The 288,358-nt window shown below is 40.7% G+C and overlaps 7 protein-coding genes across 7 annotated transcripts in view; 3 read left to right on the forward strand and 4 right to left on the reverse strand.

Annotated features, from left to right (window-relative positions):
- Positions 1 to 2,657: 2,657 nt before the first annotated feature.
- znhit6 (zinc finger HIT-type containing 6) lies at positions 2,658 to 48,372 on the reverse strand. Its single transcript, XM_085376411.1, has 10 exons — positions 48,229 to 48,372; positions 47,740 to 47,805; positions 44,952 to 45,058; positions 44,757 to 44,842; positions 34,774 to 34,877; positions 19,623 to 19,691; positions 19,356 to 19,436; positions 15,069 to 15,149; positions 5,633 to 5,757; positions 2,658 to 3,126 (listed from the first exon to the last, which is right to left on the reverse strand). Exons 1-10 carry the CDS (start codon positions 48,309 to 48,311, stop codon positions 2,909 to 2,911), a joined length of 1,020 nt encoding a protein of 339 aa, XP_085232537.1. The 5' UTR covers positions 48,312 to 48,372; the 3' UTR covers positions 2,658 to 2,908.
- Positions 48,373 to 50,706: 2,334 nt separating this feature from the next.
- On the reverse strand, positions 50,707 to 141,422 carry col24a1 (collagen type XXIV alpha 1). Its single transcript, XM_085375375.1, has 60 exons — positions 140,943 to 141,422; positions 133,336 to 133,403; positions 126,756 to 128,134; positions 121,065 to 121,118; positions 118,806 to 118,859; positions 113,909 to 113,962; positions 112,029 to 112,082; positions 109,238 to 109,282; positions 108,655 to 108,708; positions 108,436 to 108,480; positions 107,029 to 107,082; positions 106,426 to 106,470; positions 105,543 to 105,596; positions 105,208 to 105,252; positions 97,664 to 97,717; positions 97,515 to 97,559; positions 97,112 to 97,165; positions 96,878 to 96,931; positions 95,762 to 95,815; positions 93,232 to 93,285; positions 93,093 to 93,146; positions 91,308 to 91,352; positions 89,465 to 89,518; positions 88,931 to 88,975; positions 85,761 to 85,814; positions 84,745 to 84,798; positions 83,349 to 83,402; positions 82,746 to 82,799; positions 80,794 to 80,847; positions 80,647 to 80,691; positions 79,881 to 79,925; positions 77,088 to 77,141; positions 76,353 to 76,406; positions 76,185 to 76,238; positions 75,967 to 76,020; positions 74,695 to 74,748; positions 74,209 to 74,316; positions 73,694 to 73,747; positions 73,402 to 73,509; positions 72,888 to 72,941; positions 72,308 to 72,361; positions 67,313 to 67,369; positions 66,519 to 66,572; positions 65,866 to 65,919; positions 65,243 to 65,296; positions 64,016 to 64,069; positions 63,214 to 63,321; positions 60,935 to 61,042; positions 60,706 to 60,813; positions 58,398 to 58,451; positions 58,225 to 58,287; positions 57,928 to 57,981; positions 57,702 to 57,737; positions 56,759 to 56,794; positions 54,983 to 55,009; positions 54,106 to 54,171; positions 53,831 to 53,999; positions 53,641 to 53,750; positions 52,446 to 52,676; positions 50,707 to 52,089 (listed from the first exon to the last, which is right to left on the reverse strand). Exons 1-60 carry the CDS (start codon positions 140,993 to 140,995, stop codon positions 51,943 to 51,945), a joined length of 5,169 nt encoding a protein of 1,722 aa, XP_085231501.1. The 5' UTR covers positions 140,996 to 141,422; the 3' UTR covers positions 50,707 to 51,942.
- A 30,734-nt stretch (positions 141,423 to 172,156) lies between these two features.
- Positions 172,157 to 177,887, forward strand: lg17h1orf52 (linkage group 17 C1orf52 homolog). The gene is made up of 3 exons (XM_085376225.1): positions 172,157 to 172,564; positions 175,906 to 176,116; positions 176,785 to 177,887. The coding sequence occupies exons 1-3, from the start codon at positions 172,268 to 172,270 to the stop codon at positions 176,937 to 176,939; spliced, it is 663 nt and encodes a 220-aa protein (XP_085232351.1). The 5' UTR covers positions 172,157 to 172,267; the 3' UTR covers positions 176,940 to 177,887.
- An 11,378-nt stretch (positions 177,888 to 189,265) lies between these two features.
- Positions 189,266 to 238,865, forward strand: syde2 (synapse defective 1, Rho GTPase, homolog 2 (C. elegans)). The gene is made up of 8 exons (XM_085376718.1): positions 189,266 to 191,309; positions 199,997 to 200,298; positions 200,654 to 201,050; positions 211,145 to 212,280; positions 218,150 to 218,276; positions 230,120 to 230,301; positions 230,953 to 231,184; positions 235,284 to 238,865. The coding sequence occupies exons 1-8, from the start codon at positions 189,266 to 189,268 to the stop codon at positions 235,994 to 235,996; spliced, it is 5,133 nt and encodes a 1,710-aa protein (XP_085232844.1). The 3' UTR covers positions 235,997 to 238,865.
- Positions 238,866 to 250,226: 11,361 nt separating this feature from the next.
- dnai3 (dynein axonemal intermediate chain 3) lies at positions 250,227 to 270,267 on the reverse strand. Its single transcript, XM_085376354.1, has 22 exons — positions 270,213 to 270,267; positions 269,536 to 269,574; positions 266,913 to 267,097; positions 266,446 to 266,550; positions 265,897 to 266,031; positions 265,607 to 265,803; positions 263,603 to 263,719; positions 263,103 to 263,299; positions 262,373 to 262,491; positions 261,789 to 261,878; positions 261,449 to 261,547; positions 260,091 to 260,210; positions 259,184 to 259,257; positions 257,416 to 257,569; positions 256,958 to 257,054; positions 253,983 to 254,098; positions 253,494 to 253,554; positions 253,077 to 253,207; positions 252,428 to 252,635; positions 252,249 to 252,340; positions 251,972 to 252,088; positions 250,227 to 250,337 (listed from the first exon to the last, which is right to left on the reverse strand). The coding sequence occupies exons 1-22, from the start codon at positions 270,265 to 270,267 to the stop codon at positions 250,227 to 250,229; spliced, it is 2,619 nt and encodes an 872-aa protein (XP_085232480.1).
- Positions 270,268 to 272,628: 2,361 nt separating this feature from the next.
- On the forward strand, positions 272,629 to 279,220 carry mcoln3b (mucolipin TRP cation channel 3b). Its single transcript, XM_085375426.1, has 13 exons — positions 272,629 to 272,868; positions 272,988 to 273,155; positions 273,490 to 273,643; positions 274,889 to 274,955; positions 275,063 to 275,159; positions 275,512 to 275,611; positions 275,711 to 275,823; positions 277,530 to 277,679; positions 277,792 to 277,893; positions 278,235 to 278,357; positions 278,482 to 278,688; positions 278,892 to 279,022; positions 279,175 to 279,220. The coding sequence occupies exons 1-13, from the start codon at positions 272,629 to 272,631 to the stop codon at positions 279,218 to 279,220; spliced, it is 1,698 nt and encodes a 565-aa protein (XP_085231552.1).
- Positions 279,221 to 280,317: 1,097 nt separating this feature from the next.
- Positions 280,318 to 288,358, reverse strand: part of LOC146614603 (G protein-signaling modulator 2-like) — a 14,332-nt gene continuing 6,291 nt past the window's right edge. The window contains exons 2-15 of the mRNA XM_085375634.1: positions 288,144 to 288,358; positions 287,636 to 287,771; positions 287,131 to 287,270; positions 286,167 to 286,290; positions 285,932 to 286,047; positions 285,305 to 285,460; positions 284,616 to 284,724; positions 284,278 to 284,443; positions 283,959 to 284,056; positions 283,421 to 283,606; positions 282,129 to 282,288; positions 281,416 to 281,601; positions 281,216 to 281,331; positions 280,318 to 280,567 (exon numbers count right to left, since the gene is read on the reverse strand). The exon at positions 288,144 to 288,358 is cut by the window's right edge and continues 7 nt beyond it. Coding sequence (XP_085231760.1) covers positions 280,400 to 280,567; positions 281,216 to 281,331; positions 281,416 to 281,601; positions 282,129 to 282,288; positions 283,421 to 283,606; positions 283,959 to 284,056; positions 284,278 to 284,443; positions 284,616 to 284,724; positions 285,305 to 285,460; positions 285,932 to 286,047; positions 286,167 to 286,290; positions 287,131 to 287,270; positions 287,636 to 287,771; positions 288,144 to 288,358 — 2,076 coding nt within the window. The 3' untranslated portion in view covers positions 280,318 to 280,399. The remainder of the gene's footprint in view (positions 280,568 to 281,215; positions 281,332 to 281,415; positions 281,602 to 282,128; positions 282,289 to 283,420; positions 283,607 to 283,958; positions 284,057 to 284,277; positions 284,444 to 284,615; positions 284,725 to 285,304; positions 285,461 to 285,931; positions 286,048 to 286,166; positions 286,291 to 287,130; positions 287,271 to 287,635; positions 287,772 to 288,143) is intronic.

Genomic DNA, 288,358 nt, shown 5'->3' on the forward strand with positions numbered 1-288,358 from the left:
ACTATTTTTTGGTTGAAGGACAAAACACCCCTACTGGTTGTGTAGGCTTTGTGCGCCAGTCAGTATAAAACACAATTAACAAATCATATCTATTAAACTCAGGCAACTGGTGGGAAAAAAAGACAATCCGACTGTTTCCGATACACGTAGGCAGATTTTTTAAAAAACTTTTAGACAGAGCCAAGAGAGCTGTTAAAAACAGTTTTTTTAGAAAGCATTTTCAGATCTGCAGCAGTAAAATTAAAAGCTGTAAGCCAAAACATTGAACAATGCTTTGGGCTGATAATGTTTACATGGAAAAGTGTTTCTAGATTTATCTGGATATGAGCGTGTGGTTCAAAACGTATGCCCAAATTGGAACACAGATGCTAAAGTTGCACTACTCATTTGAAGCGTTAAGGCACAATCACTTGTGAGATCACCGCCCTTAACTGCAAAAGGGTGGAAAATGCGTCATCACAAGGCAGACATCAAAGGGTAGCCGTCCATCAGGGTTAACATCCAAAAAAAGGTTAGCAAGGGGTCATAAAAATACATCCATAAACATGGGCCCCACCAATGGGCTGCACGGTTAGTTATTACTGGCACGCTGTTGTGTGGCAATAAACTAACATTAGGTAAGAATACAGAACATGGAGGCACCATATACGTAAGTACATTTACACAGGGAGACACCCTGAGGTGTCAGGAAAAACAAGCATGTCAACATGAATTTTTATTAGTTGATGGAAAAACGAGACTAATGATCTTAGTGAAGCTTGACAGAAAGGAGAGCTGCTGAACTTTAAAGGTGACTGAGGAACAATTTTCTGGTTTCCAGAAGTTTTCACTTAAATGAACAGAGGGAGACACTGCTCAACGAGAGTGAGACGGGCATGAGTTCTTTTCTGCATTTTTTGGTTATTGTTAGTTTAGCTATTAATTAGCTTTGGAGTTTACGATTATATCACATGATCTCTACAAGCACCGTTTCTTTTGTTCAGTAGTTGCGGTCCTTTTATGAGTCATGTTTTGACTGTATCCGAAACGTGACCAAGTGTTGCTAGACACCGGGCTTGATACTCACCTTAAAGAAAAGTTGAGTCACCCCCTATTTCTTTACGTTTTGCTAGGAAAATGGAAGGTGGGTGCACCAAATTATTGAAACATGTGCAAACATGCATGGAAATAAAGTACATAAGGCAACAACAGAGTTTGTACAATTCTACAATTCTAATAATTGTAAAAGTCAATAGTTTGTATGACCACGTTTATTCTTAAAGACAGCCTTAACTCTTTATCAGCTTGTCATTTTTTTAAGCAGTCTTCGGGAATAGTTGTCCAGGCTTCTTGAACGATATTCAAAGCTCCTCTTTGGATGTTGATTTTGTTCCATTTCCTATCAAAACGATTCCACACAGCTTCCCTGATGTTGGGTCCAGGCAGTGGGAGGCCTGTCCATGACTGATGGCATTTTATTGTATTTGTGATCCGAAGGAAAACTTTTTCTGGACTTGCAGTGTGTTTGTCTTGCTGAAAAATTAAGCTACTGCCAAACAGACTTTTTTCAGATGGACCTCCTTTTTTTTTCCTTTTCGTTTCGTAAGGACTTTCACATACTGCTAATCTAGTTTTTTTTTATTTTTTTTTTTATTTTTTTTTTTTACATCCCCCACTTCTCCAGTTTCCTGAATTTCTGAACGAGAGCATATAAAATTGGTTCTTTGTGATGTTATCAGTTATGTGGAGACAACATTGGAGAATCCCTTGAGATTTTGGACAAAGTCAGCATTAAGTGGCTCTCTGAGGATAATAAGATACAAGGACTAGACTGAAAATTAGTGAAAAAGCCCATAAAAGCCCAGTGAACTTAATACATTACAAATACATATTCAATACAAGTCATTTCTGGGCTTTTCCTGTTGTCCACCATATGGAAGCAAATTTACATGTTTCCACATATAGAAACTAAATAAATTGCATTGAGCTTTTGTATTTTTGAGTGTCAAGTGCCCCTAGAATTTGAAGATTTAACATTATGCAAATTATTATTATTATTTTTTTTTAAAAATCACAAACCCTCAAACAGCTGTCAAACAGCTACATCAGCAAACACAGTGATGGCCTCAGAGTTTTGTTTACAAGATTTTCTATGTTAATAAAAATATATTTTTATCTTTGCAGTATGAGAATTACACATAAAGGGGAAATAAGTATCATGAAAACCAACATTTCCAAACACTGATTTTATTTGACAAAGCAGAAATCCAGACAAATATAAAAACTGAATTTAAAAACACAAATCCTAGTACAGATGATGGTTTTTAAAATAAATTCATTTAATAACAAAACAACATTTTTAACAGAATAAGATGTTATTAACACATTTATTTTACTAACATATATATATATATTGCTTTGAAATTAAAGTAATATCAAAACCCTAAATATTATCAGTGATTCACTTATGAAATCAGTCAGTATAAAAATAAAAACTGAAATGATTCTAAGTGCAAATAATAATACATTTCATTAACAGTTATTCTCGCTACTGAAAATGACCTATATACAAATACTGAAAAAGGACTAAAGTAAACTGACAGAAGACTGATGACTTCCTGTGACGTGTGCAGCGTCACAGCCTCAGTATCTGGATACTGTCATTCCAATCCCCCGGCTGTCAGCAGCATTAGCTGACTCATTTTCATCTCCACAGGCAGGGATATGAGAATAGCCATCGGCTCTTTAAGAGCCCCCTCCTTAGTCATGCTGACCTCCGCTCTTTCTTCAGTAATCCCCTCATCATTCACTGATCCCTGCTGCTGTCACTGTGTTCATTAATAACAACACTGTCCACCACCGACTTCTACTGCACTTCATCTTTAGTCACTTTCGTGTCATTATTGGGATCTTTGGCATCGTCGCAGCTTTAATCACATGGGATATTTTTATCGTCTTCATCACTACTGTCTGTGATCTCTCCCTCCTCTTGCTCCTCATCTCCTCTCTTTGCCTTTTTCTGTGGTGGGGGTTCCATCTCTTGGGCAGTTCTGCTGATGTTGGTTTCTCCTGTTGTGGGAGATCTTTGTGGCGATGGCGAAACTTGGGTCGCAGTTTCCTTTTCTTGGCCAACCTTGTCATTCTTTGCTGCAAAAGGAGCACAAGCTGATGCAGGTTCAGCTGAAACAATATAATCCCATTTTTATAAGGTGACTGCACACAGTTATTTCCTATAGTAAAACTCTAACAGGTTAAAACATGTACATGAGAGTCATGAGAGAAAAAGAGAAGCATTGGGAACAACTTGTGTTATGTTGAAAGCGATATGCAACGGTAACTACACCCTGGCTAAGTTTCGTGAAACTGGTTCAGTGTTGGATTTGCCAAAATGTGGACGCAAGAAAACTGTCACTAATGAAGACATATCAGTGGCTGTCCTAGCTTCATTCAGCAAGAGCCCACAGCGTAGCACTCGCCGCATGTCACTGGAGAGTGGCATTAGTTGAACATCCCTTCAGTGGATATTAGCTACACACAAATGGCACCCTTACAAACTCCAGCTGCTGCAGCATCTCAACAAGCATGACCCAGATCGGCGCACAGAATTTGCAGAATGGGCAAAACAAAAATTGGAACAGGACCCTCAGTTCATGCAGAAGATTTTGTTTAGTGATGAGGCAAACTTTTATGTGAATGGTGAAGTTAACAAACAAAACCACCGCTATTGGTCTGACACTGACCCACATTGGATGGATCCCTCCAAGACTGTTGGAACAACAAAAGTGATGGTTTGGTGTGGTATATGGGGTACATCGATAGTGGGTCCATTCTTCATCAATGGAAACCTCAAGGCCACTGGATATTTGAAATTGCTACATGATGATGTGTTTCCCTCTTTATGCACTGAAGCTGGCACGTTCCCTGAGTTTTTCCAGCAAGATGGTGCACCGCCACATTATGGGTGCCAGGTCCAAGCATTCCTAGATGAACAGTTTCCTGGAAAGTGGATTGGTCGTCGTGGGCCAGTTGAATGGCCCCAAAGGTCTCCCGATCTGACCCCCTTAGACTTTTATCTTTGGGGTCATCTGAAGGCAATTGTCTATGGTGTGAAGATACAAGATGTGCAGCACCTGAAACTACAGATACTGGATGCCTGTGCTGGCATTTCTCCTGCGGTGTTGCCATCAGTGTGTGAAGAGTGGGATAAGAGGGTTGCATTGACAGTCCAACACAATGGGCAGCACATTGAACACATCTTATAAGTGGTCAGAAACTTGTAAATAACTCATGAAAGAATAAAGTTATGTTGAAACCAAGCACACCATTGTTTTTCTTGTGACATTACCAATAAGTTTGATGTGTCACATGGCCCTCTTCCTATTGAAAAAACAAACGTTTTATTCAAGATGGCCGACTTCTAAATGGCCACCATGGTCAACACACATCTTGAGGAGTTTGCCCCCTCACATATACTAATGTGCCACAAACAGGGCTTTAATATCACCAACCATTCCCATTTTATCACGGTGTATCCATATAAATGGCCCACCCTGTAGATCTGACACCCAAGAGTGGTATTGCAACATTTCCAGTGAAGTGACGAGTGAGCTCTGCGCGAAAGAAACCCAAAGATAACTGACTTTAACCTTTTGGCTACGTTGGGGCTGCAGACAGTACTTTCTAAGACTTCTGTCATATTTCAGGTCTGTTTATAGAACAAAATATAGAATTCAGTTTAAACTGTCTGGCTGCACGGTGCATGCTTGGAGCCTGCCAGACCCCCAACATTACTTCAGCAGATACAGTCGCTGCCACGCTGTCCAATTGCTTGTTATCATTTCCCGTCTAGCTTCACAGTCCATGGCATGTGTAATCATCAGTGTGTTTCTACAGCTAACCTTATAGGAAAACAGCGTGGTACCGAGGCCTTATCACTAAAAACACAGACACGCACACACTCAGACTAAAAATGATCTCATTCGCCATTCGGCTAGTCTGGCTCTGACAGTAACTGTGATACTGTGTTTGTGTGGTCTTTTGTGATCATACCGAAAGTACTGCGATAACCACAGCTGGACCGAACTGTACACATCTCACAGGAACCAAACGGATGAGCGTGCTTTTCGTGACACGCTGTCCTGTTTTGACGCGACTGATGGTTCTCGACACTGAAAACCCAGCAGTAGTGGAAAGTGACGCAGAGGTGAGAAGAAGCACGGACTCATCTCCTGTTTTCTCGTCTATTCTCACTTCACAGCTTATGAGGTCAATCTTCAGCAATAAGCCATGTTTGATCCTCTTTCTGGCCACAATTGCAGTTGAGGTTAAGGTGGTGTAAGTGATGTTGAACAGAGCACGCTCATTTCCTTTTGGGTAGCATGTTGCCATAGTGAAAAATAAGGGAACAAAGTCTTAAAGCCTCAGCTGGAGAAACCAGGACATGATACAATGCTGCTGGAATCGGGGGAGTGGAGAGAGATTGGCGTTTGGGGGCTACATAGTATTTGAACTCATTATATATTCATCCTGTTGTTTAGTTACTAAAAGTTGTTTGGAAATCAGCAGAAAAGCATGCATGCAGGGGAAAATAACAGAAAGTTAGATGAGATGAGAAAAAGGGCTGAGATTAGGGTGGGTGTGTTTGTTTTTTTACCTGGTCCTTTCAGTGGATAGTCCTCCCAGTGATCTTTGAGTACAACATGCAGCTCAGGATATTCAATCAGTGTTTTGTAGCTCAGGTTATCCCTCAGGCTCTTCTCAATGTCCAACTCATGATACCTATTTTAAATCAAATGAAAGCACAAAAGAGACCAAACGAGTGTTTATAACAAAGAGATGTCATGCAAAAATAAAGTCACATCACTACTGTTGGACCTCCTAAACCGGCAACTGCAGCTCTTTATTTCTCTTGTCGCCCGAGGCACAGTGACTGCTGACGCTCATTAAAGGATTGATAGAGATTTGAGTCATGGCTTGGCAGAAAAACGAGATCCTGCTCAGTGCCTGTCTCGTGGAATGGAAACTGACTTTAGTTGAGAGTCGACGACATCTCTCAAGCACAGCTTTCTTACCGCTCCTTTAACTATTTGCACTTGATGACATCAGCCTAGCTTTGTCTTAAAGTAGACCTGTGGCACATTAGAGATGGTCATAAATCACCGATCTGAATAGTTGACTGGATTCTTGGAGACATGAGCTAGCAACACAGAGCCAGCTTAGGTTGCTGTCACCAAAACACAAGACATCACATGTGTACTGTCGAACCGTAACTGACTTAAGCCATTGTTTGTTTTGGAAAAATCACATGAAAATTAGATCCACCCAGGTATCCACCCACTACGCGCACCGATCAAAACACTGCTATAATGTGACATTTACAGGTCATTAATGGAGATTACTACTACTACTACTACTACTACTACTACTACGCATTATTTTACATATTAACAGCCACAGCACATTTTTTCCTGAAGTAAAACAAAGTGACGTTTCAGATCAAAAGGAGAATCCAGTGTGAAAAGCCACAATATGCAAGAAAGTAGCATACTTACAATGACTGCATCCACTTTGATGTGCACACCAAATATCTACTGTTTCCATGTCATTCATTTTTATGTCTTACTGATAAAGAGATTACTCTTAACGGATGTTTTTTACATTTTTTCTCGGGGGGGGGGCTAAATTAAAACATACATGTTGGTAAACAACCATTTAAGAGGGGTAGCTGGCAAACAGAGAGAGTGGCTCCCTGCAGTGTTAAATCCTGGATATTTCTGAAGATCAAGACCGGGTGGCTCAGCCAAGAGCGTGCACACATCTGGTCTCTATATAATGTTCTTGTGAATGAACAGAGGACACACTGATGTTCTCTTCAGGGAGGTTCCCATTGTTTTCCTTCTGCTGCCGAGTCCCATCAGCAAAGAGACAGCTGTGTAAAATGGGAAGGACATAGAGAAACTGCAAATATGACCACTGAATACATACACCAATCAGCCACAACATTAAAACCAACAACAGATGAGTCAAGCAACATTGACCACTCCGTCACACCGCAAATCTCTAGCTGGAAACCTTCGGGCCTGGTATTCATGTGGATTTGAACTCTGGGAAACACACCGAACACCCAAAAGTTGTTGCCTTACCTGGCAGAACAACACAACAAAATAAACTGGAGAAAGTCTTTAGGAACATGACAAAGAGCTCGAGGCATTGCAAGATCACGTGCAAGATTGAGCTGTTTTGGGGATGGACGGCCATCGCAATATGAAACTGGAGGTTTTAAATGGGAACGATCTCTGTACTGTGATGTTGAAAACTATTAGATTAAGATATAAATCTATTGCAAACATACAATTACACAAGTCCAGTTGCACAAGCGTTCTACAGAATAACACTGCTGTTAATTGTTAAGACAATCTTATTGTTTGAACTGATATTGACTCACAGGGTGCGGCTGGCTGCAGAAGGTTTCCGGGATTCCTCCAAAAATTTTTGACCTCAGTTATTTTTCCTCACGCAATGACAATGTCCCCTTTCATTTTTGTTAACTGCTAAAAAGTAGGCACTCAGAAAAGAAAATGTGAATGCAAGTAAAAGTTGCAGCTGTTCCACCACATTGCTGATTTGACCTAAAAATAACCTAAGGAAATGGTATAAAATACAGAAGGCGTCATCAGATCAGACATGGAAACCAAACTATGTTGAAATCACACAACAGATCAGCACAAGCCGAACTCCATCAACTCCACCTCTGATGATAAATCTCTTATCTTAGAGATGAATGATTTTTTTCCCCCCAATGGTTTCCCGGAAATACACTGCTAAAAAAAATAGCTCAAAAATAGCACTCAGTAAAAAAAAAAAAAAAATACAGCAAGTACGTTGTATATTTTTAAGACACCTGGTCTCCATATTCCACTTCAAGTGCTCTACAATTTAAACAAATGGGATTCTGTAATTTTAAGGAAGCATTGAATTGACATCATTTAAACATAGACACAAAAATAAGCCTAGAAGTCAGTCACTTTCCAAAATTCAGAAGCACTACACGTTGCCAACAGCTCCACATTTTCTCCTGCACCAAAGGACTCAGCGTGCAGCACCTGTCCTTCCCGTCCTACTTCGGTTCACCTCATCATCATATTTTGTGTCACAATTTAATTGTTTAATTGTTTGTGTTTAACAAGGTTTGTGGCCTTGCCACATTTGTCACACACCGCATCTTGGCTGTTTGTGACTCTGCCTATGATCCTCAACTGAGTGAGTGCGCCCACTGATGCATTTATACAGCCATATTTTGTATATCACTATGACAGGCGGAAGAAGTAGTTCCTAACAATCATTCAGACAATTTCAATAATATAGTTACTTTCCATTGTGTTCCTGTTAATCATGAACTACAAGTTTACCTGAAATCACTAAAATATCGATATTTCAATATGACATTTGATTCTAGAACATACATTTCTGGCACTGCAAGAATCGATACTTCAGTAGCAATTTGCACAACACTACTCTACCTGCATATTCTCACAACATGAGATAGGGAAGTATCGTGCACCAGGAAGAACCCAGGACCCACCGCACCAGCACAGGGTCTGAAAATGGGTCCAAGGATTTCAAGGACAAAAGAGTGGAGACGAGTCCTGTGCTGGGAGACAGCAAATCTTCTGGCAAAGGCACATGTTAATGTGCCATCCTGGAGGATTTGGACTGCCTGTACAACCTCTGTAGGGCCTTGCCTCATGCTAACAATAGTGACATTGACTTTAGCCAAATGCAAAACTAGTGGGGTAAAAAAAAAAAAGAGAGAAAGAAGTGAAAAAAAAATGTTAGTGACCTCCATCTGTAAAACTAGGATGTGCAAATCAGGCTCTTTCTTTTTGGGCTATAACACCAAAACACAATTTTAAAAAGCTGTTTTAATGGCTTTTTTTGTAATGTTGCTTTGGCATAAAAAAAGACAAACATAATTCATATTTTGCCTACACATTCACATTCATAATTAGATCGTATTTTCAGAGTAATTCTTTGTCAGAACTGCATAAAGTCTTATGGCTGTTAACTCCGACTAATAGCTCTACCTTGATGTCCACATTCAGTACAGGTCAGCCAGTGTCCTAGGCAACCATCCATGTCCACACTTTATACACTTAATTGCACCTTTATTCCTTAATTTCAGGGTGTAACTCCTCTTAAGCCAGGTTTGGAAAAGTTTGCACTACAGAGGTTCAGTTTAAAAAGTAACACAAAACTGTTTCAGTGCAGACCTTCAAGCACCATGTGTCTGCCCATGTTCTCCCAAACAAAAATTACAGCAAATTTTACCAAAAGTGACAACTGAAGATAGTCAAACAGTGCTTTTTAACAAACACTATTTCACACTGTGTGTTTGTGTAAAAGCTGAAGTCACTTGAAAGAAGAAAAATGTCATTATTACCTAATGAATACCTTAGAAATGCCTTGCTGTTCAGCAACCAGCAGGAGACCTGAGGTAAGCATCTGCTGTGCAGAAACATACTTGAACGTAGCATTAGGGCAAGCCGAGGGAGAGCAGATAGAAAAGCTCCAGGGGACTAAGGAAAGCACTAGCCACAAATATGTGAGAAAAAGAACAGCTTCAACAGGACAGGAACATCACTGCCTTAAGGCAACAGCACAATACTGGTTAAAAAAACTAAACTAAAAAACCCAGAAAGCAGAAAAATACGGTTCGCTTTGTAAAAAGAGCAGCTCCATTTTAGACATCAAGGATGCATCCCTCTCCGTCTGGCAGACTGAGAGGAAAGGCAGTGGTAAGGGAAAAGAGGAGAGGGCATCCCCAGGATCACATGGGAGGAATGACTAAAAAAAAATAAACACGAAAAAAAAACAACAACCCCATAAACAAACATCAGAAATGTGTGAATGGTTCCCTTGATGCACATGCTCACCTTTCCAGTAAGAGGATGTGGGCTATACAAGCGCCACTTATTTTAGCACAAGAACTCCTTTATTGGAGGTGGTTGATATTCCAGTAGACAACAAAAAACACGCAGTCATACCTTTTGTGTTAGACGTGGCAAATGACCACTAAGAAGCCATGACTACTTCTATCCATGACTTCTTAACATTAATAACACTGTAAAATTAGGGGTTTTCCACCAAGTCTGCATTATTCAGAAAGTAGAGGCTTATTTGTGGTTGAAATAATCCGACCGGATTTGGAACCTCTTAAACAAGATACAAGCGCAGATAGGGCCTCTCTTCTCATTAAAGTAGAACCTGTTGACACAAGACTGAGATGCAGAACTGTACATAGTTAATAAGATTATTACCCTAAAAAATATAGAATTTTACCCTCTTCTATTCATTTGGATTCAAAACTAAAAATTGTACTCTGAATTAACAGACACTTAAAACACTGTTCTGGCAGATACTGAGGAGAGAATGTCAAATAGATTGATTTGTTCATGCTGCTCAGTTACTCATTACTAACGACTACTAAATGTGTATCAGGCCAAACGCTGTTAAAAGTCACGTATAAGACCTTTTGAAAGAAATGATCTTCTGCCAAAAATGACAAAAGTAGTGATTCATTTATGTAAAAACGAAATCTTAACAGGAAATTCCTGTGCTATTATTTCCACCTTGACATGATCACCTCATATGATGTGCCCCGCCCACCTAAACAGAACAGCCTTAGGGGGGAAAAAACAAAAAAATGACTTTTGATACAACGACACTGGATACATTTATGCAAATATGTAATAAAGTAATGTTAAATGGAACATTACAATGTGTTGATGCTGTAACATAACAAGTGCAATTTGAAGCATCATTGTAAAGAAAGAAAGGTTTTAAATGAACAAAGTTACGACGCACACATTAGTCACACTTCTAGAAAGCACAGCTCCATCTCTAATTTGTTCTCTAAAAACGTCCTTTTGAATTTACTTTTATGTTTATAACATCCACCTCAGCTTTAAAGTAAGAAACACGTCAACATGATTATTAAAGCTCTCGGCAAAACTCCACCATCATCTTCTGTGTCACTGCCTTTCATAAAAAGTGTATCAATATTTTATTAAAACTATGATGCTTTATGCTTTCAGATAAAACATACAGGGTGAATTTGATAATGTACCCCGCAACACTCCAGAAGTACTTCAGGAATGGTTTAAAGAATGCAAAAAAGGTTCCCAATTCCCAAGCTTCCACTTTAATAAAGCTCTTGAATCATGTGCTAGAAAACCATGTGCAATCCATACGGACCCTGACTATCGTCTTACAAGGCTTCAAGTATGAGCTGCTGATAAAGGATTCAGAGTCCATGCCTGAGCAAGTCAGAGCTCTGATGGCTGCAGAGCACTGACTTTCCCTTGTTGTTATTATAGATGCTTGTTGCTGTCCCTGCTCTCTGTATTAGGTTTAAATAACATTAAGGTAGGACACGAGTATGAATTTTAGCGTGGTTTATATTAGAGATGGCACGATACCACTTTTTTATGTCCGATACCGATACTGATATCATAAATTTGGATATCTGCCGATACCGATATGAATCTGATATAGTGTTTTTTAATCAACAAAACTGTTTTTTAAATATCTTGCTGCATTTTGTATAAGTTCATACTCAAGTTTAAAACAACAACTACACTAAAGCTATTCTGTTATACCTGTATGCAAAAAAAAAATTTCATAGTTCAGCAATACTGATCAATCTAATAAACTTACAGTTTTTTTTACAGACGCTAGGACACATTTCCCAATACTTAGGTCACTTTTGCAAAACTCTTCACACAATCCTCCTAACTGACCGTCAGCTTGGCAAAGCAGTTCATTTCACATTCAAAATGCACTACAACTACCAAAACACTTCATTCAGGTCTCAAATAAACTCATTCTTCCAGAACACTAGCAAAGGTTGACAGCCGACAAACACACTTTGTCACCCACAAAACAATGACCTAAAAAACACTAACAACATGTAGCATTACACAGTGTTTTCTTGTGTAAAACAAGGACACATCTCTGTTTATAATTTCAATATATGTTACTGGAATGAATCAGACATCATGCAGAATTCGTTAATATTTGTTTATGTATTTTTATTTTTTTGCACTAAGTAATCCCAAAATACAAGAATTTGTATACACACCATCCACTGATACACATACAATAGTAATGCTAATCTACTCGGTCTTCTCCATTTGGCCACATCACATCTTATGTCATCTAGGGCAATACACCTAGGAAAGAATCTTCTGGCATGCCAGAATTGAAGGAGTTGAAAAATTGAAGGAGTAACACCTGTGTAGATGTTCATCTACAATGAGAATAAGCTGTGGCTGGTTAAACTGCATTTTTAGATTTAAAATATGTTTCAATAAAATATTGCTGTTGGATTTTGCTGTCTTTTCAAGTTTTGCATTGTGTTATTGTTTTGGCCATAAGTTTAACAGTTTTGAAAACAGTATGTAAGCACATGCAAAATGTCCTGTACGTACAAAGATTTTTGGCAGTTGTTGTGTCTGAGTGAGAAGATGATTCATGAAATTTGAGAGATGTAGTCATTGAATGCATTTTGTGCCAAAACAATGATAACTGGTCCTCAGTTTAGCCCACATAGACTTCTGTTGTGCTCACTGTGTGAGGAGTTTTGCAAACGTGACCTAAGTATTGAGAAATGTGTCCTAGCGTCTGTAAAAAACTGTAAACCTGCACCATCCTCCCTATTCTGGTATTTTAAAGAGTACTTAGCGTAAATATTAAGCAACCTAACTAATAGGGTTCCAACTCCCAGCAACAAAAATAAATAAATAAAAAATGGGGAACCACCCCTCACACTCCACCTCATGATGCTTAATCGACGTAATCAACCTTAATTTGATGCAGTGTGAAAAAAAATGCACAGAAATCAATTATTTTTCAAGAAATATTAAATAGATTCAACATCTTTCTTCAACAAAATTGCAGACTGCACAGATGGTACCTTCCCAAAGGAAAATGTACTATAGCTTACTAGGGTATATATTAGACTTAATAGTTACTATATACAGTAATTGACTTCTATTCATTTTGCATCAAATTAAAACTTTGGGTGTCAGATAATTATTTATTAAAAGCTAGACATTTTAAATGAGAATAAGAAAGAAAAGTATGTCTTTGTGCCCCCTTTTCCCTGTTAACGCCCTATCGGCCCCCTTGGCTAAACTTTGCTAGATCCGCCCCTGCACAGTTACAGCCGTCAGCTACGTAGAAAAAGATCCTCGAGTAGAAAGTAATATTAAATACATTCTAACAACAGCTGATCAAGCTTAAACGTGCTGCTGTTGTTCAGCCGCTGGTTTCCTCTTTCTGGTGCGAAGTGGGCCAAAAGCAAACTAGAGACACGGACTCCCGACAGAAAAGCCGATCAGCTGATCGTTAAGCAGTTTCATGATTGAAGTAGCAGCAAGAAGAAGCAGTCGCTCCATATATCGCCTGTTAAGCTTAACGCAGGAATGCTTTACAAACATTCAGAGATGGACTTACACACTTGCTTTACTTCTCTCGGGATAACTTTGTCGGAGATGAAATGCCGGGTTGCTAGCGAAGCTCCAAATGCTATCCAGACCACAGGTCCCGCATGCCACAGCCGCTCTATCACGTGATGCATACTGCTCCGACGTGCTAACGTTCTGAGGTGAGTTACGGCGTGTGGCAAGTTTTGTGAGGTGCTTTCGTGATATTTAATGGATCGGATTACATTTTTTATTTTTCTCCGATATCCGATCCAGTAATTTAGGTCAGTATCGGATCGATACCGATACGTAATATCGGATCGGTCCATCTCTAGTTTATATGTATATAACAAAGTGACTAGTAGACTATACTATACTGTGCTACACTTTATAGAAATTTGTAATGGTTGGAAACTTACTGCCTTTATGAACTTATTGTAATACACTAGCTTGTACAAGGTTCATATTTGTGGCCTCAGAGATGAGAAGAATTTAAAACTATGCATTAAGGATAAAAAGGTAAGGGTCTTGGTAAATCTCTTATCCCTCTATATGCTTTTATAAAATTTAATTTATCTCCTGAGAAGAAGTGTGCAGCTGAACCTGCTGCTGCAAAGCAAAATGATGGTGTGTGTGTGTGAGACAAGAATGAAGGATGGGAAGTTTTATGATGTCTCATCTCAGCCAGGGGGCAAATATAATGAGCACCAAGGATCATCATTCACTTTGTCACTAAGTAGGAACGGAAGGCTGCCAAAGAGCATAAAAGTAGGCGAGGCAGATGGGTGCTACCATCACCTCTCCCTGACCCGTTCAAAAAATGAATGCACAATTTAAAAAAAAGAAAAAAAAGAAGGCGCATGCAAAACAAAAGGTATGCAAAGTGGAGAGAGCCCAAGTCTAAGAAGCAAATGTCAAATTTTTAAATAACTTAGCTAATTCACAGATGTAAAAAGAAAATTATCACCACATGCAAGCTGTGATCAAAAGATGCTGAGGACTTCTAAAATACTAACAACCACCAGTGCTATCCCATAGCCTTGTCCTACAGTAGTATATACACCTATGGTATCAATATGAAGCTCCTACGTCGTCTTGTTCTGGAGGTATCACTTTCACAAACTTAGCTGTGCGCGCCCGCTCGCTCACCTGGCAGGGTGACAACATTACACCATCAGCCTTTTACGGCTTAGGGGTAAAGATCAAAAACCCCTGACCAGATTTAAATTTGCCCAGTGTGACACTTTAGGTTGTTTTCTCATGGACTGTTTTCAGCATGCCTGCCGTGCCATCACTGTGTTGTTAACTCCCCTCGACATGAGTTTCTGTGATACCAGGTGAATTTCTCCCAGAGATTCTGTCTTGCTTCCCTCAAAAGCAAAGCAGAATACATCTGCATCAATGATATAGGAGGCATAGATGAAGATGCAGGAAAGAAAGATAGTAAAGATAGAAGAGTCTGAATATCTTAGATCAATCAATCAAAAACAACAGAGTGCGCAAGAGAGGTGACGAAGAAAGTAAAGGGCCACAGTGAAGAATCATGGATGTAGAGAGAGGAGATACAGAGGGGGATGCTAGGGATGGAGTGAAAGAGCATCTCACCTGACAGAGTTAGCCTTTCTTCCCTCCACTTTCATGAAGACTTTGACATGATCAAACCGAGCTTGCACATACATCTTCAACCTGAAAAACAAACTCACATTAACACCAAGAACTAAACATATGGCCACAGTGACTAGCTTTAAGGTAGTGACGAAAAGGGTCAAAACACAAAGAGCTCATTGACTGAGCGTGGCACAGCAGTGATCCAAATGTACACTGGTATACTGACTGACATATGTATAGGCTCCCACTGAGGTTCCTATGCAAATTAAATCACTGTATGTACTGTCAACCACAGCACCTGAGCCTGCTGCGAACAGCTAGCCAATGGAACATGCAGAGTTGAAACCTCACTGGCTTGAAACTAGAAAGAGCCTGTGTATAAAAGATTGGCAAAGACTATGTCACGTCTCTATTTAAAGAGCTGTACACCTCTACACAATGCTCTTGATGTGGATTTTGCAGTAAGGCACTGATCGCTGTTATCAGTATAAAGCTTAGGTCAGAGGAGTCAAATCACTGCTCTGTAAGAGGTTCAGATAAGAAATAGTGCAATCTAAGAAGCTGCCCTGTTCAAAGACTACTGTTCAGGATGGGAGAAACAAGAGCTTGGGAAATGGAAAAAAAGAGCAAATGTATGTCAACGTGCGGAGACCCCGACCACATCCTGTGTTACTGAACTGTACTGAGCTGATCGATAACAAAGAGCAGCACAGAAGATTACCTCTTGAAAAACAGCTTCTGTGTGCAGGGAGATAAATTCAACTTATTAAAAGCTGACAATCTATCCACTCTGAGAAACATGAGCATAGCTGTGACAAAGCACAGTAGCAGAAATCACCAGCGTTACAGGCAACCCATCTCATTCACATTCTACAGATAACTTTAATTAGATACAGTAATATTTATGAAACTTCCTGTGGAACGGTGAACTGTAGCTATCAAAATCTTTTATTGAACATGAGCCTCCCAAGGCTTTCAGTTTCATTAAGGTTATGAGGGTTGGTCTTCCTTGGTCTCTTGTGTTCTGGGGGCCTCTGGATGTCTGGAGTTTTGATCTCCTCCATACCTGCTTCATGCCCTGGAGGATGGGGCTGTGGCCCCCCCACACCCTCTAGCAGATCATTACATGAAGGAACCTTTTAAAAAACAAAAAACAAGCGCGTCCATGCTCACAGGTGTACACACGGGTGATCACACCCACAAACTACACCCTTTTTGGCTCCTACCTCAAAGCACACTGTGTTCTGTTGCTCTTATGTGCTGCACAATAATGTTTAATATTTACTGTCATATTCCCATATATCATTGTGATGTTGTTTATTCTATTACTCTTGTTCTCTTCTGCTTGTTTTCTTTTTTCTTTCTCAGCAGGTGACCCAGGTGACTGATATATGCATTTTTTTTTTCTTCTTCTTTTTCTTTTTCTGCTCATTCTGTTGGTTTTTGGTTTTTGCCCTTCTCCCCCGTCCCTCTTCTCAGCTGTTTCTCTTTCCCTCTTTCTTTCTCCCCTTCTTTCCCCCAGTAAAGTCTGTCCCATATTCAGTAAGTGAAAATAAAATAAACAATAAAAGGTGAATCAAATGGACCATTACGGCAAGGCTGGGATGGTCAATTTGGTAAAGTAAATCCGTTGGGCATCTTTCTTTGCCTTTAGACAACAATTCTGATGGCAAAAGAGCCAAACGGGACAGGAAAAAAAAAAAAAAAAAAAAAAAGGTTATGAGGGTTTACTACTAGAACTGAACCCTGACTACACAAAAACGTAAAGCTTATATTAACTTTATCATCAGCAGTTTAAATTTGCTATTTAAAACACACTGTGTCTAAGGTTTTCTAAAATTTGAAGAAAGTCATTTTACCACCAGGCTGTCACTGTTGTCAGATGGTTGGAATGGCCCCAATGTTGTTGAGGAGTAAAACATGAACCTCAATTGCACATCAAAATGAAGACAGCGAGAGAGGCACATTCTGCTGCAGTCAGTCTAAATTATCTGGATTGCTGAGCTGACTGAAGTAGCAGGCTCATGTACCTAGGTGATGTTGGTGGTGACCACCGGTTCCCTTTTCATAAGCAGTCTAAAAGGAAATCGATATTCACTCATTACCCAAAGATTTTTAGACTCCATGTGGGACAAAACCTGTAAGCACACCATTTGGTTTTAGTCATCCTCATTTTAGCTCATTGCTAGGATCATTTTTGAGCTCCTTTAGTCAACTTTTAGAAGCTGTCTATGTCCACCAAAACTACAGCCCAATTCTTGTCTTTTTTCTGATCATCAGGACATTTTTAAAAGACTAATATCATTTCCTTTGTTTTCTTTCACCTGGAAATCACAAACAAAAACAGTAATGTGTGTGTGTGTGTGTGTGGTTTTTTTTTAACAGTTAATATAATGGCCCAGAAATAGCAACTTTGTAATGATAGCTCTGCAGTGCAACCAGTTTACATCATCCACCCAGGGTCCATTGTACAAGAAAAGTAATGATAGTTTTTGTAGATCAAAATAGGTATTAAGTATTGTCAGAGTTCAAAAAATAATGAAAATAGTGAAAGCAGTTTTAAAAGCATGATTTATAGCAGGAGAGCTTTTACAGCGTATTAAGACCCACAGTCAAAACCATGGTTCTATTTGAACACAAGACTCTATTGTGCTGTTCTGCTGTAGCTGATTCAGACGCTTAATGTGACAGTTTACGAGACAATTTTGGGCAATGCAAAAATCTTGTATACAATGCATTACAATTTTGAAGCAGGTCAAATTGGATACTTGACATTAAACCATTAAGTATGAATGCCACCATCCACATTTCAACTATAATTACTGTGAATGATTCATTTGGCTTCCTTTTCTCCGCTCTCTTTCTCAACTATGAGAATCTACGAACAAAACACTACTTCAAACTCGCTGCCAACAATACAAAGTGCTCATTAAAACTTTTCAACAGAAAACAAAGGGCTGAGCACCAGTCATTATCCCCGAACTTAGAGGTCTTTCAAGCCATACATCAAAGAGGTGTTAACTTCTAGGTCTATTATCACATTGTTATGTTTTCTATTTTTATTCATGGGTTTAAAAAAAAAAACCTAAACAAATCGGTGTGAGCTGAATTTCTATTGCTGAATGAAACGGATTAGTTTATGATTTCCAGCTTTGCTGCAAGATAAAGCTGGAGTTTTAGCAGATTTATAAAAATCAGTAACGCTAAACACAAGGGATCACATACCTGAAATTACTCCCAAGATCACAGAAATAGTTTTCACTTTGACGGCAAGTCACTAGTACTATTCCCAAATGAATCAATGCACAGTTGCTGCTTGTCCACACTGCCACAAAGCAAGGACAAAGTTTTATCTAGGAGCACATTCCAAAGCAAGGAAAGGTACTAACAGCTCACGGGAACTAGATTACTCGAATAATTGTCTACTAGGCCGGGCCATTGTAATTCAGTACTGTCAAAGTTGTCCCTTGACAACTGACAGGGAGTACTGACAGGGTCCAGACAGAGAGAGCATATTTCTCCCACACTGGCTTCTCTTAATTGCTCCCCATTAAATCCAGAATGAAATTTAAAATCCTTCTCCTCACATACAAGGTCCTGAACTTGTGGGTATTTAAAAGTAGAACAGAAGAGGCACAGCCTGCAGCCTTCATGCACCTCTTCTGTGGAACCAGCTCCCAGTTTGGCTTTGGGAGATAGACACCCTCTCTACGTTATTCATCTCTGGCTCTCCTGCACAGCGTGTATTTGTCCTGTCTTTCTCCCCCATTATTCCAAACTGGTTGTGACAGATGGCTGCCCCCCCCTCCCCAAGCCTGGCTCTGCTAGACGTTTGTTCCTGTTAAAACAGTTTTTCCTTCCCACTGGCACCAAGTGCTTGCTCAAAGGGTCTGATTGCTGTGGATTTCTCTATATTATTGTAGGGTCTTTACCTTGTTGTAAGGTAAACAACCCTTGGCTGTAAGGTGTGATTGTTGTTGCTATATAAATAAAACTGAATTTAATTATCCTACAGTTTTAAATGTGTACACAATATGTACACATGAACATGTTGGTTTTCCTGTTCTAATGATGAAACTTTAATTACAGACACATTTCTGTGTGGCTCTGTTAGTGTCTCAACCTTCACTTAGAAGTGGTTTCCTTTTACAGACTCAGTTTCTTGAAGCAACGTTTAGAGCTTTTACATCATTTTTCAAATAAATATCTCAGCTTCTAAAAACAAACTGAACCAAAAAAAAACAACACATGTTCTGTTTTCAAATGTGAGGGGGGAAAGCTCACTTCTGACGTGTGACAGGGTCCGACTCTGTAGGGTGAATATAAGAAGTCAAGATCTGCTTCAAGGTTTGTTTGTCAGACACCCTGCAACAAAAATAGGCATCGTTAATAGAGAGGCAAATGCAAGAGAAAATAAAGGATCAATAATGGTCCCAACTTCAATTCAATATCAACACACTTTGGTTTCAGGGCACACTTAAACGCTAAAGATTTAGAAGAAACTTTTGTGATACACTATTGAAGAAATGTAATTATTACTTGATTACTCACCTCCTCTGAGTGAACTCTGAACTGCTCTGAGGAAATATGAGCTTCAGGTGCCACAGAAACAGTTTTTCTCTAGAAGAGACAGAAATGCACATTTTTATTTGCAGCTCATCAAAAACAGTGTTTTCATATAAGGTTATTGTTATTCTCACTGTACTCAATTCACAGTCAAACACAAATGCCCTTGTTTAATTTCAGAGCACAACATGGACACGGCTCTAATCTGTCCAAGACAATACATCTGGCTGCTTCCAAGATCCTGTCCATCTGTGTGACTGCGTGCAAATGAAAAAACCAAAAAGAAGAAGAAGAAAAAAAAACAGTCACCATGGAAACCGTGACATATACACTCAATACTAGGACACCAGCTGGCCAATATCGCATAATAATCACTTCTTCTGGGGTAATGCTTTGGGCAGTAACTGTGAAATGTGGTCGGGTTTTCTGGGTTGCTGGGTGTGCTCTACAACCAAACAATCATTCCCTAAGCAGCTGCAGTATTCTACTACTGCCGTCAGATAAAGCCAACAAAACCTAATACATCAAACCGTTTGGGAGATAAGAATAACATGATGTATGATGATCTATTCCTTAGTAATCTCTTACAGAATCTTTTGGTGGATTCACAACACTTAATATTCCACATAGCTATTTCGTCAAACTATAGCAGATCATACACCAAGTGATCATCATAAAATAAATATAATGCTGCAGAGGAAGAAAGGACTAGAATAAAACCTAATGGCACAAGCAGCAGCATGCTGTTCTCTCCAGAGTCATGCCACAGAATAGTGAGTGCTAAACCTAACTACAAGGACTTGTGTTAACCAAGACCACAGAGTTTGCCATGAGTAGGGTGGAGCTGAATCATCAAACACTTCTACAGCAAAGCAGAGGACTAAAGCCTTAACAGATCTTAAAAATGAAGATGAAACATTACCCTCAAAAAGTCCCAAAGCATAAATGTAAGGAGAGCAAAGGAGACCTTGTTATTAGGGCTTTGCTACTCACCAAGATTGACTTGGAGCACATCATGGAGGTTTGTTTTTGTTACGAGCACCATCAGTGCACCAGCACGTGCATCAACCTCCTATTGTCTGCCATTCTCATCAACCTGCTCTTTCCTCTGATGTATTCCTACCTGAGTGGCTGCAGAAGGCTCACTCGCAACCGCATAAAGCCAGTGAAGCTACAGCATGGAGGTTGGTAAGTGGTGTCTTGATCCCTCTTATTTACTCCCTCATCTCCATCACCAACAGCATCATCCCTCTGCTGGTTTTACAGTTTCTGTTTATTAATAACAAGTTGAGGTGGGAGTTACTAGCAGCCCTATACAAGTAACTCTAAGCTTAGGGGAGAAGCCAGAATCTGACGGTTTGTAGTCTTATTCCTGTTATTGTTTCTTTTTGCTGGGGCTCCCATCGCCCTTATTTGTATTGTTTGTTATTGTTATTTGTAACTAGCTATATTTTCAATATTGTAGGATTTTATATGTTAGGTTAATTTGAGCCATAGAGGTAGGCACATTAACAGTTTTAATCACCAAACTGCTGGGCTTAGGGGTTGCTCTTGGATGGCAGTGATGACAGGAGCTATTGACAGTGGTTTAAGAGAGGGTTATCTACAAAGCTTATCACTGCTCAGGGATAAATAAAAGCCATCTTACTGCATACTGTCATGTTATGACCTTTTGGCCAGATTGTCCACTCAATTTCAGAACAACGAAAGCTCAATTTTAAAGCCAAGCCAGAGAGATTAAACCATCTAGAAAAAAGCCAGCATAACAGTGTACTGTCAGTGTAGACGATGGAAGTCATCCAGAAAAACTTATGAAACATCTGCTGATATCTGGTTGAATTCATTGTGTACATCCACAAAAAGCAGTAAACCTCAGCAGCAGCCCAGATGATCACCAGCCTGTACACTAAGAAAATCGACTGAGCCATTACATTATTAATTAAAGAAGTTGATAGAGTACTTCAACTTTTACTGGAGTATTTTTTTTAACAGTAGTATCTGTACTTCTACTCAAGTACAGAATGTCTGTACTTTTGCCACCTTTGTACAAAATAGAATGAATAAGGCATCATCTGCACTCTACTGGGAACAAAGTGTCCAAATATGAGAGCTTGAGCTCACAATGGGTTCACAGCTGAAGACACATAGGTGAGTGACAGATAAAACAGGAGAATATTGTGATTGTGGACTAAACTCTCCATAGGTAAATGAAATTATGTCCTGTGAACAGGATAAATATTTAAATGAAAGTAAAGCGGAACTTTAGCTAGTCTGTCAGTTAAACCCAGAACACAGAATAAATCAGCAGTTTAAATTTGTATTTTCAGAGGTAGGAATGAGGAAAATACAAGTTCACTACATTTTATTTGACCATACTTAAATAGTAACAATGCAACTAGCCTAACAACAAAGTTCTGGTCAAATAAATAAATTAGTAGTAAATTAGTAAATACTTAAATAAACTGTATATTTGGATAAATGTCCAAACCACTGACACGTCCTGCTAACTAAAAATCCAGGCAGTGTTCTGTTGTCGGGTCCACATGGTAGCATTATACCATAGATGGCTTTTTTCTCCCCAATGCAAACAGAAACAGGATAAGGAAAAAAAAACAAAAAGATCAAATGTGTGTATTTATACACTGAACAAAAATATAAACGGAACACTTTTGTTTTTGCTCCCATTCCCCATGGGATGGACGTAGAGACCTAAAATTCATTCCAGATACACAATATAACCATCCCTCCCAAACAGTGGTCACAAATCAGTCCAAATGTGTGGTAGTGGGCACATCTGCTATATTGAGATAATCCATCCCACCTCACAGGTGTGCCACATCAGGATGCTGATCTGACATGAGTAGTGCACAGGTGTACCTCAGACTGTCCACAACAAAAGGCCACCCTGGAATGTGCAGTTTTTTGCGCTATTGGGGGTCTGGGGACCCAGAACCGGTCAGTATCTGGTGTGACCACCATTTGCCTCATGCAGTGCAACACACCGTCGCATGGAGTCAGATTGTCAATTGTGGCCTGTGGAATGTTGGTCCACTCCACTTCAATGGCTGTGCGAGGTTGTTGGATATTCGTGGGAACTGGTACACGCTGTCGTATACGCCGGTCAAGCACATCCCGAACATGCTCAATGGGTGACATGTCCGGTGAGTATGCTGGCCATGCAAGAACTGGGACATTCTCAGCTGCCATCTGCCCTGAACAATGTGAACCATGATTCATCCGTGAAGCGCACACCTCTCCAACGTGCCAGACGCCATCGAATGTGAGCATTTGCCCACACAAGTCTGTTACGGCGACGAGCTGGAGTCAGGTCAAGACCCCGATGAGGACGACGGGCATGCAGTTGAGCGTCCCTGAGATGGTTTCTGACAGTTTGTGCAGAAATTGTTTGGTTGTGCAAACCAATTGTTCCAGCAGCTGTCTGGGTGGCTGGTCTCAGACGATCTTGGAGGTGAACCTGCTGGATGTGGAGGTCCTGGGCTGGTGTGGTTACACGAGGTCTGCGGTTGTGAGGCCGGTTGGATGTGCTGCCATATTCTCTGAAACGCCTGTGGAGACGGCTTATGGTTGAGAAATGAACATTCAATGCACGGGCGACAGATCTGGTTGACATTCCTGCTGTCAGCATGCCAATTGCACGCTCCCTCATTGCTTGTGGCATCTGTGGCATTTTGCTGTGAGACAAAACTGCACATTCCAGGGTGGCCTTTTGTTGTGGGCAGTCTGAGGTACACCTGTGCACTACTCATGATGTCAGATCAGCATCCTGATGTGGCACACCTGTGAGGTGGGATGGATTATCTCAATATAGCAGATGTGCCCACTACCACACATTTGGACTGATTTGTGACCACTGTTTGGGAGGGATGGTTATATTGTGTATCTGGATTGAATTTTAGGTCTCTACGTCCATCCCATGGGGAATGGGAGCAGTAACAAAGGTGTTGCGTTTATATTTTTGTTCAGTGTATGTGCGCACAACACTGAGTAAAAGGTTGAATTTTCACTTGGTTGTAAGGTGTGGGGCAAAGTGAAGGCCCCAGCAGACAGGAAGACAATGGACTGGGCGGTGATTTCCTACTTTGGAAGGCATCTAAGAAATCCACCCAATTTTTCAAAGAAATTTATGTGTTTGCTTAGTTTGGGCCAAGTTTCTTGTTTAGTGCGCCAGACTGACTTGCACAAGTGTCTGTGTGTTTCCATGTGTAAGCAAATGAGGGTGGAGCACCAGGTGTGATGCCATTACTCTGTCATTATGGCAAATGGAAATCATGTCTTTCAATGGAAAAGAGGCTTGCCCAAATATGCAGGCAATTGGGTCAGGCCAGGCCAAAATGCATACCTGTGAAAGGTGCCATCATTATTAATCACACACACAAAAAACAAAAACTGGAAAGAGCTGCATATAAAAGTCAAAATCGATCACGCTACCTAGACCTTTAACAGTTTTTACTGATAGCACTGGAACAAGACTGAGTTTTAACAAGATCCAACAAAGCCTATGATCTAATCTGGGAGTAAAACAGCAAACTCACAATTCAGATTCAACTTACTTTATTCTCACTCTGAAAACTCACCGTCTTGGCAAAAAGTGTCTTTTAAAAAAAAAAAACCCTGATATGATATTCAACAGTCTGAGTAGCAAAGACGGATATTGCAGCACAATAGCAGATTTAGGCGAGCAAATAATTGGAGGATTTTTTTTCCTTTGCTCACATTAATATTTGTGAACAGACAGTCACTCCAACTAATCACCGAATTGAATCTTTGCCTTGAAGAATACCATAAATACATAATGTGTGTGGAAGGGCTGGGCGATATGGCCTAAAATCCATTTCGCGATATAATTTAAAGCATGTGCGGTAACGATATATATCGCGATATATTCTTTTCTTCTGTATAGCGTATTTTCCACACTATAAGGCACATCTAAAATCCTTTAATTTTCTCAAAAATTCAGAGTGTGCGTATGAATTCTGGTTGTGCTTACTGACCTCAAACTGATTTGGGCGTGCAGAAATCCGTTAAAAAAATGTTTTAGTACTACTTTGGTAAGCCGCACTGCTTGATGGATTGTCAGAGCATTACGGCTGCCATAGTGAGGAGCTTCGCAGAGTAATCTGGGTCCAAAACTCCATTTCAGGTCCCAAAGTCAAACGAACACAGAGTTAAAAACGGTCTAAATTCTTTCATCTTTAATAAAATTATCAGCGTTGCTGCTTTACCAGGTGTAACAATTAAGTTTAACATCCAGGCATCCATGAAAACAGAATTTATTAAATTTAACAGAGTTAGAAGTTAACAGGAAGTTAGCTCGCTAGTTTACACCTAAACATTTCATACCATGTTCTGACAGAGATTTTTGAAACTAATTAAAACGTACAGCTCTGCTACCACTTCCAACATAAATGAAGACAGAAAACTAAACAGCAGTGGCGTTTGCAGGGTTACTGAAGTTGGACTACCTGGTATATAATGTTGTGCTACGTGATTGCTAGCAACACAGCTATGTTAGCATAACATTAGCACAGTGAAGCTGAAGGATGAACGCCAACTTTTTTCCACTCGATAAAAGTTAACGTGAGGGATTCTGGTGGTCAGGGACAAATGCAATCGCATAGCAGGATGCTATGCACGGGCCAAACTTCAGTCAGGAGAACAACTGAGATTATTCATCCACAATACGAAGTTAGTTATTAATATACTGCAACAACATGGGAATAGAACAGCTGCGAGAGAATTCAACATTAATGAATCAATGTTACGGAAGAGGAGGAAGCGCAGTTTTTGGCTTTCCCCATATTTCAAAAGTGCTTCATCTCTTTGCTATGACTGTCGACCTCCATAATTTGCAGATGATAATGGTTGTAGCCGCTGCGATGCGCAGCTTGGTGACATCATCAACATGCACTATCGCGATAGAGCGGTATAGTCAAAATCTCCATCGTTGGCCAAATTTATATCGTTTCTATCGTATATCGTTTCTATCACCCACCCCTAGTGTGTGGGGTGTGTATATAATAATGTGTGGCCTTATAATCACTCTGGGGTTCGTTTGATCCTGTGTTTTTATCTTTCAATTTCTTTTTAAACTTGTTTTTATATGAAAACCCGCTAAGCAGCATAATGAACGAAACAGACAATCCAATAATCAGGTCCACTTTATGCATTAACTGGTGAGGTTTGAAAAGAAAGGTCCTGTTTCACATAACTATAATAGTCCCTATGACTGCAAGCTTACTTTTCAACAGTTTATGTTGTACAAACTAGTATGTTTTAAGCATACTGAACCTTTGCTATTTGAGGTTTGGCTACTGCTTTATACAGAGTCTGAGCAATTGTCCTGATGTGTGGAGGACACTACGAATGAAAGCATGATCGGGGGAGATGGATAAATTCATTAACCAGAGTACACACTGTTGGTTTAGTAAGTGATTGGTGTTGTGTGTGCTATCCACAGCAGTGAGCAGAAACCCTGACTGGTGGTCTGGCAGTCGCAGCAGAAATCCATCTGGCTGGATTAAGGACTGGACCGATCCAACAAAAATGTCACTACACGTGAAACCATGTGTGCTGTGTTTCTGATGGTCAGAGGCAGATGCCAGGATCTGAGTGGCAAGTGGGTGCTAGTAAAATTAGATGACAGGATTGTGGGGACTGTCTATTAAGATACAAAAACTAAAGTCAGAATTCAAAGCGATAGTTGTGTCCGCAACCTCAAAGGGTGGAGCGACAGAGCGGCTGATGGAAAGAAGGCAAAGAAAAGAAAGATTACATGCAGCCGCATCACAAGTGTTCTTATTCGAGTCTCTTACACTCTAGCTGTTTGACACCCTGCACAGGACTAACCTTCCCGAAAAGTCATGAACACAAATATGTTAACACGTACAGGCCAGACTTTGAGTGCGACTTTGGCTTATGTTAATCTTAAATCTGACACAAAGGACAAAATGTGAATCATGCTGTTAGTGTTGCAATAGGCTGCTAGTAAGAAATGCCCAATAAAACAATTTAAAGCTAAATCTTTATCCAGTTGTCTGTTATATATAGACAACGCTGGCTTATCTCTCGAGATAGGTGCCCTTTTTATTTATTTATTTTTGTTGTTTTTTAATGACGTCAGTGTTGCATGGTCTAACAAACAAACGTGCATTGCATGAAAATGGTCAGGTACAAGGATTGAACTGAAAAATGAAACATTTTTAAAGAACTTCAGACAGTCTGGTGACATATTGTTCAAGACTACAATTACAAGAAGGTCTTTGGAATCACAATATAACAAAATGGCAGGTGGCTCAAAACCTTACACAGTGTGTGTGCGTGTGTGTTTGATAATAGTTTCATTTATAAGCAGGAATCATCGCAATAATAACCGAGTTCTTCTGGCAAAGTACAAAACTATGTGAATAACGAGTGAACGCATGTAAAGCTTTTTACCCAATTCCAACATTTTACCCAAATGCAAGTTTTTCATGTCACCTGCATCTATAGCACAATCGAGTTTCTGGTCAATTTGCATTTTGGAATTTTGCCCCTAGTCAAGAGACTGATGTGTGGCCCTCGGATATGCGGCCAACTGTGATGACAGTGTTTGTAACAGTGATGCAGCTTGCCATTCTGATGTAAGGTTTGCCTCGGATGGCGGCAGGCACAGATTCTGCTCTGTATCAAGCCAAGCCAGCCAAAAAGCTGTCGTTTGGAGTCTAAAAAAAAAAACACAGACTAAAGCTGCTGCTGATTGTTTCACTTGAACTTGGAAAGCACAAGTGGTAATGCAAATGAGAGTGAAGTGATGAATAGTCGTCCCCTGCCATGAAATCCTGCTTTAATCCATTTGTGTACTCATTCATCACATGCAACGGCTCACACATCACTTTGGTTTCTGCTAACCTGCGATGAATATCACTGCCACATTACGGCATTTTCAAAATTGCATTAATTGGTCTAATAGAGTTACTAAAATTACAGCCCTTTTCCATACTCTCAGTGTGGAAAACTTCAGCTGCGACATGTTCTGCATGTGAATTTCCACTGCACCTTCACAGCAAGGGATCGAGATAAACGGCAAACAAATGCTTTATCCCGCTGAGAGCCAAGTCATCGACGGCATTACTAACCAGAGAGTAAATTTAACCCTAGGCAATCATAATATGTATATTTTGTTTTTTAGTGCTGGCAATCGGGAACAAAGAAAATTATTCTTCAAACTGGGACTTTTTTTTTTTCAAAAACACAAAAATAAAGAGACTGTTTTGCCATTCCCCAAGTATAGGGTTAGGGATACCACCAATTGTAAATTAGACCTCTGAGGGATAAAAAACTACCTCCACTATTCATAGTTTACACGTGATGTCACATCATTAGACGAACATCCACCCGCATAGCAAGAAAAAAAGTATTTTTGCTGCCTGACAGTTACAGTCAATGTAAAAAGAAAGTACAGTCACTTCAAGCTCGTTTTTTTTGTATCAGAATCTAGAAACAATGTCAGGTCTTAAATTACAGAAATACAACCTCAGATGAAATACAAATTGTGACATATAACACTATGTCATTAATTAATTTAAAAAGTCGAAATGCAGAAGTACTGCATGAAAAACTAAGTACACCCTTACTGCTTCCATAAGAATTAAGAGGATAACCAGCATCCAGGTGCATTTTAATCAAATGGACTTGAGTAACCGATCATCAGCAAGTGTGAGCACCTATATAAAAAGCAGTTTGCTGCTCGTGAGCATTCAGGTGTGTGTTCATACTAGGGCTGCCACGATTACGTCGACTAGTCACGATTACGTCGACTATCAAAATCGTCGACGACTAATTTAATAGTAGACGCGTCGTTTGAAGCTTTGTAAGATCCCAAAAGACGCAGGAATAAGTAGTAGGATTTAGTGTAATAACGGACTGAAACAGAAGATGGCAGCACTGCATGTACAAGGATACCAGCTGCCGTTAAACTCCGAAGAAGAAGAAGCTCAGTTTCCAACAATGGCGGTAGCTAGTTAGTTTTAATGTTACTCTTATTATTCTTTCTGGGTCACAAAATAAACGTTTAACATATTTTCAGATGAGAATGTAGCTGTGTAAACCTCAAAAATCTGCTCAGTTTATCAAGACACCACATATTTTCAAAAGCGCTCCGACGTTTTCGGAGACGTCTGTTACGTCGTTAGCTAACTGGGGTTACAGGCTCACTAGAGCCGGTGAGAACACCGGACTCCCGGCAGATCGTTTTCAAACCCACTGCTGTCTTTTGCTACTCAGGTTAAACATGATATATAAGTCACTTAGATAACTTAAAAATGTTATTGTTTGGCTTTTTTCAGTATTTTATTTGTTCCTGAGTAAATCGGTTTGGCTGAGATTAAAGTTATAGTTTTTACACAGCTGAATAAACGTCAGGCAGACAACTGATTATCAGAAGTGTGAGATGCTCGAGAATATACTCTGGTGTCCTGTTATATTTTAGATGGCAAGGAGCAGACGGCTGAGTTTATTAAACTTCACCGAAACAATCTGCAAACTTCATTAAAATTTAATAAACTATCATCTTGTCTTTATTTTTAGTTTGCACATACCTTAAACACTTCAAGCTGTAAGCCAATGATAGTTATATAAGAGCAGATGCTGCTGGTGCAATAAGCTGTACGTTTTACGTCCAATGGATGATGATCTGATTAGTCGACTAATCGCAAAAATAATCGGTGACTATTCGACTATCAAAATAATCGTTTGTGGCAGCCCTAGTTCATACAACGCCATCAATGATCTTAAAGAATAAATTGTTGCTGCCCATCAATCTGAGAGAGGTCATAAAGTCCACCGTTGTACAGTGAGAAGTATTACGTGTGAAACATTCATCACAGTAAATCCTACCAGGTGCAAATTCACCCCAAGGTCAGACTATACAATGCTCAGAGAAATTCCAGAACACCCAAGTGCTACATCAAAAACAATAAAAACAGGTATGGCTTGTTGGGAGAAAGCCTCTTCAATCTAAAGAGGACTAGATTTTTTTTTATGAACTATTATATATTTTATTTATAACAGGTTTAGTTTTTTCCATTTTAATTAAATAAAAATGCCAGGGAGTTTTTAAATACGATACACCATCGAGCCACCTGACTTAACTGATCACAAAGAGTATAGCACTGCAAACAAACCCTGGCATATCGGGCCAATCATTCTTTGTCCACAGTAACTCAGGTTATCATTGATAGGTCAGTTACACTGGACTTGGTTTATAATTAGATTTAAGTCATATAACCTTTCAAAGTATTGCTGTTCCAGACAACTGACTACCGTGACCCTCACCCTCATGTCCTTCACCTCCCAGACAGCAGCATAATTAACCCACCCAGAACAAAAACAGTCTGTACTTTGGTGCACTTTCATCTTACTAGCTCTGCAACAGCAGGGATGTTTCCCTTGGAAATGTTGGGTGGAGGAATACCAGAGCTGCTTAAAACTATCTTAACAATATCTAAAGTTAAGCTTATAACTCCTCAGGAGCCTGCACACTATTGTCACATAATAACAACATTTAAATTTTAAAATAAAATCTGTAATTTCCACTTCCTGTCATATGAAGTAAACCCAGCAAGTGCTCCAGCTCAGTCGAGCATTTCGTTTACGTTGCATAGCACGTCACCAGCTGCTCATATCTCCTTCTTGTGTGCCTTCATTTTCTGGTTGTCTTTTCTTTTTGCCATCAAATTACAGCTGTGGATCTGTCTATGGACCTTGTCAAATCATCAGTAGAATAACACTTAGTATTATGTTGTTGCTGTTTTACATTCCCAGAGATAACTTTATAACCATCAATTTAACTTCCAATCATGCTACAGCCACACTGAGGAAAACAGTGGTTGGAGACCATGGCATGACCAAAACTTAAGCAAGTGTGCAATGATGTAATTGCTGCAAGACAGTGACTTAACTGCAAAATAACATAGGCACTTGGCAACTTTTTATTTATATATGATTATAACCAGAATACAACCCATTCAGTTGAGTGACCTATTGCAAAGAGATGAGTCACAGACGAAGGAAAGACGAAGGACTGGTTGTACGAAAAGCAGTAACAGACAAGAAGCACCCAGAGTGCAAACCTCAGCCAAAACAGCTCACTTTCTGGGAATCATTTTCTTTTAAGAGAATAGCATTATTTTTTTTATACATTTGTTTTCTTTGTTCTTTTCATATAAACCATAACAAAAATTGTAATGCAATAAAAACAAGCACAAAGTGCAGGCTTTTATTTTGTAGGAGTAGTTCATAGAGAAGAGCGTGGATATTGATTACTATATAATCTATTAAAAAAAATAATAACCAGCCGGTTCCTTCGCTTTTTTCTCGACAACACTTTCTTTAAAAGGCATAACTAGGGCTGCTCAATTAATCGAATTTTAATCTAAATTACAATCTGGGCTTTCAACGATCATTAAAAATGACTGAGCCGATTATTAGCACCTCCCTCGTACTTTACTCTCGTGTTGCTCCGTGTGGCAAATCGAGCGCTCCTCTCCGCGTTTCGAACACTTGTTACAACAATTAAGAGGACCCGAGGGAAGCTCGGAAAGCTAAGCAGAAGTTATTTGGAGAGGAGAGTGACTGCCGTTGGTTGAAAAGAGAGGTAAAAAAAACTTCAGTGGTGTGGAAACATTATGGGTTCGCGGAGTCAGACGTGGATCAATAGTGTGTAAACTTTGCTACAGTGTCATAGCTGCACCACAGAGCAACACTGCAAAGTTCACTAAACATAGAGGTTTACATTTTTCATTTATTTCTTATATTGCAAAAATTTGCACTGTTATCAGTATTTGCACACTATTTTATATTATTTTTGACAATCTTTAAAGTCATTATTCAAAACATTGTTATTGTTAAATAAATAATAAAAATCTCAATTGCAGTGAAAATAATCGTGATTATCATTTTTGCCATAGTCGAGCAGCCCTAGGCATAACACATTTTGGGGTCAACTTGAAAGAAAAGGCAGACCCTAAATGTTAAAGTGAGATCAGAGAATATGACATTTAAGTTTGATGTTATTTGACCTTGAAGCAGTCATATTTGGATCCCCTCCATTCTCCACATGCCCCTATGTTGTCAGTACAAACAATGGCAGTCAGGAAGAGGAAGTTTTAAAGCTCTATATAGCACTGTTATCACTTTGACCTTCAGATCAATCTATGGACCTTGAAGGAGGAGGTCAGAGGTCAAATGTGACACAGAATTGAAATATTTATACTATACTTTCTATATGTTATTAGAATTCATTCTAAACTTTTCGAGCTATCGTGTTTACAGACACATGAGCTGCCAAAATCAACCTCCTTGGTGAAGATAAAAATGCTAAGTAATTTGAATGGACTTTCTTTAACGCAATTTAAAAAAATTAAACAACACAAGATATGCCAAGCATTCAAAATACCTTTATAGTACATTAACTGAGCCTACAGCACATATGGGATACCACTGCTTTCGTCTACAAAGCTATTATGTTATCTTCTACTGTCAATAAGAAACACTTCATTTTGGATTTCACTGTTCAACACCTGTCAATAACTGGGAGCAAATATAGGACCACTCTCACCCAGAAAGCTGGGTTAATTAAGGCTGATTCTCCCAACCCAATATATGGGAAAGTAATACACAGGGCATGAAAACTGCTGCAGCTCATATTACTAATCATCCCAAGTTATTATAGAAATATTTTCAGTTATTACATGCAATAACTGCTTCTGCAATGTGTTGTCCAGTCCACTCAAGTCATCTGTGAGGAAAATTCTCTGACCTGCCAGGCTGAGACTGTAGAACACATAATTCTATCCTAATACAACTACACCCAATGTTCTGCCAAATGCCAGCTACTATCCTCTAAGGACTGGAGTGAGAGGCAGCCTCAAGTTTTTTCTTTACTGTTCTTGCCTTGTTTTTTAAATTAGTCATTGGGTAAGAGGTGGAAAGAAAGTAGCTGCACAGCCATTATTTTGAATACAAACATGTAATCAAAAAGACACGTGCTCCCAAGCTCACCGCATATACATGTACACTCACACGTACACACACCACCACCAGGCATGAAAACCCTCCAGTCAGCTGTATGCCAGTAACGATCCTTCTCTGGCACTGTGAGTGCGTAGCATGAATATGTCGCTAACCAGCTGCACTCACACTGTTCACACATCTGCTTTTTATATTATGTACTTGGTACATTCTGAAACAAATTCTCTCTCAGCCCTTTGCCATTTATTTATTATATACCTTTACCCCAACCCTTGTGTCTATTTGGTAGCCTGTAAATGGTGCAGTGTTGCGGTTAGTTGAAAAATCTAGTGAGACAGTTGGCTGGTGATTCCTCTACTGATGCTAGGCTAACAGGACGATGAAAATATATCATATCTGTATCCTTCAGATAAAAATTTGTGCAAACAAAAAAAACCCTAAAACATCTGACAACTGTTGAACTGAACACACAGAGTATGAAGCTGGAGTCTGCCACAAGAACCTGACAAAGCTGATGTGCTCTGCTCACTTAAATCAGCACCTGCAGAACACCAGACACAGACATGACAGAGCAGTCGACTTTACAGATGGAAAAGAGGGTGGTGAAAGGGAAAGTAACAACATAAAACCAGCTGGAGGGAATGACAAAGGTTTCTTTTAGTGGCAATCCTGATTGGCACCTAATGTTGTCCCTGGGCATTTCAAGACTCGTAAAACTTTAATGTGCAGTTCAATAACAATTTCCCCCCCTCTTCCACTTCTTTATTCTTCCACTGTGGGATTAGAGAGCCAGGGCCAAACCTCAAAGAAATTGCAAAATGAGTGGCACAAGGTTGTCCAGGGAGTTAGAATAGCTGCCAAAAATGACAAGACAACCAGCGCATTTGAACAAATTTGACCAAAATAAAAAAAAACAAAAAACTAAATACACGCTATTTCTAAAGAAAACAATAAAACCTTCGTGTCTAAATAACTGCAAGTCTGCAATATTAAATAAGCTGAGACTTTTCTGAAAGTCTCCCTGCATGCCATTTGGTTTTGGTTTTCCACTGTGCAAAGCACATCGTACCTGGCAAAAGAGGTACTGCTTCAGTCGAGATTCTAAACCATGTAAGCCAGAACTAAAAGGCAACATGTAAACACTGCAGGCTGCTGACAGGCCAGAAAGAAGCGACATATGTGCAACATAGGATGTGCAACATGGGACATGAAATTACTCAAACCTTCCAGTTTTTTCCTTTTAGCAGTCTTTTTTTCCTCAGTTCCTTCAGCCTTTACAAGGATTTAAAACCATCCTACCATGCCCCTAAACAGGAATGGGTACTATGTAAATTACTGAGTCGAGTTGAGCCGTGTCATGCAATAGAAGCTGGGCAAGAATGGAAAAAATTAACTGCAAGGTGTCCACCAGCATGGACTATGATGCCACTGATTCTCTGCAACAAGCTGGCATATGTGTCTGGCAAGCTCTAACATCATGGTAATCATCTCAGCTCATGTCCCATTTAGTATATTATAAACTCCTTTATTAACGATTTAAAGACTCTCGTGGGGAATGAATCTTTCATACACATGGTTAGAGATTCAGGATTCATCACCATGCACAAGACTGCCATGAGATAAGCGTGTGAAAAGCCAAGTCTAGATAAAACACTTCACGAGAGTGCCATCCTGTGGTAAAGTAAAACAGCACTAATCAGAAGCTCATTTTGCAGCAGATTAAGCAGGGCTTTACCAGAAAACACTAAAGTGCTGTCTTAGACAGTATGTTCAACAGTGCCTGAATGTCTTTGTAAGGCTTTTCATGGTATTCCCCTGAAAGAACTCTAAACACTTATGTTACCTATTAATATCACATTTGTTTGTGTGTCAGCAAGTTTTATTTTCTCTGGACCCTGTATAGGATGTGTGTGGGAAAATCTTCATCCTGTACATCCTTTATTATGGTCAAGATAATGACAGGGCCTTACTTTACAAAATGAAGAAAGTTACTAACTTACCTTAGATATATTCCAAAATACACTGACATTTAACTCCATCCAACAGAATTCAAAATATAACATTAACAATAATGATATTTTCTGCATTTGAGCAGGTGTATGCTTACTTTGTAAGGAAGAAGGTGGAGTTTTCTCTGCTCTTAGAGAAGGTGATGGGGAGGAATCTCAGGGTGATGTTCATCTTCCTGGCATTAGAGGCCAGTTTCTTAGACTGAAGAACAGAAAAATAAAGATGATATAGTTTCATTGTAAAGTTAAATTAATCGTGTCAATCAGCAATAACTATATCATTAATTTATTGCCATTTTAAGCACAAGTAGCAAAAATTATATGTGGTCTTTTTCAATACATTTACAATTTAGAATACAAAATGTAAAGACAAAATAGTCTTTGCAGCCCCATCAGTAGAACAACCCTGTACAGCAGTGACTCCCAAGCAGGGGTACAAGTTCTCCCGTGGTACTTCTGCAGCCAGGATACATGAAGGATGGGAGATGGGAATATATGCCAAATCTATACCAACAGCTGAAACTGTCAACTAATAAGTGTGGGTAATGGTTGGCTAAATACAATAAATATACAATAGGTAAACATTTATGTTAAACTGGTACCGAAACATAATGTATAAACCATACAAAAGATTCACTACATGCCATGAAATGAATAGCTGTCAAAAAAGTATGAATGAATGGATGAACGACTGAAATGATAAGCTGTAGTTAAAATGGTTAAATTTCATTTCATTTTTATTTATTTCACACTTGGTACTACAAATCAAACAAAACAACCACATCTTCTGTCAACAAAACACAACAACCATGTGTGAAAAGGAGCAGGAAGAAGAAAATATTCTTATTAAACCCTGCCCCCTATCTACCATCGAACTTATATCACCGGTGGGCACCAAAAATCAGGAACAAACTAATATTGACATTTCTCTCCGGTCGAATCCCAAACCAACATCACATTCATTCGCATTCTTCATACTGAGTTATCGTTTTAAACATATAACACTTTTTAAAACATTGTAAATTTATACAATTCTTTAAATTATAATGAAGTGAATTCCACAGTCTTATACCCCTAACCGTTGTGCTCATTAATCTTTGTGTAGTCCTGGCTAACTGATGTTTAAAATAAAATTTCCTTCTATTCTCTTCTCCCCTTGAACACATCAAAAATACTCTTTGTAACTTAAAAGGCAAAATATTATTTTTAGCCTTAAACATAATTAATAATGTCCGTAATTTCACTAAATCTCCTAATTTTAATAATTTTGATTCTATAAATAATTTATTTGTATGTTCTCTATATTTAACATTATGAATTATTCGTATAACTTTCTTCTGTAATAGGTTTAAAGGTTTTATGGTATTCTCATATGTATTCCCCCAAACTTCAACACAATAGTTGATATATGAAAAAAACAAAGAAAAATATAAAATACGCATTGTTTTATAATTTAATAAATCTCTTATACTACCCAAAATATAAATACTTTTGACCATTTTCTTTCTAATATGTTCAATATGAGATTTCCATGTCAAATTCTCATCCACTATTACACCCAAAAAACGAAATTCAGTAACTCTTTCAATCAATTCTTCCTCTATAAACATAATGACTTTATCCTCCTTTACACGATTGCCAAATATCATATATTTCGTTTTTGTCAGATTCAAAGATAATTTATTTACATCAAACCATTTTTTTATTCTTAACATCTCAGAAGTCATAATTTCAACCAAGTCTTTCAAATTCTCTCCAGAGCAATAAAAATTTGTGTCATCTGCAAATAAAATCGAATTTAACCTTTTAGATACGTCACAAATATCATTAATATATAAATTAAAGAGTTTAGGTCCCAAAATAGAACCTTGAGGAACACCACATACAATCTTCAGTCTTTCAGAAGTATTGCCAAAATAATAAACATATTGCAACCTATTCTCTAAATAAATAACCAAAACCACACAGCTGAAAGAAGTCAAGATAAACAAACGAGTTCCAAAGCACACACCTGACCCTAACCTGTGAGTGACATCTGTATGAACAAGATTGGGAGCCAGTATTTTCTAGTATCCTGATAATTCCCATTAGTTCTACAGTACTGTGGAAAAGTGTTAAACCATTCCTCATTTCTTTATATTTTGGTTCCAAGAAGCTAGCCCTTTTTTTTTTCCCATTTAGTCATTTTGTTACTAGTGGTCTGCCACCTAATGATAAAACCTAATGATTTGTTCCCATTTTGCAGTGTAATTAAAAAAAATGCCAAAGAAAACACAGCAAAGCAGGAATAAAAATAATATTTTTGCACCAACAAGGTGATTCCCAAATAACACTTAGATGAAAACTTGGCACATCGTACACTGAGGAAAGTGGAAAACAAACGAAGTAGTGGCAGGACTAAAAAAAGCTATGATAAACTGTCCTGGAGAAATATGAAAAAAATCCAACAAGGGCCTGACAGAGGACCTGAAAGACACACCTGGTCCTTCAGTTGGTCCATCTACTCAGGTCTCATGGGGAGGATGAATCCAAATTTGACATTTTTGGTTCAAATTGTAATTATGTATAGAAGAGGGCAAAGGGAGGAGGGGTACAACAGTGAGAGTTACAGCCATCTGTAAACGGCAGATGCCCTGGCATGGTTTGAGTATCTTGTCTAAACTGATGGAATTATAAACATAGAAAAATATTTTTAACAACTATGCAATGCCATCTGGAGAGCATCCAATTGTCAATGGCTTCATTTTTTTTCTGCATGACAATGATCCCCAACACATTTGGCAATGCAGTAAAATCATACCTGGATAGAAAATCACAATCTGTCATGGACTGGCCTTCCCCAAGCCAAGACCTCAACAAATATTGAAGTGGCTCATCTTGAAAAGAGAACAGAGAACATCCAAAATGGCCTGTATTTGTATAGCGCTTTACTAGTCCCTAAGGACCCCAAAGCACGTTACACATCCAGTCATTCACCCATTCACACCCACATTCACACACTGGTGATGGCAAGCTACATTGTAGCCACAGCCACCCTGGGGCGCACTGACAGAGCTTTGTCCTTCAAAAAGCCTGGAGAACTAATCATGAAGAAACTATGAGAAAGCCTGTCTAAGAGAATTCAGACTATGTTGAATATTAAAGATTGTCATACGTCTGTGAAGGTTCTCAGTCATACAGGTCATCATAGTTTAAGGAGCTTGGAAAGAAAAGCATCTGGACTTTTTAAAGTTTTCTTGAAGACGTTTCATCCAAGAAGCTTCTTTAGTTCTAAGAGCAATTGGTGGACAGTTCCAGATTTTAAACCCTATGGGAGTGTCCCCAAGAGGGTCATGGACCTCCTATTGATCCTCTACCTAATCACATGACCCAAGGTGTGAAATGAGGTGTGGGTCACAATCAGCCAAGCTATCGGGTGAACCCACCTAGCCCCACCCTGCCACGTGATTTACGTACTGAGGTCATATAGCCCAGGATGTGAGTGGGCATTAAGGCCTCTGGGAAGGGATCTCAAAACTGGATTATAGATGGCAGACAGTTGGAGTCGTAAGCCACCGCCTCTGTTCAAAGATGGTCGTTCACAGTGGATTACGAACCTTCACAGACATGCTCGTTAAAGACTGTCATACCAAATACTGCTTATTAGAATCTCATCTCATATAGAGATCGAAAATGTGACGTCAAAACCGCAAAGGATTGTAGGTACGAGTGGCAAGTGGTACTAGCGCACGCAGGCTTTCACAAGAAAACAGTCACACAGCGATAAAAAGAAACACAAAGAATGGCAAGAAGCTGTTGTATTATTAACTGCAAAAGCTCGTCACATGATAGCCACGGGAAGCCGACGCGTAACGGTTTTTATCTGATTCTGTCGTGGAAGAGAAATTGTTCCAACCATGTTTCCGAAGTAACAAAGAACTGACGGATGGCCTGGATTGCAGTCATTCGAAGACCAAATATAACGTTCCAGCACACTCCAGCTCACATGTTAGTCCGCTCCAAGCATTTCCACAAATGTAAGTCTTCTGTTGTAGTCATTACATAATTTATCATAACATAATTGTTGATGTAGGTTACAAATAAGTCTTATATTGATTTGAATTCGTTGCGCTATGCTGCTTTGTTCACTGTGGCTTTGCGGGCTAATGTTTGTTGTGTTTTGTAGGAAAACCAGCCTACAAAATGCTGGAATGCGATTCAGACTGGGCACCCTCTATCAACCTGGGTCATACCGAGTTTAAAGCTGCTACCACAGCCAGATTTGATCGGTTAAGAGAGAGAGCGAGATCAAAACAGCCACGAAAAGTCCTGCATATATGTGCCCAAGTGTTGTATTGAAGCAATCAAGTGATGAATAACTGTTTTCCAGTATGTTGTTTTGATATGGGTTTTTTTTTTTTTTTGCACAGTTGACTTGTTTTTCACCAAAGCAGCTAATAAAGCACAATGGAATACAATTTTGCCTTTTTCTTGTAAGATTCTATAATAGAATAAAACAATAATGCCAGTTATAAATAAAGACAATAAATTGAATGAATTACGAAACACTTATTTTTATTTCTATTGGATCTGAAAATGTTGTGTAATACTACAACCTGAAAAGACAAATAAATTGCGTTGGCCTGTACAGGAGGTAAAGAAAAAAAAATTTAACAACAGCTGTAAAATGGAATAGTCCAAATCACCAAAGTAAACTGGACCTGAGCTTGTTGCAGGGATCTGAAGATACTAAACATTTTGTGAGTGTATGCACTCACACTTGGGACCATATAGTTATAAATATGTGCGTGATGAAAGCTGTGCAGCACGGTAACATCTTTAGTCCACTCTGTATGCTCGTATGGGTCTAACCCTAGGGCTGCTCGATTATGGCAAAAATGATAATCACGATTATTTTCACTGAAATTGAGATCTCGATTATTTGACGATATTTATTTAACAATAACAATGTATTGAATAATGGCTTTAAAGATTGTCATAAAATAGTGTGCAAATACTGATAACAGTGCAAATGTTTGCAATATAAAAAATAAATGAAAAATGTAAACATCTATGTTTAGTGAACTTTGCAGTGTTGCTCTGTGGTGCAGCTACGACACTGTAGCAGAGTTTACACACTATGTCTACTTGATCCACGTCTGACTCCGCGAACCCATAATGTTTCCACACCACTTAAGTTTTTTTTTTTTTTTTTTTTTTTTTTTAAAACCTCTTTTCAACCAGCGGCAGTCACTCTCCTCTCCAAATAACTTCTGCTTAGCTTTCCGAGCTTCCGCTTCCCTCGGGTCCCCTTAATCAGTGGTCCCCAACCCCCTGGGCCTCGGACCGGTACCGGTCCGCGAGTCGTTTGGTACCGGGCCGTGAGAGTTGAGGCTCAGGTGTGAAATGTATAGTTTTCAGGGTTTTTATCGGTTTTCAGCGTTATTTTGTTATCGTTTTTATCGTTTACTCGGTTTTCCTTGGTCTTTTCACGTGTGTTAGTAATAATGTTTTCGGTACCGGTACTAGTTTTATTTTGTCGTATTTATCTGCGGCACCTTAAAGGCCGGTCAATGAAAATATTGTCGGGCATAAACTGGTCCGTGGCGCAAAAAAGGTTGGGGACCGCTGCTCTTAATTGTTGTGACACGTGTTCGAAATGCAGAGAGGTGCGCTCGATTTGCCACACGGAGCAGCGCGAGAGTAAAGTACGAGGGAGGGGCTAATAATCGGCTCAGTCATTTTTAATGATCGTTGAAAGCCCAGATCGTAATCGTGATTAAAATTCGATTAATTGAGCAGCCCTATCTAACCCTTTCACTCCTTTGATTTTTACCTCGTACTTTTTTTGTCTTTCGTCAAGTCTGTCTTTGTACGGACCTGCCGTGTTCTCCTTCGTTTTGTACACAACCGTTTTTGGGGCAAATAAAATGTAAACATGGTGCTGGAAATGCTAGCGCTTGATGCAGTGTTTTGAATTTGCTGCCACTCGTACCTAAAATGCAACGCGTGAAAGTCACGTGGTCTGTCAATCTCTGTTTTCATAGAGAAATATAAAGCAATGAGGGGTCCCTCGAGGCATTATGAAGATCCCAAAGCAAGTAGAACCAAACAGCTAGTAGACTTTAAGAAATATCTCTGCAACATACATCTAACAAAACAGCTGTCAATGAAACAGGAAATGGTGTTGAAGACAGCCTCTATTCCTAGTAAATAACAGATACGTTGGATCCTAGGCTGACCTTCCAGTTCTGTGAAAAAGTCGTTGGGGCAAGGGGGTATTGTCACGGTACAAATACATCCAATTACCAAACATCTGTTTTACGCCAATAACTACAGCTGTGTGAGTTTCATTAGCAATCAAACCAAAGATGGCCTGAACTCCTACTGCCCTCATCTAAATTTGAAAAGACAAGCATTTCCTTTCTGGCTCCTTTATCACTTCAGATTGGCAGTAAGAGACAGTAAAAAAGATTTATTAAAAAGGTGCGGATATACAGGGCCAGTAACAGATTACCGCACTTGCAATGTTCTGGAGAAAAACCCAAATCCCAGAGCTCATCATGCGCCAAGCCTTTATCTTTCCCTGAGAATAAGCCTCATTATTTTGATTGATCTATAACAGCTGAAGCAGTGACTGCTTCCCATAAAAGAACACAAATTACTTCAAGCTATCAAATGCCACTTGAATTGGGCTGCAGTAAAAGAACAGGTAATAGCTGGTATGAAGTATTACACAAAAGAATGTCAGTGGTTTGAAGAAAAAAAAAATGTTTAAATTGCGGAACTGCAGCCACAAATTACACAAGCAAAGCAATAAAAGCACAAAGAGAAAAACACTTATGGGATATTGGATATGTCTGATGTGGATCTGACACTATTATTACTTTAAGATGTATATATCATATCGGTACATTCATCGACCATTTTCTTAGGTACACCTGTTGAACTGCGCATTGACCCAAATATATAATCAGTAAATCAAATCACAAGTACAAGGCAACGAAATGCAGTTTGCATCCATCCAGAAGTGCTCTAGCAATAATATAGATATATCACAGAATATGGGTCTATTATAGGTAGAGCTGGGCGATATGAGATTTTTTCATATCACGATATGTTCTTTTCATTTCAGGCGATAACGATATCTATCACGATATAAGCCAAATAACTATATTTGTAAGATTTAAATGTGCCGTTGCTCACAAGTAAAATGTGAAATAATCAGCAGCTTGTTTTGATTTAAATATTTATTTCCCATAATAAGTTCAACAGGGTAGATGTACTTAAGGAACATGAGACTTTTTCAGATAAATAAAGGCAAATATTGCAAACTACACAAAAGGCAGCCGCTAAAGCGTTTAAGTTTCAAAATAGAACAAACGAAACAGACTACTAAATTGTCAATTCCACTTAGAAACAAAATATTAATTCTAAAAATAAATCTTAGTTTGTTTTACAGAAGAACAGACAAAACTGACTAACTTTTGTCAATATCAAATAAACTGAGAACTAAAAGGAAATTCTCAATCTCTCCTTGTTGTATAGCTTAGCTTTTCAAACAGTTTTAACAGTTACTTTAGTCTGACAAAAGCCGAATGACGAATTAGCGCTTCCAGTCAGAGACTGAGGCTACATCCACACGTACACGGGTATTTTTGAAAACGGAGATTTTTTCCGTTTTCGTTTTAAAAAATAATCCCGTCCACACATAAAGGCAGAAATGAAGGAAAACGCTGCTATGAACATGCCAAAGCAGCAGGTGGCGCTAGATTCCTAACCGTGCAGAAATGTTGGCCAATCAGAAGTCTAGAAGCCTCGGTGGGAAAAAGTAAACAAAGCTGGGGCATAGAAGCAGAACCGAGTCGTAAGTGTGGAGGGACAGTAACTGTGTGTATATGTAAGCATTTAAACACTGCAGAGAGTAGAATTAACAGTAACAGTATTGTAGAAATTCATTTCACCGAAACAATAACGTGGCGCACAGTGTGACGCATGCACCAGTTTATTGTATTTCCAGACTTGCTTTCGGCACAATTTACAGTGCACGCTACTCTGTTTTTTGTCAGACTTGAAATAGCCGAAATACCTTCACACTACGGAATTTCTATGGCTCTTCCGTTCGACAATCTCTCCGGCATTGGAACCATTATCTGTTTTCTCTTCGGTCACGCTCGGTTGATTTTTCTAGTCGGCACACTCATTTCCTCCATTACGCGCTGGCTCCATTACGCGCTGGCTGCTTCCCAAACAAACACACGTGCGGCTTGGCACTTGTGCTGTATGTAACAAGTCACGCGACGTGACGCTGCGGCTGTGATTGGTTCGGCTCTGCGCTACTTAGTTTGGATTGGCTGACCTTTTTTTTTTTTACATTTTTTTTTATTTTTTTTATTTTAAGAGGACAAGAGCGGCGAGGTACATCGCGATAGCTTAATTTCTCTATCGAGTAAAAGTTATATCGTGATACATATCGTTATCGTTCTATCGCCCAGCTCTAATTATAGGTATGTTACAATGTACAATGGAGGTTATAAATATGGTTAAAAATATGAAAACTATACAGAAATGAAATATGAAAACTATACAGATTGTAGATATACAATTGCGAGTATTAATAAACAGTTGTAAAAACTATAATTATTGTATTGTACAGTATGATTGTCTATCCAGCATTTCATCTCAATGATCTCAGTTGAGATCATTGAGATGGATATGGATAAATTATGCAGTAGTTAGTTATATAAAGTGCAAGTGGTTGTAAGTTCAATGGTTCAGTGTTATTATTGTATGTATGAGGGTACAGTTGGCCATTTGTTTGTTTTGTCCAATGTGTGTGTGTTCTGTTATGGGCGATCGTGGCTCAAGAGTTGGCAGTTCGTTTTGTAATCGGAAGGTTGCCGGTTCGAGCCCCGGCTCCGACAGTCTCGGTCGTTGTGTCCTTGGGCAAGACACTTCACCTGTTGCCTACTGGTGGTGGTCAGAGGGCCCGGTGGCATCGGTGTCCGGCAGCCTCGCCTCTGCCAGTGCGCCCCAGGGTTCAGTCCCTGCGTTTAATGTGGGTGCGATGTCAGGAGGCATGGTGATGGTGAGGAATATCAAATGAGGATCTTTACATGTGTGTATTGCTGCTGACCATGTGAATTCCTTTTTGAGCCAAGTGTTCCCTGATGGCTTCTGATGGCTGCTTCCAGTAGCATAATGAGCCATGTCACAAAGCTCAAATTATCTCACGCCAATGTCATGATGATGAGTTCACTGTACTCAAATGACCTCCACAGGCACCAGGTCTCAAATCAATAGAACACCTTTGGGATGTGGTGGAACAGGAGATTCTCATCACAGATGTGCAGCAGCTGCCTAATGCTACAAATTATGAATCAGAGTTGGAGGAATGCTTCCATCACCTTGGTTCAATCTGGTACTAGCAAAGTGTATTTAATAGAGTGTCAACTAAGTGTATGTGCTCCACACTTTTAAAGGGTTTTGGCTTTTCTACAAGGTTTCACCAGGGGTCATAAACAGTTCTCCAACAAACTGTGCTTATCTGTTATTCTCCTCATCAGGTAGCTCCACATGTTTGATTTGGCAGATTTTTGACAACTGTCACACTTCCTTATGAAGGGATTTGGGTCTTCTCCCAGATTTAAAAAAGGGATTTTTTTTTTGCTTGTTAGGTAAATATGTAAACCACTACACTATTGAACCAGTCTATTAGGACAAGATGAATAAAGGTATATGGTTCTAGTAAGCACCATTATTTTAAATAGCACACGTCCTCACCAAAGCAACCCACCCTATTTTAATTTATTATACTAACATTTAAAACTCATATTTAAATCTTTTTTATGTTTGTAACATCATAAAACAAATAAAGGTATACATCTCCCCGAAATATTTTATTACTGGGCTTACTCTGAGGGGCAGAACGAGTTGAATTCAGTGGAAATCTAAGCTAGAATGGGCCACAATTATTAGTGTTTGTTACTAAAAACAATACAAGAATTTATCTGTACTCCATTCTGAATTCATGCTCACATATGCCCAAAAATTTAAAACAAAACAACATTCAACACACTAAATCTATCAACACAGGGCTTACTTTGACAGTGACACGAGGAGCCTGGACGAGGTTGTCTCTGGTGGCACCATCAGCAAATCGGCCAGTATCCTCCAGAAACCTGTAATCTACAGTTGAGACAAAGGGCCAATGGTAATTATGAAAATGAGAACATAGCACATTTCTATGATAACACACATTAATAGAATGACTTATACCAGCAAAGAGGCTGCTCACCACTGAGAAGTGCCATTTCATCAAATTGTGACAGTGTCACAAATGCTGTTTTATTTCTAACGCCACTGCATCCTGAAACTTCCTTGTGCTTCTTCACACACGGCAAGCTACAAAAGATAAACGGACAGTCATGGTAGGCAGTCATTTCCTTATTCAATTCAATTCAATAAAACTTTATTGATCCCAAAGGTTGACCCCGAAGGAAATTGAGTTTAGGTTGGAATGATTAAGCCAGTTCACAAAAAAGGGCACTGTGTGAAATGTAAATAAAAACAGAATGTAGAATTGTGCTAGTCAATGTAAACCATAAATCCTTGCCTGAAAGGGAGCCAAAGAAAAATGTTAAAAACAAACAAACTGTACTGTTTTTTTGTTTTTTAAAATAACCCAAAGGAACATTGGGTAATACTGCCTGACGCGGGATGTTTGACATTTTTAAATAATACAAGATTAAAGATGATTTTGGTAGTCAACTAACCTGTCAATTTCTCTTTGATCATTCAACGATTATTTCAGTATCTCACCTGCTCAACTCTGTGAATCACCCTGTTGTCTCATCCAACAGCAAATTAAAATAGTGACCCAGGGAACACATGAATTCAACTCAAAAGGACCGTCAGAATAAAAGTAAAATAAATACAAATATTAAGTCCAAAATAAGAAGTTTCCAAAGTTTACAGATAAATCAGTTCATGGATTCACAATTGCAGTGGACATGCTCTGGAGTGAGGCTTGCTCTTATCTTTGAGATGATGTTCCCAGCTGCAGCTGATAACCAGGCTAAACATGCTCTCTGTCATGACTTCAAGTGTTGTTTTTGAAAGATCTTAACCCTTTAAAGCTTGTACCATGAAATAATTGCCAGGAAAATCCTAATTTTTCAAAAGAAAAAAAAAAAAGGAGTATTTATTTAACCTTCTGACGTTAAAAAAATACAATTAAAAAAAAAATCTTAATTTGTATAAATTAGTTTCGATTTGTATCATATTTGCTACACGTTTGGCATTTGTTTAAAAATATATTGTGCAGTTTATTTGGGGTTTTTTGGGAATTGAACTGATGATGCAGAAGTCTTAAAAGCTCATGTATAAAAGGAGATCTACGAGGCGTTGGGGGGTTAAATATAAAAACTTACACTCCTTCACACCAAACACAAAAACCTTCACCTGAGCATGACTAGGCCAGTTTTCGCACTCTTGCTGAAAGACGGATATCTGGCCCAAGTCATACCAGAGACTGTATTCCTAGAAACTATGTAAAAGGAATGCTGAATGATGCCCAAAACAACAGGCAACAATACGAGAGTGGAAAGCACATTTGTTAGCCCCCGTCAGATAAATCTTAAAGAAATGTTTAGCAATATAATTTTTGTACTATTCAGTATTAGAAGGTGAAGTTGTAAATGCTTTAGCATCGACAGAATTCCAAGAATGGGCAACGGACCATTGAGATTTTGTGAGGCATGCTGTTCTGAGGTATGCTGATGCTGGACATGAATCAAAGGAAAGTTCAGAAAGTAAAAACAAAAACACGGCCATCTGTCAGTCATCGATAATATTTATCTGCACGTAAGGGTAGAAGATGTGGAAGATTGTAATTCTTAGGTTACCGGGTATTTTTTCCTCTGTTTTTTAAATAGCGATGGAAAACAAATGGAAGACAGAATTATGCTATCCCAGTGGAGCTTTAACACTACAAACACAAAATTGTCTGTGATGACATTGTAAATGTTATGTCTCTTTTTTTTCCTGCATGAAATCTTGGACCTAATAAATTAATAAAAAAAGATTGTGCGATGTGATTAAATGAACAGTTAACTTCAAAAATGTTGGAACCATTTTCCATCAGTGCAATGGCCAATCTAGAAGGTAGTCATTTCAGCTTTTTGCCAATGACAAAAAGCTGAAACTACCACAGCACTATTAATTGCTTGGCTGAAAAAATGGGAACCTCTGGTGTTATTGGCTATGGGTCAGACTCTGGCAACTAGTTTACAAAGGACTGCCATACACAACCCGCTAACTCTGTCATGAGTTTCTTTGGACAACTTGTCAAAATGTCTGCTTCTCAACTGCACTACCTTAAGGGAAAAGAGGTAATGACAAAGGTTTCAGAATTGGGGGTCCATTCACAGGTGCAATTTGAAATGAAATGATCACAGCCCAAATACAGTTTAGAGTGTCCACCACATACCTCATTAACCATTGAGGAATAAGTGCCATTTCTATATACAGTCAACAGAGTATGAGAGCTGGAGTTAAAATGTGATTGGACCTCACTTATGAATGCTGTCCAGTACACTCATGCATACAGAAGTACTGTTTATTCTATGACAGTATTTAAAACTTAATTGACATAGATGACTTAAGATGCCAAAATCTGTCCTTTTCCATGGATTATTATTATTCCACAGCACCACACTGTGCTCTCTGATAGGTGAAAGCAAACAATGCAACACCAGTGGGACACTTTACAAGGTGAAAATGTGTTGCAGTTTTAAATTACTTCACAATAAGGTCACTTTCTATTCCACTTAAAATATTTGTATATTAACAAATTTTTAAAAGAGTATCAATAAATCAATAACAGCCACATCCTGGAAGAAGGTCATGAAAGAATAAGAGAATAAACTTCTACATTTTGAATTTATAAAGGTCTAAAGAGGTGAAGTCACCCAGTGGTTTACAAAAGCACAATTAGTCCTAACCACATTATGGATAAGCAGCTTCGTTTTTGTGTGTATTTGCTGCTAAGGCTTTAGCACTTAATCAGAGGATATTCATCTCACCTGCAGGAATGAGTAAGGCAGGCTGGACACCTGTACTTGGCCTCCTCTGATCCGCAAACACCACAACTGCAGGACATACAACACGTCAAACTGTGAGTGTGTTTAACAAGTAACGGTGCTCAACACGCACACATAACCTGTAGTTGAGCCAGAAAATGTTTTGTGTGACAAACTTTAGGAGATATACTTAATATATACTAAAAGGTTAAAGTAAGTGTTAATAAACGAAGAAGAAACAGAGTGAAGAGTTTGGCTGTGGTGGTCTCACTTGAAGCTAACTAATAGCCTGCTAACTTCATAACTGCCTAGCATAAACATATTACGATAAGTAGCATCTGGTATGGGACAGCAGATGTATCTGCTACTCGGTTAACAAATATTAGGATTATGCCGACTCTGAGAAGTGAAGCTGAGCAAACAATCTTTACAGCAAACGCAAAATATTGTCCTAGTTTTGTGGCTGAGCTGCAGTCGGTTTAAATCGCTTACCTGGAAAGAGACATCTTTCTTTTCTTCCCTCTCTCCTCTTCTTCGGTGCTGCTATTTTCGACTTTGTTCTCCGCGGATGACATTATGTGTGCTGTTGGAAGAATTACTGCGGGAGAATTGTAGTTGCACGCGGACGAAACGACACGCCGGGATCAAAACAAATGCTCTTCCGCCCCGGTGCCAGCACGTGGATACAAGTTCCGGTTGGAAAATGTGCTCATTGGCGCCTCTCGGTGTCTGCGCGTCAGAAATGCATCCCATGATCAGCTCGCCAGCACTGTTTTTGTTGTTGTTGTTTGTTTGTTGTTATTTTTGGTCTCTGTGCCTGCCAGTGTATCCAAGCTTAAAATAGATTGAAAATAGACACGGATAATAGAATATGCAAGAAGTAAGAGCAATAATGGGTCGCTGGGCAGGATAGTAGCTACATCAGACCCTCTCACAAGCTCCAGCACTTATTTGAGTTTCTTTTCTCACGAGATTTCTATGTGTGTTTATATAGGCTGTGTTTATTAAAGGAGTGAGTGATATGAATTAAAGAAGATTTCTTTAAGCTGTGTGTGTGTGAACAAGAGGGTACATGCCCATGCACCATATTCAACATCCCTCAAAAAACTGATCAGCAGTTTAGAAAGAAAAGTGAATTCATCCATCCATCGATCTTCTTAATCACTTCTCTAATTGAGGATCGCAGAGAAGCTGGAGTCTATACTACCTGCACTCCCTGAACTGGTCGTCCTATTGTATGACCAAAACATAAAAACAACCATTCATGCTCACATTTGCTCCTTGATTTAGAATAACCACTTAATCTAACATGCATGTCTTTGGACTGTGGGAGGAAACCACAAGAGGCACAAGAGGAAAATGCAAACTCCACACAGAAGGGCCTCAGTAGGCCACTGCATTCGGACGCTATTACTGTGATTAACCGCTGCATCATTGTGAATTAATTGAATTAGTTTTATAAAATGACAGTGTCACTTTTTAAAGTTAAAGACTTTGAAAACTCATCAGATCTTAACTGGAAAAAAAATCGCGCTGGATATTTATACTGATGTGGACTGGGTAAACGAACGAAAGGATGCTATATCAACTGATACCCCAAAAGGTGAAAAAATGACACAGCAGACTAGTCCATTTTGGGGCGTGCTGAAAACATCAGAGCATGCTCCTAATGGCATGACAGATGGTACCCTGGAGGAGCTTCACTCAGATCTGTACATGACTGCGCTGCTGAACAGCGTGAGAAGCAAACTGACAGAACTTCCAGAGCCGTTCTATTGGATTCAGGTCAGGCAAGCGTGGGGGGGCAGGCAATGATGTTGATTCATTCGTCTTCCAGGAACTGCCTGCTTCCTCTCACCACATTGTTGTGCACCAGCAGGAAGCCAGGACTCACTGCACCAGTATAGGATCTGACAATGGCTCCAAGGATTTCATCCTAATATCTAATGGCAGATGTGTCGAGATGCCAGACGATGTTACAGGCAGCCTAACACTCTTTACAGTTTCTCCAGACCCTTTTACGTCTGGCAGATGTGTCCAGGGTAAACCTACTCTCAACTGTAAGAAACATGAGGTGCCAATTCTGGTTTTCTATGGCAAATGCAATTAGGGCTCTACAGTGTTGGGCAGGGAGCACAGAGCCCACGGCAAGATGTCAGGCCACACGCCACCCTCATGAAATCTGTTTCTGATAATTTGGTCAGACATTCACAGCAGTGGCCTGCTGGAGGTCATTTTGTAGCTCTGGCAGTGCTCATCCTATTCCTTCTTGCACAAAGGAGCAGATACAGGTCCTGCTATTGGGTTAAGGGCCTTCTACAACTATTTCATCTTTCTTAGAGAAACAGTCTGTCTCGTGGAATCTCCTCCTTATCTCTTAAGACTGCTGGGAGACACAAAACCTTCTGGCATTGGACATATCGATGTGCCATCCTGGAGTTGAACTACCTGTGCGAGCTCTGTAGGGTCCAGGTATCACCTCATGTAACCAGCAGTGACACAGACCTTGCCAAATGCAAAACTTGTGAAAAAACAAAAGAGACGACGAGGAAAAGAAAACACCTGTGGCCTCCACTTATAAAAACCATTCCTCTTGTGCAGCTCGTCTTATTGTTGCCCCGCTAGTGTGCCTGTTGTTAATTTCATTAACACCAAAGCAGCTGAAACCCCCTCTGCTACTTACCTGACCAGATTAATATCCCAGATTTGATGCTGATTAAAAAGTGTTCCTTTAATATTTTTTAGCAGTGTATTTTTATGGTTGTAACATTAGGGGGGAAATTTTTTACTTAAGTAACACTGGGTGCAGATCTCAACCTGTTATTGTGCACATCTGAAACTGATAATGAGGTATTACTCCACCACTCTTTATAACAAGTATGTCCTTCATTCAAAAAAAAGGTAACAAAACCACATGTGGATAAAATGTCCCATTTATTTGTTTTTAAAATTATTTTTTATTTACACATTTGCATCCAACTTTGTCCTCCACAAACTTTATATAATTACACTTAATTAATGGTAACATAACTTAAGAGTATGATGACTGTTTTCTGTGTTTTTTGATTTTGTCCTCCCGTAGCTGCATTTGACTTCTGAATTTATAAAGCAGTATGATGAACACACAGTCACAGGTGTGCATGCACACACACACACACACACACACACTTCAAACATAAATACTCCTCTAGACCGAGCTGTGGTTGACCAAGTAAGCAAGTTCTCTGAGAGTATAACTTTACTGTACCACAGTAATGTGACCAAAAAAATAATAATAAATCTAAAAACAAACCAAAAAAAAAAACCAGGTTATAAATAAACATTGAAGTATGCTGTCAATATATACACAGGAAACGTTGCAGCACCAATGATGGGTTTCCCCTGAGGAAACTACCACATAGTAGGAAAAGCTATGAAAATATGTTGTGTATCAAAAAATGGTTCATAAATTAGAAGTGACCAAATCAACATAAGCATTCAAACAACATAAATTCTGATGTAACCGGTACATACAAAACAAAAGGTAAAAATGACTAATTTGACTATTTTTGAAAGCAGGTAGAGGTAGAGTACCATCTGTCAAGATGTACAGGTCCGACTGGATGGGACCGAAGACAAAAACATAATGAAAAACAATATCAAATATAGCCTCTGATTGGACAATGAAATATTTAAAGCACACACATTTTCCATATGCTATTGCACCTTTAGTTAGACAGTGCCCTCTGCAGAGGCCTGGCATGATCCTTTGGATTCGACCCCTTCCAAGGATGGTGTGTTTGGGAGTTGAAGGGGTGGAACATGAGTGAATGGCAGGTTTGAGTTTTGGGTTTTGGACAGGCTGCTGCAATGTGAGGCCCTACCCCCGTCATCAGGAAGTAAAATGGGTCCATATGCAGTGGCCCAATGCACCTTTTGAGTGAAAACTAAACAAATACTTTACACATTGATTAGATAAATATCAGTATACACTGTCCTCTTTGGCATGGGTGTTCCACAGAGACTGATTTCTCCCAGGTAGAGCTGCCTGCCGTTCGATGTTGGGTTTTTGTTAGTCTCACAGTAAGTCCTGCTGAAGCTCTCCAGCAAATGCAACAAGCTCTCAGGGATACAGTCTGCCTTGCTGTGCCAGCATCTCTTTGGTAGGAAATTTTAAAAATCTGCGGATTTAAGTGGTTTATAAAAGTGGCTTCGATGATGTTGGTATCAGAGGAAGCAGACTGGACCGATTTCTACGTTTCGCTGACTGTTGATTTGTGAAGTGGGAAATTCCTCTATGTCTACAATTGGTAGCTGACCACTGTCCTGAGTATGGAAGAGGAATCGTGACTGGTGCCAGCTGCCATCTTGGATCTGGAACAGGACAAATGGGGGAGGGGAGCAGATTCTATTTATTTGTGGTAATGACTTTTAGTAAATACAAAAATATATATATCTTTAGGAAGTTCTTTAAAATTCTGCTGTCACCTATTTAATTACAACCAACAATTTATCACCAGCATAAAGAATATATCAGAGCATATCATCAGGATATCAGTTTACATTTTCAAATCAGTCCCAGCAAGTCATAATTTCACGAGACAGTCCTATTGATATGCAGAATTATGTGCGGGTTTCTGTAAGAATAACCACAGAAAATGCTCACGACTAAATCAAACTGCCCTAACGACGAAAACAAAGGCACTTTTTTTTTTTAAACACCACATTACCTTGCACTCATCTTGTAGCACATGTGGTTCAAGTAGTGCGTCTTTCTCAAACATCTGTTTGTTCCAGCCACGAAACCGAAGCCTGGTGTTCTCTTTGTGTCCACTGGAGCTGAAGCTGTCTGCGGTGCTGGAGGGTTGAGAACTCAGGCAGTGAAACGTGATGCTTTGGCTAGCCTCACTGCTCAGTAAATGGAGAAACTTCATCTGGACATTTCCTATGTCAAATACCATCTGTTGGAGAGAGAAAGTGCACAGACGGTGTAGATTGTGAACACTATAGCATCATGTCAAAAGGAAAACAAACCAGTTTAGACTTGGAAAAAGAACTGCTGATGCTCACAAAGCAAGAGATGGATATGCAAAGAGCTGGAGTGAGAAGTATCATCAAGAAACTTGGAGACAGCCACACAGTACAGAACAACCCTGTCAATGGAAGGAAGTGAACATTTTCAAAGAATCTGGAAAGAAAACCAGTGAGAGATGTGTCTAAAGACCCCAGAGCAACTGCCAAGACAGCAGTGAGTTACTTAGCCAAGTCAAGAAGTAGTATTTAAGACAGTAACTAGAACCCTGCACAGGAATGGACTAAGAGGTTGGAGACCAAGAAATACTGCACTTCTTCAGAAGAGACACCTTCAAGCTAGAATGAAGTATGCGAAAGACAACCTGGAGAAAGATTAAGCAGCCTAGAAAGGTGTTCTTTGCTCAGCTGACACAAAACTAGAACTCCTTGGCTAAAGAGAGTACAAGGAAGTACAACCCTCTGTCATAGTTTTATAATTTTGTGAATAATTTTGTTTCAGTGTGCAAAGTAAAATAATATAAGCATAATGCAGTATAGCAAAATAAAACTAACTCTAAATGAATCAAAATGAAACTTTTCTTGTACTGTCAGTGTTAAATACTATGGTCTGAATTAGGGGTTGGCAACTCCAGGCCTTGAGTGCTGGTGTCCTGCAGGTTTTAGATGTGTCCTTGATCCAACACAGCTGATTCAAATGTCTAAATTACCTCCTCAACATGTCCTGAAGTTCTCCAGAAGCCTGGTAATGAACGAATCATTTGATCGAGGTGTGTTGACCCAGGATGATATCTAAAACCTGCAGGATACCAGCACTCAAGGCCTGGAGTCGCCCACCCCTGGTCTAAAGTAAGAGTAAAAGTGTCCTTTTTTCCCCCACTCGTTCAGTGTTACCTTATCAGTTGACACTGGATGTAAACAAGTCTGTCCCCCTGCTGTAAAGTTGCAGAACACCTGGAAGGCATCAGACGTACAGCCCAGGTTTGGATCAACCCAGAACCAACCTGAAAAGAGAAGAATATTAATATTAAGACCTGCTACCTGTGCAAAATAGTGTCTTCCATGTATGGGTGAAGACACTCACCGTCTTTTAACTTGTGCTGGCAGTCCAGCAGGTCTTTACAGACACGAGCTGGGTTCTCCTTTGTCCCGAGAGGCTGTTTGATGCTCTCGATCACACTGCTCAAATACTGTAGAGTCTTAAGTACTTCCGTGTTCTGGTCTGGCATGCTCATCTCCATATTCTGGAAACTCTAGTTAAGTACGAGGATGATAACACTGTGAACTCTCAAGTTTTAACCTGACTTCACAAATCTACTAATCCATAACTTCTCTACCCATCCTTATAAAGTGCTTCACCTCAGTCCTCAGGGCATCATTGGAAGCGGATGGACTGTAGACTGCTAAGTCGTCATATAACACCCTCTGTGGATTAAGAATCACCATATTCAGTTCAATGAAAACAATTCAGTGCCTTCATTATTAAACTGAAAGATTTTAATCTGTCAGCTTGCTCATTGATTAAAGTAAATATGGCAGCAGAAAGACATGTCCAGTTTAGTGAGAAAACTTTAACAGCGTCAGTGTACACTTTAATACCACACAAGGGCAGAAAAATAAGTCTTGGATCAATAAACAGCCACATTCTTGATTTTGGCTGCGGGAAAATTAACAAATTCCCCTCAGTATAAACACCACAGCGATCACTGAATGTGTGTACACAAAAAAGGCAGCTGAGTTGTTTTAGGGGGGTTCTTGGAACTGTTTGAACAGGAAAAGGTCATGTAGAGAGCAGAAAGCTGCATGATATCCAGAATCTGGGACAAACAAGAGTAGCCACGCCAGAAAAGGCTTTGTCAGTGCTACTGAAAAAACAATCACAGGGATCTTAGTTATTATTGACATACACCATTTGTTGGCTCATCTAGAGTAAGACAGGAAACAGGTGCTTGTCCTGGTTCGTTCATACCCTGCCACTCAGAAAAAAATGGCTTGTATTACTTATTTTTTACTAAAACGTTTATTTAAGCTTGAAAAAGCACATATCTTAGGTTTCAGGAAAGAAGAAAGAGAGAGATGTAACTCATTTACCCCCCCAACCACAATGAGATATAAATACCTACAGGCTAGGTAATATATATTCAAGAACTGTACATCATTACAACATCTGAATTTTACATTAAAGCAAGACTCCTGCTGTCTAGGCAATCTTGTCTGCATTACACAAAATACTTACTGTTGGACCAGGAGCGCCAGGGGGTCCCTGGGGTGGTAGAAAGAAAAGGACAAAATGAGTAACACACACACAGAAATGATCTCATTGTGGTTGCCATCATTTCACTTTTTGGTTTGTCATGTATGTGCCAATGGACTCTGAAGAAAATGTACACTGCAGGAAAATGGTAGAGTGTACAACCACAGAACTGCCCTAACCCCAGCTCGCCATGTCATTCTCTGAAGTCTTGAGTCACTTCTCACTTCTTTACATTTTGCTTCCAAGGAGACAGATTTGGACTCCAGGCTTTCTGTAAATCTTTCAGAAGTTTTCTTTCGACACTGGCTGCTTGTTCACTTATTTTTAGTCTAGTTCTTGCGCTTGAACATTTTTGGAGGAATGTTTTGTTGACGTTGTTTTTTTGTCTGTTTGTTGAATCATTAAAGCATCAAAGAAGCATCTAGTGTTATGTATAGACCAATTTTAAATTGTTGCCGTCCCCAAAACACAATTTGTGGTGAAGGTGAAGAAGAAGAAGAAGAAGAAGGTGAAGAAGAAGAAGGTGAAGAAGAAGAATGAAATGAAAACAACGGAATTAGAATCAAAACAATGGAATTTGAATGAAAACAATGGAAGTTTAAACAAACAGTTAGAATGAAAACAACGGAATTAACATGAAAACGACGGAATTTGAATGAAAACAACAGAATTTGAATAAAAAGAGTAGAATTATAATGAAAACAAAAGCATTTGAATGAAAACAATGGAAGTTTAAAACAAACAACAGAATTAGAATGAATAGAACAGTTTGAATGAAAACAACGGAATTTCAATAAAAACAACGGAATTAACATGAAAACAACAGAATTTGAAGAAGAAGATTATTTGAAAGGGTTTCTCCAAGACTCAGGAGGTGAAAAAGAAGGAGTTGAAGAAGAAGGTGAAGAAGAAGGAAAAGTATGGTCAGCATAAAATGTTTCTGCACTTTTGCAACAACATAGTGAGCTATTAACTTAACATAGTATCTGAAACTTATGCCCTTAAGAAACAGGACAAAATCCAACAAAGACCTGACACAGTAAAACAATGGCAACACCAAATTTGAATCTAAATCATTATCAATATGTAGGGGGAGAAAGTCAGGAGAGAGGTACCACAGGGAGCGTCTACAGCAAACTGTAAAACATGGTGGAGGCAGAGATTTTGATCTACCATGCAGTACCGTTTGGAAAGCATCTGATTATCAAAAGCTTTTTGACCTTATTCAGCATGGAAATGATCCCAAACATGCTGCCAATGCGGTGTAATCATACCTGGATACACACAATGATGTCAATCACACATGGACTGGTCTCCCCAGAGACCTCAACATTATTGAGGCAGTGTTGGATCATCTCAACAGAGAACAGAAAGAAAGGCAGCCCAACATCCAAAGAAAAGCTTTGGATGTTCTTCAAGAAGCTTTATGAAGTTCAGAGTGTGCTGAAGAATAAAGGTGGTCATACCAAATATTGATTTTCAAACACATTAAAAGCCCACAAACTGAGTTTTTGCCTTTCATACTATATTTCCATGCATGTTTGCACATTTCCATAAATCCTCGCATCTATTTCTTATTTTCTAATAAAATATAAAGGAATGAGAGGTGACTCAAAACATTTGCACTTCTGTATATTTGACCTGTGAAAACTCTCATTCATAATTGTTCATAATCCAAAATAACAGTGAAGTATATACAGTAGTTCTGTGTATACAGTAGGAATCATTCTGTAAAGTGATAGTGTAGTTAGCACTTACTCTGGGTCCAGGGCTTCCCTGTGGTCCCTGAGGCCCCTGAAAGAGTCAGGCACATAGAAAATACGCATTAAAATGGCTAAAATGATTACGATACACATACACTTCTACATAAATAACACACACGACGAAAAATAAAATAGATTAAATAAGTGCAGCCTCACAGTGAACAGAATGGAAGAGATTCGTGATTCATCTTCCTTCGAGCGCCTTGAAGCGACTGTTGCTGTGATTTAGCGCTGTATAAATAAAATTGAATTGGACTGAATTGAATTGAACTGAATCCTTCTGAGATGCTCTGTAGAGCGACAGTAGTATCACACACATACTGCCCCCTCTGGTGGACTAGGGACAAAACATTGGTGCAGCTGAACTTCATGATGTCTGTAAGTGGGATCTCAAGTCCTTTATATCCATACCATATTGTGAGCACATTTTAACAGCATCTGAGTAAAGCCTAGGATTAGAGGCCCATTGAGTACAGTGTGTTTGCGTGTGGTAGGGTGAAATGCAGAGGGATTTGCAAAGAACTGACAAACTAACTACCACAACCGAGAAGTGACTGTGTGGATTACACTGCGGCTTTCCCTGCTAACATTTTGTCAAGGCACTTCCTCAGCATTGTTTACACAAGAGGGCCCCACACTGCGCTCCAGGAGAGCGTGCTCATTATGACTCAGCCATAGCCTTAGCCTAAAGTGTCATACAGCACCGACACTCTAAGAAAGCCGTATAAACAAAACTACCACTACACCCTAGCTCACATTCATGTAACTTTCATCATCTACAGCTCTGTTTTTACACGCACAAACGGCTTTGAGGTGGCCGCTAAGACAACCGAGTGTTTCTCAGTCAGGAATGTTTGACACTTTGGCAGAGTGCAATCATGACATAATAATACAGAAGACTTTCCAGGTTTTGATTAAAGGGTTTGATTTCATCTCACCATTTCACCACCGTTTCCTTTTGGACCCCTTGGCCCCTGCAAAAAAGGATAACATAGCATAAAGACACATACAGCACTGTATTCCAATCTGTATTATCAATTAACTGTCTTTATTGGAAATTAAACAATACATACAGTGAAAGTCTGAATGTCAGAGTGTAATAATTCCTTTTTCTTTGTACAAGTCTTACACACACACATACACAAAATGAGAAAAAAAACCTACAGGTTTTCCCATTGGACCCATTTTTCCTTCAGGGCCTAGAGGTCCAGTGAAGCCCTGGAACAAACAGTGACATTGCTGAAAAAGCAGTAAAAACATCTATAAAGACTTCAAGGTGTACTGCACATGTGTCTACATTCATGTTCTCTTCATAAACACTTTGACAACAGGGAACAAAACAGAAATGTATTTATATTTCTGAAAGTTCTTTCCTGAGTGGGATTTGATTTAAAGCAGTACTTCTGAAGAAAGCACCATTGTGTGCCTACCTGGTCCTATTTCAGTTTCTATTAAACTCACCAAAGTACCCATAGGACCTTTAGGACCAGGGAAACCTCTCAGTCCTAAATCACCAGTTGGCCCCTGTTTCAAGGAAAAAGATATTTGTTATTTCTTATTCTAACCTACTCTCCTGTTATTTTTTATCGTTTTTCTATATGCTCTTAATACATGTTGGCCACTCAGTTGTTTACCTTAGGTCCTGGTAAGCCCTGTAAACCAATCATGCCCAAATCTCCAGTTTCCCCCTATAAAAAACAAAAAACACAATATGCAGAAGATGGCTCTTTTAAAAAAAATTTCTCTTATGTGATGTAATCGGGGCTGACAGCAAATCTCTCAACAATATCCTCAGTAGAATTACGGAGATTTACTCATAAAGGTGGGTGCCTAAGACAAATAGGTCTTAAGACACATGCAAAACATAAAGCCAACACTTATTATTGGAGATAATGGACAATAGAAAATAAGTTGTTTATTTCTTTCTTCTCCAATGGAGAAGAAAGGAACTTGATATTTGTTATTTAGTATACTGAACATCCAATAGCAAATCTCTAGCCCAAATTCTGGGCCCCATAAGTCTGAAGGCATTTTTGAGGCACAAAATGTGGTTTTAGTGTCAGGGCTACAGTTAGGTTTAGGCTAAGGGTTAGGCATTTTTGATGGTTAGGGTAACGGTAAGTGGCTAGGGAAAGCATTATGTCAATTAGATGTCCTTACTAAGATATAAAAGGCAAGTGTGTGTGTGTGGAGGTGGGGTTGATTTACTTGATTTTTCACCCAGTTTTAATACCAGACACAACAGGGACACTAGGCAAGCCTTATAAAGACCCTTCTTTTCTATTTCAAAAGAACTGGGGCACACACAGAAGACTTTCTGTCAATCTGCGGCAGTCTCAGTGCACACACTCACATGACCTAGACACACTGTGAGGGGATGGATGTCTGCGTCCTATCCTGTGTCTAAGCACATGCCTTCCAGGGTGGCAGACAGTGTTTGTACAGCCAGTCTTCCACATTCTTTAGACAGCTCCACTTTGAAACCGGTGACTCTGGCCCAGAGACTCTATTGACTAAAATGTGTAAAGGGATCTGACCCAAGGGTCTGAGTCTCCTCTCAGTTTCAGGAGCATCAGTGGAGATAACTATAGGAGGGGAGAGCAAGGGATTAAATGCTGTTTCTTTTTTCTTCTTCGGGGAGTTACATAAGTAAAGCAGAGCACCTCTTTTTCAGGTCCCTGGAGTGTGAGGATCTTACATAACTTGGCCTCACCAAGTGGAATGTTTCCATTCCTAGTCTCGCCCAGATAATTTGTTACTCTACTCAGGTTGGAAAAGTGTCAGGCACACATTGAAACCTCACCAAAGATTGGCTTCATATGTCCCTGAAGCTATATTTAGAGAGGTATTAAAGAATGTATATAAGCTTATAAAGCCATATTTCAACAAGTGCATTCCAGTGGAAAGTAATGTATATACTCTACCGGGTACATGAAAAAAAAGACATGACAAGTATCTGTGAAAAACACACAGGCTGAAATAAAAACTGTACAAATGTGAAGATTAAAGAGTTACAAAAATGCGTCAGGCATAGAATTAAAAAAAAAAAAATCTATATTGTATCTTGATTTAATATTATGCGATGGAGCTAGTTAATTTGATTTTGTAGCACTGTCTCTAAATGTGAATTCAGCTACCAGCATCCTGGTCCTGGGCCCCAGCATTATGAGTTAGATGGAGCTTGAAGTTTTGGTTTGTTTAGGGGTTACAGTTCATTTATTTAGCGTATTTTGTTGTATTCCTTGTTCCTGGCTGTTTATTCCTCCCTCTGTGTTTGTCCTCTTGTGTCTAGTATTCTGCATTTAGTTAATTTATGTGTATGTGTTTCCCATCCGTTATCACACTTCTTGCCTCCCCTGTGCCTCGTTGTGAAGTCTTAGAATTTGATATTCTCGTCTTTTGATTACTTCCTGTCCTGCTTTGATAGTCCCTCGTCTCTTGGTCACTGTGTGTAGTTTTGTTTCCCTTGTCTTGCTTTCCCAAAGGAGTTTCAGCTGTGTTCCCCAGTGTTTCCAGTCTCCCTAATTACCTGCTGCGTGTCTATATATTCTCTGAGCCTCCCTAATGCCTCTCTTATTGTTTGTTTTACCCATGAAACACCAGCAATAAACACTGTTTTAAGTTTAAGTCCTGTCCTGCATCAGAGTCATAATCCTGTCTTCTAAACACTGTCCATGATGAACAGAACTGATCCTCAAACATACAGTTAGAGCCAAATGTTTTGCACACTGAGACTGTTTCTGTGCACCACCGCAGTGGATTTTAAATCAAAAAGTTTTTAAATTAACTGTTAAGGAATTACAGCTGTTTTTATATATAGGCCTAATTGTATGTCAAAACTTTGATAATAAATCACAGAACTACCACACAGTTTAAAACAAACGTTCTCAAGTACTATTAAAGATTGACTTCCATTTTAGGACTTTGCTTGCATGTACTCACAGACAGCCCTTTGGGTCCTGGGTCTCCTTTCTTTCCCTGGTCACCTGCAGCTCCCTTCATGCCTTTGATTCCAGGGCCCCCCCTGTCTCCTGGTAGGCCAGGTTCTCCCTGATCCAATAAAAGGTCAATTAAACAGTTTAGGTGCATGTCACAGTAGCATTTTATCTCACCGGAGATGACTTTCTTTTTCACAAAGAAAATGGGTCTTTATAATGATTAACATTTCCACCTTGTGACCTGGCGGTCCCCTTTCTCCAGAATGTCCAGGAAGTCCAAGTTCTCCCATTGGACCTGGCCGTCCAGCAGGCCCTTCCAGTCCCACTGAGCCCCTCTGACCCTACATACACACAAGAGATGATTGAACAAATCTTTGCCAAGGTTAAAAAGGTACTAAAGTTAGTGTGCTTCCTCAAAAGGCACAACACAAAATCCACAAAACATTATGCCACTGTTTAAAACACTACTCTACAATAGTAAATGACATATATAGTGACACATTTGAGGTCTATCTTATGGGTGCCTCTTCTGTTTAAATGTTGCTATTAAACAAATGACACTCAAACTTCTGACAAAGCAGACAAAACCACAAGCATAGTCCTCTGCAAAAGCTAAACACAAGTGTATAAATGCATGTTGGAAAAATCATTTGGAACTTGAGTGTTAGTGGAGAGGGTTATTTACTGATGGTAAATATTGACATCTACTACAATTAGCTGCTATAGAGTACAATGAACACTATTTCCAGTGTTTCATTATATAAACAAAATTCTAAAATTGTTGTGTTGAAGCAATTTTAGAACACGGGTCCTCGACAGCGTATGTCTAAAGGCTGTCCAGAAAACCTGTTAGTGAGTTGTTTTTTACTTTGTAGACCACAGTGGTTTCCTGCTCCATCAGCAGTGTAGGTGAGGCAGCAGGGAGCCTGAGATTTTAGAATAACACACTCAGTGAGTTGTTGCCTCCCATGTGGCTGACAGTGAAGAGACAGGATACTTTAGGAATTTCGGTGGAATTACACCACCAGTGGTTTACTGGATGAAACCCACAGTATGCAGGTGTTGGCAAACCCTTAGATAAACCAAGGTCTGAACAATTTACCCTTCACCTTTCCCCACATACAGGAATGCGGGTAAAAGGGGCTATGTGCCATTTAGAAATCATTTTAACTTCTAATCAAAAGAAAATGACTTGGAAGGTAAACATAAATTTGTTGAATTTGAGCCCGAAAGAGACGGATTTTAACTTTTCAACTAATTTGCACACAAGAGGGTCTGTAAATGTCACGAATGGCAGACCAGATTAAACCTAGATAACAACATCCATGGACATCTGGTACTTGGCATGTGATGCATAATCGGTTCATCATTTTATCATATTAGAAATTAATGTTGTGATTCTTTTTAACATGAGCATGAATTGTTAAGTTATTTCCAAAAATTTCATTTATGATGTCACAGTGAATTCTGTGCCAACTTAGGCACAAAGGGCAAAGACGATAACGACAAAAGGATTTATGAAACCTGACAGTTTTTTCTTGGCAGCTTGAGTGAAAAACTAAAACTGATTCACAGAAAAGCTGAAAATTATTTGAAAGGGTTTCTCCAAGACTCAGAATCAGCCGCTTTTAAGCAGCAGTTTGATTTAAAGACTTGAAGTTAAGGAGTGAAGAATGTCCTTTATCAAGTAAAACAACAACGGCCCTCTACTACAGCAGACCTGAAAATTTGCCTTCTTGTGGAGCTGAAAGTAAAAAGTGATGCAATGTCAAATCATTGCATTACTTTTTACACAGCAATGTAAGACATGTTACTATATTTAAATTAGACAGATATAATTTTAAGGGATTATTCACGTTCTTTCAACACCAGTGCAGTTGGGGATGTTACCAATGGGAAACTGTATAGTTTTAGTTAATCTGAAAAGCATCAATGGCTAAAATTAGCCTCACTAGACTTTCATACAACATTATCTAAATAAAAGCCAGACCAGTAGGACTTGGCTTTCCAACTTGGCTAAAAGGCCTTTTGCACGCATGTAATCCCAGTCCACTTTGGCTGCATATATATTTGGAGAGGCCCAAAATGAAGAGGCCAATCAAATCAAACAAGACATTTAATGATCAGTCCAAGTCTCCAGTCCCACTCATACAATAACAGATGGAAGGAGCTGGAGTAAATCTTTGGTCACTTGCAATTCCATGAGTCCCATTTGTTGATTTTTGTGGTGCTACAGAAAGCACGCCGCAAGTCTCCAGTAAAGGAACTCCCCTGTTGACAGTTTAGCTGTGCAACTACGTCTTTCGACTCCTTCTGCGACCAACATTAACAGTGCTCATGGTGAAAAACATTCAACTGAACTCTGCTTTTTAAATATATTTCATTAATGTGAGACTATTGAATTGCCTAAAATAGTAAGCTAATCAATTACTTAAGGCTACCGTAGTTAGCGTTTGCTATAATGTTAATCCCAACACCAAGGAAACGCTGCTGTCTATATGTCACCGATTACCTGTCGACCTTGGTTTCCTGGGAGTCCTGCTAAGCCAGTTGGTCCCGGGGGGCCATCAGGGCCTGGATAACCCTTCATTCCTGTGAGCCCAGGTAAACCAGTCGGCCCCTGTTAAATGACAGTGTCAGTTTCAGCCAGAGGGGCATTTAAAAATACCATCAATCTTTTCGTAAAACATCACTTTCCGTCAATAATCTCGTGACTATATTTACACCTGTGATTCTTCCTCTGATGCTTAGCCTGAAGCACTGAAGTCCACCATCTGGATCGTTAGAAATTACAGTAAAATATTTATCCTGGTCTTCTCTGTCTTCATATTTGTCAGTTACTTTGTCTTTCAGTTACTTCGTTTTATTTTGAAGGTTGGTTTTCTTGTGTGTCTTGCTCTGGGTTTTGTCTCCTGTCTTTGTTCCTTTCCTGCCTGTTTATTTCCAACTGTGTCTCATTGTCAGTCATCCCTAAGCCTGTATGTCTAGTCTTGTCTTTCTCTTTGTGTAATCATCTGCTCCCAGATGTCCTACTTTTGTCTTTAGTGCCTTCCTCATAGTTTGATTTAGTTTAGTTTTTGCATTTTTATTGCAATCATGTTGGGTTTTGGCTTATCAAGTTTTTTAAATTAAAGCTCACATCTGTTTATTTTCTCAATGATCACTGTTGATCTTGTGATTTTTTTTCTTTTAAAGGAATGAGAACCGTGTAGACATATGCAATAATTTGATGATGCAGAAGGTTCTCAGCTAATGTAAAGAGGCGGCTGCTTCTCTTTAGGCCATTCACTTAACTGAGCTAATATGATGCTTACTTCAATGCCGGGAGCTCCAACCAGACCTCTTGCACCTTTCTTTCCAGCCAAACCCTAGAAAAACATAAACATGAAAAATAACATGTGCATTAAAAAGAAAACACAAATGTTTTAGTATATCACTCTCTACACAGTAAAAATGTGATTTTTACTATACTTCACAGAGAAATGTTTCAGATTTTAGTGAAAATCACTGAATACTGTTGCAAGAAATGTCCAGTTCAAAACCTTTATGGATACTTTAAAACCATAACAGCTAAAAACATCAACCCAGTGACAGTGATTTATTCATAGTCCCAGAGAGATATTGTTTAAGAAATGCTTTATCAAAGCTGTTAATCTAAAACAGGCATACAGAAGATCCTCAAAGTTTCCAGTGTTTCCTGGCAGGCTGCTAAGTTCTCAGTGCTTCTAAGCATATGGAAATACAAGTTCCATGTTAAGGTATTGCACAAACGTAATTTGAACTCGAGTTTGGCGAAATCCACTGAAATGGTTGGATAGTATGTGAACTGCTTATATAATCACTCTTCTATACAAGCTGTTTCGCATGTGGTGGCGAGTCAGTCATGTCTGTACACCTGTGACACTTCAAGATTACAAAAGGCCGTATGGAACCTGATCAAGGAGCGTCAAAGCTGTTGCACAGGGAAATCATAGTTATGCATAGTTATGCAATTAGAAAGCCTGTGAAGACTGAGGGCTCTAAAGAACATGAGACTAAGCAAGCAAACCTGTTAGTTCAAGGTAGCACATGTTAGTGAAACGTATCTGCATTTTAAGTATCAAAGAACAAAAAGCAATGAGCCATTAATAAACATCAGATTAAATATTTGAGAAGTTTAATGGTGCATTCAGGGTGTAAGGAAAAGCTGCAGTTCCCTGGTTGCTGTCCAAACTTCATTGCTCCAAGCATCTTTTTTTTCTTCAACCGCCTGCTTTCTATCTCGATGAAGTAAGCAGAATTCTACCACAGCTGAGCTAAAATTATCTAGCGTGACAAGCAGCTTAAACATCTGTAGCAGCATGCTCCTGTGGTGACAGCTAAAAAAATGACAAATTGGGGATTTTGGTTAAATCTGTTTGCATCTGGTTTTGTACATTTTCTACTGTCAGGTGTAAATCAATCATTCCACACAGAGAAGAGACCAAATTTAGTGATTTCCTAAACTATTCACATTATTGAAAAGCTGTATTATGCTGTATGTGAATGGTGTCAAGTCTCACCGGAGCTCCTTTTTCTCCTTTTGGGCCTGGTTCTCCGGGGGAGCCTGGAGATCCCTGTGCGAAGGAAGAATACACTATAAAGTAAGTAGAATATAAACACGCAAAATATTATCAAGCTGTGTAGATCTATATAAAAATGATATGCAATATTATGATTATAAGGAATATCCTTGTTTACCCTACTTCTTAATCGAGTCACTTTTAACACTCCACAGCATATACAGTATATCCCACAGTATAGATCCTAATCTAATAGGCATTTTCCTGTTAGGAGAACAATCACACTCTCAAACTGAATAAAAAGTTTTGATTTAAAGACGTACTTATCTGTCACCCTTTGAAAGAACACATTTAGATATTTCATATATTTATCATCACCACAATATGGCCAGCACACAGTAGAGATATTTAACTGTGGGTAAATGTAAAAAAACAACAGATTAAATAGTGTTGCTACGGCTGTGTGGGTTCTCTGCCATTAGGTCATGGTAGTCTTAAGCTTGAAAATAAAAAGGCAACCAGACTTCTTTAAGTCTTCTTTAGCTCTCATCCACGAGCCTTCTTCAGTCTAAAACTTCGGTTTAGTTCTTTGTAAATTTTTAGGCAGCTGTTTACTGACTTACCGGTGGGCCTTGTGGTCCAGAAGCCCCACGAGGTCCAGGGGTACCGATATAGCCCTGAAACATAATTTTCAGATTTGATAAGTAACTTTTTATTTGTGAATAATACATACACATCATTCTCATGTTCTTTACTAAAGAGGGAGCCCAAAAGCATAATTAATGTCTATACCCAAATGCCTCTTTTCCACCTGCAGTAAAAACTCAGAGGCTCCATAGTATCAAAACTAGGATTTTTTTATATTATCTATAACTGCACCGAATTAAGCTATTTCATCCATTTACTTAACTAACCAGTCTGTCTTTTGTCCTGTCTAAGGAAACTACAGAATAATACAACAAAAACAAATGCATCTAAAAACCAAAATGTTTTATATGTTAACGACAATGAAGATTTTTGAATTTGGAGACGAGTTCACAGACTAGCACAGACCCCCCCAGTTAATACGTTGCCATCACCGTGAACTTGTGCTCAAGTGTGTGTACTTCTTGGGAAAAAGCAACAGATTTTCTCAGCCTTATTGCTCGGATTTTGGTAATCCTCTCCAACATGTGTGGTCTGCTCTTCATGCGAAAGGGGCAGCGTGGAGTATAAACAACAATCAAGCAGACTGAGCGGAGTGCCGTGTGTCTGACGTTTAATGGTTCGTTCCTACCTGATAGCCTTCATCCCCCGACTCTCCACGCTCTCCTCGTTCCCCTGGAGGCCCCTGCGTAGACAATGAATGCACACACATGAATGTGCATACTGCATATACATACATGACTGTCTTTTACCTGCACAGCTTCAGGTGAGCTGGGCACCTACTCAGACTCACTCCCCACATATCAAACACATGAATCTCTCTGAACGTGATTACAGGGTACAATAAAGCAGAGGCTGGCATTGTATTGCTTATACTATACACTGCAATTCTGTGCCAACTTGAAAATTCAATACTACTGACGTGCAGACAGCCAATACCTCCAACTGTTCATGCAGTGTAGCCTCTGTCAGTAGTCATCATGACTATTGCAGGGGAAATGCATCTTAGAGAACACAACTGTTGTATGACTGCATGACTCCGGGGTTTCTAAAGCCGCTTTATGCTGATCCTCCTTTGATATTAGTTTAAGAATGAGTCACTGTGAAATATGCTGAATCCTTGTGGTGACTTAGGTATTAGGAAGAAAACTTTAGCTGTGCCCTGTGTGTGAGGTAGCCGTTTTGTCTCTAACTTCTCAGTCAGTAATTAAGACACAGAAGGTTGATAATCGCTTCATGCACATGACAGATTTAGGATAAGAAACTTTAACATTCATTTTTTATCAATGAGTGCATTTGGTGCTAAAATCAGGAGCTGATCAGGATTAACTTTTACATCCAGTCTCAATCTGGTATTTAAATTGCTTTGGATAAGCAGAGCAAGGAGAGTTCAGAATGGAGAGTTTAAAGGAAAGCAAGACCTACTGGTTCACCTAAGGGCCCTGGCAGTCCTGGGGTCCTGTTGTCCTCGCCTGGGTAACCCTGGGATGTAGCAAACGCAAACATACAATCATAGATGAGTGGATGTAGATTGCAGGCAGATAATTTAGTACTTTAAAGAACTCTGAATAACCTAAGTGTAATAGAGTGAATTGTTGCCCCCCAGTGGTAAAATACAGAAGTGCCTGTTACAGGGCTAGTTCTTGGTTGACCAATATATAACAACAAAAAAGGGTAGTTTTCTGCACCGCTAAGAAACAACAAGTTAGTGTGTGATGTCCTGCTGTTCAATAAAGGCACCTATCCACGTCCTTCTGTCCTGATCCTTTTAAGAGCCTAATCCAGAATATCACAACTGGCGACGAGGATTCTAAAGATTTCCACAGCGTGACAGAGGCTGTAGGAGGGTTGTGTTCACATGTAAAGAAAAAGACAAATCAAGACGTTTTCTTCACGGCTGCAGCGGAACAGCTTTTGGTGAGCTAACATGGCGATGCATGTGGGTCGTGTTGAAGAGTATAATGAATCGAAGGAAGATTTTGAGTCATATTTGGAGCGGTTGGAGCAATGGATGTTGGCAAATGATGTTTCAGATGAGAAGAAAGTGTGCACGTTTCTCTCTGTGATCGGAGCAGATACATACAGGCTGCTAAAGAATCTTGTGTCTCCGAGGGTACCGAGTACCATGGGATATGCAGCGCTGACTGGGGCGTTAAGTGCGCATTATAAGCCGACTCCAGTGGTGATAGCTGAGCGTTTTCGTTTTCAGAAACGTAACCAGAAAGAAGGGGAGGCAGTTTCTGACTATGTTGTCGCCCTGAGGCAGTTGTCAGCCACATGTGATTTTGGACAATATTTGGATGAGGCCCTGAGGGATCGTTTTGTTAGTGGGCTGCGTTCTGATGCTGTGCAGCGCAAGCTACTATCGGAAAAGGATCTTACATTTCCACGTGCATGTGAGATTGCCGTATCCATGGAACTCGCTTCGAAAAATACGATGGAGTTCTCAGGACGCCAGGACCCTCACCACGTAAATGCCTTGACAAATGCTCCAAATTTTTTCAACAAAGGATGGAAAGGACAGAACAGGCAAGAGGGCAATAACAAGCCAAAGAACTGGAAGGGACCTAAAAAGACACAGGAATGAAGCAACCATGTTATCGTTGTGGTGGAAAGCATTCAGCACGTGAGTGCAAATTTAAGAGCGAAAAGTGTCATGTTTGTGCAAAAATAGGACACATTGCACGTGCTTGCAGGAATAAAAAATTCAGTCAGCAAACTCAGTATTTGGAAACTGAGGATGAATGCTCAAGTAGGAATGATGAAGCTGAACTTTTTGGAGTTTATTCAATGTACTCCATCACCTCCAGTGAGAAGGGATACACAGTGGATGTTGCGCTTGGGAGCAAGAACACCACCATGCTGCTGGATACAGGATCAGCAGTGTCGGTAGTATCAGACGCATCTCACTCATTTCCCTATAAAACCAGCCAGTGGGCTAAAGCTCAAGTCCTACTCAGGCCAACACATTGCTGTGCGTGGATATATTATGTTACCAGTACAGTATGGGACTCAAAACATCACCCTACCACTGATCGTTGTTCAGGGAGACAGACCAGCTCTGATTGGACGAAACTGGTTAAAGAAACTACAGCTGAACTGGAAACAGATTTTCACAGTACACAAGGTACTGGTGCAGAAAGAAGCAAAGCCAGGAGTACTAGAAGTGATTCAGCGCCATCAGGCAGTGTTTTCGGATGACCAAGGCTGCATAAAGGGATTTAAAGCTAGAATCCACACTAAACCAAACACCACACCAATTTTCTGTAAAGCTCGCCCAGTTCCTTATGCACTAAAAGAAGCTGTGGAAAAGGAGCTGGACAGATTGAAATAACCTTCACCTTTTCCAAAGGTTGAGAAAAGTGAGTGGGCATCCCCTATTGTTACTGTGCCAAAGGCAGACAAAACAATTAGGATATGTGGTGACTACAAAGTCAGTGTCAACCAGTGTGTTGAAGAGGAAAGATATCCACTTCCAAATACTGAAGATTTGTTTGCCACTTTAGCTGGAGGAACATCCTTCAGTAAACTTGACCTTTCTCATGCCTATCAGCAGCTACAGTTAGATGAAGAATCAGAGAAGTATCTGGTCATCAACACACACAAAGGTCTCTATAAGTACAATCGCCTCAGCTATGGTGTTTCCAGTGCTCCGGCTCTTTTCCAGTCTGTGATGGATCAAATCCTTCAGGGGATGGAGCATGTCACCTGCTTTTTGGATGACATCCTCATCACTGCTTCATCTGAAAGGGATCATTTGAAGAGGTTGGAGGAAGTACTCACACGTCTGGAGAAGCATGGTGTCAGAGTGAAGCTTTCCAAGTGCCACTTTCTTCAGAGCAGTGTGGAGTACCTGGGACATCGTATTGACAGGGATGGTCTGCATCCTTTAGAGGAAAGGGTAGCAGCCATAGCAAATGCACCAGAACCAACAAACGTCACTGAACTGAAGTCCTTTCTTGGTCTTCTAAATTACTACAGTCGATTTTTGGAAAATCCATCCACCATTCTTCAGCCTTTGCATAACCTGTTGAGAAAAGATGCTAAATGGATTTGGACCATGGAATGTGCAAAAGCATTCAGGGATGCAAAAAGTCTACTGCTGCAGAACAAAGTGTTGGTGCACTACAGCACAAATCTGCCATTGAAGTTAGCCTGCGATGCATCACCTTATGGATTGGGCGCAGTCATCTCTCATGTCATGGAAAATGGAGAGGAAAGGCCTGTGGCTTTCGCATCAAGAACATTAACTGAAGCTGAGCGAAAGTATGCCCAGATAGAAAAAGAGGCCCTTGCCATAATTTTTGGAGTAAAGAAATTCCATAAATATCTGTATGGAAGGAAATTCACCCTCATAACAGATCATAAGCCACTGCTGGCTATACTAGGGCCAAAGTCAGCTGTCCCAACACTCGCTGCACTAAGAATGCAACGCTGGGCTCTTATTCTAATGGCATACAATTATGACATTGAATATAGAAGATCAGCTGAACATGCTAATGCAGATGCATTGTCACGTCTACCTCGGAATACGCCAGACAACATTGCCGCTGAGGGAAGTATCTTCTATTTCTCACATGTGGAAGAGCTACCAATAGTAGCTAAAGACATTGAGAGAGCAACCATGAAGGATCCAATCCTCAGCAAGGTCTGGAGCTACACCATGAATGGGTGGCCAAGTTATATGCAAGACGAATCACTTAAGCCTTACTTTACACGCAGACACGAGCTGTCAGCAGAACAAGGATGTGTTCTTTGGGGACAACGGGTCATCATTCCACCGGTTTACCAACAGAAAGTGCTGGAAGACCTGCATCATGAACATCCAGGTATCTGTCGTATGAAAGCACTCGCTCGCAGTTACCTGTGGTGGCCAGGCTGTGATGGTGATATACAAGAACTGGTTCAAAGCTGCTCAGTCTGTCAGGCTGTACAGAAGTCACCACCCGTTGCACCACTCCATCCGTGGAAGTGGCCTGAGAGAGTTTGGCAACGGATTCACATTGATTTCGCTGAAAAAGGCAAGCAGTACTTTTTAGTTGTCATTGACAGTCATTCAAAATGGTTGGAAGTGTTCCCTATGCCATCCATTACCTCACACAACACCATTGAGGTTTTGAGAGGGTTATTTGCTTCATATGGACTTCCAGAAGAGCTTGTTTCAGACAATGGACCTCAACTTGTGTCAAAGGAATTCAATCAGTTTCTGGAGTTAAATGGGATCAGACACACAGCTGTTCCTGCCTATCATCCTGCATCAAACGGGGCAGCAGAGAGGTCAGTACAAATCCTGAAACGATCCCTGATGAAAAATGTGCTGGAAGCAGATGGTAAGGCCACATTGCCACTCAGTCATCGTTTGGCAAACTTCCTTATCATGTATCGCAGTACACCGCACACTGTAACGGGTCGTACACCAGCAGAGTTGTTCCTGAAACGTCAGATCCGGACTCGCTTCAGCCTGCTGAAACCTGAACTAAGCAGACACATTGAACAGAAACAGTCTGAGCAGAAGCGACACCATGATTACAAAACCCAACCTGTTCGTGTTTTTTCGGAGGGAGACGCTGTGCGTATCCGAAACTTCAGGGGGGGGGGGGAAACAAAATGGACTCAGGGAACAGTTCTGAAGAAAATGGGAAGTGTTACTTACCTGATACAAGAGGGACAGAGAACACACACAATACATGTGGATCACCTGTTACCATGGAGACAGACTGTGGAGAAACCCCCAGTTACATTTTCACCGGTTTCAGAGGGACGGCCAGAAGTGATTATGGACAGTGTTGTTCCAGAGATACCACCAAGTCCACCTGGGATTTTAACATCACACTCCTTACCTCCTGAACCACCTAAACAGACAACCGATGAACCACCAGTATCCAACCCAGAAACCACCCAAAGCCCATCTGTGGAACGCAGATACCCAGAGAGACGCAGAGTTCCCCCAAAGAGACTGAATCTTTGAAAATGTAGAGTTATGTTTTAGTTATTTACTGCCAGTTATTTTAGAAGTGAAGAGTTAATAATGGAAGTAATGGCTACATTTGTTCATTGTTCGTAAGGGCCACAGAATATTTCTTTTTGGTGGGGGCAGTGAAATACATTCTTTAAAGGGTTGCTTACTTCAATTACAAATCTAAAAGGGGAGGAATGTAATAGAGTGAATTGTTGCCCCCCAGTGGTAAAATACAGAAGTGCCTGTTACAGGGCTAGTTCTTGGTTGACCAATATATAACAACAAAAAAGGGTAGTTTTCTGCACCGCTAAGAAACAACAAGTTAGTGTGTGATGTCCTGCTGTTCAATAAAGGCACCTATCCACGTCCTTCTGTCCTGATCCTTTTAAGAGCCTAATCCAGAATATCACACTAAGAAATCCAGTTAAGGACATAAGTCACAAATTCAGGTATCAAATTACCTTTTCACCTTTGGGTCCTGGCGGGCCAACGGGCCCAGGCTTTCCAAGGTGCCCCTAAAGAAAAAAAAGAAAACCTGATTATTGTACGTAATGGGGCTGCCACACTTATGCTAGCTTTTAATCAGAACTGTTCTTTAGGGATAAACAAAATTCCATATATTATGTCAGATTCAATCAAGTCTGAAGGACTCTAAAAGCACACATGCACACACAGATTCACAAAAAACATTAGCAACAAGCATTAGGCTCTATTTGTGTAGAATTTTTAAAGATATTTTCTGATATCTAGTGTTTTTGAGGATATCTCAGGCTACCGAGAAAAGCAAAGAAGGATGACTGATGTGTCAGTCATCCTTCTTTCTTCAATAACTGTGAGTAAAGTGTTCTGGCATGAAAATCTCAGGGCACTGTACTCATGGGGTTTTGTGCGTTTCTGAGCATGTGCACATATGGTTGTTAAGTTTTCGTGTGTGTGTGTGTGTGTTTATCCCACATGGTTATACAATACACATTCATGTATACACGAGTGAAGACAAAAAGACTGTTTTCATGAAACCAAGTTTAGAAAAGAAAAACTTACTGGGTATCCTGGAAGTCCTGGTTGCCCGTCTATCCCCATGACTCCAGGCTGACCCTGGAAGCAATGCAGAAAATGCGAAATAAGGCCTTGAATCAGTCATGGTGCTTCTGCTTTGCTTTTTAGGTCTTCTCCAGATAAATATATCTTTGGCAGGCTTATAAATCGTTGATCCACAGCTATATCAAAGTAGTCTCAGTGGTTCTACTGAAAGGGGAGCTGAAAAAATGTCTGGCATCCTCCTAGCTTGCCATCTCTTACATCTTCTTGCTTTGGTTTTAACAGTTTGCTTTGGTTTTAAAATTCTGAGTTCGATTGACTTCAGCAGTATAAAGAATTAATTATACACAAGATGTGTCTTTTTCCCCTCTCTAGCCCATTATAGCTAAAGGTTCAGCTGATACAATTCCACAGATTCAATTAACAAACATCATAGACTGCAGGCCACACCTTCAATATAAACTGTGGCTTGCAGTCTTCAACACCTACAGTAGTAGAAGAAGAAATGGGACCTTACAGATGTGCCTCGAGTTCCCCTGGCACCTTTCAGTCCTGGCTCGCCCGGCTGGCCGATGTCTCCCCGAGCGCCAATCTCCCCAGCAAGACCAGGAGGACCCCTCTCTCCCTGTAAAAGATTGTAAATATAATTAAAAGACATAAAAATTAGTATTATTAATAAATCTTGCTGTTTTCGTTTTATTGTAAGCAGGTTACTTTAAAAATAAACTATAAGACTAGATGCCTCAGTGGCTCTCTGTGTTAAATGTGCCCTTTGTGTTAAATGGAACTTGGCTGATCAGGATATTTACTTTCTTTCCGTGCCGTCCTCTGTTTCCTGGGGGACCCACTTTTCCTTCTGGACCCTGTAAAGTGATTGCCAGTAAATTATATTGCTTAAAATACGTTTTAAATTATCCCAGAACAGACTCTGTCATATTCTGGATTCTATCTCACTTTATTGCCCGATGTTCAGATTAAACACTAACCAGCAGATACTGATACACTAGATACACTCTGAATCTGCGTCCTTCCCTCCAGATAACAGTGACCTTCTTGCTCCTTGTCACCCATGGCTAGACTTGGATCTGTATCTCCAAACACCAAGAACCTAAGATCTGCAGCTCTCAGACCATGCTACACATCCAAAATCTCTGACAAGGTAAATTTATCAACCCAGTAGCAAAACGTTTTTATTGAAGAGTAGAGTGACCCCTACTGGGAATCAAAGGTATTATTTACAGAAATGTGTCTCTAGATTTCCCTCATTTACATGAAGTTTGCTGTATTATCTGAAAGTTAAACTTTGGGACCAATATTAACTTACACGGAAACCCTGTTTCCCAGGCTCTCCAGGTGGCCCCAGGGGTCCAGGATCCCCTTCTGTCCCTTTCTCCCCTGGCTCCCCAAAAGGCCCACGCTCTCCAGGTTCACCCTGGCAATTTGACGTAGAAAGAGGAAAACAGGCACACAAGAAAAGAGTAAAAGTAAAGACAATTCAGCAACAATAGAATAAGCTTTTATTATATTACCACTAGAAAGATGGAAGATTTGGGGCAAACTAACATTACTTTCACCCGCTTCCGTAGATTTTAATATCATACTCAAATCCAGTGTGAAATTAAGTGGATATACTAAGTAATGCAATGAGATTCAATGTACCACTGGGATGACCTATTTTGGAATCCTGAGCTAATCTGCGGATGTTCTAACATTTTGATTTACTATCATAGGGTCAGTCCTGCTAAAATAAATCTTTTGCCTCCCTGGTTCATTTGATCAGAAATAATCAAGAACACACAAGTCAACAAACCTTGGCGCCATCTTTTCCCTGAGGTCCGTCTTCACCAGGGGGACCGGGAGGACCCTTAAAACATAAAAACAGTTTTAAATACATCTGCTGTAAAAAGTTAGAAATCAGCAGTTCCTATTACATCTCAACTCAAGTGCCAAGAAAACTACAATGCATCTATGAATTTTTACTTCAGTTTTAATTGGAGCCGTTTATGAAATAGACATTGATTCTTAGTAACAGGCATGCTGCTTCTGGAAATCCTCGGCAAGTTTAAATAATACTCTGCACAACTTCACATCCCTTGGTAACACAAGATTGTTTAATAATTTGTGTAACCTGTGGTTACGTGTGATAAAAAAAAGCTCCCAGCCCGACCTAATCCAACCTACTGCATGCATGCATCCTCAAATATACTTGCACATCACTTCAATGTGATGAGAACTAGACTTTACTTTACTTACTCTTGTATTTATAATGTGTTTGTTTAAAACAAAAATACATTAAGGGATAATTATTTTTGCGTAACCAAAAGGCAAAAATCATGCAGCGCTCTCTAAAATGGAAATAGATTCATGAAAAATTCAAATTATGTTGAAATCCACAATATAATCATTTAAACTATAAAACCTAGACCTCATAGAACATCTGCACTGGTAAGATCTCCATGGAAACAACCATACTGCCACATGTCACATATGATCCAGGTTTTTGTTTTCCATCCAAGTATTTGATAGAAAAGGATTGCAGATTTAGCTCGCTTCCTCTCACACATTTTACATAATCAAAATAGTTTTAAGTACATATGAGGAACTTAAAATACATGAAATGATGAAAGGAAGATAGAGACTGGGGCATAAAGTGCGTGCATGTTTGACAGAAGCCGCTTGGCCCCTCTGCTGCTGACAGCTTATATCCAGTACTCATGGGCTGCATCGTGCCATTCTTTGCAATAAGCCTCGACTTAATGAAACACTTATCTAACACACAATGTTTTTGAATGGATCTTGCACAGTTAAGCCCTGTCATGTTAAAAAATCTGCCCACGGACAGCCAGCCATTCAAAGCTCTGCCTAATTCTGTGCACAACACGGGAAGATGAAACTAAAGCAGTCTGTTCCATCTACATATATATATAGTTTATACATCACACAAACACTCTTGTATTTCTACTTTCTTCTGGCAAGCGGATAAAACATCTCTGTCAGAATGAGGGGGGTGAGTAAATATACAACTGGGTTAGGGTTACCCGAACACAGGGAAGGAAGGGATTAGCAAACTGCAGTCACTCACTCTCATTCCCTCCTGCCCCTGCTCCCCTTCAGCTCCTGGAGGCCCAACATCACCCTACAGGGAGACAAACCACAACAAGAAGCTGGCTGGAGGTCAGAACACACTTACATATTTGCATCACCCGCTGTTTCACTTTCAATGAGCGTGCCCATTGATTTGCAAATTAGTGGAGCAGGAAGAAGGCAAAGGTTCAAGAATTATAACAAGACAGTACAAACCTTTTCCCCTGGCTCTCCAATGGCACCTGGTTCTCCCTCTAAGCCTGGTAAACCCTACAATGATGGGAAAGAGAACCATAGGCAATATTTCATTTGTATACATTTGGATAGGATTGTCAAATAATACTCATAATCAATAAAGCATCATGAGCATTTAATGTAAAGTACTTCAGGTCCTTGTTCTCCATCAGGTCCAGCCTCTCCAGCAGGTCCTCTGGGTCCCTGAAAGAAAAAGAACCACCATGGCTAAAGCACACAAACACAATGATTCAGGAATCTCATTAACTTCTACATCAGGAACTTAAAACAAAATAGAACAAAATAGATATAATAAAAAATTCTAGCATGTAATGCCCCAACTTTTAATTATATGTCTAGTCTAGAAAAAGAACTGAGAGATGAGATTGAATGAGTCTGAAATAAAAAGACTGAAGACCAGCCAAACACACAAGATGAGACCTATAACATAAACCGAGCATCTAGCATTACAGAAAGCTCTCACCCTTATAAATATCTGTATCTGACTGTTTGACATTCCTCCTGCCCCTGTGGGGACTGAAGGAGTTCCAGGCAAATTAAGAATTTGAAGACTAAGCCAAAAAGGGAGGCACAAGGTGGGGAGCATTCAGGTGTGGTGAAAGCAGAAGAGGGAAGAAAATAAAGAATATCAAATATATACTCCCTCCCCCGAAATGATTCTCTTTCTGCTAAGATCAGAGCTTCTCGTGTGATTTAAACTGTAACAGCTTCTCCCTCGCGAAACTCGTGCGAGCATCTACGGGCGAGCGCGTTCTCACCGCTGTCATTACATGTTCTGCTGAAGGTGTTTTTCACAGCATGCGGTTTGTTTGCAGTTTCCTGTAACAACCACATCAATGCAGCAGGAAAAAAGCGCATACTTACTGGTTCACCTTGGGCTCCCCTCTCCCCGGTGCTGCCTGGAATACCTGGTTTTCCCTGGAAACATAATCATGAGCTCAGTGGTGATTCACTCAAACATCCTGTGTAGTTAACAGAAGTCATGCACGGCTTCTCGTCATTACCAACACCACCATCATTATCACCACAATTTCCCGTGTGGCCACACACACGCGATGGCTGAGTTTAATATTTCAAGGTTGCCTGACAGCTACAGACACAACACAGAAACTCCAGGATGAGACTCTGTTTGTCGTAGTCCAAACATTGTATAGCCAAGACACTCCAATTATGTGACCAATGGCATTTGTTTTTATGCCTGTGAGCTAAATTTGCAACATCAGAAGTTTTGTGGCTCATGAAGCAGAGCAGGTCATCTGCTAATTTAAAGGTTGGTGGTTTAATCCCTGGCTACTCCAGTCTATGTGCCAAAGTATTCTTGGGCAAGATACTGAACCTTGAGTTACTTCTCGTGCACTTATCGAAGAAAGTATTTAGACACAAAAAAAAGTGCGTATGTGATGAGACATGAGGTATAAAGTGCTTTATACAAACAAGTCAATTTACTATTTAATTCAATAAGGTAAGTCCTTTGGATATTAATTTAGAGCAGCATAGCTGGTTAAAGTCCAATAGTCCCAGTCAAAAGGACATTCAACCGCTAAAAATCATTTACTGGCATTCCTGAATGGAAACATAACTGTAATTTGGCATCTTAATCCAGAAATAATAACATCATTTACCATTTACTATCATTTTGATTAAAGAGCTTGTGCACAATGGTGGTTTAACCACTACAGAAACATAAAAAATGATTTTGTTAATTCCCAGTGCTGTTAATTTAGGGCTTCTGTAGCATTGCTTCCGTCTACTGAAAAGGTTAGACACAAGGGAAAAATATGTTTTCAAACTGTACACGAGGTGAGTGAAATGAACTAAGGGGAGAAGTACAAAAAAGCACAAAAGCCAATGACAATTTTTAAAGTTCACTTACTGTTTAAAAACAAGAGCCAGTTAGAGTAATGGGCTAAAAAAAGAGCGTGGACCACAAAAAGATTTATGAGCAGCAGTCACAACCACTGTCAGCTGCTTTAACTTAACAGAACTGCCTTCGACTGTGAGCTTCATGGGACATGACATCACAGATAGCATCGTTTTCTCGCTATGACTCAATTGGTTCTTTTTTCTCTTTTTTTTTTTTGCACAGAGAAAATAGGAATTAGAATGAGTTACAAGTTTTGAGAGATATTTTATTGGGCACAAGATGGCGCTAAGACGTCAGAGTTGGAAAAATTGAAACAATGCTGCATCTTTGGCAGCAGCAAGGAAAGGTAGAGAAAGTTCCTTTAAAAGAGTGCAGTAGCAGCAACAGTGGGACAAAAGCTACTGTCAGCAGAAACTCCTCGCTGTGAGGTGAGGATGCAAGCTGTGTTTGGAAAGCACACAGGTTGAAACAAGTCCCAAGTTTGTGCTTGATGTCCCGTCCAAAGGATGGCACGAATGTACTGAACGAGTGGTTTCACTGTACCGATGGCTGACTGAGAGAGAGAACGCAGGCCCAGACGCGTCTTTGTAGGTGTTTGTCTGATAAGAATGATTACCAACAATCCCAAAGCGTCAAATGTTCAGCCAAGACATGATTTGTGGGCAAGTAAAGAAGCTCATTTGTCAGTGGTAAATGAAGACAAGCCAAACAACAGCACGAAAAGAAATGAAGGTGATAAACAGCATATATATCTATATCTATCTACATATACACACATACATACATATTAGAGAGAGAGAGTAGCGAGCTAGACAGATAGATATGACTGCTGTGAAGATCATCACTCCATAATTAACCAGCCCACATGGAGCCATTTTTGATTGTGCCACTGATCTCTGCTGTTTACATGCTTTTGCCATCTGTTGATCAGTTATTGCAGCCTTTCGCAATGCATCAAAACTGCAATTCATCATTTGATCAATAATTAATTGTAAAGACCAAAAAAGGGTTGGAAAAAACCCCAAAAAAAAACAACAACCTAGGGCTCCTAAAATCTGCCAAAAGTCTGACTGTGGCGTGACCTGCTGCATCTATTTGTTCAAATATCCCACTGAGTATTTACTGTGGTCACAGCTCTTTGATCAAAAACACTGAAGTATAATTGTTCCACTCTGCATGCTTAAAAGTATCCTTGGTGAGATACTGAAGCCTGAGTTGCCCTCCATGCTTTCACTGGAGTGTGAACGTGTGAATGTTAGATATAGCGAGCACTCAGACATAGAAAAAAGTGCTGAAATGAATGGGTGACTGAGCAATGTTATACAAAGCACTTTGAGTGATGAAACAGAGTAGAAAGGTGCATTCCATTTCTCTTAATAAACCCTTATCTAATCTGCAACCACGAACTGGATAAACAGTTAAGAAAATGGATGGCTGTGATTAAATGAAATGAAACAGGTCTGGATGAATGTCTTATTTGGACTTTGAACACTGTAAACGGGCTTAAAGTAGTGAAGATTTACTCCTTATTTCCTAAATATAAAAGAAGGAAATTGTGTTAGCAACTGAGACATAATAATTTTAGTACCGCGCAACGTGCGAAACCTTGAAGTCATGCCAGACGAGCAGCAAGGAGCGCATCATCACATGCTGATGAAGAGCGCAGAGTGTGTATTGTTAGTGCAAATAAAAAGATTCTTCATGATAGCTTTAAAGTACTATTCTACACTGTTGCTTCTCAAAAAAAAAAAAAAAAAAGCTTTAAGAGACAAAAGGAAAGAAATATTACTCACAGGCTTCCCAGGAGGGCCTCTCTCTCCTGGATTTCCAGCCTTGCCCTTCAAGAAGAAAAATATACATATGAATGATTAACGTGTATTGAAATACGTTAGGTTAACTCAAATCAAACCCATTACCATGTCTGATGGTGATGCAGTTCCAGCTACTACCGCACAGCAGAAAGACGGATGTTTGACATTGACCGCTCAAACATCGAGTTTTAGGGAATTTCTCCCATATGAAGACAAAAATGTGAGTGTTTTGCAGGAGGAATAAATAAATGTGTTGTTCATTTATCTTCAACTGCATGATGGCGCAAAACAGCCCAAATGTTTACTTTCATCCTGCTACTCTTCAGCTTATTGAGATCAGGTTTCTTTTACTACAGACCGCCAGCAGCACAGGCGAATTACATTTGCGTCTAATCCGCCACAGGGGCAACTAGACCAAAGCCTCCCTCTGAAGATAAAAACTGCTTAAAGTCTGATGGAGCTTGTGCACCGGGCAAGCCGTTGTTGTTCTTGATGCTGTTTGAAATCAGACGCACTCGTGACCTTTCCACGAAGTGAATATGCATCTTCAAGAAGGGGGGCGTGCTTGTTGGCTTGTCCGATGAAGCTGGATGACGCATATTTTATGACTTTTTTTATTATTCTTGGCTTCAGACAAATTAAGCTACGTAAATGTACTCAAAGGCCTTCAAGTATATGTAAAACACACAGCATTCCCTGTTTCTCTCTTATACAGATGTGAAAACACGTTGACCTAAAGACTACTTACTATTAAGCTTGGCTCTCCTTTAGGTCCGATCTCCCCCTTTTCACCCTGAAAAACATACCACCGTTTGGAACGAGATTTAGGATAAAGCCTCAGCTAACACACAGGAATTAGTGTCAATTTCCTACTATATCTATACCATGATGTTACCTTGATGCCCTCAGGACCCAGTTCTCCCGGTGGGCCATCTGGACCTCGGGGTCCCTGTGCAAAAACAAGACGAGCCACACCACTGAACATCACTCAACAAAGAAAGAACAGTACGTTGAGCATCTAAGCTCTCACATGCCAACTATGGGTAATGAAACAGCACCACCAGCAAAGTAATTAGTCTGTATTGTTTGTCTGTTTGGGGAGGTGTTCCAGCCTGATGTAGCAGCCTCCCACCCCCACAGAGATTCAGGGGTTTCACAGCATTGTAGCGCCACCATACAGAGACAACGATCTATAACACAGACACCCTCAGCCCCCCTCTTTTTTTTTTGCTCCTGTCCATGCTTTTAGACCTTTCAGCTTATCTCTCCATTGAGTCTTCCTTTTATATCTCTTCCTTTGAGGACAAATCTGCTGCTATTTTGCTTGAGCCTCTCGTGTCACTCTGCTCTTTTATCTTCCTTGTAGGATTTATCGTTATATTCTTTTTCCTTTTGTTCACCTCTCCAACCTCAGTCTTGATTTAAACACCATTGAGTCATTTACTTTTGCCTAATCTTTCATGTTATAATGGATGCTATGTTCCTTTATCTGTTTAATCTTGTAATAGTGTGGAAAAAACTTTTCTTAGTGGCACGGACACTAACTGAAGGCAGGTGACGTACATTCACCCCTGCAGTGTGGCACTGAGGTCATGGAGCAGTAAAATTATGACAACACTGAGTTGCCATAAGGTTTGCTGTCATTTTAAAGGTCAGCTTGGTCAGCTTGGCTGCCTGTCTCACAACTAACCAGATGTTGACTGAGATTCATATTTCTTCATGTTTTTTGGTGGGAAAATAGGCAAAGCAGTTATTTAGTTGTTTCAATAACAGCTGTTTTTTAATAATTCACTTTAGTCAGTTTTCTTTGGCCTACAATAAATCACATGCATTTACAATGACTGATGTATTTGACCTCAACAAAGACAGAACTGACACACGTGTGGATTATGTTAAACAACTCAAGTGGCAAGTGTCGTATGTCTTTCTGGGCAAAATATGCAGAAGGAAGAAAACATTCTGAGAATTAAAGAAGACGATCTCAGATGAGAACTAAAGTAATGTGGTAGTAACTTATTACAATTATTTTTTCTCCTAATAGGACACATTCAACTAGAAAGCTGCTGTTTGGTGCAGAAGCTACTGTAAGTGGATGTAAACTATCAATTTAAAGAGGCGATTTTTGCAAAAATAAAAGTTTGAAAAGTCCAAAATGAGCTTCTGCTTGCTTACGTTAGCCCAGTATTTTACAAGAAAGCACCAAACTTTTAACTACCTTGCTGGTAAAAGAAATTTGGAAAAGCTGCTTATGTGTTAACAATTAAACGATTCTTCGGGGACTTTTCTAAATGTCAAGATACAAAACAAAAGAGTTTGTTTCCAATCAAATAAAAAATCCAATCTTTTTTTTGAGGGCAAACAGATTTCTGTTAATACCACAGGACTGCAGTAATCTTATTAAAAGATAGCAGGACATGCCGTGGCATGTATATCTGCCAAGTTGGTTCAGGATTTAAATTTGCTTCCTCCTTAATTTCTGCTGCTGCAGAATTTAAATTCTTAGAAAATCACAAGCACAGAAACCAGAAACTGTTCTTTTGCCACCTGTAGGTGTTGTTCTTCTCTCTGCCACACGATGTCCCACCAGCATTAAATCACCTCACTGGTTTGACCTTACAATGATGTCTTGTAACACTAGATTCATGGTGCTCGTGAAACAGTTGTAATTGCACCTATAAAGAAGCTTGGGCCATGTGGAACGACATCCACATGTCTTTTAATTGCTTCAAGCTCTGGTTTATGGGAAAGAAGATGTGATGTGAAACAGACAAACCAAAGGTCTGATGAGGGAAGTTTTTTTTAAGGGACTGATGCAGCTTGTGCCCAAATGTTACAGTCTCCTCTTACCCTTCTACCCTTTGGCCCAGCAATGCCTGGACTACCCCTCGGTCCCGGTGGACCCTGTCAGAAAAAAAAAAACAGTGTGGATATAGAAGTGAAATTAGTGAGAACATAGACCAGGAAATTATAAGAAGAAGGGAAAAAATAAGAATAAAGTTTGAAGGTTTTCATAATATTTGGTGGAGTTATGGTTATAATATTTAGATAAAATAACTATGCATCTTCTAACCACATCATCACTAATGCTGTGAACCTACGGCATGCTGCACAAACAGCTCGGTGGAAATGATCTTCAGCCAGTTAGACGCACTGTTTACTGCTCCACGCTAAATTGTGAGAATGGGGGAAACTGATGTATCAAATAGCCCTCATAAACTTTGGGTGTTTACAAAGACGAGCGTGATCCTTCAGCACAGTTTAAGGGCCCAAGAAAATCTTGCAATTTAGGTATTTACAGACATCCAGCCGAGACACTTGGTACAGAAGATGAGATTCATTAATACACAGGGAGCAAAAAGTACTCAGCAAAGGAAATTGATGACAAAAAATACACATATAGGGAGGTATGCATGAGGTTAAAATCCTGCATGTTTTTGTTGCTCCACTTACAGGTGCACCTTGCATGCCGATGTCCCCTGGGCTCCCTGGCAACCCTGGATAACCCTGACACCAAAAAGAAAGGGGAAAACATGTCACTCTTTATTGATATCGCCTACAAAATCATTTTTAAAAAGTAAAAGCGGTAACACGACATAAAATATCCAGGCTTATCTGCACTATGCTTTGGGATCAGCAGCTAATCTGGGGCAGCGGTGAACAGAACTGTGTTTCATATTATGTTGTCTTAGAATGGGCTCCAGGCTGTTCGGTGTTGTGGTTCTCACCCACATTTTACAGTATTTTCCTATAATTATCTATGAGGGAATAACACCCAAAAGTCAAAGAAAGTCACTAAAGACTAGAACACGTTCCAGAAAATGCTAATCCTGCAAATTGTCTTTGAACAGAAACAGAATTTCTGGATAAGATCATTGTAATCTGTGATGATTACACAGCACAAGCCTCTAAACTCAACCTCCACTCCTCGTTAATGTGGCTACATTACACCACCAACTGGTTCACACAAATCACTGCAATCCCTCTCGCAGCTCACAAACATCTCTCTCCTTCTTAGCCAAATGTGCACGCTAGCCTTTTGACTGCCACCAGATTAGTTAGGTCAGGCCTGGGGCCCAAAGCCACAGACATGGAGTCAATCCAAGGCCCCTGGACAGTGTAGGATGTAGGCCAGCTTCTCTTGAAGATTCATGCAGCATTACAGCACATATAAGAAACACTGCTGCACTGGACACTGTTTTTACTCAGTCTCAGTAACCCACAATCAATGGGCACTATGTTTACTCAGTTTATACACAGCTAGGTTAGGTTTTGGCTCTCTTTAGTGTTACAATGAGGTACAAACTGTGAATGACTGTTAGTGGTCTGCTACACTGGTCAGATTCTCCATGCCTGTGGGTAGCTCTAACTAATCCTTCAGTACATTCGATAATATTACCTATCTAGAGATTAGATAGGTGTCTAAAAGAGCTAAAAGATTCTCGTAATCTCCAAGAATATAGTATCTGCACGTTTATTTGCAGCAATACTCTATATTGTGCTGCTGTCAGTATATTACTGCAAATTTACAGTGAAAGGTTTCACTATGCAAACACCTTCAATAACAACACTGTGGAAAGATCTATTTTGCAAACATTTGTACCTTCAGAAGTTGCAACACGGAGTAATCTGGAACTTGGGTCTCTAGAGGGTCTGCCTTCATTTCCAGGAACTAAAACATGTAACATCTGCCAAAGCTTACAGCCAGCATCGCTTAGTGGTTCGAATTTAACTCATCATCTTTAGCCATTAGTTTACTGTTTTAGTCTATTAACCCTTTTACCGTAGGTTTGTGAGCTGTCAGACAAGAAACGGAGAGCTGCAGAATATCCTGAGTGACTGCACTTACCCTGGGCCCCTTCTCTCCGGCTGGACCTGTTGGACCTGGTGGTCCCCGGTCACCCTGGAGGAAAAGGAAGAGTTGATCATTAAACCATGACCTAAAACCTCAACACGCATTCACATACATTTCTACTTAATAAAAGCCATGAAAGTGGAGAGGAGCTTCTTTAAGTGTAGAAGGTAAATGTGACAGTGGTGTACAAATAGCAGATACTAATATATATATTGTCTTTGGCCCTCTGCACAGTATAATAAAAGCCAAAAGTAAGCCCAGCTGATCAGTAAAGCTTCCAAGGGCTTTTTTTAACCTCTGTAACACTTGTTATTCCACCTTGTCTCACACAGGGATCAGACTATTCGTATGGAACTGTTTTGGAAATACTTAGAGCAGTATTAAACAAATATTATCCATATATCTAATGTGAAAAGAATTTTTAGGCTGTCAGGGTACAGCTGGTGATGACAGATTGAACCAGGAGGAGGATTTTTGTGTAAGAGGAGTAGGAGGACAAGCAAGAATCTGACAAGCAGATGGCTTCCCACCACAAGAACATGTTCTGACAAACGGGCCTTCTGGATAGGAAGGAAAAGGGGCTGCAGGTTGAGATAGAGGGAGGGAACAATTTACTGTACAGAGATTAAAAAGGTGTGTAATGCTGTGCACGTTTACTCGGCATAAGCTGAGGTGGAAAAATAACTTTTAAAAAAGCACTGTGTCAGAAACAATTATATTTTGGGAGTTTCTAACATCCGTAGACAAGCAAATTTGTCTAAAGAGTATAATGTTCACTTTCATTATAGCTTGACATTCGGCAGAGTGCAGGAGGGTTTAAAGGAAATAGTGGTGATGTGGATTTGACAATATTGTTATGGATGAGGATGTGAGAGTGTTGAGTGTTTATACAAGCACGTGTTCTGGGGCTCGTGGGCCTCAAGCCATGGCCTAATTATATAGGTCTGCCACTGACAGGCAGGCAGCTCATGCTGTCTGACAGCCTAATGACAGAGAAACACACACCTCACCTTTTCACCAGGAACTCCTATCACCCCAGCTATCCCAATCAGGCCTGCTGGACCCTGGAGAGGAGAGGGATAGCGTTAAACAGAAACACATCACGAGAAGTTATATCTGCGCAAAAACCCAATCTTCATTCATCTAAGGGTTACTTCCCGACTAGTCATGACACCTGGAATGTGAGAGGTCATAAATTACAATCTAATGCTTACATAAGCAAAAATGCAGGCGCTGCAAAGATGAAGAGAAACCTGAAGGGGTGAAGATCATTTTTACCATCTCGACTTTCACGAGTTTTTCCTAGAAATAGTGCTTAACTAAAAACACTGAGAGAAACAAAGGAAAAGTAAACACATCAATATGTGCCAGTAACCATGCTATAACAATATTAATTCCAAATCCACTTCACAACCCATGTGGTATTGATACTGGGCCGTTATTCAACAAAGCCAGAACAAATGGCTGCAACCTTGTTGTGACTGCTGAAACTAAACTGTTGTCTGGCAAAAAAGAAAAAGAAAAAAAAGTAACAAATAACACATTTTTTAATCGCACAATTGCAGTGGCACACGTACTACGTTCACACTGCACTCAGCGTCAAGAAAAGCTATTTTGCGAATGACTCCTTGTGGGGGAACCACCAGAAAATGTAAATATGGAAGTTATTAGAAGAGCTTAACCATTTCCAGTTTAGTCATGCTGGGACGGGAGAGTGGGGGGTGGGGGTGCTATAGTTTGAAGCGGTGCCAGCTGCTTCACTGGATAATCTGGAGTAAAATGGCAAAATGTCTCAGTGGCTGATTTGACAAAAAAAAAAAAAAAAGTTTGTCCTCGGGTTTCTAAATATGCGAGTATGTAAAGTGAGAATAAACAGGAAGGAACGATGTGAGATGTGCAATTATCACAAATCAGACTGAAGCCTCAGGATTAAGAGTGCATGCATTGCAACACCAGATTTCTGTGTAATAATTCAAACGATTGCCCGACAGCAGAACACGCCGGCCAACCACTAAAGCCATTGTGGTCAGTCTGCTGCTGTGGCTGTTGTGTGGTTCCCATGACTGACACAGTTAACACACTGACACAGACTCCTTGGGAGTGCTGTTCTTACTTTCACCGTACAGACACATATATGTATGCCTCTAAATGTAGAGGAAGGAGAGAGTCCGAGGCTTAGACCAAAGTGGCAGACAAGAAACAGACCATGATGACAGACACTTTTTTTAAAATGTTTTTTCTCCATTTGTCTGGGCCTAACAGGCTAACAGCCTGAAAGTTCGTATTATGACCTTGGGGTGGGGGCTGGGGGGGGTGGGGGGGGCTTTAAATTGACCTCAAATCTCTTAATTGGGATGTGAAGCAGGATATTGTGGTGCCCTGTATCACTTAACAGAAAGACATGGCTTCAAAAGTTTTTCCATGTGAGGCCTTGACAGGAGAGCTTTAACGGCAATGTTTTTAAGGCCATTTGGTCTCTGAGCCACAGCATTAATAAGACCTTACAGTCAAGGAGGAAATACAGCCAAAGTTAGATTTTAATAAGAAATTCTTTTTAAGAAGGATCTTTAAATGAATGTGAGTACACTGAGTCAGTGACACACACGCGCGCACACACACGCACAAAACATAGGTGAAGTTAGTTGTGAAGTGGAGACTGAGATGAAAACAGAACAATCAGCAGATAACCTCAAATCAGCCAAACTATGATCTTAAAAACTCAAAATTAAACTGAGAACAGTTTATGGGAGGCCTTAGAGCATAGATTTCAAACTCATTTTACATGATGGGCCGCATGCAGCCCAATTTAATGTTAGGCAGCCCAGACTCCTTTTTGACTGTGTAAAATAGTCTAACTGCACATGTAAAGTTACAGAAAAAGTTCTGGCAGCTTTTTTATTTAATTTATAGAAAATGTTCTATTTTATTGATTTATTTTACTTTGGATAGAAAGTAATAAAAAAATAAAATAAACCCCCGCATTTCTGCAGTAGATACTAAAAAAACAGGAACTGTAATTTTGTCTGTTACTTCATTACTGTACTATGAATGACTGTGGAGGAGTTCTTTATCAATAGGACAGGCTGTAAAATTTATGAAAATACATTTAAAAGCCTTCCTTCCCATTTTCCAAAGACATCCATCCAGTGGGCCGGATTGGAGTGTTTGCCAGGCCAATTCTGGCTCCCGGGCCTTATGTTTGACACCACTGCCTTAGGGTGATATAGATGCACTCAGTGAAGACAGTTTGACTGAAACCCCTTTGGATCGACTCAGGGCTTGGAAGTTTTCTTTTTTTTAAGCATCTTAGATATCTAATTTATCTGGAAAGTGATGTAATGGCATTCATTAGACCCTCCATATGTTTTAGAGGGTTTTTTTTCCACTCTGCAGAGCCCCATGGTTCCTGTTTGGCTTCAAAGGCCCTTCTACTCAGTAACTGCTCTCATATGTGCAGTGCTGCAACAAAGTCCAGCAGTCCCACTTGGTTGCCTCCACTATGCACAGAATGCAAATATTAGCATTAAGGGGCCTCCGGGAAAGACCAGCATACTTTGAATGGTCAGAACAGTTGCGTGCGTACGAGAATCTTACAATTATGTCCCGGCATTTCTCTACAGTATCTGTGTCAAGTATAAAACCCAAAGACAGACGCACGAAAGTGTGATTTTTGCAGTTAGTTGATTTCTTTACAACCAGTCCTGACACAGATGTTTTTGGGTAATCGATAAACAGTCCAACATTTCTGTGTTAACAATTTCTCTGTAAGTATGATTCATGCACAACAGCGTGTCAAAAAGGCTTTTACAGGCTTTGAGCCATAAAAAAAATGGACAACACAAATGAGATCACTTCCACAGAGGATATCTGTTCTACTGAGAAGTTCCATCAATTCTGATTTAAAAACAGTACGGTATTTGGATCGCAAGAAGAGAGATCCAAAATTTCTTAGCCTCAAAAGTAGGTCAGTAAAATAGTGATGCATGAGAATGTGTTCCTGTAACCACTTCCACAGTTGCCACAGAGAACAGTTAATTTACTGGAAGCACTTCATCAGTATAAATCTAATAAAAGCTATACCACAGCCCTGCACTCTCTATAAAGGGATCCAATGGAAAACTACTAATCCACAGTACACCATCTGTTAGCTAATGTCATTAGAGGTGTGAAAGAAACTTACTTGTGGTCCAACTTTTCCAATATTTCCCATGTCCCCTTTCTCTCCCTGCAAGCAGTAAACATCAGACAATGTGCTGGTTAGCTTCCTGTAGTTAAACAGATCACTGATTTGGTTCTCACAGGATATTACAAGTACAAAAAAGATCACACACATAGACCATGGGACTACATGTATGATTGCCATCATGTATGAAGATGTTTTTTTGGAGAAAAACAAACTCCAGAATAAACTGCAGCTCTCTCATAATTAAGGGCATGTTTACAGCATTATAAGTCTAGGCAATAAGCACCTCGCAAGGGGAGGAAAGCATGAGACCAATAAAATCTTGATGTACATAATACTAAATTTATTATACCACATTACAGCCAATAAAAAATAAAAGAGTAGGGAAAAAGTCTACAGTTGACTATATTACAATGTAACGCCATTTTTACAACACTTACGATTTTTCAGTGAGATGATGATGTCATGTGGCATTTGAAATTGCCACAAACATGCACTTACGTATACGGTGATTAAGTGATGGGATCTCACCTGTAAACCCTCGGAGCCAGGTTCACCGATATGGCCTTTCCTTCCAGGTCTCCCCTAAAGGTCGACAGACACATACACGTGAACGTAAGTATAAATGCTGATCGAATGATGGCAAAGCTTATTTTATTCCATCCAGTCGGAGGTGATTCATCCTTATGAACCACCTACAAAAGGCTTAGCATGAGTTACAGTGGAGCAAAAAAGTATTTAGTCAGCCACCGATTGTGCAAGTTCCCCCACATAAAATGATGACAGAGGTCAGTAATTTGCACCAGAGGTACACTTCAACTGTGAGAGACAGAATGTGAAAAAAAAAATCCATGAATCCACATGGTAGGATTTGTAAAGAATTTATTCGTAAATCAGGGTGGAAAATAAGTATTTGGTCAATAACAAAAATACAACTCAATACTTTGTAACATAACCTTTGTTGGCAATAACAGAGGTCAAACGTTTACTATAGGTCTTTACCAGGTTTGCACACACAGTAGCTGGTATTTTGGCCCATTCCTCCATGCAGATCTTCTCGAGAGCAGTGATGTTTGGGGGCTGTCGCCGAGCAACACGGACTTTCAACTCCCGCCACAGATTTTCTATGGGGTTGAGGTCTGGAGACTGGCTAGGCCACTCCAGGACTTTCAAATGCTTCTTACGGAGCCACTCCTTTGTTGCCCGGGCGGTGTGTTTTGGATCATTGTCATGTTGGAAGACCCAGCCTCGTTTCATCTTCAAAGTTCTCACTGATGGAAGGAGGTTTTGGCTCAAAATCTCACGATACATGGCCCCATTCATTCTGTCCTTAACACGGATCAGTCGTCCTGTCCCCTTGGCAGAAAAACAGCCCCATAGCATGATGTTTCCACCCCCATGCTTCACAGTAGGTATGGTGTTCTTGGGATGCAACTCAGTATTCTTCTTCCTCCAAACACGACGAGTTGAGTTTATACCAAAAAGTTCTACTTTGGTTTCATCTGACCACATGACATTCTCCCAATCCTCTGCTGTATCATCCATGTGCTCTCTGGCAAACTTCAGACGGGCCTGGACATGCACTGGCTTCAGCAGCGGAACACGTCTGGCACTGCGGGATTTGATTCCCTGCCGTTGTAGTGTGTTACTGATGGTGACCTTTGTTACTTTGGTCCCAGCTCTCTGCAGGTCATTCACCAGGTCCCCCCGTGTGGTTCTGGGATCTTTGCTCACCGTTCTCATGATCATTTTGACCCCACGGGATGAGATCTTGCGTGGAGCCCCAGATCGAGGGAGATTATCAGTGGTCTTGTATGTCTTCCATTTTCTGATGATTGCTCCCACAGTTGATTTTTTCACACCAAGCTGCTTGCCTATTGTAGATTCACTCTTCCCAGTCTGGTGCAGGTCTACAATACTTTTCCTGGTGTCCTTCGAAAGCTCTTTGGTCTTGGCCATGGCGGAGTTTGGAGTCTGACTGTTTGAGGCTGTGGACAGGTGTCTTTTATACAGATGATGAGTTCAAACAGGTGCCATTCATACAGGTAACGAGTGGGGGACAGAAAAGCTTCTTACAGAAGACGTTACAGGTCTGTGAGAGCCAGAGATCTTCCTTGTTTGAGGTGACCAAATACTTATTTTCCACCCTGATTTACGAATAAATTCTTTACAAATCCTACCATGTGGATTCATGGATTTTTTTTTCACATTCTGTCTCTCACAGTTGAAGTGTACCTCTGGTGCAAATTACTGACCTCTGTCATCATTTTAAGTGGGGGAACTTGCACAATCGGTGGCTGACTAAATACTTTTTTGCCCCACTGTACGTGTGCGGCTGAGTGCAAATTCAGTGTATGAATTTGGGAGTTCTTACAGTAGGGCCTGGCCCGCCGGGTGGGCCGAGTGGTCCTTCGTCGCCCTGCAGAAACAAAGTTTGTTCAATCAAAAGTTTCCAAAGGCATGTTTCTGAAAAGCTGTAAATAAAAACGTGTTACACTGATTTGAAAATTGTATAAAGCATTTATGTCTCTTCACAAACAGATGTTAGAACTTATATTTTTATTATATTACATAATACCAGGAAGTTTAGCACACTGATGTATCACTTCTTCTTTTAACAAAATTTAGAAAGCATGTGCAAGGATAACAATTGGAGAGTTTTTTTCCCCATTCTTAGTGGTAAATGATTTCAGCTCCATGATGGTTCAGGGCTTCTTTTTATTAATTATTAACATTATTATTATCATGATTAATGACTAATAGTCATTTTTTAAGCATAGGTTCAATCAAAAGTGAGCCATCAAACCTTTAAAAAGTGGAAAACCCTTATTAATGATCAAACGTCCCTGTGCAGTGATTTCCACTGTAGCATTGTGCCAGCAACTCTGGGGTCATCTTGTAGCACCGTGTTACTCCTACCCATGTTTTTTTGTTGCATGCAACATTTCCCCTCTGAGCATCCATTATCGCTAACAGATGAAGGCAATTCTGTCTGAATTGGTGATGTCGGCACATTCCCTTGTCTACAGTACAGGAACTCCACAGGGGGCTGTGCTTACTTAATTCCTGTTTACTCTGTACACCTCAGACTTTCAGCAAAACTCCCGGTCATACCACCTACAGAAAATCTGATGATTCTGCAGTTGTCTGATGTCAGCAGGAGAACCACCGCTCACTAGATTTCTTTTTTCTTTCTTACAAACCATAGTGTGTAAAATCCCAGCAGTTTCCGAAATACTTAGACCAGCTCATCTGGCCTTAACCCACTCTTCTCCCTCATTCTGATGCTCAGTTTGAGCTTCAGTGGTTTTTTGTTTTTACTGTGCCTACATTTCTAAAAGCATTGTGTGGCATGCTAATTAGATATTTACTTCAATGAGAGGCTGAACAGGTGTACCTAATAAAGTGTCCATCTTAGTTTCTTACAAGGTCTTGCAAACTGGATATGAAAAGGTTTAAATTTTACTCAAATAAAGAGAAAAAATGTATATATCTTGTTATTTCTCAACATCATTGTTTTGGGTAAAGGGCCTGCATTTGTATAGCGCTTTTCTAGTCCATAGGACCCCAAAGCGCTTTACACTACATTCAGTCATCCACCCATTCACACACACATTCACACACTGGCGATAGCAAGCTACATTGTAGCCACAGCTGCCCTGGGGCGCACTGACAGAGGCGAGGCTGCCGGACACAGGCGCCACCGGGCCCTCTGACCACCACCAGTAACAACCTTTGTCTGCGTACTCTGCCGTGTGTGACAGAAGAATACATTAGCCAACTCTACACCGTTGTGTATGGAGGCCAGATCAATATTCCAACATTAAGCACAATAGAAAACTGTGTGTTGCTCTACACTTTCCAGTGGATTCTGTTTCTATTTACAGGGCTGGAAAACATTTCAGCCTTGTTTTCATAAGCACCTGTTGGTGAATCATGACTTCACCTGGTGGAACATGCCCTGAGAGATATAGCAGGGGGAAAAAAACTGAGATCTGAGCTATACCTGTGAAATATGAATAGATGTTAAATGAGAGGGAGTGTGCTAATTCATCTTGCCTGATCAAATGGAAATTCCTCAGTGAGCTATAGTTTCCACTTCTCTTCTCTGAGTGAATTGAGAACCTGGAAAGATAAGTTAGGTGTCAAATTGTCTCACCTGTATTCCTTTAGGCCCTGGCGGACCCTGGGGTCCTCTCTCACCCTGCAAACCCTGAAACACAGGTGAATGTATGACTGGATGAAATTAATGAATGAGTGGATGGATCGAGAGAGTGGAAAAAGAGATGCCGTTGTACCTTTGGACCAGGTGGTCCGTTTGGGCCCGGCGCTCCAATGTCCCCAGGAAACCCCTTGCAAATTCAGGAGAGAACGAATATTGTTATAGAACATTATTATTAAGCCAAATGTTTTGATTCCTCTGCATTAACCTGTATAAGACAGAACTGTATAAAAATAATGATGGATTGCTGCTGAGCTAATGTTCTCCCTCAGGCAAGCCTGCCATGACACAATCACTCATCTCATAAAATGTGCTTGCGAGCTGCAGCCTTTGTGACCTTTGATGACGTAGCAATTCTGGGCAGCTTGACTTTGACATTGTCGATGTGTTTCACATACTGTGCAGTATTAACAAACACTTTAACAGAAGGTGAGATATTCTGCATAACACCTAAAGACAGAGTGCTGGCAGACCATGACAGAGCAGGAAAATTTTAAGGACATATTAACATTGTGGAAATGTAATAGTTTTGACTTAGAAACGCTTGTGGCTAGCAAGATAATGTGCTACATTCAGTTCAGTGCTATGTTGTTGCTAGTGGGAGAGCTAGCATAGCATAGAGAAGATTTTCCAAGTACGTATTCAGGAGTTTTTAATTTAACCACAAACTGTAGTCAGATGAGTTGATGCCTGCGAAAAGCTCCAACAACAATCCCACGCTGCTGCTCTTTCTCTCTAGTAAAACGCTTGTTTTTAAGCTTTTAATGGAACTACTACTAATACAGTTATCACGAAAAACCCCAACAACAACGTTTTAAGCAAAGCAAGTCGATTATTGACTTAAAAAATTAAAGAATGTAAAATAATTACTTGCCTCTTCCATGACAAAAAAACCAATTCAGTCTCTATTTGTCAGAGCATCTATAGCCAATTTTAATAATTCAAATCAACATCAAATTACAATTTTTAGCAATTACAGGGATTATGAATGACAAAGATAATGTTTTCTGAGTATGAATAAATAAACTCAGCCCAAAAAAGGAACAAAAGAATGACAAAACATGCAAATACATGTACCTAATATGAGCGACTTTGCCCACACAGACACACTCAGCAGTATAAGACTCTGTGAAGTCATCCGTTTCTGTTTTAAGATTTATATTAAGCTGTTCATTATCTTCTAAATTGGTAGATAATTTGGTGTGAAAGCAAACGGAATAACAACCATAACAATCCCTTCGAATCTAAGGTGAGCCAGCATTTGCAGTATATGCACCGTGAATGAAAATACTTATTTTACAGCCACATGGATTTAGCTTAAATCCTATATCTGCTACCTGCTACCTTATCCCCCTATGCTGTCTTTGTCTTTGCATTATCATAAGTTTGACTTGGAGCAGCCATAAAAGAAGCACTCTCTTGGCAACGTGTCCATTGCATTACACACTCTATTAGGAAAGTAGCTGTACCTCAATCTGTCTTTACTTTAGTCAGCATACTCAACTGAACCAAAATACAGCAAAAAAAAAGAAAAAAAGAAATGCTGTCAGATACTACAGTCAATATTTTAAGAAGACAAAAGCTGAAACATTTTACTCTGACCTTCTCATACTTTATACTGGACTGCTGAATACTGGCCTCAGTGAAGATCATGTTTTTAACAGTAGCTGCCTCTGACTCCCCTTTATTTCATGCAAGCGCAACAAATATTAATAATAATAATTTATTTGTACAATAATTTTCAAAACACAGAGTTACTAAGTGTGTCACAGTTTGAATAAAAGCTAACCATAAGTATACATGTTCCAACATACAGATACATAAATGGGAAAATATGAATGGAAAACTAACCTGTAAAAATAAGAAGTCAGTCGCTCTGATATAAGCAAGAGCCAGTCAATGTAGAGCTTTATATGTTAATAATTTGATGTTAAGGTGGATTCTGAATGTCACTTGGACCCAGCAAACGGAAGCAATAATAGCTGTGATTGGTGAGCGTCAGATAGCAGCAAGGCTGCTAACAAAAGCTATGTTCTGCACCATCTGGAGAGGAGCTATGGAGGACTGAGAGATGCAAGTGACTGACAGTAATAGGTGGGAGAAAATTAAAGTGTATATTAAAAGCTCCAGATAAAAGAATGAGTCTTTGATTTTTGCAACATTTCTTAAATGAAAGAAACATGACTGGATGAGATTTGAGATGCAAGATGCAAAACTCAGACGTCGTTCAAAGATGTGCAAAGATGCAGATTTCTAACGTTGCTGACTGATCTCCTTAGAGAAACTGTCAAGAACCTGTTTTACCAGGATTGAGATGAACGAAATTTGAATACATCCACTTAGAAATGGCAGAGAAGCATTCACTGAGACGGGAGATGCTGTTAAGGTTTTAGGGCTTAACAGAAATGTACAACTGTGTGCCATCTGTATAGCAATGGTAAGAGATTCCTTTGAAACTATTAAGAAACATGTATAAAGAAAACAAAATTGGTCCAAGATTAAGTGCTGGGGGACTCCACATATGAGGAAATATATTTGTTAATATGCATTGGTAAGTATCTGTCAGAAAATTGTGATGAAAAAATGCACAACCATGTATGCCTTACCTCTGGTCCTGGAGGCCCAGGTGATCCAGTCACACCCATTTCTCCAATTTTACCCTGACGAAAAGAGAAGAAAGACATGAACAATTTGCTCCTCTTGTGTTGTGCGGATATAATCCCGAAATAAGTCACTGACACCACTTTGATGATGTATTCAAATGTTAGATCACCAAGGGGATCCTACAGAGAGTCTAAAGCACTCAGATCATGATTCTGCTTGCTATAACTGTCAGACAGGACAGGGTATAAAAAAAGAAAGTAAAAAGTAAAAAATTAGCCAATAAAGACTAATAATGTTACTTCATATTTGCTAATCTGTGGTTGACAAAAGATTTTCCAAGCAGTTTCTGTCACTCCATTTTAAATGTTTGTTTCTTTGCTTTGATTCACTACAGATAGCCGTTTAACTTGTGCAACTTTCCTGCCATTATGTTAACACACTAATATTACAGACAGCTGGGCACCAGTCTGGGTTTGGTGTGGAATAATCGCTCTAAGCGCTTCAGTAACAGTTCTTAGTAAGTCAAAGATGCAGCAGTTTGCTGAAACCACAACTTATCTCTGATTGGCTGGCAAGAGACAAGAGCTGAAAAAACCCACCTGAAACCAAAGATTGAGCCAAAGGGATTACGTTTACACATGCTAACCTCTTTATTTAGCACTGGCTGTGTTTAATATAATTATCCAGCACTGTAACAGTATACATATGACAGGAAATAGCAAAAACCCTTTAATCATGTAGACTGCTAACTACATGTTAGCTTTTTGTCTTTTCTTTCCTCTTTACACTGGGCTAACAATGTCATTATTCTCATTACGTGACTTGTTTAGATATCATCCTGCAGGGAATTTGTAATGTTTTAACTTAAAAGAGATTAATTTGCTCTAATGGTTGCTTGTGCTGATAAGCAAACCCAGAGCTGTTTAAAGACATTAATTTCACATTTATCTCCTATCACTGAATCTCCCCTCCCAGAAAATCTAAGATAAAGGTAATGTTTTCTGAGTATGACTAAATAAACTGAATCCAAAAAGCATGGCAAAACATCCACGAACATGCAAATACATGTTCCAAGCATGAGTAACTTTGCCCACTCAGACACACTCACACAGACATACCGGTGGCCCTGGTTTCCCTCTGGGCCCAGGAAGACCAGGTGCACCAGCAGCACCCTGAAAGACAAACACACACCATTTTTGAGTTGATTTCACAAAGTCTGTGGTTGACTTTTCTTGTTTTTTAATCAATCTCTATGTACCGTAATGGAGCAAACACAGGTAGAACCTATTGGTAACAGCAGATACACACATTGCATGGTCACATGGCGTGCTATGCTTTGTAAGGATGCTTACCTTATCCCCCTGGTACCCCATCTCTCCTGGCTCGCCCCTTTGTCCGGTTTCACCCTAGATTTCATAGTATCAAACAGAGATATAACACAACACTGCACTGCCGCAATAATCTGAAGAAACCACAAACAAAAAAACGGCACACACTATACAGAGGCTGTTTAATGCACCAGCACTATCAAAATTTAGTTTGATAGGTTGAGTTCAATGTCGTGAAAGCAAATGAAGAGTCTGTAAAGAACCACTGGAGCAATATCAGCGTTTAACATGAAAAAATGATTAAACACTAATACATAGGACTGAGTTTGCTGGATGTGTTAGCAAAATGTCACAAGGATCTTATATAGTACGTCCAAGTCACACATTACACACAGATGCACTGCAATAATATAAATATTTAGATCACCTTATCACCTTTCAATCCAGGCAGGCCGGCTCGTCCTGTTGGGCCCTGTCGCAGAGGGAGCGGAACAAAGGGAAGGAAAAGTTTAACATTCAATCACTTAGGATTCTCCTAAGATGTAAAAAAATGGTAGAAGCAAATATCAGGCCCACCTGAGGTCCCACCATACCAGGCAGTCCTCGTGGTCCCTCGGGCCCTGGGTCTCCCTGCGAAGAGAAGGACACAGTGGAATTTATGTATCACAAATAGGGATGGGTACCGGTGTCCGGTTCTGACATAAACGGTAGTAACCAGACCGAAAAGCAGCGCACATTTCGGTGCTTTATTTCGGTGCTTTTTTTTCCTGAGCTGTGATACACTTTAGATTCTAGCCAATCATTTTACGTTTCCGAGGATAGTAGGCGGGGCCAGGTACGTACGTTCTGTTAGAGCAGAGCTACAGATTAAAAATGTCCAAGGCGAAGCGGTCAAAAGTCTGGCTGTACTTCATAGCAAAAGATGCAAACTCAGCAGCCTGCAACAAGTGCTTTAAGCTGATACTGTGATACTGTCAAAGGAGGTAACACCTCAAATCCGATGAAACACCTGGCGACGCATAGCGTTTTTTTTTTAAAAGCCCAGAAATGCGCCGTATTTGATAGCTTGCTGCGAGACCTCACACCGAGCACATCTACTGCGGGTGGGTTGCCTGTTATGCAACATCCCCCAAAAACACGAAGAGGAGAGTCCTGGCCCCTAGCCCTGCCAGTGTAGCAGAAATGATGACGGATGATGGTGGCAGCAGCCGTTCTTCTCTGCGTGAGTAGCTAATTTACGTTGAGTAGGCTAACCACGTTATTACATTAATGCATGTAAGGTGAACTAGCAAACATCATCATAGCTACATGCGGATGTCCTCTTGTTTGATGGCAGATACTCCCTTCACCCTGGCTAAAAAGGCTAAAATGACCAAAGAAAAAGTGGAAAACAGTTAAACATGAGAGGTTTAGGACAAAGTTTGTGTTTTTTTCCATTGTTTAAGCACTGCTTCCAGCCAAGAGTGATACCATATATGCCCCATAGCTGCAGAAAAGGCTAACATTGTTATATTTTTACAAAAAACAGCTGAACATGAGAGGTTTTTGGACCAATTTTGTGTTCTCCATTCTTTAAGCACCGGTTTGAGCACCGTTTGAGCACCGGCACCGTTTCAAAAGTACCGATTTGGCACCGGTATCGGATAAAACCTAAACGATACCCATCCCTAATCACAAATATGTATCACAAATACACACACGTAGTACTTGTAATATGAGTCCATTGTTGTTTGATAGTGAATGGCAGTTTTGCACAAAATATTTCTGATCCATTGTTGACATTGTATTGACATGCAGCACATTCCTGTTTGCCACAACCCTATGAGAAACATAAGCAGTGTTGGCAGAGTATCCAGTTGTTTTGCAGCGGTTTGGGTTGCCAGGCCCCAACAGTCAATCCACTCTAATTGACAGAGGTGAGGGGAGACTGGCCAGAAAGTGTGGCTGGACCAAACAGCAGACAGGCTGCTCAGGTAGCTTTCACCCTGTCTGCAGTAATAGTCAGAAGCACTGATGTGATGACAACAATTTGTATATGCACAAGTATGTGTGAGAGCATACGTGCTATACTATTCCCACAGACACAGCAGTTACAAGTTACTCTGGGTTTTTTCCCCCTCTATGCCTAAAGATAGTGGAAGCAATACCATATTTGCTCGGTAGCAGCAATGTCTGATGCAACCAACAAAAGCATAGTGAATACAGATGGATACAAAACCAAAATAAAATCCAGAATTTTGCACCACTCGTCTGCAGAAAAGGCCTGAGAGCAATAATGTTACTGAAAAACAAACCTAAAAGAATTAAAGAACCAACCACTAAAAACAATCAATGTGTCGGTCTGACCAATATGCACAAAATCAGTAATAAGTAGTACAGAATACTGTCTATGTTGCATCATCAAAGACATGTGGCTTAAACTATAAGTCCATCTGGACCCCTTAAGGTCAGTGTTTGATGCTGAGGCTCCGCTGTGGTATCGCAGGAGGACACACACAAATCACATGCCTTCCATCAAAAGAGGCTTTTAACAGTGGACACATGAAAAATGATGCACTGAAAGAAGGGGGAAAGCACAGATAGAAAATGTTCCCCCATTGCCCCCACCCAAAAACTCCAGAGTCCACTGGCCGAGCTGAAACAACAGGGTACATCAACATCCCACACAGAGCCTTTCCTCAAACTGCTGTCAAGATGAAGCCTGTCTGCCAGGTGGTTAAACGTCATCCAAACCGCTATCTGCTCGCCACGTGGGGAAGACAATTGGTTCGAGGCTCGATCAAATCCAGATTGCTGCATTCCTGTACATCATGTTTCAACACAACCGTTGTAGCCTCAGAAAATCCAATTAGACATAGAAATGTTTCTACACCCAGGACATCATAATCCCATTTAAGCGCGCCACTTCAAATGCCTCCAATTCAGACCCAGACAAGATTTAGTGCATTTTAATTTAGACTTGGCCACAAACAGCATGTACCTCTGTTAGCCACACACCAAATCTGATTGGCTACATACCAAAAAAAGGGTTGGGCCTCCTCTGGTAGCTTATGTGCTTATGCCGTTAAAGCGATTAAGTATCTCCTGTAGGTGTAACGTGTAGGTGTCCCTTTTTTCACCACGTAGTTTATGTGTAGACAGCTGTTATTCCTTGCTACTGCAATAAGACATATACCAATAGCTAATTTCACTCTAACTTCAAAGTAACTTCAGAAGAATAGATGAGAAGGTATAAATCTAGAAAGTTAATCTAGTTCCTGACACAGTCACAGTCCAGTATAGCTAAATGACTTTGGTGCAAACTACTGAACTGCAATGCCCATCATTTCCTGTCTGTCTTCAATATCATGATTGCTACCTTCATGGACACATTCACAAGTACTTTGAGTGTAAATAGAGCCATTCCTAAAAAAAAATGCAGGTAGTACAGTGGGGCAAAAAAGTATTTAGTCAGCCACCGATTGTGCAAGTTCCCCCACTTAAAATGATGACAGAGGTCAGTAATTTGCACCAGAGCTACACTTCAACTGTGAGAGACAGAATGGGAAAAAAAAATAATCCATGAATCCACATGGTAGGATTTGTAAAGAATTTATTCGTAAATTAGGGTGGAAAATAAGTATTTGGTCACCTCAAACAAGGAAAATCTCTGGCTCTCACAGACCTGTAACGTCTTCTGTAAGAAGCTTTTCTGTCCCCCACTCGTTACCTGTATGAATGGCACCTGTTTGAACTCATCATCTGTATAAAAGACACCTGTCCACAGCCTCAAACAGTCAGACTCCAAACTCCGCCATGGCCAAGACCAAAGAGCTTTCGAAGGACACCAGGAAAAGTATTGTAGACCTGCACCAGACTGGGAAGAGTGAATCTACAATAGGCAAGCAGCTTGGTGTGAAAAAATCAACTGTGGGAGCAATCATCAGAAAATGGAAGACATACAAGACCACTGATAATCTCCCTCGATCTGGGGCTCCACGCAAGATCTCATCCCGTGGGGTCAAAATGATCATGAGAACGGTGAGCAAAGATCCCAGAACCACACGGGGGGACCTGGTGAATGGTCCCAGCTCTCTGCAGGTCAAAGTAACAAAGGTCACCATCAGTAACACACTATAACGGCAGGGAATCACATCCCGCAGTGCCAGACGTGTTCCGCTGCTGAAGCCAGTGCATGTCCAGGCCCGTCTGAAGTTTGCCAGAGAGCACATGGATGATACAGCAGAGGATTGGGAGAATGTCATGTGGTCAGATGAAACCAAAGTAGAACTTTTTGGTATAAACTCAACTCGTCGTGTTTGGAGGGAGAAGAATACTGAGTTGCATCCCAAGAACACCATACCTACTGTGAAGCATGGGGGTGGAAACATCATGCTATGGGGCTGTTTTTCTGCCAAGGGGACAGGACGACTGATCCGTGTTAAGGACAGAATGAATGGGGCCATGTATCGTGAGATTTTGAGCCAAAACCTCCTTCCATCAGTGAGAACTTTGAAGATGAAACGAGCCTGGGTCTTCCAACATGACAATGATCCAAAACACACCGCCCGGGCAACAAAGGAGTGGCTCCGTAAGAAGCATTTGAAAGTCCTGGAGTGGCCTGGCCAGTCTCCAGACCTCAACCCCATAGAAAATCTGTGGCGGGAGTTGAAAGTCCGTGTTGCTCGGCGACAGCCCCAAAACATCACTGCTCTCGAGAAGATCTGCATGGAGGAATGGGCCAAAATACCAGCTACTGTGTGTGCAAACCTGGTAAAGACCTATAGTAAACGTTTGACCTCTGTTATTGCCAACAAAGGTTATGTTACAAAGTATTGAGTTGTATTTTTGTTATTGACCAAATACTTATTTTCCACCCTGATTTACGAATAAATTCTTTACAAATCCTACCATGTGGATTCATGGATTTTTTTTTCTTTCACATTCTGTCTCTCACAGTTGAAGTGTACCTCTGGTGCAAATTACTGACCTCTGTCATCATTTTAGGTGGGGGAACTTGCACAATCGGTGGCTGACTAAATACTTTTTTGCCCCACTGTATATAAAAACAACAACAAAAAACATGGTGGAAGAATTGTAAAGAGAAAAAACAAGGGTATTATTACAACTACTCTGGTCTCCATCTCGCCCTACTGTTTTTCTTTCAGGCTATGAAAAAGTGTCGGGCTGCATCACATTTTGCCGAGTCACACACTGGCAGAGACATCAAGTGCATACCAGAAGGAACACTTGCTGTTTATGTTCTCTCTGCGACTACTCGAGTAAAGGTTCTAACCACGTGCAATAGGCTTTTAAATAAATGAGTGAGCACAACGAGAGCCTCAACGGTGTGACTGACAGTGAGACGTGAAAATGAGTTTTAGATGTCAAATTAAAGTTCTTTGCGAGATTCATACAGCGTCAAAATCACCCAGCTGGAAAGTTGAGTGAATATGATTTATTACATCAAAGGCTGGATTAAAGAGGTGCGGGGATTTGGGCTCTCTAGTATGATTACTCAAAAGTACTTACTGGCCATAACTTGTCTGAGAACTGCATCAGCTTTAATTATTAATAAGTCAGTTACCTTCTCCTTTTTTGCATTTGAGTAAAAGTATATAAATTGCAAAAAACTATCTTATCACTGACTTCATTTGAGTAGTAGCGTTTGACATTGCTCCGGACAACACAACCTGAAAGTGTTAAAGCATTCACATCGGAGCTTATGATGAACATCACTGAACACAGTGAAGCGCAGTTCGTCAGATACAACTGTGAAGGAACAAAACGTGGTGGCACCTTGATTTCATTTGGTCAGAAATGTAATTTACTGTTTTTCTTTGGTAGGAATTCATGCAAACTTCAAAAGGTATTTCTTTGTTATTAAATACTGTTGAAAAGCCTGTTTATTTCCCTTATATCTTGCCAAGAAGCATTGTTGGCAACAAAGGAATAATCAACAAAACACAAATTTCCTTACTTTTTGAGCTAATTTTAAATAGGCACAGGGAAGGAAAGGAAAGGAAAGCCCATTCACACACATACAAGTGTGTAAATCAGTGTCACATCCTTTTCTTTTTACACCAAGTGGTCTGCAGTTTCTGAATGAGACCTGTCATCAGTTAAACACAGCAAGTGCCATGGCTAGCAGAACTGATATAATCAAAAGCAACTATTTATTTTTGCATAGCACATGTAAAATTCTGCATGATATTAGGTTTGGGTTTTTGTTTTTTTTTTAACCAAAACACTTGAAGATGGTGTGTGCATACTTCCTGTCTGGCTGTTTCAGTAGGATCAGTGACTTACAGCCAGTAGCTGAGGTGAATGCTGAGAAATCATTCCTCCAGCTGTGTCTAGCGCCACTCAGTGACCCCTCAAAAATCCCCAATAAATTCAAAGATACGAGGAACACAAACCAGTGTAAACGACACTTGAAAGCACGGGACAGGTGCTGTATACAGTTGGATCAGGGTGGCTGACGTGAACATCTGGAAGTAACTATAGACACACGATACTGCATTCTGCAGTAATGGAAAAAAAGCTTGTTCTCTTTTAGGCCTCTGATGGTCTTTCCTTAATTTAAATGTATTTTAACCTCTTTATTGTAACTCACTTTACCCTTTAACAGCAAACAACAAGCTCAGCTCCAGTACTCTACACTCAACCTGACATTAGACTAAAAAAAACCCCCAAAAAAACAAAACAAAGCAGGCAGCTATATATTCTCTTTATTCTCTACACCCTGTCTGCATGTGGCAAGTTTCGCTTTCACTAAGGTTTCCAATGTCTGGCTCTCTTTAACATGTAAGCCCATGTTGACTTGTGAATCTCATCACATTCACATCCTATTTATACGAGTCCCTTACTTATGGCCTTACCAGTGGTTAAAGCATGAACATGCATAAACAAAAAGAAACCCACTGACAGTCACCTGGCCTCTACTAAACACAACAAGAGGAGGACGAGACACCAAAGCTGAAAATTTCCTCCACATCAGGCATGAATTAACTTTCTGGATGTAGAAGAGCTCAGAAAAGTAAAACATCCTTCCAAAGATTCCTGGATCCAGATCCTTATCATCTCCAGAAGTTAATCACCTTTTGAATTGGGCCAAGCCCCACCTCTGGTGCACTTTGTATGCAAATATGTCAATACCTCTTTGAGGTAGCGGACAAACAAATAAATCAAACGAACCAATCAGATGACCTCCATAGTTGAGGTAGATTTACAGTGTCTCTGGGTTCTCTGGGTTTCTCTAGCTTTAAAGCTTCAGTCCTGGTTCTGTGAATAATCCTAGTTTGAAATTATTGAGTTCCTATTCCTGATTTCATTGTATTACAGTGGGCCTGTATTGTTGTAGTTTTGAATGGTGTTTTCTTGGGTTTCGGCCTCTGTTTTGAGTTTATCAGAGTGCCTTTATTCCCCTCAGTGGTTTTCTGCTCATTCCTCCCTAAGTCTCTTCTGCCTCTGATTTAGTTAGGGTGAAGTCTTCTTGCTTACATGTTTTTCCTATTTTACTTTGAAAGTCAGCCTTTATTCCCTTGTGTTGCTTTTATTTCCTGTCTTACCTTGTCTAGTTGTCACCTATTGGTAGATATCATCACCTGTGTCCACACCCATCTGTCTTCCCCGGGCACTTCTGAGAGTATTTGTAAACTTGCCTCAAGACGTCCGTTCATTTTCCTTGATGTGCATCTCCGATTTCTCTGTAGGTCCTTTATTTACTTTTTAAACTTTGGGACTTTTTATACCTGCCTAAATAAAGGCATGTTATCTTATTTCATTACATTGTTTTTGTGCCTTGCATTCAGGTCACCTCAGCTCCACATATCTTGACGTACAATGGAAGAGAACAACAGAAAAGACACTACTGCCATCAGGAAAACAAAACCCGTATTAAACGATACAGGGAATCTAACCAAGAATTAGCTTGCGACGTGAAAATTCCTAACTACTGTCAGTCGTGAGGCTCATGAGCCAATCCCAATCTAAGCACTAAGACAAGTGGAATAAGACACAATAGGCCTGAGATAAAACTGACAAAACTGAGCCTTGTGAGTCACAGGTCTAAGAACGGACTCACAAATCTAAATCAAACAAAACATGTTGCTGCTAAAAAAAAAAAAATACAGACTCACCCTTAGACCAGGAAAGCCACTTATGCCAGCCCCACCAACAGGGCCCTGTGGAGGAACATCATAAGTACGTTTGTCTCACTCTCAAAACAATACAGGAGTAACAAAGCATATTTATGTCATCTGATCATAAAAAACCCTAAAAAACTCTCAGTAAAGCTAGGATTATTCATACGCATATAACTGTACATTTTACAGCTGAGTATTATGAGACACTGTCCACCTGTGCTGCCTCTAATGAGACAGCACAAACAGAAGAAGCCAGAGTTCAAGGATGAAGACAGAAGACTGAAGTAAGTATTGGACATACTGAACAAAAAGCGGGCACAAGTTCTCACCTCATTTCCATCTGGACCAGGAGGCCCCCTCTCCCCAGCATCCCCCATGACACCCTACGGGGCAAATACATCCGCAATTAATTTAAGAAAGTCAGGACTACCATTTTTAACTTTACCCTCAATCTGCAGAGAGTAGCACCTCCACAGAGGTAAAAGAGTAGTTTTTTTCTTCTGCTTTCTCCATAACGGCTCTGTGCTTTCTGTCGTGCGTGGCATAGCAAACTTTTTTAAAAAATTGACTTTACATGTAGCATTTAACGTGCAATTTCCCAAAGTAATTATTCAAGATTAACTTCACATGGACATAATGTGCAAAAGCACATTTTTTAATGAGGCAAGATTAGCCGGCGTATTAGCCAGACATCACTGTTCCAAGAAAAAAAAAAATTGATAAAACAGTCACTGGGCTTTTTGCCCGCTTGGCAACTTCAATACAGAGAAGCGAAGGCTTGTTTTTAAAACATTAACTTTTCACAGTGTGCGGGCCCAACCTAGACATTCCATCTGTCTCTGAGTGTAACTTTATTCAAGGCCACCCTGGAACAAACTTGCAGACAATATGCCAAGATGCAAGTAATTTGCTATATCTTGAACACTGTATTGTATGTATGCATACATGTGTAATAGTCCTCTTTGTTCTTTTCTCTCGATGTCCTATCAAACCCGCCTCCTGCTGCTTTAGCACATTCACAGCAGCAGGATACAAATGTGCCTCTTTTGGATGCTTCTGGGGTCCGTGTGGATATGCAGTACTGCTTTATACTGGCATACTGTATACCTGATGAGCTGGATAGCAGCAGTTTTTACCATCAACGTGATGGGCAAAAGTATAGATTTAGGGAACTGTTAAGTATGGCAAAAACCAAAATGGATTCATTATTACATGTCTTCCTTTGGGGCCAGGTCTTCCAGCAGGTCCAGGTATGCCCTAGAAAAGAAAAACAAGCAGTTAGATTTCTCACGCAAGTTTAGGATTGAAATTGAAATGACTGGAAAGAGAATTAGAGAGGATATGAGCCTAAGCAACCACAGCTCTTCTAATCTCCTCCGCAATCCGTAAAACAAAATAAGCCCATAAAATAAGATGCTTAAATTATCCATTAAAGTCGCACAGGTTCTCAATACAGCCTACTTTAGGTGAGGATTTAACAATGCATTTCATCACGTTGAATAAAGTTCTCTTGGCATAAAACAAGCTGATGTGAAAAAGCCACAACAAAACTACAAACACCGGGATTTCTTAGATTTTGACCTCTCAAGAATGAAGCAATGTGTTCAGTAATTACTGACTGCCTAAATGGAAAATATTTTTTTCTGTAGCCTAATGATGGGGGGAAAAGTTTGAATAAACAGAAAATAAATGGAGGTGAAAGATAAGATATTTACAGATTTATTAGAGGTAAATAAAAAAATTGTGATGGGAAATGTGTCATGTTTATAGAGACTTTGACAAATTGCACACTGGAAATGAACAAACATCACTCACTTTCTCCCCTTCCAGCCCGGGTGGGCCAGCATCGCCCGGAGGCCCAATGAAACCCTGAAAATGAGAAAAACATCACAACAAAGTAAAAATTCTGTGCTGCATTAACACAGCACAATGCTTACATTAACTTGTCATTATGAAATAACGACAGCAGAAGAATAGTAGCTTGTCTGGTGCACTGTTCTTGAATGCCTTCAAATGCACTAATAATATTTCAGCAACAGAGCTGCGCATAGTCTTTTATTTTGGAAACTGACTAGATTTCCTTTTCCTGCATCTGACTTTTTGCACTCTGCATCAGATGTGGGTCATGTCCGCTCATCTTGGCTAACATGAATAACTTATTTTGTGCTGATGGCAGCACAGGAAAAACGATTTGCCACTGAAATCAGTTCATAACAATCAGGACGGTCGCAGCTTGAACATCTTTGTCTGGAGTACAGAGCCACCACATGAAAGTGCCTAATTGGGTAAAAATAGATGACACAGTCAGAGGATTTTTTTTATCCTTTTAAAAAAAGGATTTTAAAAGACATGTGTGGCCCTGATGCATCCTGTGGGAAACATGGGAGAAATAGCTGGTTTCACTGGCCAAACTCTTCTTTGTTCAAGGTAAATGTAGCTCAGGAACAGTCTGAGCACAGATTCCTCATCAGTGTTACAGGTAATTACAAGGAGTTTTCCAGTGAGTAAAAATGCAAACAGGATCAGTATCTGAGACCAATGATCGATTAAATTTTTGTACCAATAACAAAAAAAAACAAAAAACAAATAGGATCTTTAATCTGATTTTAAATCATGAACAGTGTTCTCATATCATAATTGGTCCTGCATTACAAGCTAACATACACCAAAAACAAATCTGTTGGAGCCATAAGAAATTAAAAAGTTGGTTTTAGCCTCATTTTTGCAACCAAACTGTCAAAATACGAGCAAAAAACCCTAAAGCTGCTCAGTATTTGTACTACAATTCAGACTGGCTGCATTCAGGTTTGTATGTCAGTTAGCATACAACCTAATCAGTATTTCCGAGTCATCCTTTTTTTTTTTTTGCATCCCTTTCCACCCTCTCTCATTGCTCAAACATCTTTCTTTTCAGCACATTGTCTGCCTCTGTGGCTCCTTCTCACCCTGCCAGCTTCGGTCCGACACTGTGATCCTAGCTATCCTGTTTCCTGGGACCGCAACGCTCCTCTTAAGTCCATTCTCTAGCTAGCTCATTTGGCCCCTTCTGATTTCATCTGTTCCTCTTCTACCTACTGTCTTTCTTCTGTTCTCCTATTTTGGGGCATTTCAGTCACTGTGGAGCCAGCCTGAAACTCTGGTCCTAATCCTTTCAGGAAATGAAAGAGTTCAATGTAGTAATACTAAAGGAAAAAAAAATAGCAGAAAACACCTTATACTTACACGAACACCTTTAGGGCCAGGGCTACCTTGTGGCCCGGCTGAGCCCTACAAAGAAAAACAGGGAGACTTTGTTGACTACAAAGCATCTGATGTGCATAGGTCAGCAGAAATTAGTGTACATTATTGTGGCTGTGTTCTCTTAGTAAAGTTCTCGATAGAGCAATAAAGGAATCTGCAAGGATTGATGGAGAAACAATTTTTGTGTGTTTTTCACTGCACCTGCCTGCCAGGGTAACCTGCAGCTCCAGCTTCCCCAGGAAGTCCTGGTATGCCCTAAAGTGACGAGAGAGGAAAAGGGAGAGAGAGAGAATGAACGGTGAATAGGGAGATTAGCGGACGGATAACGTGAAAGGGGAGAAACGCAGACTTCTAGTAGCAGTGCCAGCTAAGGAATAAAACAAGCACTGTTCATTCCCAACAGCTCCGTCTACTAACTGCACCTTTCAGCACCCCTCCAATACACCCCATCCCTCACTATCTCACTCTGGCTTTTACTTCAGCTCATTGTTCACTGTTATGTGACTCATTCTTGTTATTGTCGTTGTTTGAGAAAGTGAAGAGTTTTAAGAGGGATAAAAAGAGCCATAAAAAGAACCAGCTACTATAAGGGACAGCTGAAGGACTACCATAACTGGCTTGTCACACACTCATCTTTGCATTCGTTCATTTGCATGTGTGTACCAACCCAGTTCCTATTTGTATTTTTGTGACAAAGTACTAGCCGGAATCCAGCTACCTTGAATTTAACAATTTTAGTTTTGTTGGGCTGTAACACAAACCATGAACACAAATAACTACTTACTTGTTCTCCTGGTGGTCCAGGTGGACCCAGATAACCTTTAGGACCCTTAAAAAGTAAAATGAAACAAGTACTTTTAGTAAATTTCAACTGAAAAATTGGTAACTAAGAGTAATTAAGCTGCCCTGCTAGCAGCATTAAAAGGCATAAAAACTAAATGCTAAATTAAGAATATGTACGCCGAATGTGAACTATTAGAGAGCAGTCAGTCTAATCAAAATATCATGTTGAGTGTTGAAACAAAGCATGCGGATGAAGTCAGGGGATTACCAGCTTCAGTAGGATTCAACTACTTGGAAACCATGAATCTATGTGTCAGGTTCAAAGAGTTTAACCAACCACCCCACTGGACAGACCCCAAGCAGTGCACTAAACAAGAAGAGCCAACAGTAAAACTAGAAAAAAGAAGGGTAGTTAATCACTTTAATGAAGTAAAGAAAAAAACAGTGGGATGGATTTCCTGTGGGCAGTTTTTGTGTTACTACTTTAAAATTTCCCAAGTCATAGATAATGCTTTCAACTTGGGTCGGTAACCTTATGCACGTCCTGCATGTCCTGTGTAAACATGAGAAATTATGCAGTTTTGTATCAGTGAAAATAATGGTTTGAGCTTCATGTTTCTGTGGGAAAGTCTGTGGGCAGGCACACTTTTTGGGACTGGCCAAAGGACATGTGATGAAACAATATATAACAAATCTATTACATGTGACATCTCTGTTTGAGAAATTTGCTCTAAACAGTTTTCTTTCAGTTTGTGCCATCTAGTTTTAACAAGTCGGTGTCCCATTTTACATCAGGACAGTTTATAAAAACATCCACAGCACATTTCTGAGTTCTGTGTGGTTTTAAAACAAAGTGATTCAATTAAAACACAAAAAAAATGTTCATTCTGCAGAAAGTGATTTAAGTGGAAACAGTTTAGTGACTCTGGTCCAAAGCCAGCCCTGGGCTACAGCAAAATCCCACATTTAGTTAAGTAAGCACGTTTTCTTTGTAAGCTAAACAGGATTTATTGTTGAGTAAATCAGAGCTATTCTCCTCTTAAGCGCTTTATTTTTGCTTTTGATGTGATTATCAACAACAGATGTTTACAGCGACAAAACACAAGGTCAGGGCCAGGTCAGTGTCTTTTTCGGGGAAGAAAGAGGGCTTCTTGAACAGTATCAATGTCTCTGTCATGTACTTCCGAGGTTGTGACATATGACCTTCACGCCCAATAAAAGTTCCATGCAGGGCTAAAGAGCGTAGGCCAGTCATTTCCTCTTAAAATACCTGATGGGCCGCAGGGGGTGTGCTGGATGTATTAAGTTTAGCTACTGCAAACACTGATGTGGCCTCTTGGGATTCAAGGTTAAGGCCAACTATGTGGAAACCAGATTCAGAATTTCATCAAGAAGCTACCTGTAGATACAGCCATGTGAGGAGCAGGACCACCTACTATAACAGAATAAATCTATTGAGTTCATGGGGTCATGCCAAGAAAAACTCAAACACAACAGCAGCGATGTGTGGCTTTGAGTAAAACTATAAAGCCTAAAAAGAATTTAAGTCTGTCAGTTGATAATTATGTATCAATGCTTTTCATTTTACCCGTCACTGCATCTATGAAATTCTCTGTTTTAAAGCATGGCATGACAGTGGATGTCTGGTACCCAAGGCAGTACCATATCACCCCATTAGAACACTTCGCTCTCGCACTGCAGGCTTACTTGTTGTTCCTAGAATCCAGCTTCCAGTTTGGATTCGGCAGACAGACACTATCTCTACTTTTAAGATTAGGCTTCAAACTTTCCTTTTTGGTAAAGTATATAGTTAGGGCTGGATCAGGTGACCTTGAATCCTCCCTTAGTTATGCTGCAATAGGTGTAGACTGCTGGGGGATTCCCATGATGCACTGAGCATTTTCTTTTCTGTCATCTTTCTCACTCAACATGTGTTAACAGACCTCTCTGTATTGAATCATACTTGTTATTAATCTCTGTCTCTCTTCCACAGCTTGTCTTTTATCATGTCTTCCTTCTCTCACCCCAACCGGTCGCAGCAGATGGCTCCGCCCCTCCCTGAGCCTGGTTCTGCTGGAGGTTTCTTCCTGTTAAAAGGGAGTTTTTCCTTCCCACTGTCGCCAAAGTGCTTGCTCATAGGGGGTCATATCATTGTTGGGTTTTTTCTCTGAATGTATTATTGTAGGGTCTAACTTACAATATAAAGCACATTGAGGCGACTGTTGCTGTGATTTGGCGCTATATAAATACAACTGAATTGAATTGAAATGGAATGGAATATTGACTATGCTATTGATCCCACGGTCCAGGGAAAGGTCGTTTTCCTCTTTCAGATCACCTCTGACCTTAAACCTTAAAAGCCAGGTTTAGCTTTGAGCAAAGCAGCACTACGTCCTAACAGTCAGCTTCAAGCTCTGATTGAGACAGAGAGGAAGAAACAGGATCGACCTCACACGGTAAAGTAAAGATATAGGAGGGGAAAATGAGCAAGAAAAGATGGACTCATATTTCTTTCTGTTAGTTTATAATGAAAATATAAAGAAACACAGACTGTAGACGGAGAACTGTGGCAAGCAGCGATGACATGGGCCACACTGATTCACCTCAATACAAAGGATTGAAAGGAAACAGTAAATGGTAAAAGTAAGATAAGTTGTGCTCCCAGTGATTTTTTTTTAAAGAATTATAAAACAACAAAATGACATTATACAGTACATAAACATGTACTTTTTCACAGATTGAAAGTCTTTTATGCTCTCATCTCACAAGCAGTTTTATAGAATAAATGTTACCAGTAAGCCTGGAAATCCATTGGGTCCAGGACGACCTGGAGATCCTCTGTCACCCTAATAAAACAAAGGAAAAAGAAAGCAGTACAACACATGCACAGTCATTATTAAATGCCATAAATGAAATATTGTTTAACTCAATACTAAAGCTTCATAAAAGCATTACACCAATGAATATTTCATGAAAGTGATGCAATATTAGAAAAAGGAAATAGCTTTTCTGGTTAAAATGAGAAATGTGGGCGGCCAGAGCAAGCAAAATAGGCAGTGATTGACCAGTTAGATATAAAATTTGATTTTAAAAACCCAAAAAAAACTAAATAAAGGTAAGTTGAGCATGCATATGAGAAATTAACTTGGCTAACAGATTTTAACCAGCATTTTTTCTCATTAAAACACCCCGATTTTTTATAATCGCAGTGCATGGTAGTGCAGTGACCTTTCTGTGCGTAATTTGAATGTTTTCTTCTCTTCAGGTGCTTCAGTTTTTTCTCATGGTCCAAAGACATGCATGGGTTATGTTAACAGGCAATCCTACACTGACCGTAGGTGTGAATGTGAGTGTGAATGATTGTCTGTGTCTCTGTGTTAGCCTTGTGCTAGCATGGAGACGTCCCATGGTTTCCTCCTGGTCTCATCTAGTGAGAGCATGCAGACAGTTCCTGGCCTCATCTAACCTACATCCAACACAACATCTCTGGGACATTATGTTTTAGTCCATCCAAAGCCGCCATGTTCCACCTCAGACTGTCGGGAACTCAGTGATGCCCTGATGCAGATCAGGGAGGAGATCCCCAGGAAACTATCCATCATGTCATTAGGAGCATGAATACCAGCATCCAAGGCCATACAGACTAATGAGTATCATTATGAATTGATGCAATGAGGTTTCTGCAAAATGGACTAGCCTGTTGCAACATTTCTTCACTTTCATGTTCACCAAACTGTCAAGATGCCCATAGATGGATCTACCCCAGTTCTGCTAACCCTAAATTTGCATCTGGGCAACAAAAAGATTTCCTTGCTATTTCCAAAATGTTTCCTCAGTGTTTTAAATAACTCCCAGCATTCCTTTCTTTTGTTGGCTCAATTTTGAACAGTGTGAAACAACACTCGCAGCTGCACACATCTTTAAGTCTCATGGAGGTACAAGAGGGATAACAGCACTGCACTACGAATGAACTTGTAAGTAATACTGGACGAACCCTACTGAAACTTCACATTAATCTGTTTACCCCAGCGAGGATTTAAAGAGAGCTATGATACTTTGCTATGCGAAGCTCCTTAAACTTGAGGGAAGACGGATATGTTTGGATATTAATCACTTCAAAAAAATGTAGCAGTGCTTCTCAGGAATATCATTACTGTAATCATGTTTGAAGAAGAAAATGAGACAGAAGAGATGATAGACTAAGCAAAGGCCAGCCGTGATGATGTCAGACAAATCAGTGACAATAAAATGACTCAGAAATGCATAAAAAAGGCTTTAAAGTCAATGTAGAATGAATTCATTGGGATAAAGAAAACCATACCCTCAAAGTCATTGTTGCAGTATTTGAAAATGAATTTATGCTGAAAACGCCTCGTAAAATTAAATGAAAAATCTGTTTTTCATCATCATGAATGAAAACTGTTTAGTATTTTGTGACTTGTCACGGGCTTGCTGAATAATCTTTAGTACTCACTCTACTGTATGAACTGTGTCAACATTTTGGGATCATTCCACAACATTGAAAAGAAAAAAAAAAGAATCCCACATCATAAACCAAAAGCTGCCAGTAAGTGAAATGGTGGGGGTGACGACTCGTGAGGTCATGAGACAAACATAGCAAAGAGCAGAGGGACAGAGAGCCGGACACAGAGACCAGTGGCAGATTCCTCACCTTCTCTCCTGGTGGAGCCTGACCTGGAGACAGCCCAGGGTCTCCCTTTGAACCCTAGAACAGAAACAGGGTCACAAGGTCATAATGTCAGGCACTCAGTGCATTTATAATCTATTGCTGACACGCACATCCAGATATTGCCACACCTCAAAAATAGTATACATAAAGATTCTGATTTTGAGAGGTCCAAAAATAAGTATGCAGAAAAAAAGCATGCATAACATGCAGGCTACAGTGCTTGATTACCTGATTTACACTGTATGTGTATAAAAATGTATGTGAACCCTTAAGATAGCTGTCAGCAAAAGGCTAGGTGGTGGCAACCAGAAAAACAATATTGGGGGTAAAGGAGTGAGTCTGATGCCGAATTTGATGCTCATCTCACATAAAAGACATCTGCAAAGACTTATAACAAAGAATGACTCATTAGATACATTCTGGGAAATTTAGAAGTAATTTTAGATCCTAAAAACTGAAAATCAGCTGAAGGAAGGAAGGAAGGAAGGAAGGAAGGAAGGAAGGAAGGAGCTGATTACCGCCTTTTTTCATTGGTCTGCATGCAGCATTTTGTATGGTATGAAAAAGCAAAGCATACCAAATTCAAAGCCATCTGGTGTAGGATGACAGTCAGAGGCTTTAACCTTCAGCCGGGGTTCATAAGTAATTTGACATCTTGATTGTTTTATTTATAATCTGCTGTAGCAGTGTAAAGAGGCAATTTTCAAAAACTTACACACATATCTGTGTAATAGACAAGCATCACCTGTGAGTCTTTGATGGGTTTAATGAAGACGAAACATACTGTAGCTCTTAGTCTGTTTTACTTAGTTAGTTGGTTATTAAAGTGAAAGAAACAGTTGACTCCAAACAAGCAGCTGGAGCAAAGCAGGGATTTCCAGAACAGCAATATTGCTCTTTAACAGCCAGAGGTCTCATGCCTTTCCTCCCCAGTATGAAATAGATTTAGGTCAGAACATCTTTTCTGTTGTGATTCAACTAAAAGTAATATTCTCCAGACAGCAGACAGCCTTAAAGATGCAATGCCAGTAGACTGTCACATAATTTTAGCGCCAATACTTAATCTGACATTCCAACTTGCTGTTGTCAACACTAAAGTGTCCTGGTGAGGAATAGTTAGCCGTTCCTGCAAAGCAGGGGGAACAGCAATACAGCACAACATTTTGCACACTGTGAAAAATATTTGGGTTTGGATACTAAGAAAACGAGTGAGTCAAATATACTTTGTGACAGTTTAATAAATGTGTTTTACATGCATGATGAGCTGAACACGCATGACAGACCCTCTTTTTTAGAGACAAATGTACTGAAATGTGGAGGTGAACAGACAGGCACCAAAATGCTTTCAACTATACAAAGGGAATGTTGCTTCATTCTAACGTCACAATTTTCCATTCTTTGCATTATTTATTTTTATGTCATAGATCACATTGAGGAATGTTTCTACAACTGAACTATACCGGAGAGTAAGAGGAGGAACTAAATGTAAAGAAAACTGACTGAATTGAACCTGTTTGATTAGATTGTGTGATTATTCCAATGACTGGAAACCTACAAACATAAACAACCAGAAATCGGTGTCAGGAAGGCCATTCCAGAAACTAATTGGCGATATCTCTATAAAACTGCAGATTTTAAGATCAAACAATTGTACACAAGTAAAACTTCCCAGGGTAGCTCAAGCCCTGCCATGAACTGGAAACTCTTGGAACACCAGTGTCACTGTCCACAGTGAAGTGAGATTTACATCACAATAGACTGAAAGGCGACTGACATCTTCAAGCGTGACTGAAACTTGCTGCTGCCCACATGGAGAAGCTAGATATCTTCCAGAGAAATGTTTTAGGGTCAAATGACACAAACTTTGAGCGATTTGTCCACAGTTGAACGGCCTTCCTACAGCCCTGGTCTCAGCCTTATTAAACATTTGTAGACTGTGCTTAAAAGCAAGTCTGTGCCACAAAACCAACTACTGTAAACAAACTCTACCGAGCCAAGAAACATGGTCAAATATCCAGCCAGGATTATGCCACGAGCTTCTTAATGGCTACAAAAAGCATCTGGTTGATCTGCAACTTGCTAAGGCACATTTAATCCAATAATAATGGGGGTGCCTCTAAATACTTTTTACAGGAAATCCAAAATAAATTCAAACTTTAGCAGCAATTTCTTTTTCCAGACTTTCAAGATTTTGTAGTCATTCCACCCTGGACAAAGAACGGTTAAAAAAAATAACAAACAAACACTAAAAGCCCCAAATCACCACAACATTCATTCCCACGATCGTTTTATGTAAACTTTTTACCACAACTGCATAAGTACCTGCCTTTTCTAAATCAGTTTGTGAATTCCCTTCTGTACGCATGATATCTTTATTTTAGCCTTCTCTTTGCATAAGTAACCTGTTTAAATGTGACTGGTATTCATTGTTTGCTAATAATAGACTGATGAGTGCCACATAAATGATGGTTGTGCCACTCATCACAACTTGGTTCAGAAGGAAAAGAAGATCATTTAAACCAGGGGTAGGCAACTCCAGGCCTCGAGTGCCGGTGTCCTGCAGGTTTTAGATGTGTCCATGATCCATCACAGCTTATTTAAAGGGCTAAATGACTCCTCAGCATTTCTGAAGTTCTCCAGAGGCCTGGTAATGAACTAATCATTTGATTCAGGTGTGTTAACCCAGGGTGCGATCTAAAACCTGCAGGACAGCGGCACTCGAGGCCTGGAGTTGCCTACCCCTGATTTAAGCGTTTTGGTAAATCCCATTTTTTACATTTTTCTTATCCGTCTACACTCACTGCAAATAAAGATTACCTGCCTGTGTTTTTAAGCATCATATTTCCATAGTTTTGACTGACACCCAATGAGGCATACAAAGGCTAAGCGAGTGAGAGAAGAGAAATCCTGCCATATCATAAAACCAGTTCCTTCCTGTTTAAAAAACAGTCGGCTGAGCATAAAGTCGACAGCCTGACAGGCTCTTTCAGGTTAAGGGCTTATCTTTATAACATTTCAGATTAGGCTTCAAAAATGTAAGATTGGCTCAGAGTCAGTAACCATATTCCCAGTGTCCTAGAAACAAAACACATTTCAACAAGAGATGTTTTCCAAAACTGAGACAAAGAGGTTCTCAGTCGCTTCCCTGCCTCCGCAAAGGGTTTCAGGGCTGAGAATGACTCACTGACCGGTCACTATGGTATTAGATACTCTTTTATTTTTCCACATGAGTGTGGGAGTAAACGCTGATAGAACAGAAAGCCGGCAGGTGGCCTGCTGTTGCATAATAGCTGATCAGTGGAATTTAGCCAAATCTCAGCGTCTCAGCAAGGTCAGAGGTGATACAGAATAAATCCACCTCTCTGTGCTGTTTCAACAATCAAGGAAGAAAAACAACATTTGGTAGTCTCATAAATAGAATTCTTCTCTCCGTGTACTAACAAAGTGAAGAGGCATTCGCTTGTCGGAAAGTTTGGCAATCAGCAATGAAGAGGGATGGGTAGGACAACCACTCGTGCTTCGCTTGACTCCTGTAGCGGGAGTGTTTGTTGATTGATTGCTTGGTCTTGGCAGCCACTCTGTGGGTAGACAGTAAGGAATACAGCCACCACAAACATGTGCATGGCGCTGCCCACATTCTCGCTCAGCCTTACCGATGTTTCTGGTCCTAAGCTGGGGAAAAAGCTTAGCAGTGACGCTTTCTGTTGGATTTCTTCCCCCTTTTTATATGAAATCAGTGCTATGGTTAATGAGCCAGGACTGGCACAATTATGCCCTGTGGTTAAACCCAAGGTAATAACGATCTAAGCTAAGGGTATCATTTAAACAAACAACCGCCTTTGTCTCCTCCTGGTGCACGGTGTCAATATACAGGCCTGCTATTATCATGCTTGCCTACATCTGGCTGTGTTTAATTCCTCTTGGACACACTCTCTTCTCTTCAGGGAACAGCATGTCAGTCGCTATAATTGATGCCATTTGCTATATAGTAAAAACTTTAACTACAGAAGAGTAAATTTCCATGAGTTTGCAGGATTTCTCAGATAACTAAGCCACTTAGTGACATCACTGCTGATGTGCTTGATTGATTTAATGTTCAAGGACGCAAAGCGCAGACTCTAACAACTGTGTACAACTATCCTTTAAAAACAAACTCTTGACATGCCTCTAACTGAACTAGCCATTATGTCAAGAAACGCTGTGTGTGGCCTTGTCAGGAGAAGACAGCATGAAATCAGGACGCCACACTGATGAATAGCATGATTAGATCTACTGCCAATAAGAATTTAAAAAAAATAAAAATAAAAAATGGCAGGTTGAGTGTATTTATACAGTTTTTTGGTACAACTGTCTTCTCAACGTATTTTATACAATAACCCACATGCACTGATGGTGCATTAAAGCCAATTCCTCGTTTCAGTAGTTTCCTAAAGTACATTTTGAAAAGTCGGCTAAAACAGCAAAATCCGATCACTAAGCTTCCGATTAATTTACACCACACATTATTTCCTTATCCACAGCCACAGCCAATGGATTGAGCACCCCAACTACGAGAGCAGTGACGACATGGTTATCAAAACCCACTAATGTGACGAGTCCTTTTCAAACAAACCAGCACTTAGCCATGGGTTTTCCACTTCTTTACAAAACAAGGTGACTAAAAGCATATGGCTAGATCTTTTTAATGAAAGCGTGTGAAAGCAGAGTATAACTGAACAACATCCCTGGCCTGTGTGTTGGGTTCAGTGGTGCCCCTTGTGGCTGTGAGGAGACGTTCTCCACACCCATAGAGAGTGTACTAGCCAGAACTCTGTGTGGTACTCTTACAGAGTGCTGTTTATACATCCCACTCCTTCTCCTATTGGAGAATACTGCTCACCTTGGGTCCAGGTGGTCCAGGCTGTCCTGGTTTTCCATGTGGACCAGGGGGACCCTGGAACAGACACAGGAGAGAAACGTGAAATTGCTGTGCATTGCTGTCAACAGCTCAATTTGAGATGAGTTCAGAATAGTTACATGTTCCACAGCAATGTAAAATAAAAGTGATGAAACAAGAAAGTTGCACAAAGATATTGCAGTTTCTTCAGAAGTGCACACACCGTTAGATTTAAAATGAACAAATAAATCTATTCTATCACATTCGCCCTCAGTGCAAATCAGTATATCATGGAAGCAAACAGTTATGCAACCACATGTGCTTAAAGCTACTATTAAATCCAGTTCTTTGTACTGTTTAACGGCAAAGAAAGACACGGCTCAAAGTGGTCTAACTCAAAAAATGATCTTTAATTTTACATATTCCGGAATATGGAGACTGAGCAGAGAGACAACATCAACTTCAGTCTGAAAAAGGAGCCGCCAGTCTGATTATTTATATACTTCCTCTACACGTCACGCACACTTTAAGTTTCGATCAAACACTCTACTTAGTTTCACTTTCTGCCTGCAGCTCCTGTGCTCTGCAAAAGCATGCAGTTTCCTGTCAGTACTCTTGGCTCAGACTCTACTCAGAGATGGCCCTTTTAGACTATATTAAAAACAAGTAACAATAACCACAGCCACCCTGGGGCGCACTGACAGAGGCGAGGCTGCCGGACACTGGCGCCACCGGGCCCTCTGACCACCACCAGTAGGCAACAGGTGAAGTGTCTTGCCCAAGGACACAACGACCGAGACTGTCCGAGCCGGGGCTCGAACCGGCAACCTTCCGATTACAAGGCGAACTCCTAACTCTTGAGCCACGATCGCCCCATGCCTAATGTCTTCTGAATGAAAGTGCATACTGTCAACTAAGGTCCACCTTAAAGAAACGCAACTCAGCAAGACAAAAGCTGCTATGATAATCAGCGCCTCTTCCCCCCAGCACAGCTTTGTTATAGGATACAATATCATCTTTCTGCACAAACACATCTGAGCGCTAATATGACATTAGCACTCATATACACCAGAGCTGCCTCTTGCACTTGCAGGCATGATAGTTCACACTAGTTGACAGCACTGACAACAACATCAGCAATGTCTGTAATTCATTATCCCATGTTGTCATGTCAAGGAGTTCATCTGACGAGGGACGGTTCTGGACCACAAAGTCCATTATCCTGTGCAGAAACAGCAGAGACACAGTTAGAGTGCGCTGCCCTCAGCTTTCCAACACATAATGGTCCAAAGCCTCGTCCTGTTTGGACTTTCGGACTTAGCCTACAGGGTGATAAGTATGCTCTGTACCAGCCATGTGTTTTACAATCCTGTAATAGGAGACATGTTTAACTGAATGCCACCTCTTAGGGTCTACAAGCCTGTCTGTCTTTCTTTAAGGATGCTTTTCATGCTGTTAAAATGCAGACTTAAGTTAAAACCTTCCCTTCAAGTGGAATCAGTCATCTGGCGTAACAGCAATGCCAAAACTGAGGCTCAGGCAAAACAGCACCAAGTCCTATGACATAGTTGTGAACCTTGCTCATCTTTTGCTGCAACTAACATCATGCCATCTGACCTAATGCTTCAACATCTTGGGGAACTATAAACTCCTGTATGTGAGTGTTGCATGTTGCCTTTTTGTCACATCTGAAAAACTGTGGCTAATCTTAGAGAGGAAATCATGTACACATAGGCACATAAGTATATCCACAGAGGGCCACTCGCCTAAATAAACTAACATGGTTTTACCCCATTAATAATCAATGCATTGGCGCTGACACTCGGGAGTCATTGCTTGATGTGGTTAAGAAGCAGGTGCTGAAATCTACAAGTAATCAACTTAATTATGCTAAATGTTTTCTTTAAGTGCAGCTGGTATTTCCATTCCATCAGTTAAATTAGCCATGATGATGCGTCTCCGCATGGTCGAGCAAAGACGGGACTGAAGTTATTCTTATTTATGACTTATTTATACCTTCCGTCCGACACTAAAAATAAAACACGCCTTGTTCTGTTTAAAAGATGCCTCCAGGGCCTGTGGCGTGATTGCGGCGTTGCATCATCAGCCTTAGCAGATGTATACAAAGTAGTCTTGAGATCAGAGTGGATTTAATCACACAAACCACAATACTGTCTGTCAGCACTGCTTTCCCGACGGTCGCAGATGTGGTGGTGACTAGCGGAAAAGCACAAGAGGAGTGATTTTGCAGAGATTACTCACCCGAGAGCCTCTTTTTCCTGGAGGACCAGGTAAACCAGGGGGACCAGGAGGACCCTAAACCAGAAAGAAACCAGAAATGTGGAAAGGAAGGAGACATAGATAGAGACAGGGAAGAGGGGGGAAGACAGTGCATTAATGGCAAGCAATAGCATGTAGTTCACTGTTTAGGCATATTTGTGTAGAAGCTGCAAAGTTTAAAGAAAAGAGTCAAATGTTTGCATCTAAAAGCCCAATCAAGAAAGTCCTGATCAAGTAAAGCAAGTTACATTCTCATTATTAGACAGACACCGGTGTTCTCCGACTAGACTATTCCTAATCACCATCCAGTATATGCATAGAGTATACAGGGCTAAACAGCATTGAATTGGCCAAAATGGAAGCAGAACAACAAATCCTGCCTGTGCTTAGAAATCAAGAAGTTAAAGCAGTTAATAGGAAACATAAGCATGTGCATTCAGTTCTACTTTAAGTAACAAATGTAATTAAGGATATGATATTTTATCATTCAAGGTTTTGTTTTGTTTTGTTAGAAACTTAGTGAGCTCATACAGTCCAAATGTAGAGCCAGCTTTTTCTTTTATTTATTTATTTGTTTGTTCATTTATTTAAAAAATGTGCTCTTTCAAAATTCTCTTACATCCTGTTTATCAAATGCTTCACATTATAAGCCAAATGTGTGGAAAGGAGTTTTAGAAAATTTAAGTAGAAACCAGAAAATCCAACTTAGGCTGAGGTCTGGGCTTTGACTGGATCATTGAATCACCTTCATTCTTTTTTTCACTTTATGTTGTAGACTTGCTGCTGTGCTTGGCATCATTGTCCTGTTATGACCCAGTCTCAGGCTTTAGCTGTCAAACAGAGTTGACAGTTGACTAGAATACTTTGGCATACAGAGGCCTTCAAGGTCAAATCATTGACTGCAAGGTCCCCAGCATTCACCGTCTCCTCCACCGTGCTGACAGTCCAAAGACTGTCCAAAGGACTTTGTTCCAGGATTCTTCTGGTTTATTCAAACACACCTTTGAGAACCCCAGCTGTGCTGCCATGTTCGTTTTAGAAATAAGAGACTTTGTCTTAAACAAGCTGTACTTGTTCAGTCCTTTTCGATATATACTATAACCATGAGATTTAACATGCTAACTGGCACCTCTGGTGTCTGAGATGTAGCTCTTGGGTTTTTTGCAGTTTCTCTGAGCATTGCAAGGTCTGGCCATGAGGTGAATTTGCTGGAACATGGGGGAAATTGCGGTCTTGTGTAGTCTTGAAAGCTCTAGACCAGCAGACTGCCAAAACCTCTGCTTTTCTGCTAAAGATGCGCACACTTGCTGATAATCGATCAATCGAGCACATTTCATTATTAGCACCTAGCTGCTACCTTCCATCTATGGAAGGAATAGGGTGTACTTAGTTTTTAACAGGGCTGTGTGCCAGACATATGCACTAAATTCACTCTGTTTAGCTGTGTAGAAAGATTTAAAATGTTTTGGGAAAAGGTCAGAGTCACATGTAAGAAATACTTGTACACCATTTCCTTCTCTCCCCCAAAACAATGTTAATATTCCCAAAACTAGATGATAAGGCTGTTTACTGTTCAGTGTTTTTAGGGCACTCTGGAGCATCTCTTGTCAGAGAAGTAGATGGGCAGAGAGGGATACATAAATAAAGAAACAGCTGTTTGTTCCTCCAGACTCCCACATACAGAGACATGGAAAGTGTGAGCACACCACCGCCTTCACCACAACAACAGGGCCTAAAGAAACGGAGGCACTGATCGACTAAAATGACCGTATTCAAAGGCTTCATCTGTGCTGCCAAGATAGGGGTCAAATATTCAACAGTGTCCAGTGAAAAGGTCAATTTTCTTGAAAGTTGAAGGGCAAAATGAATCTTCTTTTGAAGAACTCTTTTTAACTGCTGCACTGCGATAAAGTTGAGTTGATTCACACAAACCAATGTACGTTGTTTACACACAGCAACTTACTTTCAAAGGGGAAGGAGGAAATAAATGAGTGAATTTCACTCCAGTCCTGTATTTTATTTTTTTAATTGGCTGTATTTCAGTGAAAACAATTTTTTATGTGTTTGTTATAGTTTATGCAAGTCTTTTGTTTATACTGCTGTTGGCCAGGACACTCTTTGAGAATCGGATTTTCTTTTATAAGAGTCATTTTTCCTGAATAAATAAAGTTATAATAAATTAATAAATAAAATAAATGAAGATTTGGTGAGATTCCTTTATTCCCGAGACTCGAGTTCTTGTTTTGGGATTGTTTTTTTTTTTAATTTCTAAGAGCTATTTGGGATAAGCTGGACCTGATAAATACAAAAACCAAGCATCAGCTTTGATTTCAACTTTCATATATTTCAATATTAACACATGGAATAGCTAAAAGCAAAAAAAAAAAAAAATGTATAAAGAGACATTGGACACAACCAGTGACCTGTTCAGGCCAATCAAACACATGAAAGCAGAACAGTACAACAGCATTTCAGTGTTTTACATTGCAATACCGTATAAGCATAAAGACACCAAATATCAATATCTTACACACGCAACAAATATAAAGTGTACATTTTATCAGACCACCAGATGGTGCTGTTGAGTGCTGTTTTTCTAGAAAGGTCAGCCGGTAATGATCAGCATGTGGGGCCAAGTTAGCAAACCAGAGATGTGGGCAGAAAGAAATTATAAAAGCACGTTGCCTTTTAAACATATACTGTAGGCGCACTGGATTATAAGGCGCATTACGCAAAACAAAACAGTCAGATAAGTCAAATTTTACTCAACTCATTCTTCTTGCTTCCTCCACATCCGCACCATTGTTTCATTAATGTTGAATTCTCTGGCAGCTGCTCTGTTCCCAAGTTGTTGCAGTATATTAATGACTAACCTTGTATTGTGGATGGATTATCCTAGTTGTTCTCCCGACTGAAGTTTGGTCCGTTTACAGCATCCTGCCATGCGATTGCATTTGTCTCTAACCATTGGGAACCTTCATGTTAATTTTTATCGAGTGGAAAAAAGTTAGCGTTCATCCTCCAGCTTCACTGTGTTTATGTTATGCCAACATAGCTGTGTCACTAGCGATCGCGTAGCTCATCATTATATACCAGCTAGTCCAACTTCAGTAACCCTACAAACGTCACTGTTGTTTCGTTTTCTGTCTTCATTTATGTCTGAAGTGACAGCAGAGCTGTACGTTAAATATTTTTCACAAATCTCTCAGTCAGAACATGCTATATCATGTTTAGGTGGAAACTAGGAGCTAACTTCCTGCTAACTTCTAACTCTGTTAAGTTTAATAAATTCTGTTTTCATTTCATGACAGAATTTAGACAGTTTTTAACTCTCAGTGATGCCGCAGTGTTCATTTGACTTTGGGACCTGAGTTTGACCCAGGTTACTCCACGAGGCTCCTGACTATGGTAGCCGTAATGCTCCAACAATCCATCAAGCTTCATAGCTTACCAAAGTCATACTAAAACATTTTTTGATAGATTTTTGAGCGCCATGTACCACATAAGACTGGTTTGGGGTCAGTAAGCATAACCAGAATTCATACATAAGGTGTACCGGATTATAAGGCACGCTGTCGATTTTTGAGAAAATTAAAGGATTTTAAGTGCGCCCTATAGTCCGAAGAATACAGTAAAGGTTTTTTGTTGATTTTTTGTTTTTTAGCAAAGCCCGGACCAAAGACGTTCGTATGGAAGTAAAATATTCTGGGAATACTAGAATAAAAAGGTTTATGTCATGCAACATCATCTTAAGGTCATAGGCAAAGGAGTAGCAAAACTGACAGTGATTTAGCTCAGCCAAAGTCCAGCCAACCCCGTGGCCCACTTAACTGAACAAAGCTACATCCTAATTCAGAACGAGCTACAAAAACAATGCAATCCATAGCCTACTCCATGCGCAACTACCCACATCCATACGTGTTGCAGAAAGCAGGGGCCTTTGTTACGTGCTCATGACACCCAACCTCTACAGAGAAGTGAAGTGTAAAGCTGATGAAAGTCCGAGTATAGTAGTCAAGACAACATTAACTTCCGACACATGCTGTGGAGTTCCATGTTACTATATTAGCTCACTGTCTCGAAGAGGACTGGCAATCACAGTCTCATTTTCAAATACCTCTAACAGCAAACTCCTAATATTCTCAAAGTGCTTTTATTGTCAGTGAAAAACTTGGTTTCCTTCTGAAACTTCAGAGAACGTTAAAAATGATAATCTCCCATCACTCCTCAGAGCTTGGGCATGACTTTTGCAGTGGGGTCAACCTACTCATAATGTTGTGTCATTAAATTGGGCCAATATTGAAGCAGTGAGTCATTTTAAATTGGGTTTTTTTTTGTCACTGTGAGTAAAAGAAATCATATACATCATATTATAGACAAAGGGGAAAGTAAGACACGCTTTCTTCTGCTGCTTCTTTGCTTGTTTTGAATTTTCTTAATGAAAAAAAGTGCAAAAATGCTAAAGCACAAATTAAAGGGAGTGCAGGAGGCCACCTGTACTCGTCCAGTTATGTGGCTGAAAAACTGTGAAATACTTCCCTTGAGGAAACAGGCCAGCTTGTCTTCAAGTTCAAACAAAGAGCTAGCCACTGACCTTCAGCTGACCCAGCATTCAAAACATGCCTGCATCTAAGCGGTCAGAGTAGCCAAGACACACAAACTGTCAAAGATAACAGCACCGAAGGACAAACATTGTGGCTAATTAAACATTTTTGCCAAAATACGATCCGCTGGAAAAAGCCCTGTGGCTTAAACTGTGTCATGTTCACAATGCTCGATTATGCCTCGAAAAATGATTTTCCCATAGAACTAAAGTCCATCTTTAATTTTAGTTTCTCTCCAAGAAAAGAGCCTGTCCATGACAGGACACTGGAAGCACATCTCAAGTCATGAGACAATGTTAACCATGTTAGAAGATTCTCCCTTGGGTACGAGAGTCATAACATTTGGTTAATGTTTGGTCTCCTGAAAGGAAACAAGGGTAGGAGAGCGCGAAGATGATATGGACAAAATGTGTTTCCCTCCAAACATTATTGAGAAAGAAGTATAGCAGCATGGGAGTGTGATTTTGACAAAATACCGCAGTATAGCTCAATTAGGCTCTGGGACATGTAGATAAATTGAAACAACGATGCTGGATAAGATGTGTCTCTCCCTACAGGTCTGCAGGCGCTGTAAGTACGGAAAGATGAATCCAGGCATTCTGCATCATTATACACTCACATGTTTATACCGAGCACCAAGAATGCCTAACACATCTCACACATGGAAACATAAGCCACACTCATGAACTACAAGTGTGTCCAGAGCCACTAGCTTACATCATGGCCTGGATCAAGTGCTTTTTTTTTCTTCTTCTTTTGTTTTTAAATCCAGGGGTATAGCTCCAGTCCTCCAAAGATTTATCCTCTGACATAAGAGCAAAAATACCTAGCAGTACTTAACAACTTGTAGATACAGGGAAAAAAGCACACTGCTTGGACATGCCATCACCTTTAAATCACTACATTTCACTGCCAAAACATTTTGCATGTCTCCTGAGTGTAATCAAGCCACATTGTGGCTCACTCAGAATTTGACTCTAAAATATACATAGCAGTGCACTGGTTTGCACATCAGTGCTCTCTATAAGCTCTAATTCTCTGCTTGTGATTCACAAATTCAGTCACTTACCGGAGGACCAGGCTCTCCTTTGGGGCCATGTAAACCATCTTGGTAGTCATAGAAGAACTCTGGCTCCTTGTATCCATAATCATACTCTCCCATGTCTACGTCATCATAGCTGCCATCCAAATCATGCTGCTCTGAGGTGTCCACCTGATTCTCCCTGTACAAAGTAGTGCTATTGGCTCTCAGATGAGTCTCTGGGAAATTTTGGCTTGTGGAGCCAGAGTCCCTAGAGCTTGTGATGGAGTTGTTCCTGAGTTCTTCCTTTAGTTGGCTCTGTCTGACCAGGGAAACAACACCTGTAGTGGCATCCGGACTTGGCTGTTTTCTGGAATTTCTCTCTTCTTCTGTGCTGTTTTCAGAGTGTGCAGTGTCCTCCTGGGGCGTAGTGTCTTTAGCCAACACATTTTTGGTAGTGGTGGTTGTTGTGCTATAGGCAAAACCCAGAGCTGCTTGACAACTTGGCGTAGTTACGGTGGGGCTATAAAGCTGGAGTGATGATGTGGCAGAGTGGGATAATGGTTTCAATGTGGAAATGTTTTCTTGGTCCCCCAGATGAGGTCGTATTGGTGGGCTCAGAGTTGAATGTTGCGTGACCAAACGATCTGGGGATAGTTTAATGGCTGCTGTAGATCCGATGGGTGTATTTTGAGTAGCTGCTACTCCAAGAAGAGACTTTGTCAAATGGCTAGAAGGGGGGTCATTCACCACAATATCCGAATCAGAATGTGGGAAATGTAATCGGTAAGTGTCGGCCAGCCGGCACTGTTTTTTAAGATATTTGCAGTAGTGCGCGGCAGCTTGGGCTGAGGGATAGATATCCAGTTGGCAGACTTGACCACTAAATGGTGCCGCCTTGGAGTTCATCCTTCCCAGAGTGAAGACACCCCCAGATTCCCCCAGTGTTTGAGATCTCCCCAGGGTTTGCTCCCACTGTTGCACCCCTCCACAATTCGCATAGAAGGACACTGAACGTGCACGAACCCCAACAGCAAAAGGGTGCAGCCGCCCATCCTGCCAGTTGTAGTTGAAGTAGATGGAGGCTTTCTCTGCAGTATAAACCACCACTCTGCGTGGCAGCAACTGAATGCCAAAACGCAACCGGTCCCTCCCGTCCTTGATACTAAAAAGAAATGCATTGTTTGCTCGCCAGGAGCTTAGGCTAACTATAACGGAGAACTCTTCGCCAAATTCTGAAGGGAATAGATTGGGCACTGGCGCCTCATAGAGGGAGTTTGAGTCGAGCAACACCCCATATCCAGAAAAGGGGCCATCGAAAGGTGAGGGAACATTTGCATAAGTGGGAGGCTGTGAGCTTGTCCTTTCGTAGGTATCGTCTGTGTGGCTTTGAGTTGTAAGCCCCAATCGATAAAGTATATCCACTCCTAAAGGACAGAGACAGAAATATTTATAAGATTAATATGCTGAGAATGAATTGCACAATTTTATGAAAATGTACAAATCGCAAAAATGTTTCAAAACAGTTTTAATACATTCAATTGCAGTTCAGTCAAAGCTGGCGGTCCAACACCAGGTTACATTGACATTTCAACTTAAATTCCTAATAAAAACCTTGTTTATTTCAAGAATTAAAACTGAAACCTGCTGAGAATATATCTCTGATACAAGAAGAGTGGGGAGTTAACTTATTCAGCAGGTACTAAAAGCCTGCATTTTTACTTGCATCGAACTATTTTATCGGTAGGACTTTTGCTGATCTATTGGCATCGGCATTTACAGAGCTTAAAAAAAATGTGTCATGTGACGCTAATAAAAAACTGAATTCACATTTTTATACTCAAATTTTAGCCAGCAGTCTGGACTTAATTGAGCATAACATTCAACCGCTAAAGTTAATTTTTCTGTTCTGGAATACAACTTAATAACTTTCACTTCGCATCCTGATGATTTGGTAACACTTTGCTTTAGTACTTTTTTCTGTTTTTTGTAAAACTGCAAATTTGGAAGTTCATGGATAACAACAATTATATTTTAGCATTAAAAACACATTTTCAAACTTGCAGTAGACAAACCATTACATAAAAAACATAAAGGAATTACCAAAACTTTTAATATAGGGCAGCTGTGGCATAACCCTTAAATTGGATGGCGGGCTAAAAGTAAAGAAAAAACAGGATGATGAGTCTTTAACCACGTTATCAGTGCTAATTTAGTGTAATCTGACCACCAGAGGGCACTCTGCAACGTCCCTGTTGGTAGCTGATCTGAGCAGAGTTAGGCAGAGAGTGCACGAATAAAAGTTAACTTAACAAATGTTAATAAAACCTTTTTATGCTTTGTGTGTCAGTACAAAAAGGGAAAAAATGCTATTGGCCAGTATATCGAAAAATCTATTATTATATCATCAAATATCGGTATCAGTTTTAAGTCCTATATCAGCCAGCCTCTTTTTTATATATTATTCCTTTCAAAACTATTTAAGAATGCAAACCTTGATAGTTCTCTCTTTTAATAATACTGAGAAAAATATTTGCATTCGCATTTACAGATTCACAAATAAAAATGAAATGATGAAAATCTTCTACAGATGCCTAAACATGTTGCTCATGGACAAAAGATTTTAATTCGATGGCATTAAATATGAAATAATTACAAAACTGTTATTTTTTTTGACCAAATAATCAGGCTAAAACACAAGGAGTGACATCAGGAGTGAAAAGAAGGGACTGGAGAAGAAGTGCTTATCACATCATTGGAAGTGTCCCAGCATCCAGAGCCTGCAGCAGCGGAACTAACAGATGCTTTTGGGGTCATTTGATCCAGCCCTAACTAGAGATACTGCCTGTACTGAACCCAAACTGGGACCGGACAAGAGTTATTTTCTTTTTGAAGTTAAATGACTAAGAAAAGTTAGTGAGCCATTAGGGCCATGTAACAATGTCAGCATGATGCCAATGATCCAATCCATGTTTTTCAAGCAACAGAAATGCAGCTGTAGCCCAGATGAGAAGCAGGGGCAAGATAAGCATGTAAGCAGAATACAGGAAACTCCTCCTCCTTTTTGAACTTGCATACAGAGCACATTCTGTCGAGCTTTGCATTCAAAAAACACAGCAAACTGGCGATGATACATGTCAGTACATGATTGTGATTAAAGGATGCTGCACACATAATTCAACTTTAAATATCAACTGAATTGCAAATGATGGCCTCACTTATTTGTGTACATGCAAGAGAAAGCATGGAGGTATCTGTTAGTGCACTGGCAGACGAAGACAGCAGTCACACAGAAGCGTTTGTTCAGTGTTTAGATCTCAGCAACAGTTTGACAAACTACGTTCCACTGAAGAAACGACTCCACCGTATTTGGGAATACCAGCTTGATAGACGGGCCAGTTAATGTAGAATTACTGTGAGTGGAAACAAAAAACAAACTAAACCAGTGTCCACATATTATAGTATTGTCTTTTTTTAGTCTGAAAAAGAGAACTGAAGAGTGGGGTCTGTGCTTGTTGCTACTCGGCATATAGAAAAGGCATCAGAATCAATTTCCTGAGAGAAAAAGTGGGATCAGTACACGCCTGGAGACACAGACATAAAGTGCATCCTTCAGAACATTCTGTATACCCTTAATAACTCCATGCTCTATACGCTTGCTATCGAAAAGACTTTGGTGAAGAGTTAGAAGAGTTAGAAAAATACGAAAATCCTAAACTGAGCATTTGACCTCTAGAGGTGTGAATATGTAGATGCAGGGAAATAATGATCTTTTTAATGTTTGAACTTTGCCCATAATGTTGTAGTCAGGTTAAAAAAAAGTGCACCCTCTTTCAACACTAAGGTTTAAGATATAATAAAAATTTGATAGTTCTTAGCAGGTATTGGAAAAGCAATAAAACATGATATATTACACCACGTTATTATTCATGTAACAAAAACTAAGCCAGCATGCTGAAGTAAGTACACTGCTTCCATAGGAACTGAGAGGGTTAATAGCAGCTAATCAGATGCAATTGATGATCTGAACAGCAACAAGTGTGAGTACCTCTGTGAAAAGCAGATGTTTTGGCACTTTGTAGGTCTTTAGCATTCAGGTGTGTTAACACATTGCCAAGGAGGAACGACATCAGAAATTATCTTAAATGAGCAATAGTCAGTGCACCAGTTTAGCTAAGAGCGTGAGCATCCACATGCTGCATGGCCAGAAAGCAGCAGGTTTGAGTCGGACCGTGGCCCTTTGCCGCATGTCTTCCCCTCTCTCTCTCTTCCTGAGTTCATCTGTATTTATTATCCAATAGAGGCAAATAGCCAAACATTTTAAAAATATATGTCAGTAATTGTTGCTGCGCATCATTCTGGGAAGGGTCTTGAGGTAATTTTCAAACAAATGTGTGGAATCCATCTTCCCAGGAGTGGATAAATACTCCTGGAGGTCAGTCTGTGCAATGCACAGAGAAACTATATAGACCTCGGTTAGTGTGTTAAATTTTACAGTTTATGACAATACAATTAGAAAAAGACTGAAGAAATATGGCTCGCTTGGAATGGTTTCAAGGAGAAAATGTCTTCCCGTTAAAAACCAAAGTTTCATCTGAACAAAACGCAAGACTTCTGGACCAATGATATGACATATTTTTATATTATTGCTTCAGTGCCTAATTCAACAAGACTTTACTCTTTCAAGAAAGTCAGACTCAGGGTGAGAGATGAGATTATAGTTAAAAGATCCCAAATCAATGTAGATCCACTGATAGAGCAGAGCCCAGCAAAAATAACAACTCTATCTATGATCACCTTCTAACTTCAGCTCTTCTCACCTCCAATTCTTCTCATCCTTGTTGCTCTGTTTAAAAATAAAGATGAATATCACTTCACCCCCAACACCTGACCAGGTGAGGCACAGCTGCCAAAACATGCCAAGCTAAGATTTCCTCTTCCCATTGTATGTGCATTTCTGCCATGTACTTTACATTATGGGTGTATTTAGTATTTTCATTGATGGACCATAGAGATGCGAGCACTGAGTCAGAAATGTAGCAGGAGGGGAAAAAACAGAGAGGGAGGAAACAAAGGTACAACGGTTATTTATGCCGCTTTTAAATGCATGCCATGGCCCTGAGAGCAAGAGCGGGCATGTTAAGGAAGAAGGTTAAAAGTGATCAGAAGAGCAGCTAAAGAGGAATTCCTGTGTGCACTTGCTGTTCCTATATGTACTGTATGTGCTCCAAGATAAAAGCAGAAATAGGGTGTGATGTGGTTGAGCTGTATTATGAACAAGGCATCGTAAACATTAGAGGAGTTCTGTAGGAACCGTTCTGAAGGATCCCAGTTAACGAGTTCTTTAGGATCCCTAAAGAGTTTGTGGCATCAGCTGATGTAATTACTGGAAGCATTACAAGAATGAGTAGTTTGATGTGCATTTAAGCCACTTCCAGTGGTTTTATTTCATCTTAGCTTCTAACTTTTCCAGGAAAGATATGCTTACAGTGTAAATGTAAAGATACGCTACTTAAAAACGCATGTAATCCTAGTCTATGTGTTCTGATAGTAACCGTGTTTCTTTTCATTTAAAAATATGTTAATAGGAGAAGAATGACGCCAAAGTTTGCATATGTGTATATCGGTTCTCATATATCGGTTTGTATATGGCTCATTTATTGACGATACTTACATTTTTCTGAGTAACAGTTCAATTCAAATTGATTTTATTTATATAGCACCAATTCATCACAACTGTCGCCTCAAGGCTATAGGAAGAAAAATCTTTTTTCTTAACAACTGTGTGTCAGTTTATATATTCTGTATTTATTTCCTGTTTCTGTCATTCTGTCTTGCCTCTGTTCTTTAGCATTTTGGTCCCATTTCTGCAGCTGCTGCTGGACTTCTTCTTTGACTATTATTGTGCAAGCCATAAAAAGATTCAACAACTCTTTATCCAGCTAGTTGCGATCAGGAACTGGGGCTGCTGCACTGAATGGGGGGATCCAGCAATGTCAATTGCTTAGCGAGTGCTAATCACTGCTGATTCTGTGTCTAGCCTACATTGAAATAAAAGTTTATATTTGAGTTGTTGTGTTTTGTTTTGTACTTAATGACTTTAAACTCACAATGCAATATGTAGCATGCTGTCTTGATTTAACATTTTAGTTTTAGGACCAAATATACCCGGCTACCTGCCATCACCAAGTACCAATATGATGTCAGTGTTCTCCCAAGAATTAAAATCTCCACACCATATAACATGGAATTTATTTGAAATCTCAGTCAGGAGGTTTTTATGTCAGGTAACAGGAGGCTAATGTTAAAACAGAGTCACTGACAAGCCATGAATGCAATAAATAGCAGACACCCCACTCACTTAATGTGAATAACCTGGCTCACACCTGATCGGCTTCAATAGGGCCCCTGCAAGTGTTACATAGCATCACTTTTCTGTTATTGATTTGAGTGGGGTACAGACAGGAGCTTTTATACAGTCTATATGACAAATGTCAGTGAGTCACATGTCCTAGTGACAAGGGGGGGGGGGGGGGGGGGGGGGGGGGGGGGCATCTAATAAAATGCTTTCATATAAAAAAAAAAAAAATGCTGACTTTTAGTCATGCATAAGTGTTCTGTTGCTTACCTTGAGCTGCGTAATCTTCTCCAGAGAGTGCTGCTGAGCATACTGACAGGAGCAGGAGAAAGTTCCACCTAGATGGACAAAACAAAGATCAGTTTCATGACGACTAGTTGGGTTTGTCTCTCTGACACTTTTTAAACATACAGTCACATCTTTATTTAATAAAGATACACTAACTGATGCTAACAGCGGAGCATGGCCATTTGTAATTAGCATGGCTGTGAATGCTTATAGTTAAGGTGATCAGGCGACCCTGAACTCTCCCTTAGATATGCTGCAATAGGCCGAGGCTACTGGGGACTTACCATCATACAGAGTGTTTCTTCTTAAGTCACCTCTCTGTGTTTATACAGCACTTTGCATTTAATCGCTAGTTATTATTAATCTCTGACTCTCTTCCACAGTGCGTCTTCTGCCTTGTCTTCATCCATTCACCCCCAACCGGTCACTGCAGATCGACACCTCTCCCTGAGTCTGGTTCTGTCAGAGGGTTCTTCCTGCTAAGAGGGAGTTTTTCCTTCCCGCTGTCACCAAGTGTTTGCTCATAGCGGGTCACCTAACTTCTGGGGTTTTCTCTGAAGCAAAATGAAGCACCTTAAAGTGAGTGTTGTTGTTGTATGGTACTATATAACTAAAACCGAATTAAACTGAATACTATTATGTTGCAATAGTCTTTAAATTTATAATAAAAGTACACAAAGCAGGACTTTACTGAAGCAATATAGTCAACGCTCAGCTTCCAAACCACCCCAGTATGTGAGCTGCCACAGTTTAAGAAACACTTTACATAATCTGATACTGCTTGGTGAGTTCAAATAATAATTAATGCTATGTAAATAATAAATAACATGCTTGTGATCTAATCATCACTTCAAAAAATGAGAGCTGAAGTTACATTATAATCATTTTGGTTCTGAAAATAGTGTCAGTTTTTTGAGAAAGAAGAGAAGAAGGAGAGAGCAACGAGACAGCAAAAGTGCTACTGGAGAGGTAACAGACAGCCAGATAAGGAGAATAAAATGAGTCCTTGTCAAGTAATTAGCTGATAAGGTCTGCTTTTACATGAATCCTTTCGTTTACACTAAACAATCAAGAGATTCATCAGATAAATGATTCATTCACAAGAAAACATATTCATCCTCTCCTGTGGTAGATGATACTGAGTAGATATCACTAGTCGAAACAAGTAAAAACGAAAGCTAGAGCCCCTTAAAAGACAATGTGACTGCTCCGTTTCAAAAGCCGTTCCACTTTGACATTTTTATGCCTGAAGACGTAGTGAAAAGCGATGAAAAGAATATTTGAGCATCGTGTTTTATCGTTTCCAGACAATGATGGATTTGATCTCCAAGGCACATGGTTAATAACAATTTGATGCTTTTTATGGCAAAGCAAGGACCATAAAGAGGCAAATGCCCCAGCCAACATTCACACAGGAGTTGCTCCTCCCTTTTCATCTTTTTCAAGTTGGATCTCCTCTACCAAAAACCTTAAATATCCTGAAAAGCTACCAATACTAAAATATGTTCCATTCTATAACAGGCTTATGAAACAGTAAGTTATATATTAATCATACTACATGTTGTCAATTTGCTGCACAAGAGTCACATAACTCCACTCTTGACCCTCACTGACCCCCACCTCTAGATGGCACTCCCCACCAGACAGCTACAGAGGAAGGACAGCAGACAACACAGAACAGCCGGTCCTCAGCATCACTGTAAAACCTTCCTACCCAAAATTGTGCAAAAATGTCGTGCAAATTAGGTAAATTTGTTCACGTTAACTTTAGCTTGTCCAGTAATATTGTCCACTTAAATGCAGATAGGGTGCATATACATTGATGTGTCTAGAAATGTCCAGAACTACAGATCAGGCAGTCGAACATGTGTTATAAAGTCTTAATCTAAGGTAAGGTAACATTTGCTAACACTGTCACCAGTAAAGCTGGGGGGAAAAAGTATAAAAAGTATAAGAAGAAGCAGCTTAAAAAGAAGACAGAAAAGAAGAAGCAGTAACTCCAGTTTTAGTGAAGGTTTGATTTAAAGGCAACGCAAACAAAATACTTCACAGGACATTATCATCAAGGTTTTCTGGAATACGCTCCTTCAGTCATCGATAAAAACAAGAATCCAACTTAAATAAAGCTCCAGCACAATATCACCGTTTGCTTATTTATCCCCTCATGAAGTCATATTCATTCAACATTTTTCACCTGGTCGTCCCGCCTGCATTGGCCCTGCTCCTCGCAGTTTCAGAACCACTGATCTACAGTAAAGCTGGACATTCAAACCAAATCACATCAGCAGCCCTGAAAACAGTAACAGCTGCTTATACAACTTGTTCTGGCAACTGGTGTCATATTTTTCTCTGACACTGACACAGTGTGGTGGCTGTACAAAGTACAAGAGACAGTAGTCCTGCTATTTTAATATGCAGGGCGCCATCAGTCAAAGGTTGCTGTCACACCTTAATCCTGCAGGGACTGACAGCCTCAAGCAGCATGACAGGCGCCTTACAAACAAGTCTTTTTGGTGGCCTGTGAGCATGAGATTAACCCAGTGTGAGTCACTTTCTGACAGAGAGCCCCCACCCCCCACCCCAACTCCCAGACGGGAAGCCATACTGAGTACTGAGTAATAAAATATAATCGAAAGCAGAAAAGAGGGGGAAGATTAAAAAGACAACAAGGGAAGAACAGAAAAGGAAAGGGCTGCCTTTAAGTAGAGACACCGTGAATGAGTGTGTCACCTGTTCCCCATTGAGAATGTGGTGCGACATTCCACAGCTGGTAACGCAGACGTATTCCCAAAGTCGGAAAAAGTTACAAAAAAACAAGTTGGGGGGGAGACATATGAATACAGTCATTCATCTACTGTGAGAGGATTACAGTGACATTTATAAGGGCAACGAGTAGCTGGTTCTGTTTAGACATTGGCAGCTTTTAAAAGTAGACCAAAGATAGAGGGGAAAAAACCAAATAAATCACTTAACGTTCCTTTTTAGAGTGTGTGGATCCATGTGACGCTGATTCAGACATTTTTTTTTGTCCTGCTGTCTGTCCCACAGTCTCTTGTTCGTGGCTATTTAAAGCATCTCTGAGGCTCTGTCACTGAGCACGTTCCGGCTATCGCTTCATCACATTTTTAGAAACAACTGGTGACCATTTCCCCACTTGCTGAACCTTGGTTTGGTGCTTTAACCTTTATTGTGACATGCAAACAGAATGGAAGGGATGTATCCGACTAATAAGAAAAACAGACTACATCCAATCTTTCATCAGAGGTGAATTCCCTTATATGTGACAGTACCGCTACGGCACGTTTCCCCGTCCTAGCAGTTAATGGAAAAGACCCCTGAAAGCAAGACAAAGCTCCCCAAACAGTGCTCTGTTGACGAAGGGAAATACCACTATGTGGGGAGTGGGTGTCATGTCAAGACTATAAATAATCACAACTTAAAGCTCCACTCTGCAATGAATCATTCCAGCAGTACCAGATCTTTCCTTTCTCCCCTTCAAAATTAGCTTGGATCCCTAACAATGGTTCATTCAACTGGGGAGAAGGCTGAGAGTCAAATGGAGAGGCAAAAAGCTCAATTACGCTTGGCAAATAGAAGCAAACCTATTACACTTCTGTTTATAGTCTCATAAGGAACTGGAATCTTTTTTTTTTCCTTTTTTTTAACATTCATCATTACTGTCAGTCAGGAGGTGAGCAGCGGCTTTCACGGTTCATTGTTTACACGTCTAATTTACCAAATCAGTAAGTAACAGCGAAGCATGCAAAGCTGTTAATCTACACACACAGCTCTGAAATGAAACTTCTAGAGGATCTCCAAGAAACTGGAAGCACTAAAACTGCTGTTGAGGTGCGTTGGTGTGAAAAATCCAAAAGCTGCTGTGTTTGACTTCGCTTTGGGCAAAAAAGGTGCTCTGAATAGGACAATCTAAACAAACCTGATGAGACTAACCCTGACTCACCCGTCCCACTTTTCATAACCCCTGAAGTTTGCTGAAGCTCTTTTGGCACTCCTTGGAGGAGTCATTATTCAGAAGATTGAGGTTTATAGAGCATGACCTTGTAGCGTTTACCTAACCTCTACTGTTGTGTGACTTAGCTGAGCCCAGTCTAAAAATGCCATGGATGTCATAGCAGATATAACACATAAAATGACGCAGTGCCCCGAGGATCTGTTAAGACCCAGCATCACCCAGCATGTTACAGTATAAACCAGTTGAAATGTTTCCAAATGAGTGCATCACTTTCTTGCAAATCAGGTGTTCTGTTCCTGCATGTTTTGCTTTTCAATCTCAACAAAAAACATTCCTGGACACCATGAAGTCACTGATCTACTGCCAAAGAGTGTTCCCGCTGGCTGGGTTACAGCTTCAGTACCTGTACCCTTATCATATTAACTTCACTCTGGTATAACTAAGCAGGCTTGTTGTCCTCTCTCCAAATAGCCATCAGCAAAAATGATTAACAAAGCAGCAGGTTTCCAGGATTGAACTGTCTAATAGTGGAGCGTTTGCAAAGGCTAGAAATGATAATGATTTCCTAACTGTTCCAAGCCACCAATGATTCCAAGCCATCATGAATCTAAGTGGACTCTTCTATAAGGAGCGTGCCATGTCTCTCCTCTAATGAGCATGGCTAACATTTGTCAGCTCACTCCAATGGTACTCGGAGTCAAGAGGTCACGGCAGACCAGTGTAAAGATTGACTGAGTTCACAAAACAGTGAGCAGACAAAGGCCCGTGAGTAAACTTCCACTGGCTTTTATTTATTTGCCCTTTCCCTGTTGCAGAGAAACCTTCAGATGTTAGGAGGGTTAAATACACTCACTCACACAGACAGGCCAAAATCCCTGCAGCCGGTGATTTGGGGAAGGTGAGTACACTCCAGCACGAAGGTGGAGAGGCTGTGATTGTAGCACAGAATAATTCAAAAAGGGTAACCTGAGCTGTGGGACGTGGAAGTCTTATTAAAGGCATTTATAGTGAGCTCTGCCGATTACCCAGATGAGCCAGGACATTGTTTTTGTAAAGGCTTTCCTGTCAATCTGTCCATTTTCCTAACTTCTTGTGCTTGGTTTGGGACTGGAGCACATCTAAGCTGACACTGGATGAGCGGCAGCATACACCCTGCACAGGTTGCCCGTCTATCACAGGCTGTTAAATTGTTGTGTCTATAAGGGTTCATAAATTATCTCAGATTTGAGCACCACAAATTCGAGTCTGCTTAGCTCCATTGCAGATAAACATAAGTAGCTGCTAAATACCATTAGATGGTGGGAACTTTGGTATTGTTGTTATCCAGTTATATTGAAAGCAAAGTTTGACATTTTCTTGCATAAATACTTATCCTATCATGCAGTCCACTACAACTTATACAGGAAGGCTTTTCTGTAGAAGCATTACCCTATAATGCTTCTACAGAATGTAACATGTACTAGGGTAGCCTCATAGGGAGCTACACAGTTTGTACTTTATGTAGTGACAGTAAAACTTAGTATCCCTCATGCACTCAGAGGCACAGTAGACATGTGGTACACTGAAAAACATAATAACTGGGTAAAACTACAGAACAATTAACGTTTTCAAATGAAAGCACTTCACTTCCTGTATGAATTCTTGCTGATGTTTTTCTGTATTTCTTAACAATGGACTGAAATTTGTACCATTTGCAAAAATGTTCATAAACTTCTGTAAAAAGACAAATAATGTGCTGGCAGAAAAACCCTTTATATTCTCTGCTTTTTTGTCCTTCTGCCTCATTGACCTGACAATAGCAAACTTCTGCTCACATTATCAACCACCTGGAGGTACCAACCTGTGCTGAGGAGTCAGCATGCACTCTCAGCCAGAGTGTATGTGAGTGGTTGTGTTTCTGCAGTGTTATAGTTCTAGCACTGGCAGCAATAGAACAGCAATGCCTGCAACAGTGGGTGATTGTCTGGAGCTCAGGAGCCAGTTAACCACTGATGCATACACACTAACTCTGTCTGTGAATTCAAGGGAGGCCACATTTATCCCCAGTCACCTCAGTTTTCCCCATAAGGCTCTCATATTCACTACCAAGGACAAAAAAAAGGATCTCTTATAGGGTTTCAACTCTACTTTGTTTTACATCAAGCAACCGCTATCAGCAGAGAATAACAGAATGTCTTGTGATCTCAGATTTTGTTTTTAGATCATATCTGGAAGAGATTCATAATAGAGTACAGGCAACTTGGACTCACTTCTGATAGAAGATAATGCTTTTCCTGTGAAGTACTCTTTCTTTCAAGAAGTGCACATTTCTGATGTTCCACAGACCCCAGCTGAATGTAGCAGGACAACAAGACCTGCATGCTAGATGTCAATAATGCACACTCCCATGAGGAATGTTTAGGGTTTAAGGGTGTTCATCTAAAGCCTTAACACGTTTACAGAGATGGACACATTTGCTCCTCTTGGGTCCTTCACATTTGCTTCTGTGCTTCTTCTAATTTATCACTTGCAGAATAAGCATTATTACTTACAAGACAGCCTCATTCATCCCCTTTCTCCATGGTTTACTGTTTATTCTTCAGCTTACTGGAGCTGTGTGAGTGGGTGCCAAATAAAAAGATGATATTGTAGCAGATCCTAGACTGCATGTTCACATGGTGGGATCAAAGCCAACTTCCAAAGCTGAAATGCATGGGTGTATGGAAAAGTACAGGTATCAGATGGGGATGGTAAAGCTTAACAGCAGCAGTCCGTGCACAGCTAGAGTGAAGCTAATATGCAGAACAAACAGGTCAAACGGATCGAGCTGAAGACATCCTAAAAAGAGAAAAACTACAGCAAAGCTCAGTCGTCTCGTGCTTAAACTTTCTAAAATTCTGAATAGTTTGTGCCACGTTTTGGTGCCACAATCGTGCAGCTCAGCTGCTGAAACTTGTTTGGTCAACTGGCGCCCTGTCAGGGAAACACGCCAAAGAACCTGAACAGAAATAAGTCTCCCAGTTGCCATATCAAGCGAAAACCTGTTCCGGTGTTGTGCCAAAAAGTGATTGCCTGCCAAAAAGTGATTTCCAATGTTTCCGTGTATTTTTTATGTGTAATATCTTTACGTATGTTGGTAAATAGACTTCGGTGAACAGCGTTTACAAAGGGGTTATATATAGAATTAAAAGATTATCTGTTTTTTCAAGTATCTTTATAACTCTGTGTTATTGTACTCACATTATAACCAATCCGGTCCTTTTCCCCCACTTACAATATTTTTACTGAACTATTGTAATATTTGCTGCCATTTCTGCTGTCTTACTCTTACAAAAGACATTTTTAATGTTAATGAGATTTTTTTTAACTGCATAACTAAAGGTTCTATAAAAGTCGCTGCCAAAAACTGATTGCGGCTTCTACCTTGTTACACGAATGTTGTTTGTGGCTCAATATGACTTTGTGTCATCCATGAGGGATGCATTTGACATATGTTTCACATATTATAGGCCATCAAGTTACTTATAGCAGTTTAAATACGAGCAATCAGTTTTTGGCAAATACCGGAAATCAGTTTTTGGCAGACAATCATAGATAGTCTGACATCTGCAGAGTACTTAACCAAATGACCACTTACGTTGCTGCCGCGGAAACGTGTCCACTCCTTGTCCGTTGAGCTCCTAAATGCATTTGTATGCATTTGTCCAGGCAGCAGAGATCTGGGTGAAAACAGAATCACACTCAAGGGGATACCTGCACATGGGCTAACCTTTGGTAAGAGCCAAAGGAAGCATAAAGCGGACGGAGATAACTGCCACCTCAGAGTTTCCTCATCGTAGCTGCTGCAGTCCTGAGGAGAGGTCTCTCCAAACTCTTTCAAAACCAAAGCCTCAGTTCCTTTGCGCTCTGCGGCGCGCAGTGATCAAGCTACTTCTATCCAAAGTGGAGACGCGCAACAGTTGCATAGGGGGGAGAGAAGGACTTGCAGTGCAGCGAGTCGGTATGCACCAATGTAAACTTGACTGCTCTCAGGGATTCACAGAATTAGCACTCGACTTCTTCTTGGTCTCCAACACAGCAGATTCAGTTCCATGCGTCTTTGCCTCCAGGCGGTGGCTTCTGCTATGTGCCTTGACTTGCACTGATGCGAGGGGAACCCGTACTCAGCCCATCACAACCCCATCCTACCAGCTGGTGGTGTTGGATTTCACCGGTTACTGACTCGTGACATCACGGACGGAGTTTTGGCTTGAGCCCTTCAGTCACTCTTTGAGTGGAGTTTGAGTGCTGCACTACCCTGCACGTTTTCAATATGTTTAGTTATAAAACGTTATAAAATGCACGTAAAAATTGTAAATCATAGACATACGCAAACCAACACAAAAAATAATGACGTAAAACAGAAAACATCAGATGGCATCAGTTCAAAATGTTATGCAATTACTTTACTTGACATATATGACACTGCGTGTAAGCTGAGTTTTAAAAAGAGCTTAATTTTGAAGCGGCTCTAATAGTATCACTAACACTTTACATGGCAGAATAAGTGAGCTTGAGTTAGTTGTAAGTGCACTTGATGCACATTCATAAGGAAATCGTCACAGAAAATGGGATTATTATGGTCGCCTGTTTCTGAACATACATCACACATCCAACATTCAAAGTAGAAAGCCAGTATCAATGAAATAATGATCACAATACTACTAAAACAAATAGCATGCAGTATCTTAAATCCACTAGTTCAATTTAAGTAAGTAACCTTTATCTTTTATACATTGACCATTAAACTGAAATTGGGCATTGGCTGGAAAAGTGAAAATATGCTGTAGCGTGCTCACAGTGTGCTGTATATATAAAGACTTGACTGCCTCCTGACTGTAGCACAGGATTAAACAAATGATGAAAAAAAGAATTTTGATGTAGTCAATAATGCACTCTCATAAAACAAAACAAAACGCTATGATTCAGCGAGAGAGTTAGACTGTTAGATGTGAATGTGGTTTATGAGCTTAGGTAGCATGCCATATAGTCTGAGGGCTTTTGATTTTGCGTCTGCTCCTTCTCCCGAGATTTACACAAGCACAGATTTATTAGGTGTATAAACTCCAGCAGTGTTTATAATGACACATTTGCTCCGGCACCAAAAATGCTCCTTTGTTTTGCGGTTTCCCTGTCCTAACGCTGCACAGAGTTCTCCTTGAAAATGACACCGTTTCCTCATCTCAACCATCGATTTTTCCAAACAAACAAGCTCCAACTCACTTCCACCATTTCCCACTCAGACTAACCCAATAACCTTGGACAAGAAGAGCTCTGTCACGACCCCCTCCCCGCCACATGCCATGGCATCCTCCTCTAGATGTCTGCATCCTCAGATCAGCCTGGACCGGGATTGAGTCCATATGGTTTGCAGTTTAGGGGCCTGGGAGACACGGAGCTTTTCCTGCCTCTAATTCCAGGTGGAGAACACAGGGTTTTTTAACCTGAAGACAGTTAAACAGCAGTGACAGTGAGCAGTTAGAATGCCCAAACACGGAGCAAGGTAAGAGAGGTCAAAGTGGCATGAAAATTCCAAGAGAGCCCATCAACCAGTGCAAACGACGACTTTCATAAGGATTTTGTGATTCCTGTAAACAAGGTGTCTGAGGCCCTTTGTGCTGCGGATGTGTGCCTGCAGCAGTGAGTCTACTCGCTGTCCCCCTTCTTCATCAAAGACAGTGTGAGGAGGAGGAAGCCCACACGGGATGGAGTCTCTCTCTGGCATTGCTATTACTCAGCATCTTCGGGTAGCGATGCTCTATCCAGATGTTTCACTTCCTCTCAACTTCCAGAGAAAGGTTCAGAGGTGCTGCTTTTCCAAGAAGGTTATGAATCAACGTGTTGAAGAAATAAACTTCATGATAATGTTGTAGCACAGGGCTGCTTGAGCTTGTTGACTGGCAGGAAAAGGTTCAAACTCTGTCACGGGTTGTTAATAAAACCTTGATAAAATCACAGATTTAGAGCCCGCCTTGCTGTGAGCGTCAGCGGTCCTTTAAAATCTTTTATTATAATACCAGAATTATTTACCATAAAATATCTTCACTTGCATGCAGAGCGCTTTGCAGCACACTTTTTAAGATGAATTTCATATTTTTTTCCCCTTTACATGTGCAGATGTGCAGTAATCAATCCACTGTGTGCTGAGCACCAAAGTGTTAGGCCCGAATGAGTGAGTCAGATTCACACTCGCTTGTCTTTCTCCTGAGGAACGGGCAGATGTAGACGAGCGTACATGGAGACCCCCTGCCCCCACCCTCAAAACAAGTGTTCCTCTCCTACAGTTTAATAACTTATCCAAGGAAATGACCAGTTAGTGTTTAGACCAGTGCTCTCAAACACTTTTCACTTTCTTGGAAGCGCACAAAAGGCCAGGCTGGATCGTCATCACAGCAGTGTGTGGTTACAGACGATGATCAAGTATTAATGCACAGATTGCACGTGTCAATTCAAATGAACTTATTAAAAAAATCACAGCTTTTCATGTTTTATTTAAAAAAATACATTTTGCATATGCTGGCAGCATGGTATTTGGAGTCTTTTGGACGCAGCACTGTTGCTGGCACCGCTCCCAGAAGCTGCATGGACTATCCCTACCTGCATGCTCATGTCTTGTCAATGATTTCATTTCCAGAACTTCCCCTTGGAAGGCCAGGATCCAAATCACATATTCTGCTGCTCTGAGAGCGTATTGTCTTTAAGGTTTGAACATTTTATAGTAACACACCAGCTTGGAAACGTGAGGAGCGTGAAAAACCTTCGGCCTCACGAATGATTCTAAGCCCAGAGTCAACCATGGGTGGTTAAAGAGGAAAAATAAGACGGCAAAATCTCTGTGGTTTGGTAGAGCGTAGAGCAAAAACGTAAGCAGCCATTAGGCTCAATAAAGATGTGCTTTTGAGAGGCCACTGTAAGCACATTCTTCTCAACATAATGATCCAGACACGGTTGGTTAAGTGTGCCTCATTAGGTAAAGGGCTCATCAGTTTGCCATGAATTTAACTGGGAGGAGGGCGACCAGTCTGACAGCAGACTCTACCTGCAGACTGACGAGATGCTAAACTGGCTTCTCTCTCTAATTAGCAGACACGGCCCTGTGTAATTTCTGTCCTGTGTGCGTGTCATCGGCTCGTAGAGCTGTTATTTTGCCGAGCAAGGAGAGTGTGGGCAACAGCTGGGGGAGTGCGTAACAGATGGTGAAATACAGAGCAGTTGATAGTGGAAACAATGTTCCATGTACGAGTGTGCATGTGTGTGTGTGTGAGAGAGAGAGATTGTATTCAGTGAGGTGGTTTGTAGTGCTTAAGAGATCACGGGAAAGCAGTGAGAAAGGGGCCAGGGGAGTCCAGGGTGAAGGGGGTGTTTGGGCAGGGAGGAAGTGTAAGAGTGTGCAGGGAAAGTGAAAGTTGGGTTGGGGTCGAGTGGGCTAAAGAAGGAACACACACACACACATATATACACACATACTGCGCAGGGAGGTGCAGCGTCATGTGCAGCTTTTAATTTAGTGGTAAGCTCATGTAGGGACTATAGGCAGATTTTAAGGTGCAAACTCTTGAAACAATGCCTGGCGACTTGATGGTTCGTCTGAACTCTATGTGAAGGGATCATTTTTAATTTACAAAACACTCACGAGGCCTTTAATCATTTATGGAGGGTGCACATACTTTATTCGTGTATTCAATGTAAAGAAAGCGCCAGAAAGTGGTCGTTTCTCATTTCTGATTGTGTGCCAGCATCATGGGTTTGCCTGCGTGCAATTAGTTTTGCAGACGCTGAGCAGAAGTCAACCAAGCCCACAAAAAACAAGCGTGTTTGTCAGCTTTTAAAAACCCCAGACATTTACATGCAACCATAATCATATATTGCAACGTCATAAATTACTCGAGTTTCAGACAGATGTGAAATAATTTATGGTTTTCCTAACATTGTCAATTAACAGCTCTTAGGAAACCACTGCACTGTCTATGCTTGAATTATGCTTTTATTGCTAAGGAAAAAAAAAATGTCTGAGAACAGGAAGGAAGAAACATGTAAGCTAAATACCTGATGCACTTTAGCGTTTAGCCGCTTTCCTCTGCAGCTCTCAAATCACCTGCTGACCAGTGTCAGCCAAAGGGAGTATGATGGTTTCCCCATCATTCTTGCTGAAGAGAAGAAAGGAGAAATGCATATGCTCCAAATTAAATGAATGTGATGTCTAGAGAAAATCTAAAGGGCCCACTGGATGGGTCCTTAAGCTTGGATTTACACTACGTTACAGCTCGTGTCTTCTTGGACGTCTTGAAGGGCTTTCCCAACTGGATCTTGGCAGTTTATTCCATTTATTATTTGTGGCAGATCTTCTCAATCTTTTTCAGATTGGATGCGAAGTGTCTTTGTGCTTCCATCTGATGATCTGCGGGGTTTAAATCTGGGTTTTCCCTGCTCCATTTAAGGATGATCAGACCAAAAGAGACCTACAAACTATCTTAGATTTGATAGGTAAACCTCGAAGCCCAGGTTTTCAAGATGCTGTCTGTGTTTGGTTCCATTCTTTCCCCATTTGATTCTGACTGGGCTCCCTCTAACTGCTGTGAAGAACCACACCTTTGCATCCTACCATCTCCATGTATTACTGGAGAGGCGGCCTTAGCCAGTCAATGAGCAGTACATGTACTTGTACGGTGTGTTTTCAGTGAGTGGTCTGCCACATGTGTAGACACCATTTCATATCCACACAAACACAGAGCAGTGCAAAACAAAGACAGATATGTTGAAGACAATGTTACTCCAGTTGAAGATCAATCTCAACAAATATAGTATACTGTGTGTACTTAAATGTCTTAGACAACCTGATCTGACTCTGCCCAGCACAGTTTCTCTCCCCTTTGACGACTATTGTTGTGATTTGGCGCTACATAAGTAAAATTGAATTTTTAAAATTGAATTTCATCACCTTTATTGCTCAGTTTCCAGAGCTCTGTGTGCTCTCAGTTTGGGAAGAGGAGAGGAGCCGCCTGAGACAAAGTCTGATTTAGAGGGGGGGCAAGAAAAAAAAGACACCTTGACCTCACTTTCATCTCTGGAGCTGATCCTCTCTCTGGCGTGAATTCTCCAAGGAGCTGGCTGTGGAACAGAGAGTGGCTTTATACTTGCTTACTGCAAAGTTCCTCATGTAAAATCCCATTTAAATTCTCAAGAGGGCTGAAAGGACGGCTTTGAGAGGCATGTTCACGCTTATCTCCAGTGATACTATTAGGCTGCCAGTAATTTAGTCCTGATCATATATATTTTCTGTGTGAAGTGAAGCCAGTGTTGATAATAATCTTTATGCAAGGATGATGTATTGAACAATCGTGGCTCAGAAAGTCAGAGAAATCTTGCTCAGCCTAATGGTTCACCAGTACTGTCATGTGTTATGTGTCCAAATCCTGTTTGGCATTTCATCTATCATCATAATTCATGTGTTTGACATTTAGGGAAATACCTCTATTTGCTTTAATGCCAAGATTTAGATGAAAAGATTAAGTAAAGTATGAAGTTGCTGTGAGCATCCAAACTACGCATAAAGAAGCAGCCCAGCAGGATTACGCACTAAGAGATGCAGTCTTGCGTCTTGAGTCACTCTTCATTACTTTATATTTTGCATCCAATGAGCCAGAATTTCTTTCATTTTTAAAGTGAGTGATAGTTCTCCAGGATTTTTCTTTGGACGATGTCTCATTTCCAGTTTTTTGGACACTGTACCAGACCATTTCCAGAGAAATTGTGTTTTTTTCTGTTCAATTTTTAAGCTAATTAACACTGACCTATGAATCACTGAAGCATAAAAAGCATTTAAATCAGGAGATGGACCGTGTTGTATCTACACATGACAGACAACTAAGCAAAGAACACATTTTAACACACTTTTTTCTATCTTTTGGCACTTTTTTTACTAAAAGCACATGATTTGTTTCCATTTAATTTGTCGAATCCGATAAAAATCCCAAAGAAAAGCACAGTTTGACAGGCATAAAATAGTATTTTTACACCAGCATTGTGATTCCCAAAGTATGTTTGAAGCCGAAAACCTGTCATATCGCTGCACGTGTGCAATGTCTCCTTAAAAAATTTGAGGAAACTGAATACGTGGAGAGTAAAGTAGAAGTGGCAGGCCTAAACAAAACTATAGCATAAAACTACAGCAGATGAACAATTTTTGAAAGCAATGTCTTTAAGAGAGAGGAAAAAAATCCACAGACCTGACACAGGACCTGAGTGATCCATCTGGCCCTCAGGTGGATCCACTGAAACCTCATCACAGCTGGCTGTTAAAAAGCTCTTCTCAATGAAGGCAAACAGGAAGAAAAGGATGAACTGAACTGAAAATCGCTGACAATTGGTTTTAACAATCAGATTAATCCACATTTGAGATCTTTGGTTAAAACTGGGATTTTGGCTTTGCATTTTTGCCAGTGGTGTTGGGGATCCTGTTTAAACTGACTGAATTATGAACACAGCACTGTGATTTTGGTCCACTTGCAATACCATCTAGAAAGCATCTGAGCTTCATTTCAACAGCTTAATTTTTCAGCATGATGATGATCCCAAACACACTGCCAGTGCAGTAAAAGCATACCTGGATGGAAAAATCAAAAACATAAAAATATTACTGAAGCTATGTGGGATCATCTTGACAAAGATCGGAACAAAAGAGACAGCCAGCATCAAAAGAAGAGCTTTGAATGTCCTTCAAGAAGCCTGGAGAACTATTCCTGAAGACTCCTCAAACTAATTATAAGAAAGCATGGCTAAGAGAGACCAGGCTGTGTTAAAGAATAAAGGTGGTCATACCAAATATTAACTTTCTAGCTCATTAGGATGTTTTCCAGTCTAAACAAAGTCCGCTGGCTTTTTGCTGCTGGAGCTTCCAATTTACTGAACAGATAAGAGTGCAGCGTGCATCTTCTCATCTCACTGTTAAAAGTTCATTTTTGTTTTCTCTCTTTTTTATTTTATTTTTTTTTAAACACACCACATGTACTGCTTTGGCTAAGAGAAAGAAAAAAATAAAACATATTCAATGGTTCTGGGAAAGCTCACTCAGCTGAGCAGCTTTAGAGTATTGTGAAGTATTTGAAGTCCACTTTACAGACATGGAAATAAATCTTACTGAGATACTTGAAGAGACAGACAGAAGGCGGAGATGCCGCATGTACTGTAGCAGGGATGTTAAACTCATTTTACACTCAAGTGGACGGGTCAGTGAAATCACATGATAAATGTGTAAACTTACAGAAAAACATCTTTTTACATCTATTAATTGGTGTATGGGGGGGGGGGGGGGGGCTTATTAATAGAAGAAGCTGTAAAACCTATAAAAATACAATTAAAAGTTCAATGTCAGTTCTATTCACTCCTTCACATTCTCCAAAGCGGTCCAGTCAGCCAGATTCAAGTCTCTGATGGGCTGGTTCTGGCCCCGGGGCCTTAGGTTTGACACAACTGTGTTAGAGTGAAAACGGGGGACAGCAGATGACCTTGGTGGTATTACCAGCCAGGTCAAGCAGTACATTCTCCTGTCTCACAGGCGGAAGTGTCCAACCCAGAAGAGACTTCACACCAGTTCGATGCTGCCTCTCCTGCACTTTAAGAGGTACTGAAATATTTCACATGTCTGCTACGACCACGGGCCTATTTTACCTTTCACGTTAACCCAGCCCTATGGTTTTTAGCAGAAGGTGCTTTGTGAGTCATAAAAATTCAAAATTCAAATTCAAATTTATTTTTTTTTATTTGTCACGTACACAGTCATACACAGTACGATATGTAGTGAAATGCTTGGACAACTGCTCGTGACCTAAAGAAAACAAAAAAGGAAAAGGCTATGAATAAGAAAGGAAATAAATATGAAAAATTAAAAAGGGTAAATTTAACTAGGAAGGAATAAAATATAAATTAAGGTTAAAAATGAAATAACTGTACAACACAAATTAGAATGAAGGGTAAATTTAACTGGGAAGAATAAGATAAAGATAAATATATAAATTAAAGTTGAAAATAAAATAACTGTACAACAAAATACACAATATAGAACTATATAAGAATGTATGAAGAAATCTAAATATAAATAAATATATACACAATAACAGCAGCTGTACAAGTATTAACCGGAAATGAAGAATATAGTGACCAGTGTTGTGCAAAACCAAAGTCCAGAAAGTCCAGTGTGTGTGTAAGAACCATATGTGTGGGTCAGTACTGTGTGGTGGTGTGATTGAGAGACCGTATCGCCTGCGGGAAGAAGCTCCTCCTCAGTCTCTCTGTGTTGGTCTTCAGGGAGCGGAATCGCTTTCCTGACCTCAACAGAGAGAACAGTCTGTTGTTGGGATGGCTGAGGTCCTTCACGATCTTCCTGGCCTTGGTCCAGCACCGCCTGCTGTAGATTGAGTGCAGGTCAGGGAGCTCGGAGCGGATGGTGCGCTCAGCTGACCGCACAACCCTCTGTAGAGCTCGTCTGTCCTGCATGGTGTCCTGCATGGTTCCCGAACCAGGTTAAGATGTTTCCCGCCAGGATGCTCTCTATGGTGCACGAGTAAAAGTTCCTGAGCACCTTGGAGGGCAGTTGGAAGTCTCTCAAGCGTCTGAGGTGGTAGAGACGCTGTCGGGCCTTTTTCACCACGGTGTTGATGTGACAGGACCATGACAGGTCCTGCGTGATGTGAACTCCGAGGTATTTGAAGCTGTCCACTCTCTCCACTGGGCACTCGTTGATGACGGGGGTCTGGTAGTTCCTCTCCTGCTTAGTGCTGAAGTCCACTATCAGCTCCTTTGTCTTACTGACGTTTAGAAGGAGGTTGTTCCTCTGGCACCAGTTCTCCAGATTCCTAATCTCCTTCAGGTAGGCCGTCTCGTTGTTATCAGAGATCAGGCCCACCACGACGGTGTCGTCAGCAAACTTGATGATGGTGGTGGAGCTGGTAGTGGCCACACAGTCATATGTGTACAAAGAGTACAGCAGGGGGCTCAGAACACACCCCTGGGGGGCTCCAGTGCTGAGAGTGGTGGAGGCTGAGACATGTCCGCCCATCCTTACTGCCTGTGGTCTGCCAGTTAGGAAGTTGGAGATCCACTGACACATAGATGAGCTGAGTCCCAGATGCTCCAGCTTGGTGGTGAGTGTGGAGGGAATTATGGTGTTAAATGCAGAGCTGTAGTCTATGAAGAGCATTTTAACATAATTCCCCCTTCTAGTGTCCAAGTGAGTGAGTGATGTGTGGAGGAGATGAGAGATGGCATCGTCTGTGGAACGATTTGGACGGTAAGCGAACTGTAGTGGGTCCAGTGTGTCTGGTAGTGAAGAAATGATGAAGTCTCTGACCAGGCGTTCAAAGCACTTCATCACTACTGAGGTGAGGGCTACAGGGCGATAGTCATTGAGAGAAGCAGGGTGGGGTTTCTTCGGGACAGGAACAATGATGGACTCTTTGAAGCATGTGGGGATCACCGACTGAGATAAAGAGATGTTGAATATCTCAGTGAACACAGGAGCTAGCTGGTATGCGCAGTCTCTTAGGATACGACCTGGGATGCCGTCTGGTCCTGCTGCTTTCCTGCTTTCATAACACTTGGCACAAAACTCGATTTGGCCAGAGTGGTTGTATAAAAATGAACAGGCCCTCCCTGGCTTTTTGAGTGCTTCCTCTATGACTTCGTAAATTTTCTTTGACTTTAAATTATCCATTCACAATGTGTGTACGAGTTGTTTTTAAGCAAAAACATTTTTCTGTGGAAATACAGTCAACATCTGGTCCCCCATATGGATTTAAATAAATACTGTGGTAAAATACTATCTGGCTCAGGTTTCAATGACAGATCACTCAGAGAAAGATACAAAACAAAACTAGGCAGTGACAGGCTTTATTGCTTTTACACGAGTGTCTTGGTGATTAATGTATCTGTTTCTGTAACTGAGGACCAGCCCGAGGAGAACTTTAGCTCATGCCCTCAGTTTTTGCTCCTTACCTGTGCCGGAAACTGCAGCTATGCAGATCCTCTGTGAGGCCCAAGCGCACTCACTCAAATATTCAAGTGAAAAACAATTAAAAACAGACACACTGTTCATTTCGTGGGAGAGTAAGCACACAAAAACAATGTGTTCTGCTAAAGATTAGAAACAACTGCACAGAAAATTGTTCCCAGTTACAGTGACGGGATGTGTGTGGGGGGGTTACAACATACATTTACTGCTGCAGGAGAAGAAGACCCACTGTGGTCCCTGGTTTCCACAATAACATCCCCAGGGAGGAGAAGAAGTAGACATGAACAAGGAGCAGACCGGAATCAACACTGGAGCCAAAAGTAGGGCAAGGTAGATTAAATATCATACTGTGGAAGTGCTGTTGTGAATATGAAAATGTTCAGATTCAATCTGTTATTTTGTTTTTAGAACAGATAGACACTATAATGGCACTCAGTCATCCAAATTATTGAATTCAGGTGTTGCAATCACGTCCATGGCCACAGGTGTATAAAATCAAGCACCTAGACATGCAGACTGCTACTACAAAGATTAGTGAAAGAATGGGTTGCTCTCAGGAACTTGGTGAATGAAATTTCCTTGCTACCAAATATCCCACAGTGAGCTGTTAGTGGTATTAAAACAAAGTGGAAGTGACTGGGAATGACAGCAAAGCAACCATAAAGTGGTAAGCCATGTGAATTCACAGAGGTGCATCATGCACAGAGGTCACCAACTTTCTCAGGAGTCGCTACAGACCTGCAAACTTCATGTGGCCTTCAGATTAGCTCAAGAACAGTGCGGAGAGCTTTGTGGAATGGGTTTCTGTGGCTGAGCAGCTGCATCCAAGTCAAGCTGCATCACCACCATTACAAGCATCATATGCAGTAGTGTACAGCAGTGGAGACGTGTTTTCTGAAGTGATGAATCACACTTCTCTGTCTGGCAATCTGATGGACAAGTCTGGGTTTGGTGGTTGCCAGGAGAATGGTACATGTCTGGCTGCATTGTGCCAAGAGTAAAATTTGGTAGAGGTGAGGTTGTTTTTTCAGGAGCTGGGCTTGGCACCTTAGCTCCAGTGAAAAGGAACTCTTAAGAGTAACATACCAAGACTTGTCCAGTCTTGGTATATTTCAGCATTTTGGACAATTTCACGCTCCCAACTTTGTGGAAAGAGTTTGGGGTTCCTTCCTGTTTTAACATGACTGTACACCAGCTTGGTGTGAAAGAACTTGACTGTTATCAACACTGGCTTCAGAGTCCTGACCTCAGACTGTTAGAACATCCTTTGGCATGAATTAGATTAGAGACTTAGAACCACGCTTTCTAGTACAACATTGGTGTCTGGCCTCACAAATCTGGAAGAATGGTCAAATATTCCCATAAACACACTCTTAAACCTTGTGGAAAGCAGTACAAGATGAAACTATAGCTGCAAAGGGCGGATGGACATCATATTAAACCCTATGAATTAAGAATGGGAACTCAAGTTCATATGTGTGAAGCAGACGAGCAAATACTTTTCACAATAGTGTATATTCTGCCCCAACTGTATGAAATAAAAGGGAAACCATAACCATAGACTGTACATAAAAGATGGAATGTCAGCATGAGGCGTATTAACTATGTAGGTGCTCTGCATAGTTAATGCAGGACAGTACAAATAGCCAGAAAACAAGCCATGTCATTCATCAAGATGAGTGCATTATAGCTTCAGTCATTTGCAAAGACACTAATAGGGAAGAGAGGGCTAGCTCAGAGACTTGAACTGGCTCAGGGAAGCCTAGGAACCATCCAATTTTTCCAGAAAGTAGTCACACCCCAAGCCATTTCTTCAGTAATAGTCAGCATTTTAACATCTTCAGGAGCCAATTAAATGTTGGTGCTTGCCTCAAGTAGCCATTTAAGGAGTTACAGTTCCAAGCACTTGGTGTTTGCTAAATTATTTTGCTATAAAGCTTGCCCCAGGGAATAATTGACATTGTTTGGCCATTGAGGGGTTTTGCCTTTTCACCAAAGTGAAGAAACACCAGTTTTTATGTGAAGCATCAAAAGTGTGCAATGTAGCTAAAAGGACGTCATCAGAGCAGTAAAGCTGAGGCAAAAACAGTAAGCATACGCTAACACACAACCCCTAAAATGTGATAAAACACATATCTCTCAGTAAATTTCCACTACATCCCAACAGCGCAGGTTGGATCACAAGGTTCCTTATATGTCCAGTCCTATAGCTCAGACATTTCTCCCTGTGTCAACGGTGTCTGTCACCAGTGCAAAAAATAGCTCGTACTTCCTACCCTGTGGGCTCAGTGTCCACTGAGGCAACGCTGTGCCACCTGTCAGCCAGTGTGCAGGTTAAAAAGCCAGGCTCCAGACACAGACGGACAATCAGCACTACCTCATGTGTTTTCTATCAGGGTTACAGCCAGGTTTGGTGTGGCTGCCTCGCAGCATACGACTTCGTGATCATTACCTCATATGTGCATGCTGTCCAGGCTGCCAGACACAGCATTACAAAGACATCAAAGTCTTAGGTCACTTCTTGGATTTAACAGGATGTGAGAATAAGAATTTCCTACAGTGTTAACTGGCTAGAAAGACTCAAATCAAATACTTTTTGAATGGCCATAAATCAGAGACACCAGGGGTTACCTGATCTAGAATGAGGTCTGTGCTTTTGCTGATGGACGAATGAGATAAATGGTTCAAATTCATCTTCTCAGCACTGGATTGATGTGAAGATTTTTGAGGACTTTAGAGAACCCTTGATATTAATCCATTTGTGAAAGACAAACGTGACCACACATATGAATCAGAATCAGAATGGGTTTATTGCCAGATGTTGAGGTTTACAACATTAGGAAATTGCTGCGGTGCTTCAGTGCAAACAATAAGAATTAAAGTGCTATGTAGAAAGAAAGATATGTGCATGAGATATACATGAGATATATACATGAGAATAAGAATTATGAGTGCTACGTAGAAAGATATATACATGAGTGCAGGTGGTGATCAGTGCCAGACATGAAATGATGCAGTGACACAGCGTAGGGTCATGTGTTAGTGGCGGGGACAGTCGTGGTTATTGTTCATGTGTCCAACAGCAGAGGGGAAGAAACTGTTCTTGTGGCGAGAGGTTCTGGTGCGAATGGACCGGAGCCTCCTGCCTGAGGGGAGCAGGTCAAACAGACTGTGTCCAGGGTGAGAAGGGTCAGCTGAGATCCGGGCTGCACGCCGCAGTGTCCTGGAGGTGTACAGGTCCTGCAGAGATGGGAGTCTGCAGCCAATCACCTTCTCAGCAGAGCGCACAACACGCTGCAGTCTCTGTTTGTCCCTGATAGTGGCTCCAGCGTACCACACGGTGATGGAGGAGGTGAGGATGGACTCGATGATTGCAGTGTAGAATTGCATCATCGTCCGTGTTGGCAGGTTGAATTTCTTCAGCTGCCTCAGGAAGTACATCCTCTGCTGGGCTTTCTTGATGACGGAGGTGATGGTGGGCTCCCACTTCAGGTCCTGGGTGATGGTGGTACCCAGGAAGCGGAATGAGTCCACAGAGGTGATGGGGGTGTCAGTCAGGATGATGGGGGGGAGTGGGGCTGTGTGCTTCCTGAAGTCCACAATAATCTCCACTGTCTTCTGGGCATTCAGCACCAGGTTGTTGTGGCTGCACCAGGACACCAGACGTTCAACCTCCCTCCTGTAGGCAGACTCATCCCCGTCAGAGATGAGCCCAATGACGGTGGTGTCATCTGCGAACTTGATTAGCTTGACAGACTGGTGGGTGGAGGTGCAGCAGTTGGTGTACAGGGAGAAGAGCAGAGGAGAAAGAACACAGCCCTGAGGGGAGCCGGTGCTGATGGTCCGGGAGTCCGAGACATTCTTCCCCAGCCTCACGTGCTGCTTCCTGTCCGTCAGGAAGTCAGTGATCCACCGGCAGATGGGATCAGGCACATTCATCTGGGAAAGCTTGCCTCGGAGATGGTCTGGAAGGATGGTGTTGAAGGCAGAGCTGAAGTCCACAAACAGGATCCTGGCGTAGGTTCCTGGGGAGTCCAGATGCTGCAGGATGAAGTGTAGGGCCATGTTGATGGCGTCGTCTACAGACCTGTTGGCTCTATATGCAAACTGCAGGGGGTCCAGGAGGGGGGCCGTGAGGGTCTTGAGATGGGAGAGAACTAGGCGCTCAAAAGACTTCATGACCACAGATGTCAGAGCCACGGGTCTGTAGTCATTTAGTCCAGTGATCCTAGGTTTCTTGGGGACAGGGATTATGGTAGAGGACTTGAAGCAGGCAGGCACATGACATGCCTGCAGTGAGGAGTTGAAGATGCCAGAAAACACTGGGGCCAGCTCGTTTGCACAGTGTCTGAGGGTGGCAGGAGACACGCCGTCTGGGCCGGGAGCTTTCCGAGCATTCAGGTTCTTAAACTGCTTCCTCACATCTGCTTCATGAATATGAAGAGTTGTGGTGGGAGGAGGTGGTGTGAAATCCTCTTTTGTGTGGGGTGAGGAGGGGGGTGTTGTAGGTGAACAGTTTGAAGGTGGTGATGGCTCTATGGAGGGGGGAGATGTGGGGGAGTGAGTGTCCAAAGTGCCTCTATTGTTGGGGTCGTTGGAGGTGTGAAGGCTGCCTGATGGCTCGTCAAAACGACAGTAGAAGTCGTTGAGGGTGTTGGCCAAGAGCAAGTCGTCAGTGGAGTGGGGGGTTTTAGGCTTGTAGTTTGTAATATTCCTAAAACCTTTCCACACAGAGGCCGAGTCATTCTCTGAGATCTGCTGCTGCATCTTCTCAGAGTGCTGATGTTTGGCAATGTCCACTTCCTTAGTGAACCTGTACTTGGCCTCTCTGTAGCAGTCCCTGTCTCCGCTTCTGAACGCCTTACTCTTTTCCAGCCACAGCTTTTTGAGTTTAGGGGTAAACCAGGGTTTGTCATTGTTATAACTCACCCTGGTGCGTGATGGCACAATGCTGTCCTCACAGAAGTGGATATAGGAGGTGACAGTGTCCGTAAACTCGTCCAAGCTGTTAGAAGCAGCCTTCATTGTGTCCCAGTCTGTGGTCTCCAAACACGTGCGAAGCTCCTCCACAGCCTCGTTGCTCCACAGTTTTTTGGTCCTCACGACAGGTTTGGAGAGCTTCAGCCTCGGTCTGTACGCGGGGATTAGGTGGATCATGACGTGATCAGAAAGTCTGAGTGAAGCGCGCGGCACCGCGCGATAGGCCCCGCTGATCGTGCTGTAGCAGTGGTCCAATGTCCTCTCCTCTCTGGTCGGGCATTTAATATACTGCTTGTATTTCGGAAGCTCATGGCTCAGATTGGCTTTGTTAAAGTCCCCAAGAGCAATGGTGAGAGAGTCCGGGTATGTCCGCTCCGTGTGGAGAATCTGCTCTGCGAGTGCGCACTGAGCTGCTTGCGCATCCGCGTCTGGCGGGATGTAAACAGCGGCCAGGATGAATGAAGCAAACTCCCGCGGAGAATAAAACGGTTTGCAGTGAATAAAAAGATATTCCAGAGAGGGAGAGCAGTGCTGAGCAATCACTGTTACATCTGTGCACCAGCCACTATTGATGTAGAAGCAGACACCTCCACCTTTGGTTTTACCGGAGAGAGCGGCCTGCCGGTCCGCGCGCAGCAGATGAAAGCCCTCCAGCTTGAGCGCGCAGTCCGGGATGTCCTCACTGAGCCACGACTCCGTAAAACATAAGACACAGGAGGAGGCAAAGTCTCTGTTCATGCTTCTCATCAGGGCCAGTTCGTCTATCTGAAGAGCAATAAATCCCCTGAAAGGACCAACCAATCAATACACTGATCGTGCCAACACACATCGTCTGCTTTGTTGAAAATCACCTCAGTTAGTTTCCAAAAGCTATTACAAAAGCGTCATTAAGCTCCATTGTTAAATTGTGAAATGATGTCATTAAAACACCAGCGCTATTGTTTAAGTCTCACATCCACTGGCCTGCTCCCATGCATGACATTTCACTGGCACACCACATGCTCAATAACACAATAGCACACAGCTAAAATGTTTTCCACTGTTACAGCAAATCATTGAGTCTTGAAATAAGCACGCAACATATATTCAGGACTCTTTTTTCAGCATTTATATGATTGGGAGGATAATGTGGACGTGGGGCCGCATGCCGCAGGCAGGGAAAGCACATCACATAACACTAAAAAATTGTTTGCGGCTATCTGAATTGACTGGAATGATGTTCTGAAATGTTCCCAAATGCCTGTTTCTGAGACTCTTCTGGAAAGCCTTTGAGGCTTAATTAGAGCTTGTAAATAACCATCATGACTTCCAGACTGTTTTGAACTGACTAGCTCTGTTGGACACTGGACAGCATGGAAACCCAAACACTAACCAGCCAAGCCAGTGGTTGTGTCAAATATGGGCACATTATGTAATCAGATCTATTAAGAGACACTATGAAGGTTTTCCCAAAACCGCTTTTATCCAGGTAGGTTTGGATAGCTTTTTTCCCTGAATGAATGAAATCATGATTTTAAAAACTGCATTTAGGATTTACTCAGGTTATCTTTGTCTAATATTACTAATACTGATGATCTGAAACGTTTAGATGTGACAAGTATGCACACAAACACAATCAGGGAGTCAGTAAATATGTTTTTACAGACAAACCTTTGGTATTTGGAAAAATTAGATTGTACACTGGTTTTGAGGATACAATGACATGAAGTCAGTAAGAAACTTTTTTTTTAAAAAGGGAAGATTTTAAAAAAGCTCTTTTGTTGACCAAGACAGCGAGATACGTTAAGATCTGTGAACCATTTCCCCTAATTGAACAGCCTGTGGCTGCCTCACTATCATCTGTGCCCTCTGTTTTATTGAGGGCCTGCTGCCCTCTTATCTGGAGAACACAGGAAATGAAGGCAGAACGCACTTATACAAAACAACAACGACTAAAAGTTGCAATATTTTTTATTTTGCATCAATTTCCTCTCCGTGTTGAATGCTGCTGAAGGTGTTAAAGATTAAATAACCCTGTTATTATTTTCAGGTACTCTGTCTGCTTGCTCTAAAAAGAGCCATGGACACTTGATCTGCCTCTTTCGCTTTGCTATATCTGTGCATGCCTGTTGTTTTGTTGTTTCCTCATCCTAAAATGGCATGAGTGCCCGGACATATAAGGCAAAGATTTGTGAACGGCATTAAAGCCAAGGCCAAGGAGTGGTTAAAAAAAAGGCAGGAAACTGTTAAGTGTGCCCACTAGGGGAAAAGTAATTAATCTTTTCAGCACCTCGGAGCACTTTTCAGGACTATTAGAGTAAGAAGGAGCGCTCAGCTGCTCAAGCTTTGTTTTTGAATAACAGCACCCCGCTGTACGGAAGCTTTAAGGATTTGTTTTGTGCAGTAACGTGAGTGCTGATCAATGTCTGTTCTTCATGAGAGCAGAGTCTCTGACAGGCTGCTCGTGTTCATCCTGCAAATGTCCAACAGAGGGACTCTGTATATTTCTGAAAGACTAATTTGGGACTGTTTTGGGATTAAAATGCATTGTTAAAAAGATTTGCTTTGGTATTTTGTTGCCTTTGCTTAGAGAGACACAGTGAGCTAATATGGGTCTGGCTGCCTGGAATTTAAAAGTAAACACTCACTGCTGAGTTGGTTTGCACTTATATGCCATGGACCATAATGTACAGAAGAGGATTAGGGGCATAAAAAAGTCAAAATTCTGACTTTACTCCTTCAAAGTTAGAACATTTTTAATAGAGAAGCAGAGCATCAAAGATTTAGCACTCCGTCAATCTTTCACTAAAAAGCTATCTCATGAGTTTCAAATATTTACTACCTTTAGACTTGAGAGGTGGGACTGAACAGTTTCCAGCTTCATTCTTTGTCGAGGAAAGAGTCAGCAGTTGCAATGGATTCCACAAAAACTAAAATATGTAAAGTGTAGTCCACTGTATGAAGAAGTTTTTAAAAATAAATTTGTTAAAAGCTGAACACTATGCTGATGCTGTTTTTATCGTTCTAAAGGGGAAACATTTTAAGGAATTAGCATTGTTGTCTCACAGGAAGAAGGTCCAGGTCTCTCACCCTGTGGTGGGGCGTGGCCGGCGGTGCCATGCAGGGAAGGCGGATGCACCTGCACAGCATCTGCAATCATGTCCTGCCGACTTATTGCACTGGGTCCTGTGATTGTTGTTGTTCGTATGTTGGGCTGGCAGCGGGAGAGCTGCAGCTCTGTGTGTCGTGAACAGCAACCGTGAAAGTCTTAATAAAGGATCCAAAGCATGAAAATGCCATCGGGTCTGCCGTGGTCATTCACACACCACATGACAGCTGGGACAGGGTCCAGACTCACCATGAACCTGAACTGGAAATGGACTGTACTTATAAAGCACTTTTTAATCAGTCCGTGTGCTCAAAACACGTTCTATGTGCTGTATTCACCCTTTTACCCATTCCCCTGTATTTATGGGGGGCAAATGAAGTGAATCATTTCTTTAACAGGTTTGATTCATCCAGGAGGCAGTCTTCAACATAGACTAACCCACCCCCACTGCTGCTGTTCCACCTCTGACACCTCAGTCATTTCACACCACCTCCACACACCCTGCTCGCTACTCCCCACCCCCAACCACTGCATCCTGCACAACCAACACACAGCTCCAGCCTGTCTCTCTCAACCATCCAGGTTAGGAGGGAACTGAGGAGCATCAGGGTCAGGAAGGCAGCGGGTTCAGATGGCATCAGCTCAAGGGTTGTCAAGTTCTGTGCAGATCAATTGTATAGCGCGATAGAGCACATCTTCAACCTGAGGCTGAGGAGAGTTCCAAAGACCCTGGAGCGGCTCGTCCTGGCTCAGCTTCAGCCCCTGATGAGCTCATCACTGGACCCACTTCAGTTTGCCTACCAGTGTGGCACTGGAGTGGATGATACTGTCATTCACCTCCTACATCATTCCCTTGCTCACCTGGAGACCGCTGGGAGCACTGTGAGAATGATGTTCTTTGATTTCTCCAGTGCCTTCAACATCATTCTGCCCACATTCCTGAAGGATACGCTGGAGAACTCAGGAGTGGACCATCATCTCACCACATGGATACTGGACTACCTCACTGACCGACCACAGTATGTGAGAACTCAGGGCTGTGTGTCGGACAGAGTCGTCTGCAGTACGGGGGCCCCACAGGCAACGGTTCTGGCTCTGTTCTCCTTCACCATCTACACTGCAGACTTCTCCCACAACTCCACCCAGTGCTTCCTGCAGAAGTTCTCTGATGACTCTGCAATAGTCGGCCTCATCACTGATGGGGACGACAAGGAGTACAGAGGACTGACTCAAGACTTTGTGGACTGGTGCCAGCTGAACTACCTCCAGATCAACACTAGTAAAACCAAGGTGGAAGACTTCTGCAGGCACAAACATCCTCCACTGCAACCACTAAACATCCAAGGTATGGACATTGAGGCTGGTGCCTTGGAGGTCATCAGAACAATAACCTGGACTGGTCTCAGAAGCCCTCTACAGAAAAGGGCAGGCTGTACCTGTTGTGGAGACTCAGGTCTTTTGGAGTGAAGGGCCCACTCCTGAAGACCTTCTATGACTCTGTGGTGGCCTTAACCAATCCTGTATGGTGTGGTCTGCTGGGGTGGTAGCATCTCTGCTGGGGAGTAGAGTATTTAAAAGTAGAATGGGAGGCAGAGCCTTCAGTTCTCAGGCCCCTCTTCTGTGGAACCAGCTTCCAGTTTGGATTCGGGAGACAATAATAATAATAACAAGACATTTGTTATTAATCTCTGGCTCTCTTCCACTGCATGTCCTTCATCCTGTCTTCTTTCTCTCAGCCCAACCAGTTGCAGCAGATGGCCTCTCTGATGTGCAATAGTGCCAAGTGCAATTTTTCCTACCACGACAAAGCATTTTATTCTATTTTATCTTGTCCTATTCTATTGTGTTTTTCTTAATTTTTACTGCTCTTAACTTGTACTTTCTGCAGTGACCAAAACATTTTCCCACATGTGGGACTAATAAAGGCTTATCTTATCTTATCTTATCTTATCTTATCTTATCTTATCAATCTGCCAGGCAACTGTCAGAGAGAAACTCACATGCTTATTTACATGAGTGTGCACTACAAAAACTGGGTGCAATTTTGGTACAACTTAAAACTGGTCTTAACAAAGTCTTTATCACTTTGGAACAATGCATCTTAAAAAATGAAGCTAATGGTAAAAACGTTCTTTCGGTCATATTTATCATATTCCCTCAAACAGTTCAGGTCAACAGGACAGCATCTCCACAGGAGCCCCAGGGTCATACAGACACCTGCTGCCAAAATGAGCAGCCGTGTAACTGACAGGCGTTAACACTCTGGTAACTACACTGCTGAACTGTGTTAAATACGCTGCACTGAATTAGGGTCTGGTGCTGCCCTACAACCCATACCCAACTGCATCAAGGATGATCTACATGACTTGATTAGCACTTCCATCGTCTACCCTCCTGGTCCTCCTTGTCCCCCTCCTCCTCATCTCATTTCACACTAAACAAAGTCGCAGCAGGGTCCGATGGCCAGAGCCCCCTTTCTCTTATTGCCTTGCAGTCAGAGCAACAGGTTGGGTTGATGAACTTGGTTGGAAGGAATCTGTATGCTCCTCCACTTGACTGAGCAGAGCTAATGAGTCAGAAAATCCCATCAGCAGCAAACAGGTTGCTCAAGCTGAGGAGTGTGGATGAGGAGTGTTAAATAGAGCTCACTTTGCAGACTGTCGAACTCTGCATGGGAGAGTTGAAAAGCTTACGAAGACTTAAAGGGGGAGAAGGTGCAAGAAGAGGAGGAGGAGCGTGTGACTGGATGAAGTGGGGATTACCGCTTTGATCTGTAAACTCTGTCTGTACCAGAGAGGCCGGGGGTTCCTCAGCTCTCAGCCAGGTGCACCCTGTTCATCAAGCTGTAGCCAACCCCCCACCGAGCTGCCCTGAAGGTGTGAAATTTGCTCCGATCCCTTTCTTACATGCCCCATCACACAGGAGACCTACAGCAGGACATCACACGCAAAACACAGTGCAGAAAGCCAGGTCAGTGCCTGACCATCACAAGAGCACAAGATCTGTTGGTTAACAAAACCATATTTTGATATTGATTTGCTTTCTTGCAGACTGTTAGATAACAAGATTGATACTGTCCAATTGACGGTTCAGGGAACCAGCCCGGTTTATCAGTTTCTTCATAGACATCAAACTTGCAGAGAGAGCAGAACATAAACTATTGTTTAAACTGACCTGACTGTCATGTGCAGGCTCATCGCTAGTGATGAGGGCTGGGTCTTCCAGCTATGACCCAGCAGTTCTCAGAGTTTCCAAGTCCAAAGATGGCAAATAACATCAACAGGTCATTTCTTTCCTACATGTATGAGGTTGGGCACCATCAGCCTCTCCCCCTGGGTGAGGTTTCCAAGAGCTTTGCTATAAATATCTTTGCTATATGTTAGCTTTCATTGAGAACATTTAGCAGAAATAAGCTGAACTGTGGCAGGTGCCATCTTGCGATTGTGTGCCAGCATACAGATCATTGAAACTGTGGAATTCTTTGAACTACTGACAAGTAAGATGCTCATGGTATGATTTGAAATTAGGTAAGATTAATATTTGTGGCAGCCAAGTTCATAAGATAAGGTACAACCTGGAGCCCAGCTCATATCAGATATATTGGCTATTATTAGCTATTTACTGATTTATATGTGTTGATATTTATGAAAGACAATAAATGAAAACAATAAAAGTAAAGAAAAGGTGGGAAAACACCCTTCAACCATGTTATGAGTGCTGATGTGGCACAGTTTGTCCACTAGAGGGCAATCTTTAGCTTCTCTTTCACTAAAATGTGTTTAAAACACAATTGCAACAACCAGCTAATCCGAGCAGAGTCATAAATGTATTTTTAAAAAAGGATTCTACAAGTTGTTGTAACAGCAAGACAAGATTATTTTTAAAATGTGCCGTTACCTTATTAAAGCAAGGACTTATAAATATCTACACAAAAAGAATGTTGGTAAAATCAGTTTGCGTGTAAAAAAAGAAAAAATAAAGTGACTAAAGACACAAAGCAAAAAGAAAAAGTAACTAGCCTGACGTATGTTATGTTAAACTTTATTAAAGTTGAGTCTTGCACTGAGAAGAGAGGCTTTAACAATGACAACAGCAAACTTTTAACTTAAATATAACTTAATACTGAATAGCTGGGAAATGCTAACTCTAACCCTTAAAATTTTTAAATTTTAATTTACATTTACATTAATTTACTTTTTTTTATGTACATATTATATATGTTTTTATTTAATTTATTATATGTACTGCATGCACATTATAATATGGTCCAAACTACTGAAGAACAGCAAAGAAATGCATACGTATGCAAATGTAATAATTGCTATTACACTGTAAATATATTTAATTTCTTCAGCTGAAAAGTTCTTTATTGACCATCAAAATGGATTTTGACTGTAAGCACTGTAGACATTTTCAGCAGCAGAACACAAAACTTTTCTTTGTGTTATGTGCTTACTCTTAGATGGGTTTGCTGTCAAAGACAAATACATTTTCATGAATCACATAGACTGGATCGTGTCACTTGGCTCATTGGAGCCAAGCTGGGATGGTTTATGGATTCCAGTTTGTTTCCACATGTACCAAAGTTATCCAGCAACTTCCAGAAGGTATTTATCAGGAGTTAAACTCTTTGCTTTACCTTTAGCTCTTAATGCTATAATTCTGAGAAGCTCTTTTGAAAAGCCTCCAAAATAATACAAAATTGAAGCATATTATGCATCTCCCATTTTGGCTTCTCTTCAGTAGCTCTCTGTAAAATCCCTCTCAGTGTACAGCAAGTCATTGACTATCAGGCTCCTCTGCTGTGGAAGCAGCTCCTGGTTTGGGTTTGGGGGGCTGACACCAGCTCTCTTTTTTTAAGGACAGGTTTAAAACTTTAACTTTGGATAAAGTTGTAATTGTGTCTATCTCAGGTGATTCATATCTGTCCTGTGATGCACTAAGCACACATTACAGTTGTGTGTCATCAACTTTGCATAGTCTGTTTCTTTGGCAGTGGAGCCACATGTTTCTGATCGATACCATTTCATTCAGTTCCACTGTATAGCACCAATTCACAAGAAGTCATAAAAAAAACTTACAAAATTAGAGAGAAACCTCAAACAAATCAGTGCATCAATAACGTTGGTCAATGAGCCGATGGTGGAAGGGAAAACTTTACTTTTAACAGGAAGACACCCCAGATAGAACCAGGCTCAGGGAGGAGCAGCCATCTTCCAAGACCATTTATGGGATTAGAGGAAAAAGAAGAAAAATGAGAGCACAGGGAGACAAAGACAAACACGAACTATACGGAAGAGAAGACACGAGTTAGTGTTGTGCAGTTGTCGCATATAAATGCAGAAAGAACTGAACGAAGGGAACCTGTTCAACACATGGTGGGAGCAGAGTGAGCTGACATCAGCCCGTGTCTGGATAATTCAGGAACACCTATTAGAGGCCTAACTATAAGATTTATGAAAAAGGAAAGTCTGGGGGCAAATCTTAAAAGTAGAGAGAAGACCTGTCTCCTAAATCTAAACTGGGAACTAGTTTCACTGCCTGAAAGCTGACGGCTCTCCAATTCTCCTTATAGAAACTTTCAGAACCACAAGCAGGCCAGCAGTCTGATAGCAAAGTGCCTTGTTGGGATAGTATGATACTATGAGGTGTTTGAGACATGTTATTGGTCCCAACGACACGTCCAGTGTTCATTATTTAACTGTTTCTCACTGCTCGACTGTTCTCTTTCCTCCTAATTCCATCCAGCTGAGGGAAACTTACACAAAAGTCAAAGCCTGTCTGAGGTTTGTTGTGTCTTTTTCCTGTCAAGTCTTTTCAGTGTCACTAAGCTCTCAAGGTGAGAGTATTGTTGCTTTTCTCTCTCTCTCTGTTTTAGTATGTAAAGTGCCCTGAGATGACACATGGTTTGATTTAGCTCTACATAATGCCTCTCGCAGGGGAGACTGCTGCAGTGTTTATGCGCTAGCTGAGTATTCTTGATACCCTGTCCTCTTCTCTCTTGTTTGCAGACAAGACTGGCAGACGGCGCTGAACGGAGCCATTCGAATTAAGCATTTGAAGAGTAAATGTTACTGGCGTCAGCTCAAAGCATTCTTCTGTGACATGTGCAGAACATACAGACAGGGTTAGGCGGGGGGGGGGGGGGGGGGGGGGGGGGGGCTTTTAATGCAGTGGTCAATGTGTTTTGCAGACAGCTTTGAATCTCCCCCACAAAATCATCCCCAAAGACAAAAATAAAAACTCTTGCATGTTTATTTTTGTTCCACCCTAGGCCTTTCCTGGCTGTTACGAGCAGAAAAACTAGGTTTTGACCAGTATTTGTTGACGTGCTAATATATCCATGTCAGTGAAAAATCCCAGGCTATCATTAAGCTTAGTTTTTTAGTAAAATATCTTAACTTAACATCTGGAAAAGGAAACGATTCACTGCAGGGTCATGTTTTCTGTAAAAAAAAAAAAAATTAATTAAATAAAAAAATTGAGGCCACACAACTGGACCAAAATATCCAAATGCGATGCACTGCAGCTTACATGCTGATCCTCTGTAAATGTAAAACTGGAATGAATTGCAAACAACTTTGGGGAACATTTCTCTTATAACAAGAATGCAGCTGAAATGTTGAGATCTACATTTTTCTTCATGGTTTGAAGCAGCTGAACACAGAAACAATGAAGCCCTGTAATCAAAAGCTGACAGTGCGGTTACCTCATAGGTAACATTTATCATTCTGACATCTAACCTAAGCTGTAAAGCAGTGGAAAAAAAACCCAGAACTCACTAATTGTCCCTCGTAAACTTGTGCTTTTGAAAACACCTCAGAGTACAGTAGAGAAAGTCTGTAGGTCCGCGCATCCCTCTGTGTGTAGGTGTGTGTCTGTGTGTGTGGGCATGTTCTGGAGGTTTTAGGGTTTTAGAGGCGGGAGAGCGGTGAAAATCAAACCATCAGGAAGGACATGAGGTCGAGTGTGCTGTGAGTGTTTAGCCCACAGCCATCCACGCTGCAGGACACTGTAGAACATGTGATGGGGATGATCGACCCCAGCGCCCACCCTCACACGCCTCCAAACTGTCCTTTTGACCCAGATCTCCCACACCTTCTCCCTACGATTTTCTCCCTTCCTTTCTCTTTTATTCCCTCACTTTCCTCCACTCTCTTCGCGTTTAGTTGGATCCTGTTCCGGACCCCATTTACGGGCCCCGCTGCTAACAGAGCTTCGAGTTTATGAAATGAGTAGGAGAATGCCACCTCTCAAGTTTGAAATCTCCACTGACTGTGCAAAGATGTAACCAGAGAAAACACATAATGGTGGAAGGTGTGAGTCGTTGTTTTTTGCTTGGTATGATAAAGAAAAGGCATAAAAGCACAGAGTGAGGCGAGCAGAGAATACACTCAGGATGTTCGAGAAGTAGTCTGTGCATGCAAACTCTTCCAGCGCAAGCACAATCAGAGTTTATAAATTTAGAAAAAACATGTTTTAACAAGAATGTTTGATCTAGACTTCCAACTAAAACAGATGCACCTCTTTTTCTTCTCCCAGGAAAAAATGAGAAAGGAAAAAAAGACCTGTCATGACCCCACATGTTATTTCCACGTCAGCTTTCTTGCAGTTAATTGTATCACAGCTGGATTCAAGTGGAAAGCCAGATTAAGAAGATAAGAGCAGGAGATGATGATAGATATATCTAGTTATGCTCAAAGATAAGGTGAGCATGAATATTTCATTTCTACAGGTCCCACTTTGTCAGATTTGTGCTTTTCCTTTTTGTTGTCTTGCTCTATAGAAGAAAGGTAGAGTTTAAGTTAAAATGCTGTGATTATTTCGTTTGTATTTCAACTGCTGTGTGGCATTTCTTGGAACATGTCAATCACTAGTTTTTTATTATTGCTGTAGAATCTGTTTTCATTAGAAAACACGTTACAGGATCCAAACCTGAGCTTTGCTATTCAGACTGTAATGAAAATAAATCCCAGCACTGTCGTGTACAAAAAAATGACAGGAGTCTAGCGATCTAGCTGCTTCCATAACATAAGTGAGAAGTGATGCTTTTATGTGATACAAAAATAAAACATCCAGGATGTTAAACTCACTTTTCACTGTGAGCCATGGACAGAGCACTTTGATCATGAATGAAATTCTCCTTCCTGTCAGTGTAACGAAGTTTAACTACACATTTAATCCCTGAGATTTTTAATAAAAGAAGTGTAGTTTCAACAGTATGTCTCATTTTTCACATTTTAAAAATGCTGAAATTGGAAGAAATCAATGTGTAAAATTACACAAACACTTCCACAGACGGTCCTATTATTATAACATGGAAACCTTTTGTTTTTCCTGGGAACCCACAGTAAAAAAATCACACATTTCTAAAGTTGATCAAAAAAAAAAAAAACAAGAACTTTCTGTTATTTAATTGTTTATTAATTGTTTACATTAGTGCTGTATCAGTTGTCTTCATCTCGACTCAACAAATCCTCCTTCCCCATCAGACTCTTCAACAGCTGACCTATTTTAACAGTAATAATCATTTTTGCACATCAGGTCATCTCTCGTATCAAAGCAGCATATTAAGCTCTTCTGCACATAAATCTGTTTAATACTTTTGTCTCCATTTAATTATTCATGCTATTTGTATTTTATCTAGTTGTACATATTAACCGGCATCTGTGTGTGGACAGCAGGGAAAGAATTTCATTGTACAGAGAAATGCTTTTCTTTGTACACATGACAATAAACGCTTCGAATCTTAAATCTTCATCAGTATGAAAAACCATAAAACTTGTGAGAATGGTAATATCACATCTAACGTTCGCCTTCAGGACATTACAAACTTTAATCTCATAGATTATGGAAAAGTGCATGAAAAGAACTACTCGCTGGTTCTCTGGTAACTTCCACACACACACTCACACAGGTACCATGTGTGCTGTAAACAGGCAGTCATCCTGGCGTGTCTGTTCTTTCCATTGGCCTTTTTAAGGTCACTCCTTCATCCCAGTACACGAACAGAGCTCACAGGTCACCAATGTGTTTAGCTGCACTGACAGTCTGATTAAAATCTTCAAGTTTGATATAAGACAATTTCAAAAGCAGAGCTGAAGGATGACGATGAAAATATTCAAGAGAGTTCCTTTATAATGCTCTACGACCAACTACAAATGAAGCTCTTCAGATGAAAGGAAGCATCTGGCTTTTATGGGCAGATCACCAAACTACTTATTTTTTTCTTCCTCCAGGTGTTGTTTGGTAACATCAACAAGGTGATTGTGGGTTAATTATCCAAAATGAGAACAGGATTTCTACAACTAAGATCCAAAGTATGCTCGCAATTATTAGGCATGCATTCGAGTAGACCAAAACACATGCAGCTGATGCAACAATTCAGAGTCCTGCATAAGAGCTATCTGTTGTGTGGTCAGCTAATGTGGATTAATGAAAGGGGAAAAGTATTAGCTAGCTCAAATTAGCAGGCATCCTGCTATCTGAAAAAAGGAGCAAGAGAGGACATCTGCTAGGTGCTGTCTGAGGAAACCACCTTGGCATAGAAGAGTCTTTGGATACAGTAAAGACGTGAGATATTATGAATGGCTAGATTAAACAGTACCTTGGAGAGGTGTGGCTTCTCACCTCCATGCGGAATTCCTCACAGCACAGTCAGGCACCCTGTGCAAAAACAAAAAGACGCAGAAGAGTAAGTTACAAAAGCCATAGGAGGGTATCCATCCTGCTGGATTATTCATCATCTCTCTTTCAGAATACCTGCATCCCCAAAGTGCATTCAGTTTTCATGGGAGACCAAAGAATGATGTCATAGGAGAGCAGTACTGGGGTTACTGTGAAAAAACTGTAAACATGTAAGAGGAAACCAGTAAGCATTCACTCGGCAAAAAAACTGACGATGGAAAAATTAATGACTTGTTTTTAAAAAAGTCAAATTCTTAATGTCTCACATCCTGTCTTGTTTAGACAGGATGTGAGACATTCATCTGGAAACAGCTGGATGATCTCTTTTCTTTTCTCTGTTTTGAAGAAAGAGAAACGCTTTTTATTCATGTATTGATTTAGGTTCTTACAGCGCCTCAGAGCAGAGAGACTTGAAAGGAAAAGGCAGTTTGTGGAAGTGTGAGTCCAAAAATATCATCCACAGCCTCACGGACCTGTTTAGGATTTTTAAAGAAGAGTGTGTGAGAAATCCAAGATTTCAGGTCAATCTAAAAGGACTCGGAGGTTCAAACTTTACACAATGTCCTCAGCTGCCAAGCTCTCTCACATTTCCCAAACATCTTTGTGACAGAAAACAAAGAGTTCTGATGTCTTCAAGATTAACGTCATGTATTGGGCAAAAATGGACAAAAAGCCTTATAACTTAGAAATATGACTGTTACAAGCACGGTGTGTATTGGCGACATATTGAAAGTACTATATAAAGATGTAAAATATGTCACATTTGACCTCTGACCTCTACTTCAAGGTCAGTGGATTAATCTGAAGGTCAAAGTGATAGAAATGCTATATAAAGCTGTGTTTCCTTGCACCAATATTTATTTTTACAGTCTAGGGATAGGGGTTGGTATATGGGAATTGTAACGCTACTTTTGACCTCTGACCTCTTCTCTGAGTTCAAATAAGGTCAAACTTTCATAAAATGTCTTCACCTCATTTCACATCTGCCTTTTTTTCAAGTTGACCCAAAATTTTCATGTTGAGCTGGTCCTGGCAGATGTTTGCTCCTTGCTGAGCCTGGTTCTGCCGGAGGTTTCTTTCTTCCCACTGTCACCAAACAGCTTTCTCTGTATTATTTTAAGGTGTTTGCCTTAAAGTATGATATTCATTGGGCTGACTGTTGTTTTTATTTGATGTTAAATTCAATTGAATTGAAATTAATAAGGTTAAGGGTTAAAAAGCTCAAGTTATTAGTGTCCAGTTATTTACTAATCAATAGCTATTATCCATTACCTACTCTATACAATACTGTTCCCAGTGATTGAGCCACCTTGGTGGAGGTTTGGCTTAATATATCTGCTAGATTTATGTTTCCTTGTCTATTTTATGCAGTGTGGCAGGTGTTTGACCTGTACAGAGAGGGGTCATGCCTGGCCCCTTTAAGTCTAGCTGACTTTAGAGCCTGCAAATGCTCTTAACACATCAGAAGAAAGGCCAAGAAGGTCTTAACCTTTTAGGTGGTTGAAGTGTGGGTCAGGAGGTTTGGCTTGATGTAGTGAGCTTGTTATTTATTTTTTTTACATATGTTATTTTTTTTACACACACACACACACACACACACACACACACACACACACACACACACACACACACACATATATATATATATTTAAGGCATAAATCTGATCTATCTGACAGCTATATATTGACTAGGAAAAGTCAGAATGCCATGATCAATCTTGTAGTATATATAGTTATTTTAATAGATATCTAGCATTAGAAGGCATGTAGTGGGGGGAAAACTTGGATGTGCACATTTAAGCACATCACACGTTTACTGCATAACTTAACAATGCACAGACGGGTCAGGACCTGACGGTAAATAATGTTTCATGTTCTACTGCAAACCGTGCAGGTCAGCTGTAACACAGATTTCAGGGTTTTTTTTTTTGAATGCTTGGCAATAAAGCTACCCTCCTCCCGATGGACCGTGTGCTCCACCTGAGCTGTCAGATATATCTATGACACGGACGTTTACTCTGTGAAAAGCGGCAGAATTTAATATTTCCCAGAGAATAAGTGAAGGAGAAAGGTGGAGATGAAATAGAGAGACACAGGGCAACTATCGTATAGGAAAGAATAATAGAGAGAGCAAAAGGACACATTTAGGTGCACGATATGTACTGTAAGAACTGATGAAGATGGTCAGATAGATGGACTTACATGTTCTTGAATTCAGTCTATTTAATCACTTTTGCTCAGTTATAGTTGAATATTGTATGTAAAATTGGTTGTATTTAAACCATTGTGAATGAGTTGTTGGCCTATAATTTATAACACATTTCAATAAAGAACACTGGGGTTAGAATCTGCAGTTTTGACAAATTGACTTTTGCATATCTTTTATATATGCAGGTAAAAACATTTTTACAGTGTCACCTACATTTGAAGTGTCTTTTTCAAGCAAGATGAGACGACAGAATATGCAAGACATTGACACAAGCATTGCATATTTTATAAAGATATCTTAAGTGTCCTAAAATGGACTGACCCTGTAACATAAAGTAGGTATAATAACGTAGAGTCAGAAAGATACTTGCAAAACAGGTAATTTTGTGTATATATCCCTTTGAATATCCTGTTCCTTTTTATATTAATTAAATAAATAAATAATAATAAATAAAGCCAAACAGAAACATCGACATTCACTATTTGGAACACGCTCACTTTCTGGCACTACACCTCAGCTGGAGACCTCCCTTTTTTAAGCGGTACGGAGGCTGCAGTTGTCAAATGTCTCCAGCAGATGGCAGAAATTCTCTGTCAAAAAGAGGAAAATGGAGCTTAAAAAACAGCCCATTAATTGTATTTAATTACATAATAACTGTGGCTGAGTATATTATACAGAAACAATTTTAACATTAAAATAAACTCCAAATACTGAAAGACTTTGACGGAAAGATTTATTTTCTTTTGGTCGAATTGCAAATTACCACCAGCCTGCTAGGAAATGGCTTCACGACAGGCTTTACGACACCATCTACTCGCTTTACAACTGTTTTGGAGGCTCATTCAAAATGGAGTAGATCTTGAAGAAGTTAGGGTCAGCGGATCTAGCTTCATTTTCGCGTGGGTTTTACAGCAGTATCTTGTTCCTCAATAGAGTATTTGTAGCCTCAGAAAAATGACAGAAGAAAAGAAGACGGGCTCTTTGGGGTTCTTCTCGAGCTACGACGATTTGAGCGACAGCAGCAACGACAGCGATTCGGATGACCAGGGGGGAAGCCGAAAGAAGAAAGCGGGGACCGAAGCCGAGGGGAGCGCTCGGTCCTCTCTACCGGGAACCAAGCGAGATGCCGGCGGAGCTCCGTTACCCAAACCCGACGAGCTGTTTCGCTCCGTGTCCAAACCCGCTTTCCTCTATAACCCGCTGAATAAGCAAATAGACTGGGACAGCCTGACGGTCAAAGCCCCGGAGGAGGTACAAATACACGTTGAACTGCGGTTAATATGACCACAACAAGCACGCTCTGGTGTGCTAGATGAGTGTAAACACTGTACGAGCCACAATTAGCAGATTATCGGCTTCACCTGTGCTAGCTCAGGCTTCCCAGTAGTGGTCGCTGTTTCTTTGCTTGCTGATGCACACAGTGTAGCTCTATCTGCAGTGGTTGGTTGGAGACGTTATCAGACTTTTGTAACGACATTCATATGTACAGGCTGTGCAGAAGTATTGAGCCATATTCATTTCCTCATAATTTACTTCCATAGAGCCTTTCTAAGTGGTCTTCAGCAATAGTTCTTCCAAACAAGGTGTGTCATAAGCAGTGTTGGGTAAGTTACTTTAAAATAGTAACTTAGTTACATTACTAGTTACTTCTCTCAAAAGTAACTCAGTTACTTCAAGTTACTCGTTACTTTCAAAGTAACTAGTTACTAGGGGAAGTAACTTTGGTTTTACTCAGAATTCTCTTGTTAATGTGTTGCTTCCATAACTTTGCCAGTCTTCTAGCTTGCTTACTTGCCACAAGTGCACTGTGCCACCTACCAATAGAAAGGAAAAGATAATGTGCATATTTCCATGAGAGAAATCCCACGCCTGGACCGTCATTGACTGCTGCCATGATTCTAGCCTACGTCACAGCATCATGCGCGCCTTTTACATCCAACACAAAAACTGCAGTCGTGGTGCTTTCGATTGTACTCAGAACTCGGAAATTCTGCCTTCTGAATAGGAAGATGTGGGTAACACCAGACTGCAGATGAGCTGCATACAGGGCTGGACTGGGACAGAAAATTGGCCCGGGCATTTTGACTAGAGACCGGCCCACCATTATAGGAAAAATCATAAAGCCTTTGAATGAAAATAAACACTGTTGTGACAGTGATGTTCACTGTTTTGATGGTATATATGCATCAATCTATCAATCGTTTGTTGTAAGATTCAGATAATTATTTTTTAAAAGCGAGACATTTTAAATGAGAATAAGAAAGAAAAGTATTTCTTTGTGCCCCCCTTTCCCTGTTAATGCCCTACATGCCCCCCTGGCCACACTTTGCTAGACCCGCCCCTGCACAGTTACCAGCTGTCAGCTACCTAAAAAAGGATCCTGGGGTTATTTGTCTCTCAGAAACAGTTCATAACTTCCCTTCAACTCATTCATGTCACCTAAAAGGTAAACCTGTTTCTCCATCACCTGTTCAGCTCTGATGATTCAGTAAGGACATCTCCTGGTTTCATCTTCATGTTTCCCTCTCACCAGATAACCAAACCATATCATGACCAGCAGCTTTACAGCTGTGGCTCCAACAAACGTCAGCTGATACTAGAAATTAATATTAAATAAATTCTAACAATAGCTGATCAAGCTTAAACGTGCTGATGTTGTATACCGCGACATCCGCTGGTTTCCTCTTTCGGCGCAAAGTGGGCGATAAACAAACAAGAGAGCCGATCAGCTGATCATTGATCAGTTTTCATGATTGAAGCAGAAACGGGAGAGGGAGGGGGGAGAATGAAAGAAGAAGAGGCAGCTGTGCAGCAAAGACACAGAATAACTCCAGCTTTGTGTCTTTTTCATTGTAGCTGAATTACGGGACAAACTGTTCCTTTTCACCTCAAGAAGAAACGCGTAATATTTTCTCTGAATACCAGGCGGGACGGTTGGCAACTCTAATAACTTATGAACAAAATAAAGTTCAACATCATTAACTTCATAGCACCCACCCAGCTGTATAGAAACTCCGTCATGCTAGCTAGTACGCAGTACAGAAAAAGTCAGAATAACAAAAATAAACTCCACCTAAACTTGGTTTATATCTGACCCAGAGAGACTGCAGGTCATAACTTCTTACCTGAGGTTCAGTTCACACTTGGACCGGCGGCCGCCTCGGGTCTCTTTTCCTTCTGCCTCCCTTTTCCTTCATCCACCTGCTGCCTCCACCACTTGCTAATGTTACTGAATCTGTGGAAGCTCCGCGATAGCCACCACACGAAGTAACGAGTAACGACCCTATCTAAATCCCAGTAACGAGTAACGCGTTCCTGATTTTGGCATAATAACTAGTTACCGTGCTCGTTACCACAATAATAACGTAGTTACTGTAACGCGTTACTTAATAACGCGTTAGTCCCAACACTGGTCATAAGCGGATGAACCAATCTTGTGTCTACAGTTGGCAAAGAACCGATTTTAAATAGAGTTTTTAGGCACTTTGTTACGATCAGCCTGTTGAAAAACCATATTATTTGTTAATTTCTTCGGATGACCCTATGAAAATGCCAAAGAGTGCACAGGTTGACAGTATAAAATAGTGTCTTTGCACCAATAAGGTGATTACCAAAGAGCTAAAAATGTGATGGCATGGTGTGCAGAGTGTTGTTAAAAACTCCGTGGAAGCTGAGGCCACTCAAATAAGTGGCAAGTCTAACAAAACAAAAAAGAAAGGCATTATCTACAGCTGATGAACTGTATCTGAAAATCGTGTTCTTAACAAGTAGGAAAACAAATCCAGCAAGGGCCTGACACAAGACCTGAGAGAGAAATCTGGCCCTGTAGTTGGTCCATCTACCGTTTGCCAAAGCCTCATCAGAAATGGTCTCGGTGGAAGGGTTGCTGTCCAGAAGCCATTCTTAATGAAGGAAAGGAGGAGAAAAGGTTGAGGTTTGCCAGATTACACAAGAACCGGACTGAAAAACAGGGAGGGATGAAAGACTTGAAAATCTTGGTTTAAATTGGAGGTGGTCAGGAGAGAGGTACAATGGTGACTGTCTACAGTCATTTACAGTCATAACCATTGTGTTTTGATGTGGACTTCAAGAAACTTTAGGCTGGACTTTAGGCTACTTAAAGAATTTAAAAGGAAGCTAAAGTTGTCTAATATTGATGCTTTTCAGCATCATTTTTGACTTGAATGCCGTATTTTCATTTGTGTTTACACATGTTCCAATAAATCGCTGTAAATATTTTGCAACATCTAAAGAATTGAGGTGTAGCTTGAGACTTTTCCACAGTCTTGCACATGTGTGATGTCATTCTGGTGCATGAAAGATGTTTTTCTGTCTTCTCTCTTTGCAAGTGAATGAGGCCAATAGAAACGATGTTAGGAAGACTTTTCATTATAACATAGTGCAGTACAGCAACACCACAAGCCATAATCTCAGTCTATAAAGTGATTGAGTGATTCACATATTATAATAGTTATATTTCTTGTTTATTTTAAAGAGAGTTTACTGTCTTTAATCTCTTATGGAGACTAGCTATGATCACCTTTGCTGTTTGACTTTCTCTAAACCAATTTTCCACTTTTTTTTCCTTGAAGGCTGCCAGAGAATTTAAGCCATGGAAGACAAATGCCGTGCCCCCGCCTGAAAGTTACACTGCAGAGCCAGAGAAGAAGAAAGGACCTCCCCCTGGAATGGACATGGCTATAAAGTGGTCCAATGTGTACGAGGACAACGGGGAAGACGCACCGCAAGCTTATACAGGCAAAGCTCGTTTTCTACCTGAAGAAGAGCAACCCTCAGACTCTGGTGAGTTTCAGTTTCATTCTCCTCATCACAGCTCTTTTATACCGTTGTGCAATACCCACAGGCTTTAAAATCCCAATAAATTTTGATGTGTATTTAATCCTATGTTATTTGATAATTTGGCAAATTAGCAAGAAAGTATGAACTTGTGATAAGCAAAAGAACTACATGGAAATGAAACAAGGGCAATACAGTAGATACCAGAGGTGAACATTGTGTTAACGTTTTCAATATGTTGAAAAAGTTGTGTGTGAGGATTTTTGGACTTCTTCAGAGAAGAGCTGGAAGTTGTTAACAAAGATTTATTTGATTTGCTGCCACAAAAATGTAAAATAAATGATACCAAAAACTAAATAAAAGTATCAGATTATAAATGTAAACATCTGTTTCAGGCCAGTCTTTGTGTGTTTAATCAATACCCAAAGATGCGAAGCATAATATCAGCTGCACCATTCCACCTACGTATTTCCATCCAACTATATGTAACAAATGAGTGCAATACAGTAGAATAATGAGGGCGTTTGCTCTGCTTTCTGCTTTTCACCTGCTTGGAAAATGTGGACTTGTTTATTTAAACAATGTGCTGTTGAGAAATAATAATAAAGATTATGTTTTACTTTCCGTTCCTCTACAAAATCCCAAATCCATCCAACTCGTCATCTGCTGATCAGATGAGGAGTCAGAGAAGCCAGGGCTGTCTGCCAAGAAACGGCGAGTGGAGACCTTCCAGCAGAAGGAGAAGAGGAAGAGGGACTTTGGACAAGCCACATCTGACAAGAACTTTGTTGAAGAAGAGAAAAGGATCCTCAGGCAAAAGATTGAGTGAGGACCAAACTTTCTGCACCCAGGAAATTGTCTGCAATGTAAATCTTTTCCATCAGCAGGGAGCATTCACTGCATTAGAGCATGCAATCATAGAGCGTTGTTTTATCTGTATGTACATGTTATAATTTGAAGCAGTAGTTTGTTTTTTCAAGACTGTGAGCACATAAGAATTTTTTAATTTGATTCAGTTTGCAACATTGTTAACAGTGCTTAAATTTATCAGACCAGCTGCCATAAGCACAAGAACATCTGTGAAAAACTTGTTTAAAGCTCAAACTTGTTGTAGTTTTTTAGGTAAATGACAAACTGAATTCACACTTTTATACCCAAGTCTGAGCCGGCACACTGAACTACAATAACAAGTCAGAAATGATCGATCCTGCTACTAGGCCCAAATTATAAACCACTAACACCATTGTTTCTGTTCAGGAGTGCAGGTAAATAACTTTGAGGTGGCATCTTAATCAAAAATAATAATTTACTGGGTTTTTTCTGCTTTTCAGTAAAACAGTTTGAAAATTGCTGGAAAAAATAGTTATGTATTTAACACTAAAAATATAATTCAGAATAAAGATGGATTATCTGTTACAGAAACATAAAATGATTTTGGTAATTCCAATATCTTTCATTTGGGGGAGCTGTGGTATAAGCCTTACTCTGGGTAGTGGTCTAATAAATCTTTTAAGCACTGTATATCATGTAATATCAAAAAACATCATTTGATGGCCCCATTGCAAAGGCTAAAGGCTAACAGCTGTGATTTTGGACTTAATAACAAGCTAAGGGGGTATTTTAAAGGCACAATGATAAAGGATATCACAGCTGTACAAAAGTGATCATTTCCAAACAATTAACGTTGTGAGATTGTGCTTGTTTGACTCTGCTGGACTTCAATTATTCACCAGGATTGTTTTTAGTCATAGCCATTAGGCCTGAAGGCCAAAACATGTTGACCTGTAAGTGTGTTTACTTCCTGTTTTATAAATTTAATTAAGTATAATAACAGTGATGTTTGGCTGTGGTGGTTTACTTGGTCTGTACTTTGTTTTGTGTTGTATACTCACTGCCCATTCACCACCAAAATATGATTGTGTGTTGTTCTTTGAAATCTGAAATTGCACCATTCCCCCGTTGTTCCTGCTTATGGCCACTAGATGTTGCCTTTAGGCTACACTGAAACTCCATCAATGTTTATGGTGAGGTCAGCTGTGTGACTGCATAAATGCTGGCTACTCAAGTTACAATCAGGAGCTGTGTATATATGTTGTGTCTGTCAAAAAGGGAGTGGCAATCTTTGATTTGGAAGTTTGTGTCGTCTCAGTTTTCTTGAGGTGCTTGTTCCATTCAAACTGTTGATTCAGTGTCATGTACCAGGGACTACAACAGGAAATAACCTCCTATATGTTTATTTAGACTACGTCGAGTATTGGAACACGTATTTCTTTGTGGATCTTTTATTTCTTCCAGCAATTCTTTGAATTCAGTGTTACGGTATATTTATAGCTTTCTGGGCAACATAAACCATTGAGGCAATAAAATTGTTTATTGAAAAGAGTCATTTACCTTTTAAGTTGCAAAGTCTGTGTATTTATTGAATAGCTTATTTGTTTATTTTTTAGCCATTAAGTTTTTTAGATTTGTGTTATCAAAGCAACAGACTGTAAAACTCACAATCCATTTTTTAGGTTCCTGTGGCCATTGGAGTAAATATAATGGTTTTCTGAGAATTGGGGAAAAAAGTTTCCACTTTGCAACAGTTTAGTGATCAGAGGAATTCCTGGTCTATCTGTCATCATGGGTTGACATGAAATAGTGGTGAATATGCTTCTGATAAAATTCCAGCCTCCAGGTATGTGCCTGGCCTTGTCTGAAATGTGTACCAGGGCCTGCAGAACAGCAGTGATGAACTGATTTTTATCAGCTGTATTTACGCACAAATAACCCCTCTCTGTACTGACTGAATGAGCAAAGACCAGCGAGGTCATATCCATCAGTGTTTAGGAATTATTCATCTCATTGTCAGTCTGGAAATTTCCCAGGAGATGGATGTTTTGCAATGCGTTGCCTTTAGAAATACAATTCCAGCTTAGTTTTTGTGAGGTTTTTTTGATGCTGTTGAATTGTTTCTGTCTTTGATATGATATCCACAGCATTCTTTGACTTGAGCCTCTTTGTCTTATAGAGATCATTTTACCACAGGAAAGCATTTTTCATCCCGCCAGCAGTCACACATGGCTAACCTTATCCTCTTATCTTTAATGAAAGAGAACATATTAGTGTTATGTTACACACTTTTAACAAAAACAGAATGAATGCAGCAAAACTTCACTTAACATTCTCAATATCTAAATCGCATTTTAAGAATATAACATTTTGTGGTCATTTGAAGGAATAAAACAGTACTAATGTAAAGTTAAATTGCAAGAGATTTCCAGTTACGGCTGTTCCCTGGATCACTCTGCTCATTGAGGAGTGTGTGTCACTCTAACCTTAGATCACTCTTGACACATTTACTGGAAGGTCAAGACCTCATCATGACCACCGAGTATTCAGGGGCCTTTACTAAGCTGGCTCCCAGCAGCTGCTGCTACCTGACTTATGACATTTTCACACTGTCAGCACAATGTAGCAGCTTGTATGTAAATGTAACCATGGCTGATGTCTGGTGCTGCTGGGAAATTGGGGCCAATGAGAGAAAGAATACACCTAACAGCAGCTAAATGCAACTTCACATGTACAATATATATACCAGGTTCATCATCTTATGATTGGCATGATAGCGCGGTGGTTGCTTTTTCTTTTTTCTTTTCTTTTTTTTTACACAGACACGCAATAAAAGACAACTCAGGCTAACTGATATTGTAGCTGCATGATCTAAAATATTTTATAATAGTTTATCCATAAGTTGTGACTGCTCGTGACAACAGAGGGAAAGTAAATTTCCTTTTAGGAGTTGTAAATGTCTAGAGAAATTTATCGCAATCCTTCCATTACTTGTTGAGATCTTTCACAGTTGACCAAAGCTGTGGACTGACTCACTTTTCCATCCACGGTGTCATGCTGCTATAGTGGCAGACTTTATGGTTTTATTTACACTCTCCACACCATGCTGGTCAACACACTCACCGACGTCCCTAAAAGCTCCACTCATCCCTGGATGTTTTCTAGAGGCAAACAGCTGCTTTTCACACCAACAATCTGGTGTGGCCAATTGTGTCAAACAGATGTTCAGCAGAAGAGAAAATCTCCTAAGACTTGGGAAACAAATACAATTTTCTGCCTTGATCTGAAGTAAAGTCCTGTGCAAAAACCGTGAGCCACCCCTCATTTCTTTATGGGCAAAAACCTGGCCATATCTTGCATGGTCTGCAGTATGTCTTTAAAAAATTAGGAAACTAAAGTGAAGTGAAGTGGAAGACAGAAGAAGAAGCGGTAGGCATTAAGAAAATATCTACAGCGCATGAATAGTTTGTCAAAGTCAAGTCCTTAAGAAAGGGGAAAAATCCACCAAACACCTGAGATAGAACCCAACAGATGCAGCAAGGCCCTCCTATTGATTCATCTACTGTTTGCCAAAGACTCTTCAGAATTGGACTCACTTACAGGGTGGCTGTCAACAAGCCATTCTTAGTGAAGGGGAGAAAAGGGCTGAGGTATGCCATCACAAAAGAACTAGAAATCATGGCAACAGGTCTTATGGAGTAATGAATCTTAAATTTTACATTTTGGTTCAAATCACCATCACTGTGTACAGGGGAGGTCAGGATTACTTCTATGAATCACCACCTTACCATAGTGGTGGCATTTGTGTAACAATGTGATCCCAGGTGCTATGTAATTGACTTTCCCCCCCTCGTAGTCTTCCAAGGAGAATTGGTCCTATGTAAGAGTCCAGGCTTTGCTCCACTCTGGCGTAAGGCCTGGGGAGGGAGCACAAGGCAGAGGACCTGATGAATAGTCCTTAGCCCATGGAGCTGGTTGGGCATAATCTGAAGAGGCAACGTGTTTGATCAGGATACATGACAGGCTCAGCATGTCAAAACATGTAGTCAGGGTGCACTGGGAACATCTAGCCTTGGCTCCAGTTCATGAGATTTTCAGCTTCTACCTCCAGCAGACCTTTCTAAGCATTCCAAAGGAGGTTTGGGACACCAAGTCTGAATGGGCCGTCTTCCACACCTTGATTGCTTAGGTGGCTGTGCACAGCTATGGTTAAAGGTTGGTTGGTGCCTGCCATGGTTGTAATCCCCAAACCAGATGATGGAAACTGGAGGTGGACGGAACCATCAAGCTGACAGGTACTACGTACAGCTCTGGCAGTAGCTGAAACAAAAACTCAGGTGTTTGAGGAGTTGGATGAGGCCTCGAAGTGATTCTGTCAAATGGTCAGGTGACTTGGAAGGTGAAAGCAGTGCTCTATTCACACTGTGTACAGTGGGAGTGGTCTCCTGTTGACTTCAGCTGAGGATACAGATGGACGATAGAAGGAATACTTCAAGGATCTTCTCAATCCCATTGATTACCTTCTGTAGAGAAAGCAACAGGAAAGAGGGAGATGACTTGCCCCATCACTGGGAGGGAGGTCACGAAAGCAGTTAAACAATTCCTTGGTGGCAGGGTCTCTGGAGTGGATGAGTGTGGCGGAGGTGTGGTCCCTGGCTCAGCTGTTAGGGAGGGGTGGTGTAGTGAGCTCAAGGGGCAGTGTCAGGGAGGTTGGAGGGACTGGTGCACAGAATTAACTAACGAGGTTTCTCCCTTATAATATAGCGAAGCTGGAGTCCAGAGAGAGGTGTGTGTGCTGGAGTCCAGCTAAAAAGCAGAAGGATTCAGGTGCTGAACCTGAAGAACCAAAAACAGTGTTGTGATCAAATAAAACTGACAAATAAACACAGGACGCTGTGTTGGATTGTGGTCCTTTCCACAATGAGATTCACCCTCAGTTCTTTCAGGCTTTTGTGGGTTTGTCACATGGAGATCTGGAATGGTGCCTCTGGTATGGTAGAATAGGGTGGTGGTTCTTTATATTAGGGAACTAGAGGGTGTCCTCCTCCAGGGAGGGAAGAGATCCAGCCCCAGATAAGCAGCAGATAAAAAAATGGATGGATGCTTGGTTGGTTGAATGAATCAGAGGTGTTGGGGATCAGATTTTGATCCACCATGGAATACCACCTGGAAAGGGTCTGATTGGCAACAGCTTCATTTGTAACCATGACATTGATCCCAAACCCACTGCTAGTGTAGAAAAAGCATACTTGGATAGAAAAACACACAGTGGAACACTATCAGCCATGGATTGGCATCCCCAGAGCTCAGATCAGTGCATTATTGAAGGAATGTGGGATCAGCCTGATAAAGAACAACTCAAAAAGGCGCCCGATATCCAAAGAAGAGATTTATAATGTCATTTAAAATAAAATAAAAAAAGGAAAACTATTCCTGAGGACTAACTAAATAAATTTCAATATTTTGTGGGACAGGTTGCGCTGAAGAATAAGGGTTGCCATACCAATTATTGACTCCTAAGTTTGTTAGAATTGTACAGATGATGTTTCGCCTTATTTCCATGGATGGTTGCCCATTTCCATGAATCCCTGCAACCATTCCTCATTTCCTACAAAAGTATAAAGAAAAGATGTGTGGCTGAAAACCTTTACACAGTAATGTACATTTGGATCACATTAATGATTAATATTAAATTGTTGAAAATATATACTTTTAGAGAAAACTATAAAAGAGCAAAATTACTGCTTTACTCTGATCAGGCTTTATCTGTTATAAACCACGGCGTCTTTTCTCATAGCCTGAGCACGGGGTGGTCAGACTGTAACATAATATTGCAGTTTACAGTAACATTGTGGTGCTGACCACTGATTGCAGCGGAATATTTCCAAAAGATGTTTGAAGCTTGAAAAAAAAAGTTCCATTCCTTTATACCACCAAGAACATCTGTGAAGGTTTTTAGAGAAGAGCAGTGTCATCAGAAAGACAAATAAAGGTTATAGCGGCAGAGTAAAGAAGGACAACAATCTGAAATCTGAAAAACTAAAAGACGTGGGATTCTTTTATGGGTTGAGACTCAAACAAATAAACTGCCACAATACACAAGCAAAGCTGTCATTTAAGTTTATAGACAGATTATTTTTCTGCTACACATTGGATTGACTAAAGAAACTGAAAATATATTTAGCTTTCAAGACACTGAGCACCATCTTAACTCAAGTGTAGAACCTTGGATGAGAGATAATACAGCTTGGATAATATACAGTGATTCTGTGCTGGATCTGACAGAGTGAGCATGACAAGACGGCCGTGAAGCTGTCAGGGACAGGAACGTACTTTCACACTTCTCCGGTGATAGAGAACAGTAGCAGAGATAAGAAGACTGAGCTCTTGTCATGATAAATGTCAGAAGTTGTCTCTTGATAACGACGCGGAGCAGACACCAAAGACAGCCCAGTCTCCCCAGTCTCTCTCTGTTTGTGCGTGTGTGTTTGGGGGGTGCTATCTATGGGTATCCTATCATTTTGGCCATTTGTCCTTAATTCATCCAATCAGACCAAAGACAGTTTTTTTTCTTCATTCATGATTGTGCTTTTTTTCTGTGTGAATATTGTGAAAGTATGTCTAAACACATGTATTAACCACAAAGCGCTGATCTGTTGTGACACTGTGTTCTACTTACATGACAGCAAAACTTTTTGTTTTTACATTCAGTTCAATTTCATTATGTTTATCGTATCTTTAAGGCAGCTTGTGTGTTCACTCTCCTCAATATGTATATATCCAATAGTATTTCAGTCAATATCTCAACTGTTTCAGTCAGGTTAATGTCTGATAAGAACTTATCTATGTTCCAGAGAAAGTATCAGGAGATACTAAAGGCTTATATTTACACCAACCAGTTCACAGATACTGTCCTTTTATTGTAGCGTAATTAATAGTTTATAGTTCATAATGATTGTCCCCAGCTTGATTGCACAGATGCATCACTTCTGTGGATGTTTTCATCATTTCAAGCTTAAAACCAGCTTAATGACTGTCTGGTAACAATGAAGCTCTTAGCTTAGCTTAGCTTAGCATAAAGACTCAGGAGAGAAGAGGGGACAGTCAACCTGGCTCAGCCCAAAGATTAAAGGGTCTTCTGTTTGATCGTTCTATAAACTAAAGTATATACCAAGCAGTTTAGCATTTCCCAAGTGCGCTTTTTCCCAGCCAAAGAAGTTGAATTATTTATTTGTTTCCACTGCAAAATGACCCTTTTAATTTACTCTTGATTATCTCATAAAAGAGCATCTAATTAGTGTATAAATGGATTTTCCACCCTGACAACAATTAACTTGCGCTTTATGGAACACAAGGTTTTGCTTATCGAACATGATTAAAGCTGCAATATGCCCACAACTTTGACAAGACTGTGCTGCGGATATAATGAAGCACCATAAGAGGTCCTCCTCAGCAGTAAAATAAACTGTAAAGGAATGCTTGTGACAATATTGTGATTCTTTGAAACGTAAAGCTGCAGCGTCTTGGCACTGCAACTCTGACAGGGAGCATCCAGCCTAATTTATACCCCGAGAAAGGCTTCTGTCCAAGGGCATAAATTTAGCTGCGGTGTGCACTGAAAAAAAAAAGAAGGGGGAAGGCCCATAAACAGGCTGGGACAGAGAGAGCGAGAGAGAGCCAGAGACACGGAGAGAGGAAACAATGGGCAGCCATCAGGAGGAGAGCCCCAACAGCTGCAAAGCTCCGAATCCCAACACACGCTCGCGTGCATGCGCAAATGTGCGTGCACGTACACACATATATGCACATTCAATCCTTTTATTTTCCTCACTGTGTCGCACACACACACACACACTTACACATTCACTTTTCTTCCTGGTACGCTCTCTGGCCAGGCCTCCTGAAAAGAGGCCAGCTAAGCAGATGTTCTGCTACTGCCTTCACAATAGGCACAAGTAACTGGTGGAGGCAGAACAGAAAAAGGTCAACAAACGTTCTCCATTCCTCCTGCACCGTCGAGTCAGCGCGCTGAGCAACCCATAACACGTGCTTTATTTTGGGTTCCTTTGAATCTGCTTTAATTCATTGTGTGAAGCAGTGTGGTGGGATAAGGCTCTACATATCTGCAGTGTCATCAAATTGAGTGAAGAAAAAAAAACAATAGTGTGCTTGTCTTTTTTCTGCCCTACTTTCTGGGAAGACTAAATGCTGTCATTTCCTTAACCAGTTGGATGCTGTAGATTTAGAAAATGCTACGGAAACAGCAGGTGCTGTTCATATTTAAGACAGATTTGGTGCTAGAGTAAGTATTTATAACTGTATGGTGGAAATGGCCTTAATTAAATGGCAGTGCCTATGTTTCTGATTATGTCAGAAAATGCAATGCAGTGTATGTTTTTTCACTGTTTGTGAAGACAGGCAGAGCGTTATAGCCCTGTTCATTCCAGACGGTCCCCTATGAGCAAGCACTTGGCAACAGTGGTAAGGAAAAACTCCCTTTTAACAGGAAGAAACCTCAGGAAAACAACACACTGTGGATGAGAGCCAGAGCTTAATAATAACTAATGGTTAAGTGGAGAGCGGGGTATAAACACAAGAAGACAGAGACAAGAAGACACGTATCATATCAGGCATCACTTATTATTATATGGTCATATTATTAGAGGGAGTGCATAGGGGTGGGCAGTGTGACATCCAGACCAGTAGGCAAACCGTTGAGATCCAGTATGATCTATTTATATAATGTTTTCTAGTTAAATCTTTTAAAAGGCTATATCTTCTTAGTCTAATTTGTAAGTTCACAAGTTTTATATTCAATGCACGGGTCACTAGAGGTGAAACAGTAACCAATATTATAGTAATTCATTACTAAATTGAAACAAATCTTTAAAAGTACTGCTAAAACTTTGATATTTCCATCCCTTTTTCTTCTCAGTAAAATCTACTTTTTAAACATTAGCTCATGCCAAATAATGCCGGCTACTTTTCACTATTTTCTGACTCAGTTCAGATCAAATGATGACCCAAATAATCATTAATTAAGTTACTGAGTAACAGATAACCATCTTCTGCATTCCAGTCTCACACTGCTGTGCCTACGGGCAGCCACTGCTGCTGGTACAAAGGAATCAAAAGCACATTTCGAAGAATGCGAGACATTTTAAATATGAAAATTGCACTAATTTGTCACAAAGAAGAGATAGCTCATGCCCTGAAGTGAGCCCACTGAATAACTCCTGCCCTTCTTTAAAGTTCAGAGGTCTGCATCCTTTGCTGTGCTTCTAGCTTCTTATCCCTAACCCCCCCTCATCTGTCTCCTGCTTTCTCTTTAGCTCTCTTTCAAACACAAACACACAATATGCAGCCTGCAGGTTTTGACCTGTAAATAACTGCCCAGACAGGGTCTAGTCAGTCAGTCGGGGAGGCAGGCCGAGGCGTCAGGGCCTACGCGGCTCCTGCAGGGCCATAACAGATGCTTATCATGTTTTAGTGAGGGTAGTGGAGGTGGGTGGAGGGGTGCGTGAAAGTGTGGACGCTGGGGCCCTGCTGATGAATGGCTCTGACAATAAATGCCCTCAATCATGGGTAGACTTTAGAAAACAGAGGTGCAGTGATGCCAAGAGGCTTACAATGGATTCAGATCCAGTCAGTGTGTGTGTGCAGGAGGGGGTATGTGCATGTCTTAAAGGGAGGGGTATATACAGAGCGCTTGTGCACTTATACACCCACTGCAGCTTTTCAGCAGCTCATCCTCTTGCACATTCCAAGTAGAGGCAACAGCAAACAAACGGCTTAAGGTTGAAGTCAAGTATGTTTCATTCCTTTCACTGCTGTTTCGGCTGCTTTTAAGACACGGGTTGTCCCGCGAGCAGGGACAGGGGTTAGATGCGAGGTCAAAGAGGAGAGGATTACAGAAGATACACTTCAGATAAAAGTGTCAGTCCAGTAATCGGCAGTGATTCATCATCAGGCAGGCCAGGCTATTTACGTTGGTATCATTTTGAGGATAAAAAAAGGGATTGTGTGTGTAAAAGTAAAGATAAAGCAATGAAAAGACAAATTCCCCATTACACACGCGATCCTGCTCATTTTTAAAGAGTAACACTGTGTAGCTACCTCATCGCCATCTTCTTAAGCTTAGTGTTTTTCTCTTTTCCCTCTCTCTTCGCAGAGTGTCAAGCACATTTTTCCCATGAGATGAAAGTTGTTGTTTTCCCTGCTGTTTGCTGAAATGCCTTCACAACTACCAGCGAAGGCAGTAATTTGAAGTCCTGGCTCACTGCTCTCCAACTGAATTTAATTCGCATTTTGGGGACAAATATGTGTTGAATTTTAGCAGAGAGGCAGGAGCTCCCGAGAGCTGCGCTTCACACCCCATCACCCGCGCCGTGGCTCTGCACGTAAAGCTTAAAACGCTACAATTATACGCATGTATCACCAAAACGGAGAAGTTCTGTGATGTGTGGAGCCATACTCGTGTTTAGATGCAAAGCACATTTGCAGCTTCATCCCAAGGAGTTTGTTTGTTTCACTACATTTAGTTTATGGCAACTCTGACCAAGATTTACAGTTTGTCTGGTTTTTTTAAATTATTGTACTGCATTTTTATCAATGAACATACAGGACTGCATCAGTAATATGTCAGTGGTATACATTTGTATAAAACCATTGTTTTTCCACATAAATGCATTTCCTCACAAGAAAACCTGTAACTGAAACACTGTAAAATCATTTACATGTCATTTAAATCTGTATATTTGTCTGAAAATAGCAAAGGTGAAATATCAAATGTAGATAAATTTCCTCATTCGGTAAAAATAAATGTGAACCACAAGAATGCAATGCCGCCTGAAGGCCCAAAGATCACCAGAGTCCAGTACTGATTTTCTGGCCTTGTCTGTTGCACACAGGATACAAACAATTATAATCTAAAGAACATTATTCTTTGTAGAAACAGTTTTTTGCAGATTGTTGAGCCTCCACTCATCTTTACTTCTGAGAAACTGCCTCTATGAGATGCTCTTTTTATACCCAGTCACTGAACTGTGGACTGTTAATCTAAATAGCTGCAATATGCTCCTCCATTTGTTTCTTTTTAACACCTCTTACTCTCCAGCCTTTGCTACCCCGTCCCAACTTCCCCGTTCGTTGCTGCCATTAACCCTCCTGTTATGTTGCTGGTCAGATTGACCCAGAACAGAAGAGATGTCACATGTCATCTGCATCACTACAGAAAACAAAACAAAAACAAAATCAAAATTATAAAAGAAAATTGTAAAATAATCAATGCCAGTGTTTCTGACACTTTTGGATGAGTAAATTTGCCCCGGGTCAAATTAACCCAGGAGCATAATTGGTGTCCCTGGAAACCAACATAACAGGAGGGTTAAATTGAAAATGACACAATTTTTTCTTAAAGTAGTCTCAGTGCAAATATCCAATGTGTTTTCTATGTTCTACTACTATGTTCTGGAATTTTGCCCAGACTGTCTTGCAATTTGAAAACATAAATCTTTTGTTAATCAAAAACAATTTTCTTTTCTTGCTAAATCCCTTCCCCCAATTTTCTAAAGTAGACGTTGAAAAGACAGGATTTCTTTCTGTTTTTCTATTACTTACTTAAACTCTGAGTTTGAATGTAAGCTCTAAAACTTAATAAAGTATAGTTAAAAGTCCAAAATGTATGCCCTGCTTCACATTATCCAAAGCCATGCAGTGGGACCGGATTGGAGTGTTTGCCGGTGTGGTTGCGAGTGTGTTTCAGAGATAACACAGACAGATAGATAGCTTCACACCTCTGGGCAATTTAGACTCACCAGTGAACCCCTCTTGTGTGTATTTGGATTGGATACTCCATCTGGATAAAACAAAAAACACGCACACACACAAAACCCCACAAAAAAGCATCCATATAACATTCTTCGGATAAATCACGTTCAAGGTAAGCCTCGTCTACTTGAACTTAAAGCTAAGAAAAATGCTTCAAATACTTGAGATGCAAACATGAGGAAAGGGTGAGGTGAGGCGCTAGAGAGAAAGGAAGAGCCAAAGCGTGTGCGTGCGTGTGTGCGTGTGGCAGCAAGCGAGGGGAGGGAGAGAGAGAGAGGTGGTGCAGTTGAGCGAAGTGAGCCTGGAGTGAGTGGGTCGACAGAGCCGAGGTGACAGTGGAGAATGGAGAGGAGCCCGTCCACCCGGCGAGCTTTGACCGCGGCGAGCAAAGGAGAACCCACTCGATCCTTTCCTTTTGGAGCAACTGCGCAAAAAGAAACCGGGAGGAATTAACTAGTGGGGGACGGGGGAGGGGTGGGGGGGCAAAGGAAAGGAATGGCTGATCCTCTGCGGAGGACTTTACTAGCGAAACTCCGGGGGAAGAAATCCAGGAAAGGAGCGACGGTCGGCGGTGGATACGGCTCTTCTGCTGCTGCCGCTGCGGTGAATGGGGGCCGAGAAGGTAAAGAAAAAGTTTTGCAAACGCAGCGAGACTCCGATGAGGCTCGCTCCATAGTCTTGTTCGCAGATCTGGATTGCATGCCAGAGAGAATGAGTACGTACGAGAATTATATTGACGGCGCTGTGGTGCAGACAGACGGGGATATAGCAGTAGCGCAGAGTCGCTCAGCGCAGTTGGCCGGCTCACGTCCCCGAGAGCGAAGCCGCGGGGGCAGGGTTCGGGTTAATGAGGAGCTCCTGGGGGTCCCACTTCAAAGAGACTTGCCGTTTGGGGGGGATGCTTTTTGGGAGGGTGATAGGAGAAAACCGGGGCACAGGTCCGCTGACAGAGTCACCGCGGGTGTTCCACTCCCTGAACCGCATGTGCAGAGAAAACACTGCATTTCGGTCGGAGATTCAATCGGGTTTGGGGACAGTTCAAATCCAGTTTTAAGCAGAACGCAGGTACAGGCGCATGTAGGGGATGGGAGACCATCAGAGGACCAGTTTAAAGGAGCTGATGGTGAGGTTAGAGAGCCCAAAGACAGAGAGTGCTCCCGGCACATGGTAGGGACTGTTTTGGCCGTGCGTGAAAGCAATGCCAACTGGAGTTTTGACAGCAGACCGACTTTGGAGACAAACGCACGAAATTACGCACGCGTGTGCCCAAACCGCATGTTAAAGAACACCGAAGAAAACTCTGTAATCAGAAATATTGAGAGCTACGATCCTGACTATGCCGGGGACGTTAAAGGTGGTCTACTGAGTCCCACTTTTTTCCCCACTGAGTTAGAAATATGCGACGTGAACATGGCATCCCTGTGCGCCACAGAGCCCTCACTCACATACCCTTTAGACAGCGAAGATGACGATTACTACGATAATGAAATTCTGCCCTTCTACGAAACAATCAGACCAATGACTGACGGTGAGAGAGCAGAGACTGTAGAGTTCACCCAGCCTGGTCAGGATAAAGGACAGGCTGGTGATAGTAACAGTGCCCAGGAAACAGACAGGCTTAGGAACCAGCTGAAAGAGGCTTATTACCTTCTTATCAATGCTATGAATGATATCAACATGGATGTCCAGCAGATCGGTGGTGTAACTGAGCAGCAGGCTACCTCATCGTGTAGCAGCCCGTCCAGGGACAGCCTGTGCTCCAGGTTGTCTTTGAAAAACAGGGACAGTGACTCCTGGTCGTCAGGAGAGGACCAAAGCCCTCAGCAGGTGTCAGACACCGACTCACTGCTGCTTTGTCTCACTGGGATTGTAGAGGTAGGACTTAAAGGCAGGCTGAAGAGTAAGAGCATGGCAAACTTGTCTTTCACCAAAAAACCTACTTTGTCACGCTCTACAAGTGATGGAGAGATTAGGTACCAGGACGCCTTCTCAGAGAGTGTTCAGGCTTGTGGAACGCAAAGTGCTGAAATCTGTGATGATCAAGAAGCTGAACCAGGTGAAGGAGGCACAGGAGCGGGTGAGCTGTCTGAATCTCGGGTTTTCTGCAGTGCCGTCAGCAATGAGGAGCTGCTGCAAGATGATGGCGTTGAAGAAGAACGGGACGGGAAGCTGAATGAGAGCAGTGGCTCCATCAACAGCATCACAAGTTCCTCAGACAGCAACACCGAGACGGCAACACATCAGGGTCACGACAACAAGCAGGAGCTGACTGAACTCCAGACACAGGTGGCCAACTCGGCCAACAAAGGTCATGGTGTCACTGTCAACAAGATGCAAGAGTGGATGCACAAAGGCCGCATGCTGTCTTCTGAAATGAAGCAGCGCATTGAAGGCTCATCTTTGCCCCGCGGTGGAGACAAGAGCCATGACCGGTCCTGTCCTCAGGTTAACCCAGGAGGCTGTAAACCGGGGACCCAGACATCCAGCCGAGCGGGTAAATCTGTCAAGGCCAAGTCACAACAGCAGCAGCAGCAGCCAGGTAGGACGGCTACACGGCATGGCCTCAACTCCCGTGGATCCTCTAAAACAGACAACTCTCACCTTCCTTCCTCCCTTCTGATAATTATCATCCTCCTCCACTCATAGTATACTCCTTCTGGTGGCAGTCCATCCCGCACTCCTCCTCTTCTGGATGCAAAGCAAAGGGACGAGACACCTCAGACCTCTTGCTTTCCTTTTTATTTTTTAAGACTCTAATCGGTGGCGGGCTTCTATCCTTCACACTAATTTAGGTGCATTTTAACACCAGATTAATAGCACATCAGGCCGTAGGTCGGATTACTCACAGCGTAGTTCAGTAACAACTAACTCACTCCTGGTAGAGCATTGTTAGTGGTGTTGGTGGTGGGATTTGTGCGTGTGTGTGTGTCTATTGACTGGAATGACATTTGATTATCTGATTATGAACATATCAAATGATTTTCTGATTGTGCTTAGATGACAGAGAAAACATCTGTATCATAAAACAACCGTTACCGAGTGACACGTGTTGTCATCATCCCTCATGCAATCAAATGCCAGATTAATCAGAAAGTGTCTGTGTGGTAAGCTTTTATTGGCATTTAGCAGCACAGGATGTGCTCTATGGATCAAAAACATGCCCATGCCTTTTAATTTCTCCTCTATTTTTTGCCTCCTGTGGTAGTTTCCTATGTTGCGGCGCATGTGTTCCAGCATGCCTGCCTGTGAAATGTGCGTGTGTGTGTCTCTGACAGTGTTTACCATAGTAAGACGATGATGTGCCATGTGTGCAGGGTGGTGTTGACTGTCAGTGTGCCGGACTGCTAGAAATAGTGTGTGATCCGTGAGGCCGCTCCTCTGTCGGCTTAGCATAGCTCCAACTTTACAGCTCTTTCCTCTCTGGTCTTTTAGTTAAAAAATAAAGTCAGAGCTCTTGTAGATGTTAGTTTCCATGCACCCGTTCACCCAAATCTCATATTTTCCCCATTTTGTTCAGCTTTCCCAACTGAACTTTTCCACAGCTGTGGCCAGAGAAATCCAAAAGCAGGAGAGAAGCCACTGCAGTTATTTTATGTGGTAGTGGTGTGTGTGTGTGTGTGTGTGTGTGTGTGTGTGTGTGTGTGTGTGTGTGTGTGTGTGTGTGTGTGTGTGTGTGTGTGTGTGTGTGTGTGTTTGTTTGTTTTAGAGTAAGGGGGGCTGGGCTGTCATCTTGCCTTCCTCCCCAGTCATTTGCTTTGGACAGCTCCATGGTAACTTGCATTTTAAAGAGACCTTGGATTGAATATTTAGAATGCCATTCCTGTTGTTTAACATGTTTGCATTGTGTCACTTAATTCACCACCATGAATGAACAAAATGAAGAGTGATTAAATATTTATTAAGGTCAGCCGTGAGCTTATCTTGCCCTTGTGGGCCTCCACACCATACAAAGACCCATTTAAAAAAACAAAAGAAAGAAAGAAAGAGATGCCAAAGCTGCAAAGTTCCTGTTAAATGCTTTTTTTGGCCTAAAGCTCTTAATTGAATTCATTGGTAATCCTTGGTTCGTGGAATTATTTATGTATTTCTGACTTTCTAAAAATAGACCAGTTCCTCCCCTGTGAGTATTATTTGGAAATTAAACCTCAGCCTAAAATCGTAGCACAAAAATACTGTCTGAATTACACTATAGCTAATTTATTTTTGTCCTGACTTGTCCTTTAATTACTCTTGTAAAAGAAAAGTGTCCATTATTGTGTGTCACTCCTTATGTGTGGGTGTGCGATATTGTGCACACAAGCATGCATTTGCACATCTATGCTGTGAGTGTGCATGTTTGTATTTGCAGTGTGAGGATTTATAGTTTCGTTGTGTTTAGTTGCAGTGGAGCAGCAGGTGTGCCGGCAGGCATTCAGTATCCAGGTGTCATGTTTTGGCCAGAACTGAGCTCAGGAGTGGTGTGTCAGTCAAAGCTGATATTGAGACTGAGCCATAGATAACACAAATAGAGAAGATTCACTCCTGGGAGGCAGACTGTTTATTTTTTTTTACTTCTTTTTAAGCCCTCTGTTCATTTGAGTCAAGTGTTTCTAAGTCCCCGGTCACACGTGTATGGAAACCAGTCCCCAACTATCTGGCAACCACTTGTTGCAAGGGAAAAATGTGAATTTCCTGACTGGTTTTGAAGGTTGATGGCAGTTTACTTTGAAGGTGACTGTTCTGTTTCCAGTTTGTGTTGTATTTTTTCAACTTTTACTGTAGTTCATAAAGTAAACTGCAAGTGTTGTCTCCCACATAAACTATGGGTGACCATGGCAATATGCTAGCAACCAAAGCAATCATGGTGCAGCAGCCTCTTATCCACCAATTTCTCCTGGATGCAGCCAGTAACCTCCAACACTCACCAACTTGTCATATTTTTCCGAAGCAGAAAAATATAACAAGTTCAAATATGAAGCTGCAATCAGCAGGTAGTTTGCTTAGCTTAGCTTAATGCATTTAGTGAAAACAGCTAGTCTGACTCTCATGTACAAAATCTGCCTACAAGCACCTGTAAATCCCAGTAATCAATGTTATGTAAGGTCTATAAGAGTAGGCTATGAAATATGCTAAGCGATATCTTGTTTTTCATCAGGTTTTCTGATGTGATAATTTAATAAATGCACAGTGTACAGAGTAAACAAATGAACAGATGTAATGTTTTAATCAGTGAGCTTAAGTGATGCTGGTAAGTGAACTGTGGATGGGCAGATTCATGCTAGCTGTTTTCCCTTTGTTCCTGTCCTAAGCTATGCTAACTGCAATGTCATTACCTTTAGCATTAACATGAGACTGTTCACAATAACATTTGAGACCAACATTTCCTTAACTCCAGAACTGTTCTTTAAAAGAATAACGTGTCAAGCATCACATTTAATATGCTGTGAATTAGGTATACTGTTTAGCATTGCTTAACCCGAATTCCTAGCTCCAAAGCTTAGATGGGAGTGCAGGTGTAATATAATATTACTCGACTGCTGTCAAGTCATGTCAGAACGATTTGGTTTCTGCATTATGCCAGAAACCTTGTTACAGAGCTGCTGGGTTTTTGGTTTTTCACAGTGATTTGTCTTGTCTGGTGTCTGTATGTGGACAGATTTATGGAAGATGGTAGCTCTAAAGACAGATCAGGTGATGAAGGAGAAACTTGAGGCATCTGGGTTCATTCCTGGATGATTTTATGAGTTGTGTGAGTCAGATGATGGTATCTGCTGCAGAGGTGGGGCAAACATTAAGATGAGGATGATCACAGCTAAACAATACTAACTACAGTGAAAATTAAAACTAATGACATTTGAAATAAATGCCATTGATCATACTGTTTCAATGCAATGGAAATCCTTGGTCCCTGGCATTCATGGGGAGGATTTTGAAATGTTATGTTAACCTGTACGTTGTTGGGCTACGTTAAAGTCTTTCTACCAGGCACGGTCAGTCCAACTGCAGGTTATCAGCGACATAACAATCTGTTGATTGCCTGTGAAGCACAACAGCAGTCAAACTGAGGTTCATTCAAGGCCAGATAACAGATGATACCATAATATTGACAGAGAATGACTACAGATCTCTGGTAAATGTTGTGGGTTGTTAACTTCTAGCCAGGTTTTCTTTGGGCTAGTAGAAACCTGAAATTAAGACTGAAAATCAATTTTTCTAGAGTGAGCTTGCCAAGAGAAGGGCAGACATTTAACGTGACACGATGTGTCTGAAGTATTTAGGTTGAAGAATGTTAAAGGCTTTTATGTAGAGCACCAACTGATATAGAAGTTTTAACCTGATTCATGATATTTGATGATATTTTCCGTGGTATTTTAAAAATAGGATGTACCAATATGTCAGCTGAGATTTTTTTTCAGAAACACAAACAACGAACAGATTTCCCTAACATCTGTCATGTGTTGTTTTTAATGGTTTACAATCTGCCTGCCTCTGCTTATATCAGAGAACAAGCAACCTCAACAGTCATAACAACGGTGTTTCTAGTGTCATTTCATTACTTTTTAAATATCTATTTATTGGTTGTTATAAATGGTAATAACAAGAGATATCGGCTTGCCAATAAATCAGGCTCTACTTTTATGTAGGGGCCTTTGAAAATGTTCTTCTGTACAAGGGCTTCCTGCTCCTGAAGGTTTGAGAAACCCCAGTTTAAGTGACAGAATGGGGGACCTACACAAAGAGGTAGGTGGTTTTAATGTTGTGGCTGATTGGTGTAGATTGTAATAATTAGGTGGCAGCTTAAGGGCTGAAGAGCTTTCCTGAAAGGCCTTTCGCTTACTTTTAGGGACTTGTCTTAGGATTGCAAGTGTTTCAAGCTTAATTGGGTAATTATCTTACAGCGTCCTTCCTCGGGGGCATTTGATCAGTTTTTCTTTTAAACAGAAGCAATAAGACAGGAAAACAAGCACTACATAGAAAAGATTTTGGATTTCAAGCCAGCATACCGAAGTGGAAGTGGCATTAGGAACAGGCTACGATGCCAGGACACCTCAGCAGGATACAAGTGTTGACATGTGATGCAACCCTGGATGATCTCAGCGCTGCCTGCCTGTAAAAAGAAAAATCTACACCAAGAATCATCATTAGCATATGAATGAAGGTCAGCAGTAATCTATGGCACACCGCAAAAGATTCCCTCTGAAGGAGGCTCTGAAACTGTATTCACAACAAAGTTTTGTCTGTACGGAGGTGAGAACTAGCTGGTGTGTTTTGCACATATCAAAAGAGGAGCCTCTATAAAGAAGGAATTTAGGGAATAAAAGAACAGCCTATGGGAAAGTGGCTCAAGCGCTTTGTCTTAGAGAAATGATTCAGCCACTCAGAAGATTTAGGCATGAATATAATTGGGTCTACTGTCAGGCTCATATGGCACAGGTCCACAGCAGCACATCAAGTAAATAAGATTTTTCTTTTTTTCTTAGGAAGGTGCATTCCTTGCAGCACCTCAGACAAACACGACACTCCTTTCAGTGCATGCACCACCTCTCCTTTTCTCTTAATTTCCACCCACAGACATGCACCCGTGTACCATCTGTCACTTTCAGGTCAGAGGTGTGATTTTTTTTTTTGCCTTACAATGAATACATTATCTACACACAATGATGGCAGAGGCAGACAGGCTGTGTTAGCTCTGGTATGGAAATATTTTGCAACTGGGTGCTACTAGAGGAAAAGAGCTGTTTTTCTGGAAGGCTGTCTTGCTTTATGTGGCAATGTAAGTGGGAATGAGTGAAAGGGGCTTATTCACTAATGCTAATTTTCACAAGACAAAAAATCTTTTCCTACCTTACTTTGAATAAACAGACTTTAAACTAAGAATTATTTTCCAGGTCTGTTAATTTGTACTCTGTAACAGAAGGCTGTAAAATGTTGGTGAAAGATGAAGCTGCTGTTTTGTTGTTTCATAATGCGTTATGTAGTAGTATGATGGTTATTTCAGTTGCTTCTAGCACGACTCAAAAAGCAGTTGGTAAGCCTGGCCAAGACTCCTCTAGCGATTAATAACCCATGGCCAGTGGTCACCTTCAGGGTGGTTGTCATAAGGTTTGGTAACATTCTTGCTTCAGGAGGAGAATAACGGCTAACGATGATAGTGTTTTTTTCATAGTTCAGTACAGAGATAAAGGACATTAAGCTCAAGACCCAGTCATCATGAGGAATGGCTTATTTATGGATGCAGTTAACAGTAATAGCCCATTTATCGAGCATGAACATTAAAACAAAAGTAATGGCAAACAAACAGCTAAAAATATAAAGCTTATTTTCTATATAGCAGTAGGTACAAAGTATAGAAACAGCTTAATGCTGCTAACCTTCTCTGTAATTTTGCAGGCAAATTTTGCAGACAAATCTGAGGATATTGTGGTAGAAATGCTAATTCCTAAAATTAGATGCATCCTTGCATCTCTTGTTCCATCAGAAAAACAAAACGCCCAACGTTTTCTGTTCATTTTGATATGTTTTTGACTCATTTGGCACCCTAAGTGTAATCGTGGTATGAAGATTGTCATTCAAGGAAGGCAGACCCACAAGTTCCTTTGTGTGTTTAATATCAAGACTGAATGTTCTGCAGTTCAAATACTGAAATGCTGGTGTAAAAAAGTTGCGAGGAAAAGGCAGGCAAGAGTGACAAGAGTGAAAATGGCTAAAGTCTCACTTATTAAGTCAACGCAGCAGGCTGCTGTTTGCCAGGGCGAGGTGTTACTCATGTGAAGGAGTGTGACAGTGCGAGGAGACAGCAGCCAGGCTGTAAATCTGGAGCTGTGGTCTGGAATGCTGTTCATGTCAGAACTCGCTTCCTCTTCCAGTTATGAAAGACCCCTTAAAGAAGATGGCATGCTGACAAAATCTTTGTGCACAACTGTCTCACCTCTCTGTAGTCTTACGGTACCAGGTTGAGCACACAGTGAGCTGTGCAGCTTTGGATTGGTCGTTATAATCGTTCCTCCATTCTGCCTAAATGTTCCTCCCATCTCATATCATGTCTTTTCCACACCAGTAATCCTTTTCTTGCTTTTCCTACAATCTATGTGTGTATTCCCATTTTTTGAAATTCATCTGGTCAATTTAGAGTTTTTCATGCAAACTAACAATTGTAGCCTTAAGAGGCTGAAGTTTTGAACATCTCGTGGTGCTAAAAAATCCTTTTTGAAGACCACGCCTTTGTAAACTATAGCTTACAGTCGGCGCCTTCATTGTAGTGTACTTTCTAAAAGGTTTCCCCTCATAAATTTCCAAATATAAGTAAAAAGACTTCTTGCAGGCTCAGTTGAAAGCTTAATAAGGAACTGCCATAACATCTGAATATAAACCATAGCAGATTAGTAGAGGCTGGCTGCTTAGGTCTACGCATTAACTCGTGGGGCTCAGTGCATCACCACTAGCTTAGTACACTTTTGTCTTTCTCCAGGCAGTCAGCACAGGCTAAAACTACTAAACTTCAGGCCCTTAAAGAGCCCAAACCAGGCTAACGCAAACACGTTGCTGTTCCAGACACAGTAATAAAAAAACTACAAAAATTTAAAATGTGCTTTACATCCTATAGCAGCGGTCCCCAATCCTTTTTGCACTACGGACCGTCTTTTGTCTGACAATATTTTCACAGACCTGCCTTTAAGGTGTCACGGATAAATACAACAAAATAAAACCAACCGGTACCAAAAAAAACAAAGATTTATTGATTTATACATAACACGGGAAAAAACCCAGGGAAATCGAGTTAATGATAAAAACGATTTAAAAAAATAAAAAATGTTATTTTTATTGTTATTAAAAATAATGTTTTTTTAATAAACCGGTGGCCCGAGAGAGGGCCTCCTCTCGTGGCCCGGTACCAAACGTTTTACGGACCAGTACCCGGGGGTTGGGGGCCACTTTTAATTGAAATGAAAGAGAAGAGAGAGCGATGTGATTGGTTTTCTCCAAGTAGTTATTTCTCCCACTTTTTTCTTGGTGAGAGGAACTACATAATTGATGTTTATGGGACAACAATTGCTTTATAATGGCGTAGATCACTGGAAAGGCGGGAGACACTGTTCAGAGATCCTGGTTGACTTCCAGGGAAAAGCAAATGCTGTGTCTTTGTCCTAATGTCAAGTTTGTTAACAATGATAATAATAATAATGAGCATGAAAAACTTTGTTTACTAAGTAGAAGTTATGGCATGTGATTTTAATGTCCTCTCTTAGATGATATTTATACTACAGTCAAGTGTGTATATACTGTTAAAGTCGATTTTGTAAAGTGAAAATGTTCTCAAGTCTATAATTTGCCGGATAGCCTGACATGCATGGAAATGTATTTCCTTGAGGAAAAGAGATGTTGTCATTATAGCATGCGGAGGGGCTCGTCTGCTAGCTGCTGAGGATCAAAACAGTCTTTTACACGAGTTTGCTGTACAAGTTCAAGCAAGACCCTGCCCTCAGCACCTCACTCTCCCTGTCACACACACATGCACACACACATGCGCACAAGTTGTTTTTCTCCGGCTGCATCTGCTAGCAACTTTTGTAAAAATAAAAGCGTGGCATTTGATTTACAGGCAAAGGTGTTTTTTGATTGCTTGGAGAAAACTTTCTTGCAGTAGCTCCTTTGTTCCTTTCTTTGGGCCATCGAGGCACTGAGTCATCTCTCTATTATTTGGCTTTTTTACACTGTGCACATATCACCATCAGCCTCTCCACACGTCCTGTCCTCTTTATTTTCACAGCTGTAACACCAGCAATTATCACATCTTTCCATCTCGTTTTTGAATTCAGAACCCACACGTTCTTGAAGCTCACATGAACTAGGATCCTAAAGATGAGGTTAAAAAAGCTGAGGTGCTGCAGGGGATTGTGGTGGTGTGATTGAAAGTTTGACTTTGGGTGTAAAAGCTATTTAACGATGGTCCGTCCAAAAGTCATAAAGCAGAGAAATCAAATGAGACAAATCAAAGATGTGGCTTCAAAACACAGACGAGAGAGAGAGACGAGATGAAATCTAAAAGCTTATAGTAAAATATCACATTTCCTCACCTGTGGTTTTTTGATACAGATGTTTTCTTCATCTTGTCATGACATGAATAGCCTGAGATCAGTTCCTGTAATTCAATGCAGTTAAGAAATTACTTAAATGATAGTGATCAGGATGAAAATTAGTTGTCTGCTGGCATGGGGCTGTAACTCTCTTCACTCTTGCTTCCCTCAGCTTTCATTGAGAATGTCCAGACCTCCTGTGCTAATAGCCGAGAGGCGGGCAGGACCAACGAGAGTTCATCATGGAGGCCACAGCTCACCACCATCACTGTCTCCAAGAAGCGCAACTGGTTGCAGCAGAGCTCACTTGGGAAGAATCAGTGCACTAAGGATGAGCTTCAGGGAATGCTGGGAGCCGACGAGGAGGGCAGCCAGGGTTTCCATCAGCCACTTCCTTCTCCTAGTCCCTCCCCAGACCATCTGAGGCCCTCAAGGGGAGCACCCCCTAGGCCGGTTCGCTTGCAGCTGCCGCAGGTTAGCCTCGAGGTCTCTCTTTTTAAAAAGATGAGCTATAGATCAAGCAAAAGTTGGCCAGTTAGCTTAGCTAAAAACACAGAAACTGGGGAATACAGCTAGCCTGGCTCTATCCGAATTCATTTAAGGCTACAAACAAAGAAATAGTCCCAAAGATAATGTGTCATCATAAACCCACAAATGATATAATAAGAGAATCTGAGAATCTGAAACTGTGTAGCTAGATGCTTCCAAATTTATTCTAAGTTGAGCTAACTAGATAAATAAGCCTAATTTCCCATTAAGTCTTATACTAATGCAGAAATGCAACCAGCAGTTTTCTGGCAAAGTTTAACAAGAAAATGTGTCGTTTTAGGTCAGCGTTAGTCCGGCAAAAGTGTCTCCTCACCCTCATAGCATGGACCCAGCTGAGGAAAACGATGCAGATGACGAAGGGGAAATTTGGTACAATCCCATACCTGAGGAAGATGAGCAAAACAATTCTGATCAACGCTCCCGAGGGCTGACCGCCCCTCCTCGAGCTGAACCCCAGAGGGGGTCCAGCAAAGGGACTGATTTGGTTCATGGTGGCAAGTCCCTAGATGGATCCGGCTGTGGTGGGCCAGAGGCCCTCGTGGAAAGCCTCGGTGGCGGTTCAGGAGATGCAAGTCAGGGGAATGCTGTGCATTCCACAGAGGTACTACATGCGCACAGGCAGATGCTCGCGTGCAAACCTCAGGAGGAGGGGGGGCCTTCCAGCAGCAGACCCACAGGTAAGGCAGAAAAAAAGACACCCACACCTTCCCACATTCTAACTTCACTTCCTGCTTTTCATCAGCTTCTTTACTCACTTGTTCCCTACCAATTTTCTGTGGTTGATGCTTGAAGGGCAATTACACTCTTTGTCGCTTTGCCAGTTTCTCTCGGCAGATTTTTGCAGTTGTGCACACCTTGAGCACTAATCAAAGTTAGTGTTGACAATGTTACCAGTCAACAGATAAACAGACTTTTTTAAGCTCAACATTTTTCCCAGCTCTGTAAAGGCTCTGCTTACAAATAGAAATTCTTATATCATCTATAAGTGCTGGAGTGTGTAATTTTAAAAAAAGGTGCACTAAGAGAGGCAATCTGAAATTCCTCTCAAACCATATTTAAGTTCATTTCATACCAACTGGTCAAGATCACAAATAGGTTAAAGTGATTAAATCATCCAAATTGGCAACTCAAGGTTTTAAAATCTCCAGTTTTCAATTAACATAAGTCAAAAGTTTGTAATAAGGAGCCAGACAAGGAGAGTTTCTTCTTCTTTCTCTTTTGATCGGCGCAGACAGGAGCCACGGCTGTCAAATCTCATCGCTGCACATCAGTGTTCCTCATAAATTAAACTTAGACAGACAGAGGAATTCATTCCTTCTGGCTAATTCATTCCTGAGAGGAAAGAATATCAATTTACTTGTTATTCCAGCTAATACACACACACACACACACACACACACAGTGAACTTTGTATATTATGGCTCATTGAAACACCTCTCCTACAGAAAACAAATTCAAGACCTAAAGATTTATTTGCAGATATAAATGAATCGTAGCCTTCTGTCTTTTTCACTTGCTGCGCTTTTTATTTACTCGTGTTTTTGAAAGTCATTGACAACTCTGCTCTACAGCGACGACATGATGATGACAGCCAGCACACGGCTCCCTGTCTCTTAATAAGCCCTGGTCTGTTTTTTCTAACTTCCGACTTTTTGTTCTCTGTGATGTGGCAACATGGTAGTTTGAACCAATTGGCACATCTTGAGCTGAGCCTATAATTACAACTTTTAACAACGCTTTTCTGTGGCACGCAACAGCCATTTTTTTCTAGCTGTGTGAGCACAAAGACAGGCTAGATGCTTTGGGTTTGGAAATCTAATGCTTCAGCTTTAGCGTTCTCAGCAACAGTTCCACAGCAGGGGTGAAGGTGTCTTAACAAGCTCAGCAGAAACTTTTCCCTCCACGGCTACGCCAGCTTTTTAAGAGTTAAAGTCATGATCACTGAGACGCTGAGCTCTCGGTGAGGGCTAACAAATGTGCTCTTGACAAGGACACAGGCTTTGATTGGCGTATGATAAACTCCTTCATCCTGGCTCTTGCTGACATCACATGTGGCTCAGCAAAACTCTCTGCCCTGAGAGACTTTCCTTGTAGGATTAGGATTAAATCAGAATGAGGCTCAGTGTACCAGCCCAGGAAAAGCACTAATCATGCTGCACTAATTAAATGTAAGCTTCTTTTTTTGGTGCACCTTTCGTTGTCAGACCCATTGTGCCATTTTGCAGCACAGAGGAAACTGGATAAGCAGACGAGTGGACATAAGTGGAGGCCGGACTGCATTGTTCAGTAGATTTTTTTCCAATGTTTGGCAACATGCTACTATTCAAAGACCTGTTCCTCATTTACATCCCGTAATGCAGTTTGGGAGCAGTCAGTAGAAGATGTGCGATACTGTTGGTTTACTCGTTGCCTGAAAACGAGACAAGAGAACAGCAGTGTTGTCCCCCCCCCCTCCCGCTCCGGAACTGCCTCCCTCTCTGCTGCCTGTTGACTTTGCAATTGATTCCTGTGGGTTCGTCGACGCCATCCCACACTCCGCCGCAAAAAAAAGAGCAACGTGCTCGAGTAAGTGTCATCAGAGAGGAAACACTCACTGGCTACTGGTTGATTATTCATTGTGGATGCAGTGGGACTTTTAGTTTAGCTTCACTGTCTTTCTTCATCTTTAGTTAGAAACCTCCTCTCCCTTCAGAAATTGCTATGTGCATTAGGGCTGCAGAATGACACCGCACTCCTCCACTTTAAACTGGTAGGCAGTGTTGGGGGATGGTGGGCAGCAAAAAGGGCAACAGCTCTCCTTCAATTCACCCACTGTTCCATTCCTCAAAATAAGCCTAGATAATGACCAAACATTGTTTCCTGGGTGAGTGATGTGCTTCATCACTGACCTCAAAACGCTAAGTGCATTAGTCTGTGTTATAGCACACAATTATCAGTAAGTATCTGCTGAATCTGGAAGAATATTGATTAACATATTACTTACTTTGGCATTTTATAGCTTTGAGGGAAACGCATCGGCACTTTTTTCATGTGGTTGCCGTCGATTGCTTGCAGCCGTTCCCCAATTTTGCAGAGTCGGAAGATTGATTGATTGATTACTCTCAAACCCTTCAGGTCAACTTAGCTGAAAGATTGTGAACAGGCAGAAATGTCTAGCTTTAGAAGTGTTGGTAAGCACATTTCTTTTCTGCTGAACGGAGCCAGTTGAAGTTGCTTTTTGTTACCTGTTTTCAGTGTTTATTATAGATTGTGTGTAAATGTTTGGCATCACCACCATCATGTTGAATATTGGTTTGTGGTCTAGAATTCTGAATCCCAATACTGACCGTTTTGTCTTGCTTATTTCTGGAGTTTACAGAGACTATATTTGGATAAGAGGGTTTACTGTAGCATCAGCTGTTGGTTTCTGAAGAGCGGTTTTGAAGCCTCAGCTTTACCATTGTGACCATTCCCATCACTCCCAGCGTTATTAAAAATGTGGTCTTGGACTCCACATTTTAAAGGGCTAAAACCTCCTCCAACCTAGTTGTAGCAATTTGTATGTTACTGTGGCTCTTTATAGGTAATAATATGTTTAACTAAACCTCAGCAAAGACACATGTTTGTTGGTAGTAACATCACTATAACCGCCACCATGAGCCATATCTTTTATCACATCTACTGTATTTGTGTTTAAGTTACCACGTAATGGGTTGGTTGGCCACATTTTCTAAATGTGCCCGTGCCACTTACGATATATTCTTTGATCTAGGATTTACAAAGGTTTTAACTACAAAAAAAAAAAAAAATTCAAGAAGAGTGCTGCCCCAGACTTCTTCAGTCCAGCCTCTCTGTCACTCTCAACTTTTTTCATCTTTTCTGTTTTCTGTTTCCAATTCATTGTGAAAATGAGACCGTACAGACACCACTTTATCTGCCGGTTTAGAAATTTGACAGTCCCTTCATTGATTGAGTGTGAATAGGGGCATCTGTTGAATTAATGAAGCCGTGCAGATGTAGATGACTCTTTGCGACCATGGTTTTCTTCTGTTCGGCTGGCTGGTTCTTTTCCCTCTCACCGGATACACTCCAGACTCCTCGTGTGCTGCCTATTGAGTGACTTTTTGTCCATTTCAATGCTCTATTTGTATGGAGAATAATGATTGATGGACTTTGGGGGTGGTGAGCTTGCTGTGTTCCCAATCTGCTGTTCCCTTTAGCGCCTGTTTGGGGAATCTGACTTGGCCAGCACTCAGAATGGGATCAGAGCTATTTCTGGGGGATGTTTTGGTCACACTGGCAGTTGAGTTTGAGAGTTGGCCCTGGTTGCAAGTTACAGAGAGCTCACGCCTCTGAGCTGAAACTGGGAACCTAATCTATGCTGACGATTGCATGGTTGGGTCTGGAGGACGTCAACAACTTTGTGAGGGCCGCACTTCAAAACCAGAACAGATTCCTTAGCCGGATGTTAGATGTGAAGTTCGGGTCACATAGTTTTCTCATAGCTCTCTCTTTCTGCTCTGTTCTTCATTTCAGCACCAGAGCAGCTGTGGAAAACTTTTCTGGTCTCTGTTTTTAGGGGAGAAAACATTAGTGAAAGCAGAATTTTTATATACTGTAACTAAATATACATAAATTGGAGGTCATAAGTCACACAAAGGTAGTTCATAAAGCTTTACGACTCTTTTCTAACTTGATTAGTTTTCTTCCAACTACAAAAATTCAAAACTTCAAAGATGTCCATCACAATTTTCCAGAGCCTATGTAATGTCTTAATCTTGATAGTTTTTTTCCAAGCACAAGTCTAAACCAAAGCTCATATATTATATTAAAAGTAAAAAATCCTCACAAGGAATAAATTCATTGTATTGCTTCATAATTAATTATCTGACTCCATGAACACAGTGCTGTCCAATAAAATAATTAGGCTCCTTAAACAGGATAGCTAGTTTGAGTGTAGCGTTTGACCTTCTCTCACACTTCAGCTCCTGTTTGTGACCGAATGGGTTGTTTGTGTCAGCAGACGGTGGACGGTAGCTGGTGGCTGTCTTAGGCTTCACCTATGTAAATTTGAGTCACTGTGCTATACCTCTTGACCATCATTTTAATTTTTAAAAACTAGCTGAGTGAAAACCAAGATGTATTATTGGTATAAATTAAGATTAAATCCAGGTACAATTAAAGTCAGCTTTTGAACCACTTACATTATAAAGTAAATAATTTTAAAGCATGTAGGACCTGAACTGCATCAAGTAGCAACTCGCATAACCAATACTGTTAGCAAAATTTAGCGCTTCTTTGTTATTTCAACATTTGTACTGGTGGATATTTGAGTGATATGAAATACAATACTTACTTTTTAAAAGAGAATTCCTAGACCACTTTGCTTGAACCATTGCTATTTTTTTTAAACATTAAAAAAAACCAACAGTTACCAATCTTGGGATCAAGCGGACCATGAAGGATCCACCCAGTGCATCCACCTGGGAAAATAAGGGCCTATTTGTGGGCCACATTCATTGCCTTGCTATGCTGTAAGCAGCTTCCAGATGTGAAGGATGTAGCGCCTGAATCGGGATGCACAGTGTATGACTCAACTATACAGGCTATGCTAACCAAGCTTGCTAGAAGAGGTGGGAGATATAGCATATCGTAATATTTCAAGGACATTTGTGATAATTATATTTATGACAATGTTGAAGAAAAAAACCCACTGAATAATGTTTTATCACTTACCGGAGCTATCGTAAAGCAGCAGTAGCATTAGGGCAAACAAAGTGAGAGCTGTTTTCCATTCTTTTTTATCCAATGAGCTACTATCACTGAAGACTCTGTGTTCTTCTGCTTCTGTCCCAAATGATAATAATTTGTTTGTTCTCTCACGCTTTGTTGGAGGTTATCATGGTGGCTCCCTTCGTAGGTACTAAATCATCATTGTATGCTGGCACGCTGCTTCCAGTCAGTGTGAACTCATTGTGTTCCCATATCATTGATAACCACGGCATTATTGTGGACAGTATGGTACAGCTCTAGTTGCTAGCTTTAGTTGATAACTTAGCATTCTGCCCTCTTTTCCAATAATGGTCACTTCTAGGCTTCCAAAATATGGTGGCTGCCAAAATGCTAACATTGAACTTTCAAAAAAAAAAACCTCCCACAAGTGAAATGGTGATTTCACGGTGGCTAAGTCCATGAATGAAATTTAATTCTGATGCTAGCAGCAGCATTTTCTCTCATTCTTGCTTTAGCTGTGTTATACGTTGCTATCAAATCACTTGGTCTCTGAGTAACGTTCTTCACTTACCCTATGTGATGAGCATTTGATATTTTTTTACTGCATTTATTATATCTGTGCAGTACATGGGTTTTTTTTATGTCTATTTTTAGATAAAAAAGGAGTTGCATGTCAACAGTTACCACATATCTTCTAGTATGTTTTTCACTCGAGGCAGTGTAGTGAGACCGATGTGGCTGCAGGCTGACTAGAATTAGCAGCCTCTCTGTCATTTGAGTTACAGCTGAGGAAGAAAAGGCCAGCAGCAGTAGGCGAGTGAGGCTACATGAGGAGTGCTTTGGCAGGGGGCCATGTTGTGCTAGCGAGGAGGACTGCATGCTTGGATATATTAGCAGAGGTTTTGTAACCATTGTAATGAAACGGCCCTGCTCCTGCAGCCGCTGAAAGGCCTTCCAACACCGAATGATTTGGAGCCAAGGGGGAGAGGAAGCGGCTTAAAGCTGAGCTTCGGTCACCGGGTAAAGAAACTACAGGACAAGTATGCCATTCACCAGTTTATTTACACTCCCCTTGTTTGTTAGCACAACCTGGTCCTTTTTGTTTCAACAGTTAATTAACACATGCACATTTGGCAGACGTGCTTGTACGGGCACATGCACTCAAGTGAATACCAGCAATTTTACAATCTTGAACTCCAGATTATTGTCTCCCTCCAAGGCTTATCAGAGTATATGCAGAGCAAATAGTCTCTCTCATGTTCACTGTCAGACACACACGGCTAATACACAGTCTCACATTCTTGCTGACCAGGTGCCTGATAATTGTTTAATTGCAAGACACTTCATATTGTCTCGCTATTATTTCCATCTTGGTTATCTTATGTCTGCTGTCAGGTGTATTTGGCAATGAACTGTTTTTCCCTCGCATGCACCCACACCCTACACTCCCTATTCTTACACCTGTCTGGTGCCAGTACTGTGATAAAGCATCGCCATAAATTCCTGAGCTTTGTTAAGAGGTGTCAGTGGCCGAGGGCAGCAGGATCAGGAAAGGCATGTGCTTATGCGTGTTTTTATGAAAGCACTCTTGCTTTGTGTTACAGTAATACGGTGGGTGCATGTCCATGATAAAATGTTGGAGGTTGACACAGTTAGCCAGCTCAGGTGTCCTCCAGAAGAATGCAGACCTTTTGCCCTTTGACCTAAGAACATGGCCCTGGAGGGCTGGGTGTCAAGTCATCGCCCCTGAACCTAAGCTTGTGAGGTGTCACGTTACCCTGCTGGCTGCTGCCACAAGGCCAGAGGCTACAGACACAGCTTTCATGTGTGTGTATGTGCCACAGTCACACAGTGCAAGTGTTATTACCTTTAGGATTAGTGTGTGTTGCCTCGGTCCATGTTGATTATCCAAAGAATGTGACAGCAGCAGAGAACTGATGATTCTCGCTCTAGAAGGTGAAGGCATTTGTTAGTGAGGTAAATGAGCTAATATAGGTCATAAAACGTGGGTGCTGTGTTTCTACTGTCCTGTGTTTTAATTCAGCAATGATGCAACAGCTGTCCTTACTGCACTGGCACATGTTCAATAATTACTGGGATGACAGTTTGATTAGAAACAAACGTTTTCATTCAAATTCAAAACTCAAGACGTGTGCACGGATGCCGCATAAAAGTGTAGCTAATATCAGCTATCTGTGTTAATAACACAATGCCAATATTTCACTTTTAAAAATCACTGATATTATAAACACTAATCATGATGCTCCTACACAATTATTAAAAATATCCTTGTTTATATAATCTTGCTCAGATATTTCTCATATTAATCTTTTGACGCTGGTGCATTTTGCCTTCAAGCTTAACTTGAACATGTTGAGGCTGCCCAAACTAAGAGATTAGCAGAATCTACAATATTATAATTAATGTAATACCATGTTTGGTTCTAGTAGTACAAGCATTGTCTCGACAGCAACGGTACAGTTACTTTCCTTAATCAGATATATGCTTAGTCTTATATAAAGTGTTGTAAAACAAATAGCCATATGCCTATTTTAGCAAGGATATTGCCTGACATGTGTTGTTTTCCTGTGGCTGTATTGTTACCACTTTAAACAAGAGACAGGATTGTTTTTACTGTAAATTAAGTGACAATTCTCAATGTTTATGTACAGCCTGTATTAAATGCATGTTTACCAAATACAAAAACCCGTGGGTTCAATCCAATACGGGTTCTAGTTGTACTCTATCTGATCCGCACTGTAAATCAGATTATAAGAGAACAAAATAGTTTTTTCACGAGGAATTTCACTTCTAAACTCCTCCCAAAAGCTCTCTGTATACTACCCCTGATGTTTGGTGTATTTGCACTACCAGTGGTCTCCACCCGTTTTTTCCCATCTTAGAGCACCTCTATGTCTATTATAGGCAGGAAGCTGTGACAAGGAAGGCTACTGAGCTGGGCTAAAAGGAGTGTAAACATGGTTTGATGAGGAATGTGAGAGAACAGCCGTGTTCATTTTGTACATTCACCAGTGGGCTTGCCAGCCTTCCAGTCGTCCATCTAGACCTCGGAGTGCCTGGACAAGGGGTGCCTTTGTCCCTCATCTGTCGGCTACACCCTGCCCTGCTCCTGCCCCCCATCTTACCCTTCTCTCCATCCTGTTGCACCTCCTCTGCCTCCCTCTTTTCACCCGTGGGCCCTCACCCCAGAATAGCACAGCGGGTTCCCTCAGAAAAATAGAACTGGTGAAGTTGGCAGGATCAGGCGCTCTTTGCTTCTTCCTCTGTTCACTTTGTCGCTCTCTCCATATTTGTTCTGTCTCTTACATCACTATTTGTTTCCAGAGTTTATTCAGAGAAAGTAATTAGCCAAAACTACATTAGTGGCTTAAACAAGGAGTCTCAACTCAATACAATATAGTGTGAATGGGTTGAATAGCTTCTCAGTGCCAACACTGAGGAGCTATTCACTCGTGTTGCTTAATATCTAGGCCAGATCTAAAAACACTCATCAAAAGACCTTCAAAAAGTAAATTCCTTCTCTGAATCATGTGTTTCAGCTTTAATCTTCCATGACCCATGCAGTGAGGTATCAGCTCTTTAGTTAAAAAAGGCAGGTAAGCCATGGAGGAAATCTTGTTAAAGGAGTGCTGAAAGCAGAAAATAGTTATGTAAGTCAGGTTCAAGCTTCCTGTAGGGCAGACTAGGCAGGATGCTCATAATTTGACATATTCCACTTTAATCACTCAAATCGTAGCTGACTCTGTGTCAGCTCGTTCTGTTTTTTTGCCAGGTAGATTTTTGGGGCTTGGAAGATTACAGTGTGTTTGGCTGTGGGGACCTGAATTCAAACCAATAGAAAGAATATACAAATGGGCTGTTGTCAGTACAAGAAAGTGTTCAAAATTCAAATGAACTATGAATCAGATTCCTGGATCTGAAATGGGTGGCTTGTGTTGTGAGTTCCTAATAGCAGAGCCTGCAGCTAATTCTTTTGGGGTTTTTGTCAGTCATTGGCATTGCTTTCAGATACAGTCAGCTATTTCAACCAAGAAGGCTCAGACAGACCCAGAGGACAGAAAGGAGACAGAGCGACTGATGTTAGTACCAATGACTGGTAGGGAATAACTGTTTAAGTTTATAGCAAGTAAAGAGACCAAAAATGGTAACTGGTAACACATTAGCCTTAACAGCTGTGTCCGTATTGAACTTAAATTCTACTGCAAATTCTCCAAAATAGACCAAAATATTTGAATTATTTGCCATACAAGAAAATCATGATGAAAGCTTAAGTCCTGTAGACTAAACAGTGGTTGTCAGACACTCTATAGACACAGAAATCTTCATGTTCATTTAGACATCAAGGTAGGCGAGAGCTGCCTACAAGGTCAACCCCAAATGGATATCTTCCAGCTTGAATAATGACTGAGTAATTCTACCTCAGCCCTGAAGCAGCTGGTGTCTCCGGAAAGACATTTCCCTGCTTTTCTTTCTTTTGGAAGCGTAATGAGATTCCACTAAAATTTCCATCGTGCTTAGTTGAATTAATACGATATATTGCAAAGAGACCTCAGAAAGATATTAAAATTTTTAATATTACATCCGTTTCAGCAACCCTTTTCATCATAACCGTTAATTATCTTGAACATAGCTTGGGTCTACATATATAGACTGTAGCTGTATTATAAAGTGCTGAAGTGTTTATATGAAGCGTTGCCTCCCATATGTGTCTGTCACTGGATTACTGGGTTTCATGTAAACCTAATCACTTGATGATGTGCTGTGAGGGTGTAGCACTTTCCTGTAAATTATGGTTCACGCCTTTGATTTTAAATATTTTTTTTCCTGTCTATATCTAAGTAAAATTATCCTGGGGAACCAGTAACCTAAAGAATTTGTGACTGATGGTTACCTGTCTATTTCTTTCAATACTACACAAACTCTGCACTCCCTATTCCTGCACCTGTGTGGTACCAATACAACCTTAATGACTAAATAAACATGAAAATACAAAGAAAGAATAATCACATTTTCTCTTGTCCTGTCATTTCCTTTGTAGATTGTCTTGACCTGCCCAACACCGCCAGCTTTTCACCTCCCTCCAGCCCAAACCCGGCCAAGAAGAGCAGCTCAATCAACTGGTCGTTCCCAGACAAGATCAAGTCCCCACGTACCGTCAGGAAGATCTCCATGAAGATGAAGAAACTCCCAGAGCTAAGCCGTAAGCTCAGCGTCAAGGGGACCCAAAACAACAGCAGCAGCAATGGAAGCAGTCAGCTAGAACCGAGGGCCCATTCTCCAAAAGCAAATGGCAGCGGGTCAGAGGTTGTCTTGCAGACTTCAGGGCCTCCTCGGTTAGCTTCATCTGGGGGTGGGCAGGCTAGCCGTAATGTGATCTCACGCTACCACCTGGATAGCAGTGTGTCCACACAGCACAGCTTTTATAAGAAGAAAAGCAGTGGTAGCTCAAAGTCTGCCAGTAAAGGTGGCTACCTCAGCGATGGTGACTCGCCAGAGCTGGTGGCCAAATCTGGCAAACATGGGTCTGGAGAGGGGAAGGGAGGAAAAGGCAAGGATACAGAAGGAGGAGGTGGAAACTCCAGAATCAACGGCACAGAGCTGGACATTGATGCTTTCCGTCATTACAGCTTCTCAGAGCAGCCCAAGTGCAGCCAGTACATCTCAGGACTGATGAGTCTGCATTTTTATGGAGCAGAGGACCTCAAACCCCCACGTATTGACTCTAGAGATGTCTACTGTGCCATCCAGGTGGACTCGGTTAACAAAGCACGAACCGCTCTCCTCACCTGCCGAACAACCTTTTTAGATATGGACCACACCTTCAACATTGAGCTGGAGAATGCCCAACATCTGAAGCTGGTAGTGTTCAGCTGGGAGCCCACACCCAGACGCAACCGTGTTTGCTGCCATGGCACAGTGGTACTGCCTGCTCTCTTCAGAGTGACACGTTCCCACCAGCTGGCGGTAAAGCTGGAGCCACGTGGAGTTATCTATGTCAAGCTGAGTCTGATGGAGCAGTGGCAGAACTCATTGAACGGTGGTCCAGATGGAGACAGGGAGCCACAGGTGTTTGGTGTGGAGGTGTGGCGAGTGGTGGAGAGGGAAAATTCAGGACTGATGGTACCACTTCTTATAAGCAAATGCATCAATGAAATCGAGAAGAGAGGCTGTCAGGTGAGTGTAATTCTGTTCTCGTTTTCCCCAAATAATTTTTGTCAAAAAAATAAGAATAAAAGTACAATATCTCTGTTTTGAAACATGCTTATATATATATAGTCTAATCCTCTTCTCTAATGAGTCAGATTCATTTTTAAATAAGGCTGGTAATGTCCAATTTTAGAAATAATTTTTAAAATAGGAGGGAAAGAATGGCTGGAGGAATAATTCCACATTCACAGCATCTTTTTAGCTCCATGAAATGAGCACACACCCTGCAGCCATCAGGAAGGCTCAATAACTGGCATGAACTGAATGGACAGAGGAGACGTAGCACACTTAATGATGTCACGGAGTTTCTGGCTTCCTGAGGCAACTGGCTCTTTTATTCAGAGAAAGAGGCTCAGAGTTAAGAGGTTGCTGTAGTCATAGCAGGAGTGACAGAGGAAATGAGAGTTCATGAGGCCTTTGACAGCCAGCATAGAGAGAGCACAAAGAGGAAGAAGTGTTTCTCCTAATTAGAACTGAGACAGCAGCAATAATAACGTCTGACCACTGTTTTTGGCTCATCACTCTAGAGGGGCATGCAAGGGCCAATGGTAGTGCCTTGCTTGCCCCTCTAGAGTGTTCTTGACTGATCTCTCTAGAGGGGCATGCAAGGTTCAATAGGCAAACTTTTGGTGCCTGTGCATTATATTAGACTCTGTCTTCTACCACCTACGGCAGTACAGCAGAAGTAGTAGCAGCAAACCTTCCAATTTATAATAAATTGGAGAAATTTATTCATTTGAGCTCCAGTAAACAGTTTTTTACTCTCCATCTCCAGTAAGCCTGTGGCTTAAAACTTAAGGTTGCATATTAGCAACACGTCTGAAAGCCTGACTGGTGGTTGAATTGCACTGACATTTAAACAGGAAGAGAAATACAGCTCTCAATCACCTACAGCTTCGTTTTAGTCTTCTTTTTTAACTTTTCACTTTCTGTGAGTCAGACAGTGTTAAAGTGCAGTGTTAAATTGGTTTAGGGATATTTGTGCGGTATACACAAATATAAGATGTGAGTCTGATGGTAAGCACTGCCTCATTCACTCTGTAATTCTGTGCTGTGATATCAGTCTCTGCTTCTCCTTCACTCAGTCTGACAGTGTTTGTCGTCTGTCCCTCGCAGCTGTTTTGCTGCCTTTGTTTCTTCACAAAGATGCAGAGCAGCCTTTGTACATGCTATCAGTCTGAGATCAAGTGTAAGGGCTCCTCCAGGCTGCAGGCAGATAGAGTTCACGATGAGGATGACACCAGATCCCAGAGGAATTTGCAGGTTGTGTCACCAAAGCACGTATGGCTAGATGTGTAGCATTGCGCCTTTTCAAATGGCTTCATGGAGACTTTCTCTCAAAGTCTCTTAGAATTGTGTGTCCTCTGGGCTTCTGCGAGATGCTGGTTGTTTGTGAGTGTTTTGAAAAGACTGCAACTCATGCTATGTATGGGAGCACTCAGAGTGCTTTAAAGACAGGGGGATGTGTTTTTAAAAAGAGCTTTTATACATGTCATATATGATGCACACAGATATTGGGACATGTTAGGAGCAGCTATTCAGATGCATGCCTTTATACAGAACAGAAGGGTTTTTTTAAACAGACTTTTCATTTAATCATTGTGACTTCATCTGTCCTTTAAAGGCAGTGCCTTGGAGCTTTCATACATAGATCTTGATTACGTAATTGTTCCATGAAGATTCTTTTCGAAAATGACAGTTTATGTCATCTAGCAGTGATGATATAAGCAACAATCTTACTTATGCTATCTTAACTGGTTATTCAGTTCTTAACTGCTTATTGATTCAGGGTTGTGGAGGCCGATCCCATGAGTGAGAGGCAGAGTGAGACAGATTTTCTGATGCTGTTGTCTGACTTCCATTCTCAATGAATGAATGAATCGACAAGCTCTTTTTTATACTTGACATGACAAGAAAAACCCTTCTACAACTTGAGATGTACCTTTTAAGAGCATTTTTTTTTTTTGCTTTAAGTGATTTTATTTTCTCAGTGGATGATGGTAAATTTACACAACAGTCTTTAACTGTGTGCTTCCTTAATACTTCCTTCAATCCACACTCAAGGCCCAGAAGCTGGAAATATTAAGACACTTTGTTTTGACACAAGTGTTGTAATTATTGTGGCTAAGAGACTCAATTATGAGAGCAGCATAAAGTTTACTACTTCATGTTCTCCCTATGCATGGATATTTCTTCTACGGGCATGCCGGCTTCCTCCCATAGCTCAAAGACATGCATGCTTGGAAAATTAATGTTTCTAAAATTTTTAGGTGTAAATGTGGGCGAGTGGTGGTTGTGTGTCTCTCTGTGTTAGCCATGTAACAGACTCGTAATCTGTCTAGGGTGTACACAACAATCTGTGATAGGTGAGACAGGCTCTATCCCTACCATGACCCCGAATTCAACAAGCTGTTGTGAAAGTTTCGATCTTTTTGTGCTTTAATTATTAGTATTACTTAGTATTGATTAATACTATGTCACACACATGAAATGTCAGTAGGTATTTTTCACAATTACGTTTATATTTTATAAACAAAAAAATATTACTGATTGCTGACTGCCTGATAAAATAATTAGCATATTAAGTTTTGCCCATGTCATCTCCCATCATGTGTGTGTCTTTGTATGCAGAGAATACGCCCACATAAATACCCTAAAGTCAATTAAATGCACTTTTCTTTCTGTCCTTTAACTCTTTGTTGTTTAAAATATTAAAGATATTCCTAAACCAAGAAAAAAAGCTTCTGACCCCTCCACATCACCAGACATCATCTTTCCTCTGGATCTCATTTCTACATATAGGGTTGGCTAGTGGTGCCTGTTGTGCTGCCCAGAGGCCACAGTTCTTAAGTCCTTTTTTTGCTAACAGCTGTTCCCCGCCTGCACTCAGCTCTGCCCCAAAGAGAGAGCCTTCGCTTTTTTGTTTTTTTTTTGTTTTTTTCTGAATGGACTTGTTGTTCATTGTGCCCAGTGACTTCTGTTTACTCGCATACAAAGCCAAATCCCTGCCTAATCTGTCCTCCTCACTCCCTCTCGTGTGAGGTTTAGAAAAACGCTGCTGGACTCGACGAGGAGAGTTCACAAATAGCTGCTCTGGAGGGATGGGGGAGACATTATAGCGCTCCTACGCTGGAGCCCGGAAAGGCCGGCGGTGTGTGTGCAAGTGTGTTTTGTGAGGAACCGGACCCAACCCGCCATTCACAGCCCACTGATTTAACACGTTTCCAGGGCAACCACACCAGTTGGTCTGCTATGCCACATACCAGACAGACACATGTAGGAGAAATTATGGTATGTCTGTAGCCGGGCCTAATCCCAGCATAACAAGGAGAGCGCTGGTGCCGAGTTACAAACATCAGATGTCTCAAGTTTCTTTAGGTCACAGTCTGGAGCCTTAGGTAAAGAAACATAAATGCTTTATAGCTTAGTCCTTTCATTTTTAATGCTGAGCTGTCACTTGGGTTTTAGAAGATCTCAGTGTTTATCCATTCATTCATGAGGATGTCAACTCTAAGATCATTTCACTTTGCCAGCTAATTTAGTGTCATGTATTACTGTTAGGTTTCATAAAGAGAAAATGGTCCAGGAAAATGGTCCTCAACATGTTGTCTCCAGAGTGGGAGGTAAATTTTGCTTTTACGATACTGTGTTTAAGTCTTTACTTTTGCAATTGTCAGTTTTGTGGAAATGATTTATTACAGCAGCAGAATATCATGAGAGACTCATCAGGCTCATGACTGTTGCAAATATGTTAGGATAATGTTATGTGGAGTGATGAGTATGCATAGCTCTGGGGTCCACAGGTGCACATATATAGTAGAAGTATAACTTGTGGTGGAATAAAACCTTTTTAAATCTTATTTTTGGTACAAAGTGACCTTTGTTGACTGATAACAATGATTCTGTACATGCAGTGTTTACGTCCTGGTGACCACTAAAGTAAAAGTTTATGAATAGCTTTGTGTTTTCTCAGATAGGGTTTTAGAAGTAACTACCTGGAGGTGTTGCCAAATGGCTCCAAAGAGGTGAGACTTGCATCTTAAAGTGTTTTTGACACAGTCCAGCTCAGGCAGACTGCCTGAACAGGCTTTTCTCCTTTTTCATTCCAGTCTATAAATGATCTAATTGTCTTATTACAGATGAAAAGTTAATAAGGGAGGAAATGCACATTTAGTCCCTTTATTCCACTAAGGGGTTTTGCAGTGACATCCCTCTTCCTCTGGTTTGACTGTCAATACATAGTGCTGGATTGAGCAGAGCTAAGACGCAGTAAGCAGAGGGCCAAACACTGGACAGTTGAATTGAAGCATGAGACATAATAGTGACTTATATTGAATCCTTTAAATTTGGCTAAATGTGGTAAAATAGGATATTGGCCTAAGTCTTCATTAAAAAAAAAAGAAAAAAAGAACAAAAACCAAGAAGACTTACTCTTTCATTGTTAGTTTAAGGCACTTTTGTTTCATTATTTACTCCAAACGTTGTGTGTGCATCAATGAATGGGCTGAATGGAAGGATTTCTAACAGCGATACAAATATTTGGTGATTTAAAAACGAAATATTCTGATATACCAAACAGAATCAAATCAGATCCCTAACTTTTGATATGTGTAGTTATTTATTTAGTCATTTATTTACTCAGATCAGTTTCCTGTGTGTTGCCAAAAATGAAGGTACTCAGAGCTCTCTCTCTCTCGTGAACAAACTATGAAACATTAACACTCCTAAAATTATTGAAGGGTGTTTCTCTTCTTTGCTGTTTAAATTCTTATTTGCTGATGTCGAGATGGCCACCTCTGAATTGATATTCTAGACTTGTAGTTTCTCTAAGTTTGTTTGCATACTCTCTCTATTACAGTTAGATGGTAAAGACCCATTGCTAAAGATTCATTAGCATAATGCTTTCTTTCATTGAGATTTAGGGGTTGTCGTGTTTTCCTCTTAGGATGCTGCAAGCTGGTTTGAGCCCTGGGGCTGTATTTTACCCATTTGTGGTATAGTGGCTAACCATAGCAAACTTTAAATAGATACTGCTGTTGACAACAGAGACTCAGTCTTCTGACTATAAAAGCTGAAACTACAAGCAATAAATGTGCTTTTGCGGTGTTCTGTAAATTCAAGCATTTGACGACTGGGCCTTATTAGCTCATGTTGGCTTTTGTTATCAAATTCTAGACTGATAAAGATAGACACAGAGACAGTTGGCTGACTTTTAAGGTGCTGTCTCCAACCATGTTTCAGAGAGTGCCAGTACTTTAGTGGTCATTCATTTCAGATTTATTTGTCTCGCCTACATTTCTCTCATGGCTTTACTGGATAGCAGCCTCTACACACAAACATGCAATATGTGTTCAGAATAACTGGAAAAGGAGTGAAAGAATTAAACTATGGATACAGTGGATCCAAAATCACAATAATAAAAAGTGCATAAAGATGCTAGTGTAAAGTAACTGAAAGTAGAGGGGAAAAGATAATATAGGGAACGTGTTAAGTTTAAGGTTTTCTGTTAGTCCAGCATTTCTTTGTTACATCAAGTCATCTTCCTGTGTCTTTAAAAAAGTGAGTGCTTATAGTGTTATTAGAAACATATACATTTTTGGTTTTTGGTCAGTTGTTAAATTGAGGCGCCCTTTTCTGGAGATAAAACAGACTGGTGTTTGTGACGTGTGAGTTTTCTGAGAAAGTACTTATGGCTGCCTTCCAGGACATTATCTGAGTGCAGACGTAGAACTTGATCGATGAGGCTGTAAAAATGTCTACGTCGCTGTCAACTGTTTGACTCTCGAGCCATGCGTGTTTATTTGACCTACTTGTGTGTGTGTGTTTATGTTACCAGGTGGTGGGTCTCTACCGTCTGTGTGGTTCGGCAGCAGTAAAGAAGGAGCTGCGTGAGGCGTTTGAGAGAGACAGCCACGCTGTGGAGCTGTGCGAAAACACGTATCCAGACATAAACGTCATTACAGGTAAAATGATCACCAGGAAACAGAGAAGATGCCAACAAGGCATAAGATTACTAAACACACTTAGTTTAATTACAAGGGTGTTATTCAAACCTGACAAAGTTTCCAGAGAGCACTGGTGTGTTTTGGTCTGTTTATCTGTAAATTACCTTCTTACTTGTACTTAGCAGGATAGTTACAAAATGAGCAATGTATGCAGTTTCTAATTTAAAAAGAGACTGAACAGGATTTTTGAAAACCAGTTCTTCAGTTTTCACTCACAAAACCCAAGTAAAAATCCACAAGTGACCATATTTGGACAGGAATTTGAAATGCTAAGCTATGAGCTAATGCTCGCTTGCTTAGTTAGCAAGCATTTTGTAGCATGAATATGTACATTACAAAGATAGTGCTACCTGCTAATAACCGCTAAATAAATGTTAGTCAAAAATGCAGTTTTACTCAACTTACATGAGTACATTTAGTCCCACAGCAATTATTTGATAGAAAATTACATCAAAAATGTTCCAGAAGGCAACAGATTACTTATAGTAGCTGAGGCAGCTATTAACTACACCTGCTGGTTCAATTCAAAACAGCCACGCCCTTAATAACAATGGCAAAAATACCTTAATACAATTTAAACAGGCAAATTATAGACAAATTCACAACCCTGCATATGTATGGCAAAGCTAAAAATTCACGATAGAGACCAAAACATTTTTTTTTAACAGGACAATGAAAATGTTTATTTCTGCTGTAAAGTTGGGCAATTTAACATTTAATAATTTTCTGTCTGCCTCAAGTGGCCAATAAAGGAATCTCAGTTTTGGCACTACCACAATTTCTTACTTTTCCAATCCCTTGGAAGCTTAATAACTAAATAAAATGCCCACTTTTCTATAACAAGTTGCAGTTAATATTGAGTAAAATAAGGGTGGAGAAATGACTAAGGACTAGGAACAACTAACAATGAAGTTAACAGACAGCTGTTAACTGCTTCTATAGCTGTCATTAAGTAAATACTAACCACAAACCTAAAACTGGCATCTCTAATAGGCATCTCATTTAATCATTTGACATGTACACATGACTCCCAGTAAAACAAGAAAAATACAATTCATGAGAGTTTTTACTCATGGAACAAAACTAACAAAAACAAATGGGGTGTTAATGTAATGGAGTCCAGCTTCAGTATTGATCCACTGCAATACATTTTCCTGAATGTAGCCATGGCGAATAGGTCAGCACCTGTGTATATCTTATAAGAATCTATGTGTGTGTGTATCAAATCCCTGCAACATAAAGATCAGTGTGAGAGGAAGGGCCACACACACACACACACACACACACACACACACACACACACACACACACACACACACAAAGTCAAACAAATCAGATCATTGCACGCATTCGGACTGTTCTTTCAGTTTTTGTGCTTTGGACCTTGTAAATCACGTCAAATGTGGGGATTTTTATCTTGTCAAATGCAAAAAAGTCCCCCTGAAGCTGTTTGACTGTCCAACAAGCAGAACTGCAAACCTTACATTTCTAATTTAAACTCCATTCAGATTCCTGTCAGCTGAATTTCTTTTCTGCTCTGTTGCTCCCTTGAAATGAAAAATGGAAACAGTGAGCACATCTCACAAAAAGAAACCCCAAAATCAGCTGTGGCATTGAATTGAGTATTACTTCTAAAAGTGTAGCAGATTTGGGGAGATGGGGAGGGGGCGGCAAAGTTGTAGAAAATGACTTGGTCATGATTTTTTTTTTCTTCCACAAAAGGAGGAAAGGACCATGGGCCTGGGCATTTTAGGGGCTGCTGTTGGTTTTGGGGAGAGGCCCTGTATAGGCGTCGTCCTATCATGCCTGCTTTGATCCACATGCGTTTGCATGGCAGGGCAAAGCACACAGTTAACAGTTGAGCGGGTTAGAAAAAAGGATTGTTGGTTTTTGCTCGCTGCCTAAATTTGCTCTGCCAGGCGAATTGCCATTGCAGATGGGTCTGAGTGAGTGGACGAGGACATAGAGAGAAAAAGAGCTGAAGATGAAGAGGTTTATGGTGTGTGCTTTAAAAAAAGCAGGGATTTCTGGGATATAGTGATCATAAGGTAAGAAAAAATAAAAGAAAGGATAAAAAGCACAGCAGAATAAAAAACACAATAACAGGAGTTTTAAAAGCTGATTGTAGCATTGTTATATTATACACCCTGTTTGATTTCAATAGCCAACATACACGGAATAAAAAAACATATATTTTGCTCTAATTTTAATTCATAGTGGAAGCCTTAAACTAACCTTGGAGTCTTTTGTTATGGAGTCAGACGAGAGGCTAATTAGCGAACAGCTAATGGAGCTAAGAGGGCTGGCGCGTCGCACAGCTAATTTAAAAATGGAGGTAGTGAAAGGGATTATCCAGGGGTCAGAGTTCAATCCTAAGCTTGCAAAACATGCTCCGCGCATGGCGCTCCATTGTTTCAAATCACAGTTCTTTGCTTCACAGTATGTTTCACAAAATGCTCACATTTCATTTCATTTAAAAACAGTGTACACTTTATTAGATACACCTTGCTGCTACTGTTAGTAGTAAAGATTCAACAAGGTGCCGAAAACATTCCTGATCCATATCGACACGATAGAGTCACACAGTTGCTGCACATCTGTGTTCTCATTCCACCACGTCCCAAAGGTGCCCAAAGTGAGAGAAAGAAACTATCCCCTACCCCATCACACCTAGGGCTGAACGATTATAGAAAATAATCTAATTGCGATTTTTTGCCCCAATATTGCGATTGCGATGCGATATGCGATTATTTTTTAAGGTATTTGTCTTCTGTATTATTAAACAAAGACAAGCAATACATCATATAGTATGGCCAATACTATATTACATTAATTTTAAACTGTTCTTTCCTGGAAGACAGACCTCTGTTATGATGACATGAGGTGATGCATGAATTGATGACTGACATTTTTATTTAACTTCTTCAATCACAACAGTATATTTGAACATACACAATAGTTTATTTTTAGCTTACAAACATCTGAGCATAAAGTGCTGACAAGGAACCCTGGTGTAAACATTAAAATGAAAGTCAGTACAATGTGCAGATTGCAGAAATATACATAAAAAAAATCAGTGGCTTTACCACACTCAGTTTTTCGACATCTGTGAACTACTAGACAGTCATTCAATTAAAAAATAATATTAAATAAATAAAACTAATAAATAAAAAATACACACATCTTACTGATCTCTGCAGTCAGTAACATTACACATAAAGTGCAAACATAATAGCAATTGTATAAACACACACACAAACACGCCTTTAAAGTTTAAAGGCGTGAAATTGGACGGTCTAGTTCTGATTAGCGTCACCGCTGTCTCGGTGGAGTTTAATAAACTCGGCCGTCTGCTTCTTGCTATCTAAAATATAACCAGACACTGGTGTAAATTCTCGACTGTCTCATACTTCTGTTTAATAAGTTTTCTGTTTGACGTTTAGTCAGCTGTGTGAAAACCAAGGAGGAACCCACCCGGGGGATTAATAAAGTTTTATTTTATCTAATCTAATAACTTTAATCTCAGCCAAACCGATTTACTCACGAACAAACAAAACACTGAAAAAAGCCCAACAATAACATTTTTAGGTTGTCTAAGTGACTTATATATTACGTTTAACCCGAGCAGCGAAACTCCGCGGTGATCTGAAAATGATGTGCCGGGAGTTGTGCCGTTCTCGGCCGCATCAGTAACCCTCGAGCTCCCGGCTAGCTGTCGAGCTGGTGGGTAGCAGACGCCTCTGAAAACGTCGAAGCACTTTTGCAAATATGGGATATCTTGATAAACCGAGCAGATATTTGATGTTTACACAACTACTTTCTCGCCTGAAAATATGTTAAAAGTTTATTTTGTGACCCAGAAAGATTAGTATGAGTAATTTTAAAACTTAGTAGCGGCTGCCATTGCTGGAAACTGGAGTTTGGCTGGGCCGCGCTATGAATTCTGGGATATGGTAGTAATTTGGACAGCCTTCGGCGCGTCGCTGTGACGTAATCGGTCTACAAATGCGGCCTCAGGAGGATGCAGCCCATGAATTGTATAATATAATCGCAGTATAATCGCAGCCTTTGCGGTTAGAAAATTGCACTTGATCATGTCGCGATATTATCGCAAATGCGATATATCGTTCAGCCCTAATCACACCACCACGACCCTGAACCACTAATACAATGCAGGACTGACAGACTGCTCCATGCTTTTGTGTTGTTTATGCCAAATCGTGGCCCTATGAAGCAAATGTTGTGGCAGAAATTGAGATTCATTGGAGCAGGCAACATTTTCCACTGTTCTGATATCTACTTTTACTGAGTCCATCTAAAGTGTCCTGTTCTTAGCTGACATGGGTAGCATCCTGTGTGGTCCTCTGCTGCTGTAGCCCATCTCTTCAAGGTTCAACGTGCCGTGCGTACAGAGGTGACCTTGGTTGTAACCAGTGGTTATTTAAATTACTCCTGCCTCCCTATCAGTCTGGAAGAAGTCTGGCTATCATCCTCTGGCCTCTGACATCAGCATCTATTTTCAGAACTGCTCCTCACTGGATATTTTCTGGACCGTTCTCTTTAAACTCTACAAAGGCCTCTGAGCACATCCTGATGACATTCTTCTTCTTTCTTCTTGGTATCCCTTTTGTTGAAGAATGAAGGCTTCAATCAGTGGTTTGACATGATAATGGGGGGATCGGTGCCCTCTATGGTAGGCCCATATGGTAGCTTTGCCTGAAGCCCCTGCGAGTGTGCGGTTGTGAGCACCTGAACATTTTTTGCCACACATGTGTTAAATTATGATTAAATCCATCTAATAGAAGATTTTGGTCTCAACGTGGAAACAAAGTCTTGAAAGTCACTTCTCCTCTACTAATGGAACTGGTGTGTCCTCTGCCCTTTTTCATTCGGAGCACTGGCATTGATTTTTAGTCTGTGGTCTTCAATTTCCCTTGCCTGAGTCGACTTTTCCATAGCCTGCTACTCTAAATTGCCCCCAAGCCCCCCAGCACCCCCAACCCTTGCCAGTACTCCAGTGAAGACATGGAAAGTCATTAACAAGTGCCCCCTTTGTTGCCGAACAAACACAGATGGTATTTGGCTCACGCACGGGGGATTAGCTGAACCCTGGGTCGGCCGGGGAGGCAGGCAACCACTTGGTGAAGAGTTTTAGAACGGTGGGGCTGTCAGAATATTTCTTAAACTGCAGGGTGGGATTGAAAACTGGAAGCAGGCGTATTTGTGATGAATCCACGTGTACCGTGTGAGCGCGTGGTTCTAGAGTTAGAGCTGGAGTCTGCTCAGTTTTGGAAAAGTGAAAAAGTTGAAGCAGCAACTGTACATTTTGTGTTACTACATAAGGCAGTACACAAACACAAATCTCCTCTGGCCCCCCTAGTGGCGTGGGGGCGTGCGGGATAGCAGAGAAGGGGGCAGGACGGAGAACAAACCCCCTGTTTGTTCTCCAGGCGAGGCACTGACTGCAGCACTGACAAGAGGAGTGACCTTCCGCTTTGTTTGAACAAGAGGTCAAAGGTAGAGCCATGCCCCAGTGCATTGTGTCCCTTGTAGTGTTTGGTGGCATATTTGGGACACTGAAATAGTCTGAAGTGAGCAAGGAAAAAAAAAATACTTGTATCAGATTACTTTGAGGTGCTTTCAGTTTTTGTTAATGTTTTTCTTTAAGTGTTTGTTTCTGCAGTCTTTATCAGCCAAACATGTAGGTGGAGGTGGGGAAAGTATATGTAGCGCAGTGCAGATAGTGCTGGTGCAGAGCCATACCAGTCCCCCCCACCCGACAGTTGAAATCTGAGTGAAAAAGACACGCAGCGTGCGCCTGCTGTCAGCTTGCTTGTTGTCAGCTTGCTTGTTGTCAGCTTGCTTGCGACCACAGTTCTCATGCATACGTGCATATGTGCATATATGTGAGAGCTGTGTGTGTCTGTTTGCGTGAAAAAGGGCATCAACAGGGGCTAACACACAGAAGTAAACAAAGCACCGAGTCAAAGCAGGCTAATGATTTACTTGAATGGCCCCATTCTCCTCACGTCAGACAAGCCCATGTGCACATGCACGTACACAGTTTTGGCCAGTTGGCTTTTGAACTGGAAAGAGCCTAAATGTGTGTGCTGCTTTCATGTGTTGCATATCAAGAAAAACACGAGTTGTTTCGCTTCATCGGGCAGCGCTAACGTGTAACAGTCCCGCTGTTGTCGGGTCTTCCTTGCAGTGCAGGGAAGGTCAGAGGGCTCTGCATGATTTTCTGTAATAATGGCAGCAAAAAGCAAGCCAGGCGGCGCCTCCCAGCACGTATTATTCGCAGATGCAGAAAAACACAAAACAAACAAATAAAAGCTTTATTTTAGCGAGATAAGGATAAAAATATATTGCTAATTTTTGCTTCCAGACGGTCTGTTTTCGTGTGATCAAACAAGCTGATTGTGGTTATCTTTGTAACATTTTCCATAACGATTGACGAAGGGGGGGGGGAATCTTCACACAGCATTTCCGGTTAATCTGCTGCTGAAATCGGCATGCCTAGGGAAGCGTTAAAGAGAGTGAATGTGTCTTTTGTTTATATACCCTGATCAAATTCAGCTCATACCAGATTTTATACTGAACCTATGCTAGCTCACAGGCACAGGGAGGGCGTTTAATTGCAGGGCAGTTTTATGAGGGTTTAAGAGCATGCTTCCCCAGAGCGCTGTTAAAGTCTAACCCTGCTGAGTAGTATCTGTCAATGTTTTGATCTACCTGAGATTGGAGGGCTGAGATAGTAAGTTATTATCCTTGTTTGGGTATGAGCTGTTTGCCTACTAAGCATCTGCTGGCTGTCTCATAAACAGAGTGTTTCCGTATTTCTAATGCCAGGAAGTGTTGAACATTACATGTTCAGAGAAAATACTTATGGCAAGGAACAAACTTAAAAAATGTCTCAGTTTATGTTAAGCTGTCAGAATCATATTTACTGTTTTATTTTTATATTCTATATTTATTATTTTTCTATGAAGAGACACACTGTACAGAATCATAATTAAGTAATAATAATTCCTTAATGTATCATATTCAATATTTTCGGTCAAAGCTAAGTTGCTTCTAGACTTGGCTCTATGAGGCATGTTTGCCACAAATAATTGCTAACATGCTAAAACATACTTCCTATGCATTTATGTATAATGCTAACATGCTAAAATTGTGCCACATTGCACGACACTGTATATAAAAGATAGACATAGCCACAATCACCTGTTGTCGTGGTAGGTTTTTTTATCCCTCATCTGAAACTTTTGAGGAACCAAGGACACTGCACACCAACATGGTAGCAACTCGGCTCTTACAAAGAATACTCTGTTATCAGCAATTTTACTCTAATAAGACTTAAATCTATGGGCTGAGGCCACGACCTCATTAGGAAAGTGTTTACTGAGGTCGTAACCGAAATAAGCCCACTTTGGTTTGTTTTCCCAGCTTGAACATTGGAGTTTAGCATTCGGCTAAGTAAGGGATGGAACTGATTGAGAAGCTGAAGACAGGATTTATTTTACTTTAAATATGCTCAGGCTTTATTTAAGATTAAAAACCTTCATTGTGAAAATACTTGAGTTAGAAATCAAGTTAGAAATAATTTTCTCATAGACCTTTATAAGTTCTGACTTACTTGTTTCAGCCAGAGGAGTGGCCATTAAAATGAAAGCAAGTTTATTAATACATTTTTTGAATACATTGCATGGTGACATGTGGATAAAAAAAAGTCAACAGTGACCATTAATGTCTTTATCAAAGTTTTGTTCAGTTGGGGGGTCTGGATCCTGTCCCAGCTGTCTCCAGTAATGGAGACAGACAGGCAACCATTCTCTCTCACGTTCACAACCCTATGTATGTTTTTATACTGTGGGAGGAAGCCATAGCATCTGGAGAAAACCCACACAGACACAGAAACATGTAAACACAGAAAGGCCCCAGAATGGATTCAAACCCTGGACCTTCTTGCTGTAAGGCACCACTGCTAACCACCACACCAAAATCCAGAGATTCTTCTGAAATTTTTAAGAAGTCACAAGTTTCATTATGGTAGCTCAGTCAGTCAGTTTTTTTATTTCTGTGGTAACATACAGAGATAAAAGGAAGCAGTTATTGTCAGCTGTTGGACAGATTTTTATTTATTTTTTTGCCTTTTTGATCACTGATTGGTTTTATTTGTGATGTAAAACAGACAATTTAAAATAGATCAGTGTTGTGTTTATGTTGGTGCTGAGTGCCACTGTGCAGATACTAATCACAATGCTAATCATAGACTTTGTACTGTAACACACTAAACTGACTTTAGATCCTCCCTCCACTCTCTAATCCAATTTATTTGTATATAACTGCAGCAAAGGAAAATAGAAAATGCACGTGTGACAGCACCTGAAACTCTGGTGCTGTTAGCTAATACTGAAACATTAGTTTGTCCACATTATTCTGATGTTCTGACGATGCTGTTTAGAAATAGACTGAAAAGTGGTAATCCTAATGCTCCCTTAAAGAGCAGATTTAGGACTTAGTGGGATTATAAAGTGAGCACGTTAAGTTGGGCCCTCTGTCCTTCTTACTGGCCCTAAGGAAGCTCATTGGATTTACTATGAATCGTACTGTAGTATGCTGTAAATAGAAGACAAGAGGCAAAAAACAAACAAGGTGGACAAGAAAAGCAGTGAAGTACGTGTTCCTTTTTATAGCACTTTAATCAGTTGTGTCACTGCTTTGGAAACAGGCTCGTGGTTGACATAGATACAGTGTCGTCTTATCTGTTGTTCTACCAAGAGCTGCTCCTCTTGCACGCTTTAGAGTCACGGCGTGTTCACTAATTGTGTCACACGTGATTTTTCCTGGATTTATTGTCCTATAATCACGCACATACAGCCACATGTTCAATAATGTGAACAACAACCCCAAGCAGTCAAACTGAACTGTTGCCACAGGGAAATGTTCCTAATGGATAAAATGTCCAAGACATGAACGCAACAGAAAAATCACAATTATTAAAGTTACTTCAGAATTTAAATGTTCCACAAATACCAACGGGTAACACTAAATGTTAAAAGACAGACTTCCACATTGTTATACACTGAGACTACCAAACTTGGAGAGGTCTTGTGAGATCCTGCGACTGGATGTTCTGGTGCTCAGTGTTCTGAAGTGCTGACCAGAGGGCAGCAGATCAAAGAGGTTGTGGCCTAGGTGTGAAAGGTCTGAAATGATTTTTGCAGCTTTTCCAGCCCTTTTTTCCTGCTCTAGAAGAGTACAGGTCCTCGAGGGTCGATCAGGGAGCACCAGTAATCCTCTCAGCAGCCCGGACTATTCTTTGTAGTCGTCTCATTTCTGATTAAGTGGCTAAGCCATATAAAACAGTTAACTGAAGGATGCAACACAGACCCAAATACAGCGCAGCAGAACTAGGACAGCAGCTCTGTTGGGAGGTTGAACTTCCTTAGGACTTTAAATACTGTGCTTCATGTCATACGTCTATGGAACCTGAAGAACCTAACCGTGGTATTTGTCTGAAATTTGAAGTTTGACTTGCATTTCTGATACATCAAACGGAAGCTTGCACAACCTCCTATCTTTATGCAGGCTTGCTTCAATCTTGGATACGTTTGAGCCCAGCAGTGTCATCCACAAACACCAGGAGCTTAACACAGGAATAAGAAGAAGTGCGTTTATTTGTCTAAATGTAGAAGAGGGGAACAAGACCTGTTGTGAAGGTGCTGGATGTGAATTTCTCTAGCTTAGCTAGCTACATCCTGTCTGTTAGAAGGTAAGAGATTCACTGACAGAGGGAGTTTGGAGGTGAGCCAGGAGAAGATGAAGCTATCCAGAAGCAGGAGCCTTGAAAAAGTCCTAAGTGGTCTCTCTTTTGGTCTTTTTGTCATGTCTCCCTCCACTGTCCCCCGACCAGTTTCAGCAACTGGCTGCCCCGCCCCGAGCTTCGTTCTGGTTTCTTCCTGTTAAAAGGGATATTTTCCTTACCACTGTCGCCAAGTGCTTCTCACCTGATTATTGTGGTTATCTCTCTATCATTGTAGGGTCTTTACCTTACAATATAAAGTGCCCGTTGTTTGTGATGTGGCACTACGTAAATAATATCAAATTTGAAAATTGAAAATTGGTTGAGGTGTTTCAGTCTGCACACACTTCCATCTTGACTGTATTTCCCACTTACATGTTTGCTGCTTGGCAAGTTAAAAAGAGTCCAGTAAGGGTTCAGCAATATGCTTGAACTGATTTCTTTGAACCCAATATGTGATGCTCAGCTGAATATGAGGTACGTGAAGAAAAAAGGTAATATATAAGGAAAATATGACCATGCGAAACAGACATGTTTCCACTGCTAATGCTAATTGTAGTAAGCCAACATAAAATAAAGAAAACAAGCAGCACCAAGCCCTTTCTGAGTTTGTCCCGAAACAACAACCAAAGAAAAAAACAGTCACTCTCAGACACTACAAGAACTACGCCCGTGATATCAATGCAAATGCACCTCATACAGTAAACAGAAGACAGCAGCATATGAGCAGACACTGACACACAGCCCACAAGCTGATAGGTTTTTGGCCTCAGCTGCATATAAGATTTTTGATAAACCTGAACGGAGCGAAGACGTTTCCCGATAAGCATGTTAGCACAAGAAGAGCAGGGATCACTGGCAATCGAAGTTGCCAACAACATGGGGAATGAGATCTCGTACTCTGGCTTCAAAAACATGTTGGAACCCAACAGCTGATAAGTCACTGAAAAACAAGGTCGCAGAGCACCAGCAGATGTAGCTGTACGAATATAAGGGTGCACAGCGTGACGGGAACAGCAGGAAACGTTTGCAGCAGTTTGTCAATGAGCAGTGTGGACTTTAGTGTGTATTCAGTGTGTTGCACATCAGAGTCATTGTATTTGTAGCCTCTTTTGCAGACATTTAATCCTGGTTTATAGACAAATGAATGCTTTTGTTGCATTAAAATAAAGGATCAGGAATTTATCAGGCTAAATTATTATTATTAGCAGCAAAGATCTTTAAGAAAATAAAAGTATTTGTCTTGGGCGCCAATATAGCTCACCTGTATTTATCTGGTTATCCTTCATCCTTTATTCCGTTTGCACTACTTGGGAAGATAACAAATATTGCTAATTGCACAATATACCCCCCCTTCACCCTCCTGGTCTTCCTTGAAAGCTGATCCAGCTTCATGCACACAACAGAGCAGACACTCACCACAAAGATCTGTCACACGGCCAGGATCCCTTTTTTTTGTTTTAATTCCCGTCTTTGCCCCTCCTCCGTTCTCTTTATTTCTGCCTTTGATGAAAAGACATGCCAGTGATATTTCAGGGGCTTAACACAGCTTAGGGGACAGACAGCGTGGGTTTCATGTTTTCCCCCAGCTTTTGTCTGAACTTTGAGAGGCTGAAGTCACAGGTGCGAATGCGCCGTCACAGATGCCAGAGCAGACCCCACAACCCCCCGACGCTGCCGAGTCACACCCGACTCAATCTGGCCTCTCGGTAGACGCCACGGGATCACCCCGGAAAACAACGGGACCTGAATCTGCAGCCAAGAGAATGTGGCAGGTTGAGTGCTTTTAAACGAGGAGGAGAAGAAAAGCTTTTTATTTCTCGGTGACAGCGCCTCATTAAGAGGTATCGTTAGCAATTTGTCAGGTATTAAAAGTCGCCTGCGTATTTAACGGCTAGTGTAAGAACATGAAACGGGCTTGTTTGCGTGGATGTTAAACTCACTATCCTGATGCAGTTGAGTTTCTCATGCCCTGCTTTCGCTCTCTCGTCAGGAGTGCTGAAGGACTATCTACGTGAGCTGCCCTACCCTCTGATCAACAAGCAGCTATATGAGGCAGTGTTGGAGTCTATGGCTGCGAGGCCTCTGCGGATGGGAGCGTCTGGGTGTGAGAATGACCAGGCCGACTCTGAACACACCGTCAGCCTGCTGGAAAACCTGCCAGAGGTGGAGAGGGTAAGGACAATTTTTAAAAAAGTGCACATTCTTCTGCACAGGAGTTAAAGGACTGTCACAGAGGTGGCTTTGAAAGGGCATATTGTGGGTAGATAATCATGGTAATAATCATAATGCTACAGATTACCACTGTTCGGCTGATAATTGTGATGTCGTGCAGCCTTGCACCTCAAGCACTGTCATCGTATCCACAGTAGAATGACATAAAAGTGAAAACGAATAGTTGCTGAAACTCTGTATCCGTACGCTATTGGTCCAAGTGAACAGAGTCACCAGATTCATTGAAAGAAGCATGTCAATGCTTTGTGAGAATACAACTACTCTCTTAGTTTTAAAAGTGTAGCATTTGCAGTATTCTGCACTCGGCTCCTTTGCCAACACGCCTTATATTACTGATAATAATATTCCTTCTGGTTTTTTTATAAAACCTTCAGGTTTTTTTAAGATAAACTTACTGCTGCAGATGTGTCTTAAAGCAGTTTTTGGCTTTGCATCTCTACTGCTGCTGCTAGTGGTACAACTGCAACTACTAATCATAATAATAACATGTTTTATTTGTCTGGCTTTTGTGTATCTGTGTGTGTGTGTGTGTGTGTGTGTGTGTGTGTGTGTGTGTGTGTGTGTGTGTGTGTGTGTGTGTGTCTGGATCAGATGATGCTGCGGAAGCTTCTTGACCACCTGAAGCTGGTGGCATCCTACCAAGAGATGAATAAGATGACGTGCCAGAACCTAGCGGTGTGTTTCGGCCCGGTGCTGCTGAGCCAGCGTCAGGAGGCGTCCTGCCACACCAACCGAGTCTTCATCGACTCTGAGGAGCTGGCCAGCGCGCTACACTTCAAAAAGCACATCGAAGTACTGCACTACCTGCTCCAGCTCTGGCCAGGTGATTGTGACCTTTGTTTGTTTGTTTTCGTCCCGCTTTCTCTAAAGACGTTTTGAGCACATGGCGTGACTTGAAAAAGCAGCACATCTACAGTCAGGTCGTGCGCACACTGGTCTCTCTTGCCTGAGGGTCTTGTACAAATCAGTGCCAGCCCTGCGGTTCAGCTCTACAAAGGGCTGTTAAAGGGACTGGGCTGCTTTGATCCTTGAGGTTTTTCCACCACTGGCACAAGTGCAGCTGATAGCCACAGGCCACCATCTGTCGGCTCCTCAGAGATGAAACCCTCCACAAGTGCTTCATCGTGATGGGTTGAGCCAATCGGAGCCAAGCCAGTAAAGCCTCAGTGTGAACCAAACATTTGGGGCGTGGTCCCCCCCCTCCCCCTCTGTTTTTAGATAAATTAACAATCAAGGACAGTCAGCAGCAGCTTCTCTCAGCACAGGTCATCTGTCTGCCTGCACAGCTGCTCTCTGCCAGCGGCAGCTGTCTGCTTGCGGTGAGATATGGCAAAGTCCATAGATGATCCAGGAGAGGATGGAGAATGATGAGACAAGTGTGTGTGGCGTGATATTTGCATTGGTTATGGGAACTAATCTGATTTTTTTAGCTCGTGGGCTTGATTTTATGAGTTCACCACATTTCTAATAATCAAGTGAGCCATGCAGGGGCTGCTGATGCATTTAAATTCTCGAAGACTCCAAAAAAATCAAAAAATGAGCCCCTGGGCCGGGCGGACAGCTTAGTTGTTTTGTTTTGTTTTGTGGGTTTTACATATGCATGACTAACAATCCGAAACTAATCCAACTCACTATATTTTAACATTTTTCTGAGTGCAGTGTTATTCTGTGCATTTCCATTGATACAGTTTTGAAAAAGCACATGTTCACCGTCTTTAAAAACCTTTTTCCCAATGGCTCCGACATCCTGTGAGACAGACTTTCCCTCCCGAATGATTATACAATCCTCGGAGCTCCTCCCAAGCAGCCTGCAGCTTTAACCAGATCTGCTGATGTGCGTCTGAAGACGAAGTGACTCTGCGTCTGGTTGAGCCTCTTAACTTTAACTGCATCCTCCACGTTGAACCCATTCTGTGTAAACCACTGAAGCTTAGCACCCTGCTTTACATCACCCAGAGAAGGAGCACAGAGAAAGAAATGTAAGCCAGCGGCTTAATTAGTCAGCATCTGTGAATCCTATGATTGCAGGTAGCAGAGGGGATTACATTTGGAATTTTAAAAATTAAAGCATAAAAACTGTGGTTTTTGTTGGGTTTTTTTGTTTCCCCGCAGTTGCCTTTAATGACTTATAAAGACACTGACAGAGCATTTTAGTCCAGGTTCAAGCCTTCATTTACACCCTCAGCAGTGTTTCCATTCCATCCGCTTCCCCAGTACAGAGTACAGGGCGCCTGGACTGTATAATTAAAGACATTCCTGGCTGAACCTTACCCCTCAGCCCCTGAAGCTTCACCCGTACATTTCGCAATCATTGTGGGATATTTTGAGCCGCCTCTTCACGCCTTTCATACACACATACCAAACCTTCCAAGGCATTGTCGCTCAGGCCTCCACAGCCTGACTGACACTACTTACAGGACGTGTGTGTGTGTGTGTGTGTGTGTACTGAAGAGGCTGAGGAGGTGATGAGTGTGCATGAAGAAGTTTTTCCAACTGTATGTGTGAGAAGATGTGAGCAGATGGTTAGACAGACAAAGTGACGGCAAGAGGATTCTTTCAGTGTTATCTTTAAAATCCAAAATTAGCTGCATGTTCATTTTCAGTTAATTTGCCCTGCTTCTTTTTTTAATTTATCATTAAAATCAGCTGTGGGTTTATTGTTTTATTTTGTCCATTTCGGTTTTTTATTGTGTTTAGATGTAAAAATACACTCATCCTAGCACAACTAAGTCTAATCTTAATATATTACAACAAGTAAACATTGTGAAGCTGTCCAAGAAAGGAAAAAAAAAATATGATCGTATTCTCGCCTGCTTTCCGTCTTCATTTTCTCTGCTGACAGCTAATAGCTTTAATCATGTCATCAGTGAATCATGTCTGGAATTAAATAACACAGCGCCTCTGAAAGGAAGATAATTTCTGTTTGTTTTAAGGTGATAATTGCTCAAGTCTTTAGCCTCGGGGGAGCTGCGAAGTGTGCAGCTACTCCACGTAAACACTATAGCAGCAACAGCCACTCTGATGAATGAACTGCAGTGAACTTAGTTAAGACAAGTGCAAAAAAATTCTGTTTATCGTCAGCTGGATGAAATAGGCGAACGCGCACAAAGGAAAACAAGTCATTTCAAGGTCATGTCTCAAAATAAAATTTAGCATTTCTTTTTAAATATATAATGTATCTATTGAACATGGACTTACAGCCCTAACTGTGTTTTTGTTCTTTTCCAATATAGTAAGCTAGCGGAGCCAGAAAATGTAGGTACTGAGATAAATGCAGAAAGGTAACCAGACTGTGGTTGTGTTTGGCTGCTCACTTTTCCTTCACCTAGTCCACTTAGAGGAGTCTTTCTTAAGGTTCAAGCTTTAGTTAATTTTTAAGTTTGGTTACTCGATAACAGCACAGGAAGCAACAAAAACACTGTGTGCAGTGGTGTGACTTCAGCATGTTCGTTCACCTAATGATGAACCGATTGTTCTCTATGTTGTCCTCACAGAGGGTCATTCCGCTAAAGTGGGAGTCTTTTAAATAGAAATCAGCTGCACCAAAACAAGGCTTGTGTTTTTTTGTTATGTATGTGTGTTGTTTGTTTGTTTTTAGTTCATTTCAATCACAGAAAATCACATTTTCTCATCCAGCCCTGTCTAGCCACGCTGATAGCATCACATTCCCGTACTGCGAAATCTGATGGATTTTAGTTTATGAAATGCGCACCATTGTATTTTTCCATAAACATGCTGATACTTTAAAAAAAATGCTGCATATACAGACTGTATATAAAAGATCAGCTTGTGCATCTTGGTGTGGTTTTTGGGGTGGGGGGGGGGGTTGTTGTTGTATTTTTAAGCCAGCAAAGTTAATCTGGTCGAGAAGTTCAGACTGTTATGATAGCACTTTGTCACTAACAAGTTGGCTGTGCCCTGAAGCACGCCCTTTATGATCAGTGCTCATGATCATTATGCTGAACTGAAGACTTAAAATAAGCAAAGAGATTACAGTTGATGTAAAAAAAATGCATTTATTTATTTGGAGAAATAAAATGAAAAGTAGAGTCATTTTCAGGAGCTGAAGTATGAATTGGTAGGTGTAGCAGTGCAGTGGGGAAATCATTTGTACTGTAAGCTCCAGTAGATTTGTTTCCAGGCCGTCATCAGCTGACCTGCGCTGTATCTCGCTCTGAGGTTTACTGCTTTTTTGGGGGGGGGGATTCAGTCAGCTGCATTCTACAATATATAAGTGAATAATACGTGAGCCATAAGCTGTGCTTTGCAGCTCTTATAAAGCTAATATACCACTAGAAGTATACAGTCTAAATCAGCGGTCCCCAACCTTTTTTGCACCACGGACCAGTTTAATGTCAGACAATGTTTTCACGGACCGGCCTTTAAGGTGTCGTGGATAAATACAACAAAATAAAATGATACAACCAAGACACAAATATATTGTAAATATAACAATGAACGCGAATTCACTGTGTAAGTGTGTAACTTTATTAGCAGTGTCCTCCTGAAATGTGCCAATAACATTGAGAGTAACATCCTCCTCGCTACCCCTTAATGCCGTCTTGGTCGCTATGGTAACTTGTAAATATTTCTTTCAAAATAAGACCCAGGGAAACCGAGTTAACGATGAAAATCCTGAGAACCATAAGTTGCACACCCGAGCCTCAACTCTCGTGGCCCAGTACCAAACGAATCACGGACTGGTACCAGTCCGTGGCTCGGGGGTTGGGGACCGCTGGTCTAAATAACGTAATTATTAAAGAAGAACAACAACCACTTTTCCCTCTGAGGAAAACAAAAGAATGAGAAAATATGACCTTTTCTTATTTTTGTGTTTTTGTAATTTTCATGATTGTTTAATAACCAGCTGGCTTATATTTAACCTTTTCTTTGTTTTTGTTTTTTGTTCTTTCTTCCTCTAGTTGTGGACCCACATGGCCAGTCCTCTTCTCAGCCCCCAGCACCCTCTCTGGTTCCAACTTCCTCTGACCTGCGGACAGCCCCCCCTCTGCGACGGAGAAAAGAGCGGCCTCAGGTGCTGAACCTCACTGGAGCAGAGATGGCGGGGGTTCTGCGACCCAAACCAGGGCGTCTGGACAGCCCCAGCAACCGCTATGCTGGTGACTGGAGTGGCTGTGGTGAGACGTACTTCCCTTCTGAAATGTTGTTACCTTCCAGCAAAGAAGAGGCAGACTATGACGACGTTCCCTCAGAAGACATCGAGGCAACTGAGGAGGTCCAGGAGAAGCAAGAGGAAGCAAAAGACGGCATACAGCTCAAGGTTGATTGTCCTGTGTCTGATACCGCAGATGAAGAGCAACCTCAGAGAAGGGAGGTGGTAAAGGAGGAGGAAACACGGGAGGCGGTGGAGGAGCAGGAGAAGCTAATAGAAAGTGACAGCTCAAACAGTGGACACCCATTAGAGGAGGAGGAGGAAGAACACAAGGTGTGTAACCACATCCTGCCACCTCGGCTACCCAAAGAGCACACTTACCAGGCCTACATGAAGATCCAGGATATCAGTCCTGTATTGAGCAACAGGGTGAACCTGAGGGACCTGCAAGAGAGCATCGACACTCTGATAGGAAACCTGGAGAGAGAGCTCAACAAAAACAAGCTCAACGTGGGATACTAACTCCTAGACACAGATACGCAGACATATCCACCCGCACCCCCATGAAGCTCGATAAGGTTTGTGACAGAATCTCTTTATCTCTGAAGGTGCTTTGGGATACAGCCATGGAGGTCTTGTGACGTCACCATGCCAGCATGGTGCACGGTACTGCTGCTGCAAAATCCTAGAAGATGAGATAAGAAATGTAACAGGGCACTTGTGGCGTTTGTACCATATCCACAAACATTCCGCAATATTCTCCTTTTATTTTGTTGGCTGATTAAACTTTATGTTGTGTGGTTTTGTTTTAGTCCAGTTCTGTGTTCCATGTTGTTATTGTTGCTTCTCTTCTTATTAGAAGAACCCAATTACCCCTCAGGGGTTTAAAAGGTGCCTTAATTGTGTGAAGGTGGTACGTCAAGAGGAAAATCTACCCTGAAATATAACACATCACCTCCGAGGATCTGGGCCTGTGTAGATAATGCTTGAGAATGGGTTTTCAAGAGCCTTTCTTACAAAAAGAAAAAAAAAAGCTATAGTGTATTTCAAATTCAGCAGGTACACATCCATTTTCTGAACTCTGGGGCTCTGTAGCAAAATTTGGCCCAGTCTGAATAGAGAACTTGCAAATTTAGTCACTTTCAGACCTACTTTAAACCTTGTATGGTGGTTAATTTAGTAAAACGAACCAAGATCGTTGGAGGAACGTGTACACTTTGTCTTAGGGTGGATTTCCTTTTTAAGGCAGTAAAGAGCTTTTTCTATTGAGGTATAAAACACTAAATGTTATACAACAACAATGCACTAAATAGGCAGGCAGTAGTGTAGATTATCATCATGCAGTAAAAAGTCTGTTCTGAACTAAGGGGAGAAACTGCTGCCACTTAAACCTCTTCTATGTTCAAAGTCACACCTATGCTTACGGCTAAACATACATTTTGAACAGATTTTGATTTTAAGCAGAATTGGTGTTTCATGTAGTGTTGCAGGTTTGGTAAATTCACCTTCTTGCCCAGGATTAGATGAAAAGATTGATACTACCCTCATGTCTGTAAATGAATATAAGCTAGAGTCAGAAAGCAGTTAGCTGCACTAAGCTAGCATAGCTAAGGTTAGTGTAGCTAAGATAGCTATGTTTTTGAGAAAATAGAGTAGCTTGGTTGTAAAAAACATGAATAAATTAAAAAAAAAAACATCCTAAAATGTTACAGGTCATAATTAACAAAAATATAGTTTAGCAAAGATGCGAACGTGGTATCAACTTTCTCATCTACCTTGATGCAAGAACATAAAGAAGCTTGTTATTTCTAAGCTGGTTATTTCTAAGTTGTTGGGGGTTTTTTTGTTAAAGAAAAAAAATGAAATAAAATAGTTAATTTAAAAAAACACATGGTCAAAAACAGTGAAATAAACAATGTGAAGCACATCATGTAGATCAGCAGCGGAAATAAAAATGGCGGGCTCATCCAGTTAGTTCAAAATAGCTAGCTGCTTAAAAAGACAAAGGACGTTTTCAGCAATCCAGGGATTCAGAATGATCAGTATTTAACCTATATGTATATGTATATAATTATATAAATGTATTCGGAATATATTATTTTTACAGCTTATATTTCAATGGCGTATTTAAATACTTCTTATGACCTTCTAGTGTTGCCGTGTAGCAATAGTTGCTTCTTTCCCTTAAAGCTACCTGTACACATCTTAATGTGCTGGACTAATGGTACAACTTTAGCTGTAAAATATATGGTACAATCGTGCTCTTGCAGAAAAAAGTGATATTGTTATTTTTGTGATATTGTGTATATATTTGACATTGTTTTATGTCTCTGGTGGACTAAGGCGTGCTAATGATTTTTTGGCGTTTTTTTTTTTTTTTTTAAGGTACTGAACGTTGCATGGTCAAAAGCTTTACTGACATAAGCAAGGCTCTGTCTCATCTGCCTTTGTATATCATATTTATGTGTAAAATAAGATTATTTTGTAACGTATGCGCATTTGTTTGACCCCCGTTCCTTTGTAAGACAGCATTGTCCAAGCTTTTTTCCAAAGGACTTAGAGGCAGGCAGTTTATGAAACGCAGAAACTGGTAACAATTTTTTTTTTCTTTTAAACTCCAGCAACAACTGTAAAATGCTTTTACTGATTGAAATGGTTTAATTGCACTGTTATTGTTATTAGTATATTTGCTAAATCACTTTTGGTTTAATTTTATTTTAGGAGGATTTCTAGCCTAAAATATACAGAATAAGAATAAGTAAAATAGTCTTCAAAATTGTTTCACTTATACATTGAGTTTGTTGTTTGCCCTCCTGCATGGTGTTTTTGCACAGTCCTGCTGCTGCACGGTGAAGCTGGGCTGCTGCTGAGCGGATCTGTTGAAACTGGGTTTCAGCAGGGTTCCTTTCAAACCATCTGTCTGTGCAGGCAACACACAAAGAACCAGGGCCTCATTTATAGAAGCCATTGTGTAGAATCAGCTAAGGATTTTTTTTTTAATGTAAAGATTGTCCTTTAAATCTGACGTGCATTCTTCCTTACAATGACCCAGTTTCCCTAATAGGATCTCAAATTATTACTCAAAGAGTACACAGAGAGCACACATGCTTTTATGGTTTCAACTCAACAATCAAATAGAATGAAAGTAAACTGGGACGCTAATGGCAGAACTCAAGTCTGTTTCAGAGCTAACATGGAGATGCAAGTGCAGCGACGGAGTCATTATCTGACCTCCTTCTCCTTCCACACAACAAACAAACAAAAATCATTTCTGTCTGATCCTCTTTGTCCTTTGGAGGAAAAAGTGCCACATTCAAAGCATCGCTAAACAAAAACAGAGAAGTGCTTTGTATTGATCCTGAGAAATGTATGGTCATAATAAAGTATGTTATTTTACGTTCACATGTGGCTGCTGTTGTCTTTTCCCTCCCTTTCTTCTTGGTGGCTCAAGACTTTTGCACAGTACTGTAGTTTTTAGTTTTTCAGAATAAAAATAATTTAAGAAACAGAAAAAAATACCATCACAAAAATAAACAATTACCTGTGGTTGGCATTGTCAGTGGCACAGAGAGCATCTTGCCTTTCTCACACACAAACGTGGAATTCATTCATAAAAACCTCACAAAACTTTTTTTTTTTTTTTTTGCTTTTTAGTGTAAATACATCTGGTAGTCGAGCATGTGGCCTAGCAATCACGTCACAGTTGTTGAAATAACTTGACATTGTGGCCATAATTCCCAAACTGTTTTAAACACTGCTATTGTTTTATAGAAACCCAACAGGAAAAGCTTAAACTTTAGGAAACATTTTTATGTTTTGCAAATTCACCTCTTTGCTGTGGGAGCAGGGTAACCCAGCCTCAGTAGAATACGGATAAATAAGCCGGGGAATTGCCCTTGTTGGCTTGTGGGAATCTCCCAGAAATACTCTGAGCTACAGGGACATTCCCGGGATGCAGCTGCATTTAGCCGTCCAGTAATATTCACTGCTAGTAGACTGCACTTTTACTGCGGCTCCGACACCCGGCATTTCCAGTGACATTCACGAGACGCCTACAAATAGCCTCAAGTTAGAGCGAGCAGTTTACTGAAATAGTTAAATGTCATTTTATTTTGAAATATTTTTCCAAAGCAGCTATAAATTCAAACAGAAAGGCGGAACGTCGCTGACGGGCAGCTCCAGCGTGAGAAGTCTCAGCAGCCGGAGGCCTTTTAGCATCAAATGGTTTTTCAGGCTTCTTTGATGTCACCACTGTAAATATGGTGGGTTTTTTATGGCTGCACTGAACAGGTATGAGAAAGCTTTAGGGTACAGAATGTACACATACCTGTTTGCACGCCCACATCTTCAGTGTCTGTTCTCACTGGGAGTTTTTGTGCAGATGGAGCCAAATATTTCACTGACAGTCTGAAAATGCAAATACTTTTTTACACACTGAAAATAACAATCCCATTGGCTTCAAGGTTTTTTTTGGGTGGGGGTGTTGTGTAGTTCACTCACAAAGCGTAAATGCGAAAGGATCTGCTTTTGTTGAATTCCACATTTTTACTTTACACATCTGGAAAAAAGGTTTTATATTTAGATTCAGGTGCTCGACTCTGATGGCACAAGCGTCTGTTGTAAAAGTACTTTGTCCACATTCAACTTGCTAATCTGTTCCCTCAGTCCCAATAAAAGCAGGAGTGAAATCCCATATGAAGTCAGAGGTAGACATAATAACAGCGAGCCTGTTTGGATAGTCAGGGTCGCCACTTGATATCAGGCAGTCGGAGTGAACTGAACTGAACTTTTGTTCATTTCTAATTCTGGAGAGAAGAGATACGAGTCTTGCTAGGTAAACATCCTTGACAGCCACCTGCATGTGAAACCAGACCTTTTCTCCTCTCCTCCTCATCTGCTCCCTTAATCTCTGCTGACCTTTGAGTCAACATTGTGGCCACAAGTCAACTAGCCGACCACATAACACACAGTCTTTGTTTCAAATTAGACTTTTTTCAGCGTTAGCTGTGGTTTTTGGCAAGATTGGACCTTTGAAATCATCCACGCAACCTTTTAAAGTTGTTTGTGATCAGCTGTGGGGGCAGGAGGGGGTGGACAATGACCCTTAATGAAAAAGAAAATAACTCCCAGGCCGCTCCGGCAATAAACTAACATCAGGCCCGTCTCAAGGGGGGTTCTTATTTACATACAATATATAAAAAGACATTCATAAAACCATTTTTAGATTCAAAACATGCTCGAGTTTAACCAGGTTTTCTTTTCATGCACTTGTGCTGAAACTTATAAGTGCATTGTCTGAATAATCATTCAGATAACCTTGAAGACACTTTGTTCAGATCTAATTTGTTGATCAGTTCTTTAAAAAGCAAACCAATAAAATTTCTGCGTCTGACCTTCTTCTACCTTTGTGGATTGTTTAACTGTTGAAAGGCGCTGCAGTGGGTTTAGGGGGCACTGCCCTTTTGATCATGTTTTTTTCTGCAAAACAACTCCTGCCTTTGGATATTTCTTTCCCAAAGTACATTTGTAAATCACCTTTGAAACCACAAGATCATTAGCTGGACCATTTCCAGCAATTTGTAAAGAAAATAAGTGTATTGATGACTACTAATATACAGACTGGCTGGTTCCATAAAAGATTCAATTCAATTCAATTTTATTTATATAGCGCCAAATCACAACAAAAGTCGCCTCAAGGCGCTTCATAGATACAGAGAAAAACCCAACAATCATATGACCCCCTATGAGCAAGCACTTTGGCGACAGTGGGAAGGAAAAACTCCCTTTTAACAGGAAGAAACCTCCGGCAGAACCAGGCTCAGGGAGGGGCGGGGCCATCTGCTGTGACCGGTTGGGGTGAGAGAAGGAAGACAGATGCCTCTGTCTTAGTTAGAATTTTTAGTTAGACTTTGTGCAACTTTTAGACAACTAAAATTATTGAGTGATTATGAATTTCCTACTAGTTTGGCCATCCACCACCTGAAATAAAGTCAACTCCATTGAAGTAAACTTTCTTCTGATTGGCTGCCACTTGCAAACAGAAGGGTTCAACTGCAGGTTGGTGAGCGTGCTGTGCCTGAGATGACCATATTAAGCACATCGCCTTGCAGATTTGCTAATGCTCATTATTTGAAATGCTGGCCGTGGCTAATTTATGCATCCTTGTACTTTATGTATAAGATAATAGGTCTACTTTAAGTATCAATTAAGCTATTATTTTGGTTCCCTGTCATTAAAAAGTGCCCTGGCCACATTTTCCCCCTTTTAGCTGAAAACATATGGCTTCTTGTATGAGTTTGGTTCCTCTGTTTTTGTCACTTTAAGATTATATTTGTTTCTCTCCTCTAAACCTGTTAAAGCGCTGAAAATGAACACAAATATGGTGTATGGCCTGGTCTTCTGATTCAACCACTGAGCTGCTCTCCACACAAGGATTACCACTGTGTACATGTCATTAGGCACCCTTTACAAAGTCACATGTATGTCCATGCCTTTTACATCTGACTCCTTATAAACAAGAGTGAGCTAAAGCTTGGGTAATTGCTGGGAACCTCTATGCAGTGACCCTGGGCACACATTCCATACATGGTGCCCTTCAATAGGAGGACTATTAAACACATTTTACCTCTATGTGTGTGTGTGTGTGTTTTTGGAGGTCTTTTGTTCTCCTGTACTTGGCAGTTCATCTGAGAGACTGAGGGCAGATCTCTTGACGCAGCGCTGACAGATCCGCCTGTTCTGGACCGCGGTTGATGATGAGAGAGAAGACGAGAGGAAAGGAGAGAGAAGATGAAGAGAGAAAGCGAGAGGTGAAAGTGAAGACTGGAGGGAAGGAGAACACAGAGGAAGCGGTGCTTCAGATCCTCCGGGGGCTGGGCCTCACACAACGCAGACCCTCTGCGCTCTCCTCCTTGCCTCTTTGCCTCCTGCACCTCCATAGCTCTGTCACTCAGGACTAGACGATTTCATTTTAATAAGGCTAATCCCTCCTAGAGGTAAGCTGCTCATCACCTCTCTCCCTCCCCGCTCCTCCAGGAGAGAGCGGTCTCCTTTGAGAGTGAGGACAGGATGAGAGTTTGCTCTGCTTGACAGATAGAGAGAAAAAAATGTGAAAGGTGAGACTGAAAAGAGGCCCTGACAGCAGCTGTGCTCGGACTCAGTAAGAAGATTTGGGCCTCACTGGTTTGATAAACTTGCAGGTGGCACACCTTTAATAGTGGTGCATGCTCCGAGCAGCCTTTAACATCACTCTGATATGAAGCAATAACTTTGATCCATGCAGAGGAAGTGGAGTGATACAGTTGGTACCTTCCTCCTGTCAGCAGAGCACTCTCCAGCTGTCAGCAGTAAAACTTAGTTCCCCTGCTGCTTGAGGTGATGTCTATAGGGAGGTTATAAGGTCTTTGATGTCTCCTTAATGCTGACCACCTGCCACTATGGCCCCTTGTTGTTGAAATAGTTAGGCATTTTGGGAAAATGCACCTTTTTTTTGCCACAGACATTTTTAAATAAGAAGCTACAGTCAGAAGTCCCTACAAATGTCTAACCTGGTTTGGTCCAGAGATAATAAATGTGAATCCATCATCTACAGGAAAAGTAATCATTATATATTTATGGCATGGGTTAGAAAAAAATCAGTAGTTCAGCTATAAGGGGCTAACTCTGAGCTTGGTTTATCATTTTGTCCTAAGCTAAGCTAACTAGTTGCATGTTGAGGTTTTGCAGACACGTGACCTCAAATCATGTGACATTAACTTGTCCACCATTTTGGACGTGAGACAATCGTGGCAACAGTCTAGGTCAATGCACAAATACAAGTTCAATTAATTTCTCATCTCACACTTGGCATGAATAGCATTGACATTATTTTACAATTAGCCTAGCTAAAAATCTCCCCAAAACACGTTAGCTTTAGCTCAAGATAGCAAAGTTTCTGCTAGGCTAAGTGCACGTTTGGTTTGCTTTGAGGTCATTAGTAATGACAACATGTCAAAAGAAGACTCAAAGTTTTCAGGCCTTCGTGGTGTTTATTATACATTGACAGACTGACAGTTCATGGAATCATGGAATTGCATCTTAGACAGGGTTATTGCCAAGTCAATGTTAAATGATGGTCTGAAATGACATTTCAGCATGAACAGAAATATTATCAATATTGCCTAACTAAAGTGGCTTTCTTTTAAGTGGTTGAGATGAACGTTTTTGCTGGCAGTCGCAGCAGGTTCAAGAAAAGAGTCAGAATCCCCTTTCAGAGGCTTCCACGGCAGAGCATGAGGAGTTCTTCACAAGAGGACACAAGTAAGGACACATTTAAAGGTCGAAACATTCACCACGACAAAATACAAGCCAAAATTAAACTGCATTTAACAAAATATATTTTAAAAAATGAAGGAATGTGAAAGTAGTTGTTAAAGGATGAGAGGCATTGTAGGTGCCGAAGAGGGCACTAGTCTATCGCAGAACAGTGAGGAGTGGATAACTCAATGACTAATTTTAAAGCATTTGTAAGTGATGTAGTAATCATCCCTGGATCACTTATGGCCCAGATGGTGCTGCAAGGCTTCTCGTCAGGTCCTGTAAAAGGTTCTATGTGACACAGATTATGTTCCGTTTACTCTGGGTTCAGTTCAATACTGACGCTTCAGTTTAAGATTCTGTTGATCACTTTCAGACCTCTTGACGATCAAATGCCTCCCTACATCCAGTAGCTGCAGTACTGAAGTCAGCCAATCAATGATTGTTGGTGATACCTAGGACATGGTTTTGGACAAAAGCAGTGCTTTTTAGTTAATTTTTATTTTTATCCTATTTTACTATTTTAAGTACTATATGTATAAACTCTACTTATATACAACCCATGATAGTATTATTTTCATTATTTTTGCTTAGGCTCTGGTATATAAGTGGATCTTTTTTAGCACTGTCAGAAAGCAAATGTTAGCTGCGTTAGTAGCCATAGTCATGCATAGTTAGCTAAAACACTTTCAGAGTCCACTGTAATACTACAGACAGTGAAAAGGCTTAGAGCTTGATTTATAGAAATACAGCTGCAACTGTCAGATACACTGCAAAACTTTCTACAATGGTAATGTTTCATGTTAACATGCTAAAATAGTACATCCACTGCTATATTGGGTTAATGTGACCTTTGAATTAAATGCTCCAGTTTCTAGTTTTGTAGCTCATTTAACCTGCTAAGATTAGCCAATCCCAACACAGTGCAGATTTTGGTTATTTCTCAGTATTTTAGTAGCAGACAAAAAGGGGATATCTTCACAAAACATAGTTTCAGTGGACAGACATGCTTATTTTCCCCTCTAGAGTGGTGGACTTAAATGCACTGTACCTTCACCGGCTGAACATTAGCAGGTTAACAGTGTCCTTGTGAATCTTCTGCCACTAGCTTCTCTGTTTAGCTTAAAGTAGAAACAGAACTTAAGACTTATAAGTTTACTGAAAGGTTTATTGGATGACCTACCATCTAATGATCCCATTGATGAAATTGTATTTAAAATATATCTCACACTGGTGTCCCGGATGCTATAATTGAGGCCAAAGACATTTCTCTAATTAGATAAAGCTACGAACAACAATCCTTTTAACAGCTGGAATCGAAAACTGGATTGAATAAATACAATTCTTTTTTTCTTGAGTGCGTACAGGACATTATAAAACCACACACACACACACACACACACACACACACACACACACACACACACACACACACTCTACATGTTGCTGTAGATAACAGAAGGCACTGGTAAAATGACTAGGATCCAAAGTGTTGAGAGCTTTGAAATTAGAAAATGAAAAGGAGTCAAGAGGGAGCATTCCACAGCACTGCCCTGGTCACCTGATCTCTTATGAGGTCAAGGGTCAACTAATGAAACCTACCACCAGCTTGGCAGAGGCTTTAAAGAGAAACAGCGGCATGGTTTACAGAAAGAAAGCCCAACAGTTTACCTGGGGATACTTTTAGCAATTGCACAGCTGCTTTGAGATTAAACAGAATTCTGATTTGCTTGTATCTCAAGTAGGAGAAATTTTGTTTCAGTCAATTAAATGTTTTCTTTATCTCACAGGCAAATGTGGCTTTCTCTCTCAACCGTCCTTTTCTCCAGCTCTCCCTCTTTTAATATCTTTTAACCCTTCTCGTTGTCCTGCATGATCCTCCTCTGCAGCTGGGGTCCGACTCGTATGACCGTGTGTGAAATCTGCAGGATGCCTCCCATGTTGGGAGATTTGTGGATGCAGGCCCTCACATGTCCCTCCCAACACCCCAATCTACCCAACACCCTCCGGAGCAAAAACAGATAGGAGGCCAAACAGAACAATGCCAAAGCAATGGCTTAATTCGCCTGGTCAGATTTACAGCCCCTCCTGCACAGCACCTGCGCTCATTGTATCCCAGGACTTGGCTTAAGAACTTTGATGAACTGGTAATAAAAACTGGACTACGGGCAATCCGCTCTGTATAGATCCCCCCCCCCCCCCCCAATACTCCCCCCTTTAGTTAAAGATCGCTTTTTATGTTTGGGAAATCTCTTGTTTGGGACTTAGATGAAGAAGTCAAGTGAGGAAAAGCTGACATCATGAATGCCCTTCATGCCACTTGGTTTATGGCCATGCTGCTGACTATTGTAGCGAATGCTCTAGAGGACAAACGCTGAGCAGTAGAGCTTACCCTGCAAACATCTCTATGTACGTCTGCAGAACCTCAAATGCCGCAAATGTTTACATAGCACATAAGCCTACTCAATTGCACAACATTCTTTGCATCAGCCATTACAATAATAACTAGCCAGCAAGTGTAAAGGCAATCCCCGAGCGAGTGCTGGTTTGCAGAAGGCACATTCCTCTGCTGCTTGCTGGGCTGGCAGAAAAGTGAGAGGCTCTGCAGAGGAAAGGGGGGACTGCGAAAGAGAATTCCCAGAGAGGTTTGAGGAGGACGCGACTTGAGAGCAGAGCCCCCTTTTGTCATGGGACCTTGTTGGTGCCTCAGGGGCCATATGGACGCCTGTCGCTGTGCACCCTCACATCAGCCCATTCTTCACCGTCCTCCACCCCCTTCGCTCCGTGACAGGACCGTCCATGTGAATGAGTCATGGCCAGGGTGAAGTCGACCCCGGTTCACTTCTGCTAAGGAGAATCGTGTCTGTTTTTCATCTTTCTCTCCTCTTTAACAGTCTCCTTCCCCCTCTCCCCCCTGAATTCAACCATTCGTGCTTGTGTTGTTCATTGATTCTCTCAACCCTCGCACTCTCTCTTTCCTTTTGAGGCATCTCGAACACAGTGTGAAAACTTGGCAATAGACAGCTGCCCCTATAGCCCCCTCCTTCTCCGTCCCTCCGGCCTCTTTTCTGGCAGAACACCGGCTGTCAATTTGGGACTATAGGTTTGCGGCGCTGCCCTGACCTGTGGTGGACCCAGCGCTCTGAGGCGTCCTTATTTTATCCCCATGAAGGAGTGAAACTAATGGAGTCCAGAAAGCTGAGAGGTACTCCTTGCAAGATACTGCAAAGGAAACGACATTCTCATAAATGTTGTGAACAATGGGGGAGGATTCGACGTTTAATTTAGCTTTTCTTGTGATTTCCATAGCCCTTGACCATTTTGGAATCAAACACAACTGGCAAAAGTTTCATAACCTAATACAAATTCATTGTAAAATTATTTTAACTGCTTATTTCCAATGCTTTTAACTAGGATTTGCCTTCCATCGTGTGTCTTTTTTTAATATTAAATTTCTTATACGAGATTCCTCAAGCTTTATCACTTTTAGTAAAAGACTATGTAAAAAACTGAGTTAGCATCTGGTTAAAAGTAAAGTAAAGTCAATGCCATCTTCTTCATCACTGCGTTCTGTCTTAATGACGAGCAGGGGGCGAGTCCTCTTGTTGCAGTATATTGCGCAGATATTTATGGGGAAAATCCCTTTACTGAGTCTTTGAACTCAGTAAACGCTTTGTTGATCAGTTTTTGGCCTTAGTTGCTATCTTTAAATGACTGAGTTGTGTTATGCTAAATATAACTTTATTCTTTAAGTCATGGTCCACATGTGTTTATTGCACACGGAGAAAAATCTGAATATCAGACTTTTTTTCCAGCATTTCAGAAACACCATGTATCCATATACATGGCACAGAGCACAGAGAACACAGTTTGTTTGTCGTTAGTGAAGTCGAATGGGCGGCCCTGTTTGTATGACAGATATTCAAGTATTCCACAGTCCCATTTGACTTTTGAACAGTTTGGTATACAGAGGAGTTCATGGTTGACTTAAAGACTGCAAACAAGTGTAAATCATAACACATCCATCACCGTGCTTGGTTGGTATGACGTGTTCATGCTGATATACTGTGTTTGGTTTTCTCCAGACATGGTGCTGTGCATTATGGCTAGAACTCTCCATTTTGGTCTCATCTGTCCAAAGGACATTGTTCCAGAAGTTTTGTACTTGCTGATAATCAGTTAATTAAGTGCCGTGTTATTAGCAGCACCTGGCTGACTTACCCTCTTAGATCCTATGGAAGCAGTAAGTGTGGACTTAATTTCTCACAAGTGTGCAGAATCCCAAGAAAACTTTCTTTTTTACGTGACAGTATATCCAACTTTCCCTCACTCACTTTGATCTAGAATCTCACGTTGTTACATGGTGAAGCAATTTTTAACGATTGCTGCAACAAAGACTAAAGTCGGTTGGGTTACAGATTACACTCATCAGTAATGACTACAATCCGAGTTCTGACACAATTCTAAGATGAAGTGAATTTAAAAAACAAACAAACTTTAAGATATTATAATGCATCACTGTGGCTCATCCATCCATCCATCCATTCGCTTCCGCTTATCCTTTTCAGGGTCGCGGGGGGCGCTGGAGCCTATCCCAGCTGTCATAGGGTGAGAGGCAGGGTACACCCTGGACAGGTCGCCAGTCTGTCGCAGGGCCAACACACAGGGACAGACAACCATTTGCACTCACATTCATTCACACCTAGTGACAATTTGGATTATCCAATTAACCTATCCCCACAAGCTGCATGTCTTTGGACGGTGGGAGGAAGCCGGAGTACCCAGAGGGAACCCGCACAAACACGGGGAGAACATGCAAACTCCACACAGAAAGACCCCGGCCTGATGTTGGAATTGAACTCAGGACCTTCTTGCTGTGCGGCAACAGTGCTAACCACCGTGCCTCATTTCAGTATTATGTTTTTGAGTCATGGCTGAATGAAGCTGTGAGGACTACAGTCTAAAGGATTTACAGTCTACAGTCTTGGATTTATTAAAGATATATTTAATTAGATTTAATCTATTTGATCTATTCCCCATATGGAAATGTTCCAAAGTTACTTATGAAAGGGAAACCAGCTGTTTCCATTTTGCAAACTTATACTGTAATGTTTGGTTTCCATGTGTGCTACATTTCAGTAGCCTACTTTCTAAAATAATACACAGTTAGTAAAATCTTCTAATTCTGGTAAAAGTGTGTTACTTAAAATATTGAACACATTCCAATTTTTAGCTGTAGAGGTGCTGTACAGTAACACACCACACTCGTGGTTCTGGTTACAACGTTTTAAGGCCATAGGTGCAGTTTCCTGCGCTCTCAAAACAGCCTTGGAAGTTCTTGGACAGCCGTTAACTAGCACATAACTACATGGCCTTTTGTGCACAAAAAAAACAAACTGACAAATGATTAGAATCTTTTCACTGGAAACAATGGATTCATTCAGCGGGACCATTAGGGAGACTGCTTTAGACATAATGCTAACATCTGGCCACTGTTTAGATCAAGACGTTATTGCTGCATTAGCTGATTACTTGTGCAATGAGGGCAAGCTATACACACATGATTAGCATACCATGATCTTATTACATTGTTAGCCATCCAATCCACTTGTCGGTAGACTAGTGTTATCATTTAATTGGAGTTATGACTCTCACCATCTGGCCAGATTATTTGGAAAATATGCTCTCCGCATATTCTTTAGGTAAATATTTATTGTTCCAGCTAGTTTCAGCTTACTGCTGTTTGGTGCTGTGCAGGCTGTGTACATGTATTCATAGATCAGCAAGAGTGCATCCTTTCATTTGACTCCTTTTATGCTGCCCTACTAAAATGTAGTCGGCCTTATAGCCACCAGTTCCAACTGGTTCACAGCCGTGTGAATTACTGACTTAGTAAAGACCCAGAGACACAATATTAAGCCATAATGATCACTTACAAGCAGGATTACTGACAAACAGCTTTTGCGATAGTGACCACAGTCATTGGCTTTTTATTCAAAATTGTCCACAAAACACCAGATTCTAAATTCATTTCTTACGGCACTTACTGAAATTAAACAGCCATATAATGACTTTCTGTCAAGGTCAGATCACTTTTGTATCCTTAGGGAGTGGTGGTAAGGAGGGCACTAATGGATGGCATTACCCAGTAACTCGATCTTAGATGAATGGATGAAAATAATCTGTTGACCCTGAAGCCTGAACCCAAGGACAATGTGAATGTATACTGTAAAATCGATGTAAGTTACAAGAAATACTGCAAAAATAGGCACAAACATACGAACACTGGCAATGTGTTGAACAGTTTGAACAGGTTTCCATATTGTAAAATGTTTTCTTATTTACATTAAACTTATACAAATTAATAAATATATGTAAGGAAAAAAGCTTTTAATTTATGTGCATGTGTGTATGAAGGGGTGTGATATTAGGTATCCTAGGCTTTTGGAGCATGTGGCTACAGGCCCGTATGCTCGAGGATGCTTTCCTCCAGTTTCAGGTAATCACTGTACTCCTTCAAGTCCGCCTCCTCGCTGTCTACCTGGAATGTGACTGGCTTGTCAGGCTCCTGCAGACAAAGCCAGAGAAACAAGCTTCATCATAAACAATAATTACGAAACAATAGAGCACCTAATCCAAGATCTCAGCGTTTCCCATCGTAGAGGCAGAAAATTACATTGCCTCTGAATTTTACTGAACTGAAATTTTATTGAAGGATGCAAATATTAAATAAGATGACACTTTTCTAGTAAAATCTGGACTGTGCCCTGCATCTGTGTATTGCATGCAGGGCACAGTCCTTTAAAGAAAAAAAAAGGAAAATTAGGATACTGTGTGGAAAATTCCTGATACTTTCCTCCCACAACAGTAAACCTGACAGTATTGTTCATATCATATTTAAGCTGTGCCTTGTCCTTATCATCCATCTAAATTCAAATTGCCGTAGATGTTTTAAAGCCAACAGCAGAAAGAAGCTGGAGGTGAACATGAAAATTCATTCCTGTTTAGAGGAATTAAGAGAAAGTATCCACTCCAAGTGACATTACTAAAGCAAAACAAAACTTTTTTGGTAGCTGCCATGCAGCCTAAGATAGAACCAGTTAGCCACTTAAGTTTGCTTCTATACTTAGCAGGCAGACTATCAGGCACTGCCTGTCAATAACTACCCTATCCCCAGTGCTTGGGATCAAATAACGATGTGAATGAATTAAACATAAGCGGATAGAAAATGAGAGAGAGACACAAAAAGAGATACACGAGTGCCTTCTTCATCTTTTCCAATGTCAACTTTATACGTCCACATATTTAGCTGGGTCAGTACTAAAACTTTTGTAAGTCTGCTGAAGATTCTGATCACCAATGCAGGGAAGCTTTGTGGGAAGTCACGGTTTAACTCAAGGACACTTTCACTGTAGACAAATGGCAAAGGACACAGGGAAAGAAAAGCTTTAGTGTTCTCCTATCCTTTCTCGTCCTTCATTTTCATTTCAAATCTAACCATTCGTTGTGCGTCACTATGGTCTGAACTGTCAGATCTAGGAAATTACAAACACTGGACACAGGACATCTTTCCTCCCTCTCAGCTGCTGTTGAGCCACCTTCCAGTCACACTGATGGAAACTGGCACCTTGAGACTTCTGGGAATTCAGTTTAGAATTAAAACCTACTGCTCACCACTTGTGAGCTGAGGGAGCTGAGTGTAAAAGCGAAGCTCTCAATTTACCGGTCGATCTACGTCCCTACCCTCACCTATGGCCACGAGCTGTGGGTAGTGACCGAAAGAACGAGATCGCGGATACAAGCGGCAGAAATGAGCTTCCTCCGAAGGGTGGCTGGCCTCTCCCTTAGAGATAGGGTGAGAAGTTCGGCCATCCGGGAGGGGCTCAGAGTAGAGCAGCTGCTGCTCCACATCGAAAGGAGCCAGCTGAGGTGGTTCGGGCATCTGACAAGGATGCCCCCTGGGCGCCTCCTGGGCGAGGTGTTCCAGGCAAGTCCCACCGGGAGGAGGCCCCGGGGCAGACCCAGGACACGCTGGAGAGATTATATCTCTCGGCTTGCCTGGGAACGCCTTGGTATTGCCCCGGATAAGCTGGAGGAGGTGGCTGGGGAGAGGGAGGTCTGGGCCTCTTTGCTTAGGCTGCTGCCCCCGCGACCCGGCCCCGGACAAAGCGGATGAAAATGGATGGATGGATGGATGCTCACCACTTGTTTCTTGGACTCGCCTTCCTCCTTTCTCGGTTTCGCCCACAGTTCTTCCCACTCCAAATAATCCTTCAGCCTGTCATTCTCTTGGTCAAAGAAGATCTGCATGTTTAAATCCTGCATACAAACAAAGCAAAACAAGACAAAGATACTAGTTAGCAGTCAATAATACTGTAGCAGCCATTAAATACCTTTAAGAAAAATAACACATTTTTACCGCAGTTTCTTAACATTACACAAGGGTCCAAGCAAAACAGACAGCTCACAGTCTTCTTACCTCATTCTTAACCGGGGAGCGGAGGGCCTTTGGCACATTGAAAACACGTAGCACTCCAAGGTTGTCAGCAACAGCCAGGTAGTGTTGTTTGGCTGTAAGTACAAAACAGTCCATTAAATGAGTTTTAAGGTTCAAAAATCGTATCTGTCCTGAGCACCTAATATAAGCCAAGAACTCACAGGCGGTGATACAGGGTTTGATGCAGGTAATTCTGGTACTGGCGACGTGTTCATGGACGTGTGTAGGTTCGCTGGTGTTTAGGAGCAGGTTCCACACCTCAATACTGCCATCATTTCTCCCAATGAAGAAAACCGCAGATCGGGAGAGGGACCAGCATGCCGCACTGTACTCTTGCTCAGAGCTTGGTCCCACGAAGATTGGGCCACCCTGGATGTTGTGGTTTACAAGAAGTATTTAAAAAATTTTGTGCGTTCTGAAGCATTTTAATTATTGAATTATGTGCTCCAATTTTGTCGATTGAACTTGTGGTATTTTACTTGTGTGTTACTTAGGACGAATTAGTCTGTGCATGGTTCCCATTTGGACGTGCTTCAAAAACCAAAATTGACAGTTTTATCCAAAAACCAAACAAACAAAAAAACGTGATTGCTAATGCTGAGGCTCCACAAACCATACATGGCTGCTACATCCATTTTTTATGTACAGTCTATGTCTGTGACCAACTGAATAAGTGTGAATAGTTTTGCTTAGTTTTGCAGTTTAAATGATCAAAACAGCAACCAAGAAATTACGTAATTTGAATTGTCTCAATTCTATGTGATGTATGCATACGTCATGTGAGGTAATCAATGTTTTCTGTTGCAGTACCATCACACCCTCTTTCCAGATGGCAAAGTTCCAGCCTCCTGTTGTCAAAAGAATGTCTTTGAAAAAGGGTGATCGCTGCATTGTGTTCACAAACCAGGCATGAGTTCTAAAACAGAGCAGGGGCTTGGCACCTGGGAGTGAAGTGAGACAGATGGAGAATATGCACAGTTTTATTTGACAGTAATTTCCTTCCAGGGTAATCATAATGCAAAGGAGCAATTAACCCTGTAAAACATTATGGTCATTACATTTGCCCAGGTTACCAAACTAAATAGTGGATTTAATGTGAAAGTAGCAATCAAAGTCATTTCAATAAATTGGGTGTAATTGTTTTATGAATCAACGTACTGCTGTCAGTCTGACAGCTGAGCACTGGTGAGCCATAAAAAACAGAGCGCGGCAAGCCCAACTACTCACTGAACTTTCGTCCAAACTCATCTTCCTCCAGTTTCCAGTCAGTGTAGACAATCTCTCCTTCCTGTAAAAAATGAACATAAAACTGTTTATAAATGTATGTATGCGTCTTCCTTATTTCAGTTAAGTTGTAAAGTATAGTACACTCCTTAAGTGGCATGACAAAAACATGTGCAAAAACCTAATAAAAAAAATCATTCATTATTGGTTATGCCAACTTGAGATGAACTTCAATGTAACAAAAAGAAGTCCAGCTTGCTCACAAGCTGAGTAAAGCGTACTTAAGCAGTCAAGAACTTAACTGTATTTTTTACTTGCTCTATGTTGATATCATTTGAAGACATTTTCAAGTTTCAAGTTTTATTGTCATGTACAGATAAACAATGTAGCCACATTTAACCATAATGAAATGTTTTGGCTCGTGCTCCTCTGCCTTACATGAGCATATAGAGAGTGTACAGTTTATTTAGAAGAAAATAACAGAATTTTTACCTCTGTTCCAACATAAAACTTGGTATTGACATCGTCCAGGGTCTTGAGCGTCTTGGCTGAAGGTATTCTGAGTTGACTGTATTCTGGGAGGACCTCTGCGCCATCATTTTCATTATCTTGTTATGTAAGACAAAACAGGAAGAGACGGTAAAGTAAGAACAGGTTAAAAGTTCAACTCATTGTTTTTTATTTATTTATTTAACATTTCAGTGACCTGAGAGAGGGAGCCTGGTGCTGACGTGGGACTAAAATGTTCACAATACTCAGCGCCTTGTTACTAGACAAGTACAAATATTTCAATAAACTCAAATAGGGGAAGAAGAATAGGTGACAACTAGCAGATTTTAGGAAAAAGAACATCTGCTTTATTCAAATGAAGGAAATAACAGCCTGCAGTGGTGCTGTAATTTGACCGTGAACAAGACGACAGAAGTACTAAAGCAAGTGAGGTGGGGAGGGGGTACAGCCGAAGTGAAAGGGCTGGTAAGAGTGGATTTGAAGGGAGAGAGAAAGAAAAGCACAAGAGGTAGAGGTAGGAAGGAAGCCTGTGGAGAAAACAGGGACAGGAGGTAAAAGGTGGAGGGGCTGAAATAGGTTAAGCTGGTAGAAGCCTTTTCCATCACAAAAGCCTGACTGTCTGCCAGAGATCATGTGGGTCTATCTGTTCACAGCCCCTTACCTGTGGACCGCTCTCGATCAACTCTCACTCTTAAAGGTTAGATCAGATTACCAAACCACGTCTTCTAAATCTATTTTCTCCCAGTTAAGATGTGTGTAAAGATATGAGAAAGATGATACAGGAACAGCTACAGACAGTGTTTGACTTTGCTTAATCCCCATGAGCGCCTGCTCACAATTTATTTCAGTGTGAAAAATCATGTTAACAAGTATATTGTAGCTTTTTAAATGTTCAGAAAAATGTCAAAAGGCACAGAAGCAGACAGCAAAGACCACCCTCAATCAATGTGAGTCAGATATCTTAGGTAACGCTGCAGTATTAGTCACACAGGGATTCATTAAAATCGTAATAACAGACTCCCTGAGGGCTGATGAAAAAAGAAGCAGATTTATTGCTTGAGTTAGTAAGCATATTAATTCTATAACAACCAGCCACCAAGGCTGTGTTTATGGAAGCCAGACAAAGACATGTCTCTTCTTGACCAGCCAGGACACACATGATCATCTTCTGGCCCTCAAGGAGTCTGAGCAGCATATTGCAAAGAGCTGACAGTCAGCAAAGCCAATGGTCTGCAACTATGGCGGCCTTGTTTTGGAAGTATCGCTTAATAAAGTGCCATGAAACCTGAGGAGAGACAAGACAGAGAGAGAAATAGAGTAGCTCAGGGCCAAATGAGCCCTGCCCCACTGATCACTGTGCTCAGCCATCCAAAAGAGAACTCAAGAATCCAAAACTCCCTCAAAGAGGTCAGGAGACATGTCTGTGATGCTCACTGTTTGCCCTCCTCACTTACTTCAGTTTTTAACACATTCTGTGCCATTCAGATATTATAAGAATTGTTCAGGCACATAAAAGAATAATTGCTCTTTACCTTTGATATTTTGAAGACACAGTGAGTGTATCTTTCTATAGTTTGCGCTTGAGCTTTGCTTCAATACTTTCCTCATCAAAACTGTTATATGGACAACAATGAAAATGAGACTATCAGCTACAATGGGGAAATCATTTCTCTAATTGTTATGGTAGTTTAATTTTAATGGAGGGCACACTGAATATAAACCAAAAATCCAGAAAACACTTTATATAGAAGTTATAAATTGATTTTGAAAGAAGAATTTGATCCATGACCAAAGAGCCGTCCATGACCCATCTTTAGTGTTCTGACTGAGGAGAGGATGTTTGTGTCCAAGATTTTACGTTACGTTACATTGGTCCCTCAGTGCAATGAGTTTGCCCTGAACCATTAGCAGAAAAACAGTCCTAAAGCATGTTTACATCTCCGTGCTTGACTGTGGGGATGATGCTCTTAGTGCCATATGCAGCATTTCTCTTCCTTCAAACACAAACACAATAACTTGACCACAGTACTTTCTCCCATTTACATCCTCATTGGCAAATTTGACATGGGCCTGTAAATGTGCCTTCTTGAGCAGGGGACTTTGCGAGACCCGGAAGATTTCTGTCCATTGTCCAAACCGTTACCAATGGTGCTCTTGGTGTCTGTGGTCCCAACTGTAGCCAACTCCAGCCTCAACAGGTCTGCATGGAGAGCTATTTGGTCTTACTTATGGTGGTGGAGAGGTTGGAATGGGACAAACAGATTCAGGAGTATCTGTAACTGACTGATTGACTGTATGAATCATACTTGTTATTAATCTCTGGCTCTCTTCCACAGGATGTCTTTTATCCTGTCTTCCCTCTCTCACCCCAACCGCTCAAGGCAGATGGCCCCGCCCCTCCCTGAGCCTGGTTCTGCTGGAGGTTTCTTCTTGTAAAAAGGGAGTTTTTCCTTCCCACTGTTGCCAAAGTGCTTGCTAATAGGGGTTCATATGACTGATGGGTTTTTCTATGTATTATTGTAGGGTCTACCTTACAATATAAAGCACCTTGTTGTTGTGATTTGGCGCTGCATAAATAAAATTGAATTAATCTGTCTGCCGCATGCAGACATGCAAATCAATTTATAATGTTTATGTATTTTTTTCTAGATTTTTGGTTGATTTTCTGTTTCTCTCCATTAAATTGAAGCTTCCATGAATATTAGAGACTGTTCTTTTTTTTCCAATAAGCAACAAATTCAGCAGGGGATCAAACAACATCTCTTATGGACAATCGGTTTGATTTGAAAGAGCATGTGAGTGAGTCAGCTTCCTAAAACGTTTGGCATCAAACAAAAAAACCACAAAGTATTTTGTGTAATTAAGTAATGTGACTGATTGCAGGAAAACAGAGAACGAGTATAGCAGACTGAAACAGACAAAGCCTTGCAGCCTCGAGGGTAAAAGCTCTTGCTCACCTGTGTTCCTACCTGTATTACTATTACAGGTGTAATGTTCTAGGCTGAACTTCAAAGGAGCATACTCTCCACTTGTATCAATCTTTGGCAGGGAAACCTGACACATGGCATAAAAGAAGATGGCTTTTATCACTTGAAGAAAAAAAGAAAACCTTATCTAAAACAAAATCACAGAGCATGCTCAAGAATCTACACACTGAAATCATTACCTAAACCCCAGTTAAATAAATCCAATGCACACGTAAATACAAATTAAATAGTTATTCAATTTAAGCCATTTTCCTTATTTTCTTGTAACAAATCTTTGTCTGCAGAATAATTACTGATGTGTAAAAATAACACTAAACATCGAATCATTCTTTTTCTTATGGTTGATTTTCTTATGGTTGGAAGTTGAAGAAAAAAGCTCTTTCTACACAAATCACAAGCTCTGTAATGCATCCCAGACATGAAAGTACCCTGAAGAGTGGTTTCCATGTCCGGTCCAGGTGTTTGAAAGTTGTGGGGATGCTATAGGGTGTCATCATGGTCTTCTGATCCACATCTTGCTTCCTGTCGGCCAGAAACTGGTTCTGTAGTTTTGGCACTCGCAGATCCCAAAACATGACACTGCTTTAGACAGAGACACAATAAGATAATGTGGAATTAAGAACCACCTGAAAATTAACAAAATTCTCTATCATCAAATGTTCATATTCAAACATGATTGTTGCATATATAAATGTGGTTATTGCCAAAAACAACAGGAGCAGTGTTTTGAAATCTTTCTGTCATTTGCAACTCCTTTAGCGCCAGTCTAATGACGCAGAGTGTGAAACAGTCTGTATTCACATTGATACTTCATATCTAAACTGAATAACAGGACATGCAAAATGAAGTAACACATAAAAACACTAGTGAGAATTAGACTGCATAGCTATTTCCTGAGAAATATAATGATTGCCAGCTACACTCATTTACGTGGTTTACAAAAGGCAATATTTTAACCAACTGCACAGCTCTTCAATATATTATTGGCTCAGTATGTTCAACCAGAGGAGAATGACTACAGATTACACCATAGAATTAAGATGAAACCGGAAAAATAATCCAGCGTGTTTGAGTGCCATAATATATATTCACCAATAGAAAGCTTTACAACTTTACAGTATTAAAAAGCATCTTTACAGTCTACTCTACAAGAAAAAAAAATAGCTCTATATAAATACCTTTCATCTTTATGAAGAATTTATAGGTGATTTTTCACACATATACATTTTATGTTTTAAACTTAGCTAGTAGCTGTTATGTCTTGTTAATCCAAGTCACTGATCTGAACAAAATTGTAGTGTTTCATTATTTAATTGATATGTGACTTGGCACTAATAGCCAGACAATTTGTCTGCCAACTACAGACAGTAAAACCAAAACCATACTCGAAGCTAGGTATGTAGCTTGCTAACTTTCTAGCATTAGCCTGAAGTTAGAATTCCATCTTCTCTAAGAGATCTGGTACTGCTTGAATTTTTCTGTATCTTGCAACTGTGTTTCTACTCTTTTTACAATTCAGCAATAAATACTTCTACTTCTTATATTCTTTGTATTTGCTTTCTTTTGTGTTTAATTTCCAGCGTTAGTTATAAGTCAGTTTGATTTGGAATTACACAAATATATACACCAAGGAACTTAAATTATGATGTATTTATTTAGCTCATGTTACGGCATAAGTAGTATAGTATTCCCATTTGGGTTGTTTTGCTTATTATCTAAATTTGTCGAGGTTTTGCTGTAATTTCATAATAATATTTTATGTATCCTTTTTTCTATGCACATGTAGAGGTGTGGCAAAGTCAAGTCAGTTATGATGAGGGAAAATGACTAAAACCCATTTTCTAAACGCTGTTCACTTCCAAAGGTTTTCTTTCTTTTCTTTTTTTCCCCCCTGTATTTGACCTTCATTAGAATGTCAACAATCCAGAGAGACTCAAAACAAGGGCAGCGAGAGAGAAAGGGGATGTGATAAAGCAAACAGTGGATCTAGTGAGTGTATAATGTATCCATCAGGTAACCAGAGGCCTTTGTTTGCCTACTTTGCAAATAACTGTATGTATTAAAAAACACACACATGTTATCAGCCACTAAAATCACACTTAGAATCAACATCCAAAGTACATACTGACAAGCAGTGAAAAGTAAGAAGAAAAAGTATCAGGAGTTATTTTTTTCATTAAACTGTAGAGAACTTACCAGTCAGGGGAGCAGGTGACAACTTGAACAGACATGTTAGAAATGTTTTGAACTGGAACGCCTGTCCTGGTCACCTAAACAGAGGGAGTTACAAAATCAATAAATGTCTGCATCAGGCTTGGTCTTGGTTCATGAAGCTGTATGGGTGGTTGGATTTTCCCCTGGGGGCACTTTGATGATTGCCTTATTTTACTTATCAAGATAACTGAAAGTGATCGATGTGATTTACTGCAAGTAACTACATAGAGGTAAGTGATAGGCACAAGTGGGAAACCAAATCTGGACATATATGGCTAGTAATTTTCTGTGCACACTTAATATTGGATTTCTTTGTAAAAGACAAAATACCATAGTCTTACTGCAGAAAATATATCTTTAGATAAATATAAGTTTAGATTTGATTTCTTTTGACGTTGTGATTGTGGGGTTTGTTTTCCTCTGAACATATATTCTACATTGCTCCTTTTCTGTGCTCGCACCCTCATTTGTAACATTTGCTCTGCTTGCTATCTACTTCCCACTAATGCCCTACATCCTCTTAGTCCTGTTTATAGTGAATTGGCCATTAACCTGTCACCATTCCAAAACAAGACAGAGAAATCAGTATGCCAGTATGAGACCTGACCTTGAAGTGTGTGTTTTGTTACCATTTTGAGATTGGGGGTTTTAGTATGTTGAATTACGACACAGTGTTTGTATTAGATATAATTTAGGGAGGCTGAGATCTAAAGATTGCTTTTCTGAGACTATTGCTGTGTAGTCACACAAAAACACCTTTTATCCACACGCTAAGCAGCAGTAACCTTGTGGAAGGGCTCAGAGTAGGCTCATGTGCGCCTGGTGGAAAAAGTAATTCCCAACAGTTGTTAATTCCCTCCAACCCCTTTGCCCTTCAGTCCCTCAGTACCTCAAATGTTTTCGGCAGCCACTGGACATCAGTAACTGGGGATTTGTGGCTGCTTTCTATGGAAGAAACTGCACAGTAGCTCATGACAGGAGTCTTGTTCTCTTTTTTGTTACCCAAGTCCTGTAGGGAAAGCAGACACGCGACAGTAATGTGCTGTATGGTGAGCTCTGACAATTCAGTCTACACACAAATTCAATCTAGACACAAAGACTGTACACAGCTGAATAACCACTGTAAAACGCACAAGCAGAATAATGAAATGCAAATGACGACTTCGATGTGTGCATGGAAAAACAAACAGCACACAGATAAATACACTCAAACACATTCTGGCACAATAGAGCCACTTAAAAAACATAAAATCGCTGCAATATGATTATTTAATTTGTTTAAAACACCTCCTCATAGTATTGCAAGCAAATTTTAAACATATATCTTAGTCGTTTTGTGGACCTGCAATTGGATTTATTATGTGCAATGGAGCGAATAAAAAAAAAGTAGATAGAGAAGATGTTAATTTAAAATGTAATTCTTCATTTATCTGACAACCCAGTGACAGGTGGTGGTGTAGCACAGCTTTCACATCACCTAACAGAGCGTTCTAGTAGATACAACTGCCACTGTTTACACTGCAAACAGCAGGAAGGGCAGTGATCTGATTTCACTGTGTGTTATCTTCTATGTGGGGGCAAGAAACAAGAGTTATGTAACAGCTGGCGTATGTGAGCCGGTGCTGTTGACTCTGGTGAATAAAGGGCTAACAATGACAAAGAGAACAGAAGGAGGCACAGAGGGTGGGAGAGGGGAAGGCAAAGAGAAGGAAGCAGTAAGGAGAAGGATGGAGGCAGCTGCTCCACTGTAGTGGCAATAAAAACACCCAAGGTAAATCTGGGCCAGAGATGATAGGACACGAGTGTCTACTTAAATACAGCTGGAAGATATCAGTGCAGGTTAGGCTTTAAGCGGAAGCTTTAAGAAACTGTAAAACAAAACATTTTAAAACTATAAAAGCTACACTGAAATGAGCTAAAACAAAACAAAGTCAAAACTTACATATCATTTAATTTTTGCATGATTCAATGTGCATAAAGTTAAAAGATTAAAATTAGTAAAACAATTTTTAAAAAAGAGACTTTTTCATTTGATTCAAAATTCATTTCAAATTTATATGTTGGATTATGCAGAAAAAATATTATTGGGCAGAAAGGTCTATTGCTTTATTATGTGTTCAGGTTGTGTATCATGTTATTCAAAAGTAACTAATTACTTTTTTCAAGTAACTTGACTAACATTGTACAGTGCAGCATGTCTCACTGCATCAGCACTGTGACTATTTCAAAGAGAGTATGGGTACTTACAAATGTGTCAGTGTCAGAGTCGGAGTCTGAGGCTTTTTTACTGTTAGGCCGTGTTCCCTGTAAGTGCGGGATGTGAAAAGAAATGTCCCACAACACCACCTGAGATATCAGCAACATAAAATCGTTTAGTGGTGATGATCATTTGAGCCTGAGACTATAGATAATAATATACAAATATATACATTAGAAAAAAAACCCTCAAACATATCATATTAAATGCTGACAGAAGAGTGGCAACAGCATGCGATACCATGTTTATATTGAACTAAAATGGGGGCATGGGATGAGAAACTGATTGTTTTGATTTGTGAAGTTGAGACGCTGAGTGAAAAAGGAGCACCTTGCCATTCCTGCAGCCACCAACAATAACATTTGGATTCGAAGGGCAGAACTCGAAGGCAAAAATGTCATCTGGGCACTCCAAGAGCAACTATATATATATAAAAAAAATCAAAACACATAAAAATGAGCATACACATATTTCCAAGCAGAGGTTTCCATGTATAAGGAGCTTCCCAACGCAAAAATGTATTTATTCTAGTCTCTCATATGCCTACACTAGACATAAGGGGAAAAAGACAGTATGCAGTACATTTTTTAGCTTTATTCCCTTTTGTAGAAAATATTAATTATTTATGTTATTTATATGTCTTGTCAAAGTGCCACTGGTCCCAGAGGCTGAAACCAAATCATGACACATGCACCATTGAAGGCACACATGGAACTCATATTACTTTTGAGCGATTTAGCAGCTTGGTTATATTGATTGAGTGCTTGGCTCAAATCAATAGATCTTTTCAAATTTACAGCAGAAGAAAAATTACAGTAAAGGGCAAAGACTTAGAGCTAACTCTCAAACACATACATTTAAAAAAATGTTTTCTCGACTCCCGTTAATGGGTTTCTCTCCTCTACTTCTCATACCCGGGGGTTAGATTGATCGGGGAAGCCATAGAAGACAATGAAAGCAGGACTGTTGATGTACACAGTGGACTTATCCAGCTGCTCCTCCTGTTTCTTTATAAAAGTCACAGCTATCAGACCTGCCACATAGACAAAAAAACACCACACCCCACAATGTATCAGCTACATAGCAACAGGAAAACAGACCTGTGTTTACAAAGCCTTTTTTGAAAAATCTGTAGATCTACTCTAATTTCTACTTTACATAGAAGCCACAAATTGATAATGCATGTGCACTGATCACACTGATATTCTTTTTCTGGTTTTGTGGACGTCGATGTGTGTCTTAAGGTGACACGTTGATATTACAGATATTACAGAGCTTGTCAGTGAAGTTGAAATAACAGGAAAAGGGAGTTCAATTTCTTTTAGGCAGGCTATTGTATATTTGTACATATTTATATCATTGCCCACTAAGTGTATACTTTCTCGCCACAAGCTGCTGTTGCTGAAAAAACAAGAATTGGGCGAACTCCTGCCTGCCCAGGTCTGTGCAGGGGGTCAATAGTGACCTAATTTTTCCAACTAAAAAGTGAAAGAAAATGAATTATGATGATTTTAATGTGACCTGTCAGGGTTCTAACGATTATTTTCCAATGTTAATGAATGTCCAAAGTTTCTATGGTACACAAATCTTGACTTTATCATAAATGTACTCTATGCTATGTCTGTAGAAGTCTATGTACTTCACCATGGATTGTAGGGTGCCAGCTGACGCTGCTGATTTTCTTGCCCATGGCGCGCTTCTCGTCTGTGAAGGTCCATTGAAGCTTCAGACCTTCAGAAACCATCACTAACTGGTCAGAAGCTTCTGCTCCTATGCCCAAGGCCTTAAAGTCATCAGTGAACACATTCATTATGTGTGCCTGCTGAAGGGCATGCAAGACCCTGCAAAGTGAAAATGTACCTGTTGAAATTTGGACCGGTACTTTTTATGTATCATTGCTCACAGACAGCGGAGCAAACAGACAAACAGACAAACAAACAAACGCTGCTGGAAACATTTTTTCTCTCTCGCCTCGGCAGAGGAATAAAGTACACACAATTGTCTTAATACACCATCATCATATTTCCACTGAATATTCCTGCATTCATAATACTGGATGGGATTGAGTTATCTATGGCTGATATTTTGAGCATGGGTTGTTAAGAAGCAGATGGAAACGACGATACCATAAGAATTCATTTTACCTGGGGGTCACTGAGTTGACAAACTTCTTCAGTTTCTCAGACCTGAGGATGTTTTCTTTTTCTTTCTCTCTTAGCTCTCTTGGTTCATACTGGGTAAACACATTCCTCTGAACCGCCCTGTAAAATAGACAGAAGGCAACACATACAATAAAACATGGAACTTGCCTTACTTTTAAAACAATATGTTATGAAATGTGTTGCAGATTCACTGAAAGCATATATAATTTATATATACAGTGGGGCAAAAAAGTATTTAGTCAGCCACCGATTGTGCAAGTTCCCCCACTTAAAATGATGACAGAGGTCAGTAATTTGCACCAGAGGTACACTTCAACTGTGAGAGACAGAATGTGAAAAAAAAATCCATGAATCCACATGGTAGGATTTGTAAAGAATTTATACGTAAATCAGGGTGGAAAATAAGTATTTGGTCACCTCATACAAGGAAAATCTCTGGCTCTCACAGACCTGTAACGTCTTCTGTAAGAAGCTTTTCTGTCCCCCACTCGTTACCTGTATGAATGGCACCTGTTTGAACTCATCATCTGTATAAAAGACACCTGTCCACAGCCTCAAACAGTCAGACTCCAAACTCTGCCATGGCCAAGACCAAAGAGCTTTCGAAGGACACCAGGAAAAGTATTGTAGACCTGCACCAGACTGGGAAGAGTGAATCTACAATAGGCAAGCAGCTTGGTGTGAAAAAATCAACTGTGGGAGCAATCATCAGAAAATGGAAGACATACAAGACCACTGATAATCTCCCTCGATCTGGGGCTCCACGCAAGATCTCATCCCGTGGGGTCAAAATGATCATGAGAACGGTGAGCAAAGATCCCAGAACCACACGGGGGGACCTGGTGAATGACCTGCAGAGAGCTGGGACCAAAGTAACAAAGGTCACCATCAGTAACACACTACAACGGCAGGGAATCAAATCCCGCAGTGCCAGACGTGTTCCGCTGCTGAAGCCAGTGCATGTCCAGGCCCGTCTGAAGTTTGCCAGAGAGCACATGGATGATACAGCAGAGGATTGGGAGAATGTCATGTGGTCAGATGAAACCAAAGTAGAACTTTTTGGTATAAACTCAACTCATCGTGTTTGGAGGAAGAAGAATACTGAGTTGCATCCCAAGAACACCATACCTACTGTGAAGCATGGGGGTGGAAACATCATGCTATGGGGCTGTTTTTCTGCCAAGGGGACAGGACGACTGATCCGTGTTAAGGACAGAATGAATGGGGCCATGTATCGTGAGATTTTGAGCCAAAACCTCCTTCCATCAGTGAGAACTTTGAAGATGAAACGAGGCTGGGTCTTCCAACATGACAATGATCCAAAACACACCGCCCGGGCAACAAAGGAGTGGCTCCGTAAGAAGCATTTGAAAGTCCTGGAGTGGCCTAGCCAGTCTCCAGACCTCAACCCCATAGAAAATCTGTGGCGGGAGTTGAAAGTCCGTGTTGCTCGGCGACAGCCCCAAAACATCACTGCTCTCGAGAAGATCTGCATGGAGGAATGGGCCAAAATACCAGCTACTGTGTGTGCAAACCTGGTAAAGACCTATAGTAAACGTTTGACCTCTGTTATTGCCAACAAAGGTTATGTTACAAAGTATTGAGTTGTATTTTTGTTATTGACCAAATACTTATTTTCCACCCTGATTTACGAATAAATTCTTTACAAATCCTACCATGTGGATTCATGGATTTTTTTTTTTTTCACATTCTGTCTCTCACAGTTGAAGTGTACCTCTGGTGCAAATTACTGACCTCTGTCATCATTTTATGTGGGGGAACTTGCACAATCGGTGGCTGACTAAATACTTTTTTGCCCCACTGTATATGTATGTAGAGAAAGCAGAAAATATTTCTGAAATTGATTTCATCTTACTTCCTTGATTTGAAACAGATGCAGTCTTATTATCAGGCTAGTCAAACCTGCACGTGCTTTCCCTCCCTACAGAACAAATCCATTTTAAGTGTACTGATTTGCTGGCCTACCGCTCCGTCTGAGCAGTGCTGCTCTGCAGTTTGGGAACAGCCTGCATCCCGCAGTCCCTCTGCATCTGCTTGATGCTGAATCTGCTGTCTTGGTAGGAAGGACACGCCACGGAGCGACACTCAGCCTCTGTACTGTTGCGGTCAGAAAAACAGACAGGTAACCCCGGTCTGCGCTTTAAGTCAAACTTGTAGCACAGCTGATGATGACAGAAGAGACAGAACAGAATTCATGAGCAAAGCAATCAGATCAGATATAAACATTTAATGTTAATTTGAATATACTGCAGTGCCTTTTCTCTGGTCTCTTTGACAGACTCTTGATCTACTTCCAGCTCACTGCCGAGAGATATCCATGGCTTTGGTTCTGGGGTTTTACTGACATCATCCTCCAACACTATTATTTCAGGTTGTGGGGGCTGCAGAACCTAAATACAATTGTAAGAATATATAATATAAAGGCCGAAATAACAGTAAAAAAAACAAACCACACACTAGCAATCTTTACATGTATTCATACTTACAGCAAAATGCTTATGCTAGGGAAAGATAATAAAGTAGTACTTAAAGTCTTAAATTTTACGGAAAAATAGCCTGGAAAGCGAAACACCCCGGATGATATATGACCTGTCACTATTACTAATAACTGGTGCCACAAAAGCACTAGAAACAATTAACGACCTTTAAATTAAATAATATAAAACTTCTGTTATGTTACTGCTTATCAGTATACATTTTTTAATTATTGGCCTGGTCTGTCTAATAACAAACATGTATTGAGGAAAGAAAAAACATATTAACAAAAGAGAACCTTGTTACTGTAACCAAAACTGTTAGCTTACATTATATATTCTAGCCTTGGCTTCTGGTGTGAGAACCAGGTAAAAACTCTGTCCATAGGTGAAATCTACATCAAAAACAAGCAATATTTCATCCTCTGGGTAGTCCTGTCAAAAGAAAGTGAAAATCACAGCATTAATTTTTTATGAGAGTGTTAGAATACATCACAGTACAAACTACTTCTCCAGTAATTTGGTTGAGAGTGAATGTGAAAATGCCCAAAACCCTACAAACATCACAAAAAACGAAATGGCTGAAAGGAAAACTGGTGTCTCATTTGTAGATGACTAAAGTTGCAAAGTTCTGTCATAAATGCATAAAAGAATTTAGATCAGACAGAGAAAAAAATGAAGTTAAACTGGTTGCTTTGTCTTTTCCCACAGCTCTTAACTTGGGTCTGTGCATCATCACAGTGTCTGGCTGCTGTTGTCTGAGTAAACTATGCAACAATGCATAACCAGCGCCTAACCAGCACAAACTGCTTCACAGGGTGGAAATCGGACACTGCGGCTCTTGTCTTAATATCCTGTATGATGTCGTCCTTTTCCAGCAGCTTGTAAGGGCTCTGCTCTGTGACATCCTCATCAATGCAGCATTCAAAGAGCTCCTGGGTGGCTGTTGTCAGGACGATGGGGTAGATGTCATCAGGGTGATCTTCAGGAGCGTTCAGAAACAATTGAGAGAAGAAAAATAGGGAAGTTATCTGATAAAACGAGCTTTTGGGCTTCATTCCCTAAAAGCAAAGCTGATGACTGATGACGGCTCAAATAAATACTAATACTAATACTACTACTACCACAAATAATAATAAAAATAGTGAGAATAATGATAATAAATAATTCAGAACCAATTACTTATGTTTTAGAATATTGAATGAGACTGTATCAGATAATCAAACAATAATGATTTTGATATCAAAACAATGTAAACACTCAGATAAGCAAACTCTGGTATAAATGTTGGGATTTTACTGGCTTGTGGATACGCACAACAGCTGCAAAGACCACTGACATGTATTTATTCAAATATGCTTGGAGTGGGCCTGGAGAATGTGTGCAGAATTGGTGCATTGCAGTGCATTGTCCATGGGGACAAGTCCTTGTGGTCACAGCAAACTATAAGGCACGCGTACATCCACGCAGAGCCTCGTGTTCACCTTCCAATGAAGAAATTTAACATCCCTCAGACCCAGCGAACGCCTCTCATCCTTCGCCTGCTTTGACTCTACAAATATCAGTCCTTATGAGAAGTCTGTGCACAATGTTTAAATGTTTCTAGGCGTACGTTTGTATCAGAATGTGTAAAAACCAATAGGGCATCCCTCAAGACATAAAGTGCAGTTACACACATTTATTCAGGACTGTTATAATACGAAGCCAAAGTACTTTACCATCGCCACAACAAAGCTTTTCCTAATAAACAATCCATTCAGACTCTACTATATCTAAGCCAAGCACAGTCCAGGGCATAGTACAGTAAACAAAGCTTTGTATAATGATAGTTTTCATCCTGCTTGTGGTCTCTCGCTTCAAAGTCTTTCCACAAGGTTGCTAAGGGGACACTGGGAATGCTCAAGTACAGCTTAAGTAACCACTTCCCAGCTGGGTGTGTCAACCTTTTCCACTCACACCACTTAGGCCTCACGCCAAATCATTGTAGTGGAAACTCACACCCTTCATTTCACAGAGTCATGTGTCAACCAAGGCATTTGTATTCATGGGAAATATTTGCTTGGGAGACATAAAGAGTGTGATGCGCAGCGTTCCACAGCCCTCAAGAATGCAATTATATTTGTTGGCTGCTCCAAAAAGCTATTTTTAATTTGTTAAGCTTCTTTTCTCTTGCATAATTTACCCAGGCATTTTTAAAAGCATACCACAAGATATTTATACCAAACCTCAGAGCATTGAAATTTTAGCACAGTTTGTTTTCCAGTCTGCTCATATTAGTGAAGAATTTAAGCTTGAACAAAATACATTTATCAGCGTATCCTTAATGTCACACAATGTGCAGAAACCTGCATTTATATTTGAACTAGAAGGCCAATGTGTTGTTATTGTCACAAAGATTTTAAACTGGTTCCTAAAAAATTACCATTAGTTTTATGGCAAAGACAAGATTTTAGGCTGAGCCCAGGCTTGGCTTGGGCTCAACCTAATTAGGTCATGTTCAATTTTGTCACGTTCACAAATTGGACTTAAACTGCTGGAAGTATAAGATTAAAAGGAATAAATAAATGCAAAAAAACTGAGCAAATTTTGAAAGGAAAAATATTTTTTACTCACAATCACCTAATCTAAATTGAAACATTACTTATGCTGATGGCTACAAGCACTTGATCAAAAACAAGTTTTGGGGTTGGTATGTCTAAGAAAAAACCAAATCTAGGGACACAGAGCCAAGTAGAGAAGAGCTCCAGAGCAGCGGTCCCCGGGCCTCGAACCGGTACCGGTCCGTGAGTCGTTTGGTACCGGGCCACGCGAGTTGAGGCTCAGGTGTGAAATGTATGGTTTTCAGGGTTTTTATTGGTTTTCAGTGTTATTTTATTATCGTTTTGATCGTTAACTCGGTTTTCCTGGGTCTTTTCACGTGCGTTATGAATAAATCTTCCTTTTTTCGGTAATGGTTTTATTTTGTTGTATTTATCCGCGACACCTTAAAGGCCGGTCCGTGAAAATATTGTCGGGCATAAACCGGTCCGTGGCGCAAAAAAGGTTGGGGACCGCTGCATTAGAGGTTACACAGCAGTACACTTGAGAACATATCAGAACAATGCACATATGAAGGATATATAACTATTCACATTATAGGACTACTTCAAAATGCGACTGTTCTTTTGACTTGAGCATTGCTACTGGTAAACCTGAAACGGAATAATAAGGGTCTGATTAATATGCTGTGCTGAAAGTCAGCACATATGTAGGAGATAAGTAGGAGAGCCAAATGCTCAGGCTCTCTGAGTTCAAGAATAAAAATACAGTGGTGAAAAATGAACAAAGCCAGCTTTTTGTAAAAGTAAAAACACAATAAGGAGTTCGAATTTAATTTTCTCTCTTCAAAAGAAAAAAAATACAAATAATTTTTTTTCTTACCAGGCTTTTCCATAGGTGAAGGTGTCAGATTGTCCTTGACTGAATAGAAAGTAACTGTTAGTTGTTAGGGTAAATCAAAAACAAAAGTAAGCCTGTTTAGATTGTTTTGACAATGTGGACTTACACTGTCGGGGCTATAAGCTGGAGACAGGTGGAATGGGTAACACAGGATATTTTAAAAAGGAACAACTCTGAGAACAATAATCTTTAACAAGGACATGGCACCATCACCTCATCGTAAAATGATGTGCTGATAGTATTTAACTGTATGCAGGTTTTCAGCTGTGGCATGGTGAATGTAAACCAAACACTGAGAATGGGGAATCACAGCTGAGCAGAAACCATCTGCAAGCACCAATGTCACTGTGCTGTCTAACATTACACTCAAGACCAAATTAAAACAATGCAAATAGCTTTTTTTTTCTGAGATTTTTTTTCTCAGCTATTTGTGTTACAAAACTAATTAAAAGTAATTCAGTTACCATGAGTTAAGAATCCCTCAACATAAACTTAATGGCCAATTCAAAAGCATCAAGGATTATAGGATCACCCTGGCTCTGGGAAATCCGTTTACTATTTTATTTACATGTCATGAAAGAACATCTTTCATACAGAGACATATACAATAAAAGCAAACAAATGCATTTAAATTCAGAAATTAATACTCCAGGACTCACCTTTTCCTTTAACACCTGTTTTTCTTGATGGACTTTTTTGCCTCTTGGGTGCCATCTTTGCTCTTTGGGCAGATTTATAAAGGGAAGAGAGGAAGTTTACACATTTTTTTCAACCAAACACATTCTGTACACAATTTTCAATTTAATTTTCACCACTGTCACTGGCATTAGAACTCATCCGCTCAGGCGATCTTGATGTCATTATCAAAAGCTCTGGTGACATCTTGTGGCAGATAAGGGAACTGCACTGCTTACTTAAAAAAAAGCTGGTGAACTCTGAGAATAAATGCTTATATTAATTTAAACAACTTACCCAAATAATACATGTTAAAGTTATTATTATGACAATAATAAGTTGTTGTTTAGTTGTCTTAATCAGAATTATAATACAGATTACAACCAGTGATAGAGGAAGTTTTATTATACACTTGTGTTATTGTATTGTGTTATATTTTGTGCATATCAATAAAATTTATTTAATTGGGCAACATGAAGTTACAGCAATTAGCACTGTTGCCCCACAGCAAGCAGGTCTTGGGTGCAAATCCATGACCTTTCTATGTGTAGTCTGTTGTTCTCCTTTGTTCTCCAGCTTTCTCCCACACTCCAAGGACATGCATGTTAGGTTAACTAGTTCTCTCTGTTAGGCCTGTAATAGACTGGTGACCTGGATGGATGTAGTCTAATCATCAAAAGTAGTAACAACATAATTTGCCCACTGGAAATAATGTTTAGTGATGCGAATATGCTCTGCCAAGAGGACGTTTTTACTGCTTTGTGTAATATTAGGAAACTTTATATATCCTCTAACAGCATCTAATTTAACAAGCTCAAATATTTTTCAATGAAAATTTTGTTAAAAACAAACTATGGGTGTGCACTTACAATAATAATTTACTAACATTATTTCACTTAATATTTCCTTCTGGAACAAAAATACACAAAAAAGGGAACTGGAAAGTATTGGGCCCATAAAATGCACTAACTCACGAAGATAAAATATTATTACAGTTTTGTAGTTTCTAAAAAGTTTTTTGTTTCATTTTGACGTTTGTTTTCAATACAGATTACTTTCTGAGTTCGCTTGTATTATTTGACAATGGTCAATTTAGGTTTTTATGCGTTTCCTAGTTAATGATAGTCTCATTTATTTCCTGAAATATGGATGGTATTTTAGTCAGTTTAATTTTAGTCCACTGTAGTACCAGTATCATATCCACATAGCTATCACTCAGTATAATCCAGAATATCTAAGTCTCGATTTAATATCATAAATTATAACTCGTAACGTCCTGTTTTCTTTAAGGCTTACTTAGGCATTACAAATTAGAAGACATTAGCTATTACAGGCTAGTTACGTTAAGTTAGTCGTGTAGCTAGTTAATAGCTAAAGTCATCAAAATAACATTGGATACGCAGCTTATTTTATGCTCGAAGATGCAACTTTTCCCCTTTACAGAAGAATGAATCAATATTACCGTGATCTTACACCGCATAGGCTTGATACCTTCTTCTATCTTCTTGATATCTTCTTCGCACTCACTGTTTTTGCTCACCAGTGGGTTGGGAACCGCTGGGTTGCCAATGGTTACAAGAGAGAGGGCGGGAGAACATTGACTGGCATTCGCACGAGCTAATCACATTCCAGCTCAACGAGGCTTCGCGAAGTGGTTAAAAGTTACCTGGGTATTTTACATAGTTAAAGGAGTTTACCGGAAAGACAAGTCTGGTGCTTTAGAAGTTCAGTCGAAGTCAGTGAGGTCACTCGCGATTGTCTAATCAAAGCAACAGTTTTAATTATGATTTTTAATTGAGAGGAATATATTAATTTTGACGCCGAGTGCGCGTCGTTGGATCCGCAGCGTTGGGATGCAATTACAAGTTGATTAACCTGTTTCGGGATATCGGTAAGTATCTGTTAATGTACGTTATGTACTGTTTTCCCGGATCTACGGGGTATGAGTTCTCTCCTTCACGAGGAGTAATGAATAGCTTACATGTTCCCGCAATGCTGGAAGGCGACCGTGACTGTAAACCTGAGCTGTCTGTATTATTCAGCAGTACAAGTAAGCTAGAAGTCACTGCCTTCCTTTCTTCCTTCCTTCCCAGTCAGCTGTTAGCTAGTCATTAATCACGTGAAAGCTAGAGCTATGCATTCAGCTTGTGGCAAGTATGTTGGTTTGTTCTTCATTCTTAAGGATCAACAAAACAAAAATCAAGACTAGTATTTATTTCCCAGCCTGTGTTTTAATTCTTTAAGTTTTCATGAATAGCACTAGGCTGGACAAAAATGTTACAATCTGCATTTAATCCCGTATAGCACATTAAAAATATTCATCATGTATCTGAAGTATAAAATGAACTCTAAACTATACACAAACACACTCATAAAGGAGCTTGCATGCATATCACCCAGATGTCAATAACTCTAGATATGGAGGAGTCCGGTGACTTGTATGATGTGCGTGAGACCAATGACCCCTCTTCTTGGGAGGACCAGCACCACCAGTGTCTGCAAGACGTGGCAAAAGTGGAGCGCCTCAGGAGGAAGATCAAGTATTACTTCATGAACCCCTGCGAGAAATACCACGCTCGTGGACGTAAACCATGGAAACTCATACTGCAGATCATCAAAATCGCCATTATTACCATCCAGGTACACGGTATTCTCAAACATGATCCAAACAATTATGATCAGTTCATTTTATTGTGATCTACTGTCCTTATAAGACTTATAATTTATAAGATTTATATTATAATTTTTCCCTACTGCAGCTGGTTTTATTTGGGCTAAGCAACCAGATGGTTGTCACTTTCAAGGATGAAAATCTGATGACGTTCAAGCACCTCTTCTTGAAAGACTATGTGGACGGAGGCATAGCTCCGTATGCTCTTTACAGACAGGCGGATGTTTATGATCACATTGAGTACGTCATTCAACAGGTGACTAAAACTTATCTATAAATAAGAAAATAAACTAAGAAGCTGTGAAATGGGTTTACTTTGGTTGTTTGAAAACACAGCTTTACATGTGCCTTAGTTATTGTTAATTATTGCTGGAATTTTACAATTCTGTATCCTCGTATGTCCAAGCGTCTTACAGGCTAAGCGTGTCATGGGATTGGACTTTGGTCATGTCGCATGAACCAGTATTTTAGTTGTGTTGATTATGGCTCATATAGTAAATGTGTTTTTAAATAACATGGCGGTTACATAAACCTCCTGTGGTAAAATGTTAGCAAAATGTCAACTACCTTTTTCTACTGTTCATTTTCAGTATCGGCTTCTGCACAACATCACATTAAGCAATCATGAATATGAGGAAAAGCACAGTGTCTACACCCCGCTGTTACTGTGTCAGGAGTTCTACAGGAACGGGACCATCTACCCTTCAAATGAGACCTTTGAAATTGATGCTCATGTGGACACTGGTAAGCATGATTAATATTTACAGGAAAGACTCATAACAGTATTGCCAAAATACACTGATTTACACATAAGCCAACTGAAAGATTGGACACTGTGACTCAAACAAGGACTCAAAGATTTTTGCAATTTGTAATAATATAAAATTATATCTATTTATATATCTAATTATCTAAAGTGTAGAAAAAATAAGGTGCTGAAACTACAAAGAATGATGTTGACACTGTTAGCAAAAATGATAAACTTTGCACAACAGTGCCTTCATTTTAACCTAACCAGCTTCATGAAGTAGTCACGTGGTGATGTTTGGGTTTGCCTTATAGAAAACTAACTAACTAAAGCCTCTTCCAGAGTAAATATATAACTGACACATATTGACAGCTAAGATAAACAGTGGACTAAACGACTACACTCACTACAGAGGAATGGCAGCCAGAGTCACTTATCCTACAGCTGCCACTGTAGCATGGATTATGCACTGGAATTGGAAGTAGTAAGAACACAGAATTCAGTTGACTGTAATCTGCAGTCTACTGACATCTAGTGGTGAGATTTTACACACTGCACCTTTAAAGTAATCTCATCACTTAACAGCACCTCAGATTAGTTGATGAAGCCTGCACAAATTGCAAATTGCTCCAAAGAAACCTCTGAGAAAGACTAATAACAGGAGATGTTATCTGTCCAAGAAGCACAGTAAATGGGCATTAGGTCAGGTAAAATGTATGGAGGATAATTTATCAAGGAGCTGCTGGTGGCTTATTTTGTTTTCAAGGTAACACTTTGACTACCTCAGCCTCCTGAAGTATTTCCCCAGTACAGTGTATAGTGGAAACATCAGTTGTTTTCAGTCAGCAAAAGCATGCCTCCAGGCTCTGTAATGAGTGTTTGACCAATTGGCGCCATGATTGAGGGCTGCATCAATACCTTTGGCCTTCACTGAAATCCAAACCTAACTGATGTTTGGGATTGGAATGAGTTGGACCGTGAAGTGAAGGAAAGGCAGCCAACAAGTGCTCAGCACTTTTGGTAACTCCTTCAGCACCGCTGGAAAAGCTCCAGGACACAAAGTCATGAAGGTGGTTTTGAGAAATAAACAGTGGAAGCTTTGAACAGCATAAAAAGGAAAACACATTTGACTTTGTTTAATTTATAGACAATGGAATCAGATATAAAAATAAAAAAATCCAATTAGGTCTAATGGGTTTATTTTGTTAATTTCTGTCTGTGTTGTGGCCTGTCTCTACTAGAGTGCCTCAGAGTTTATCCCCAGCCAGTACACGAAGCGCTTCCACATTTTAAATTGGATTTCATAAGGTACGGAAAAAACATTCGATGTTTTCTTTGACTTTGTTCCCTCGCTGTTGTTGCTGTATATGCATTTAAATCCTCCTGTCAGCTCATGTGCCTGCTCTGTCTTCCAGGTTAATATCTGTCAAGATTACATTTGTTCTCAAGGCAATAAATTTGCAGACAGTGAGACATCGAGAGCTGCCAGATTGCTACGACTTCACTCTTATCGTATGTCATTTGACTTGTCTTCGTGGCTCCGTGAGCATGAGTGGATCACGTCAGACTTTGACTCTTACTAGCAGTTATACGATGTATCTGATGTGTTGTATCACTAACGCTAACCCTTCACCGTGACAGTTACTACTTGTGACTCTGTACCTAAACAAAGTATAGAGAGTCTTTATTTCTGAAGTTCATTCGGGTAAACAAATTAGAGCAGTTTAGTTACACAGCAGTTGCTGTTTATATAATGAATGTTATCATTGAGGCCAGGCAGATAAATGCTTGGCTATCAAGTGTGGCTTTAAGACTGGAGTGCTTACTCTTTCCTCTTCTCCAAATACGACTGTTTGGTTAACAGATCACTTTCAACAACCAAGCTCACAGTGGCCAGATAAAGGTTGATTTGGAAAACGAAGTAGACATCAATGAATGCAGGCAATGGAAAGTAACTGGAGCATGTAAGTTAGATGAGCAGATTCTAGTTTGTACAAATCATCTGGTTGGAGATTTTCTTTTTTTAATTTTGATGAAAATTTTGAATTCCTGTCCTCTTTCAGATGGTAGAAGCATATACCTGACTGTGCTGTTTGACTGCCTCATCATTATAATGTGCATCATCTCCTTTGCCCTGTGCACGCGCTCGGTGATCACTGGGATTCAGCTGCAGCTCGTGAGTAAAACAAAGCGGTTGCTTTTGCTCAGACCTAAAACAGGCTGTGATTGTCTGATACATTTTTGTGTACACAAGTGCAAGAGAACGCTCACAGCTGATTCTACATCTGACTAGGCTCGGCAACATGTTTTTGGCATCATTGGAAAAAAAGATATCGTAATTCAAGTGAAGGGATCTAGTGAAGTGAAGTGGGAGTAATATTGGCCAATCAGAGAGCAGATTAGGGTCCTGAAAGTCTATAGAGGAAGTTGGATGTGGCAGCTTAAGCAGTTGGGTGGGTTAAGCAGAGGACTTGTGTCTGGGTGAGTGGGATTTTAATCCTTGCTGAAGTCAAATCAGACTTATCTTGGCTCATACAAAGTATTTGCTTCTGCCTGAGCTCAGCTGGTAGGAGGGGCTTAGGACAGAGAGGGGACAACTGCAGGATTATTTTTTTTCAGCCTAGTGCAGCTTTTACTAAAAAAACAATTATTCTGTAGTATAACGGCAGATAAGAGCTTGCCGTTGTCAGTTTTTACTTTGGGTTAGATGAGTAACACTTGTCTATACTTAAAAAGTATTTCTTTTTAGTTTTTTTTTATATAGCTTTATGACTATTGTGGCAGGAAAATGAGTATCTAGCTAGTAGCTAGCTGTATTCTGCAACCTCTCCACCCTCCAGTGAGCAGACACAGAAAGACAGAGACAAGGAGAGCAGTGGAAAGAAAGCTCCAGAACAGAGCAGAGCAGTCATCAGGGAAAATGGATACGACATTAAGTCAGATGCAAGATGAAAAGGGGGGAGGTAGGATATAAGAGGTGGGTGCAAAGCAGGTTGCACATGCACACGAGCTGTGTACAGGTTAAAGCAGAATTTACAGTCCCCGCAAATGTGTCTGTCTGCATGCACATTTCTGTTCAGACATGGAGCAGAGAGGGGTTTTCACCCATCGTGCATGCACTCCGCCAAAATCCCACCTGTGCTTTAAGCAGATGGTACATGCGTTTATCACGCAGTGGCCACTTTTCATTGTTCTAACACTTCAGGTCGCGGAAAATTTGCTCTTTTCCACGGCTGACTGACGGACCAACAGCAGCACAGGCAAAAGCAGCTCACAGACCAGTTGTACCACATACTCTGTACCTCCATCGATAACAGAGCTCTCTGCAGGTAGCCAGGACATCCCTAGACTGTGAACGCACTACCCCCACTGTACCAGAAATTCCACTTAATCCAACTGACTGTAACAAGCAGTCTCTGTATTTCATAGCCAGTTGGATTTGTAGAAATGTGCTATATCAGTTGATGTGGGCTGGAACTGAGATCAGCTGAATTGCTGGGATTACAGCTGAGCTTGACTTGAAGAAAATGATAAAGATGAAGATGAAATTTTCTTATGGCCGAAGTTCAGCTCAACTTTGACTTGATAATGTCCTGCATAAACACTTTTCTCACCACTCTTCAGTACCAAAACTACGAACCAAAGGGAACATTGTGTCCACCTTTCTGTGTCACCTGTTCATTTCCTTCAAATTCTCCCTACATATGTTATCATAATATCTCATTCTCAGAACTAATAATATCCAGTTCTAATATCATCTGATCTTCATTATTCTGGTTATTAGTTTTTTACGTGCTTGCGTTTAGATCACAAACAAAAACCTGTAGTGATTAATTCTCTTTAGTGATTCAAATTACAACCCACGTTTCTTCTTTTAAACAGGAGTACAGCCGTTACTGCAGGAAACACTTCAGCAAAGAGCTGTCGTGGTCTGACAAGTTAGAGTTTGTGAACAGCTGGTATATCCTTATTATCGTCAGCGACACACTGACTATCATTGGTTCCCTTCTCAAGATAGCGATCCAAACAAAGGTAATAACATTTTAGTAAGTTCGTCATTTCAATTGTGCTAGCCGTTATTATTTTCTGTTTGATACTACAAGTATTTTTTTGAGTTCATCATTCATGTTTTTTTTCCTTCCAGGTGCTCACCAGCTATGATGTGTGCAGCATCTTCCTTGGCACAGGCACCATGTTTGTCTGGATGGGGGTGATCCGTTATATGGGATACTTCAAGAAGTATAATGTAAATCTGTCACACAGTAGTAGATTTTTTGTTTTAATAGATCTCTAGACATGATTAAACATGTATAAAATCCTTTTTTATTCATTAGAAAGGGTTAAATAATTAGAAACATTTGTTCATAGGTCTGAAAAGAAGATGCAGCTTTTCTTATTGTCTTTGTGCATAACGGCAGTGTGTGAAAGACTAAAGCTTAATAGGACCTCAGAATACTTTAAGGTCTCTGAATGGCCAGTTGTGGGAAAACTAGACCCAGTAAACCTGAAGATATTCTCGAAGAGAGAATGATTCACACACTTTTGCACATGTGTTTTTTAGATGCATTACCATGTGTTCATTTCCAGATCCTCATCCTGACACTCCGGGCAGCTTTCCCAAATGTTATTCGTTTCATCTGCTGCGCGGGAATCATTTACCTGAGTTACTGTTTTTGTGGCTGGATTGTCCTAGGCCCGTATCATGAGAAGGTAACAAGCATTGTACTTAACACAAAAAAGGCCTGCTTTACTTTACTGAGGCCAAATTAACTTTTTTAAAATCAATGCAGTGGGGAAAAAAAATTAACGTGGTGCTCTGTAAATGTCTTTGCAGTTCCGGACGTTGAACACTGTGTCAGAGTGTCTGTTCTCGCTGATCAATGGAGACGACATGTTTCCCACTTTTAAGAACATGCAGCAGAAGAACAGCCTGGTGTGGATGTTCAGCAGGGTCTACCTCTACACCTTCGTGTCACTCTTTATCTACATGATCCTCAGCCTTTTCATCACACTCATCACTGACACCTATGACACCATCAAGGTATTGCTACCTTTCTACTAACTCTGTCATTGGTTTTTGTGTTTTTTAAATGCACATTCTGCTTTGAATGCTGCAGAAGAAAGTTTTAAGCGCAGGTCTAACAAAAGGTTTCTGAGAAAGTCTTAATAGTTGAAATGGTGTCTGAAACGCTTAACAAGCATGCACTCTGTATCTACTGTCACTCTCCGACTTGCATCATTTAGCAACAGCAGCAGAGTGGAACCCCAACATCAGAGCTGCAGAGATTCTTGTCAGAATGTAAAGACCTGCCAAACTCTGGGGCATACAGACTTGACAAGAACAATAGCTGTTTCCTAAACTGCTTCAACAACAGGTAAATCCAGACTTCTGCTCTACAGCACTTCTTTGCTCTTTAGTTGATATTGCACCGCTTACTAGAGATGTCTGTTGGTAATTAAACTTGAGGTGCAAGTGAAAATTGGTCATATTTTTGTAACAGAGACTCTCCCCCCACCTTCCTTTCAGATGCAGGAAGTATCGAACTCAAGAGAGGCTGACTTCAGAGGCGTGACATGATTTCATTGTGGAAACGCATTAAAAATTATAATTAATGTGCACTTTATCCTGTTATAGTCAGCTACAGGGATTTTTTTTAACCTGACTGAACCCATCTGGTTAGAAGTGAAGCACTGTGATGCACTTCTCCTAGTTTCATATGAACACTGTATGAAAATGTTGTTTTTAAATCAAGCACGTCATACTGGAAGTTGCAAATTCTAGGTAATAAATCAAGGTTCAATGAATAAGTTGAAATGTGTATTAAATGATTTTATTTCCCCATCATCAGGAGAAGGTATTAGTATAAAAGCTAATATTGTAGCATTTTACCCTTCACATTAGTTAATCCTCTGTAAAATCTTGTTACAATTCAAAAAAAAAAAAAAAAAATCCCATTTCATTTCACGGTAATACGACAACCCATACATCTGTCAGCACAGTAAAATAATTAAGTCTTTTGTGTCTTTAAAAGCAATATCCGCAAGCAGATATTGTATATGGCTCCACGGTGCTGTAGCAGTGGATTATTTCCCAAGAGAAGAGTTGAGCTCCTTTGACAAATTACTGCTGGAGAGGTCAGAGATCAATTCAAACAAAGATGTTCCATTCTTGCATTTAATGAAGTTGTAAACAGACCACACACACTCCACGCTGCTTTAATGCATCTTCCTTTCATCGAATATGCCATCCAACTTGAAGCCTTGAAACCGAAGCCAAAATCCATTATTTTCTTTTTGGCTTATGATTTTGGAATACATAATCCAGCCACCAGTGACCACTACAACCATCTGTTTGCAGGAGTGACTTTATGCAAACTTCCAGAGTAAACAGACATCACTGGTAGAGAGGTCTCTTATATAAGCAGCCAACCAGTGACATCACCAATATTTAAAGAAAAAAAGTTGTGACCTTTCAATAAAATAAATTCCCAAGTCTTGTAATCATAAATTTCACATGATTTTTAAGTCACGATGCCAGTTTTGAGAGCTTGACTTCCTCGCAGGATTGCTTTGTATTCTTCCTGATCGCACAGGAAATCAGTCAGGGCAGTCCAAAAAGGCAGGAATTCCTACAGGTTACAAACTCTCCTTAAATGTAAAAAACAAAACAAAAAAACAAACAAACCCAAAAGCAAAACGCCAGAGCTTGTTACTTCATTTAATATGAAAAAAAAAACCCCCGCTGGTCAGCGTCAGCCTAGTTTGGACTGGTTTACTCCAGAGGGAGGTGGAACCCGTTGCTCCTCCATCCTGTTGGATTGGGAACGCAGGATGAGACTGAAAAAATCCTCATCAGGAACAGTCGATGCTTTAGTTGTAGGTGGTGGAGCAGCACACCTCTGGTCATTCAGTCTGGAACCCTAAAACACAATCGAGAGTTAAATTATACCAACTGAAGTGTTTAGTGATGCTTTGCACGTATCAGAATTGATTAACCCCTGATTATACTTTATTAGGCATAAAGCAGAAACTGGTAAGTGAGGAAACTCATTTCCAGGGTAGTGGTGCAGCATGGAAACTGATAAAAATTAGAAATGAGTGGCCTAATATTTTCTATTCTGAGGTCCAGTAGATTGTTTTGGCTGGGAGGCCTGCCACGCCATAGCCCATGAAAATTCTCACTTGACTGCATTACACTGCCTATCACACCTAGACATTAACTCACTTTTCAAATACCCAACTTGGTTGAAAAGTACATACATGAGTCCCTTTTTGTCTTGGATATTTCGTGGAATGAACTGGGTAATATGGTGCCAATTAAGAAGGACTGCCCTGCACTTTCAATGAAATGGCAATGCCTTGTTTAACCTGGAGCACAGTCAGCATGAGAAGACGGTGTACAGCAGTCTCTTGTTTAGTATAAATAATCCTGAATTATCCAACCATGTTCAAATTATCAAAGCTACTTCCTGGGACCTAAATTCATGGACCCAGAATCTAAGTGTTATCACATGGAAAACTTTAAGGGCATGTACAAGGCAGGACATGATGCAATGAATTTTCTTTACCTGGCATTTGACTAACATGTCGAAGAAGACATCATCCCCCTCGGGCTGCTCAGAACTGGCCTCGAGACGACCGTACAGGGAGGGTGTGCGAGTAGTATTTGCAGTGGGGACTGGGACTAGGAAGAAAACCAGAAACCCTTTACGTGATATTATGGGGAGTAATGAAAGGATAAAAGTGGGCTTTTCCTTGCATTCTTTACCTTGTGACTGGACTTGATCTGTGTTGGAGGTGGAGGGTGTACAAGGCTGGTTGGAGGTGTTGACACGTAAGCCAGGAAAAGGGGTCATGCTGACCCGTTGGTCGTCCAGACGGCGGGCTTGGGAGCTGGCCAGCAGCTCCAGGAAATGACCAGGATCCTGGTATAGTCGTTCGCGCTCTGAAACAGCTACAAACAGACATAATTATTATGTGTGTGAGTAACCAATGGAAGTGAGTTTACTGTTAGTTGGGCAATTAGCTACTCAACCCAACATTTACTCTTGACTTTCTACACGTCAAAAGAGGGCAGTATCTTAAAGCAATCCTCCACCCAAATGAAGTGTGCCGCTTCAAATATTCCTCGGAGGTTTGAAAGCTGGCTGAAAAGAATTTGCCCTTCATAGAGACTGCCGGGTGTGATAAGCTGGGACTCATGGCCGTTACAGACGAGTGCAATGATAACAAAAAGGCTCATAAACGCCACTGTGCTCACTGAAGGATAAAACCACAAATATAGCTTTTTGGGTGGAGAATCACTTAAGGTCATCTCTGCCATGAGGAAAAGCAACATTCAACATGTAAAAGGATAATTCTGTGACATTCACACCACAATACGCCAACACTGGGAGTGCCTTCTCTGTAGTTCACTCGTATATTACCTGGCACCTTTTTAGATATGGCATGAACATCAGTAAGGACACAAGACTGACTCACATTTCTTTTCAGCTACAGGTGGGACGGAGGAGGGAGAGGGATGGGCAGGGAGATGGCTGTTGCCATCCAGGGTACACCTTTGCTCGTCCATTCTGTTGCCCTGGAAACGAGAAAGGACGTCGAAAAAGCTGTCCTCGCCGATAGTGTCCCGTGTTTCTGGCTACAAAAACATTAAAAATCTATAAATAAATAATGAAGCAGGTTTAATAACAACAGAAAATGCTGCAGATAACGGAGGTACTCAAACAAACAAAACAGTAAAGCTAAAACAATTAGTTAATTTGACCTTTGACAGAAAATTAAATCATTTTAATAAAGATGCCATTTGTGTTCTGGGAAATTTTGATGAACACTTTCTCTATTTTCCAACATTTTAGAGGCTGACTAAAACTGACTAAAAGGCAAGTGTGACAAGAGATGAACCTTTACACTCTGGCAGAGAGTGGAGTAGATGTTTACTGATACTTATGCATCAATATACTATAAACAGCTATGAATACAATAAGATAAGTATCCTGAGTGGTTTTCGGCTCCCTTTGTTAACACAGCCTTTCTTCATCTGGTGCACACAGTTTGTTACACCAACTGCGATGCAGTTGAATATACAACAGATTCTCTGAGGTGGCACATCTAATTTCATCTGGTGAGGGTCCTGTACTACAAAGAGAGTTCAACATACATAGGATATCTTTGAATCAGGATAAGCAGTTACATATAACTGGTTATGAACTCAGCAACTTAGCCCAGGGTTTCCCCAGAGTGCTGCTAGCAGCATCTGACCAATCACAACTTGGGATAATTGTACTAGCAGCAGAGTGGATGATTTTTACAAAGAAAGCCCCTTTTTTGTGTAGCAATTTTTCTTGTCTTATGATATCAACATACTCCAAGACAGCTGCAGGCACAGAGGACAAAAGCTTAGATTCACTAGTTTACAGTTTATTACTACAAGTGTTACATTTTGCTACAAATTCACTTAAATCTGAAACGGCCTGTATTTTAACAGACTCGGTATTGTACAGACAAACCGTTTCCCTTTAAGTACTTGGAAGCAGTAGGAAGAAAAACAACAATGAACATAAGACAGAAACTATGACTCCATGCTGCTACACAGAAACTTCCTCCCACAGCATTAACACTTTTGTGGGAAGGCATCTGCGTGAGGTTGTGTCACAGGCTACATGCTCACTTTGAACTTTTAGGCTGAATCATCACTGACCAGAAGCTCAGCGAGGATTCCAAGAATGTTTTGAGTGGGTTACGTCTTTCTGCCTGCTTTAACTTACACATACCTTCTGAGGCACTGGTGCTTCCAGCTCAGGCTCCGTGTCCCTGGTGCAGGTTTTGCGCTGGTCTTCCGGAGAGGATTTGTCATCCTTCTGCCTTTTGCTTTTTGTCCAGGGGAAGGGGAAAAGCTTACTGGAAGCCTTGACTGAGTTGTTTTTTGAAGACCCAGAGAATGCATCTTCCCCCCAGTCCTGTATATATAAAAACACACAGAACATACGACTTTCTTACTGACAGAATTACAAGATCAGTCTTTTTTTTTTTTTACCTAGCACAGGCTGGGTGAACAGAGCAGAAAGTACCATTCTCTGCAGACCATTTTTCATGTAAAATTAACTCTTTTTTTGTATTTAATGTGTTTTCATTGTCAGAACAGCTGTTTTTTTGTTACTCTGTTCCACTTTGTCTCCTAAAAATAGTGAATATAGTAAAACTAATAAAACTAAAAATTTGGCTAGCCTAATTTAAAGCTCAGGAGTTTGGACCATTTCATTTGTTATGGCCAGTTTTGAAATAAGACTGAGCACAGTTAGTTTTACGTACCGGGTGTGCCGGCAAATCTCCCCTTTGACTTTTGGGGGAAATTGGACTGTAATCCAAGTTCTCTTCTTTACTTCTGTTCAAGGATGCATACTTGGTCCCTGAAACAAAAATTAAAAAAAAATTAGCCAGTGTGGCCACATTTCTGGAAAAACAATGATTCAGTGAAGCATCACAGCATAAAGCTACAGGACACAAGCAAATGGATTTCTGAATCTTAGCAGCATGGGTTTGGTGTTAAAGAGGACTCGACTCTTGTTCATGCACATTTACACACATGCAGAAGTGTAAAAATGAACTGGTTAACAAAGTCCAGATTTACCTGGTATGCTGGGGTAACCCTGGTAGCATCCTGTCAGAGCAGAGCTATTTGCATTGGTGTTGCCGAAGAGGAAGGGATGAAAGTTTGGGTTGGACTTGAGGCCTACAGCCAACCGTAGGTCTGACAAGTTCATCCTGGCGGTGGCCTCGCTACTTTTATCTCCGGTCTGCACCAATGACAACATTACAGTTTACTGTGAGCATACGATATATTTCTATTTCTACATCTGGCTTTACAAATACATATGCAATTATTTCCTGTTGTTCCCTACTCAACCAGCAGATGGAGGTGTGGCCCGATAAAACTCCTAAAAGAGCAGGAAAACTGTAAACAGTCACCTCTTTGGCAATTTCTAGATGTTTCTCAGCAAACTGCATGGCTTGCTCATGATTCCCCAGGGCTGTGTGGGCATTTCCTAGACTCCAGTAAGCTCTTCCTTCACCGATGCTGCAGCAAGACAGAACAGTCTGAGTAACTTCATGTGAAATTATGCAATAACGGGTAGTCATACATCAAATTATCACACACTGCAATTACAACAGCTGAGACTAAAATTAGCTCATGTGTATTTCACAACAATAGTGGGTATTTAACATTTCCACGCACAATTTGCTAAAATCTATACATATTAATGACAGCTAGTTTAAAAAAACCCCCCAAAAAACATTCTACAAGATTTACTCAGCACCGCCTATTTTAAACCCTTTTACATCTTTTTACAAGGCTAAAAAGAAAATCAACCCCCCTCAAAAAAAAGAACAAAAAAAACAACACAACATTTGCACATTATAAAATAACCATTGTTCCCAAATATCCTGCAGAGCCTTTATATAAAGCTCATCTATAAACACTTAACCAATTACAACATGAAATGACTGTAAATGCTGCTCCTTGGGACTTTTTTCCTTTTGGATGTTTGTTTTAACACCACAGCGGCCACCCACATGTTAAGTGCACAATCTGATTACACTTCTGAGGACAGTTTGGCAGCAAAGCTGACAACAACAAAAGGCTTTCAGTGGTATACCGGTCGCTAAGATCCTGAGCAATGACCAGATGTTTGAGGTGGTAATCGATAGCTCTCTCATAGTCCTGCAGTAGCGTGTAGGTGTTTCCCAGACTGTAACAGGCCTGAGCCTCCACAGCCCTGTCCTTCAAAACCCTGGCCAGCTGCAAAGTCCTCCTGAGGGTGAAAGAGAAGAGGAGGAAGGTCAAAGAATGTCTAGGGCGGGTGCAGGACAATGATTGTTATCTGCTCTTTTCTGTTCTCTTTGTTCTCATTTTCCAAGGACATCCATGTCAAGGAAGTGCTGGAATGACAGACTGACAAGTTACAACATTTGACAGTGTTCCTGTAAGTAAGTCATTAAAAAATACTATGCTGCTCATAAAAACTAGAGAGGAAGTGCAGCCAAAAAAACTCCTCCTAAGCTGCTGGGATGAACTCATCCTCCAGTGTAAATCACTTAGAGAACAAGAATCAGTTTAAACCTAACTCATTTATAGCTGTCTGTTCATGTGTAAAAGGTTTTAATGTAGCATTTATGGTACAAAGAGGAGAACAAAGAGAAGCCCTAAAAGTAAAAAGTGCGCTTTCAGCATTCTTTTTTTTCTGTCATGCCACAAATGAAGTGAGAAAGATGATGAGCCTCACTTGTAATGACCGGCCGCCATGTCAAACTGTTTGAGGAATATGTGTGCATTGCCAAGGTTGCAGTGGGCCCTCCTCTCAGCAGACCTATCCCCAAACTCCTTAGCAATGAGAAGGCGCTATCGAATAAAAAGGGTGCATGTTACTCTTATCTTAAAGAATGAGTTAAGCATCATAACAATACTGGCCAAGCTCCTAAACAAGCATCAAAGAGCGTTGTGAGTACTTCGGCACCTACCTTTTCATGTGCAGCTACTGCGTTTTCAAAGTCTCCTAGCAGATAGTAAGTGTTTCCAAGGTTCCCGTAGGTACGACCCTGGGCCGCTCGATCGCCTAGCTCCGTCACCAGGTGCAGGTTTGCTCTTTGTTCACAATAACAAGAAAATGCTCACTTATAATTGAAAACTGTGGCAGAAACACATGGCTGTTGTCTTAGGTTTCCTGGGTGATTCTGTGATGACTGACTGAGATTTGACAAAAAGACACTTTTCCTTTTGTTTTTCTAGTCGTCAACAAGAAACTGATCAGTCTGCGCCGGCCACTGGACAGCCAGACGAAGATTTGCTTCGACTTGGGTTTAATGCCAATCGGAGCTTGTCTGCTACTTTAAAAAAAAAAAAAAAAAAAAACCTCTTGATGGACCATCTTATGACCTACATCTTGATAGCACAACCACCCAACAACTTAAGTAACTTTAGCAACAGTTTATTTTTTGTGTGTGTGTGTTTTTTTTTTTTTTTTTTTTAAATCATTTGAATGGATCAGTGGAAGATTACATACCATTTTTTCTACAAATCGTCTTTGTCTACATGTGCATGGTGGTCATTGCATAATGAAATAATAGCAAACAATCAAAAATGACAATTTTGATTAGAGCTGCATGGGACACAACAGTTTCAATGCCACTCCAAACTGTTCAGTTATATAAATATCGCCTGCCACTGATGCAAAGACATTGATGTTAGTCAGTGAAATGTGAGGCAATGGAAATGATTATTAAACAACTTTATTACAAAAAACCATACACCACCCTAGCACCTCAGAGCTGTCTTAAGCTCTATATCTAATCCATTCTGGCAAGCTCATTTTTTAAGCAACTTCCAACCGTGGCACAGTTCAGCGTCTTAGTCATATCTCATTGGGACCTTTGCAGTAAACAAAGCAAAATCAATGCTTAGAGGTAAACAGTGATGCCAACTCACTCGTAGTACTGCGCAGCTTTCCTCAGGGCTATCCTTGCCTCCTCTGAAAACTCTCCTGGCTCTGCTCCGCTCCAGCAGATGCTCTTGCCCTTGGCGTGGTAAACGTTTCCGAAATTATACAGCGCTCGAGCCTGCCCGACCTACAACACGCACAACAGATTTTCACAGACGGAAACCAGAGTGACCGGCGCTGTAATTACATACTTAAAATACACAGACACCAGACTTTGGTGCTTGCATGCAGCCTGCAGAACTATTCTAGATGCTGGTACACCGAGTCAATGCAGTCGTCACGTGTGCGCGAAGTGTTCTGTGGCTCCACAGCACGTTACGTGGTACAGTTGTAACAAATTTGGATCCATTTATGGTAATCACAGTATATGAGCAATTTAGTCACAGACTAAATGACAAAACAGTGAAAATAATTTAATCTTATGTTGCTGAAATAAAAAACAGCTGGGGGATGCTCCGCCTGTGTTGAAATAATAAATAAAACATTACCCACCTTATCATATATGGCTCTCGTGATTTCCAAATGTCTTTGGCAGCAAACCACTGCTTCATCATACCGTCCTAAAAGCTTTAATGTGTTTCCAAGGTTACCACTGGCTTTGGCCTCTCCAACTTCATCTCCAATTGTTCTGGGATTGTAATGAAGATTTAAAAAAAATAAATAAAAAAAATAATCATTAGGAAATAATTAGATTGGAATATCAGTGTATTCCTTATGTGTATTAGATAGAAAACACAAGAGGCAAGAAAGTAATTTGCAGCTGCAAGCAGTAATACACTGGAGTCTAGTTTAGCAGTTTAATCAAGGAGGGGAGATATAGTGATTTAAAAAAAAAAAAGTTGTAGCACTTAATCCTGAATGTATTGTTAGACTATACGTGTGTGCGCATGTGTGTGTGTAGGCTGACCAAGGTCAAAACAGTTGTACAATCAACTCAAAAGACTTAAAAATGAAGAGATTAGGTTGATTTGTTTAACAACCATATTTTAAAAATGTTCACCTGGTGAGTGTGAGGTCATGCCGATGGTATTCCAGAGCTTTATTATACTCTTGAAGGTGAAAGTAGGCATTTCCCAGCTGGCTGTAGATGGCACTGAGGATCTGGAGGTCCTCTGTTCCAACCTGGATGGCAGACTCAAAGAAGGACACACCCGCTCGGTAGTCCCCGGTCTTACAGAGCCGCTCACCTTCCAGAGCCAGGTCCAGACATGATGA

The sequence above is a fragment of the Diplotaxodon limnothrissa genome, linkage group LG17 (genome assembly GCF_057381915.1).
Source record: "Diplotaxodon limnothrissa isolate DT_005_m linkage group LG17, D_limnothrissa_male_GT1.1, whole genome shotgun sequence".
NCBI classification, from domain to species: domain Eukaryota; kingdom Metazoa; phylum Chordata; class Actinopteri; order Cichliformes; family Cichlidae; genus Diplotaxodon; species Diplotaxodon limnothrissa.

Excerpts from the sequence above, each read along its gene's own strand:
- znhit6 (XM_085376411.1), bottom strand. The coding sequence starts at position 48,311 with ATGTCATCCGCGGAGAACAAAGTCGAAAATAGCAGCACCGAAGAAGAG. Across the intron at positions 34,878-44,756 it reads CTCCTCGTGTCACTGTCAAA|TCTAAGAAACTGGCCTCTAA; the intron begins GTAAGCCCTGTG and ends TCTGTTCTTCAG. Across the intron at positions 3,127-5,632 it reads CTATCCACTGAAAGGACCAG|CAAAGAATGACAAGGTTGGC; the intron begins GTAAAAAAACAA and ends CTCCTTTTGCAG.
- col24a1 (XM_085375375.1), bottom strand. The coding sequence starts at position 140,995 with ATGCATTTAGGAGCTCAACGGACAAGGAGTGGACACGTTTCCGCGGCA. Across the intron at positions 112,083-113,908 it reads AGGCTCCACCAGGAGAGAAG|GGTGACAGAGGATCTCCAGG; the intron begins GTGAGGAATCTG and ends TTGTTTTATTAG. Across the intron at positions 93,286-95,761 it reads CTGGGCCTCCAGGACCAGAG|GGGTTTCCTGGGGACATTGG; the intron begins GTAAGGCATACA and ends TGAATTTGCAAG.
- lg17h1orf52 (XM_085376225.1), top strand. The coding sequence starts at position 172,268 with ATGACAGAAGAAAAGAAGACGGGCTCTTTGGGGTTCTTCTCGAGCTAC. Across the intron at positions 172,565-175,905 it reads CGGTCAAAGCCCCGGAGGAG|GCTGCCAGAGAATTTAAGCC; the intron begins GTACAAATACAC and ends TTTTCCTTGAAG. Across the intron at positions 176,117-176,784 it reads AGAGCAACCCTCAGACTCTG|ATGAGGAGTCAGAGAAGCCA; the intron begins GTGAGTTTCAGT and ends TCTGCTGATCAG.
- syde2 (XM_085376718.1), top strand. The coding sequence starts at position 189,266 with ATGGCTGATCCTCTGCGGAGGACTTTACTAGCGAAACTCCGGGGGAAG. Across the intron at positions 200,299-200,653 it reads TTCGCTTGCAGCTGCCGCAG|GTCAGCGTTAGTCCGGCAAA; the intron begins GTTAGCCTCGAG and ends GTGTCGTTTTAG. Across the intron at positions 230,302-230,952 it reads ACCTGCCAGAGGTGGAGAGG|ATGATGCTGCGGAAGCTTCT; the intron begins GTAAGGACAATT and ends TGTCTGGATCAG.
- dnai3 (XM_085376354.1), bottom strand. The coding sequence starts at position 270,267 with ATGGCACCCAAGAGGCAAAAAAGTCCATCAAGAAAAACAGGTGTTAAA. Across the intron at positions 263,720-265,606 it reads AGCACTGCTCAGACGGAGCG|GGCGGTTCAGAGGAATGTGT; the intron begins GTAGGCCAGCAA and ends TCTATTTTACAG. Across the intron at positions 250,338-251,971 it reads GCGAGTCCAAGAAACAAGTG|GAGCCTGACAAGCCAGTCAC; the intron begins GTGAGCATCCAT and ends CTTTGTCTGCAG.
- mcoln3b (XM_085375426.1), top strand. The coding sequence starts at position 272,629 with ATGTCAATAACTCTAGATATGGAGGAGTCCGGTGACTTGTATGATGTG. Across the intron at positions 273,644-274,888 it reads TGATGCTCATGTGGACACTG|AGTGCCTCAGAGTTTATCCC; the intron begins GTAAGCATGATT and ends TGTCTCTACTAG. Across the intron at positions 275,160-275,511 it reads GCTACGACTTCACTCTTATC|ATCACTTTCAACAACCAAGC; the intron begins GTATGTCATTTG and ends TTTGGTTAACAG.